The following is a 264,709-nucleotide window of genomic DNA, read 5'->3' as shown; positions in this document are numbered from 1 at the left end:
ACAGGAAATACTCTACTTCAGCCAACACCACAGAAAACCCTGTGGCCCTGCCCCTCCTACGCCAGCAAAAGCCAAATAGGGAGCCCAGATTCCCACCCGCTACAGGCTGTAATTAAGTGTTCCAATTTCTCTCCCCTGTTGGGATTGTGTTTGAAAAGATCTAGTAGGAAATGGAAACTTCCTTCTTCCTGGGTGGTACTGAGGTTGCCTTCCCTCTCCCCTGGGGTGGTGTCAGAAGAGGCCTACTCTGGACTTTTATCACTGCCCAATTATAAAGAGTTCCCCTCACCTCATTGGAAGCCACAGTGCCTCTTGGTCAGTGGGTACCAGTGGAGCTTAGTGGGGAGCAGAAATTCCTAACCCTGTCAGGCAGTAACTAAGAACAACCTCAGTTTGGCCAAAGGAGGCCAAAGGGGGAACCTGGACTTCTACCCCCACCTAGAAGTAACAGGGTGGTGTCCCCTTCTTCCTGGGTGGAGCTGGGTCAGAAGAGGCCAGCTGAGACAGTCAGACAGAAGGCTTCAGTGAGATCAGAGTCTCGTAACACAATACTCCAAATGTCCAATATTCAATCAAAAATCACTTTTCACTCCAAGAACTAAGAAGTTCTCAACTGAAAAAAGAGAGGGAAAAAAAAATCAATAGATACCAGCAGTGAGATGACAGAGATGTTGAATTATCTGACAAAGATTTTAAAGCAGCCATTGTAAAAGTGCTTCAGTGGGCAGTTATGAACACACTTGAAACCAAAAAGGAAAGACAAGGGTTAGCTGAAAGATTTGGGGAGAACTCTTTATTAAGCATTTAAGAGCTGGGTGTATAACTCTGTGATAGAACACTTGCCCAGCAAGCTCAAGGCCCTGGGTTCCAGAACAGTACCACAAAAGAAAAAAAAAAATTAAAAATGGTTGTCAATTTCTACAGAGATGAAAATAAACTTGAGGTTTTATTTTAACTGATATAGAAATTTCACCATCACTAATGGACAAATTGAGAGGAAAGGTGAGTCATGGCATCCAGCCTTGACTCCTAAAAGTCTAGAATGCTTTGCATTAGGCCTAGCCAGTGGCAGATCAAGAGCAGGTAGTAAGTAGTGTGTTAGTACCAAAGTCCAGAAGGGAGGCCAAGAACAGAGAAGGAAAGTTATGTTCACCTGAGGGAGATGGAACTGGACACCATCTCCAACTAAACGGCCTGTGCCTAGTGTCCAGGGTAGCTAACCAAGTGGGAGAGATTCTAGGTGGAAGGGTGCTGCAGAACCTTAAATTAGGTTGTTCTAAAGGAGACTTGGGCAGAGCCAGAGAAGGTGGGGAAGATCATCTAAATTAAATCATTAAACTATAGAATTATCATGCAATTAGTAGTAGAAATGGGGGAGCTGTATAATATTAAATCCATTAACAATTCCCCGCATATATGGAGCCATAGCTTTTTACTCTATCATCCAGAGATGGCAAAGACAAGAGTGTCTGATACCTTCCTTGGTGTCTCAGCTAGCCAGGCCCATGGCTATCAAATCCTGGTCTCTGGGTCTCCCATTTTTGCAGACATATTTACTTCATTATGCCTTCATGTCATCTGATCTTAATGAGTAGGTCTGTATTTTTACCTCCCAGGAGGTGGCAGCAGGGGGTGGAAGGTGGTGGTGGAGGAAATGGCAGAGGGCTAAAAGTGGAGTATGAACAGCCAGCTGACCTCTTGGCGTCTATGCTGCCCAGCATTTCACCACATGCTGTTGGACCCCCTTCAACCTGATTATTAGATGTGACCACTCATGCTGATCAGTCTTTATTGTGATTGGCACAGTTCCTTGCTTTGTAGGACTATTTGGTCTACTCACAGTTCCTTCTATTCACCCTTCCACGTTCACGTAGAAAGACTTGTTTTTTTTTTGATAAAACTATACTGGGCAGAAAAAAGAGAGAATTTTAAAAGATTATCAAGTTACACCCTTAACTCATACTGTATATCCAAACTATTCCAGATGAATGAAAGACTTATGTGTGAATAGAAAAAGGAATCCAAAAAATGCAGGAGATTATAAAGTAAGAAAGATATTTCTAAGAATAATAAGAAATATTTAAAAAAGAAAATATATACTGAAATGATTTGAATTGAATTAATGATAAAAATTTCTGTTATGTCTGTTATCTCTGGGTAGTGGTATGTGAGTGTAGTTCATTTATCTTATTGTTTCTCTGTACTTAAAAAAATTGTTTTTGAAAATCTATAAAAAAGAAAACTTATTTTACATGCCCCATGCATAAACACCATTGAGAGTCAAATAGCAAGCTGAGGGAAAAGAATTGGAAAATATAGAGAATTGCCTTCCAACTAACATATAAAGAGTTCTGACACAACCTTATGAAAAGTACACAGTTCCCAATAGTTAATTCTTCATGAGCAGTTTGAGGACTCTAGATAAAGGTATTAACAAAATAGTTTCCACAAATGAGATAATAAAGAGAATAATGGTAAAGAAGGAAAATGCTCAAAGTATTATCTATTTTAAATACATAAAAACTAAATAATAGAACATATTTTGTTGGGTACCTATCAACAAGTGCCAGAAATTAAAAATAACTAAACATAGATGATGGTCTTGTAAATTGGTGTAGTCTTTTTGGAAAGGAAACTAGAGATGAATCAAAGGACTTAAAATTTTGTTTACTTTGGATAATAATTCTACTGCTAGTAATCAATCTTGTCAATTGTCATAAATGTGCTCAAAATACAGATTTTACCCCAAAGTGTTTTTCTAATAAAAAAATTTTTCATATGTTCTCAGAATAGAGGATTGATTAAGTGAATTATGATATACTTATCAGGTAAAAAATTAACACTTTATAAATAAATTTTCAGAAAAAAATATCTGCAGTGAGAAATACACAGAAGTCTTGCTTAGTAAAAGAAAAAAATAATAAAAGTATTTTTTTTTAGTAAAAGAAAAAAAATTTATGTATAGAAAAAAAGAGAAGCAAGATATGCCCATCAAACATGAATAGTGATTTCTTTTAAGTAGCGGAATTATGGGAGATCCCCTCTGCTCTTTTATTTGGCTTGTCTGTGTTATGCACATTTTATTCAATTAGCATATATTCTGTGGGAAAATATTTAAATGGTTTTTTTAAAAAGTTGGCAGCCAGCATGAGCAGATAAAATAGGCCGCACTCTTTGTATGGCCTGTCACGCCTTCACAAAGGAGGGATATTATTTTGCTGACAGCCCTGAAGACCACTCAATCTCATGTTGCAAATCTGCCCATGATCAGAAGCAAGCCCAACTCAAGGAGAGAATTTCAGAATGTAAGTAGGGCGAGCATTTTCTTCTGTCTGGGGTCAGGAGGACAAATACAATATCTTCATGAGAGAGAGAGAGAGAGAAAGTCCAGGAACGCAACTGCTAAAGTAATATTTTTGTCCAAAGATTCAGAGAGAAAAACCCAGTCCAGAAAAGACACTCCCTCAGTTTTTGTATCATGAGTTTCTTAGACAACTTCAGGGAGGGGGATTTGGGGGTTCCATTTGGTTGGTTTTCATTTGAATAGCATGGAGGCAGAAGAAAGTCCATAACTAATTGGCCCTGTTGGAGAGGAAAATGCATCAAGACTTTCTTCTTTTTCTTTTTTTCTTTCTTTCTTTCTTTCTTTCTTTCTTTCTCTCTCTCTCTCTCTCTCTCTCTCTCTCTCTCTCTCTCTCTCTCTGTGCAGTGGCAGGGGAGACGTGACAGTGCGAGTTGGTGTTCTGGCCAATTCTCTCCTGGATAGAGGAGCAACTAGAATAGCAACTGAGATTAGCATCGAGTGACCAACGTTACATTTGCATGTGAAAGTGCCCGCCACAAACAGCTGAGGCAGCATTTGTGCAGGGGAGAGGGGACCTGAATGAATTGTTGAGTGCTGTCTGTCTGAGGACTCTGGCCTCAAGAAAGAGACTTCTAGATTCAGTCCTAACATCTCTTCTCAAAAGAAATAGTCCCTATCACATATAGGGTAAGGAATTAAAATACATTTTTAGTTCCTCAATTTCTCTGCGTTTACTTTGTCTTTCTCTTCCTGGACAAAGATTTGGTCTTCTATCCCTTAACTTCATCATTTGAAAATGCATATGTGGGGTGTCCTTGAAGTTTTATAGATTACATCTCTCTGGCTCTGGGAATCCTATTAATTTTTTTTCCCTCTCCAAAGATGTAAATGTAGTGCCTGATAATTCTATGAATTCTCTGAATTGTTCTCTTGTAGGAGAGTATTTCTCATGTGGGGGTAAACAGCAGGGCAAAGGAATGTAATTCCACTTCCTTCTCAGGGAAGGAGAAAAGGTTGAGATTGTTACATTTTCCCAGGCTTCTTGTGGGACTGTAAGGAAGACGGAATTGCATAATGTCACAAAAATGTGAGATGCGACCTCCGCCTCCATAAGCTCTGATAATATATAGTCCAGGGATTAGAGAAACCAAGAAACATATGCACTATTTCCTGACCTGAGCACAATTCAGGATCTTAATTGCAAAACACAAGTGAGTCAAGACTAAAGAGCTACAGACAGGAGAAATGTAATTCTCCACGGTGGGATCCTTCCACCGCATGCTCATCACTTAATGAGAACCTGGAGGAACACATTGGTTTTTCTTCCATTACACAGTAAAATCAAAAAGTTTACATCGGAAACCTTGCCCATTTCTCCAACAGAGATTGTATCTAAAGGCACGACAGATTTTGTGACATTGCTATTTAACAGATTTCCTTTTCTGAGACCTAAGGTTAATTTCTTGATATTCAAATTTATGTATTTGTTTGTGCTTAACTCAGAGGCTGAGTGAAGAGCAAAAACTGCTGAGTTTGGGACCTGCGGCAACTGCTCAGAATGGCTTCAACTACACTGTCCAGTGGTGGCCCAGGCCTGACCAATGTGAAGAAAAGTGGATACCTGAGCTGGCAACTCTGGAAGGAAGGTTGTGGAGGAAGCAGGGTTCTATTGAATTAAACAACTGTTTATTGGACACTGACTTTTACCACTTTCTGTACTGGAGAAAACACATAGGAGTGACTATGACACAGCTCTTGCCTTTAAAAGTGTCAGAATCCAATTGGAGAATATACATAAAAATTAGTTAATGCTTTATAGTACGTTCTAAATTACTAATACGAACAGATTTTTACATGTAAACCTCAAGGATGAAGGTGGACCTTAAAAAGTCCTTCAGCAAAAATCATGGTCCAAAAAACATCTATCTGATGTTATTATAAGGATCACCTTCTCTTGACCTTTAACTCAGTGATGTCTAAAATGGGTGTGGATATCCTAGGTGTACACAAAGTAATAGTGCAGATGTAGAAATAAAATATTGTAACTTTCACTGATAGTTTTTAAAGAATTTTTTGTTTTGCTTTTGTATGTATTTTATAACATATGAAGATGATTCAGTAGTAAATGCTTATCATTTATAAAAATGATATACATTATAGGGGTTTCACGCTCAAAATTTTGACACTACAGAGTGAACAAAAGTTTGAAAACTATTGGGCTCATTTATCTTTGGGCCCAGCCTTCCAATGGTCCTCCCTCAGGCCTTTGAGCAGTGTGGTTGTGTTTCAGTGACTTTAAGCCTCTCCAACTGTCTCATCAGTCATCCATAATCGGCAAAGAAAGTTCCCTCCAGTTTCCTACATCCTTCCTCCTTGGAAGGCAGTCTGTAGTCATGTGACTTTTCCCCACTTTTATGTCACAGATGAGTGAAGAGACAGACACCAAGACCAGTGAAGTAACTTGTCCAACATTACAGGAGTAGAACTATCAGTGTGCTTTCTGGCAGAAATTAAGAAACAAAATAAAACAAGCACTGATATTGGTTGATGTGTTATACTAGGAAGACATTGGCCAAAGCCGTTGGCAGAAAAGTCATGAGGTGAATGCAACAGGTTTAATGAGCCAGCATAATTCATGGTTATGGTGGAATTTTGCAATCATGTAGATCTGAGTTAAAAAATCACAACTTTGCCTCTTACTAGCTCTGAGATCTAAGCAATTACTGAACCTGTTTCAGTACATCAGGTGCCATTTGAAGGTTGCAAGGATTAGAAGATAGCTCAGGCTAACATAAACCCTCCTAAAAGGAATTTGTTGGATGGAAACAGGATCATTCACAGAATGAAAGGAAGAGTTGAAATGCTGGCCATGTGACAGGGTCAAGGGCAGTTCTGGAAACTTGGCAATGATATTTAACCTCTTCTATCTTTCAAGTACTTAGTTCAGACGACTCCATTCCGGCTGCTTTTGAGTCCTGGGATGCATCTCCACTCTAAATGCAAGTTCTTGCAGTAGAGATTCTGATTGGCCTAACTTGGACATGTGCTTATTCCTGTGGTCCTGTGATTAGAAACCCGAATAGCTTACAGAGGAAGCTTAGGAAGGTTAGTCCTTCAAGGAAGACAAAAACAAGTCATGTGTGCTATCTAATACTTAGTTATCTCATCAGGAAAACGGAATGAAAAATACAGATATCAGGGTTGTTCATAAGATTAATTGAACAAGATAATGTTTGTAAAAGGGCATAATACAAGGTCTGGCACTTGTTAAGTGTTTGGTAAAGGTAGCCATTGTTATTATGAATTATATGAGATCATATAACATTATTATGAGATCAGGCTCCTGTTCTTATGCAGAAGTGGCTTGAAGTATGGAAATTTCATACGGGAATCTATTGAACTGAAAATCACTGATGGAATGAATATTTGGCAAGGAATGGGATAATACAATTACTTTAGTGAGAAATTTAGATTATATTTATTCCTGCTTTATAGATGGAGTCCCACTTTTCTTCGTATTCCTAGACTTTATGATCCCAAAATTTTGCAAAAAAAAAATGAGAAAAATTAAAAGTTGATCATCCTTGTAAGTCACCCCCCGACCCACACTATTGCCCTTTCCATAAACTCAGGGTTCTTTTCTGGGTTCCCTGAACTCTCCAAGGACATGTTGGGTTTGAGAAGGACTCAGTTCTGCCTTTGAGGAAAAATTGGAAGTGTCAACATGGCACTAAACAGTCAGTTGGTGACATGCAGAAATAGTCAAGCCCACAGACAGAATTTTAAATAGTCAATTGAACTGTTTAGTCATTAGACTGAATTAAGTGTATATTTAAACATAATATATGAATGTGACCTCAGATTTGGCATTAATATGTTCCAGGGGTCTCTAGTCATACAATTATTACCAGCTTAAACATCCCGTGGCCTTGCAGTGGTTTGTGGTCTGCAATGGATAACGAATATGCACACAGAAGGAGACCATGTGGATGAGCCTGGAGCCTGTGAACATGCAGAATCAGTGCAGGTGGGATGTGCTGTGGTCCCACCTCTGCTCTGGCAGCAATTTTATCTCCCTGGCACTGTGCTAATCTATGCCCTGGGACAAATGATTACAGAATAGAAAGTTTTGTGAGAAAGGGCCTTGAGATGGGAGCAGTTAAAAGACTAGTTCAAGTTCAAGTTCAAGATGACCAGAGAAATATTCAAGAGAAGGTCCCAGCCAGCCTGTGTCAGATGCAAAATAAGCGAATGGTTCTTGCATACAAATCTGGGTGGTGCTTATGTGTATGTGGTTAAGGTTCCTGCTGACAAAGCAAAAATGAGAAACTGAAGCAGTGAGCTGGGTAATTAAAGCACCAGGTCCATTTGGGTCTGGTTTAGCTGAGAAATTCAAAAAGGTCTAGGAGCAGAGCTTCAGCAAAGCAGTTCTTTGATCTGTTGAGTTTCTCCCAGCTAGATTTAGCAATCTCTTCCTCCTCCCACCAGCCTTGAACAGCTTCTCCCTCCCTTTTCTGTTTCACCCACTCACAGAGTCCTTCAAAACGGACAAACAATATCCCACACAGACGTCTGGGGGAAGTCCAGGCAGTTCTTTCTTTCCTCCCTCTTATACTCTTAAAAATAATACACATTTTCACCATTTTACATGTCAGAAATCTTATTGACAATAAATTATTGTGGGCATGAAGTAGATGACAATGAACTGCTGTCTTCCTGTCTGAAAATTGGTCAGATATTTAGGGCAGTGGTTATTAGCCATTCAATCTTTGGAAAAGACAGCAATTTAAAAATTTAGTAAATGGTAAGTGTAATGGGTGATTAAACCATAACTGCATCTAATTTTCAGCCAAGATAACTTTACTATATACCCACACACTATGTATATATATATGTACACACACACATACACATACATAGATGTATAAATAATAAGGGGTTCTTTAAACAGCTAGATTCCTGAGTACTTTTTAAATATGATTTGATTTGCTACATGTGACTTGAATAAAAACTTTAGGGAATGCATTCTTTGCATAAATTGTGAAAAATGTACAAGAACAGTGTTTAAGTGACACCAAAATCTTTGGTTGAAGAGTGTCCAGCTACACATTTCTTTGGTTTACAAGAGACTAAGCATTCAGATGGTTTCCAAAATGTATTATGTAAAAAGAAAAAAGAAAAAATGTTTCCCAAAACCTTCTCTTGGTTTGTCATTATGGGTGTCCATATTTTGGCCTAAGCCTTATTTTTTAAATCTTCTTTCTTATTATCCACCTTCACCAGTCTTCTATTTTGATTTCTCACAAGCTAAGTGACTGAACATCTCAATGTGCATGAGACATTTTTGAAGACCATGAGGTCCAAGGCAGGACCTATAGATTCGCTGATTTTCTCAGGCCTTATGATGGGAAGAACTACAGATTGGCAACCATCTTGCTTCTTTCTCTGTCTCTGACACACACCCATACAACTCCCCCCAACACACACACACACACACACACACACACACACACACACATACACCCTACCACAGGTCCTCATAAATTTATCCTGCATGCCAATAGCTATTACCCCATTATCACTGGGTTCTAATAACAAGGGGAAGAAACCAGCCTGATACTGAGGAGTCAGAATGGATGTCATGGGCAGGTCCCACTTGAAAAGATGTTTTAATGAAGCAAATCTCAGGGCTATTGGCTTGAGTCTTGCAGTAGGGTTGGAGCAACTTGATTTCAGTCTTCCTCAGTGGCTAAAAGTCTGTTCAATCATCAGCCTAAGACTGCCTTCTCTTGCTGACCTGCACAGGTTCCCTGTATTTCAAGCTATGTTGAATACCACAGTTCAAATTTTACATTTAACCATGACACAAACTCCCTACCTGTCCAACCACATCTTTCTTCCAGGATAGAAAAATCCCAGATAAAATAAATGTTGACCTATTGACCTAACTCCCATGTTCCTGTTCAAAAACCCAACACTCAGCCATCCTGTGAAACATCACCTCTACCTTATCTCACAATATCTAGCACCATGCTCAGCACTGAAGGGAGTTGGGGAGTATTTGGGTAAACAAAGGTGGCCAATAATGATTAGAGGAAAAAAGTTAAAAAAAATTGATGTGATAAACAAATTTTTATGTTTTAATTCAATTGTGTTAAAACCACATAGACTGGTGGGTTAAGCTCCAATTGCATTGAGATCTCCCTTCTATGTGATTCCCGGCTGCCCCCCTCCACTTGGTAATATAGAAGCATCAGAGCTTAGTATATGAAGATCTGAGTGTTAACTGGTATAGCTGCTTATGTCAGGCAAGATGAAAATCTAAAATGTACAAGGTGATGGTCTGTATTCTCAAGTTTTCCAAAAATGGAAAATTTTCAAATGCTCTTGGAAATATGTCCAAAGGTTTAGTTATTTGAATTCTGGAAAGGCTTTGCATGTTACACAGTTTGTGTGGCCTCTAGGACCTATAGCATTTATCAAAACAACTACCAATTAATTCCTGATAGATATGAGCTTCTCCCTTTTTTGTCCACAATGGTGTCTCTTCCTGTCTCTTTCAGGTCTCAGGGCAGTTCTGTTGAGGTGAGGTGGGACAGTGTGGGATGAGAGGCTACCAATGGTCTCTTCTTGCTGTCCTGTGGTCCACATGGGGGTTGCACCCATGAAACAGGGATCAGAAACAATGCATGTACTTTCTCTTGAGTTGCCTCCTATTCGACCTCAATAAAGACAGGAGACTTTTTTTTTTAAAAAAATATTTTTATTAGTTGTTGATGGACCTTTATTTTATTTACTTATTTATATGTGGTGCTGAGAATCGAACCCAGTGCCTCACACATGATAGGAATGCATGTGGCTCTACCATTGAGCCACAACCCCTGCCCAAGACATGAGACATTTTTAATGAATGATTTCCAGTAACCATTCCAGAATTGCATAGAATAAAGAAAAGGATGGAAGAAGAACTGGCATTTTCTATCTTTTTTTTTTTAACCAGAGATTGAACTCAGGGGCACTTGGCCACTGAGCCACATCCCCAGCCCTATTTTGTATTTTATTTAAAGACAGGGTCTCACTGAGTTACTTAGCACCTTGTTTTTGCTGAGGCTGTCTTTGAACTCACAATCCTCCTGCCTCAGCCTCCCAAGCTGCTGGGATTACAGGTGTGCGCAACAAAGCCAGGCTAGAATTGATATTTTCCTCAAGTTAGTTCTTTGGTGTTTCTGGATCACACAAAGATCAAGGTCTCACTGCCTAGGTTGACCAGGAGAAGCTTACCTTGATACTTTCCAGGCAACAGTAGGGTGGTATCTTGCATACTTGTTCCTAAACTCTGTCCTCACCTCTTTCTTCTAAAAGCTTTTGCACTTTCACTCTTACCCATTTCCAGTGTCCCCATCTACCATCCCTAGAGAAGTTATCCAGTTCCAAATCTTCTCTCAAGTCTTGTCAATTCCACAGCCTCCATTACCCAGTGTTAATGGCAGAAGGGTGGAGAGCCATCTCTGTATCTGTGTGTCCCATTGGATCTGGCTCTTGTATGAGGAAGTGGAAACTCTGTAGGTCTTCCTCTCCAGACTGTGCTAGTTGCCTTGAATGTATTAGAAATAAAACATCCCCACGAAGATCAATTTCTTCCCAAACTGCCCTCTGTTTAGACTGCTGGAGAAACTGTTACTTCTATCCACATAACCTTGACTCTCTTTCTTGTGAAATACTTCCATTAATTTGATTATGCTGAGGGAGAACTGATGTCTCCCTTTCTGCCCGGAGTTGTTTTTGCAAAAACTGTCTCCTAAAAGCTGACCCTGAAATGAAGAACACCACCTCAAATTGTTGGACCTTCAATCCTTGGAGGAGGTGGTGATGGTGGTGGAGGTTGTGGGTTGTAAGAATAATCTCAGTTGATTTCACCATAGTCATCATGATCATGTATTTTGAGTATTGGCTGCATATCAAATAAAGTAAGAATAATAATTCCAATAGCTGACACTTTCGATTGTTCGCTATGTGCCAGGCATAGGTTTAGAGAGTCCTGTATTTTGCTATTATAATTCACTGTAACTCTATATGGTAGGTACTACTGTTACCTCTACTTCAAGAGAAGAATACTGGAAGCTAACGAGCACAGAGACCAGTATGTCCAGGGGCACAATCAGTAAGAGAAACTGTTCTTAAACCCAGGTCCAACTAACTCCAAGGATTTATGTATCATTATGACCACAGCTGGAAACTGTGATTGATTGACTGATTTTAAAAGAAACTTTGATCTTTGATGTTGAAAACACAGGGTGTAGTTATGTGCTATTGTTAGTATTTGAATAATCACAGCTGTTTACAATAAGGAGCTATGGGCATCGTCAGTTGAAATTTACCCTAACGAAAATGGTGTGTGTGTTTTTTTTTAAACAAAAAACAAACCTCCCATTCTGACTTGCTAAGTGAATTTAATGCTCCAAATAGGTGCCAAATTGGCAGCCCGCAGGATAAATTCCACTATTTATGCAAGAAATGGACACAGTGGCCATGTGCTTCAGCCCTAACCTTGAAGGACCTCCTTTATAGAACATAATGTTACTGCACTCTCATGACTTACTCCATCTTTGGCCCTTCCAGCTGATGTAGGTGCTGGGCCGAGCTACAATCGTGCTAGGCACACTTAGAGGTGGGATTCCCCAAACAGGCTTGTATATCAAAATCACCTGGGGACTTTAATAATATAAGATTCCTTTAATAATCTAAGATCCTAAAACTTTCAGGATCAGAACCTGGGCAGGAATCTGAATTCCTAAAATCCTTCCTGGGTTTGAGAAACACTGCATTAAGAGAAAGTTCTCCCCTCTGCAAGCCATTGCTTGATTTTTCTCCTGCCCAAGGAGACATCTGCTTGCTTCTGTACCCTTCCACCTTCACTCACACGTTGGGAGGCAAGCATCTTTCTAGTGTCAGAAAAGCTGGAGAAGTCAGGCTTTGTCTACTGAAGTCAATATTTACTTGAGATGTCTTTTGGCACATCTGTGTTACTAGCGAATGTCTGTCCAGAAAAAAGAAAAGAAACCTTAATCAGTAGTCTATATTTAAATATAAGGCTTCACTTCTAAGATGCATTCTCATTTTTTGTTCACATATTTTCCTCATTACTTTTCCATGTGTTCTCTTGTTGATTATTTATTTCTCAAGAATTATTTCCAGAGACTACAAAGCAAACAAAATGAAGCATGGTTAGAAACAGATAGGGGGGAAAAATCTCAATGCCTTTGATAGAGACGAAAATACAAAGCTTATTGGCAGGGGTTGAAAAGAAATATTATTATAGTACGATAACCTCCTAGTGATTAGTGTAGAATTGGCAATGTTGGCCAATATGTGAAGATTACAGGCAAGAAGGAAGATGTAAAATAGGTGGCTCAAATTCTTTGGCAGGTGTTGGGGGAGAAGGAAAGAGGACGCATAGAAAATGTGCACATGATCTTGATTTTGGATGCTCTTAACCTTATTTGTTGACTTATTGCTGCACATTTTTATCAATTATGAATAATCTAGATGTTGAAGAGTCCCCTCATTACATTATGTAGATTTTCACACTGGCTGAAATCAGAAAGCTGGAGAAATATAGTCTGTAGAACATTTGAGTGTTTCTCCATAGTAAGGACTCTTAATGTAACCTTAGAAAAAGAGATTTAATGAAAAGAAATCTACGTCAATAGACTTAAGCTCTACAGTATGCCTCTGTGTTTGAAAGACTCTCAGAGAAGTACCCTGACATTGTTGATTTGGGGACTTTAAAAAAAATCCAACTTTTTTTCCCCATAGACAATTTTATTCAGAGGTCCAATACAGTAGGACTTGTAAGAATGGGGTTTTTTAGATAGAATTTAAGGAGGCAGAGGACATTTAAGCCTCTCCCATCTTTGGTATCATGTAGGAATTTGGGGACCACACCCAACATGATGACTTTGAGTGAAAGGATGAGTGTGAGGACATCCCCCATCCCTGCTGGATCCAAGGCTCTCTTCTGGTTGCTGCAGGTCCTGATCTTCTACTAAACTTGCTTTTTTTCTGCCTCAGGTTAGCTTGAGACTGTCTTGCATAAAAGGCCTTAATCAAGTGCTCTGTTAGAAGGATGTCATCTATTGTAGCTGTCATCTATACAGAGCACAGTCACTTCCAGGGATGTGGCCTGACCTCCCACGTCAAGCTGGTGTGTTCTTAGGATAGCTCCCCTGCCCTACCCACCACCTTACTTGTTCTGAGCTTTGATCACACGTTCTGAGTTCAATTCTGATTATGGAAGGTAAGTCTCCCTCTCCCAGGGGAGTTCTTTCTTATTTTTAGTGCACAGCACAATCCATGAGAGTGGATAGACTTGTGGAGGGGCCAAAACTTAAAACCTTGGTGTGAGGAAGGATCTTCTTTAAGAAATATGATACAGATGGATGAAGACAAAATGGGTCCCTCAGCAAAATGTGGAAGCAGCCAATGCAAGTGAGCGGCCCTGAAAGCTGAAGCATGATCAGCTTCATAATAAATCTGCTTCTGACAGTACTCAGTGTCTCCTTCCAGGGCAACCAACCCTGCCTACTCTCCATTGCCACACATTTCTACTTTCCAGGAATCACGATCGAAAGATTCATCTCATTCCCCTTCCTTAAAAAGTCTTACATAATGACCCTGTGAGCAAAAAATGAAAGAAGACTCAAAATGTACCAAAGTTTACCTAAACATAAATCTGATTGAATCAATCCACTGAGAAGAAAGAAGAATGTTTTGATGCTGAGAAAACCACAAAAGGAAGGATTCTTTTCACGGATTGAAAACAATGAGTCTTGGTCTGCAAAGCTCAAGGGAAATAGGGAAGCTTACTTATATGAAACTTACCAAGACCTCCTTTTAGCTGTGGTTCCCATTAACCTAAAGCTCACCAGATCCTTTCCAAGGTCATACCATACCAAGAAAATGAGAATTTTGGAGGACTGGGTTATTTCCAGAATAACAATAGCAGTCAATAATGTTGTAGGGAAGAATAGCAATTAAGGTCACAAGTTCACTGCTGCAGAGAGTGAGGATCCTCTTCCAGTGGGATGTCCTTGTCAACCAGGAAGTCAAAAATGTCACTGGATTTTAACTGACCCCGAAGGGAAAGAGAAATATCAATTCAGATTTTCCAGATATCAGTGGCCACCTGCCAGATATCTGAAAAAAAAATCAATTTCTTTATCATATGCTGGTGGTTTATTTTATTTTTAATATTAATGCTCAATGAAGTTTCATGTTAAGGAAATGTTTCGGAGATGCATCATAAATGCTAAGTTTAATAAATTAACCAAGACTATCTTTCAAAGGAAGAAAACAGTGTGAGGTTCAAAGGCTAAAATGAAGATTTTGGCTAGGTGTGGTGGCACATGTCTGTAATCACAGCAGCTCCGGATACTGAAGCAGGAGGAATGCAAGTTCAAGGTCAGCCCCAGCAATTTAGTGAGGCCCTAAGCAACTTAGTGAGATCCTGTCTCATAATAAAATACAAAAGGGTTATGGATGTGGCTCAGTGGTTAAGCACCCCTGGGTTTCATCCCTGGTACCCCAAAATAAAAATAAATAAATAAATAAAATTAAGATTTTGGTGGGAGAGTTTACAAAATAACAGCAACTTCCTATAGGACTTAGAGGACATAAGTTATATTCAGGATTGAAAACGAGTAATCATAATAACCAAAAGTTTAGAAAAGACACTGCAGGGATGTGTGTGTTTGTGTATATTTGTGTGTGTGAAGGAGAGAGACCGATTTGGTAAATATCTGAAGAAGATGAGAACCTCTTATACAGAGGACACTGGCCCAGGTTGTTGTCCATCTTCATTGCAAAGAACAAAAGAGGAAATGAGTTCAATAGGGTGAGAAGGATTCATGTCAGACAAAGGATTTCCTGACAATTTTTATGCCACTTAATGTGGGTTAATGATGGGTCATGGCCTCTCATCATTCTCTCAGGGAAAAAGTGAGGCAGAGAGGACTGGTTGAGTGTGTTTACTGGGAAGGTCTGGCCCAGGTTGATTTTGGATTCTATAATAGGCAGGTTCTCCTCTTGGTCTGAGGGATAGGGGATTTCACACACTTACCTCAGGCATTCCACTACCAGGCAGTGATGTACAGTGGTCAGAGCATGGCTCTAAGGGACACAGTAGCCAAGCTTGAACCAAGCATGCCTTATCACTAGCGAGGTGATTTGAGGCAGAGTTCAGATTTTTTTTTTCAATAGTAGAGATTGAACTCAGGGGTGCTCTATTACTGAGCTACATCCCCAGTTCTTAATATTTTTTATTTTGAGACAGAGTATGTTGCTAGGTTGCTGAGGATGGCCTCAAACTTGTGATCCTCTTGCTTCAGACTCCTGAGCCGCTGGGATTATAGGCATGTGCCACCGTGTCTGGTGTTTCCTTCTTCTTAAAGGCTGAATAATACTCCACTGTGTGTATAAACAACCTTTTCTTTCTTCTGTTGATGAACATTTAGATTGATTGTCTCCATATTTTGCCTATCTGAATGTGCTACAATGAGCATTGTAGTGCATATATCTTCTCAAGATACTGCTTTCAATTCTTTGGATGTCAATCCCCAGCTCTGAAAAAAAAAATCAATTCTTTGGATAAATGCCCAGAAGTGGGATTGCTGGATCGTATGGTAGTTCTATTTTTAATTTTTTGAGGAAACTCCATATTGTTTTCCCTCTTGAGCATTAACATCAAATTTGGCCCATTACTTGGCTTGTATGAACCTTGTGGACCTCAAAACCAGAGTGTATATGGAACTAGATTTCACAAGTCTCTGCCAGTTCTGAGCTTCTAGGATTTTCATGTCCTATTTTTCAAATGGTAGAAATTAAGGGGAAAAAAATACAGTACCTGGAAACTAGTTTGGCCAAAGGAAATATTTCTATGGACTCTGTTGGAATAAGCCAGGAGTCCCATAACTCAACACGCCAAGTTCTGGCCCTAATTCCCCTAATCCCATGGCCAAGCAGTTCAGGAACTGAGATCCCTTAGAAAAGGTGTATTCCTAGCCTCCCAATTTGGAATCTTCGATGCATTTCCCCACAGATATGGCTATAGGTGTTGGTTAGAGTCCAGTCATAGTAACTATTTATAGATATAAGAATGTCCATCATCAACTCATTTTTAAAAGGACCTTGTAGGGGCTGGGGCTGTGGCTCAAGCGGTAGCGCGCTCTCCTGGCATGTGTGTGGCCCAGGTTCGATCCTCAGCACCACATACAAACAAAGATGTTGTGTCCGCCGATAACTAAAAAATAAATATTAAAAAATTCTCTCTCTCTCTCTCTTTAAAAAAATAAAATAAAAGGACCTTGTAAGTAGGTATCTGCATCAGATGGGGTTAAATCAGAGTCAGAACCACTAGGAGCGATACATATTAAGCAATTTTTATAGGGACTTGACCTTATGAAATTATAGGAGCTGGTTAAGTAATTAATGGTGATTGAATTTTTTGTTTCTCATGCTCAGTTGCGAAGTCAGCAGGGAAAACCGTAGGGAAATGTAGCATCTAGCCTGTAAGATAGTTCCAATGATCCTGCCCTCCTGGCATTGCATTCCTGTGTAGTTCTCATCTATCCACTTAGAGTAACCCTTTGGGGAGCCCCTTGTATGACAATGAACTGAAATCTATGGCCATCAACAGTGAGAAACCATGCCGAGATAAGTCTGCAATTCTGCCCAACAACTGGAGCCCTCATGAGATACCTTGAGCCAAAATCACCCTGGCCAAGTCTCTTTCAAGTTGTTGACCCTCAGAACAATATGAGATAATAAATTTTATTATCGTAGGATGTTAATTGGGGGTCTTTGTCACCCAGCAAAAGATAACTAACACAAGAAGAAAAGATAAATAAGAAGTGGGGAAGAACCAAGACAACATGGAACCCACGAGGAGAAGCTGGGTCCCCAAGGACGGGGTGGAATCCGCACGGGTATTGTACTTCTTTTAAGCCTTCATCTTTGAAAATGCATGACTTGCACGAGAAACTGGAACCTTTCAGCACCAAGTTAAGCATTCACCTGGCTCATTGGGTGAATAGAGAAGCTGAAGGAGGATTCAAAAGGAGCTGGAACAGTTGTAGCCTACCTTCTGTAGCTCCAAAGAAAGTAGTTGGAATATGTCAGTATTAATAAGAGAGTGGCCATTATTGTTTCTCTTTGACAAATATGGCCCAAACCACCACTAATAACAAGATAAACTCAGGGATGAACTAGCCAGGTAGCAAGCAATCACAGATAATTAGAGGAGTCCAGGAATTGGGGGCATCAGAGCAGGAAAAATTAACTTCTTCTTGGCCCCCAAGAGTAAGATTTTAAGCAGGTCTTGAGTGACAAAGATCTAGTAACATTCCCCAACTGAATAGTAACTTAGCTCTTTGGCAAAAGTCAGAGTAAATGAATACCTGCTATACACTTGAACAGGTCCCCTAAAAGTCATGTGTTGGGAACTTATCTCTAATGCAATTAGGGTAAGGGCATAATAAGAGGTGATTAGGTCATGAGGGTTCTGTCATCATGAATGGATTTATGATGCTATCATGAGAGTGGACTCATTATTATTAAGAGTGGGTTATTAGAAAAGCAAGTTCTAACCCCCTTGTTCTCTCACTTTCATGTTCTCTTGCCCTTTTTCCTTCTGCACTGGAATGATATAGTGCAAAGAGACCTTTGCCATTTGTGAACCCTTTGATGTTGAACTTCTCAGCTTCCAGAATTGTAAGAAATAAATTTCTTTACTTTATAAGTTTCCTAGTCTGTAGTATTTGTTATAGCAACACAAAATGAGCTGAAACACTAGTCTTTTTTCATGATGTTTCAGATGACTTTCAGGTAGCCACTATTGAGAGGATGGGATTGGAGAGTGAGAGAGGGAGAGAGAAAGAGAGAATATGAATCATTGAGATAAAGAGGAAATAAATCCATCCATCCATCCATCAATCAATCAATCCAGGTTTGAGGATCATGTCTAGGAAAGAACATTGGCAGGCACACCAGAAACCTATGAAGTGTGAACGAATTGTTTTGTCAAAGAAAGCATGAGTCTGAATTCTCCAAGATGGAAAACAGCAATTGGCTTCCAAACTTGTTTCATTCCTATACCACCTCCGAGGAAGACATGTACCCCACTGCTCCCTTCAGACAGAGAGATAGTTGACTTCAAAAACAAAAACACCACAAAGGGCAGAATTAGGGCTACAGACAATGAAAAACAATGAGCATGATTAGGGTCTAAAAGATTAGGGTCTACTCTTATTTTAGGGGAGTAGCCTTCTTAACGACTGTCTAGCAATGGCTGATATTATATGTCTCTCTCTTATAATCCTTTCAAAACGAAAGTATCTTTTAATGATACTTATACTTAATCCATCATTTTATATTGGGTATATATGGGGCAGTGACATGGAGTAGCAGTCACAGATCTCTAACACTAGAAGGGGCCATATCTGAGCTTGATGGAGAAGAACCTGCATTCCTTGGAGAACCTAGACTTAAACTGGGTGCATGTACTGGATAGGCAAGGGCTTTGAGGGCTTTGGTTGTCTCCTGTGGTTTGCTGAGGTTAAGTGTTAAACAAAGCTTTGATGACCAGAAGGAATGATTGAATTGAATAATTTTTGAACTGAAAAATTGAATAATTTTTCATCCAACCATTCATTTTCCTCCTAGCACACAGCTAAAAGACGTTTTCTATCTTTCCTTGTGGCTATCCATGGTCAGCCATATCAATGAGATTTGTCCAGTGAACTATGCCTGAATATTATGTATGCCATTCCAGGACTGACCCATAAAACTTTCTGGAAAATCCTCCATACCATCTCTTTCCCTTCATTTTCCATCTTGGTTTAGAGGAGCTAGCAGAGAATTCTGAGGGAACAATGAAACCTAATGGAACAAGTCTGGACCTGAATCTCCAAAGATAGAACACTCTCCCATTCTGTACTTATCTGAGACATGGATGAGAAGCAAACCTACAACTGTTTTACCCCACTACTATTCTCAGGGTGCTTTTTAGAACAGCTTGCCTACCCCCACAGATGAACACAGATTCAGAGTGATTAAGCTGTGTGCTCATTGAAGAGTAGGCTCCAAACTTGTGTCTTTGGAAAAATATGATGAGAATCATTTGGGAACTTTCTCAGAATACAGATTCTTCAGCTCTACTCCAAAACTGCTGTTGCTATAGTTTTTTGGGGGGAGAGGGGGAGTCAGAGGGGGCTTAAATCTATTTTTAACAAGATCCCTGGGTAATTCTGCTGCCTAACCAATGTTGACAAGCATCAAATGCCATCGGTTATTCTAAAACACATAAGCTGGGTTCCTGGGGAGATATGTCAAATGAGTAGGATGGTCACCTAATTTATTGTCCAATCCAGGACCCTTCTGAGAGTGAAAGGGGGAGCTATTAATAATTATACTGGGAAACCAGGCTTAAAGCAGGACTTTCCCAGGCAAATTGGCACATGAAAGCAAAAGATGGGACAGCTGTGTTCTCTGCTAATAAAAAATGCTATTTCCTGTTAAGAGACTTTTCAGTTTTTGTTTTGTTTTGTTTTTTGTTTTTTTGAGAGTACTGTCTGCCATCTGGGCAGGACAAAGATGACCTTCAAATCAAGGGCACAGATGAATTCTGGAGGAAGATCTAAGGGAAAGCTCCAGATGCCTGAAGTAATGAAACTAAAGTGTCTTAGAGAGTTGAAGAAGTGAGACCAGGGTACTCTCAATGCCTCACACAAACCAGGAACCACCAAAGAGCCTAAAGGAGCAGTAGAAAATGATGAGACCGTTATGACTGAAACCAATAGGAGCTTAGAAACAGGCAAAGTTCCAAGATCCTGCCTCATGAAAGGTGCCTGAAGGATCAGAAAAGGTAATGGGTAAATAATGGTGCTTCAGAAACAGTGAAGCCTATTCAAATGAAAGATATTATCATCAATGGCCATTAACAATAAGTACCAAGTAACGCCAAATTCCCCAGGATATGGGAACATTTTCCTTGCGAATTAAGTTGATCCCTTAAAGTTATCGAGTGTTCTCCTTTGTGTAAATCAGGGCCATGAGTGTGTGGGTATCCCCTTCACTTTGTATAGGAGCAATATGAGCATCTCCTGATAAATGAGAAATTTTCCTGCTAGGTAAAATGCAGATTCATTCCAGGTTTACTGACTCTCTGCTGGTGAGATTCAGGCCAGGTGATTATTACCATTATTTTAAATTAACTGCTTTAAGCAATGAATCAGCTTCCTGCGGTTGGGAGGTTAATTGTTTGTCATATCCTGTGGCGATGGGATTCAGGAAGGGGAACTAGTCAATCGATAAACCTCTCTATATCTCTCTGAAGCTAACAGATTAGGTCACCACTGTGCATGGTAAAATATGTTTGAGAATCTTCTCCACATTACTGAATAAAACTCAACTATGGATAGTGGCACCTGATTTGATGAGTTATAAAGGTATAAAAGGGTAGTAGAAAAGTTTCTTGCCTTAATTTTGCATGGTGCAGCCTACAACGAATCTCTTTGGATTTCTCCATTCATTTCTTTGGGTCTCACTAGCACTTAGGGAGATGCAAGTTGGATCTCAGGGCCAGAGACTGTTCCTTTCATGGAGTCATGAAAGGGGAAACATTAAAAGTATTTCTTACATGTCTCTCTGGTAGATGTCAGGAGGCTTTCCTTCACTTTTGACTAATATGTATTTCATTCATTCAACAAATATTTATTTCTCACTTGTCATGTGCTATGGACCCTACTAGGCAATGAGAAAAAAAAAGTGAACAAGATGGGCCCAGCCTTTCTGAACAAGAACAGCTATTAATTCTACTTGCCAGACTTTTCTGTTCCAGCTTGGATACTCCTGTGACACTTAATTTTGTCAACTTAGCATGGGGTGCCCAGATAAACCTAGTCAAACATTATTCTGGGTGTTTCTGTGAGAGTTTTCTAGAAGATGTTAATGTTTAAATTGGTGAATAAAGTAGATTGTCCTCCATAATATAATAGGCTTCATCCAGTAAGTTGAAATCCTGAATAGAACAAAAAGATCAGCTTTCCCCAAGCAAGAAAGAATTTTCCAGCAGCCTGCGTTTGTACATAATCTGTAATATCAGTTCTTACAAAATAGTTTGCCTTTGGACTAAAACCAAAATAGGAGCTCTCCTGGGTCTCTAACCTGCAGGCCTACTCTGCAGATTTTGAACTTGCCAGCCCAATAACTATGTGAGCCAATTCTTATAATAAATCTCTTTCTCTACATGCACACACTGACTCACACACACATGCACACACAGCACACAAACATATATACATCCTGTTGGTTGTTTCTCTGGTGAACTCTGTCTAATATAGTTCCCTAACTCAGTCACTGAATCTAGTATGCATCCAAAAATTGTCTTCCATATTCTCTACACAGTTACATGCTTAACTGGAAGGATGGATGTAAAGAAAAAATATGAACTTATGAGAGGATCAAGAAATTAGGGTACAAGAGTGAGATGTGGTCAGGAGAAATAAATACATCTCTGTCCTGCGCTTGGGGACCCATAATGCAAGCACACAGAGAACATTGAAGGATTCAGCACTGGGGAGTTAGTGAACTCCATTCTGTAATAGGGTGAGATGTCTGCAGAAGGCCAAGTGCCTTACCACAGTCTTGCCACTCTTACCTCTGGAAGCACAAAAGACCCCTGATGAAACTTCTCTAATCCCATGGAAGAGGGAAAGGGTGGGGAAACAAGTCCTGTCTCCTCCATTTGTTCATTTCTCAAACACTTACTGGAAAACTCAGGTACTGAGGGGATGAAAAGAACCCAAACTCTAGAGGGATGCCTGATTTGCTCTTGATCTGCCAAACGGTTATTTGAAGAGAGGCCAATACTCTCTATACATTAGAAGAAGTGAACAGTTACTTCCAAAGCCACATGCGACTAAGTGGATGATAATGAACTCTCAGTTTAGCAGTGGAGATCATCAGCTTTGGAATCAAGCTGGTCCTCAATCTGCCACCTTCCAGCAATGTGATCTTGGGGAAAACTAAGCCATTCCAAGTCTTTCTTCCTATGAATGAAGAAGGTTCCCAGGACCTACCTCATAGGGGTGTTATGAGGATTACGTGAGCACCCATGTAAAGCCCTTGGGGTGGTGCTCGGTGTGGACCAAGCTGTCTCTAATTGCTGTTATCCTCTTTCTTCATGAAGAATGAAACAATGAGAAGCTTCTGAGAGGAAGTAGGATTTTGTCTGCGTCTAATGTTTATTGTCTTTAAAGAACCAACAGGAGGTTTTTGTCCTCAAACACTAGAGATATGGGAAGGGCATTCCCTGTAGAAAGCAGCAAGAGAAAGAGCAATGGGTATCTTTAGGTCTTGGGAAGTGGTCACTTTTGAGAGGAAAGAGGAGCTTGTGATAGATATAAAATACAGATCTGTAAGCTGTGAGAAGTTAAATAATTCATTGCTTATTTTATTTTTTTGATATTTATTTTTTTTAGTTTTTTTAGGTGGACACAATATCTTTGTCTTATATTCATGTGGTGCTGAGAATTGAACCCAGTGCCTCACGCATGCGAGGAGAGTGCGCCACCACTTGAGCCACAACCCCAACCCCTTCATTGCTTATTTTAGCTCACAGAAATCATTGTGACTCTTTTTATTTCAAACCAGTATTTGCAAATAAGAGGTTTATGCTGGGGGCTGGGGTTGTGCACAGGGGTAGAGTGCTTGCTTGCCATATGTGAGGCCCTGGGTTCGATCCTCAGCACTACATAAAAATAAAATAAAGATATTGTGTCCATCTACAACTAAAATATAAAAATATTTTTAAAAATCTATTGATGACTAAAACAATTTTTTAAAAAAAATGGGTTTATGCTGGCATTGACAAACTTATGCCAAGGTTTTTAAGCACAAGTGTTTTTAGAATCTTCTGGAAGCCTTCTTTAAACACAGGCTGTTGGACCTTACTAAGCCCAGAAATTCAGCAGTTCTGAGGTGGGACCAAAGTATTTGCATTTCTAACAAATTCTAACAAGGAGATGCTGAGGTTGCTGGTCTGGGAACCACACTTTGAGAACCACTTCAGTGATTAAAGAGACAACTGACAAGTGAGACAGTTGCTGGTGTGAAAAAGAGATGGCTCATTAGCATGCTCTCAGAGAGTCTCCTCTGACCTCCTATGGCAATTATTGTCTGCACAGTACATCTGGCAATTAATCATGCCTTGTCTTTTGACATCTCTTCTCTTTGCCTAAATGCTATTTACATCTTTTGTGGGGATGACGCTTAAGAACTCAGCAGTAAGAGTGGCCCAGCAATGGGATGACCAGAAGGAGAAAGAGGAGGGTGTTCAGGTCCAGGGGGAAGCAGGAAAATGATCATTACTAAGACAGAAGACCTGCCTGTGGGAAAATAGAGTGAAAGCTGGACTCATGCTACATTTTAAGATAGAAGAGGAAGCAAGCAAGATGGAAGAGAATTCACCAGCTTCTGGAAGATACACTATGGGGAAGGCAGGCACTAGAATAGCCATTGGGTCACTTCATAGATAAATGACTCATCTGCCAAGAGAGATGAAGGGGGATGAGGCTCCTGAGGACCATGCTATACCCTGAACAAGGTACCCAAACATTGTTCAGCATCTTCTTTTATCCTTTGCAGAAGAAAGGAAACTGTGGTGCTGATGGATGTACTGAGACGTGGGTGTAAGATGAGAAGGTTTGAGTAGGATTGTTCATTCCTAGGAGACCAAGTTCATGGACCCAAGCAATTTGGGTGGACAAGTTCCAGAAAAATGGATCAGGGCCAAATGCTTGGGAAATTAACCATTTTAAAGACAACTAAACTAAGAGGAAAAGAGCTAGAGTCTCAATTAAAAGAAGAGTCAAGGCATATATTGGTTTGAAGGAAACAAAATTGGCTCCTAGAGATGGAGTGCTCAGTGTTTTGTCTTAGATTGCCACACTCTTCTCTCATTTGCAAAGGGTGCCTTTCTTGACTGCTTCTGACAACTGAATTAATTTGGGGTGCTAAAGGTCTCAGGGAACTCCTGTGAAGCATCAACAGTCATTGACATCCTAAATAAGGGCCATGGCTCTCAGAGGAGCCATCACTCTGGGACCAGGACTCTCTTTTACATGTGGAAAAAGATGATAAGCACTTCTAGTGTAAGGCAATACTATAGTCCTTCCCTCCCTGGCCACAACCCCACTTCCGAGAAGGAAGCTCTTTTAATTGTTTCTACTTTTAGTTCTCTGGGTGCATCCAGATATCTAAAGCGTTTATATAATCACCCATTGTATAACAACATTTTGGTCAGCAATGGACTGCATATTTGATGGAGGTCCCATAAGATTATAACAGAGCTGAAAACTTCCTAGTGACCTCTCAGCCATCTTCATGTCACAGTGCAACACATCAGTCACGCATCTATGGTGAGGCTGGTATAAATCTATGTGCTGCTCACACAATTATATACAGGACATAATACTTGCTAATGATAACTAATGACTATTACTGATTTATGTACTTACTGTAGTATACTTTTTGTTATTTTAGAGCATACTCCTTCTACTTATTAAAAAACGAGCTTGCTATAGGATAGTATGCCCTCTTACACCAGCAGCAGCCTCACATCTTATATTTACTACAACTTCCTGTTGCATCATTTTCTCTTGTGCTTAATTTTGTCCATCATGGCCCTAGGAGCAATCGGCTATGATATATAATACCATATAGCCTAGGTGTGTGTAGGCTTTGCCATCTAAGTTTATGTGGGTTCACACTATGCTGTTCAAATAACGACAAAATCTTTAATGATTCATTTTTCAGAACATACCTGTCATTTTAGGCAATGCATGACTGTATTTTTTCTTTATTTTTATAATTTTTTTAGTTGTAAGTGGACACAATACCTTTATTTTATTCATTCATTTTTATGTTGTGCTGAGGATTGAACCCAGCGCTTCATATGTGCTAGGTGAGCACTATACCAGTGAGCCACAACCCAAGCTCTCTTATTTTTTAAATTTATCTACATATTATATCTGTTGACTCCTCCACAAGTATGTTGATATTTAGCTTATGTTACATTGTTTTCTCCCATCTTCCTCCTAATTTTATTATTTTATTTTAGTTCCATTAGTTACCTTGAAACTTTAATATTCTAAAATTTCTATTTCTTGTTATGTCAACTTTGTACAGGATCCCCTAATTGTCCATTTCATAAAATAAAGATACTTTATCTTTTCTATGTTATTTTCTCTCTTCCTCGCTTCATCCACATTCTGGAAAAATCTTTTTACTTTTACATTGTTGTTGAAATTGACATTTATATTTGCTTCTATGGCAACAAGTCTTCTCTGTTGAGTGCATAGTTGACTCTAAAAGCTAAAAATCAATTATGCTTTACATTGTTTTTACTGTTTTATGCTATGCTGAGGGCTAGGATTACTTTCTTTTCTTGGAGTCCAGTGGAAACATCCATGGGCTAATTAAAATAAAATGTTCCTAACTACAAGGTCAAATGGATAGTCTTTTTTATTTTTTATTTATTTTTTTAATGTTGCATCAGTTACTTACAATCTCAAGATGTTTTTGTTTGCTTAATATTTGATCTCTGTCTTTCTTGGACAGCTTTCTGTTATTTCTGCAGTTGCTAATTTTCTGTTCTTTGTTCTCATAATGTATCATATCTTCAAGTTTTTCCAATCTTTATCTCATTTTACCCCCTCTACAGTAGCTTTTCCAGAGACCAGCCTTACAGCCTCATAACCTTCACTGCTGACATCTGAGAATTCTCTTTGCTTTTCTGCTAAGTCAGGTCCTCTGGATTTCATGCCAGGTCTTTCTTCATTTACCTCTATTTGCTGTGTCTACCACCAAGTAGTTTCTGTTAAATAAAATTATAAGGAGCCATTGATTTGGACTAGCGTCCTGCACTAGGCCCAATGGACCCAATAAATATGGAGTTTAATCAGAGAAACTGAGCTTTGGTAAGTCACAGGAAACCCCACAGCCAATCAGTTAAAGCTGGCTGATGGATTAAGTCGTAGCCAATTAGGTTCTTTTCTAAGCCTCACTTCTACTCTTCTGTATATGCAATTTGATCACATTGTTGCCTAGAGTTCTCAGAACCTGCTCTGGTAGTGGGAGCTGTCTGATAAGCAGATTATTTCATTCTGTTTTGTACAGAAAATTCATAGCACAGAAAGGAACTAATTACAAAAATTTTCTGCTTAATATCATTAGATTTGAAATTATACTATATGGTATTTATGAAATAACAACATTAAAAAGGGAGACTATATTTTTAAATAAAATAACTTAAAATAAAAATCTGGAAAATCTCTCAAAACAAGTAGTGCAATACAAATGATCTAGTTAAATCAATACGAATCTTATGAAAAAAAAAGAAAATGAAAGGACATAAATTTTTTAAAAGGAGCAGTAAACTTAACATTTTATAATGAAGATATAAAACTTAGACCCTGGAGAAGGGATAGGGAGGGGACTCTGGTTAAACACTCAGAGTGGTATCCATCTACTTAGGCTCTGTTGAACACCTCTCTCATGAGATGGTCTTTAGCAAAATATGCATTAGAGGGGAAAAAATGGTTCTAAGGTCACATATTATTCCTCTTGGAAATTTATAAAGTTTAGTGGTACCTTTTGTGCTTCTGAGTCTGTGGGATAAACCCAACCTTTCTTGTTTTGTATAACCCAGGCTTTCTCCAAATTTATTAGCCTCCCTTTATCCCTGGACCATGGTATCTGCTTTGGGAAATGGACAACCCTACGAAGGCCAGAGCTCCACAGCATCCAGACCTTTTCCCTCACTCTCTTAAGTGATTTTAGCTCTGTGTAGACATAAGCTGTACTAGATACAGCGTAGACCCAGTAGAGAACCCAAACACTTCATGACAGAGACCAAGGCCCTCTGTCATCTGTTCTCATTTTCTGTGAGCTATTCTGCAGAGGGACGCATTTCTCAGCTGCCCTGAAAGGTGGGCAAGGCATGTGACTAGATTCCAGTAAAATGTCAGCAGAAGTGATATATACAACCTCTAGGTTTTGTCTTCAAAATGAAAGAAATGTACACATCCCTGTTCTTCTTCTTCTTTTTTTTTTTTCAGGTAGAATATGAATTCAATGCAGGGAAATAGAGCCACTAATGTGAGACAGAGACAAAGGTGGTGTGTTGAAGAACAATAGGGGTAGAAATAACCTGGGTCCCCACTCCCAGGAAACCTCCATATCTATCACAGGCTGTTCACTCATATTGTTCCAGAGAAATATAAACCTTTCTTATTTTAACAGTGATTATTTTGTCCTTGGTTCTAGCTGCTGAACTGATTCCTAAGTAATACAGTGGCATTCTAGGACTTGGTTCCTTAAATCATTAAAAGCAGCATCAGGAGGAAAGTAGCCCACACTGGCTTCCAACCAACGATTCAGACAGCTAAGCAATAATTATTGATGCACTGCCTGGTGCATCCTGTAGATTCTGTGAAGGGGAAGAACAGCCCAAAGATAATTTCAGGTGCACTGGGATGATGGTGCAGCCCTGCAGAGCTCCTTTCTGTTGCCACAGCCTTCCCACTTACCACACATTAAACACCTCAAAGGAGGGGCATTCAGAACACAGTCGGGGCCATGACATTAATTTCTGAACCAACTCCCTCAACCATCTCCTCTCATTTCACTGGATCCTGCTTCTTCTCAACTTCATCTGCTGTCAACCCCTACTGTTTGTTTTTCGCTTTCTTTTCTTGTATTTGCAGCTCACACTGAGACCCGTTTCTAGATCTGTGACCTTAGTTCACCTTTAAAGTGATTTAGCCAATTCATCTTTGTTCCTTCTCCCATCCCAGCTCTGCCTTTTGAAAGGTAACTTGCCTTGTTAGCAGAAGTTGGTACTTTTTTTTTTTTAATGGCAGCGGTTGAAAGAGGGGAGTGATTGTATACTTTGATTCCCATTAGAAAAAATATATAAAATAATTGGAGGAGCATCAGACTTTTGATGAATAAAGAGAAGAAATCTGCTCAAAACACTGTGAGAAAACAGATTTTGAGAGAATTATTATTTTTAGTTAAAAAGGGAAGTTTTATTTTGTGGATTAGATATAATATTGAATATAAACTGGGAAATGAAATAATCTAATTATAATTCTTTTTAAAACTAATGGATAATTTGTTCCTCAAATGTTTACCATCTGGAAAGCCAAGAATCTGTCACCTGTTGAGCATGTTGCTGATGCAGGAATAGTTACAAAGACGAGAAATGGTTCCTGTATTTCAGAAGCGTGAAACTGATTCAGGGATGCAAGATGCTAAATACTGTGACCGAATGCTTTATATGTGGTAAGTTCACGAACCTGATCTTCCTAAAGAGAGTTCATTTAAATATCTGTATCCCATACCTGTCAAAATATATGTATCAATTTCTAGCTTGGAAAAGATGGTCTCTTGGGCTCTAAGACAATACATGAGGTGCTTTGCAAACTTAGGGGAGAAAAGCCACTTTCTGCCAGGGAAAGTCAGGTAGAGCTTCAAGGAGAACATTCCATTAAAGTGTGGCTAGGAAAGGTACAAAGAAATCTACAAGCAGGTGAAGGGAGAAGGTGTGCATGGTAAGGAAAGGGAGATGCACGAAGAAAAACTCTAGGAAGGACAACACTTTCCACGAACAGTTCCCTCCCACCCACAAATGATGTCACAGACATTAATTCAGTGGAGACTCACAACATCTCAAAGAGCTGTTTTGATATACCCATATAAAGAAGTCCCTGGGACAATGCTCCAGAACCTTGGAATTTCTCCAGGATCTGCCTCCTACACATCATATTAAATAAGCCTGTCTGCCTGGGTAACTCTGGTTTCCATATTTGGCTTTACTTTCTGTAGCCCTGTGGATGGACACGTTGGTTGGATGTGATTCTGACTTTACTTCTCGCACGGTCTTTGGCATGCCCTTGGCCCCTTGTTCTGTAGCTACTGTTATGGTTTGGATGTGAGGTGTCCCCCCAAATCTCACATGTGAGGCAACATAAGAAGGCTCAGAGAAGAAAAGATTGGGTTATGAGAGTCTTAACCCAATCAGTGACTGATCCCCCTGATGGGATTAACTGAGTGGTAACTGAAGGAGTGTAGGGTGTGGCTGGAGGAGGTGGGCAATGGTGGGTGGCTTCGGGATATATATTTTGTATCTGCTCTCTGATCATCATGTGAGCTACCTCCCTCCACCACACTCTTTCACCATTATGTCCTGCCTCATCTTGAGCCTCGAGGAATGGAGCCTGCTGTCCATGGACTGAGACCTTTGAAACCATGAGCCCACAAATAAACTTTTCCTCCTCTACAATTGTGCTGGTTGGGTCTTTTAGTCACAGTGACAAAAAAAAAAAAAAACTGACAAAAACAGCTCCCAAGTCAACCTCATCTCAGCTGAAATATGTCACTCCAACACCCGTGCCCAGGTCAATTATAAGATTCCACCCCCTTCATCTCCGCAGTGGTTGACTATGGGGAGAAACTCAAGAGAGGTAGAAATGGACAGGCTGAATTTGGATCTGTATATAAGGCCTCATATGTCTTGCTATAGAATTTAGGTCATTTTATAGGTGACGATCATTATAAAAGTGACTTGGTAGGATTGGTAACCATAGAGTTTGAACAAGGGACAAGGGACATTGGTTTTATGACCAGAGGGCATTAGTAGTCAGGTGCTATTTCTCCACAATAGAGGCTTGTGTTTCAGGTCAACAGATCCCCACACAGGCATGAAGAGCTATCTCTCCTCTGCTCATTACTTGGGTGGGAGCTGCTGATTTCTGATTAGATGGCCAATCAGCTTTCTCTTATCCAGCATGGTATGAAGCAACTGATGAGTTGTCTCATGTCAGTTTTCCCTTCCTGAGATCTCTTCAGCCGAGAGTTCTCAGTCTATTTAGTACCCCACTTACAGGTAATCTGCAACCTCAACCTGTTTTTTCTGCCTTTCCTAACATTGCTCAAATCCCCACAAATATTCTGTATTCTGGCCAGACTGAGCTATTAGCCGTTCCTGTACACACCCTGGTTTCTGCCTGTTCTTTTTTTTTGCTAATGATTTTCTGCAGTCAAAATGCCTTTCTCTCTCTCTGCTTATTGAAATCCTCTCCATCCTTGAGAAGACTTAGCTCCAAGATCACTTTCTGTCTTCAGCCTTCTCTGATTCCTGCAATGGCTGTGGTCTCTTCTTCTAACAAGACCATGCCCCTTACCCTCTACCTTGTGCTGTTGCTGTGACTATGTGCATTTGCATGGAGCAAGAACAAGAAATTGCACCTTTAACCTCTGCAACAGTGCCTAGACCTAGAAGGCCTTCTTCTTAAGAAAGATGTGAATGTGTTTAACTTGAGTCTGACTGACTGCTTTCATTAAGCTGATGGAAAATATTTAAGACAATATTGATAAAAATAATTAACAATGGATACAGTGAGCAATCAGAATAAAACCAAATATAAGGAATTAAGATGAATTGGTCAAATCACGTTAGATGTGAACTAAGGTCAAAGATCTTAAAAATATACAATTTTTTTCTTCCTTTTTTTTTTTTTTTTTTTTGTGGTGCTAGAGATTGAAACCAGGGTCTCATGAATGCTAGGCAAGCACTATATCACTGATCTATATCCCCAGGCTGCTCCTCTTTTTTAAAGATTTTATTTGAGATAGGGTCTCAGTAAGTTGCCCAGGCTGACCTCAAATTTATGATACTCCTACCTCAGCCTCCCGAGTAGCTGGGATTACAGGTGTGTGCCAACACACAACAGTCTGCAAATATTTTTATGAGAGTAATATTCCTCAGTCAGATATGATAGAGAATCTCTCTGATTTGAAAAAGGCAACTGATGACTTTTCTTTTTATGAAAAAGAGAATTAAGTAAAGTTGCCACTGAACAAATAGCCAGATGATTCTTGAGCAAGTCATGAGTTGATGCTGGAATTTGAATCAGAGACTGAGTCAAAATGTTACAGAAAAGATATTTAAAAAAAAAAAAACTTGGCAGAAGTAACTGAATAAAATAAAAGTTTGGTAGATTTATATCATTATTTTGTCAATTTTCTCCATTTGGTCATTCTTAGTAACTTACACATTATTTTAAGTTTAATTTGAACATTCTAGTTTGTTTGGCTCTTAAACATTTGCTCCTGTCTAGAACTTTCTGTAAGCAATGGCTAAGGTCTGTAGTGAAATTATCAGCTGAGTTTTACAGAATACTCCGAATTCTGTTTTATCTTCAAAATATTGTGTCTTTCCAATTTGACCCAATCCTGAATTTCTCTCGTTTTAGTTTAGTTTGTTCTTATCCCTACATAGAATCCAAAAAAGGATTTTATTTTTGGTGGTGGTGCTGGGGAGCTGGGGATCAAACCTGAGACCTGGTACATGTTGGGCAAATGCTTTACCACTGAAGTATATCCTTCAATCCCAAAGAAAGGAAATTTGACCTCTTAAAATCCAAATCTCTTGCCTTTCAAGACATCTGTCTTTATAAAACCTATTGTATTTGAAAACTCTTCACTAATAGTTATAGTCTCTTTTGCTGTAAAGACACAAGATATCCTAGAATAGTGTGCCTATCACACTGGGAATGCCAAAGAAAGGCAAAATTGCATGATCATTCTTTCTCCTGGTCCAGCCAAAAGAAAGCAGCAACCATTCAGGGAAACTAGAATCATTCAAGGTCGGTAGGTTCAGAATGTTCTTGAGGGAGAACAGGTTTTGCTTTGGAAGCAACAGAGGGAAAGAAGAAGTGTCATTTGGATGATTCTTGTAAATCACCAGGTAAGAGAAGGTGGTATTTTAATGAACTGTCCTCTGCTTAGCAAGCAGAGCCCTCACTAGAGGACCAGGCTTGGTTCTGTACCCTCTCCCTGCAGGTCTTCCTGTAGCATCCCAGCACTGGAACTCAGGTGATTTTTTTCTAATATTTAGGCCCAGAAATTGAATCCTCTCCCGTTGCACAAAAGATGCTATTTGTATTCCATCTTCCCATCAGTCTCTTTAATTGTAAAACTTACCCCATTGGACATAAACCACGAAGGCCAACACTGGGAAACAGTTTTTAGAGAGTAGCTGCACTGAATTTGGTCATCATCCTCTGCAATTCAAAGAGGGGACTGGTCTTTCAAACAGGTTCAAGCTATCATCATCTGTCTTTTGTGAATAAGGGGTATTTGACATACTTATCTGTACAGGGAAAAATACGGAAGATGGTGATCCTGTGTGATGAATGAACATCATCTTTTGTTTTTCTGTATTGATTTTTGCTTTTTTTTTTTTTCTTTTCCTTTGTTATCCTTCTGCTCTTCACACATTTCACAAGTTGCCATTGTTCCTTCCTTCTCTGGGAACCAAGAAGAATGATAGTCCATGAGACACAAAAGATCAGGTTACATCATCTTCAACCTTCACGACCCCAAAATATGGCGCCCCTAGGGTCTTTGGATACTTCAGTGAGAATTAAATGTAAAAATTCATATCCTCTTCTTTTTGTTGTTCTTGTTGAAATTATTTTTTTTATAAAATTGTGGTAGAATACACATAACATACAATTTACCATTATATGTGTTGTGTTTTTAATTTTGTTTTGTTGTTTGCTTGTTTGTGCTAGGGATTGAGCCCAAGGCCTTGCATGGTCTAGGTAACATTCTGCCAATGAACTATATCACCAACCCCTATGTTACCCATTTTAAAGTGTATAGTTCAGTGATATTAAATACATTCACATTGTTGTACAACCATTACTAACATGCGTCTCTGGAACTCTTTTTTAAAAATCTCCCAAATTGAGCTGAGCATGGTGGTGAGCCAGGTGCAGTGGCACACACCTGTAATCCCAGCAGCTTGGGAAGCTGAGGCAGGAGGATCATGAGTTCAAAGCCAGCCTCAGCAAAAGTGAGGCACTAAGCAACACAGTGAGACCCTGTCTCTAAATAAAATACAAAAGAGGACTGGGGACATGCCTCAGTGGTTGAGTGCCCCTGAATTCAATCCCAGTACCAAAAAAAAAAAAAAATCCAAACTGAAATTATGTACCTTTTAAGCAATAACCTTTCCCTTCATCCAATGGCAACCACTATAATGCTACCTGTCTTTATGATTTTAACTCCATTTTTTACTTCATATAAGTGATTTTATAGTATTTGTCTGTTTGTGACTGGCTTATTTCTCTTAATATAAAATTCTCAAGGTTTCTATATCTTGTAGTACATGTCAGAATTTTCTTCCTCTTTAGAGCTGAATAATATTCCATTGTGTGTATGTTCCTCATTTTTCTCCATTATTCTGTTGATTGACACTTGAGTTACTTTCTCATTTGGGCTGTTGTGAATGATGCCATTATAAACATGGGTTTGAAAGGATGTAGAAAAGGGAAGATGGAAAAATGTCAGGAAGTAGAAGAATTGTTTGGAGGAAAAGTTCAAAATAAAATAAACTTGCTCTTTTTGAATCTACCTTAAAAATTTAAGCAATTCTGAAAAATGTGTCACTCTAAATTCCACTACTAGAAGAAAATTATTGGTAACTTGATAACCTTCTTTCTAGCTACCTTTGATATGTTTATGCCAAATTATTTCATATAAATGGATCATAGTTTTTATATTATTTAATAATAAAATTTAGCTTTCTTATGTACCTTTTTCCATATTAAGAAGTATACCTTTATAACATCATTTTTATGGCTGAATACTTTTATAAATGTACCATAATTTATTTATCCAATCTTTTATTGATGGGCAGTTTCTATAAATTATTTTCTGTTTTTTAAAAATGTTATTAACATAAAGCAATGTGGTGACAATTATGATGTATATTATCTTTATTCTTGTTTCATAAGCCCTGAAAATTGAAACTGAGTCAAAGGACTTAATTGACCTTTTATGTACCAAGCACAATTTATGAAAGGGAAGATCTTGATACCTTAGATTTCTTATTACTATATATTTATTTAGGCCAAACTACATACTTCACATCCTAAATGGCAGAGTAACTTTTGGGAGAAATGTTCCATGAGAAGGAGATTAGAGACACTGGGTTACATTAAAATATTGCATATGAATGCTTGTCAGTGTGGTGCAGTAAAGAAGATTGGATTGTTCCTCTTGTGGGCTCAACAAGAAAAGTAACCATTAGGGAAGGAGGAAATACATCTCAGAATAAGCCAGGTGCTTACTATAGATCCAGTTATAATTTCTATTAATACAGAATCTATGCATATGCAGAGAGAGGCTTGCTATATTTGCATGTCCAATACCACACAGAAATAACAAACCTCTTCTAAAGAATGCCTAATAAGTAAATGAAAATATTTCTATTTGTCCACTTGCTAGAATTGTGTTAGTTTATCCTGCTAGTTAGTGCCAGAGTCAGGTTATTCTGCAAGTATATTTCTCTATTAAGGACCATCTCAAAAATTTGACTTCCAAACATAGCATTATGAAGTCTTCCTCTGTAATTCAATGTTTTTCCCTCCTAACATTCAGTGTGTCTGAATGAAAGTGATGGTAGAATGACTTTTACTTCCTGAAGTTCAAAAAATATATGACCATCCTATGAAAGAAAGGCACTTTTGTAAAAATAGAATCCACTTGAGAACCATCCTTTTGTAGTTGAGGAGTAGGGTGTTCCAATGCAGAGATATAGCTTGCTTCAAAGCTAAAATCCATCAGATTGGGCCCATAAAAAAGGTAAAACTTTGTGCAAAAATAATTATGTTAGTTAACTTTCCATCACTATAACAAAGTACATGAGATAATCAACTTATAAAGAGAAAAGGCTCATTTTAGCTCATGGTTTTGAAGGATCCAGTCTATAATCAATTGGCACCTTTGCTTTGGGCCTGTGGTGAGGGAGCTCATCAAGGTAAAAGTGTGCAGTGGAGCAAAACCACTTACTTCATGGCTGGAAAGCAAAGTGAGGAAGAAAGGGCCAGGGCCCCACCATCTCCTTCAAGGGCACTCCCCAGTGTCCCAAGGAATTCCCACAAAGCCCTGTCCATCAAAGATTCCACCACCCTCCTATAGGTGTTGCTACCTATCCCAAAGGCACCAAACTTTTAACACTAGGGCCTTTAAGGGACATTCAAGATCCAAACTATAGCACTAAAGAATTATGAACTTGGAGTCAAGCTAGGATGCTGTCATCTGAAAATATTGACTGTTGTGCAGAAAGAGAGATATATGAGGGTTTAATTAGAGTGGAAACAATTTTAAGATTACACATCTGAAAAATGGGAAATGAGTGGGCTTGAACAAATAGTGGGTAGTGCCACCGTATGTGCAACACGGTATCAGGGTCCATTCCAAATGCCCCTGGTTCCTGCAGGCAGAGGCTTTGTGGGTAGGGCAGCAGCTGTTAGTACATTGCATGGTATGAGGATGATGCTGAGCTCACTAACACAAGAATTCTTGAGTCTATATTCCATTTTGCTTATACATTTATTGTTCTCCAAGCTTCCAGAAGACCTGCAGAAACATCAGTTAGAGGTAAGTAATGGTAACATGAACAGATTTTAGACGTGAAGCAGATAACTTATTCAACCTTTCCCCAGTTACAAGGAGGTTACCTAAAGCATTCTTCATGGTCATTTTCCTACCTTCGTACATATCCCAACCCCACTTAGGTGGCCCAGCATTTTTTTCACCACCCTGTAAGAATCAGTTCCCTTCCTTTGACTTTGAGCCAGCTGGGTGAACCATCGTGATCATCTTGTTCTCAGACTGGTATTCAGTGGTTGAAGGTAATCTTACAGACGGTCCCCAGGGTAGCCTGAGAATATGCTTGGTGAACCAATAAAAGTGAAGCAAAATATTTATCAAAAATTTTTAAAGACTTTGCAAATTCCTATATTTCACTTAGTTGATGCATTAGTATCATTTTTATTTGGACTTCCATATGGGGGAGAGTACCAGAGTACCTCATAATCTTTTTCAGTGCTTAAAACCTGCAAAAGTCTGGTTCTGACCCCAGCCTCCCAGAGTGCTTTACTGTCTTTACTCTGGATCTCATACCCAGACTTCCTTCAACTAGCCCTTTTTTTGGCTAGAGGCAATGGCTTGGTCTCTGGGGCTGCTCTCCCACATTCTGCTTTCTTGCATCAGTTGATCTTTGCTCTGTTTTTAGTGTCACCTCTGTTGCCCTCTCTACAGAAGCTCCAAGCATCCTATGAATCTTTTGGTCCCATGTTTTATTTCCTTCTTGTGAGAATTCATTGCCTCTAACACAAATGAATTCATACACATGTATCTAGGCTAGTTCTTTTCTTCAGCTAAAATGGGATGGCTATACTACACACACATTTGTATAGGTAGCTCCTCAACGCTCCCTCAACCCAACACTTGCTTTTTTCAGCTCCCTCTAAGCAGTTGAAGACTGAGGCAGGTGGGGACAGCTTATCTTAAATTTCCTGAAATCATTCATCATCAAAAACTGCAGCAGACAGACCATCACTGTCCTAACAGCTAGCATCATGTCCCAGAAAATTTAAGAAAATGCATATTTTACCTTCTTAGGGTAATGATAAAGTGACACCACTTTATGCTTACAACAGCATTATAATTAGGTTCATAGTCAACAAACACCTGGGGAATAAACAAACATGTGTTTTGGGGCATATGTATGTGAGATACATACAGAGAGAGAGTATATATATATATATATATATATATATATATATATATATATATACACACACACACACACACACACACACATACACATATATATATATTTGAAGGACCTGTTCTCAACTATTTATTTCACCAAATGTGGAAGCATCTCCAGATTGAGCGAAAAGTGGTGGTATGTAATCAGTCCTCACCATACTTGATATATACACATACACATACGTGTGTATGTTGTATATACATATACATATTTCTTGTGTAGTTCTTTTTTTTAAGAGAGAGAGAGAGAGAGAGAGAGAGAGAGAGAGAATTTTTTTAATATTTATTTTTTAGTTTTCGGTGGACACAACATATTTTATTTGTATGTGGTGCTGAGGATCGAACCCAGCGCCCTGCGCATGCCAGGCGAACGTGCTACCGCTTGAGCCACATCCCCAGCCCTGTGCAGTTGTCTTTTGTCAACTACTTTGGGAAGGAGCTAGGGCCAGAGGCCCAACAATCCAATTGGCAGGTCCATACCATCAGCTGTATTTTTTGTTTACATATATTGCCTTAAAATGTGATACTAGTAATACTTAAATATATTCTTATCATAAATGATTTAAATAATATCAACTATAAGAAATACATGGACAGAAAATGTAAATAACTTCCTTCTTTCCACTCTGACTTATTTAACTAGAGGGGAGAATGTTAACATTTTGGTGAATGTCTGCCATAGTCTGAATGTTTGTGTCTTCCCAAAATTCATGTGTTGAAACCTAATGACCAAGATGGGGCCTTTGAGAGGAGATCAGATCATGAATAGGATTAGTACCTCTATCCAACAGGCTTGAGGGACACTGTTTGCCCCTTCTGCTCTGCAAGGACACAGCAGGAAGATTACATCTATGACAAAGGTCCGCAGCAGCTACTGAATCTGTTTGCATCTTGATCTTGGACTCTCCAGCCTCACTATTTGTTTTATATACATGTGGCCATAATATATGGTCCATACCTCAACCTGCTTTTCCATTTAGTATTAAATCTTGCAGAGCTTTGCACATCAGTGCAAGCAGCGCTACATCCTTCTTACAATGGCTACCATTGTTATGAATGTAATATATATAGCTTGGCCATTTCCCTATAGCTAATAATGAACATTCTTGTATTTTTGTGGAAATAAAGAAGTATTTCTTGAGAATGGGGAAGTTGCTGAATCAAAGATCACACATATATTTTTGTTGGATTAACTTTCAGATTTACTCCCTTCTGCATTTTACATTACCCATTAGTTCCTACTCAAACAATTAACGTTTTAATTGTTAACATTCTAACAGGCAAAAATTTTTACACTTATTTTAATATTCACTTTTCAGACAATAGTGAACCTGAACATTATTTTATCATTCATTTATAACTTTCTATTAATTTTTCTTTCCATCTTCTGCCTTTTTTAATAGGCTATTTGGCATTTTCTTATTGATATGAAAAGATTCATTATATGTTAGATATTAATTATTATTTATTTAAGTATGTTGCAATGTTTTATTTTCTGTCATGCAACTTAATGTATGAAATCTTTTGCTGTATTAAAATTTTTAATTGGTCCAGTCTACCAATATTTTCCTTTATGGTTTTTTTGCCTTATTTAGAAATTATTTCCTTATTCCAAATTTAGAGACACATTTTACTATATTTTCTTCTGACAAACATTTTAAGAATAACTCTTAAGTTCACTTGGCATTTATTTCAGGGAGTAGTGTTAGGTTGGTATAGTTTTATACATGATAGGGACTAGGTTTTTTTTTAACATTACATTCTGTGTTGATTTTTAAAAACTAACATCAGATAAACTAAAATTATAGTGAAAAACTAAAGTGTTTGGAGAATATACATATTTATTACACAAAGAATGTTATACATAGTGATAGAACTTTAAGGTTATTTTCTGAATACAAAAATATGTTATATACATTTATAAAGATCTCAGAGAAAATTTAGGTTGGTATGAATATTGTATGAAATGATTATATGGGATTGGAGAGTTCTGCACATGCTCTTAAGAGACATTTTAATGTTGAGATTGCTTTTGAGGATTATTAACTAGTAAATAATTAAAATGTTGTCAGAATGGATTCGAGGCCAATTAGTTTGGTTGCAGATAAAGAAGTAAGCAAAAGAAATCCATGACTGCCAACAAGAGCAAGTAATGTGGTTTTATCTGCTTGATAAAAAAAATAATAATAATTAAAAAATCACTGTGGGACCCAAAATGTACATTTTTTAGAATAGAATAATATAGCTTTCATGCCTCAAATGGAAATGTGATTCTAACAATAAATGAATCCACTCACGGAGGTATAGGAAAATAATGGCATACATAGCAATAATATAGGACACTTGCATAAGCTTTATTACTTTTCAAATAAATTTTACAGCTCTTTTATCCTGATTGTTAGACCTAATATCTATTTGTAGCCATTTATGTAGGCTAGAGTTCCCTTCAATTTGAATGAATAATTTATGAATTTCAAGTAACCCATTCGACATTTTTCTATCAAATTAGCTGGTTATTTGGTCAAAGCAAATCCTTGATCTGCTTGCTATCTTGGTGACAGTCCATGCCTTACCAGCCATCCCAGCCCCAGGATCAGCAAAAGCCAGGTCTGAAAGACATGCCTGTACTGGCACATATCCCACCACATAAGTTCTTTGAAGCAGTTGAGGCAGGGCTGACACTGTAACGGGGAACTCTCCAAATCTTGTCAATAGACTTTCATCTTTATTCCTGTTCTTAGTATCCTTTGGCTCTAAACTCTCTTTTTATACTATTACTTTTCTAGCTGGTTCTCCTCCCAGTTCTACCCATTGATGATAATGAATGCTACAGTTTAGATCTTGAATGTCTCCCGAAGGCCAATGTGTTCAAGACTTGGTCCCCTGGTCGGTGCTAGCAGGAGATGATAGAGTCTTGAAGAAGTGGGGCCTAACAGGAGGTATTGTGTTGTCGGAAGTGTGCTCTCATAAGGGATTATGGCACCTTGGTCTCTTCCTTTCTTTCTCTTTTGCTTCCTGGCCACGAGGTGATAGGTTTTGCTCCACCACATGGTTCTGCCATAATGTGCTTTCTCACCACAAACCCAAAAGCAATAAGGCCAACTGATTGTGGACTGAAACTTTTAAAACTATGAGTCAAACCTTTTCTCTCTATAAGTTGATTATTGCAGGTATTTCTTATAGTAACAGTGAATAACTCCACTGAACAATAGGATCACACCATTCAGGACAATATACAGTTATTTTTTAGGGTGAAAATTCTACTCATTGAAAATATATTTGGTTAAATAAATCTACTTTTCCTGCTAGTAATATTATTATTAAAATAGTATAGTAATAATTTTAATTATTAAAATCAGACCCCTTGTAATGAAAAGCTATAGCCAAATGGTATCCAGTCAGATATTTAATAAAATCTGTAGATGCCTTTGTTTATTAAATTAATACAAAGCTCCCAAGGGATATTTAAGTTTTTTTTAGCATCCAAGCAAGTTGTGGGCAAATATATAGGGGGGAAAACAATTGAAATAAATCTAGGATGTTTCCTATACATTTTAAAACTCTTAGCAAATTGGAGATGTTAATTTAGAATATTTTGTGGATAACATAGATCCCAAAATATTTTGAACTGAAATATTCTGATGCTGAAATTAACAGATTAATTGTTTAAATTTTTACAATAGCATGTCTGTGACCTTTTGTTAATTATTCAATTTTATTGCTGGACATTTAGTTCACTTCACCAATCTTCCAATAAGATACTATCTATCAAAAGAGACTCCTGGAGGGACTCATTCATTGGTGACCTAAGGGATTAAAAACTTGGTTTCCCTCCACTTAAAATAAGAGGGGTATCTAACTCTTCTTCCTAGTACATATTAAATTTTTTTAAGGCTATAAGAAAGTACATTGGTTTATTAGCTATCCACATGAATTTCTAGCTGGAAACAGTCTTTCTGGGAGTTATGTGAAGGTTTCATTCCAGAAATAAAGTTCAAGGTGAGGGAACTCAAGAAATCTTTTTTCCTTTGTGTGACAAGTGTACATCAAGGTCATTATTTCAAACCCAGGCTCTGACATTTAAAGAAATATATACTCCTTCAACAACATCAACATATTTTCTTCTTTTCCTCGAGGACCCCATGTTATAGCCCCAGTGCATGTGAAATAACCAGTCAGCTTGACGATTTATTACCTGACTCATTTGTAACAACTGTAAAGTTTCATTGGATTCATCATTGGTTTGTACTCCATTTTGGCAAATCACGCAGAAGGCTGCCAGAGATGATGATCTCCCTGGAGATAGGAAATAAATATTTTATATCATTGTTTTCTCCCTAGACTGAAATTTGATGTAATCAAAATTACAATTGGATCATTACTATTTGGTGTAATCTCCTTCCCTGATTCAATCTCTGAAAGTTACCCCACATTTTAATAGAAATGAATTTTTTTAATATTTATTTTTTAGTTTTAGGTGGACACAATATCTTTATTTTATTTTTATGTGGTGCCGAGAATCCAACCCAGTGCCTCACGCGTGCTAGGCAAGCATGCTACCATTTGAGCCACATCCCCAGCTCCTAGAAATGAATTTTTAACCAGTTGATTTTGTATTCATATAGAGTTTTTCTTACTGCTTATTTCTTTTGTTCCTATTGAAGTGTCATGACTTCCTGGTCTGCTCTGCAGTGGGATGTCAGCCACTTTTAGGTATAGACTGGACAGTCAAAGCAGCCAAGGTAAATGCAGTATTTAATCAACTAAGTAGATGATTTTTGTACTTGGTAACCTGATGGACAATGTGATGGTTTGTTTCAGGTTTTGTTGTTGAGATAGACAAAAAAAAATTGTTATGGCAGGAAGTTATTTCTGTGTGACTTTAACCATCATTTAAAAAAATCTCAAGTGCTATTATAGCAAAATGGACTGTGTCAGAACATTATCCCATTTCTTCATGTAGACACACAGCTCTAAATAATCATATCACTCATTATAGAGTATTACTCTGGTGCCAGACGTGAGTCAACTCACAACTCTCACACATATTAACTCAGTGAACTCTTATGATGATCCCATGAGATAAGTACTATTTTTATTCCCACTTTACAAATGGGGAAATTCAGACACACAGAATTAAGTAATTTATCCCAAATGACACAGTTTATAAGTGGCAGAGTCAGGATTTAAACCATTATTAGTACCACTTGTCCTTAACACTCACTAACCCAAAGTGAAATAATCATCAAAACAATCACCTACAACTTTGGGGGTTCCTACATGCTCTTATAAAATAAAGGTACATGGTCCAGGTAATGGGGCCAGTACTTCACCTGACATGTGGAACCATATCTTTATATACCTAGTGCTGAGTCATTTGTCTTTTCTATGCTGAGCAGCAGAGAAATACTAGGTAGCTTATCTTCTAGGAATCCTATTATTAGTACTGTCCTTTCTAGTGGGCAAGCCATAGGCTTAAGAGGGAAAGTCTGACTTCTAAAAGATCTTCATATAAATGCTTTCTATGCTAATTCCTATTGCTTGAAGCATAGGAAGTTAAGACCTTGTCTTGTAGTGTTCTCTAAATTTCTCTCACATCTCTGCTAGTAAATCATTTAATTTTCCACTCAGGGCTTCACTTTGACATTATAAGAATGATCTTGGAGGGATTGTGATCATTTCATTCCCTAGAGAATTGGTTTCCATATCTATGCAATGGTATGGAAATACAGACCTTTGCATGTTATGGAAAAAAAATGTCATCTACTGACAGACATCTAATTCTTTTAATAAGTGTTCAGGAATACACAGCATTCCCCTTTTGACTGCTGATACAGAATTTTAGCAATTGTCAGTCATCCACTGTAGAAATGATAATCCATTTCTTTGCTAATGTGATTTCTTAATGGTTGAATTTTCTGGCTTTGATCATTATAATAAATTCAGCTTCATTTAAGAATATTGCATTCTTCTTGCAGCATTTTTATCATGTCTATTTGTGTTTTCAACAGCAATAAAAACTGAAATATCATCCTTCTGCCCTCCTGCCCCCCATCACTAGCATTTAATCTCCATGAGGCCCAGAAATTTTAATTGTTTTATTGAAGTATCACAAATACCTCGCACATAGTAGGTACTTGAAAATTTTTTATTGAGTAAGTGAATTTTTTAAAGTACATATTCAGATTTTAGGGGAAATACAACAATTTTAGTTATTAGCCTTTGGAGCCACAAAATTCAGAGCTAGAATTTTAGTCTGGTTTACCAGACCTGGGGCCAATTCTTGGCCTCTTTGAAATATAATTTTCTTATTTAAAAATTGGAGATGACATCTAAGTCACAAGGCAGGTTTGGGGATTAATAGGTGCTGCAGGCCAAGCTCCGGTGTCCAAGTGTTGGCTCCCGCCCATCTGTGGATCTCCAAGTACTTCTCAAATCCTTGCGCTATGTAGTACCCAAGTAAAGTATTCTCCTCACTTTGCCAGTGTGGTTGGGGGAGAGATGATTGGTTAAAGGCTACTTAGAGTAATAACAGTTTAGCTAGGGTCATCGATTGCTGTCCTCCCTCTGCAGCTAGAATGCCTAGGGATGCCTGGGAATCTGGAACAGATTTGGGGGTTGGAGGAAGGTGATCACGTGGAGACTGTTTATCAGGTTTTGTATCTTTGCTGCAACCTTCAACAGTAAGGAAGGAAACACCAGTTATCAGTTCAGGACTTGAGATTCTGGCAGGGAGTGGGAAAGTGGGAATCCAAAGAAATGATATGAGAGCAGGTGACGACATGCTCGATGACTTTAAAATGTTATTTATAGCTCACTGAGTTGGTCACAGCAATTTCCATTGCAGCTCTCCTTTGGAATTCTTTGGGTTGGGAAACAGCAGCTTCAAAGTCCTCTCCCTTAAAGAAAACGAATCCTGACCTTTTGCTGACAGTGTGGTCAGGGTGGAGGCTGAGCCTCTGACTCTGGATAAACATCTCCATATTGTTGCGTGGGCTTGTGTTGCCTTCCCTCTCCATGCTGTAGGGGATTCTGGGTTAAGAGGAGGCTGGAAAGGGAGGATTTGCCCATATGATTGCAAGGCAGCCTTACAGGTTCCAGCAAAGCTGCAACCCCAGCCAAAGAGAAGAGCATATGTGTTGCACATTAAACTCCTACTGGGTGGTGATGGGGTGGGGGTGGGGAATGTAGAGGGATGGATAACAGAACCTTTGGAGTGATGCTCCCAAGGAATGCTGGCTTTGTCTGTCACCAGCAATCATCCTTGCTCTGGCAGCATGTCTACAGAGAAAGAGCAAACATGAGTCTTGGCAGAACACTTTCCATTACTCAATTTTTGCAAATATGGCTCAAGATGCTTGTGTTTGGTGGGCAACTGTCCTAGCTATCACTTCAGTGCCATTAATGCTCCATGACTGTATTAACCATACAGCCATCTGTTTTAAGGACTCCTGTTTTTAATTGTGACACATCTCAAGCACGATGCTTTAAGAACATATTGAATAAAAATGTTTCTGATTATGAATGACTTGGGGAGGGTGACTTGATTCTTCCATTCTGTCATTACTTGGTAGGAATTGGCCACAAGTGGCATTTCAAGAACAGGGTGATGAGTTAGTGGAGGAAGCCAAGACCAGACAGGACCTAGAGTGGGAAGAGGTCAGTTGGCTGCATGGAGATGGGGAGGCCCATGTAGAAGATTGAGAAAAGAAGAAAGGAGAGGAGAGGAGGAGAGAGGAAAGGAGAAAGAGGAGACTGCAGTGGCTTGAGATATGGACAGGTATCCTATCGACAGAGGGATTCAGTTCACAGATAAGACAGTCAGAACCCTGGGTATGAGTTTTAGGCATTTATTCCTGCACAGCAAAATCTCATCCAACAAAGATGGATTTGAGGAAGGGCTCACAGGCTAGAAACAGGCAAAGCTAGACTGTGGACTCTCTATGGCCAGGCCTGCTCATATGTCTTTATCTGTATCTGGTTGACAAGGACAATACCCGATGTGAACATGCATCTAAAATTTGTCAAGTAAACAAATGCAAGAAAACCAAACAAAAACCAATCCAAGTCATGGCAGATTGAGCTAATCCTGGGCCAGAGTTACATAGGTATGCATGCACTTAGGATGATAGTCCATGGGTCCAAGGCAGCAGAACCAATTAAGTCCAAACTGTAACAGAGGCGACTATATGCCGTCTGTGTCATGACTGACTCACAAACTACAAGGGGCAAAGCCTCCATCTGAAGAAGATCACCCATGACGGCACCATTGCAAAGGGCTGACAGAGGTTGACATATACAGGTGAGCTTTGGCTGTATCTTCTGGACGGGGATGTTTAACATCCCCTTTGGCACTAAGGCTCTGTCAAGGAGAACACAGACGCTCAGGGCACACACTTACAGCATGACAGATTTAGAGTGTTTCAAAGCTGGAAGGGGTTTTGAAGACCATTTAATCCAACCTCCTTCTCATACAGAAAAGAAAATTGAAACACAAAGAAGATAAATGACCTGTTGGATAGGTTCCAAAGTATTTTTTTCTTTATTCTGTTTATTTTTTTTTCATCTTTACATGGTTTTTGTTTTATTTTGTGTCCCTAGTAGACTGTAAGTTCCCTCCAAGGAAGCTATTTTTGTAATATCACCATCTCAAATATACATGGCATAATTTTATGGACAGTCTCCAATACAGCTGTTGCCTGACTGGTGAAAGGAGTAAACAAATAAATAAAAGAATGCATTTTTAAAGGGCAATGAGTTGTTTTAAAACTCTCAATCCTTACATAAGGAAAAGGCTCCTGAGAGTGCTTTGTAGCTTCTGTTCCACTCACATGTGCTAATCTCCCAGATTGAGAAACTGTTCTGAGTAGAAATTGTACTTCAGGTAATGTTGCTTGTGTTCCAGAGCCTGGTAATGGAAATTTAGTGGAGTTGGCCCCGGAGGTTATTATGTCTCAAGACAAGGGATTCGAGCAGAGCAGCAAGTTACATTCCATCTTAATTTACAGGGAGCATACACTAGGAAAATCATGGTTAATCCTTTGAAAATTGGAAATCCATGTTTGGGAAGGAAAATGTAGCATGTTAGGGATACTGGAGAATTGCCTGTGGCAGATTAGATGGAAACTGGGTGTGCACGTCATAGTCACCTGAGAAGTTCTTTAAAAGCACACGCCCACACCCAACTCTAAATGTATTTCAGGGACGATACCTAAGCATATTTATTTTGAAAGAACTCCCCCAGGGGATTTTGATGTACATGCTGATAAATTAACCAACTGCATTAGAGGAGCAAATATAGCACCAGCACCTCTTCCAGTGAAGGTGAAATTTCCTTTGTGGTTTCAGTTTTGAATTATGTCTACCTACTCTCATACCTAGTCCCAGAACCATACCTGAATATTCTACTTTCACCCATTAAAACTGTTCCTACAAAGAATCTGTTAGAGCATTCACACTAAGTATAGTGTAGATAACTGATAAAGCTTAAAACTTACTCCCATTTTAGATCTGGTTGAATTTTTCTTCGTTATATTATTAATATAGCTGAAAATGCAAGGATGGCATCCATTAACTAGAGCAGGGTTTCTCAGTCTTGCTACTGTTGACATGTTGGGTTGGATGATTCTTCATTACTGGGACTATCATGAGCTCTTAGACCTACTAGATACCCAGTAGCACCATCCCAAGTTGAGACAACCAAAAAATGTCTCCAGACATTGACAAATATCCTTTAGGAGATGCAATTTTTCCCCAAGTAGACAATCACTAGACTTCAGAAACATACAACATGGTGTATCGGTAGACATGAGGTGCTTAGTACCCAAAGACAGACACTATAGGAATTCAGGAATGAGGAAGACCATGATGGGCTAAAGAATCCATGGCAACTCCATGCAAGAGGCAGAATCCACAGGACCTAGATTAATAGGAAAAGGACATTGTTGCCTTCACTCGCCTTTTTGTACTTGAAAATGAACTTGTAGTTACTGAATTTTAACTATGGTCAAAGGACAAGAATGACTCAGATAATAAAAATCTGAAGTCTGAATTAGTTCACCTTAGGAGTAGAGATGTCTCCAAATCCAGGTACATAAATTGCTCACCTAAAGTAAAAGTGAACCTTGGGAGCAACTCCTGATCTTCAGAAGAGGCTCAAAGAATCTGGAGGGAAGGCCAGACAAATTCTAGAAGTCACCACAGGGCTGCTTGCTCCCTGGGGCTATCACAGCACCCCAAAGTTCCAGGACATTGGGCAGAAAAATAGTTTGACCCTTCTTGTAGGCCTTTCTGTAGAAAGAATCACAGTTCAGAAATAGTGCTTCTGCAATAGCTAAACTGTGGAGCCAACCTAGATGCCCTTCAGTGGATGAATGGATAAAAAAAAATGTGGCATATATACACAATGGAATTTTACTCAGCAATAAAAGAAAATAAAATCATGGCATTTGCAGGTAAATGGATGGCATTGGAGAAGATAATGCTAAGTGAAGTTAGCCAATTCTGCAAAAACAAACGTCGAATGCTTTCTCTGATATAAGGAGGTTGACTCATAGTGGGGTAGGGAGGGGGAACATGGGACTAATAGACGAATTATAGATAGGGAAGAGGAGAGGGAGGGAAAGGGAGGGAACAGGGGATTAGCAAGGATGGTGGAATGTGATGGACATCATTATCCAAAGTACATGTATGAAGACACGAATTGGGTGTCAATTTACTTTATATACAAACAAAGATATGAAAAAATTGTGGTATATATGTGTAATAAGAATTGTAGGGGCTGGGGATGTGGCTCAAGAGGTAGCGCGCTCACCTGGCATGCATGTGGCCCGGGTTCGATCCTCGGCACCACATACAAATAAAGATGTTGTGTCCGCCAATACTTAAAAAATAAATATTAAAAAAAGAATTGTAATGCAAAAAAACCCAAGTACATGTATAAATATGTGAATTGATGTGAACATACTTTATACAAAGATATGAAAAACTGTGCTCTATATGTGTAATAAGAATTGTAACACATTCCGCTGTTGTGGTATTAAAAAAATAAAATTAATTAAAAAAAAAGAAATAGTGCTTCTGTTTTCTGCAAAAGAATAAAAAACAACTATAAGGGGTGCAGTGCCAGCAGGTCATAGAGGCCTCTGGAAAAGGAAGCCTGAGAAGACGATGCTAGGAGACATTTCTAAGTCTGAAGGGGTGTGAAGGGGTAGTGTAAATGCCATGGTTAACTTTTTTAAATTAATTAATTTATTAATTTATTCATTTGTTCTAATTAGTTATACATGACAGCAGAATGCATTTCGATTCATAGCACACAAATGGAGCACAACTTCTCATTTCTCTGGTTGTACACAAAGTAGAGTCACACCATTTGTGTCTTCATTCCTGTACCTAGGGTAACGATAGTTAATTTTTAACTCCCTCCTTGGTGAGCTCTGAATCAGGGGACAGTGTTTCTATGGTGTTAGGTGATGTTCCTGTTCAGGCTGGGGCATCACCTGATGGCACTAAGTGAATAAGGCGATGGGTGGTGGCACCATTGTAACCCTCTGCTGTTTCCCCTGGGACCCTGCTTTATTCACACCAGAAACCAGTGTCTTACCCTTGTCCTGAATGGCACTGTCCCTTCCAGTTACCTTTCCATTGTTCCACCCTCGTCTTAGTTGCAGCATTCAGGCGACTACAGTTTCACATTATTAACTCATTGCCATGGTTTCCATTCGATGTGTGATGATGTCAGAGCCGATGAGGAATAGAGCCTCTTTTTTTTTTTTTTTTTTTGCTCTGATTACAGCCTGCTGCACATCTCTTTTCACACTCCCTATAATACGGCTAACGCTCACAGTAATCAGATCTCTTTCACATGGGTTCTGCCTTTCACTGGACATGTGATTTCCAGTTGATCACAGAGCAGGGGCTGAGCGGAAATGTAAAAGTGGGTGTGCGGGATCAGCAGTTGGCATTCAGGGGCAGGTCCGGTCCATTGTCCCAGAGATGACCTCAGGCACAGTCATTGAGGACTACTGAGAGGAGATTATTACCCAGATAGAAAATTTTAAACATAAAGGTAAAAAAAAGACATTAAAAACCACTGTCAGCATTTCCACTCACCCTAGACTTTATTCCACACAGAGATGCAACAGGGTGAGGAATCACTAAATGGGGATAGGGTGTGCGGACATCTTCTTCCAACCAGTTATTTAGATTTTGTTGTCCATATGCATAGGGACTTCAGCATTCTAGATGAAGGTGGGGAAAGAGATTCAATAGGAATACTGGAGAAAGAAACAAGGATAATAGGGAGTATGGTTTGGGGTATGTATGCTTGGCTTGGTTCCCCTAAATGGTTCTGAACCACTGTGGAAGAAAGAGGGTTAGAAAGAATTAGATGTGAAAAGAATTAATTCTTCTAAGATTCTGAAACTTGAAGCAAAAGCAGCTTTGCTTTAGTGGCCTTGGGGGCAAAGGAGGACACAGTATGGGAGGAGGTCCTTTCTTCCTGTTCTATCTTACACTGCCATAAAACCAAGCAGCCTGAGTTCTCAGGCCTTTGGATGGCTCCAGTGGGGTGTCTTAAGTCACTTTGCATTCAACTAGTCCACAACAGAATGCAGATTCTCTTCTTACCAAGTCCACTCCTCTTGCTGTGTTCCCAACTGGTGACTGTCACCATCACCTACTAGTTATACAAGCCACACACCCCAGTCATCCTGGCCTCTCCCTTCCCCCTCTTCCACCAGACCCTATCAAGCATCAAGTCTATTGAGTTTACAACCCAATTATCTCTTGAATCCATTCCCCATTGCCACTCTCCTAGTGCAGGACAAGGTCACCTGGATTATTGCATTGTGTCCTAGAGGGTATGCCAGCCTGTAGTCTGAGATCTCCTCAGTCCTTCCTCTCCAGAGCTGCTGGAGCAAACCTTTAACACTGAAATGGAACCACATCACTGTGCTGCTCACCTGATGTCAGCCTCTTCATCGTCATCTTCACAGTCATTTGAGCAGACTTGTCATTTTGCCCCAACACACCTCTGTAGCCTACTCACTCTTCATACTTTTATAATGTCAAACCATGTGACATTCCCTGAGCTTGCTGTATGTTCTCTTTTTCTTCATTCCCTTTCTTCATCTCTGTACTTTCCCCTGCTTATCTTCCTAAATCTACTCTTTAAAAATTAATTTTAAGGGTTTCTCATCTTTTAAATCATCTCTGACTCCTCCAGGGAGATTTAAGTATTTCTTTTCCTATGTTTTTATTGTCGTGTGTTCACAAATTCACTTTGGTTCTTTCACACTCTACTGTCATTGTGGGTTAGAGGGTTTATGTCCCCATTAACTTGTAAACCTCCTTGAGAAGAGGGGCATGTCTTTTAATCTTGAGATCCCCAGTATTTAACACCATGATTAGCACATAGTAGGTGCTCAGTAAATATTGGATATACATATGAATGGATAAAAGTGTGGATGGATGTATGGATGGATGGATGGATGGTTGGTTGACTGGATGGATGAGCAAATGACAAACAACAAACAACAACCCCAAACTTAGAAAAATAACCATTAAACCTTTCTTCTGTTTTTGTACTTTCCTCTTAGTGGATGTTGCTTATTAACATAAGACAAACTCCTCTTCAGCCTATTCATACAATAGGAGGCTAGAACTCACTGGAATCAGGAGCTCTGGCTTTGGCATGAAATCACTAACTTCAGATTTGGATTCTATCATTTATTAGTCATGGACAATGATTCTACATGACCTTCTGTTTCCTGGACTTAAACTCAGCCATATAGTCTTACTTCTATCCATTTGGACAGTCCAACTCTTTATTTATGTAGGACACTCCTAAAACATGCCACTCTCCCTCTTTCTTTATAGTAAGTAGGGGTATTACTTCATACCTCATAGTGTTATTGTGAGGACAAAATGATACATTTTACATTAAGTACTTAGCATAATACCTGGTACATAAAAATTGTCCCATAAGGATGATTATTGTTATTTCTATTGTTTTTAAGGTTTTAATTCACTGTCATGTCATTAATTCACTGGAATAGTTGTTCTTAACCTTTTTAATGTCAAAGATCCTTTTAATAGTCTGTGCACATAGAGATCAGCCTCACAATTTTAAGAGTATTACAAAACTCCCAAAGCAGTTGCATGGAATCCATTTTGAAATTCCTTGTGCTAGAAGATATATCATTTTAAGTGTATTTTGCTTTAAAAAAATAAGAAGGAAAATGTCCAAAATGCAGTTATAAATTGTTGATAGCTAGGTGACAGAACAGAGACACATCTGAATTTCTTATACTTCTTGTAAAATGCCATCAGACTAAGATGAATATTTTAAATATATTTTTATTTGCACATCACAATCATACATAGTAATTGGGTTAATTCTGACAAAATCATAAATGCAAGGAATTCGATTTCAAGCCCCATTCCCTCTACTTTTCCTCCCCTCCTCCCTTCCCCTATTCTCCCTCCTTTACTCTACTAAACTTCCTTTCTTCTACATATGCATAAAGGTGGAATTCACTTTGGTACCTTTATATGTGAATATAATATGATTTTGTTAAATTCATTCCACTTGTCTTTTCCTTCTCCTTCCTTCCTCCCTTTCATTCCCTTCTTGTATTCCACTGATCTTCCTTATATCTTTTTTTTAAAGATTTATTTTTTAGTTATAGTTGGACACAATACCTTTATTTTTTTATTTATTTTTATGTGGTGCTAAGGATCGAACCCAGGACCTTGCACATGCTAGGCAAGCACTCTACCGCTGAGCCACAACCCCAGCCCCCCTCCCTATATCTTTATGGTACTAGAATATTAAAAGAAAAAGTTTTGATGGATTTGGAAATGTCAGCTCAAAGGGTCAGTCTAATTTTCTTGTGGGTTCTACATGTTCATCATATTGTTGTATTCTGGCCAGTGGTTCTGATGACAGGTTTCAAGATAGATAAAGTTAGTGGAAATTTCTTAGCTGTAAAATTAGCCTAAATTGGCACAAATAATACAGTTTAGACAGATTTTTAATTTAAGTAAAAACCTTTTTTTTAAAAAAAAAAAGAGCCTAGAGTCTTTCTTACTTAAAACAGAAGAAACTGTACACTGTGAAGTAAGTGTGTTACTGAAAGATAAAACATATGTTAAAGATACCAAAAACACTGGGCATCTTCCCAGTCTCCTTCTGTTGATGGGATTAGTCTAACCACCAATGACTGGAAATGAGTCTCTGATAGGACAACATAGCAATCAAAACCTAATACAGAGCGCTTTTTTTTCCTTTTAAAATAAATTAATCTCTTTAAATAAATGCATAGGGGCTCTCTTGACTTGATAGACTACAGTGCTGAAATGCATAAAAAGTGTTCTCTCGTCTTAGCAAGGATCCAATAATTTAATTATCTTATAAGCTTGGGTTTTAACATTTAAGATTTTAATAACAAAGTACAGCTACATGATGTTAAGGTAATCTGTAATGGACTTAAATTTTCTTTCCAATTTGGGAAAACATTACACTTGAACTCTCATTAAGACTGGAATTAGTATTTTAATCAAGCAGAAAATTGGGTCATCTAGGATTGCCTGCCAGGTCTGCCAGCATATAGTAATTTCCAGGTAGCCGTCAGAGTGATAAAGACAATGTCAGGGTTGGGACAAATAAACATTTGTTGCATGCTCTGAAAATAACAAACGTTCAACTCTCCATGCATTCTTGGTAACCATGGTGGAGTCTGCTTATTGTTCCCCATTATCCATTCTCTCATCTTTGTTTAATCACACACTCGCCTTGAGTTTTGACAGGCACATGGTTGACCAGTAAGAGACTACAGTTTTCAGCCTCCTTGTAGCTCTGTGTGGTCCTGTGCCCAAGTACCTACTAATAATATGTGAGTGGGCGTGATCTGTGTAATCACCCTGTTACATCACATCCTCAAAACAAATTTAATTCCCAGGTATTAGAAGAATGAAGACGAAGTAGTAATCTATTTTTAACCATAGGGAATCGAACTATTTTACATATGTGTGTATATGCATATTCATATATGTGTATATAATTTATGTATATATCTACAATATATATATATAATTTCTTCTACTATTGCTGTATAATATATTACCCCCAAATTTAAAACTACTCACATTTACTGCATCCCAGTTTCTGTGGGCCAGGACCCTGGCAGAGCTCAGCAAATTCCTGTACTTCAGGGTCTCTAATAGGCTTCATGGTCTCTAACAGGGTCTCTAACAGGTCTGGTATCATCTGGAACACAGACATCTTAAGGTTCAACTGGGAAAAGGTTTTTTTTCAAGTTTGCATGGTGGTTGGCAGCACTGAGGTCTGTGTGGACTGTCTGACAGTGTCACAGTCCTCCACATCTTGGAGGAGAACTGAGCAACAGGATAAAAGGAATCTGTTTTTGCTGGTATCTGGAGAGGCATTGCCACCTCTTTGCCTGAAACTGTTTGCTAGCCACTTATCTTTTGAGAGAGAGAATTAAACCTATTTCCTTAAGTTACTACATTTGGATTTCCTTGTTCAAACAACTTAGCTTGTACCCCAATGAGCCACAGTCCCCATGAGAACAATATATGATGGTCTAAGATAACACATGGTAGCCTAGGTAGCCTCTACGATGCTCTCCAAAGACCTCTGCCTCCCAGGGATGCACACCTTTGTGTAATCCCTCCTCTTGAATATGGGCTCGTCCAGTAATTTCTTCTATTCAAAGGAATATGGCAAGATTACATGATGTCACTTCTGTGATAAAGGTCCAAAAATTGCAATGTTCCTCTTGCTACAGTTAGACATTCTCCTTCCAGGTTTTGATGATGCAAGTTGCCATGTTGGAGGGTTCCATGTGGCATAGAATTGAAGGAGGCCTGTGGCCAATAGCCATTAAGAAACAGAGATCCTCATTCAGACAGTCAACAAGAACCTCAATGCTGCCAACCAGCATGTGAACTTGGAAGAAGATCCTTGTTAAACTTTAAGATGACTATGACCCTGCTGACATGCTCTGAGTGCAGCCTGTTAGAGACCGTGAAGTACAGAAACTAGCTAAGGCATGCCCAACTCCTGATCCACAGAAACTGTGAAACAATAAATGTAGGTTGTTTTAAATTTGGGGATAATTTGTTATACGGCAATAGATTAATAAATGCCACGTAGACATAATTTTATTTCTGTATGATAGGTCACAGAAGTAGGATGTTAAAGTCAGAACGCAAGTTTTAAAATATCAGAGAAAGAATTGAAGTGGACTCTAATGTAGGACCTCCTGGCATTAGTTCTCTGTTGTGGTCACTGAGTTCCAGAACAATACATGATACTCTTCGTTGGAGGTCCACAGACTTGATCTATTAGCAAGCTCGATTGCTGAGGCTTGGGGGAGCTTCATTGGCTAAACAGATTCCCAAAAGAGTTCTGTCTAAATCAGAATGCTAACTTGTTAATTTACCTTCGTAAATAAAACTGCTGAGTGGATCAGATAAATTATATCTTTGTAAGTTAGAGTTTTTCCAAGACTCAGTTAAATGCTACCTTCTTTTTCTGCTTCTAGCCTCTCCCTAAAAAATCTTCAGTAAACACATACACATCACAAATTTCATCGTCCCAATTAGACTTCTGTGAGCTTAGACATTGTTTCTCTTAATATGTTGATACCACTGATTAGGCCACAGCTTGCTTTCACAGTCAGCCATGGCTTGATTAGGTCTCTGGATCTGGTTAAACCTGCTTGGTCCTGCTAGACATCTGGATGCCCAGGGGAGCACGGATCTTCCCATCTGGCCTCCTTCTTTGGAATTTAGTCTTGCTCAGGTGCAAGGTGACTTTTTATCCACATTCTTTTAGAGTCCTAGATTAAAGCTCTAACTGGAACTTTGGTCACTAGTGCCCACAGGGACTTCTTATTTGCTTAATAACAATGACTCCTTTGCCCATGTCACACACTTCTTGTGCCCTACCTGGCATTCTCTGCCCACTTCTTATTCCAGCCATGGCTGTGACAACCAGCTTCTGGCAGGTGTGAATCTGACAGTATGTTGCCTCAGCTGTATTTTGTTATTATTTGATTTCCACCTGGGGCTTCACAGAGGCCTTAGAGTAGGACACCGGCAGAAACCTGCCTTCTGTTCAACCATACGGCTGCAGCCGTAACAAAAGGGAGTTCAAGCCCCACAAGACAACCCCTGACTTCTGGGGGAAGGAGAAAGTACAAATAAATTCTGAGGTTCATTCTGTACAGCTTCTCAGAGGTTTCCGAACAGGATAGAGTCCTATTCACCTAGAAAGATGATTCCTCACATAAGGATGCTCTTATGTTGGCTTTTCCTGCCCTCCACAACCTCCCATCACTCTTCTGCTTCCCCCTGTTATATTCCCTAGAATTGTGTCCAAAAACTAATTGTAAGCCCTTGACTCAGACTCTGCTTTCTGGGAGAATCCTGGCTAAGATTCACCTTGGAAGCTCATTGTCACTTACCGATGTCCCTGTCACTGTCCCATTGAGGTCTTTGGCTTCTGGCTCTTCCTCCAGTCCTACTCCTGCCATTGTCCTACCCAGATAAGGTGATCCTCCCACCACCTAAGAAGTGCAGATAGTTTTGATCTTCTCTCTCAATGGCCTCTGGAAATTGACATGACCCTGCACAGCTCCATTTCTGAAATCTTAAACATCAGGATCCTGACCTTCAGACATCGGGACTCCTCTGTTTGTCCCATCTTCTCACCCGTGATCCCTTCTCTGGTCTTTAAATCTCACTGAGACCTCTTAGGTTTTGGCCACTTGATTTTTATTTCTGTTGAGCTTCTTCATTCCCTTCCCTACTCATCATCTTTCAATCATTTTCCCGCAGGCCTCTTTGTCTTTCTATTCCTAAATATTTTACCTTCTGAAACTTATTCTTTCATCCTTCAAATCACCCAGTGATTCCATACATAATAGAGCTACTGAGTGCTGCTGCATAAAATCATGCCATCAGGCAGAATGGGGACACTCTAAGTATGGTCAACAAACTCAATGGGACATTTTTCTCTCCCAGATCCTGTCTGATAATGTGTTCTGCTTCCATGATATCATAGCCTGCTGTGCATTTGACATATATACACATCATTTAGCATGTACTTAAATGAGCATCTACCATGTCAGGTGTTGCATTGAGTGTTGGGGATAGAATACTGAACAGCAAATGTAGTCCCTACCCTTTGTGATGTTTACATTTTTCTCTAATACATTGTACTCTAATCACTATATTGTACTCAGCCATCTCTTTTTTTTTTCCCCAACCATCTCCTTATTAGAAAGGTTTTACTTATATCCTGGATCCAGATTATATGGCATGTAGTAGTGCTTCTATATATCTTTGTTGTATAAATGAGCAAACGAATGAAAAAATAACTACTGCTGATAATTGAGTCTACTTACAATATCCAAAGTTTCCTGTTCTATACTAAGAGGGTACTCATTCTCAGTGTGGGTCTTTGGTTCTTGACTCAAGGCGTATGAGAAGAAGGAATATATCACTTGATTCTACTTCACAGCCTCAATTGTTTATTGTCATTTTTCCATTAGGATGCTGAGTTTTAAAAAAAGTGGATAAGTTTATGATAAATGATGTTGAAATTGTGTCTTTCCCCTCCTCTAATTTGTTTGGAATTCCATTTCCGTGTCTGCTAGTTTCTGCTTCTCTTGGTCTCTGTCTCCATGTCTTTCTGTAGGTCTTTTCTAGTTAGGTGTTCTATCTGCTAATTTTTCATTCCTGAGTTGGGGTGGGGAGTGCTGGGGTATCTGGGAACAATCAAGGTCACCGTTCAGTTGCCTGCTGATTAGAGAAGATCTCTGGGACAAATGGAGCAACAAGTGAGTGGGAAGGCAAGATGGAGAGGAGGGCCCTAAGAAAGACAAGACTACTGTACTCAAGAACAGGTTGCCTTCCATCAGATTTGAGTTACCTATGTTCAGCACATTTTCACTGAGGAAGTCTTGTTACCTGATTACTACATTGGAATGCTAATAGGACACATGGGCCCCAAAGCTGGATGAATATTGATAATCAGGCAATAGGGGAAAAGAGGAAAAGGGCAGAGGGAAACAATTCCACAGGACATGAACTATCACCTGCTCAGTGAGCTCTATCTAGTCATTCATTGCTTTAAACTCAAGTCTTCAGGTCTAGGTTGTAATAATGTATATATGTAATTATATATACATATATATATATATATATATATATATATATATATATATATATATATATATATATCTCCTAGACTGTGGGCACTCTGAAGATCTATATTTTTTTATTTATGTAGCTCCAGGATATGGCTATTACTAGTTATTCAATCAACTTATTCATAATTATTTATTTATTCTTGTCTCCAAAATGAATCATATTCAGGAAAAGGATTTCAAACCCAATTTGTAATGAACCCGAATGTTACTATTATTTTAATGGTTGGTTAAGAAATTCTCAGGAAAGTTCTTAGAGTAGGATAAAATTATTTATATCAATTAAAACTTTGTTTTCTGATAGGCATTCTAATTAAGCTGAGGGCCATGAAGATAACGATAGTGCAAATGCACATCCCAGCTTTAGAGAGGTGGAGTCAGGTTCTGAGGGGCCTCTTTGAGATGCTGCAGAGATATCTTGGACTTAGAAACTCTGGGTTCCTTCAGGCAAAAGGGGATGCAGTTAAAGCACCAGCTCAGATTGAGCTTAGGTTTCACATGAGCATAATGGATTCACCACTGAACATTAGAAACCCGAGGAAGTGGGAGGCAAACATGGAACTTTCCTCTCCAGGTTTTTCTTGGGGTTTACCTGCCCTATCACTCCCATACCCATGTGCCTGTCAAAATTAACTCCTTTCTTTTTTTTTAATTAATTAATTTATTTTACAGTAGAATGCATTTTGACATATTGTTCACAAATGGAGTACATCTTCTGATTCCTCTGGCTGTACATGGTGCAGAGTCACTCCAGTAGTGTATTCATACATGCATATAGGGTAATAATGCCTGTGTGCTCCTTTCTTGACACCCTCAAGCTGCCCATATTCTCTACTTCCTCACCTCTCTCCTCTCTGTGATCTGTGTTCAAAGACTCTTTCTTTCCCTTTCCCCACACTTCTCTATTTTTCCTAGACAAACTGGGTAGGGGATTTTGGAATACTGCCTCCTTCCATTCTACACTTCCCCTGCCACTTAAGTACATGATAATATTCGAGTTGATTGTTTGATTGCTTGTCTCTCCCACGAGACCACAGACTTCTTGAGGGCAGGGGCCATGTCTATCTTGTTTCCTATTGTAGCTCTGTGATAGTAGAAGCAAATGTGACTCCATTTTGTTTTATGACTTCATCCTGTAAAACAACCATGCCAAGTAGAAGAGTCATGACTGGGGCAAGATGCTCTTTTCCTTTTGCTATAGAAACCTTTAAGAACCCGGAACTACCTAATGGGGTATTGTTTCTGTCACTAGGGTAACGGGGCTCTGTTTCTGTAACTGGGGTGACTGGGCTAACTGTGATTGGTTAGGCTTCTCACCGCTTGACTGCACTGTCCCGCTTCTGTAACCTGGCTTGCTTGCATTGACTAGACCCCCTGAACATCCCTTTTGCGGTTTTCAGGCTTATAAGGAGTGCCCTTGCAATTGTTCGGGACTGATCAGGGGAACAGCTTTATGTTCTGGTCAGCCGCCACTGGGGTGCTTCAATAAAGGCTTAATTCGATTATGTCTGGAAGTCAGTTTATGAAACCCCAGGACAAAGCTTTAACTATAACAGCTCCAGCACCCAGCTCAGTGTCTGGCTCATGACACTTAGTGAACAAATAAACATTTAACCTCTCCCTCTACCTATGCACTATGACTTATCCTTCTGAACTAACCACTCTATCCAAGTTTTGCCTGGACCCTCCTGTCTAATTAGGATTTAGGGATGCCATGCCCAGCCCTACATACAGCTTACTACAACATTTCCCAAGCCACTTTGACATCAAAACTCCTTTGAATTTAGAATGTACTGATAGATCATTGACAGGTGTTACAGAGATGTAATAGGGATTGGTTTATATTTGTGCCAGATAAAACAATTACTGTCATATATGATTAAAAATCTGACCTATTTTCTTTTTTATTATATTTTAAACTTTATGGTGACAGTGAAAAAATTTTATACATGGTCCTACATGGATTTCTCGGGATAGTTCTGATTTGCCATGTGGGATGATGGACTTGTGTGTAATTAGGCAGATCTGGAAGTGCAGGAAGGCTAGAGGGATAGGTCAATGGGGAAAAAAGGGAAAGGGCGATGGACAAACAGAGACAATCAGACGGAGCAGCTGGCAGTCTTGGAGAGCAGGACCCAAGGGAATTTTGTCATGAAGGCATTCACAAAGTGAAGGAAACATCTCCTGGGGCTCTACTGTATCTAAGAGCAGGTTCCCTTCCATCAGATTCGAGCTACCTATGTTCAGCACATTTTCACTGAGGAAGTCTTGTTACCTGATTACTACATTGGAATGCTAATAGGACCTATGCCCACCCCCCCCCCGCCCCAATCTGGATGAATACTGATAATAAGGCAATAGGGGGAAAGAGGAAAGGGGCAGAGAGAAACAGTTCCCCAGGACATGAACCATCACCTTATTTATCACCTTATTTATTCTTGTCTCCAAAATGCATAATATTCAGGAAAAGGATTTCAAACCCAATTTGTAATGAACTATTATTTTAATGGTTGGTTAAGAAATTCTCAGGAAATTCAGTAAAATATTCCTGGTACATTAATGCCTGCGGAGTGGATATTCTGTTATGGAAACTGGGAGAAGAACTGTCAGAATTAGCATAGGACAAACAAAGGAAGCTGTGGAGACAGACAACTTCCTAAGCACCTACAGGAAGACCCACCTCAACACAGAGACTATCTGAAAGAAACAAAGTGGCTTCGGAGAAAGACTCACAGGATGGGAACGATGACTAAGTGACGTTATCTTAAGGAGGTAGCAAAGTTGAGGATTATACTATAAAGTACAGAGAAAAGCAAGTATAACTTTCCCATCTTTCTCAACACTCAACTACATTATTGACAGATGCCATTTCCAGTCCCCTTTTCTCTCCCCAAACTCTGATGATCTTCACCTGCCTCCAAATTTCTTTTTTTCTTTGTGATCTTTGACCTCGTAATTTCTCCCAGTCTTCAATTCACCTTTTCTCCTACCATCACTACAAAGGTCCAAGGAATTAACTGTAAAATAGAATATTCAGTGTAATATATGCCAGGGAAAAGCATATGTGTTTAAGGTTTAATATTTATTGTCCGTGTGATAAGGTTGTCAGAATGAAAATAATAAAAGTGTGATACTTTAAAAGAAAACATAAAATCTTATTTTACATGTTACTATAAATATGTCCATCAGACAAAACATTTGCAATGAAAATAGTGTTTTTATCTTTCCTTCCCATAGATATTAATTTGGGGAGTTTGGGGAATGATATTAATGAGTCAAAAGCCAAATGAGAAGTATAGTACTAGGTCAATTCTGTTTTCCCTTCATTGCAAAGTAATATGAAATAATCCAATGTTGTAGAGATGTGTTAGAGGGACAGAAGAGCCCAAATATTTGTGCTTTGCAGAATCTTGTTAGTTTGGATTTAGATTATTTCAGCATAATTCATTGTTTCATTGCAGACAGCTAACTCCTCAGTATCTTAAGACAGCAAAACTATAAACTTAATTTTAATGAAGGTTATTTGGCCAACTTTTGCTTATTTGTTTATGACACATTTTGAGAACCTCAAGACTTTTTTTTTTTTAATTTGAAAACATTCTTCTTTGAGTCAGGTCTAGGGAGAGTGAGTTTGTATAGAATAAATATTTAATATAAAAGAAACATTAAATATTAATTTATGTTGAAATTGTAAGATAAGATACATAACATACAGCAGCGGTCATTGAATAAATGACATGGATCAACCTGAAATCAATGCTGCTTATGCATCACTGTAGAGGTTGAATGTTTTGCATTCTTATGTCAAGTAATAATCTTTCAAGGAAAGTCTCGAGTTTGGCTGATTGTCACATAATATTTGGGGTTGTTATATAAAAGTATATTTTGCTTTTATCTTTCTAAGAAAATTTAGATGAAAAAACCTTACTGGTTTCGGTTGAATGCTGTGTTTTCTAGAGTATCAGTTCATGTCTTAAGACTCAGTTGTGTTTCCAGGAACCCTGTTTGGCAAATGCTGCCCATGGTAGACCAACTCTAAGATGAACTTCAATGACTCCTGATTCCTGCCCTTGTATAATCTCTTCCCCTTGAGTATGAGGATGATTGTGAGTTACTTCTAACCTGCTAGCTGACTCTCTCCCTTCTGTCTTTAATAATGGCAAGGCCAGACACTGTTGCACATGCCTCTAATCTCAGCTCAGGAGCCTGAGGCAGGAAGATTGCAAGTTCAAAGCCAGCTCCCCAACTTAGCGAGACCCTAAGCAATTTAGAGAGACCCTGTCTTAAAATAAAAAAATTTAAAAATGGCTGGGGATGTGGCTTAGTGGTTAAGTGTCCCTGGGTTCAATCCCTGGTACAAAAAAAAAAAAAAAAACTAGTGGCCAAGGGAGAATCAACAAGTTACTGAAGCCTACCAACAATTGCATGATTTGGAAGCTAATCCTTCCCCTTTAGAGGCTTTATATAAGATCCCAGTTCTAGCAGATACTTTGATTGTAATCATGTGAGATATCTTGAAGCAGAGGACCAGGATAGGCTGTGGCTGTATTACCAGTCCCAAGAAACATGTCAGATATGTGTTGTTTAAAGCTACTAGGTTTGTGATTATTTGTTACATAGTAATAGATAACAAATATCCCGCCTGTATTAGTCTGTTTTCCATTGCTATAACAAAATACCTAAGATTGGGTATTTTATAAAGAAAAGAGGTTTATTTAGATTTCAGTTTTAGAGGTCTAAGATCAAGTTTCTAGTATCTTCTTGGATATTGTAAGGGTTCCATTGGCTACATAGTATCATGATGGGAGCATGTGAGAGAGGGAGAGATCACAGAGCATGATGTGAAAAGTCAGAGAGATTCCGGGGTCAGCCTTACGTTTTAATTTTGTTTCTTTACTTTAAAAAAAATTGCATCCTGGGGAATCAAAATGTACAATGCCACTGAGCCATACCTCCAAGCCTAGCAGCCTCACTGTTTTATAATAACTCACTCTCTCAGGAACTAACTGGGAAGCCATGAGAAGTACCCTAGTCCCTTCCAAGGACGGAGACCTAAGCATCTCACCCAACATCCTAAAATCCCACCACCTTAACACCACCACACTGAGGATAGGCTTTCACACATGAACTCCCAGGGAGAAAAAACCATGTTCTACCATAGCACTGCCCTAACCTGAGTTTTAAGTTAGAGAATATTTGCAGTTTCTATTAAGAATATTTGTGAAGCTAAGAGCTTCTTAGTAAAAATCCGAATTACTGGTAAGATATTTTCCTTTTCCCCTTTGGCTAAATGGTGGTTCCTTAGGATGACATAAATTGTTAAGTTATAAATATTAAATGATCCTACCTTAAATTCATTCTTTTAAAGTAAAATAACAAAATACTAACCTTTAAAGACGGACCACAGGAGAGTGTCCCTGCCTCTCTCTGGACTTCAGAGGAAGCTCAAACAGTTTCCTTTGTGCTTTCCCCAGGCCCTTTCAGACTTGTCCTATTCAATAGTCTTGCTGAATTCTCCAATTTCTCTTAGGCAGCTTTAGAATCAAATAAAGATGAGAGCAGTTGACATTTATCAAGAATATTCAAGGAGCCGCCCAAGGTGCTTATTCCTGTGTCCCCTTTTCCTTGCATTTTGGGGACCAGATGCATCTCACAAGTGGGTTGGGAGGAGGCCTCATGCGGAGAAATATGGCTACACTCACACCTTTCTGCAGGAGAACTTCTCCATGATGAAAGGAAGACCCCAGATTCACAGTATGGTGAACTCATTGGAAAGTACATTAAAGATGGAAAGATGGTGCTAACCATCAGTTTATTAAAGAGGGAAATGAATTAAACAATGGCTGCCAACGCTGAGAAGAATAAGTTCTTGATTGATGGATCTCCAAAAAAATCAAGACAATTCTTCAAGGTTAGAACAAGACCATGGATGGGAAAGTAGATGTATCTTCTGTTCTGGTTTTTTTTTTTTTATTGGTTGTTCAAAACATTACAAAACTCTTGACATATCATATTTCATACATTAGATTCAAGTCTGTAATAATGAGATCTGTATCAAACGATGTCTTGTGTGGGAAGAGTAGGGGTAGGAGTGATGACAACAAAGCCAATTATTGACTTTTATGAGAAAATGGGGAAAGTCAAGAAAATAGATGCTTCTAAATCTGTTGCTGAAGTTTTTGATGAAGTGGTTTTTGACAAAGAAGGCTCACTCTAAACCTGAAAGCATCCTTGAAATCAAGCTTTAATATTGCTTTGATAGCGACTATTACAACCCCTTTTTAAAGACAATTTTAATCTTCAAATTTACGTCTCAATTAATGACTAGACTAGAAAATACACAGTAAGGCAAAGTAAAAAAAAAAAAAAAAATTCAAGTACTGTCCTATGTGCTTCACATGGATTGATCCATTTAATGCCCATGGCAATTCCATGAGGTAGGTACTAAGACTATGACCATCTTATGGATGTGAAGACTAAGGTACATGAGGTTAAGTAACTATAGTCTTCTTATCATTATCCTGTCCACTGCTATAGCCACCCCATCAGCTCCAGACGATGCTAACTCACTCACGGTTCTGGTTGGCTTTGTCCTGGGTCACTTCTTACCGAAGACAGATGATATCTTCCTGGCACTTCATTGTCTCTAACGTGGGATGAATATCATAGTCCCCCTGGGGCCTTTCAAAGTACACTGAATCAAACCCGCACAGTGAAAAACCCTGGGAAACTACTTTAGAGATTCACCTTGGTTAAGTTAAATAATCATCCCAACAACCTTTTGACCAACAGATGTGAGAAAAGGACTGGAAATCCAAAGTCCAAGTTGGCCTCTGTGGGCAGCAACCACTGCTGCGTGGATTGAGACCTTTCATCAGCTGAAGCTCACAGGATGAGAACAGGTTACCTCAGAACCTTCCCAAATTATGCTACCGTTTAAAAAGAATGTTCTGATCTACTGAGTGGTTTTACAACCATTTGAGCTACTTCCAACCAACTAATGCCAGCAAAGAGATTTTTGATGATGATGGAGAGTAATGCTTCTGGGCAGGTACAGCTTGATCTTTCCCTTACTTTTATTTTATTTATTCATTTTTTTAGAATTTTTAGTTGTCCATGGACCTTTATTTTATTTATTTATATGTGGTGCTGAGAATTGAACCCAGTGCCTCACACTTGCTAGGCGTTAGATGCCACCTTCCTTTCTCCCTCCACACAGAGCTCAGCTCCCTGCTCGACAAACACTGGAGAAAATGGGGTTGCCGTGAACGGAGCAGCCATCTGACGGCCTTTATAGACATTCTGCCTCTGAGCGCTCTGCCCCTGAGCCACAACCCCAGCCCTCTTTCCCTTACTTTTATATCCAACATGGTGGCAGGTGGTGGAGGAGATCGATCAAGGTGCTGTAGTCTGGAGAAGTATACCCCAAAGGCCCCTGTGTTGAAGGATCTGTCCCCAGGGTTTTGCTATTTGGAGGTGGTAAAACCTTTAAGATGAGGTACCTTGTGGAAGGTCTTTGGACACTGGGGACATGCCCTTGAAGGGGATGGAAGGACCCCAGCTTCTTCCATTTCCTCTTTTTTCCTTCTTGGCTCCTGATATAAGCAGTTCTGCTCTATATACTATATATATATATATATATATATATATATATATATATATATATATATATATATATACTCTTACCACAAACCTAAATCAACAGGGCTAACCAATCAGGAACTGATAGTTCCAAAGTAAACCTTTTCTCTGTATAAGTTGATTATCCCAGTGAATTTGTTCTAGTGGTAGAAAGCTAAATAATACAGAGGGTGAGGTGGGGAAGAAGTATTTCTATTCTTTTCATTCATCAACTAAGGCCTAATATACACACGGCCTAAGACCCACTCATTCATGTCGCTGCTTCACAAGTAATGCTAGACAAATTGTTCATTTATCAGTTTACCAGTGTTTCACTGTTATCATTAAAAATACCTTTCTTGAAACTACAGAAAGTACCAAGGAGTACAAATCCACAACCCATATGTTTGTAGTTCTTCCTATCAGCCTATACGTAGGGGGAGGGGCTGTTTGAAAATATAAAAGGGAAAGCTACTGACAGGTTTGATTTTCTTGCTCTGACCCTTGCCACCTTCCCTGATTGCATCTGAGGGTTCAGAATTATTGACCAAGATGAGAAAACCATTCTCATTAAAGCAACAAGCATATTTAAAAACATTTGTGTTCTTTGCATATAGTGCAACTTTATTTCATGTGGCACAACAGGGAACATTTGCCCCAATGCTAATCCATTAAAGAAGTGCATCATATAGCAGCAGGCACACTCTATATACTGAGGAATTATTACCAAGGCAACTGATACATATAAAGTTGTATTCTTGTCTGCCTATGCCTGCCATAAGTTCTTCATTTTGAACTCTTTATGAACTTCTATGGTTTCTACCTAAAGATTTAATTTCTGTTTCTTCCTCTAAAATGCATAAGAATTCTCTGACTAAATAACAGTAGTGTAAATTTTTCATTTTGAGAAAAAAAAATACCACTCTCTCCTTGGAGCATGGAAATGGAGAAAGGTCAGCTTCTCTATGTAGTTCTTCACGTGAAGTACCGTCACTGTAGAGAGCTTTGACTATGTACATAAAAACTCAGGTAATGATGCTGCTGATAACTTGGTAGGTCATGTGCTAGGAGAAGATGCTCATAGCCTTCTAGTGGTAAATGTTGTTCTGCGTTGCTACAGCCCATTTTCTTGACCCCTCTAGGGGTCAATAAAGATTTCTAGCTCATTTTCTCTACTTTCTAAGGTGACAAATAGCTCATTAGAAGAACTCACCTGCATTTGTGGTGGAGTCTACAAAAAGAGCTTCCCTTCTCCATCAAGTCACACAATTGCCTTTTTGAGCAACTTGTTTACCTTTATGATTTGGTTCCTAGTTCATCCCTTTATGGGGGAAGAGGAGATAGATAGGCTGGTGAAGCCATATTGGGGGGACTTGTGAGGTCTTTGGCTTCCCCGAAAGTGAATCCCTTCTTACAATACTGCCTCTGTTATTGGCTAATAACTATAATATGCAGTACTTTTATCTTGCTGCACTTTGATGTAAAATGCAGTTCTATATGATCACAAAATTGGTTTCAGTGCAATTATTTTAAGACTAGTTAATGGACATTTATTATTTAACAGTATTTTCTAAGGTCATTTGCAGCCAGCAAAGAAAGGCTAACTTCTCTCTCTTCCACTGAGATACGTACATTCATTATGAAAATATCCCCTAAAGATGTGAGTTTATTTGTTAATTTGGAAGGTTTTCTTCCCGATAAAACAGGGATGCAGTTATTTGGCTACCTAAATTGGTAACAGAGAATCTTTTAAAGAGAAATCCTACACTCTCATTATAGCATTTGTTTCTGGAAGATTATCAGCTGCTATTTAGACTTATTCCTAGACTTTCTCCCCACACAATTTATCTCTCATGGTACCATCCTCAAGGTTATTACTGTGTTCAGGGAGAGAATGCTATTATAGAAAGCCAGAGAGCTTTCTCCTATTCACTGCTGACCTCTGAGACGTCTGCACCAATCATCATTTCGATTCCAGTCTGTCGAAAGCCACTGCCGGGAAAATCTATAACAGTTGTTTCAGCATCTTCCCCCTGTGATCCTTCAGCCCAGGATAGCAGCTGGACTCGGCTTTGAATCAGCAGTACTATGGCCCTCCCAACTGTTATGAAGTCCCGGGGAGTGTCTATAAAGGCCGTCAGATGGCTGCTCAGTTCACCGCAACCCCATTTTCTCCAATGTTTATTGAGCAGGGAGTTGGGCTCTGTGTGGAGGGAGAAAGGAAGGTGGCATCTAATGAAATTATTGTTTAGATTTTTAGAGCTGGAAAAGTGCTTGGAACTTATTTGGGCTACCTTTCGTTGTCAGTCTTGGTCTTAATGCAGTAAGGCTGCTCTAAAATTCTCCCTGCTGTCTGGAGCTGTGGGTATGCAAACATGGCATCATCCAAAGAAAAGACCATTAGAACAGAGAAGGATATATATCCCCACCCTCACTCCGAGGCCAGGAAGAAACAGGGAGGGAAGCAATTCAAGAGTCTGTTTGTGCAGCACAGTGCTGAACACTGAAATTTGGGACTGACCATCTGTGGCTCCCAGTCTGGTGGAAAACAGGAGCTCACCAGCCCTTTTCCAATTAAGTGGTAAGTGCCACAACAAAACGTGTACCCTGTGGCAAAAGAACATGGAGGAGGGCATTTAAATGAGCCTGGGGTAGCAGGTCACTGAAGGCTTCTTGGAAGAGGTATGGCTTGAACTCCTTTTGAATGCAGAATTTAAATCCGCCATCAGGAAGATAGCTGTCGAAGGAGGGCAGAAAACATGATTCCAGGTGTACAAAGTTATACCTGTGACCTTGGACTAAAATCTCTCTCTCTCTCTCAAAATATATATGGCAAGAAAACTTCACGCCAGAGCACAGTAAAAAGCAAGGCCATGCTCCTTCCTCAAACCTTTCTGAACTTGGACCCCATCTGCAAGCAAGAAGACTCAGAAAGGCCCTGCTCACCATGGTGCCTGTCAACAGCAGCAGCTCCTGGGAATCTGGTGACATTTTTTTATATTTGAAGTGACAAGTGAGAACACTAGTTCTTTGAGGTCCTCTATTCTGAAAACCGTAAGGGTTTGCAACTTAGGTTTTTTTTTTTTTTTTTTTTCTGATCACAGTGGACTCTTGGCCTAGCTTTCCCTGCTCACACTTTTGAAGTGGAACAGTTGGCCAGTGATTTCCTGAAATAAGGATGAGGGTCCTTCTCTCAGACTTAGAGATTGTTTTAGTCTGCTCTTTCATCACTGTGACCAAAAGATCTGACAAGAACAATTTTCGAGAAAGGGAAGTATATTTGGCTCTCACGGTTTCAGAAGTCTCAGTCCACATATGGCCAACTCCATTGCTTTGTGCCTTAGGTGAGGCAAGACATCACTGTGGAAGGGTATGGTGGAGGAACATGGTTTAGGACAGGGAGAAAGACTGTCCTCACCACGGACTAAGTATAAACCTCAAAGGTGTGCCCCCAAAGACTCATTTCCTCCAGCCACACTCTGTCTGCCTACTGGTTCCACTCAGTTAATCCCTATCAAGGAATTAATGTACTGATAGGTTAAAACTCTCATAACTCAATTATTTCACTTCGAAACTTTCTTGCATTGTCTCACACATGAGCTTTTGGGGACACCTCATATTTAAACCATAACAAAGGCTCTCTGCTGCCTTTAATTAATTTAATTAATTAATTAATTATTAGCAGATATTAAGTATTTTCAGTGCCATGAACTAGAAAGTAGCTATCATACAAAGATGGCTTCCTCATAAGTCCAAAGACACTGACAAGAAAATAAAGGTTTACAGGATAGTATAATAAATTCTATGACAAAGACATGCACCAAATGGACATAAGAGTCTGCTGGGAGGGAGAGGTTAGAAAGGAACTTTTAGAGAAGGCAATCTTTGAAAAGAGATATTGGAGAAAGTGAAATTAGCTGAATATGTTTGCATGAGTATTAGAGATGAATGGAAGAGATATGGCTAAAATGATCTTCTAAAGACACAAATCTGGCTATGCTCTTTCTGCTAATGCTTTGAGTACAATTCCAACTACTTAGTCTTAAAGGTAGAGGAGAGATGAGATATCATTTATCTACAATCCTCTTCAGTGCCCAAAACTTTTCAGGTATTCTCAAGTATTGTACTGTCAATAAAGTATAAGTACAATGTCTAAGTCAGTTTTCCATTGCTGTAATAAAATACTTGAGATAAATAAACTTAAAAAGAGAAAGGGCTAATTTTGGCTCACAGGTTTGGAGGTTTCAGTTCATAGTTGGTTGGCCCTGTTGCTTTTGGACCTGTGGTGAGGCAGCACAGTTTTCATGGTAGCAGTGCATGGCAACACTTCACTGTATTGCTGAGATATAAATGGAAGAGGAAGAAGAAGTCCCACAATATCCTCCAAGGGCAGGACCCAAATGACCTAAGACCTCCTTCTAAAGTTTCCTCCACCTCCCAATAGCATCAATTTGGAGACCAAACCTTTAACACCTGATCTTTTAGGGAACATTTCATGTATAAGCTTAGTATACAGAAAAAGTTTGATAGACTTAAGCTTCCTCTTCATATGCAACAGATCAATGAATAATAATGAAGAATGTGGGCTCTGAGCTAATAGTAGTGACACATGCCTGTAATCTCAGCTACTCAGGAGGCTGAAGCAGGAAGATCAAAAGTTGGAGGTCAGTGTGGGCAACTTTTTGAGATCCTGTTTCAAAATAAAAATTTTAAAAAGGTCTGGAGGTGTAGATTGTGGTAGAATGCTTGCCTAGCATGTGTGAGGCCTAGATTAAATCCCTAGTTCCACATACGTAGAAGGAGAAGACGGATAGAAAGAGAAAGATGAAGATAAAAAGGAAGAAGAGGAAGAGAAGAAAGAACGTGGGCTCTACACGCAGACTGACATCAAATCCTGACACTACAACTTTCTAGGCGTTGACCTTGGGAAAATTAGTGACCCTCTATTATCCTCAATTTTATCATATCCAGAATAGAGAGTAATAATGTATCTAACTCATGGGATGATCTTTGTTGTGGTATTAACACAGAATTTAGTACAGAGTAATTACTCAATAAACTATATACCCTATCTGTCTGTCTATCTATCTACCTACCTACCAATGGCTACCTGTCCTGCTTACATAAATTCTTCCCTTTACCCCATCCTAGTTTGAGGACCTATAAGGTCCAGGCAACTGGAACATCCACAGTGTCTTCTGCTTTGACTTGAATTCACATTCACTCTCACTGAAGTCGTCATGAAGCTTCAGGGAAAGGATAAAAATTAATTTCATTAGGAAAAAAGGTCTGATAGTTTTAGCAACGAGAAATGGGAACTTCTTGGGAGATGTATTATAAAATTGGGAACATTAAATCTTTGAGGCAACTATGAAGTAAATGTACAGGGGCATTATCCTGCTCTTACTATGTTCCAGTTCATGCTCTTCGAAGGACTAGTTGACCCCATGATACATATGCCATTGACACTCTTAGTTATGTGGTAGCAATGAGAGGCATGGACAGGATGGTGGGGACTGAGCAATTGTCTGGTCATGCCCTAGTGTTCACTTAAAAGCATGCGGCACTTTAGCTGACCTTTATCATTTCGGTCTTTTCTTCTCTCTAGTCAAAACAAATCTGAGCATGTATTCATATTTATTTCAATCAACCTACAATTTGGTTCACCTGGAAGGGATGCAAAAGTCTTGGTGAAATAACTCAATCACAATACAAATATGGGCAGGATTACGTTAATTTCTATTGTGTTGGTTTAATAGTAATACTGTGGTCACTGGGAAAAGAGATATAATAAAGTAAGAATACCCAGAAAAAATTCCCAGATGGAGTCGGATAGTTAAGGTTACTTGGAATGGAGAACCAGAAAATATTTTAAAATGTAGAGGGATTTAAATGCAGAGCTCCAAATTCAGTATTCATTTTGTTAAGTCACCTTGTACCTGGCTATGGGGATTGAAATATTTATACAGGTTTTTTGATGTTGAAAGATTCAACATGGTTAATAATGTTTAGTGGTTTATGACCACAATGAATGACGTCTATGCAGGCTTGAAACTGAGGAAGAAAATGGGAGGTGAGCAGAATTGGAAGAGTAAGCCCAATATAGAAAACACAGCAAGAGAGATACAGAATGGCACTTGGTTGGTCTGGAGAGGGCTGTTTTCTATTGGGACTATTGTTGTTTCAGTGTTCAACGCTTATCTGTGGAGAATCCATACCAAGACCCCTAGCAGATACCTGAAGCCATAGATAGTACCATCCTTATACAGACTGTGTTTTATTCCTATGCATACACACCTATGATAAAGTTTAGTTTATAAATCAAGGACAGTAAGAGGCTAATAACAATAACCAATAATAAAATAGAATAGTTATAACAATATACTGTAATAACATGTTCTCTCACACAAAATTTCTTCTTCACCCTTCTTGTGATGATATTTACTTATTCATTTGGTACCAGGGATCAAACCCAGGTCCTTGTGCATGCTGAGCATATGCTTTACCACTGTGCTACACACCCCAGCCCCACTGTGAGGTTATATAATCCTTATATAATGCCACAGTTGGCCACTGGTAACTGAAATTGTGGGAAGCAAAACCTCAAATAAGAAGGAACTACCGAGTTTATAAATCATTTTCGGAGGGTAGGTCCTGTCTAGAATAAGAAGGAGGGAGTGTTTGGGCATATGAGTTTTATAGAGGTCAGTTACCATTTTTTTCTCAGGAACCATGAATGAATTAATGGAAAGCCGGGATGACACAGATGAACTTAAGCTTCGGGCGGGGAAGAGTAACATCTTAAAGGTGATGGAAACATGATGGTGGAAGACATGGTCAAGAGACAGGGGAAGTTAAGATAGAATAGATAACAAAATGGGAAGGAGACAGAGGAGAGGGAGGAGGATCAGAGAATGGGGCAAGAGGCGGGAGAGAAGAAGATGAGTGGATTTTATTGTCTGCCGGTCTTTGTGGTTTCTGGGTAAATTGATTTAAAGGCTCAGGATTGCTGTTGATTGACAAATGTGCTTGTTTAATGATTCCTTTAACATTTCTTTGTGTTTGGAATATTCTATATAACAAAAAGTTACTCTGCACACAAAAAAATATTAGCTCAAGAATATTGTTGTGGAAGGGATTGAGTCTCCTATATCTCTGTTAGAAAGAGTTTAGAGATGTTAACCTTTTCTGATATTTGCTTCATATCTTCTTTTCAAAGGAAGTGTTTATTATATAGGGTGTTGTGACTGCTCCCCGGAGCTCCAAATTCACCTGTGAATTGGATATCTTCATCTGCACGTCCATCTCATAGATATCTCAGACTCATTATGTTGACAACTGAACTGTTATGTACACCCCAAGTCTGCTCCTTTTCCGGTACTGCCTTTCTTAAAGAAGGAGACCAATGTAAGTGCCAATGGTTCATAAACTTGTTTCATGTGCTTTCCCTGCCTCTTGTCACGAAGCTCATGAGTACTGAGTGCATCCCTGTTCACCTTTGCTGCTTCAAGTAGGTCTTTGTAAATGGAGGCACAACTTTATTAACTTAAGCAGAGTGAGGTATGATGGCAGATATGCAAAACAGGCATAAATAGTTGTCTCCTGTGCCTGAAGTATTTGTTTTATGCTCTCCCTTCAACTAGCAGCTTCTTAGAGCAAAGATTTTGTCACTTTCCTTCTATATTTGAAGACTCTATTTCCAACGGGGAAAGCAGGACTACAAATCTGATTAGTTTCCTTTATCTTCAAGACCCAAGGAAGACTTACATCCAAGGCTCTGCCTTGTTAAGGACAAATGATTTGAAGATTGGGAGCCACTTCTAAGATGCATTTGCTTTCTGTGTGAATTGTGTATGTGGCATCCTTCTTCCCATCTGTTGCATTGCAGAATACTTTTCTTTGATCCTGTTTTATTATGTCCGATGTCATCATATTTAGGTATCTTCCTGACTCCTCATTCCTGTACTTTGTCCCACTTGGGCTAGGGATCTCGCATATGTGTATCTGGAGAATACCCCACTTTTTCCTTTAGAATACCTATGGCACCGTACTGACTGCTTCTTTTATTGTCTGCCCCCTTTCACTAGAAGGCAAATTTAAGACATAAGGGCCATAGTCATCTGGTCTACCACTGTACCCCCCTGGGCATTTGCAGAAGCTCTGGCTTTTAGCAGGAACCCATTGAACGAACACACACGTGTTCAATTAAGTCTTCTCTGGAATTCCCAGATACCTTGCTCTTCTTTCCCCTCTACTTTTACACCTCTCCATCTGCCCAGCTTCTAACAATCTCCCATATGAATTACAGTAGAACCTCCATCACCTCGCCACCCTATCATCCTCATCCTCCCAGATCATCATATATGCCGGTAACAAATTCATATGCCCAAAACTCTTCCTTTCACTAATTTGAAAAGAGAATGTAATTGTTTTCTGTTGCCTATAAGATTAAATTCAAAGTCCTTTCATCATTCTAAGGCTAATGCTCCAGGCTTACCTAAATATACCAACTTGGGTACCTGCTATTCCTAAATATAAACTGCTACCCATAGCCAGGCTAATTTCCTTACTAATCTCTCATATGTGCTAAAATTAGCCTTCCCTCTTTTACTACTTGATGGCATCTCTTGCCTTCCTTCTATTCATTCAAATCCTACTCATCTTTCAAAGTTCAAACCAAGGCCAAACTCCACAAAAGCTTCTTTCCATTCAATCATACACATATTACTCTGATAACTTTATAACCATTTCTCAAATTTATAGCCAGTTATACAACATTAATGCTTTTTGATTTGTTTCTAATTTCATAGACAGCATCTTCCACTCAATTGTCAGATGTGTCAAGTCAAAATTTACACCTTGTAATGGTGTATTAGGACCTAATCTAGCATGTGAACTTGATTGATATGATATTCCTAAGGCTGTTGATAGATTGATATATCTGAGAAGTAGTCCTAGGTATTAAAGCATCAAAAAATCATATAAGAATGATTTAAGGTACTTAAATTTAAGTAGTTTTAAATTAAGTGTTACCTTGTTACCCAGTAGAGTGAGAAGTCCTTTATACCTAAACTCTATCTCAGGCAAATATTTTATAAACATCACAGAATTGCAAATTGTGATGTTTGTTATAAAGTGTTTGTTATAAGTGTTGGGGGACACTTGCCATTGCAACCTCCAGATGATTGGAGCTGTACTCAGCAAGCCAAGCAAGCCACAAGCAAGAAGAGGTGGAAATTCAAAATGATGGTGAAATCTACTGCAGGTCTGCTGCAAGCCTCCCTCGTTCTCTATCGCTAACATATGAAGAATGGGACAGTTTTGGCAGCTGACAGAGCATGCACAAAGAATGAATCACAGTTCCTGCCTCTGGCCACTTGAATCCAGTAGGAGCATTAGAGCAGCACACAAATAACTACAATACAAAGCAGTGTATGTTAGGTGTGATAGGAGCGTAGGGTAAAATACAGAAAATTTCAAGGTCTTGGTCTGGGATACTGTAACAAAGCAAAATATCAAGAAAAAAAAAGCCATTGCAAGGAATCTAGACACAACGTTTGGTTTTAAGCTAATTTGTAATTAAAGAAGAAATGTGTTTAATTTTAGAGAGTGTAGATCAACAACAGAAGGCCTTGTAGAAATATACTTTGGAGAGTTGGGGACATGTAACAAATGTAGCATGTAGAGAAGTTGCCCAGAGACTGAAAGTGAGTTTTCCTATAAGTCTTTTTTTTTTTTTTCATCTCTGCACTGATGTTAATAATACTTGATTTCCACTTTGCATGAAGTTCTGAGACTTATTCTTAGATCTGGAAAGTGCTTTTTTTAACTTGTACTGATTGAGTGGGCTTTCATCAGGCTGCTGAGCAGTTCCTGGGAGACTTTAGTGGAGGGGAGGGGGCCAGAGGTTGCTTTTGCCATACAATCCAGTCACTGCTGCTGAAAAGGGGTGTTCATTTGTCCAACTGTGACCCTGCAGAAGGGCACGGGTGGAAGTGGTGAGTCTTGAACATGCCGGAAATAATTCAGTCCTTGTACTTGTGGTTCTTCTTTCAAGCAACCAAACAGTAGAACACAGCATTGCTGATCCTAATTAAGAAAGTTCAGTCAGCTTACATCAGCATCATAGAAGTTAGCTCACATCCTGCTAATAATACCTTGGTCTATTTATAGGTGAGTGCTTTTGTTTAAACTACTTTAACATAGACTGCCTCATATTTATACTTATATGTGATCTAGCTAGATAAAACTGCACTTTTGTGAATATTTGCTAAGCACCAAATCAGATGTTTTTCATTCCCAGGGCTGGCATAGGTATGCACCTGTGCAACTGCCAAATCAGGGTTCAGAAGGGCTCTGCACTCGATTTAATGTTCTGCTGTTGCCATCTTGAAATTTTGAGTAATTTCTCTAAAAGGGGCCTCCCATTTTTATTTTGCACTATGTTCTGCAATTTTTTTAGCTGACCCTGCATGCAGGCTATTTCCTATATTGCTTGCAACTACTCTACATGATAGGACATTCGATACCATTTTGTAGATAAGGACCCATGCTCACAGAGTCATCTGCCAAGATCCTAAACACAACTCAGTTGGTCTTTCTGCTCTGATCTGCGCACCTCCCAGATGTACTCAGTCACAGCTTCCAGGTGGTGTTTCTCCGAGTGTGCTCACAGCCTACCTGCATCAGATTCAGTGGAAAAGCTGGTATATACAAGCTCCTGACAGGATTTCTAATAGGCAGGTTCTGTAGGAATCCACATTTTAATTTCACTGCTCAGATGATCCTTGCACACACTCAAGTTTGTGAACTAAAGCTCTACATCAATAGCTTTCAACCTATTTTGGCCATAACCCAGGAAAGAAATCCATTTTACATCAAGACCCAATACATACACATGATAACAGGGTTATGAAATAGTACTTACTTTTACCATGCCTGAGACACTAGGGAATATTTCATTGTATTCTTATTCATTTTGTGAATGCCTATAATGATTCATGGTATGGATCACAAATAAAATTTGAAAATCACAGTGTTTAGATGAAGAGGAAACATTAAGCAAGGTCTGAGGGTAACACCGGAGAATTGAGATCAAGAAAAAAGAAAAGAAGCTGGGCACAGTGGCACACACCTGTAATCCTAGCAACTGGGGACGCCGAGGCAGAAGGATTGAAAATTCAAAGCTAGCCTCACCAACTTAGTGAGGCCCTAAGCAGCTAAGTGAGACTCTGTCTCAAAATAAAAAATAAAGAGGGCTGGGGTGTGGCTCAGTGGTTAAGTACTCCTGGGTTCAATTCCTGGTACCAAAACAAAACAAAACAAAAATGAATACAGAAAGAGAGTTACTCTTCCATTTCAGATTGCTTAAAATAGAGGTTTTAAATCTTTTTTTTTTTTCAAAATAGAGGTCTTTTGAAAATCTGACTAAAACTAAGTTCTCATTTTACAGAAAAATTAACATCTATACTTGATTTCTTATTCTATTTCTGAAGGCTTCTGGATCTCCCTCTTTTTTAGACTCCAGATAAATTATTCTTAATTTAATGATAGTTCTAGGTAGAAGCAGAAGTCAAGAGAGGGCAACCTCATTACATCATTATGTCATAGGCAAGAGGTGGGAGAGAAGAGAATACTGGATTTTATCAAAGTTTTAGGAGACTCTTTTTAGTTTTAAAGTTATGAAGATAGATTATTCTTCTCTGTTTTTTATTTATCTTTTATTACAGGAATACATTCATTAGAGAAAAATTCTTGCCAAAGGATGAGTAAGGATGGCTGCTTAGAAGCAGTTTTGAGGAGGCAGATGTCATTAATGGAGGTGGAAGAGGTCACTGAAAACTAAGGCTGAGAAGGAGGACAAACGCACTTATGAAGTTCCCAAATCTCTTGGTCTCCTGGTCTCAGGAATTGAGACATGAAGGGTCTGGCATTTTACTTGGATGTGTTCAAGTCTGACTTAGCCTCAGGAATCTCCCCAGTGGTGTATGACTGTGGAGTTATTGGGGCAAGTGGAGCACACAGATATATCTCGACTTACATGCAATGGGACCACATCTGAATAAAGCCATCATACTTGAAGATGTCATAGGTCAAAAGTGCATTTAATACACCTAACCTATTAAACATTTTAGCTTAGCCTAACCTACCTCAAACATGCTCAGAAGACATTAGCTTACATTAGCTTACAGTTGGGTAAAATCATCAACACAAGGCTTATTTTACAATAAAGAGTGTTAAATATCTCATGCAATTTATCAAATACTGAAATAAAAGTGAAAACAGAATGGTCGTGTGGGTACCCATGGTTAATGTATGTTCGTGTTTGTGTTAGTCATCTTTCTGACATGGTAACAAAATACCTAAGAAAATTAAACTCAGAGAAGAAGTTATTTGTTTTGGCTCACAGTTTCAGTCCAAGATCACCTGACTGCATTGCTTTGAACCTCAGGTGAGACAGAAATCATGGTGTATGACAAAAGAGGCTTCTCATCTCATAGCAGCCGGGAAGCGAGGGGGTAAAGGGAGCAAGGACAAGATATTCCCTCTGAAGGCATGCCCCCAGTGACTACTTCCTCCTCTAAGCCCACCTCCTAAAGCATCCACCATCTCCAATAGCACCACAAACTGGACAATAAGCCTTCAATACACAGGCCCTTGGCAGACATTCCAGATCCAAACTATAACAGTGCCCATTAAAGTATGATTCTCCTAAATGCACATTTCTTTTCTGCCATCATAAAAGGGATTCACAAAATACATATACAATGGTGTGAGGGCAAAGGTAAGGGAAAGAGAGAGAGAGAGAGAGAGAGAGAGAGAGAGAGAGAGAAAGAGAGAGATAAGTATCACAGTAGTATGGATAGACAATAGGGATGGGATGGGAGGGGAGGGGAGGGGGGATAGGGAGGGCAGCAAAATACAACTGACACTAGGATTGCTGTATGTACACATGGATGTATAACCAATGTGAACCTGCAATCTGTACATGTGGAAAAATGAGAATTTATACCTTATTTGAATCAAATGTATGATATGTCAAGATCATTGTATTGTTTTGAACAACTAATAAAAAAAGGATTCATAATTATTTGGGGCTGGGGCTACAGATCATCAGTAAAGTGCATGCCTCACACATGTGAAGAACTGAGTTCGATCCTCAGCACCACAAAAAATAAATCAAATAAATAAAGAAAAAAATAAAATAAAATTGAAAACTCTTAAGTCAAACCATCATAACTGAGGGACAGTCTGTATTAGCTTTCTTTATTGGAAGGCGGAGCCTATTCCCAATGATAAAGAAATAGCTCGGATTCATTTTTTGGCCTTGAAATAGAGAAACAAAGCTGGGAAGATGCTTCAAGTGCCCAGTAATGAGAAGGCAGTTCTAAACTCCTGATCCTCCACTACAGAGTCCTGCCATTGGATTAGAGTTAAGGTTTAGAGGGACAACACTAGAATAAATGATGGACAAAGAGTTCAGGGAGGGTGCTTCAGAGCAGTGCTACTCAAAGTATGGTTAGTTCATGCACCCATGCCAAATCTGAATTTTTCAGTCCTGTTTGGTGATAGGTTAACAGATTAGCAGTATTTAGAAATGTATAGAATTTGACAGAGTAATTTTTCATCTGTCGAATCTGATAATACATTTAACTTTGTATGTTTACATTAAAAATTTTTCTGTGAAGTAATTCCTGTTGTATTTTACAAAAGTATTAGCCTCTGACAGATTTGAAATTGAGGAGACAAAATCTAGCCCTTCCGAACCATTTGAAAATCAGTGCTCTAGAGTAATATATGTATGTTCAGAAACCTAAAAACGTCAAAGAGCTATGAACTTCCTCAGAACTAGGACACATAAACTCAACAATGTTTCAGTGGCATTTTTGTCACCATCCAAGAGATCTGAGGTGAATGATTGATTCTTTATTCTAGTGATTTGTGTTTTATAGATTTTCTTTCTTTCTTTTCTTTTTTTTTTTTTTTTGGTTTGTTTTTGAGCTAGACACCCTGCCCTCTAAACTTTGTATTTTTATCCTAAATAGGAAAAAGCAAGTGCTTTTAAGCTTATGTACTTTGCTGGAGCTTTGACATATTTTTAAAACAATTTACAGTGAAAAATCATTCTTTCATAAAGAAACTGAGGCACAGGAAATGAAAATATCCAAGATACATGGAAACCCTGAGTCAGACGGAGAGTTCCCATCATTCCATCATCTGGTACAGTTTAACATCCAGACCCCGCCTCCTTCCCAGAGGAGATGATGGGGGCTGGGATTGTGTTCGCTTATTTAAAGTTCTTAGTCTCACAAATAAATGGTCTTTAAAAATAACAGACAGCAAAGCAAAGCAAACATATTTCTTTAGCAATGTATTAAAGTATCTTACAAAAACAAGTTTCAACATGTTGAACTGCAAAACCTTCTTTCACTACAAATAGTTGTGGTCTTTTGTTGGGAAAGAATGTTCGAAAATGCACAATAATACATTTCAACTATAAATAAAGATTGCATTCTACAGTTAAGAAAATAGAAAGGTTTTTTTTTTTTTTTTTAAACTGGCATCTATAGACAGATCCAAGAGGAGTAAGTGCTACTAGATTCAGAGAAGCCCGAACAAAAGGAGGAGTGAAAAGTTCCATTGGGGGGAAATTATTAAGGAAGTGAAAAGGGCAAGTGATGGTTCCCAATCTCATTTTTAAGCCATCTCAGTAGATGCTAATGGTTCTACAGCCAGGGGCAATGTTCCATTTGAAAAAGAAAATGCTCACATGAACACACACATGTTGAGTCCTTAAAAAAAAAAATATATATATATATATATTTTTTTTTCCTTTTGCACAAATAATTCTGTATTGCTTAAAACTTTGTTCTAGTGAAACACAGCTATGCGTCATGTCCCGTCAACAGCATGCTCATTCTTGCCTCCAGGTTTTTCCCCTTTACATTCTCTTCAGAGAATGCCTGATTCACTCCACTTATATTTGTCCTTTTAAACTTTTAAAACAGAGCTTAAAGCTCTGCTCCCCAGAAGGACTTTCCTGAGGAACCCCATGTAACTCTGACTCCATTATCTCCTTGTGGCCTTAATCTGTGCATTTTATTTCTGTATTTCTATGTAGTTACTTTATCTTGTAGGTGCTTTTGGCTGTGGTGTGTGTGTGTGTGTGTGTGAGACAGAGAGAGAGAGAGAGAGAGAGAGAGAGAGAGAGAGAGAGATCCTGAGAAACACGATTTGTAGCAGTCTGGTCTAACTCAGCTGTGAGCTCCTCCAGAGCAGAGACTATTCCCTTTGGTGGCATCAGGTTGTGACAGAGTTGGGCACATTCCCTAAGTGTGTATGACTTTGGGCCAACTCCAATGGGATTGGCATAGGGACTAAATGAGATGATAAATGTGAACTGCAGGGCACTCAGGAGGTGGTTAAATAGTAGGATTTTTCTATTTTCCTGTGTGAGTCTAATACAAATCTTAGTATGTGAGGTCTTACTTTCCAATGGCTGGTTGTTTTTATTGCCACTGCCATTGTGCTGACTTAATGGAAGTAGCCCGCCTTTGTTCATCTGAGATAGGAAGATGGTCATTAAAACTGATGCTGGCCTTTAGGACACACCTGTCTTTTACTGATTACTTATGCTCCTTGGGCTGGTAGTTATGAAGATAGGGAAGCATGCATGGACTGAGGTCATCACTGACTTTCCCATGTTTCTGGAGCATGACTAATAATAATAATGATAGAGTGACAAAAATAATTAACAATGCTGAGAGCTAATTATGGTACCTGGAAACATTTTATGCATTCTATGTGTATTAATTCACTTAAGCCTCGGAACAACCCTGCCAGCAGAACTGGCTACTTCAACTTGGGGGCCCAAGCAAGGACATTTTCTTCAAAAATTATACAGAATTTTGAAACAGCTAAAATAGAGCATTAAACCAAGCTTGGGGATTTTGAGTGTTAAGCACTGTGTGACTGCACAGATGTGCCACCCCATAAAGCTGGCCCTGCCTGCAGGGAAGTTCTGATCATTATTTCTTTGAGAAATTTATTTCTTTTTGACCAATTGCAATGAAGAGAACAGGATGGTTCCTAAATCTTCTGAGATTCAGACCACCCTACCCACTTTTTTTTTTTCAGTGTGCTGACTCACATATTTCTCAAACTACCACATGTTTGAACTACACAGCAAATCTGGGTGGATTTCAGACTCACTGCCTTTGCTTCGGGATAGCCTGCCACTCTTCCATGTACACTGATTGAATACACTTAGAGTCATTTATAGCATGATCATTGCTTAAGCAGTTTGACCTTCCTCCAACAAAAGAAAAGATCTAATGCCTTCAGCAATAACCTTAGGCCACATGCTCTCTCCCAGCCATCAAACCAGGCTGTTTTTCTCCATTTCTGCATATAGGTGCTTTCTCCTCCTCCCCCTCCTTTCAACACATACTTTCCAAGCTGTAAGTTACATATTTTCACTATTGCTTTCCTAATTCTAGTTTGCTCTTGGTTTTAATTCTAATCTGATTTTATCCATATGAAAACATCAGGCAAGCTACATAGTACAGTTTGGCTTAGCTCAGGCCTCATAGGGCCAGGCCTGATTGAATTTCACATTTATAACAGAATAAGTTCACAACAGTTATTCATATATTTTTATGTCCTTAACTCTCAGTTGCATTTATGATTTTTATATTAAGAAGGCTCGCAGAGCAAAAAGGAAGAGAGAGATGTGGATTTGGGAGTTAACAATCATTATGTGGATCCCCATAAGTACATGTGAGAGACTCAGAAATGAAGGGAAAAGAGGCCTGGGATCAAAGTTGGGTGACTTGAATTTCCAGATCTATTTGTCATAAAAGGCATGCTACTAGTCAAACCATTTCACCTGTTAAGACATTATCTCTTCTTGGAGGAATGCACTAAGATTTTTACTAGATTACTGTAGACAATGCAACAGAAGACTTTACAAAAACCCACATAAATATTAGCTCTTAATGAAGAAGATGGTGATGTACAGTAAAGATCCTGTATAAAATCTTTCCCTCCCCCTCCTTTGCCTCTAGAACCCTTTGGACACATCACAATTGACATTGTATTTTGTTCTTTAATTTCTCATGTCACTTCTTTAAGGCTAAACATTCCTTAACTGATGAACCATATGACCACAGGCAGAAGTGATTATAAACCAGTGCATACATATCTTAAGATAGTCAGTTTTCAAGTTGTTTCTGAATGAGTCTTCACTGAAAATAAACTGTCAAACCCCAAAGATTTTCTATACTTAGAATACACAGAAGAGCATACCACAGGTGAAAAGGCGCTTGGAAAAGAGAAATTCTTAAGAATATCCCATCACTGTTTTAAATATATACTTCCCCAGAATGTCCACTTTAAAGGTTCAGCTCAACTTTTGCTCTATGTCATAGGATATATATGTAAAAATTGCAACAAGTTAGTATTGTATGTTGTATCTAGCTCCTCTTAGAATAGACAGAAACCCATAGTAGGTTCTCAGTGGTCCAGTTGATTGTAGCCTGGTGTTAAGAATTTGACATGAGATGAATAGATAGAAAGAGGGATATACATTTTTTTTAACCTGTAAGAAAACCTGAATTCTAGCTATGGTAATCTTCCGAGATGTATGTTTCATTAATTTAATGCTTTCAAAAAGAGACATTTAGGATTGGGGCTGTGGCTCATTGGTAGAGCTCTGGTCTAGCACGTGTGAAGTCCTGGGTTCAATCCTCAGCAGCACATAAAAAGGTATTGAAAAAAAGACAGAGATTTAGGAATTTAGACACTTGTTTTAGAACTAGAAGAGGAATATATTAGCAGACAGAGGGAAATTTAATCTGGGAGGCTTGGCAATTGATCTCCTAAAGCAATGGATGGCAAGGACCCAATGGGTGACTCCAGAGAGCCAGTTAAAGTCTCTTCACATTTAGGTGGCAATATAGGAAGGTTATCTGAAAGAAATTAAGATATAAAACATATGTTCAAATTCAGAGAAATGGGTAAATCTACTGTTCTTTCTTTTAACGGTGAATTGAGTAACTCGCATATGCTAAGCACTGTGCTAGTCCCTGGAGATTCAGTACTGGCCTCATAGCACCTCCTTGTTAGTTAATAGCATAAGACCTGTGAAGGAAGAATAGAACATATAGTTCATACTAAAGTGAAAATAAGTGACTTAACTTTTAAAGGATGGACTGGGAAGAACATTCTGAAACTATTCCTTTACCTGATTAAAAAAAGTACTACTAAAATGGTCATAAACATAATTTTTTATTTACTCTGATTCTTGCTGAACTACTGAAATATTAAGTTTATCTGGAGTTAATGGACATAGAAGGAAGAAAACTCCCAGTGATTGAAGATAAAGCAGTTCATAATGATGAACTGTTGTAAGTATGCTGGTGTCAGTATAATAAAGCTGGGGTAATATTACAAAATGTGGATCAAATATAAGTCACCGGCTCAGGAAGGCATCTTTATTATGGTTTTAAAGCACCCAAACTACTGGTGGAACCAGTTAAAGCTGTTTACACAAAAGCTTGTTGGACAAGGGCCAAGATATTAAGAGAAAACAATTACAGGTACTTTTGGATTGGAGAAAATATCAAGTTACTGCAAATTATTAATTTAAAAATTTTAATCTGAGTGCTCGTATTTGCTAAAAGAGAAAAATGATCAATGCATAACATAAAGTGTTATTTGCACTATGGAAGCCTCAGCTTTTGAACTGTCTAGACTCTGAAAGTGCCTATCCAAATGTAAACTTCATGTGCCGGGGATTTTTGTTTCTTCTGTCTATTGCTCTTTCTGAAAAGATTAGAATAGTGCTGGGAATTAGCAGGGCTAATTTTACTTTATTTATTTATTTAGGTAACTGGGGATTGGACCCAGGAGCACTTTACGACTGAGCCACATCCCTAACCCTTTTTATTTATCTATTTATTTATTTATTTATTTATTTTGAGACAGTGTCTCCTTCAGTGTCTTAGGGCCTCACTAAATTGCTGAGGCTGTCTTTGAACTTGTCTCCTTCCTGCCTCAGTCGCTGGGATTATAGGCATGCGTCACCACGACTGGCTGTTAACGGCTAATTTTTAAATGAATTCATTTTTAAATGAACAAATGAATGAAAAGCAAAGTAAAAAAGAAAGGGAAGAAGACCATCAAAATTTAAGTGTTGTAGCAATTGACAGAGAAAAATAAGTGAAGGGATTGAATAAATGTATGGAAGGAAATGATAAAACTAATGTTTTATACTAAGAAAATAAGTGTAAGAATGTAAGAGAGCAGTTCACTCAGTGTATTGTTCATGAAATCAAATATTAAAATTGCAAGACTTTTTAAAAGGTATTGAATTACATTATGTTCCTTTTGTAGTCACAAATGCCAAATGAAAGATAACTGAACTCCTACTTTAGGGGAGCTACCACAAGACTTTCAAAAGACTGTTTTGCTTTCTATGGGACATCACAAAACTACATTTTGGAAGTTACAATAATGTATGTGCATCCACACCTATAAATTTATGAATCTATATGCACCATGGTCCTTTTACGAAGATAATACTATCAATATTGATTTTTGTCTGCATTTTCTCAACATTGCCAAAGACCAATGCATAACTCACCACCAAATGTCACTTTCATGTATCTTGTCCCTTTTTTTTTTTTGTCCCACTGTTGCACTGACAAGTGATGATGATACTGAGTCTGTTGAAAGGCTTTTGGTTAGGAAGAGTCACCTAATTCCTGATACTTGCTACCCAGTGTTGGTCTGCGGTTCTATTGCTTGCAACACTAGATTGTCATGTTATTTCATTTTAACATTTTCAACCTACTTGTGAAGGACTTTCTCTTGACGAAATAACTTGCTGTCAGTACACCTTGGTTTATGCAGATTCTCATTTGTTTGTTTTGTGTGTATGTGTGTGCTGGGGATTCAACCCAGGGCCTTGTGCATGCTAAGCATGTGAGCAACATCCCCAACACCTCAGGTACTCTTTTAAAAGACTGTTATATTAAAATATCAGTGATCAATTATTCCTATGTATGGTTAAAAAAGGATGATCACAGCAAAATTACAGAGCAGTAAAGTTAGCAACACTATGTTAAGCTACAGGACAAAGAACAGAGTCACTTTGCCTCCCAGTCAATAACTTTATTGAGGAGATAATCTGTTTATCAATGTGAACTCTTATCTACTCTTGGCTGTAAACTTTGGTTATTCTCTTATAATGTATTTTCAACTCCTATGTGATGTTTCTTAGGAATTCAAAAGTGTATGGAAGTTCCAGAGAATCTGCAACACAGGGCAAATCAATAAAGTCCCCTTAAGAAACTGGCATCTATGAATTTCTAGGCACCAAGCTAGGGCCTAGGCAAAAAAAAAAAAAATATTTCCTTTCTTTATTTAAGGCATAGTTGCATAGGGGACCACTCAGATAGTGCAAGGAGAGCAACAATAGAAGTGTACAAGGTAGTCCAGGGTACAGAGGTAGAGCAAATAGGAGTGGTAACTCTGTAGTGTGAAGAAAATAGGGGTGTCGGGAATGGCTTCCAAAGGAAGGATTTTTTAAATCCTTTTTAAAACTCTAAGGTCATCAGGCAACAAAAGTAGGGAGGACATTTCAGGAAGAGAGAACAGATGACACAAGGGTGGAGGAGGCAAGTAGTATGGTGTGCTTGGGGAATTCCAAACAGTCTAGTGCTGCTGAATCTGCTGGTAGGAGAGTAAATATCACTTAGACTTAGATTGTGTTTGTGAGTGTGGAGTGGCATAGCCTAGAAAGTGCATTGGGCTGATTCTTGGGCTGGTGTGTCTCTGTTCAACTGATGGCAGTAGAGACAAGTGTCATTTAAATAATCACCGGGACTTTCAGGTCCTTCCATGACCCATACATATTGCAAAATGTAAAAGACAAAAGCCTTAAAGTTTTTTAAATACGATAGATACGTCTTTTCTCTTGAGGCCTTGTCCATTTCAGTGGTTCTACATTTTGAGCAGGGAGTATTGATACACACAAAAAATGTACCTTGTAAACCATGGAAACACAATCAGGATCCAGTTTATTTATGAAAAGACTTAATGGTTCTTTACTGATGGCCATTAACCATGTTTCTCTTAGCTGGGATATCTCTTTGTTACCTTATAGAAATGTTCATCCTGTAGTTTTCTATTGTGATCAAATCAAAGATTGGAAGTAGCCTGTAGTACCTGAAACAAAGTGTGCCCTCAATAAAGAGTTGTTGACCAGCCAAGTCTATTAAGCATGAGACATATTTAAACCACATGATAGAATAAGGGTGTAGTTTTATGACTTAACTATTAACTGTTTAATCTGTCACATTTGATAAATTCTTTGTTTACAAATGACGACAATCTGTTAACAATCATTTGTATGATTTCAACATGTTTTAGCTCTGAAAAGATTACAATGTTAACCACTAATAACTATTAGGTAGGGAATATTCCCTTTGAATAGCACAGTATAGCATGTGGTAGAGTAGCACCCCCAAAATGTCTGTTAGACGCCACTCTACCATAGAATAAGCTAATACCTTCTAATCAAGACCTTTGATTCTTCAGCAACTAACTCTGTTTATTCTCACTTTTGACCTCATAGAGAAGTGCTGTCCAACAGATATAATGTGAACCACATATGTAAGTTTATCTTTCATTACCTGCACTTGAAAAAATTAAAAAGTGGAAATTAACTTAATAACATTTTATGTAGTCCTATGTGTTAAAATATTAGAATTTTAATATGTAATTAGTATAATATTTATCAAGATATCTTACATTCATTTTGCCAACCACATGTTTAAGAATTTGTATGTACTTTATAGCACAACCTTATTCTGGTAATAAATTTTTAACAGAAATACTTGATCTGTATTTGGATTTCAAAAATTTATAGTGGACAAGGTAGATTTATTTACTTAGTTTTTCCAAACATAATCTAAAATTTTCCAAATGTAGAATCAAATTACTTTTTAAATTTCTAGGATCTATGGTATTGGACAGTGTAGTTCTTAAACATTCTACTCCGCAGTGCTGATAGTAGACAATGTGCTTTCACCACATTTTAGTGTACGTTTAGGATTTTGTATATGTTTATTTCTGTTTTGTTTTCTCAGAACTACAATTTTCTTCTGAAACTTTTAATACCCTAACACTGTAAGTTAGAAATCTAAATTGAACCTGCTACATATGGCTAATAATCTTAAAGAAAATTACTCAAAAGCCTTAAAACATTCCTCTTGTTATTTCTCCATAGTCACAGGCATAAGAAGCTATACAAGAAAATTTTGCTTGTAAGCATTTTCATTATTAAGGACTAGGGTTAAAGTTCTGATTAAATCACAATACTGTCTTATGCCATTTTAAAGGAAAAGAGATCACAAATCAGAATTTTCTTTAGACCTACGCAAAGTGCATTTTCATTATGTACTAAGACTGTAGGTATTAAGGAGGATTATTTCAATATCTTTTTTTGATGTACACAGTTGTTTCTAGTCTATTCTGTTAGACATGATTATGGATTTGAGTTATCCAATTATGATTCCCTTTGAAGGTAGTTCAATGGGCATAAAATTTGCTTTAGGTCTTGACTTAAAAGTGGGTATTCCTTATTATTATTATGTAATGTTTAGTAATGTGAGCACAGTATAACAAATCCAGCTAAAAGAGTTGCCCATGACTTTTAATGTACACTTTAAAGTCTGTGGAAGCTACTGTGCCAAAATCCTGGGCTCTCCTTTGAGCTCTGTCTTTAATTAGCCATTATATTGTACAGAGTTGACCCTGTGGGTCCTGTGACTGGTGCAAGATTGAACTGTACCACATATTCCAGTTATCTTCTTCTGTATCTCATTAACCTGATGCTTCCATGTTCTCAAAGAAGTCAATTTAGTGGAATTTTGAAAAATGGAAATAAATATGCCTGTCAAGGTCAACACAAGGATAAGATAAAGGATAATATGTGAGTGCACTATGAAGAGCAAGATCCAAGCTACCCACTGAAAGAATGATTCATATTCCAATGGGGCTGAGCATCTTTACAGAGATATATGTTTATTTCTGGGTCAACATCAGTACCATTGTAATGCAAGCCACCCTTGAATTGCTGCAATCGTCAATGATACTGATGACATCTTATGGGCAGCCCTATAGGCAGCAGTGACTCTAGCTGATCAGAAAAGTACAAGCTTATGTACTGGCAACTTTAATATGTTTTGGTGATTCAGAAGAACTATAAAAGCATGGTATTTCCAGATACACACCATAATTTAGGTTGCAGTCTTGCAGTTCCAGAGCCTGAATGCTATTTAAGGAGTGGTGATGACCACCAAAGGGGTCTTGTGATTTTTATTTGCTTTGTGAAATTGGGACATGTTTACAATATAAAATATTAGGAAACAAATACACAGATGGTGTTCTAGAAACGACTATACACTGGGTGAGAATTTTTTTTCCCCTCAGAGAATTGATGAGTGCTATTTTTAGGTCTTTTGGTCCCATGTTTTAAGGGTCAAGTGTTAACTTTTTAGAAACAACCTTTAATGAGTCAGGATAAAAACCATCTGGTGGAGGAATTCTTTCTTCAAATGGATGAATTCCAGAGAGAGAGGAGGAATTTCCCACCAACATAAGATTCCCATTGGAGGCTTATGAAAGTAGCTCTAAAAATGTATTTATCTTCTCATATCTATTACTCCTTTTATTTTCCTGCCTATCTGTGAAAGCATGTGAAAAAGAAATATTGGAAAGAAGAGGGTTAGAGAGATGGTAAGGTTTTTGTCCTAGAGGCTGAGTGTGCTAAAACATAGTCTCTCTAGTAAGGGAGAGAAAAGCAGCGTTGCTTATTAAAGGGCCAATAGGTTCTGGACACTGTTCTGTATTGGACACTGTACTGTACACGTTGATGTCTGCACGATGTAATGAGTGGCAGGAGGGTGGAAGGGTGAGAAAGCCACCTGGAAGGTGTAGGACAGGGCCAGAATCCGAGATGGCTCTCCATCCTCCCTAATAAATAAGCTCGCCAAAGTGACACTTCCTTGTGTCCCAGGAAGTGACGACCAGCCAGTGTAAATGTCGTGACTCTTGGGTCTCTCCCACTCCGGGGGTGCTGTAGGAATGAGGGAGTCCTCTTCCACGCGCCCCATTCGCAAGGAGATCGCGCCGTCCGGGCCGAGTTCCTTGTATAAAAGGAACCACTCCGACGCTGCTGGTGCAAGGGGGGGGGGGGGGCTTTTGTGCCCTTTGTCCCAACTGTGAGGGTGACCCTGAACCAACGGCTCCCAGGAGAAGGGAACTGAAAGAGGGTTCTGGCTGGGGCAAGAATTGAGAAAGCCTGAGCACTCGGGCAGAGGAGGATTTAAGAATGGGAGAAGTCCCCGAGATAGGAGAGAGGAGGTGTAGAATCCAGGGCAGGATCCTACACAATCCTTCCCCAATGAAATGGACCAAAAAAAAATAAAGGGGGGGGGTGGATATTACTCCCTGTCACCCCAACCCAGCAAAAACTAAACACGAATAAAAATAAAAACCAACAGAGGCTCTTAGAGCACCGTAAACTCCGCGGGTGGGGCGAGAAACAAAAATAAACAGGGGCAGGCGGGCTAGGGAGCGCGGAAGGAGGAGGAGGAGGCGGCTCCGCATCCCTAATGAGGGAATGAATGGAGAGGCCCCTCGGCTGGCGCCCGCCCACCCGGCGGCGGCCGCCAAGTGCCTCTGGGCGCTGCGTGCCGCGCCCGCCGCTCCGCGCGCAGCCGGCTCGGGCCGCTCCTCCAGGCTGGGGCGCGGCGGCGGTGACTGCGCGGACCGAGTAGGGACGCGCGCGCCGTGGGTCTGGGCATCGAGAGCCGGGGCGCCGCCGCCGCGGAGCCCTGGGCGCGTGGATGCGGCTGGGCCGGGCGGAGCCGCACACCTGAGGCGGGGCGCGGAGCGCGGGGAGCGGCGCGGGCGGCGCTGTTAGGGCCGCGGCTCCCGCTGCCGAGCCGCGCTCTCCGGGACGAGCTAGGCAGTGATTCGCGGCGTCGGGTTCACCTTCAGCCATGGCCCGGATAGCCTAGCGGGGCCTCGCCCCCCCCCCCCCACCTCCCCTTCCCCGCCGCGCACCGGCCGCCGCCGCATCCTGCCGGCCTCGCTGCCTGGCCCGCGCCGGGCAGCCGCCCTCGCCGGGAGCCCTCCCTCGTCCCTGCTCGCGTCCCCCCGCGGCGGCGCCGCGGGAAGCAGCACCCCCTCCTCTTCCTCCGCGTCCCCTCCCCTCCGGCCCCCGCCGGGGCCGCTTGTTGCACCGCCCGCGGCCTGCGGGAGCCGCTCGCCGCGGCCGGGCCTGGCGCTCGCGTCTGCACTCCCTTCCTCTCGCCCCCCGGGGCCCGCACCCCAACCCGACCGGAGAGACCCCGGCCCAGCCTCGTCGCCCGCACAAAATGTCGGCCCGGACGCCATTGCCAACGGTGAACGAGCGGGACACCGAGAATGTGAGTAACTGGAGCCTCCCCCAGAAGCGGCGGGGGCCAGACCCTCCCCCGGTCCCCCTTCAGCCTCTCTGGGGCCGCCCCCGAGCCCAGCGCCGGCCACCCGCAGGGTCTCCACCTAGAGCCTGGCGTGACCCTCACCCGCTGCCCAGCCCCTATTCATTCCAGCCCCATTTCGCTTCTTTCTCCTCTAGGGTGAGGGTGGGGGCACCGTGAGAGGCGCCCCCTCGCCCTGAGGTGGTCCTCCAGGACAGGATGGGGTGATGGAGGGCAGAGAGGAGGAAGGCGGTGACAGAGTGGGCATCCTAGACAGCTTTATTTCTGCCTCTGCATTCTGTATCCCCACCCGAATTAAGGTTTGCTTTATGATAACTGAAGAGCCAGCTACCTTTTACACCCTTGCTTTTCTGGATCTTTCAATCCTTTATACCCCCCACCCCACCCCCGGTCCCGCACGCATTGCCCCATGACTTTGCTTTTTGTAACATTGTGTCCACATTTTGGGTCACCGACACCAAAGGGAGAAGCACAGGAATGGAAGTAGAGACGTGTGTGTGTGTTTGTGTGTGTATGAGTTTACCATTGCTGTGATACTGTAGTAGAGATGAGTAGAATTTTCACGAAAAGGTTCTGTGGTCCTGGGGTTAGAGCAAAATATTTGAAAGCCCCGTGAAGCCAACTGGCTTTTGTATTCTCTTCTCCAAGTCAGTGGTAATGATTCAGGGCAGGTTTTACTTTAAATAAATCTCTCCTCCTTGGAGTGGCACAAGGTGCATTTCTTTGGAGGAAGGATTTTTCTGTCTGATCAAATTGCCCTCAGGAGTTTTTATCAAGATTTAGATGTCCCCAGTGTTTAAACTCTCCCAAACTAAAAGAACAAGACCAGTCATACTTCCACCTTCTGAAAAGTACAATGTGTGTTTGTGCAGGTTTCTTTGTGGGAAAGGATTTTTATGTTTATGATTTGTTAGTTTGTTTTAAAATCCTGTGACCTGTGAATAGGGCCTTGACTGATTTTCCAACTAGTTTTCAGAAGCTAGAGGTGTACTAAGTTTTGGTTTGGTGTCCAGAGCTCTTTGGTTGTCTGGTTGACTCATCAGCCCCCAGTGCCTGATGTACCAATGACTTCAAGGGTTTTGTAAAATAAATTAATGAAGTGCTTTGGCGTTCTGAGAAAAAAGATGTGAAAGAGGAGAGGTACAAGCTCACTTTTGAAGTGTTGGAGGGGGTATAAGATATAAACATTATTTAATCTTGAAGAGTAGATGAGCTCAAAAAACAATATAATTATATGAAGGGAAAAGAAATTCTAGTAAGAGGCCATTGTTAGAGGACCCACAAAGATGTTTCACAGTGTGCTTTTGTCCCCTCCTGTGTCATATATTTAAAATGGGAAAGGTACAGTAAGGTTGCCACTATCATACTTTGTCACTTAATTTGCATCATAACTGGTTTTCAAAAAATATAATTGGTGCATGATTTTGACTGAGAGACTGAAGAAGATCAGAGAAAAAGATGAATTTTGTTAAAGTTAATTTTAAAGCCAACTTGGTACAGGATTTTTCTAACAGGATTTCTAAAAAAATTGCTGTCATTCATGAGTGTTAATGAAAAGTAAAACAGATGATGACCTTTGTTTTTGTTAGCAAAGTACTGTGTGTATTAACCGAGAAGGAGCGGAAAATTACATTTTTATTTTCCTTTGGATTTTGAATAGTACGGCTCTTCTCATGCTTGTATGAATAAGGCACTTTATACAGACATGAGATAGCATTATAGAAATATGTACAAAATGCAGCATCACATGGAAGACAAAAATGATTTTAGAGTTAAGCAATAGTAGTGTGATAAATTTTGTTGTGAGGACCTTCTGAAAATGATTTTGCTGCATAAACTCATTTGCTCTGTTTCTGAACGGTATTTCAAAGTCACAGTTATGGTCTTGTTCTTTATTGTGTCGTGCATAACTATCTGTCCATTTAGCTTACTTTACCCACATCCTAATTATCTTCTAATTGCTATGGAAAATATCTGTTATACTGTGGCTGTTAATTAATCAATAAGTATGAAATCAACTCTGTTTTTGAACTAGAAGGGTAGTGTAGAAGTATTTAATGCAAGGCCTCTCCCTTTAAGGAATGTGATCTCAAGTGATATGCAATAGAAGACAATGTATAAATAGGGCTAAATTGGTTTATGAGTGTTTATCAAAGGGGCTACCACTGCTGGCTATTAAATCATCATTGGAGTCTCTATTCTTGTTTAATAGTAATGGTATTATCCATTTTTAATTATCTCATGGTGACATAAAGTAGTAAATCTGCCTGTTAGATTAAAAAATCTTATTATATTAATGCTAATCAAAATGTACATTTGTTTATAGTCATTTTTAATTGACATTTAAAAATATTTATGAAAAATTTTCTATTTATATGACTACTAAAGGCTTTTATGTCTTTTGGAATACCAAAGATAGTAACCCAAAACATTTTATTACCCTAAGAAATTAAAATCAATAAATTACGATAATTTAAACCATCTTAGTATTTTCAGTTAGTGTAAAAATTTCTTTATACATGTAGCATACATATAACATATTTGGATTTTGTGTCCTTGGTAATATGTGATATCTACCATTCCTGATGTCACTAATCTATATATTCAGGATAAACTTAAAAATTCAAAGGGAGAATGCTGTAGCATTGATCTCGTACATACCATGGCTGTGTATAGTACAGTGAGAAAGAATTGCTTTTCTTTGAGAACATTCAGTGTGTACTTTTTCAGGAGTATTTTCTTAGATGAGGGATTTGTGTGTGCCTTGTTAATAGGCCTCAGTTGGCTAAATACAACAGAATAACCAATGATTAACTTTTAAGGCAATAAACACTTCCTAGTGAAGCAGGAAAGACATGTTGCAGATCATAGAATCTATGCAGAATGTGTTTGATTTTTTTCAGTTCAGAAAAAAGAATGCATGTTTGAAAGGTTTTTCTTCTTCTCTTTTCCTTCTGTTAGATTATACTTGTATAATTCTGGTATATATATATAGGTAATTCATGACTATTTCTCTGTGTGCTTTTCATTGAAACAATAACAGTTTTTCTAGTGTTTTGGAAAAACGGATTATGGTAATTTTTATGGGTCAAAAATACCCTGTCTAGTTTTATGTGTTGAAATTTTGATTGGTACGAAGAAAATTGATTTGACTATTTCTTGTGATGTTTTAAAATTGACTTGGTTAGATTAAAAATCTTTACAACAATAAATTCTTGATGATGAATCTTTTGATAAATCTGAAATACTCAGTGATGACTCTACCAAGTACTTAATGTAACCAAGGTGGCCATCAGTATTTGTCCTAGGGGAATCATTGCTAATAGTGTGAAAAGGCAAGAGGACAGCATATGTCTGCGACCACCCTTGGCTTTGCTCAGTACCCAGTGCATCCTTGCCATGTCTCACTACCACGTTGCAATTTAATTGCTGTTCCACATTGCCAATGCCTAGTGTGATAGCATTCCCCTGTGACATTAGTGATATATGCAAGAGTAGCATTACATATTACAACATAAGAGGATGAAGCCTTCAGAAACCCCAAGGTCATACTAAATCTTGGACACTTTCCACAGTTGCTCTACTCATGCTGCTGCTTCCAGGAGGTATTTGTTTTGTTTTGTCTTAGAGATTTTAAAAGAACATGTGCAATGATATAATAAAGAAGAACAGGGTATGCCTCCTTCCTTGTCTACTCTTGAACCTTTTGTGTTTTCTCTGTCTGGAGTGCTCTGCACTTTTCCCTATACTTACAAATCCTTTGTGGCTTGGCTCTTGGTTTTAACAAGACTTCTGAGGAGATCACAGCCAACATTGCTGTCTGTTGTAGCTCAGCGCTGGTGTGTGCATATAGTCTGCACTGGATTTCTCAAAGCAGGAGTATGGGACACAGCATTGGAAGAAGAAATATCTTTAATATCTATCACTTCCCTCTGACCTATATGCTGTTAAGTCTTTTTAAAAAAAAAAAAAAAAAACCCATGTTGTGTAGAATTAGCTATGTAATTTTCAAATAATTATTGTCATTACTATCATTTCTTTTTCCACCTCAGACTTTGCTTTGGGGGTCATTTTCACTTTAGAAGTTCTTTTAATGAAGGATAAAAATGTATTTTGTCTGTATTTTTAAATATTTTTAAATTTAGATGGACATAATATCTTCATTTTATGTATTTTTATGTTGTACTGAGGATTGAACCCAGTGTCTCATACATACCAGACGAGTATGCTACCACTGAGCCACGACCCCTCAGCCCTTTGTCTGTATTCTTGAAGGTGGCTTGGCTCTGTCCATAACTCTGGGTTGATAGTGTAATTTCTTGTACTGCTCAGAAGATGGCATTCCATTGTCTACTGAGCCCATTACTTCTATTCAGAAGTCATCTGTTACATAACAGGTGATTGTGTTTGTCTCTTTAAAATTCTTTTAGTATTTTTTGTAGTAGTTTCACTGCAGTGCATGTAGATTTGGAGTTTTTTTTATCTTGATTACTTTTTCTATCTATGAATTAATCATTTTCATAACTTTAGGACAGTTACCAGCTATTATCTTTTTGATTATTGCCTTGCTCCTGGTGTCTCTATTGTTTTCCTGTTTTTGATGTTCTGATTATGTTAGACCTTAATCTTGTATGCCTTAACAACTTTTTATTTTCCAAGTTCACTGTCTCTCTAAATGACAAACTATATAATTTCTTTAGAATTTTATCTTCTGTGGATTCATATTTTTCATCAGTTTTAGAAATGCATCAACCATTATCTCTTTCTGTATTGTCTTATCTCTGTTCTCTGGAGTGTTTTCTGATACTCTGATTAGATATGCTAAAATGTTTTATTCTTGTTCTTTGTATGTCTTAACCCCTTAGTCATGTTTTTCTACTGTTCATTATTTCTCTTTACTATAATTTGCAGTACAATCTGCACTATGGTTACTCTATGTAATGCGTTTAGGTCAGTCTTTTTTCAGTTGTGTTTAAATCTCCTATAATTCATCTATTTTTGTGTGTGTGTGTGTATGTGTGTGAAAAAAACATACCCCAGGGGCTGGGGTTGTAGCTCAGTGGTAGAGCGATTGCCTCACACTTGTGAGGTACTGGGTTTGATCCTCTGTACCATATAAAAAATATATAAGTAAAATAAATAAAGATATTGTGTTCATCTTTAAAAAATCTTAAAAAAAAAAACATACTCCATGAGATCTGCCCCCATGAGATTTTTAGGTGTATAGTGCTACATTGTTAACTATAGACCATGTTTGTACAGCAGATCTCTAGAAAATTTTCATGTTGTGTGACTGAAGCTTTATACCTCTTGAACAATAACTCTCTCTCCCCTTCCTTCCAGCCTCTGGCAACCTCCATTGTTACTTTGCGCTATGATGAGGTTGCCTATCTTAGATACCTCATATAATTGGAATCATGTAGTATTTATCCTTCTGTGACTGACTTATTTCATTTTGTCATAATGTCCTTAAGGTTCATTGATGTTTTAATGTATGATAGGACGTCTTTCCTTTTTGTTGCTGAATAATATTCCATTATACTTATGTGCCACATTTTGTTTAAGTGTCTGTTGATGGACATTTGGGTTGTTTCTACTTCTTGGCCATTGCAAATAATGCCGCAGTATACATGGGAGTATAAATATCTCTTTAAGATACTGATTTCAATTCTTTTATATTAATCCCCAAAGTTGAACTACTGGTTCATATGTTATTTCTATTTTTTAAAGTTTTTGTATTTGTTTTAATTAGTTATACATGACAGTAGAATACATTTTGATACATCATGTATAATGGAGTATAATTTCTCATTCTTCGGTTACACATGATGTAGAATCATAGTGGTCATATAGTAATATATGTACATATACTGGTTGTATAGTTATAAATGTACACAGGATGTCTGATTCATTCTACTATCCTACGTATCTCCATACCCCCTCCCTTTTCTTCACTCCCCTCTACCTAAAGTAACTCTATTCTTCTCCAGCCCCCCACCCCCATTGTGAATTAGCAGCTGTATATCAGAAAAAACATTCAGCTTTTGGTTTATTGGGTTGGCTTATTTCATCTAGCATGATGAAATAAGCCAATCCCATAGAAAAGAGAGTTCTTCCTCATTTTATCTTTTTATTCTATTTGGTCACTCAGTGGATCAGTATTCTCCAGCTCCATCCATCTATCAGCAAATACCCTAATTTCACTCTTTTTTTAAGGCTGAGTAATATTCCATTGTGTGTGTGTGTGTGTGTGTGTGTATCACATTTTTTTTAACCCATTCATCTGTTGAAGGGCACCTGGGTTGGTTTCAATTTTAATATTTTTTTCCATAGTAGATGTACCATTTACTGTGTACAGGGTTCCAGTCTCTCTCTATTCTTGCCAACTCTTATTTTATTTTATTTTTTTAATTTGTTTTAATTAGTTACACATAACAGTTATTTTTGTTTTTGATAATAGTCATCCTAACATTAGATGTTAAGTGATATCTCATGATGGTTTTGATTCACATTTCCTTTATAATTAGTGGTTTTGATCATCTTTTCATATAACTGTTGGCCATTTTGTGTGTTGTTTTGGAGAAATGTTTATTAAAGTATTTTGCATGTTTTTTTTTTTCTTTTTGAGACAGGAGTCTCACTATATTGTCCAGACTGAACTCGAACACATGATCCTCTTGATTCAGCCTCTGGAGTAGTTGGCATTACAAGTGTATGCCACTGTTCTCAGCTCCTTTGCCCATTTTAAAATCAAACTATTTATTTGCTATTGAAATATAGGCACTCCTTTTATAATTTGGATGTTGTCTTTTTATCACTTATGTAGCTGGCAGATGTTTTCTCCCATTCTTTAGGTGGCCTTTATACGCTATTGTTTTCTTTGCTATATAGAGACTTTTTTAGTTTGATGTAGTCCTACTTGCTTATTTTCACTTTTTTTTTTTACCTGAGCTTTTGATGTTATATCTAAGAAATCTAAGATATTAGTATGATGTTATATCTAAGAAATATCCAAGACCAGTGTCATGAAGCTGTTCCTCTTATGTTTTTTTCTAGGACATTTAATCCATTTTGAGTTGATATTTGCATAGGTTGTAAGATGAGGGTCCAGTTGCACACTTTTGTATGTATAAATTCCATTTCCCAATAGTAACGTTGAGAAGAAGACTTGTGTTACAAATTATGATAATTCACCTGTATTTGTATGGGTTTATTTCTAGGCGCTCTATTCTGTTCCATTGGTCCATATGTTTCTTCTTTATTAGTACCATATCATTTTGATTACTGTAACTTTATATTGTTTTGAAGTCAAGAAGCATTAGGCAGCATTCAGCTTTATTCTTTCTTTAAAATTTTTAGGCTACTCAGGGTTCTTCATAATTCTGTATGAATTCTAGGATTGTTTTTTTCTATTTCTGTAAAAGAAAAAATGCCATTGGATATTTATAGCAGTGCAGTTCACAATAGCCATTACAGAACTAGCCTAGGTATCTATCAACAATTGAATAGATAAAGAAAATGTGGTATAATACACAACATAGTTTTACTCAAACATAAATAAGGGTGAAATTATGTTATTTGCTGGCAAACGGATGGAACTGAAGAACATGTGCTAAGTGAAATAAGCTGGTCTCAGAAAGTCAAGGGTTGAAAGTTTTCTTCCATATGTGAAAGAAAGGGAGATGGAGAGGGATGAGGGATGAGGAATAAGAGAGAGGAAGAGATAGAAATGCAGAAAGAGGAATAAAATAGAGGATCTAATCAAAATAAAAGGGAGACCAATAGAGTAGAAGAAAGAGATTGAGAGCGAGAGAGGAGGGAAGGTCATGGAGAAATACATTCATGAATGAATCTACAACAATGAATCCTGCTTTTATATTTATATGTATATTTATGTGCTAATTAAAATAATAATGGAAGGGAGATCAGTAGAATAGAGGAAGCAGATGGGAGGAGGGGAGGGTAAAGGAAGATTCTAAGGAATGGAATTGATCAAATTATGTGGGTATGAATATGGTGTAATGAAACCCACTGTTATATATATAATTATAATGTACCAATAAATGTAATAATGCTATTGGGTTTTGACGGGGATTTAGGTAGTATGGACATTTTAATATTCTTTCAATTCATGAACATGGGCTGTTTTCTGTTTGTCTTTAATTTCTTTCAGCAGTATTTTGTAATTTTCAATGTATAAGTCTTTCACCTACTTGGTTAAGCATATTTCTAATTAGGTTTTTTTTTGATGTTTTTGTAATTTTCAGATGTTCTTGATAGTGTATAGACACAATAATTTTTTTTTGTATGTTGATTTTGTATCCTGGAAGTTTCCTGAATTTGTTTATTCTGACAGGTGTGTTAGTGTTTTCTACCCATGAGATCATCTACAAACAGACAATTTTACTTCTTACTTTCTAGTTTGGGTGCCTTTTATGTCTTGTTTAATTGCTTTGGCTTGGACTTCTGGTACTATGTTTGAATAGAAATGGCAAGAATGTCCTCTTGCTACTTGTTCATATTCTTGTTCTTAGAGGAAAGCTTTGTTTTCCACCACCAAGTGTGATACTAGCCTTGATGTAATTTCCTTCCATTTGTGTCTGTTGAGTGTTGTTATTATGAAAGGGTACTGGATTTTGTCTAATGCTTTTTCTTTATCTATTGAGATGATCATAGATTTAAAATTATTTTTTCTGTTTATGTGATGTATCACACTGATTTTTATATGAACTAGCCTTGAATTCCAGGTGTAAATCCCAATTGGTCATGGTATATGATTCTTTTAACATGGCATTGATTTTGGTTTGCTGTTTTTAAATTTGTTTGTTTAGAGACTTTACCATCTGTATTCATTAGGCATGTTGGCTTGTAGTTATTTATTATTATTTTTTGTAATATCCTTTTAAGGCTTTGGTATTAGGGTATTGCTTAAAAATGAGTTTGTTGGAAAAGTTTGAAAAAGATTGATGTTAATCCTTCTTTAAATGTTTGATAGGATTTATGAGTGAAGCCATCTGGTCTTGGGCTTCTCTTTGTTGGAAGGTTTTTGATTACTAATTCAGTCTCCTTACTAGTTATAGGTCTTTTTAAAAAATTTTTATTATTAGTTGTTCAAAACATTACATAGTTCTTGACATATCATATTTCATACATTTGATTCGAGTGGGTTATGAACTCCCATTTTTACCCCGTATACAGATTGCAGAATCACATCGGTTACACATCCACTTTTTTACATACTGCCATTCTATTTCTGCACAATTTGGTCTTGGTAGGTTTATTTGGAAGGTATTTATAAGAGGATATTAATTATGGGGATGGGTTCTTGCTATTATGGAGGCTGAAAAGTACCTGCTGGAGAGCATCTCTATAAGGTGGAGAACCAGTGGCATAATCTAGTCCAAGTCCAAAGAACTAGGAGCTTCATTGACCAAATGAAGTTGGGTGTTCCAGCTCAAGAAAAGAGAGTTCTTCCTCATTTTATCTTTCTGTTCTATTTAGTCCCTCAGTGGATCAAATGATGTGGTATATCTGAAGTACCTGAGATTCAGATTTATTGTTTGTGCCAACTAATTCTTTTAATGAGGAGGCATATTTTTTGCTATATCTACTTATTAAAATGTTGATCTCTTCCAAAACATGCTCACAGACAAACCCAGAAGTTGTGTTTTACCAGCTATCTGAATTAACTATCATAATAGGTTATGTTTCTAGGAATTGATTAATTTCATGTGTTATACAGTTTGTTGGCATACAATTATTTATTGTAGCATCCCTTACCTTCCCTTTTATTTCTGTTATTAGATATATGTGTGTGTGTGTGTGTGTGTGTGTATGTATGTATGTATGTATGTGTATATATATATATATATATATATATATATATATATATATATATATATATAAAACAATTCTTCTTTCATTTTTGATTAGGTGTATTTGAGCCCTCTTTTTTTTTTTCTTGATGTAGCCTAAGGTTTGTCAATCTTATTGATCATTTAAAATTAAAAAAAAAAAAACTCTTGTTCTTATTTTTCTGTTTTTTTTTTCATTTGTTTTTGCTGTCCTCTTTATTATTTCCTTCCTTCCTTTGGATTTAGATTGTTCTTTTTTCTAGTTCTTGAGGTTTAAGTTGTTTATTTGGGCCTTTTCTTTGTAATGTAGGTGTTTTTTAATGAAGTTATTATGAACTTTCCTCTTCATGCTACTTTGCTGTAACTCAAAAATTTTGGTATGTTGTGCTTTTATTATCATTTGTCTTAGGATATTTTCTAATTTCCCCTTTGAATCATTAGTTGTTTAGGAATGTGTGGTTTATTTGTGAATTTTCTAGCTTTCCTTCTGGGATTTATTTCTAGTTTTATGCCATTGTAGTTAGAAAAGATACTTGGTATTCTTTTTTAAAATACTTTTTTAGTTATAATGGACACAATATCTTTATTTTGCTTGTTTATTTTTATATGGTGCAGAGGATTGAATCCAGTGCCTCACATGTGGGAGGTAAGTGCTCTGCCACTTAGGTCCAGTTGGCCTGTAATGTTCTTCAGGTCCTCTTATTTCCATAATGATCTTATATGAATGATCTATCCACCATTGAATATAGTTTTTGAAATTTTCTATTATTATTATAAATGCTATCTATTCCTGACTTCAGTTCTGTCAATGTTTGTTTCATAGATTTTGGTCCTCTGATGTTGGGGTGTGTGTGTGTGTGTGTGTGTGTGTGTGTGTGTGTGTGTTTTATATCTTCCTTATGAATTGGTCTTTCTCTCATTATGTGATGACATTTGTCTCTTGTGACAGTTTTTGACTTAAAGCCTATATAAATATGGTCACCCCTGCTTTTGTTTGCTTACTGTTTGCCTGGAATATCTTTTCTCATCTTTTGACTTTGAGCCTGCATGTATACTTAATTCTAAAGTGAGTATCTAGTATGGACAGCATTTATTGTATGGACAGAATATTATTTTATTAACCCATTCAACCACTTGATGTCTTGATTGGGGTGTTTAATCCTTTCATTTAATGTAGTTAGTGATAGAGAAGGAATTAATATTACCATTTTGTTAATTTTTTGTCTGTTTTATAGTTCTTTTGCCCATCCTATCCTCTATTGCTCTCTTTATGTTTCTTTTTATTTTTGTGTTGGCATTAAGAATATGATGGGTTCTATCAGCATCCCCAAACAATCCCTCCAGCAGTCTCCCAAAGCCATTCTTCTCTTTCCTTATTGGTTGATTTACCTTTACCTTTATTTATTTTGCTTTTCTGGGGCTTTTTGAATTTTTAATTTCATCAGGTTTCTTTTTTTTTTGTATTGGAGAGCTTAACTACTAAGCCACATCTGCAGCCTTTTTTGTTTTTCATTTTGAGACAGGGTCTTGCTGAGTTGCTCAGGATCTTTCTAATTTGCTGAGGCTGGTCTCAGACTCGCAATTCTTCTGCCTCTACCTCCCAAGCAGCTGGGATTACAGGCATGTGTCACCACACAGGCCATTAATTCTATTTTTAATTTCTACAAGTTCTAAGATGTTCCCTCAAACAACTCTGGTCTCTTGGTCCTTGCTTACTTTTTTTGATTTCAACTTCATTTCCATAACCATTTAATATATAGTTATTTACATTCTTTTTGTGCTTAATTCCATTATCTGAAGCCCTAGAGGTTTAGATTTATTGTTTGTGACCTCTAATTCTCTTTCACATTGGTTGTTTCTTTTTGTTCTAGTTTTTGATGGTGAACTCCCATTTGCCTCATTTTGTCTATGTGAAACATGGGAGTCTAAATTGAGGATGCCTTCCTACAAAGAGGGCTTGTGTTAGTGCCTACTGAAAACCTGTTGGCCTGGGACACTTTAGTTTTCCTATATCTGTCCTGGTTCATTGAGAGAGCTGGGATTCAGCTCCTCTCATAGTGGGTCAAAGACTTAGAATTTGACCCAGGGTAATTCGGGCTTTTGTGGTTACTTTCAGCTGGTGTTTCTTTTGTTTTTTATATTTGTTTGTTTTTGTTTTGCCCTTGAATGTTTCCCTTACTTTCTTCTACTTTCACAGCACATGTAAAAATAATGCTTTCCCTCCCCCTTCCCATAGGACCCCTCACAATACTGTGGGTACTTCTTTGCAGAAAGACTAGAATAAGCTTATGAAAACAGGTGTTCAAGGGCTGAGGGGTGTAGCTCAGGGACAGAGTACTTGTCTAGCATGCATGAAAACCTAAGTTCAATCCCTAGCACTGCAAAAACAGGTGTTCAAAAATTTCCATACTTAATGTGATCTTACGCTCAAGTCTGTGTCATTTCTGAAAATATCATACAGGCATGCTTAAAATGTCCACAGCTTTCTAGCTGTTTATAAGTCTTCCATTTCAAAAATCTTAATGGTCTATTTCTCCCATGCTTCTGCTCTCTATCCCACTATGAATCAGCCTCCTTATATCAAAGAAAACATTCGGTATTTGTTTTTTTTTGTGATTGGAAAACTTCACTTAGCACTGTCTTTTCTAATTCCTTCCATTTACTTGCAAATGCCATGATTTTATTCTCTTTTATTGCTGAGTAATAGTCCATTGTGTATATATGCCACATTTTTTTTTTATCCATTCATCTATTGAAGGGCATCTAGTTTGGTTCCACAGGTTAGCTATTGTGAATTGTGCTATGAGGGAAATGAAGGGTCATGGGGTTATTAATGAGGGTGGAATGTGATGATCATTATTATCCAAAGTACATATATGAAGACACGAATTGGTGTGAATATACTGTGTATACAACCAGAGATATGAAAAATTGTGCTCTATATGTGTAATAAGAATTGTAATGCGTTATGCTGTCATATATAAATAAAAAAACAATGGTTTTGGGAAACTATTTGTTATAACTATTAGAAGATTAATTTTCAAGAAAATATAATTATTATCAGGGAAGGTAGAATTTTACTAGCAGAACTTCTATAAAAATTTTCATATAATCAGTGGATTAAAATGTAAGCATAATAATTTAATAATTCTACAATTAAGATGACCCCCTACTTGTGTATTTTCAAAAAAATTTCATCTTTCATATATTTTATTGTTGTATAATCGATTTGTAAATTAATCCATATATAATTTGTAAGTCAATATTCCTATGGGGTCCATAGTTTAAAAATTTAAATATAGAGATACTTGGTCTAAAGTTTTAAGAGTCCATTCTATTCCACAGAGTTAGCAGCGGTCTCTAATTGTTCATGTATAAACTTTAATAACTCAATTGAACATACATTGAGGTTACAGACTACTTCTAACATTACTTCTATAGATCCTGTGTTATCTAACTTTTTTTTTTTTTGGTACTCAGTGACTTAATAAATCAAGATCTGTATTATTTATTTATTCTCAATATAGTGAAAAAGGAAGAATTGTTTCAAATTCATATTCCCTGTCGCCTCTTTTGTCTCTCACATGTTCTCAATTTCTTTAAAGTCCAGGAATCTCTTTCCCCAATTCCTTAGGTAATTATGATGCATGAATCCATTGACTTTAAAACACTGATGTATGTGATGATGATTGCACTTTAATCTCATCTTTCAACTCAAAGGAAAAGATAATTATAGTTGATGTTTATATTATAGAAAGTAGATTTAGGAGAAATGAAGAACCAGTCCAGTATGTGATAACAGTAGAACATACTGGAGAATTGTGTGGTTTGGGAGGTAATAAGTTACATGAATGAGGCACTTGTAGGTGTGAGATAGAAGCTGGTAACAAGAAATTCCATGTTCTTCCCTTCTTTCTCCTATCTTTATGTGATTAAGCCTACTGGTGAAGGGGAAATGGCGGCAAAAAGAGTATATTGTATCTTGTGTTTGTTTGTAGGCTGACTCTTTCTTCCAAGAAAGTATTATTTAAAACCGTTTTGATCACCTTATCACTATAGTTCAAGGAGTAAACAGACTCTGAGAAACAGTCCAAAATTCTAGTGCTCTGCCAGTAAAGGCTGTGGTAACAGGTTTAGCATGTCTGCCTTTCGTTCTGGGATCAGCAGTACAGCTTTCACAACTTGAAAAGAGGGTTTATTTTATTTCCTTTTCTTTTTGCTTCATCACAATTGAAGACAATAGGGATACAATGGCAAATGAAACCTATTCCCTGCTCTGGAATGACTCAGAGCCTGAAGAGGGAGATAGACATAGAGACAAACAAGTGCAGTAGAAAGTTACAGTTCCTTGTCATCTGACTGATCAGAACACTAAACAAAGAAGAAGGGGGAGGCAGGACAGGGTGCTCCTGACAGCATGTAGCTCAAAAGGGAAGTATTCCTTTGCCAAGAGGCCCTGTAGAAAGTTGAGTTGGGGGAAAGAAAATGGTACTGGGCTCAAGGAACTCATGCCCAAAAGTCCTGAGGCTGACAGTGAGAGGAAGTGAGTGTGAGAGGAGGGGAGCCGTAGCACAGAGGAGGCAATATTTAGCACAAGAGAGTACTCAGCAGGGGAATATACAGGGCCCTGTGTGTCTTAGCATGAACTGGATCCTGAGGCTGCTGTAGTTCTTGGAAGATTAAAGTAGAGGGTCAACATGATCATAGTTATATTCACTGAGAACCTGCATGTTTTAGAACCATTCCAGTTTTTAAATTTAGTGAGCTGCTTTGTCATGATCCATGAAAGAGCTTTTAATATAGCATTTACAAATACTTTATTTGGCATACTGGGAGAAGAGTTTTGTAAAGGGAAGATGTCAGTGCTAGTGACAAAGACTCTTGACCACGCTTTAGTTAGGCTCCTCTGAGCCTTCTCAACTAAGCCTTTGACCTTGGCTATCTGTCCATCCTGTCCTTGCTGGGGTTGCATAGCCCAGTCTTAACAAAGAATCTTGCTCAGTTAGTTTGGTGAGATAACCACCCTTCATATCAGATCACCCTTGATATCTGGTTGAGTTCTACATCCCCCATCATTGATGTCTCCTCTTTTTTCCATGTGTGCTGAGCACCACCCCTCACTTCTGCTCCTTGGCTATAAATCCCCAGCTGTCTTGGCTATATTCAGACTTGAATTTGCTTTGTCTTCCTTTTTACAATCGTTTTGTATAAATTGTCTTCTTTTTTTTAAATTTTAAACAGTCTTTCTTACTGTTTTAAGAAGCTTAGTATAGAATTGATTTTTCTTTAAAACTAGTTAAGAAAAGATTTATGTTTCCTAATGAAATCCCATATACATGGCACTGTTGGTATGTGTTGGGAATAAAGGTTAGAGAATCCCACAGTATCCATAAAACAACCAGTGATTAGAAAGTAGTGTTGCTCTAGATGTAGAGAAGAAGAATAGGGTGATATGAATAGGCTACATGGATATGGTAAATGCTAGAATTGGTAACTCATTGGCCTTCATTTGCATTGTCTATGCTTTTAATCAGTAGTGAATACAGTTGACCTGAGATGAACATTATTTAGCCTCTGCTTTGTCTGATTTAGGTTTCTTTTTCTGTCACTGTCTCTTAACTTCAGTTATTTCAAGAGGGGTATACCCCCTTTTAAAGATAGTCTTCAACCTGTTTGTAATAATGAAAAGAACAAGAACCTAAGGATGGAAGTCAGAAAACTGTGGTGCTAATGAGTTTCTAGCTAGTTTATCTTGGACAAGTCACCTACCCTTTCTTTGTGGATTTTACTGGCACATCTCACTTGGATACTTATTTGTAAACTGTCTTACATACTTTCTCTGCAAAAAATTATTTATTAACTGAATAGTGTTACTAAATCATGCCATTGATCCTTCTGGCCACTCTAAATGCTTTTTATTGCATAAATGCCACACAATAGAAGGAAATAAAGTTAGTTACCAGTGTCTACTTGTTTAAGTCTGAGGAATTGGTTCTAGTGACTTTCCCCCCCCCCTCACTACTGGGGATTGAACCCAGGACCTTAAGCATGTGAGGCAGGTACTTTACCATTGAACTACATCCCCAGTCCTTTAGTGAATTCTTAACTACCAGTGCTCAAAGGGCATCTTAAAGAGGATAAAGTCTCAGAGAATGACTTAGTCCCAGCTTCTTTGATCACTTAAACCTTTTCCTCCTACCTTCCTCTCCAAGAAGAGAGAAAAAAACAAAGCAAGTATGTCAAGGAGGAGACTCTGCTGATCTTTCTGCCAGAATCCAGTATTCATGTTGCTAATTGTATTTTGTATGCATTTTATGACATACAAAATAAACTGTACAGTGATTTTCTTAAGCCTGCCCCACATATAATTCTGCAAACCCCTTGAGACCAAAAATTCTCCCTGATTGCCATATCAAACAAGCAGTGGTGACTGCAGTTTGCAGAATCTCCTGCTGTGCCAGATTAAAATCAGCAAGAACATGTCAGTAAATTAACATTCCCGTTCCTACAGTATCTTGGCACAGTGCTGTGCACATAGCAGCAACTTAGAGGATACTTAGTAATACAATTAAGATTCATTTGTTCTCTGGAAATAATGAAGTAATTAAAAGATCTAAGGTGGTTGGTACAAGATAGACACAATATTTGATTTTTAATTCCAGTCATTTTTTCTTATAAATTTCAGAGGTATATTGGATAGATATTCCTCTCATGTTCGTGTTCATAAGTTAAAGTCGTCAGCTAAAATCTCAGTCTACTTCAAAAAAACTTATTTAGAAAATATACTGACATTTAAGTTGATGAGATTATTAGTTTGTATTAGGGACTAATTACAGGATTGTTAGATTGACTTAATATAACTGAACTGAGGGTCTTGGGATAAAAGCTTTAACTACTAAAGTGTTAAATGTAATGATTTAAAGAACAAACATCTATTGTAATTTGGGGCAGAAGATTGCTATGATGCTTTTGTACATGTGAGAAGGAAAGAACTAGGAAGTTTTAAAAAGAATTTAGCACCATATTTTTAGATATAATTTAGGCAGATGTTTTCTCTTAATTCTCTGGAGGTTCCATTGTGTTAGCTCGTAATGTCTTCTGGAAAACTGTAGTGCACGCCTTCCCAGAGGAGCTTTTTGGAGTGTAGGGGAGTGTCTTATGGAGGAAGGCTTCTAAAATAAAAATACAGTCTCAGCTACTCCCTGTCTGTATCTTAGCCCTCTGGCTGTGTTGGTGTGGGGAGCAAGAAGAACAAGAATAAATGCCTGATGCCTTTCCCACACTACAGCTCAAATATAGAGGCAGTGTGACTTCTTGGTTAAGAGCACATGCTCTGAAGCTAGACTGAGTTCAAATCCGTGCTCTGCCTTTTATAAGTCAGGACCTTGGGAAACCATTTTATGAAAATGAGTTAGGACCTTGGGAAACCATTCTTTATGCCTCAGGTTCCTTATCTTTACAACAGAATAGCAAAACTGCCTACCTTATAGGTTGTTGTGAGGTTTAACTAATGGAGCACATATAATGCTCCAAGAACAGTACCTGGCTCCTAGTAAAAGTTCTAGCTGCTGCTGCTCTTGTTATTATTGTCAGTGCTACACTCAGATTAAGGTTGTAAGGTGTAAATATGGCAGAGTTGTAAGTGTTTCAAGGTTACAGGATTATACATAATTTTCATTTTAAAAAATTTCTGTATTTTAAAAGTCATGGGTTTATATTCCTTTTTATACCAAGAAAAAATATTACATTTACCATGGGAAGTGTAACTTTTTGGTTTGCTAGAATGCTTGTATTAAGTGTAAGAGAACCAGAATCATCTACAGATGGCCTGGTGAAGAGGAAATTAGAGTAGGTTACCTAGGAGAGCAGTTGTTTAGTGACATGGATATCCTTTGTGGGAATGGACACACCTGGGTGTTGTGTAATCTTTAAGAGTACAAACTTTTTCTAACTCAGGACAAGATAGCTCTGGGGTTTACTCCCAGCTCATCCGTTTATAAGGTATATAACTTTGGACATGTTTCCTTATCTATAAATGATGATAATACACATGTAGTTGGAGAGTTGTCTGTTTAAATTATTAGGTTTATCTAATGTACTTTGTGATAGTAGGTGTTCAGTAATGGTACCAAAGAGACAAGGAGTCAAAACTAAGGTGACAAGAAAATTGATAATTGCTAATTAGAACTTCTTACTCCTAGTCCACAGTGATGAAAATATACAACTAAATTCATGTTCTTTTCCCCCGTGCTTACCATGTCTTCATGTGAATACATTCAGACTGAGTACAAATATACTTGGATTAATCGCTGCTTTAAACATGTTAATGGAATCTCTCTCTCGAGACTGCATTGATTTCACTGAATTCAAATAATAAAGACAAGCCCTAAATCAGGGATTTATAGATTAAAGATAATTTTGATAATGTCATTGTGTATGCCGGAATCCAAATGTTCTTCTACTGTTTTTTTTAAAACTATAAAGCTTATATTTTTGTCCCTTAGAAATTATAAGTACTAACTTGATAAGTAAGGTTTAGGTGGAATGATGAGAAGTTTCTCTAACTCTATATTTGTCCTCTTTTAAGGGAAGATGTTTCTCTTTAACTTTCTAAAAATAATACTTTATAGGTGTTTTTTTAATTCAGAGGAATTAACTTCACCTTAGTCATGTTTACATAATAGTGACTTAAATTGGAAATAGAATTCCATGTTCAGCTACCTTTTAAAAGTAAGAACATTACAATTTAACTTATTATTGCATCAGAGTACAGCCAGGGAATAGGAATCCTATGAGCAAATTAGAATGAGGCTTTTACTATGCTATTACCCTTATACAATTGTAGGAACTGTTAAGCATTCTGTGTACAATTGCTGCTTCAGAGTCTAGTGTTAAGAAGATGAAGTCTACAAGGCCAGGAGTCAGGAAGGAAGAAAAGATGGATGTGATTAAGGGAGAGTTAAGTATAAATTGGAATTTGCAGGGACAAATTCAAATTCATTTCTATCTCACTGCTTTCTATATTCTGAGATAGGTGACCTGCAGGGTAGGCTGGTGCATTATCAGAGAGTTGCCCATCACCTGGACCAGAATTCCTAGCAACTAAAGCGGTAATCCAGCAGGAGCTGAAGGAACTGTGAGGCCTGATCACACTCCATCCCCCTGAGTGTGCCAGCACAGCAGCTAGGTCAGATGTAAGCTCCAGCTGTATTTGGTTCTTCACTGACCTTCAGAGCATATAAATGGCTGCTGTTTTCATATATCTGCCTTCCAAATCTTGTGCAAATTTCTCTTGTGGCTAGTTCTAACTCAGGACCTCAGGGAGAAGGGAATTCTGGGAAGCAGTTCCCGCTTGGCTGAGTCATCACACTAGAAATTATCACAGCCCATCCCGTTTCCAGTTTGGCCATGTCTTTTAAGTTTGTGATGTGGCTACACCTCTCTTAACTTTAACAAATAAAGATATTAACAAAATTATCTTGCCTAATATGATGCAGTTATCCTAGATACATAAAAAATGTTCTAATTCCTCAAAAGAAGATATGAAGTCCTTTTATCAGTCTTTAGGTGATGCTCATTTATCTTCTCAGTCATATTTCACTTTTTTATGCCCTGTAACTTCAACATTAACTTAAAAAATTAATTTTAACAATTTAATATTGAATGATGGCAATGGAAAGGGGAATAAAAATAAAAGAATTGGCTAATATGTATCCAAATGTATTCATACCAAAATAAGGATAAATACTCTTAAGAGTAATAGTCCTTATTCCTTCAGTTGGACAGGTGGTTGTAGATAGTATTTATAATTACTTTCTTCTAATAATTTCGTGTTCTCTCTGCCCTCAGCAAACACTTCAGCTGATTATAGTTCCTTGCCTGGTGAAGTAACCTAAACCTTCATGCTTGAAGAGTCTGGGCCATCAGAAGTCTTGCCTCTATTGAGTTAGTATAATTTTTCCATTGACTTTTCTCAGGACATGAGAGTAAGAAGAGGTGCCCCAGAGGAGAGTGCCTGCATTTTAGATATACTTTTCACAGTCATATGTAATAGCAACCCAGTTTTCCTTTGATAGTCAGGATCAGTCACCCCCACCAGAATGATAATGTCCTTCTTTGCCTATTGATTCACTGCCATAAAGAAATCTCAACTTGCAGTTTAATGGATGATATGATACCTGGTAGAAGCATCTTCTCCCTAGTTTCTAAGATTTCTAGAAGCTGCAAAACCCAGAGTTGCAGGGTCTAGGAAAAAAATTTCACTGGTGGGTGTCTGTGGATAATGGTGAAGGGTGATGCTCCCATTTCTCTTTTTTTTTTTTTCCTCCCTGGACTTGTGAATCCTGGCTATGAAAGAAATGGAACCATATATTAGTTATTGATTTCGAGGACATATTGCATCCTGGAAGATGTTACACTGCAAAGTTTTCACTCAGTTGGCATTGTAACAGTCTTCAAAAGGCTATTCCAGTATTTTATCAAGGCAGCTGCTTCAAAATGCTGGAAAATCTCATAAAACTGGTGAATTCTTCAAGCATGAGCCCATTATCATGCCGTTTGATATGAAATGAGTTCCTTGCTTGGAAGCAATGTTGTGTGGAATTCTGTCATGGTGAAAAATACCTTAATGGTAAACATTCATTCTGTAAGTCTACCAGTGGAGGTTTTGAAATAGGGACTGTGGACAGAGAAGACAAATTCATATCTTTAGTAAGCATCTATTCCAGTGAGGAAAAAAACAATGAGACTAGATAAAGCACTGTCCTTTCTAATATGGAAGCAGTCTAGTCATCCTGACACCAAGTAACTAGCTGACAGCCTACCCCCTAACTCCATAGGAGTGGTACCATTTTGGGAAATAAATATCCTGTGAAGTTGGCAGATTAACCTTGGTGAATGTTAGTCCATGTTGCTAGGCCCACATATAACCTTCATTCCTGCTAATGTCGCTACTTTGTTCACGAGGCCATTGGCAAGGATGTGTGGCTAAAGGGAGGCTGACTGATAACATAAATATGAATCATCTTTTTTGAGTACCAAGTCAGAGGTACACAGCTATCTCCATGTGCTGTGTTTGTTTGGAGAGATTTATTCACATTCTTCTCCTTTTTTTTGTCATTAATTTTCAAATCATTTTAACCTTCTGAGTCCTTGATCATTTAGCCAAGTCATTAGTACCAGTTTCTGAATGTCTATAGATCCATACTAGACATTCTTTTTGTTTCTAAGCAAACAACCAAGTGCACACTGCTCTTAAATTCTCCTCTCTGGGGAATTGTGTCTTCACCACTCTTCCTCCAGTGCCACCCCAGTATGTGGCTGTAATGTCCCAACTGTTCATTTTTGTGTGGTAGCAGCATATTGTGCAAAACCAACTGTAAACAAGGCTTGGATTTTTTTCTTCCTTCATCATCTGGTCATAGGGAAATTCCCATGAGGTTTTTGGTATGGATTTTGACAGAATAAGGAATGTAACAGTATAGCAAGAGCATGAGTTAGGGGCATCTCAAGGCATAACATGTGCCTTTAGGATCTGCTTAAGCCTTATCTAAAATATATACCACTTCCATTCGGTAGTGGAATGTTAGCTGTGCGTGCCTAGCTTTTTGACTTAATGAGTCTGACAACACCTAGGTCATATGCTGAAGGGTAACTTGGTGGCCTATAGCCAACTGTTCAGTGTCTATCCCGACCAGTGGCAATCCAGCAACATAACCAATTGTAATCCTGAAAGACACAATTCCGAATGCCATAATCCTGATTGTGGAAACCCCTAAAGTCTAAAGTCTCCCAAATCACAATCCTGAAAATGAAAATTCTGACTGTAAGATTCTGAAAGTTGAAATCCCTAAAACTGCAATTTCTGTTGAAAAAAAAAGATATATAATAGGGGTAGAAAGCCAAATTCTGGGGAAAGTTGTTCATTTTTGGTTGTATACAGGATAGTTGCATCATGTTAGGTGGAATGAATACCTAGAAAACCAGTTCCATATTTATCTGCATTAGCATTCCTTGCAACTAACGTAATCTCAGGAGCTTTTATGACCTTAGTTAAAGCCGCATGTGCCTTGAAGAAGCCTTGTTTACAGTGTTACTGACTAGTGAGAAAATGATGTGTAGTGTGGGATAATAAGACACACAATAAGTGTTGTTTCATTGCTAGTATAGTTTCTGCCAAATTTGTGGTCTGTATATGAATGCATGTGGAATGGATATCCTCATACCTAAAACATCACAGAAGGATGGCACTTAAGATGGGAAATGTTAATGGGGAGTGCTCACATCCTTATATGTGAATTCACAGAAGAATTTCAAAAGAACAGTGCCATGTAGAAAGTGATTGTGAATGTAGTTTTAGAGGAGAGGCCATGCCCTAAATTGGAAACAAAACAAAACAAAACAAAACCCACTATTCATTGAATGCAAGAGTTTAAAATATAGTTTGTGAAAACCAGACAACCTATAGAATTCCTCCATGTAATTGCCCATAATCCATTCCTGTAATATGCTTTTCTATATGTGTCAATTTTTCTTTTTAGGTTTTTTTTGTTTTCTTTTTCATTTTTATTTTTGTAGTTTTTTCTATTACCCTAAATTATTATTGTTGTTGTTGTTGTTATATAGCAGTTTGCGCGTCTGTATATTTTATCTTAGTATTATTTCCAATAATGGTCATTCAAATTATGTCAAGACTTTGTAGTTTATAGAGTTCTGATTTGTTTTGTATATTTTTTACAAATTTGACTTTATGAAAGTACATTATCACAATGTTGTTTTTTTGTATGTATGTAGCAAACATTGTGCATGTATTAAAAATGCTGAAACTTCCTCAGTAAATCAAGAGGTGTCCTTTTTTGTACATTTGCATTTCTTGATAACTGAACTCTTTGGGCAACTGTATGTGCAGTGATAAACTATCACAGTTTTGCATCAATCTTACTAAAAGACATAGGCTGTCTGTCACAGTATTTCAAAAGATTATAATTATAAAGTTGGATGCACCTAATTACCAATCATAGTGATATGTGTTTTATATGTTTTGCTTTTTGGCCTATTTCTTTATGAATATGGTTCATCTACTTATAACTTAGATTTGTGTAATTGTCATTAGTGTACTAGAGTGTTTATGCTTGCAAAAATATGTATGTTATTATCTATTATATAAAGTGGTCTATGGGTTTTAAATGTTTCTTAAATATTTTAAAATGTAAGTAAATGTCTTAAAATTTTTAAAAATTATTTTTTTCAGAATTTTATTGCTGGGTTTTTGATCTGATATGTTGGGAATACAGGGATTGTATTATTTTGGAATGTCAACATTTGGATTATGGCACTCAGAATTATTATTTTTGGGAGGTGGGGGTGGGGATTATGGCCAACACCTTGTCCCAAAGAGGACAAAGTAAGGCATACCTTTGTTCCAAAACTCATAAGGTCTGTGCTGTAATTTACTCTAGGGGATTGTCAAAGGCTCAAAGCTGGATTTCTGTCTGCCACAGGTATTTACTTGAAGCACTTACAAAGATTTCTGGGTTCAAGTGGCAGAGCTCTTTCCATGACAGCCTAGGTCTGTTGCTGAACCCTCTTGTTCTGGTCCCCATTCAAAAGTGGCAAGCTTTTGGCTGACCTGTAATGGTAATAAAGTCTATATTACCTTCGAAATCAGTATACAAGGTGCTTCTTATGGTTAAAAGAGCCCAAATGCAGCAACTTGTTTTTTATCTTGTGAAGAGATGTTTTGACAGGGGTTACACCATTAAACTCTTATGAATTTCACTGAGGAGACAAGCCCCTGAGTTTTTGTGGGATGAATTTCCCACTCTCTAGATGCTTGTGTCTATCAAGGTATCTATTGTAATTGTTACTTCCTGTTAACTGGGTCCAGTCAGCATATCATCAACATAATGGACCACTTTGATGTCTTGTGAAAAGAAAAGTGATGAAAATCCCTGTGAACTAGATCACTGGTTCTCAATCAGGGGAAGTTTTGCCTCCCAGGGAACATTTGCCAATGTTTAGAGACATTTTTGTTTATTTACAAATGGGGATTGGGGAGTTATTGGCACCTAGTAAGTAGAAGCCATAGATGCTGTTAAACATTGTATAATGTACAGGACAGTTTCCTACCAAAAAGAATAACCTGGCTCAAAATGTCTACAGTGCCAAGGTTGGGTAACCCTGGACAACATAAGGCTTGAGATATGAAACAGCCCTGAGGTAGGATAGTGAAGCAGCAAACTGCTTCAGTATTCTTTACTAACAAATATACCAGGAAAGGAGTGTTTAATAGGTCAATAGCTACATATTAGGTGCCAGGGGGTATGTCTGTTTGATCCAGTAAAAAATCTAGAATAGCAGCTATAATTGCAATTACCAACTAATTAAGTTTAGATAACATATTGTCATTATTTAAGATTTATCTGTCTTCTGCATCAACTAAATGGTGACTTGAATGGAGGTGTGGTGAGGATTATCATTTCTGCATCTTTTACATTATTTGTGGCAATAATCTTTACAGTCTATCCAGGAAGTAGTTTTTCTTTTGGCTTACTATTTTGGTAAGCCCAAGGAGTTCTAATGGTTTCCACCTGCCCATTCTTAGTATAACAGTGCTTAATTCACAAGTCAGAGAATGATTGTGTGGGTTCTGGCGGGTGCTCAGTATGTGTATTTTAATTGTGAATTCCAGAACTGGGGAAGTAACCACAAAGATGGGTTTGAGAACCCACTGGTTCCTCTGTGAACTTCACCTGATCTAAAAGTTTATTGATCATCTGATTTCCATAAGCTTCTGCTCTAACTGGTAAAACACAATGGAGTTTTGGGTTTCAAGGAATTGCAGTTAGATTAGAGACAGTTTGGATTCTCCCTACATCCCTACCGACTAATCACGCTAGTAAATTGTTGAAGTTCCCTTAGGGAAAGCTAAGAGGAAGATTTACAGTTTGCATTTTGGTGTATATAGTAGTGGTCTCTCCTTCATTCAAGGGGTTCTGGGTCTTGAAGTTCTTCAACTATGGGAGTTGTTTGAGGGGCTGTGAGTCTATAGTTTTATTTAGATCACAGTGTGAACTGCAAAAGTACCTGACCTAGACCTAGAAAATAACATTTATCTTCTAAGTGTTACACACATTTCACTGTGGCAAAGGACAAATCATATCAGAACCATGGAGGAAAGGAAATTTGGGGAAACATAGTTTCAGCTTAGCTAAATTGACAGTACAAGACTACCACAGTTCAAAGAAGTACTTGCCACTCATATTAGTTACAGTGTTTTATGGGTAATTTTAACTTTTCAAGCTGATCTGTGTTGCTTATATAGTCGCATTAGTTATTGCCTCAGTTTAATTATCCATGTGAAATAATGGAGGTCAGGGCCACTGAGGGCTGCATAGGCTGTGTGAAAGTCTGGGGGCACCATCCACATAAATTAGAATGTGACAGGTGTGTGGGCTGGGGTTGTAACTCAGTGGTAGAGCACTTGCCTAGCATGTGTGAGATATTGGGTTTAATTCTCAGCACTACGTATAAACAAATAAATGTCTATCAACAACTAAAAAATATTTTAAAAAAAGAATGTGACAGATGTGTCCTGACACTGCACAACACAGCATCCTGAAATATTAATAAGATATTATCAAAATATTAATGTGCATTTAGAAGGAGATGGATTTTGATAACTGTTCATGTAAGGAAGTTACAGAATTTTTGTTTAGATAACATAGGATTTTTTTCTCTCTAAATTTTGGACCATGTTCAAAGTAGTTTTGATAAATGAAGTGAATCAGAACATAGTATACCCATCCTCCTAAAAAATAGCTCAAATTCTCTACATAGATAGATCTATGTATATTTGAATTATACATATATTTAGAATAATTGAGTTTATATATTCAGTAATGCTTTGTTACCACTTCCCATGCTACAGATCCTACTCAGTCTTAACTTCAAGGGCTTTTGTTCTTATATTTGATCTTGTTTACCTGAATCAATTACTCCCTCACAAACAGACTTCAACCATTAGCACATAAACATATTCTATATCTTATATTAAAAGAGAAAATTTTCCTGTGACCACATGTCCCTTTCCAGCTTGGAGTCTTTTTCTCTGTTTACCTATGTCAAAAACATTCTTAAAAGACATTTTCATAGTTGTCATTGCTTCTCAGCTTCAATCCACTTCAGCCAGGTTGGTCTCCAAGATTCCAGTGGGACTAGTCTTGTCAAGGTCACCAGCTACCTCTTTATTGATAAATGCAACAGAGAAGACACAGATGACCTCTGTTTCCTTATTCTCTTGGCATCTGCAATTACCACACTCCAAGTTTTGATAACAGCAGGAGCATTTTATGGAGGCAGAGAATTTGGAGATGTGTGTATGCTGTATTGAGGTTGATGACCTGTGGTTGGTGTTTTAGTCAGCTTTTTCGTTGCTGTGACTAAAGGATCTGACCAGAACAACTGTAAGGAGGAAAAATATATTTGAGGGCTTAAGGTTTCAGAGGTCTTAGTCCATAGAAGGCCGGCTCCAATCCTCAGGTCTCGAGGTGAAGCAGAACATCATGGCAGGAGAGTGTGGCAGAGGGTGCAGCTCACATTAGGAAGCAGAGAGAGAAACTCCACTCTCCAGATGCAAATATATACCCAAAGCCACGCCCCCAATTCCCACCCCCTCCAGCCACACCCTGTCACTCCAGTTAATCCCATCAGGGATTAACTCACTGATTAGGCTAAGACTATAATCCAATTATTTCTCCTCCAAACTTTCTTGCAATTGTCTCACATGAGCTTTCAGGGGACACCTCATATTCAAACTGTAACAGTTGGCAAATTGGGATGTAAGGGGGGATAGGAGTCAGTAGGTAATGGGAATTTTAGAGAAGGGTAAGTGAATATATTTCAAGTACAGAGGATTATCAGGTGGTGTTGGGTTCTCATTTGGGATAAATTCCCACAAATTTAAGTGAAGTCAGGTAATCTTGTTGAATATATCTCTCATAGTGTTGAGCTTTCAGGTGTAAAGTGCTGAGAGCCATAGCCAAGTAGGAATGACGCATGGCAATTTCCTTGTCAGCCTACCCAATGTTGCTTAGAGGGAGGACTCTCCATTGTGGAAATGGGCTTGCCTTGGACCCAGGTCATTTGCAGTGACATTGCATGAATGTTTGAGAAAGGTGACCCTGCTCAAGGACCAGGGTGGATCCTGGTTTAGGGTGGATCCTGCTGGGAATAGGGCGGTTCCAGGTTTAAGGTGGATCCTGCTGGGAATAGGGCGTATCCTGCTGCCTCAGGCTCCCTCTCCTTGAGTTCCCGTGGAGTTCTCTGGGTTCTGAGAGTATTTGGGATGCAGAGCAGAGCCCGGTGGAGGAAAAATTTTTCCCAGAACGTGCGTGTAGAGTGCCGATGACAGTTCAAGAATAATGAGTCACTGTTTGAATCTACAAGGTGTGTGGTGGCTCAGTTATTTTGTGCCCAGCCAGACTGCGGCAGTAAAGTATAGGGGTTGTTCGGGAAGAGAAGTGGTTGGGTTTCAGTGGGGAGTTGCCAAGCAAACTTGGAAGAGGGAGTGGAAAGCAGGAGAGGAATAAGGGGGACTTGTGAGGGAGTGGTTATAGTAAAGAACTGGAGCATACATATAACCTTGGTAAGGAAATAGGTGAGGATATGACAGGGACAAGTGGGAATGGACAATGAATTGAAGATTTTGAAGTTGAAAAAAGCTTTGCATATCCCAGTGTAAGATATTGCAGATAATGAGTTAAGCACAACCAAGTTAAATGTTCTCAGCTTCTCTATGACACAATTTATTTAGAGGGTCATATGTTAAGTTAAAAGTTAAAAAGGACATAGCCAAGTATACATAAAATTGTGTTTCCAGCATGGCATGACAAGATTTAAGCACTTCCCAGAAAGTCCTTACCATTTTCAAACACATGGTCAGAAAAGTTTTGTTAACATTATCTGGGTTGTAATTAAGATCTGCTGGACTTGTGGGTTAATGAAAACTGGGCTTGAATAAATGAAGGAATAATGTGTTAATGAATAAAAGATCAAGTATTCTGTATTTGGAGTTTGGCTAGGCAGCTGTTAATTGTATTCTTTTTTTTACTTCTAGATGTTCTTGATTTCAGAATTTCATGAATTGATAAGATTTGTAAAAAATAATAACAAAAACAAAAATCTTTGGGTTGATATTGCCAACTTTCTGTTTGTCAAATAAGTAGGGGAAAGACTTATAAACTATTAACATAATTTCGTAGAAAGGATAGCTTAATAGCAAAACTGGTGCATGGTCTTAAAATGAAGGATGGTCCTTTTAAAAGAGAAGTTTTGACAATCTTACACTAGCTTACATTTGCAGATACACACAAATATTTTCTTTATTTTGCTGAGAACCTGTGTAAACTTCTATCTGTTGGGACTATTTTGGAAACACTTGACTTGCTTGTGTGAGAACCTAGATCATAATCTAGTTTGCCTTTTGAATGTACTATTAGTATTAACAAAAATAGTAGCTAAAGTAAAATTCTAGCCATAATGAGCTAAGGAATTTAAAGTTTCCCAAAGAACTGGGTAGTTGACAAAGGTTTCCATCAAGAGCTCAGGACCCTTTACAAAGTCCCACATCCCTCAACTGTTCATAACCATTTTCCTTCTAATACTACAGTGAAGTAGGAGGCTTGGCCAGAGGCACTACACTGAGACACAGTCTTTAGTCTGGCTGGGATTGTCTTTCATTTCTGTATCAACAGAATGTGATTGCTAGTGTGGCATTCAGTATATGTGTGAAATGAATTTAAATAATCTATCCCAATGGCAGCTCTTAACCCTGGAAGGAAAATCCTTTCAAGTAGTAAATTAGTATGATTCTTGATGCTTGTGAATGGTAAATAAAACCTGCAAAGACAATGAAAGAAATTATTTAGAGATAAAAGAAAATCCAAAGATACTAATTACCTGAATAATGGCCAAGATCTATTGAATGGGTACAAAGTACCCCTTACTATATTACAAATTACTTAACAAATATAAGAGTTCCTACTTGTATGTATTGGACACTGTTCCTAGGCATCAGTAATACAGAGTTAATAAGACAGACATTTTTATAGGGGAAGTCAGATGAAAACAAGTGCCCCCCCTCGTATAATTTTAGATAATAGTTAGCTATGTGAGGAAAATAAAGAAAAGTTAAAGAATAAAGAGAAATTGGTGTGAGTCTCCTTTAGAAGTGATTGTCACAGAAGGTCCGTATGTGCAGTTGGGTGAGAACCTAGCATAAGCTCTTTGAAATAGGTATTATTGTCTATTTTTTTCTGCCTGTGGTAACCTGGAATTGCCCAGGTTAAATAACTTACCCAGGGTCATATTGCTGATAAGTTGCAGTGCCAAAATTCAAACTGCGTGGCCTATTCAGACTCATTTTTCTTAATCATTGTGCTGTTTGTGGAAATGAAAACCAAAACATATTTTAATGGAAATATTTTATTTGAACTCAGCCATTTTTTTTTTTTTTTGCTTTAAAAAGTGGATAATCCTGTTTATACTCAGAGAGCTTCCTTCTTCTTCATGCAATTTTCCTTTTGAGCATTTCATTGTAAATCAGCACTTCTATTAGAGGACAGCAGTGGAAAACAGAAGGGTTGCCAAGTTAAAATGGATTATGTGCTTATTCATTAAAAACATTAGTTTAGTGAGTGAGTGTCTGTGTAGAAACCATTGCATTAAATGGCTTTTAAACAGCCTGTAGATTGCATTTCTCTCTGTTCTCTGTGCTCTTCATTTAATACAAATAGTTGAGTTTTTTATATGTGTTTGGCCTATGATTTTTTTTTTTGTGGCTTGGATTGAAGTTTATTAACTAAATAAAGGCTGTGTGTAATCTGTAATTATAAGATGCTGCACTGAAGCCCAGTCATAGGTCCAAATGCGTTTGGATGGCAAATTGTTCATTCCACACATGAAAACCTTTTGGAGGCCATGCAACTTGTACAAAGGTATTTTGGTTGGTCTGAGATAACTAAGCCAGTACTTTTTGTGCTCTCTGGAGGTACACAATTAATTATTTGATTATAGTGATAACTGATAAAAAGGCAAAAACCCAGACATGTATTTAAACTGTTTCCTATTTATGTTATTTAAATAGAACCCTTATGGTACAGATTTATAAAAGAAGATCAACTGAGTAGCTCAGGTAGCTTTTGAGAATAACTGATGTTGGAAAACAACTCTAGCAGAAAAAAATGGTACCCTGTGTTATTTATCTTATTAATTACCATATCAGATGGAAACGCTTAGTTTTCCTTTCACTAACCTTTAATGTTTTGGGACCATTTCTTAAAACCATGTTTACTCTTTCAGCAAAGTTCTCAGAATTTGTTAAACTAGTAATGTTGAAGTTTAGGAGCTCTATCTTATTCCTGAAACAATACTATGTTTTTTGTCTTTAAAGCAGTTTAGTCAAATACTAACGATGATATTCTTCAATATGATTTCCACTTTATTCTTTTTATTCTCATTCTCTTCATTAGAAGATTACATTTTCTCTCTTTTTTTTTTCCATTCTGTTTTGGTAAGGCAGGAAAAATCTGCTTATACTGTAATTTAAGACAATTCAAAGCTATTTATTTTATGCAGAATGATATAAACTTCCCAAAATGTGCCATTCTGCTCTTTTATTTCAGTAGGACATTATTTGCAATAGCTCTTTCATTAAGAATAGAATAGTAGATATGAAAAATGAGTAAAACTTAAGAGGAAATTATCTGCATTTTAAAATATCTGCATTTATAGTCATCAGATTTTTTTCCCCATTCCTTTCTCATTGAATATTTAAGCTATAATGGTTCTGTTTTCTTAGCAACAACCATCACTTGAGCCTGTAAATTTCTTTGATCAGCTAACAGTCTATTTCAGATCATGCTTATAATGTTGAGGTCTTTTGGAAAGCTACCAGTATCCCTGTGGTAAAATCCACTTTAACATTTGCTTTGGTAAAGTGGTCCATAATCTCTATTTGTTGACATTGTCCTCATTGTTCTGGAGGAACAGAAGGAAACGCTGATGTGTGAGTGTGTGCTTGCACTTGGCACTATTTTGTGAGGGTTCACACTATTCTGCACCCCCTAATGAGCTCCTAGTGCTGTATCTACTAAAAAGGGTAAATTTGGGGCAACAAAGTGTATCTGGGAGTGGGAAGGAAGCAAAGCTTCCCTAGACCAAATGTTCTGGCTGTAAACTCAGGTAGAGGAAACTAACTGCCAGTGGCATCATGGCCAGTGGGAGATACCAATGAGGTTTTTCTTTGTCCTTAAGAACTCTCATCAGATCTTTGATCTCTTCCTTTAACCATGTTGTTTTTAGTTATTGGCAAGGCTGAACAACTGTACACCTCTGGTAGTGAGGGCAGAGCCTGCGCTGCAAAGCTTACCTGTGAATGAGAGCTGACAAGGACATGAGTTCTCTGTAGACACACAGCTCTCAAAGCTTTGAGTCCTAAACAACAACTTTTGGTTTAGAGATTATTAATATTGTGTTAGGAAAAAGGTTTGAGGAGGTAGCTTAGCATTCTATTGAAGAGCAGAGGCTTTAAAATAAGACAGATCTAAGTTTGACTCCTGGGACTATCATTTAGTAAGTGTATTTTTGACTGCTTGCTTGTTGAGACTGCTCATAGCTCATGTTTAAATGGGATAATATTTTCAGTTTGTCAGGTTTACAAAGAGGATTAAATAAAATCATGTCTAAAAAGGTACTGAATACAAAAGACATTGTCAATATTAAGTAAATAATAGCTATTATTATTATTATTATTGGGCTGGTAGTAACATTATTCCTATTTTTAGAGATTAATGTAATTTCCAATGTATTTTGCTCATGTGGGAATTAGGACCAAATGGGAAAGGAACAGCTAGATGAGACATAAATCTATGCTATCTAATCTTGAGGGATTTCTTAATACTAGAATGAGTCATACCATTTCACCATAACTTTAACCACTAAAATTTTCTAGTTTGGGTTTCCATGTATGACCAAAAGATATTTGTGCTTGAAACTGTTATAGGTCAAGCAGTTTACTGAAAGCAAACAAACCATTGCTATCGCTGTTTGTTTATTTATTTTTATTTTAAGAAGGAGGTAATGTGAGTTGATGTAAAGAAAATACACTGTACTTGCCAGGCTCAATAAATGGTATTTGAACAGGCATGTAGATCCCTAATAACAGCCACATTAATCAAGTAGGGAAATGAAATTGAAGATAAAATGACAGTACATAGTAAATGTTCAGTTAGCATTTGATGAATGAATTGAGTCATAATAATTAATTTGCCTAGAAAGTAACTACTTAGTAGATAGAAACCAGCTACTTAATAATCTTATATTTTGTTTAAATAAACGTGATGATAGATAATACATGCAAATAAGTGAAAATTTTAAAAATTCAAAAGGATATTCAGTAAATTTTCTTCCCAGCCTAGAGTTGTTAGGAAAAATATTTTATTCATATATAATTGGTCCTCTGTATCTGTGTGGGTTCTGCATTCTCAGATTTAACAAACTATGCATTGAAAACTCTAGGAAAAAAAATGCATCTGTACTGAACACCTACAGACTTTTTCCTCCTTATTATTCCTTAAACAATGGTACAGCTATTTACATAGTATTTTACATTATATGGGTATTATAAATAATTTATAAATGATTTAAAGTATACGGAAGTGCATATAGGTTATATGCAAATACTGTACCATTTCATAGAATGGGATTGAACATCCACAGATTTTGATCTTCATGGGGGTTCCTCGAATATTTCTCCCATAGATACTAAGGAACAACTTTACAAGCAAATGTTGATCCTCTTTACACAAATGGCAATATTTGATACTTTTTATTCCCTTGATATTTTTTATTTTAAAAGTAGATTTTAGAGATTATTCCATATCTCTATGTAAAGATCTTATTTTTAAAAATAGGCTTAGTATTCTACTGTGTGGGTATATTTAATTACATTTCTTACTGATGGCTATTTAGAATGTTTTTGGCCTTTTGTTGTAAATATTTTGTTGCAGTGAATCGTCTGACTTTTACATATGTCATTTTATATTTATGTGTGCAGGGGTTTATTTGTGTGCTAAATTCTTACAAGTAGAGTTACTGGTCATAGAGTGAACACTTAAGAAACTTCTGATAGTGTATAGTAAGTATGTGTATTTTGCCTCAGAGAGGAGAAACATAGTTAGGATTAGCTACCAGTTATGTGGTAAACATTTATTATATTAAAGTCTTCTTTAGGTTTCTTTAGAAACCTGCACAAATATGTAAAAAAAATAGAATTGCTGCTTTGTTTTTTTTCTCCCTAATATGAAACAACTCTGATTAGGACTGTGTTTCTGATATGAGAAATATTGAAAGTCATTTATTTGCTTAATTGTAGAATATGATAAGGACAAAAATTGCATTGGGTTCTGGGATTGAGCATGTGCCAGGCATTGTGTTAAATGTTTTCTTTCATATAGTTGTCATTAAAAACCCTTTCACATGTAGGTCATTGTCACCATTTTATAGATGAGTAAATGAAGGCTCAGAGAAGTACCTTTCCAAAGGTCACATAGCCAAGTGGCATAGGTACTATTGATCCTAGATCTGTCCTTAAAATTTATCTTCTTAATTACTACATGATCCCTGCTTTTTATCCATTTTTAGTTATGTGGCATGTTTTCATATATTCTGTTACTTTTAACCTTTTTTAAAATTCCATTTGTTTTAGATGAGTCTCTTAACAGGTAGCATGTGGTTGAATTTAGGTACACCTCATTTTTTGTTTTAAAATTAGGTTAGTGCTCAATTATACGATAGATAAGCTTAGCTTTGTTAAATTATTTTCTTAGTGCTTTTGATATTTGCACTTTCTCAGGCATTTTGAATACAATATTAAATGAAAAGAGAAATATCTACATCTTTAGGAGGGTGTGGGAAGGAGAAAACTAAAGGTAGGTAGATAGATAGAGTGGGCCTGAAGAGAAAGTGGCATTAGGTCAGAATAAGACTCACTGTGAAAATGAGATTTAGGAAAAGAATTGAAAGAGCTGAGGGAGCTGGACTGACAGATTATATGAGAGTAGAACGTTCCAGGCAGAGGAAACAGCTAGAGCTGTTATGAACCAGACCTGCCTGAAGGATGCCTGTGAGATTAGTTTGACTGGAGCAAAGTGAGAAGAGATATAGTAGTAAATGAGGTCAGAGAAGTAGTTGTGTCAGATATTTTTGTTATTGTTGTTTTGTTTTGAGATGAGGTCTCACTATGTTTGCCCAGGCTGGCCTCAAACTCCTGGGCTCAAGGAATCCTCTCGCCTCAGCCTCCTGAGAAGCTGAGACTACAGGTATGTGCCAGGATACCCAGCTTAAGGGGCCACATTTTGATGAGCAGCCTTAGTGGCCATTATAAGGACTATGGTTTTATCATGATTAAAACAGGGATCTGATGCAGGAATCTTTTTAACAAAAGAATGTCTTGATATCACATATATTTTAAAAGAAATAGTCTGTCTTCTATGTTTATAATACACTGAGGAGAAGAAAATGGTGAGAGGCAAGGTTAGAAACAGGATGACCTGTGGAGGCAAATGCAGTAATTCAGGTATTTGGGATTAGGATAGTAGCAGTAGGGATGATGAGAGTGGCTGGATTCTAGATATATTTATTTTAAGGTAAATCAATAGGATTTCCTGAAAGAGTGAATGTGGGAATAGAGAAAGGGCTTAGGGGTTGGAGATCAAGTTAGCACTTTTGGAGTTTGAGATATTGACATATCCAAATGGAGATGTCAGGGGAGCTGGCTGCTGGATATAACAGTCTGGAGTTCAAGAGAGATGGCTAGAGATAGAACTTCGTGAATTTTTTTTTTTTTAATATGAGTTATTCAAGTTTTGAGACTAGGTGGAATAATCAAGGCAGTTGGTGTAGTATGGACAAAGAAAGGAAGAATACCAAGATCTGAATTCCTGGGGTCCTTCAGTATTAGGAAGTGTGGGAGAAGGAAAGCAAATAAGAAAGTCTGAGAAGGTGAGAACAGGCAGGAGGAAAATGTGAAAACCAAACAGTGTATAAAGGAGAAAAGAATCAACTGTCAAAAGATGCTTTTAAGTACAGAAGATATTTTTCTTCTATTCTGGTCTCTGGTTTTCATCTTCTTTCCTCCTTTTAATTTAACTTCTCTTGTTTAAAAGAGGCAGTTTAGACTAGTGGTTAAGAGCACGAATTCTGGAGCCATACTCCATGCGTTTTAATCCTAGATATGCTATTTTAGCAGAGTGACATTGGGAACCCTTTTAGGCTTGCTTCTGGTACAAGTTTTTCCAAACTGATCCCCCCCAGTCATGTAATCAGCCATTTCTCTAAAGAGAGTTACCAGGTCATCTGTGGTACAAGGCCTTTTTCATGGACAGAATCAGGAAAATAGCCTTTACATTTTAAAAGTATATTTAAATTAAAAAAATACACACAGTAATTTTCATACTTCCCAGGTATAGTTTGATATTTTAGTACACATGTATAATGATCATATCTATATCCATCACCTCAAACATTTGTCATTATTTGGGGAATATTTGAAATATTCAAAACTGTATGAATTCAAGCTGATATTTTTACTTTGAATTTAATATCATAGGATTTTAATTTTATTTATAGTGAACAATTTTTATAATATAGTTATTTTATCTTATATATGTGTTTATATAAAAGTGTAATCTCAAGATAATAATGTTAATAAAGCTACTGATTGATAAATTAAGAGTGCTTTGCCTAAAAGTATATTCCACTAAGGATATACATTCACAGTAAAGTCCTAAAGGCACTTAAAATATTTTTTCCTTCTGTTTATTTCATCAATTTGATATCTAGTTAATTTGTTATGTTTTATATTAGATATTTCAAGATTACTTTTTTTTAGTTTTGATTTTATTCTTTGAATGTTTAAAACATTTGCATAATTTAGTTGAAGCTGTGTAACAAGGTATATTCAGGAAAGTCTGAGTTCCCTCTATTTCATTCATCCTGTTTCCTCCTTCCCAACAATTACTTTTCAGTTTATCCTTCTAGTATTTCTTTTTGCAAGTACATTCAAATGTGTATATGGAAGGTTTATCTAAAGTGTTTTTTATTTTTGTTTCCTGTTTCCTGGAGTAATTATTCTTCTATAATGATAGTCTTCTTTTCCTCTTCCACCCACTGTCTATGCATAGGTTGGAATCTTTTCCATATAGTTTACCCTTTAGGTAATTTTATGTAGATTTGGTATGTGCTCAAGAATAGCGTAGGTGAATTCTCCTTGATTTACCTCTCTAATAAGTGGAAATTAGAACTTGAGCTGACAGTTGGGTGTAAGTGTTAAAGAGTCATGTCTCTTCATTCCTTGAGCAACTTCAGGGAAGTAATGAGGGTAAGGGGATAGAAACTGTGGTGGTAATCAAGTAGAAGGCCTCAGGTAACATGTATTTTCTTAGAACAATTTCGCTGGATGTTAAGGGTCTTGGAGTCACATCCAATTCATAGGGGAATGCTCCTTAGATTCTGGCCTCTCTCTCTCTCTTTTTTTTTTTTCCAGAATGAGCAGATTTGCATTTCTTTGTACTAGTTGACAGAAGACAAGATGATCTTACCAAGTGGTTCTTCTTTCAGGTGCCCAGTAGACACTTATCATTTTTCATGTGGTCTGTACACTTGGCCTTCCTACTTAGGGAGGGCCTTCTGAAACTATTCATTTACTACTTTTTATTTAATTTGGAGTTGGAAGAATGAAGTTGTCAAATTGTTGCATTTGTTGTTACATTTACTTGTTTTCTCCCAACTTTATTAATTAATGAATTCTAAACAACTGTGCTATCATTCATTTGCCCCCAAAGTTCTACTTCAAATTTTAATTTTTAAGAACATATTTCCAACCATGTCTATAGCCATAAACACTGGCATTTGAGTCCAGTAATATAACTATTTATTGGATGATATTCAGCTTGTCTAACACAATGTATGGTACATAGTGGACATTAATAAACGTTGATTCTCTTTTCTCTTTGTGTGTTCTCTTAGACACATTTAAAAAATAATTTTTATATCAAATAGTTAATATATGTGCATTTAGAACAGTATCCACATATTTTGAAAGATAAATCAGAAAGAGAAAGTGTTCCTTCTACTTCTTGTTTGTTTCCCTGTCTCCTAGCTACTCTCCCTAGAGATGACTATTCACATTTATGTCCCTCATGTAACCTTTTAAAAGTGTTCTATGTTTAATGAAGCATGTGTAAAGATGTGTACATATACGCATGTACACAATTGCAAAGAACATACTATACATGCATAACCACTTCTCTATCGATAGACATTTATGCTTGTTTCTATTTTTTGCTCTTAAAAACCCTAATATCTAATCTTCTCTTCATATATATATATATATATATATATATAGAGAGAGAGAGAGAGAGAGAGAGAGAGTCTGTGACTATAGTATGAACTACTAAAAGTAAAATGTATTTTTCTATTATAATTTTTAAAAAATTTGTTCTTTTCAGATACACATGACAGTAGAGTGTATTTTGGCATATTATACATACATGGGGTATAGTTTATTCTAATTAGGATCCCATTCTTGTGGTTGTACATGATGTGGAGTTTCACTGGTGGTGTATTCATATATGAACATAGGAAAGTTATGTCTGATTCGTTCTACTGTCTTTCCTTTTCCCTCTCCCCGTCACATCTCTTCATTCCCCTTTGTCCAATACACTGAATTTCTGTTCTTCCCCATACCCTTGTTGTGTGTTAGCATCCACATATCAGAGAGAAAATTCAGCCTTTGGTTTTTTTGTGATTGATTTATTTCACTCAGCAGGGTAGTCTCCATATCCACCCATTTACCAGCAAAAGTCCTAAAGTCATTCTTTTTTATAGCTAAGTAATATTTCATTGTGTGTATATACCACATTTTCTTTATCTGTTCATCTGTTGAAGGGTGCCTAAGTTGGTTCCATAGCTTAGCTATTGTGAATTGAGCTGCTATAAACATTGATTTGGTTGCGTCACTGCAGTGTGCTGGTTTAAAATCCTTTGGATATAAACCAAGGGTCAAACAGTGGTTCCATTCCCAGGTTTTTGAGGAATCTCTGTACTGCTTTTCAGAGTGGTTGCACCAGCAATATATAAGTATACCTTTCCCCTCCGACATCCTCACCAACATTTATTGTTACTTTTATTCTTGATAATTGCCATTCTGACTGGAATGAGATGAAATCTCAGAGTAGTTTTTTTAAAAAGTTATTTTTAGGTGTTGATGGACCTCTATTTTTATTCATTTATTTATATGCAGTGCTCAGAATTGAACCCAGTGTCTCCCACATGCTAGGCAAGTGCTTTACCACTGAGCCACAACCCCAGCTCTCAGTGTAGTTTTAATTTTCATTTCTTTAATTGCTAGAGATGTTGAACGTTTTTTTGTATATTTGTTGACCATTCTTATTTCTTCTGTGAAACATCTGTTCAGTTTCTTTGCCCATTTATTAATTGGGCATTATTAATTTGTCCATTTATTAAGTATTAATAATTAATAATTATAAATAAATCATTAATTACCATATCGATCATAATTAATATAATTATATCAATTAAATATCATTAATTTGTTATTAATAAATGATCTATTATTAATTAATAAATAATTAATTGTCAGTCATTTGCCCATTTATTAAATTTTTTTTGAATTAAGTTTTTTGAATTCTTTGTATGTCCTTGCAATTAATGCTATATCTGAGATGCAGGTAGCAAAGATTTTCTCCCATTCTGTAGGCTCTCTCTTCATGTTCTTGAGTTTCCTTTGCTATGAAAGAAGTCTAAAAGTAAACTTTCTAATCCAAGAATTGAAAGAATTTTTTGAGGGGGACGGGATTGCTGAGGATTTAGGAAAAGCTTTTTGTTGTTGTTGTTAAATTCTTTGATGTTAAATTTGTCAAAATTTTTGTGGCTTCTGCTCTATGTCATATTTTGAAAGATATTTCCCATGCTAAGACTAAAAAAACAGTTACTAGCTTGTCATTTATTTCATTTAGTACTTACTTTTATGGCTAATGCTTCTATGTGTGTATGTGTTTGCTTTTACATTTATATTCTAATCCACTGCAAATTTTTTTGTTGTAAAAAATGATATTTCACTCCTTGACATCCTTGAGATGAACTTTATTTTTTTCTAGTTCCAGTATCATTTATTAAATAACCTATTATCCCTGTTGATATAAAATAATAAGATATCACATTAAGATATCATAAAATTTCCTTTGCTTTTGTGTTTATTCCTTAGATAAAATTCCGTAAAATTTTTGTCACATAGTAATTATTTATTTTCTCTTACTGTTTTGTCACTCAGGGGTCACAATTTAATTATAGTGATTTTCTGGTTATATATAAGTTATGTTTCTAAAAAGTTCCACATTCCAGAATAAACTCAGAAATAAGTAGGAAAATGTTTCTTTGTATCTATTCTATATCCAGCTGAATTTTTATGTTAAGTTAAAATGAGGAAATATTAGTAGCTGCAAAGGTTCAGAAAATATATCACCTACTCATCGTCTATCTGAAAAAAAATTCTACAAATTAGAAAAAGGGATGTAAGAAAGGATGGTGAATAATGTAACCAGTGAAAGTTGAATATAATTAAACAATGTCTAATAATGTGACTGTGAAGTTTTTTTCAGTTCTTTAAAATGTTTGTAAAATAGAACAGGCGTGTATTTTAAAACTCTGCAAAACTCCAGAACAATTCTTGGTGGTTTTAACATTTTATACTGGTAGCATACAAAGTTGCTGTACTTTCATTATCACTAAATCCAGTCATGTACTAACTTGCTGTACTTCCATAAATCCAGTCACCCATATCTCTACCTCATGTACCTAGCTTTCTAGAGGTTTCTTTCTTCAACTTGTCTTGCTATAATTATTCTTTTACCTCATTGGATCTTCTGGTATACTGGTCTCTACTTCTCTTTTGGCTTTTAAAAAATCTTAAAATTTTCTATTTATTTTTAATATTTCATTAGTGCATTGTAGTTATACATTATATTGGTGTTCATTTTGACATAATAATGTAAGCATTTGTTCTATTTCAGTCCCTTGTACTTCCTCTCCCAACCTTCCATCTGTTCCCCTTCCTCTACTATACTGGTTTTCCTTCTATTTATTTATAGTTTTTTTAAATTAGTGATTTATCAATATACATTAAGCTGAAGTTCACTGTAGTCTATTAATTATTAATATATGTAAGTAGTGTAATTTGGTCAATTTCATTCCACCTTTGCTCTCTTTTCCAGTCCCCTTCCTCTGCTCCACTCCTTTCCATTCTATTTTCATGGGATCCCCCCACACCTTTTTTCCCCTTTATTTTGGTCAAGCTTCTGCAAATGAGAGAAAACATTTAACCCTTGACTTTCCTTTCTGAGTCTAGTTTGTTTTATATGCCATCCATTTACCAGCAAATGCCATAATTTTCTTCTTTATGACTGAATAAATACCACATTATTTCTTAATCCATTCATCTATTGATAGGCATCTGGGCTGATTCCATAACTTGGTTATTGTGAATTACACTACTATTTATCAATGTGACTGTATCCCTATGGAATGCCAATTTTAGTTCTTTTGGATAAATACTAAGGAATGGGATGGTTGGGTCACATATGGTGGTTCCATTCCCATTTTTTTTTGAGGAATCTCCATATTGCTTTTCAAAGTGGTTGTACCAATTTGCAATCCTACCAACAGTGTATGAATGCACCTTTTCTCCCACATTCTTACCAGCATTTATTATTACTATTTGTATTCTTGATGATTGCTATTCTGAATGGAGTGAGAAGAAAGCTCAGTGTAGTTTTGATTTTCATTTCCCTGATTGCTAGGGACATTAAACATTTTTTTCATACATTTGTTAGCCTTTTGTGTTTCTTCTTTTGAGAAATGTCCATGTAGTTTTTGTTTTTGTTTGGGTTTTTGGCCCACTTACTGTTACTAGTAACAGTAAGTTACTAGTTATATATATCCTACTAGGTTATTTGTCGTTTGTTAAGTTTTTTGATTCCTTTATATATTCTGGATATTAATCCTATCAGAGAAGCAGCTGGTAAAGATTTTCTCCCATTCTATATACTTTTTCTTCATGCTCTTAGCTTCTGTGCAGAAACTTTTTAATTTGATGCCATCCCACTTATTCATTCTTGATTTTATTTCTTCAGCTTTAGGGGTCTTGTTAAGGAAGTTGGTACCTGTGTCAATAGGTTGGAGTGTTGGCCCTGTGTTTTCTTCTAGCAGTTACAAAGTTTTGATCTGATGCCTAGATCTTTAATCCACTTTGAGTTGACTTTTGTGCAAGGTGAAAGATATATATCTAGTTTCATTCTAATACATATGGATATCTAGTTTGCCTAGCATCATTTGTTAAAAAGGTTGTCTTTTCTCCAGTGTATGTTTTTTACTTCTTTCTCAAGTACCAAATGACTATCTATGAGGAATTGTCTCTGTGTCTTATAGTCTATTATTCTATTAGTTGTCATGTCTATTTTATGCTGGTATAATGCTGTTTTGTTACTATAGCTCTGGAGTATAATTTGAGATCTTGTATTGTAATGCCTTAAGCATTTTTTTTTTTTGGTTATTGTAAATGAGATAGTTTTCCTGATTTCTTTCTTAGCAGATTCATTATTGGAGAATAGGAAGACAATTGATTTATGTATGTTGATCTTGTATCCTGCTGCATTGCTGAATTTGTTTATCAGCTATAGAAGTCTTCTGGTGGAGTTTTTGGGGTCTTCTAAATATGGGATCATGTCATCAGCAGAGGTGGTTTGACTTCTTCTTTTCCTATTTGTATTCCTTAACTTTCCTTTATCCTCTTTCCTCTGGCTAGAATTTCAAGAACTATATCTTGAATAGGAGTGGTAAGAGTGGAAATCCTTTTATTGTTCCTGATTTTAGAGGAAATGCTTTCGGTTGTTATTCATTTAGTGTGATATTGGCTTGGGTTTGTATCATCCTGATACCAAAGTCAGACAAAGACACATCAAGGAAAGAAAACTTCATGCCAATATCTCTGATGAATAAAGATGCAAAAATCCTTAATAAAATATAAGCTAACCACATTAAAAAACACATTAGGAAGATAGTACACCATGATCAAATGGGTTTCATCACATGGATACAAATTTGATTCAATATATGAAAATCAGTAAGTGTAATACACCACATGAAGTTAACAGGAATCATCATGATCATCTCAATAGATACAGAAAAAGCCTTTAACGAAATCCAGCCACTCATTCATGTTAAAAAGGGTAGAGAAACTAGCGGTACAAGGAAATTATTACCTCAACATTTTTGTTTGTTTCACTTCTTTCCCTAACACAGATTTTGTTATCCATCATTTCCATGACTTGCTAGTAACTTATCTTGCTACTTTCTCTTGTTGGGATCTTCCAGTCCAAGATGAAATCAGGACTGGAAGATACCAATTCTTTTTTGTTTAATTTTTAAAATTCTTTTTAGATATACATGACAGTAGACTATATTTTGACATATTATACATACATGCAGTATAACTTATTCTAATTAGGATCCCATTCTTGTGGTTGTACATGATGTGGCATTTCACTGGTGGTGTATTCATATATGAACATAGGAAAATTATGTTCAATTCCTCTCAATAACCTCTTTCTGGGCAGGTGAGTATTGTTACTGAGGACATAAAACATTTGGATAGAGTAGAACCACAATAAATCCATGGTTACTGATCTCAACTAGACTGTCAGTACTGCTCAACAGCCCTCCTAGGCTTCTTTAGTTAACTCATTGTTCCTCTCTTTACAGAGATTATTTCAAGTATTTCTACTCTCTGCACACCTCTGTGGCCTGTCCTTACTCTTAGCAGTGTGACCTTCATTAGAGAGGGAAAGTGAGAACCATCATATTGGAACTCCCTCAACTTCCCACTATAAAATGTATGCACTTTTTTTTTTTTTTTAACATCTAGACCTGAGTTCTCCTCCTACTGTTTGTTACAGGAGAAGAGATGTCTCTTCCAGCAAGGGTGATCTCTCCATCAGTGCTTTTAGTCATCTCACTTTACACATTTCCAGGAACTAATTTACCTTTTCTCTTTCTCTTAATGTGTTTGTCTCTACAGGGTTCTTCCCTTGGCATTAAACATGTTTGAGTCTCTCTCATCTTAAAACAAACACAGTAACCTCATTCATCTATGTCCCTTTATTTTCCAGCTGCAGTGCTGTTGCCTCTTTTCATATCACATCAGTCAGGAGTAATATCTGCCCTTGCTCCACCTTCTCTGCATCTTGACTTATATTTTTAAAAATATATATTTTTAAAAATAATCACAGAAGCAAGAGTTAGTGCTTCTAAATCACTAGAAAAGGACAAAAGATAGAAGAAAATAAAATATAAGAAAAAGAAACAAAAGAAGAAAACACATAAAGAGTACTTAAACCCAAAACAAAATGCAAAAGTAAATCCAAATATTTCAGTAATTACAATGAATGTAATAGGTTAAACTCAGTTTTAAAAAGACTCAGATTACCAGCTTTGTTTCTTGTGTCCCCCAGTGAAATCGAGGTATGTTAGTCTTCATCATGACACAGATCTAAAACAAAATGTAAAATAAAGATGAGAAGTATTAGGGAAAGTTATGTCAGGCAAATAAAAATTAAGAATAGCAGTATTAATATTAAAATAACATCTAGGACAATAAGCATTACACTGGACAAAATGTTATGGCTTTGTTTATTGATCAACAAGCATTTTGTTTTGATTTATCAATAGAATTAGGGCATAATTGTGGCCTTTACTTCATTACCCAGGATACAAGTCTGAATGTATAACTGAAATAAAAGAAGAATTAAATGAATTCTTATTATTGATAGTTTATGATACTCTGTCCCATTTTCTGTTGGGGGCCCCCAAGACCATCTGCAGGTTGGGTGAGTCACTGGAAGGCCTGGAAGGGCTCAGCCTGCAGTCACACTCACAGCTAAGATTCATTACAGTGAAAAGGAAAATCAGCAAAGGGAAACAACACAGAGGAAAGCAGGAGCAAAATTCCAAGAATCCTCTTTGAATGGAATCTCACAGGATGCCTTCAATTCTCCCCAGCAACTGATAGCACTGAGGCCTCCTCTGCCAGGAGTCTCATTAAAGTGCCTGTACCCATGTTCTTACTAAAGGCTGGGTCACATAGGCATACTATGGGCCTGGAGCATACCAAAATTCCAGATTCCCCAAAGAAAGGCAGGTGGTGAGCATAAACCACATCATTTACAGAATCAATTTAGGCAAAGTGAACTATTTTTACCATCAGAGTAAAGTTTTATATTAGGAAAAGGATTATTTACCATTTAAGTTCCCATGTGTCAACCCAGGTCCAAAGTTGCAAGTAGGATTTAAGGACAGAACTATTGTTATTTATCCAATCTCTTACTGTTGGGCTTTGAGGTTGGTGGTTTACAAATGTTAACTCTTACAAATAGCATTTCTATATTTGTTAACTTTTTTGCGTGAGTGAGTATTTCCAGTAGTGAGATACTGAGTCTTGGGAGATGTACGTTTTTACTTTTACTGGATAATTGTTTCACAAAATGGTTATGATTTAACATTCCCATTAGCAATGTAATAAACGTATTCCTAAAATTTACACTAAAATGTTTAATATTGTCTTACTTTTAAATTTTTTGATCACCTGAAAGAAAAGTAATACTGATGTAAATTTGCACTGTTTGATTGCTAGTGATTAAAATGTTTTAAAATTATGCCTATTATATTCATCAGAGAAATGCCTATTAATTTCTACTGTTTATTTTAGTATAGGTTGCTTGTGTTTTTTGCACTTTACATTTTACTGAAGAACTTTTACCACCATAAAGTATTTTCAACTTATTTTAGTCTTATCGATCTTTTAGGTCAAAATGGTTTTTCATTGTGTTTATTTCAGTTTGTTCAACTTTCTTCCATGTTCATTATTCAGTTATATTTGCTTTCTTTTTGTGAACCATCTGTTATATCTTTTATCTATTTTGCTGTAGAATTTCCCCCAACATTTACTGTCAATCTTCTTGTTTAGATAGCATCTGTGTGTGTGTGTGTGTTTTAAAATTTGTTTTGGATATATCTGTCTCTTAAATTATATGCATAATCTTTTATATTTATTGTAATTACATATTTAGACTTATTTCTACCATGTTATTTTGTGATTTCTATTTACTTAACAGTCCTTTTTAATTTTTTTGTTGTGCTAGAGATTGAACCCAAGGCCTTGTGCATGCAAGACAAGCACTCTACCAGCTGAGCTATACCTCCAGCCCCCCCTTTTTTATTCTTGATCTGCTCAGAAATTTTTTCTGCCTTTTGTTGTTTTGGTTAATTTTTTTGGCGTTTTTTGCTTTCTATTAATTTTAATTTATATATTCAATTTTTGTACTTATATTGGTCATCCTTAAATTTTGGTATACATTTAAAATTTTCAGTCTATAGGAAGTCTCTTTTCTTTTTCCCAACAAATTCAAATTCTTATTTAGCACATCTTCTGTCAGTTTCTATTCTAAGCTTTGGGAATAATTTTCAGAAAGGCAATCTCCCAGAAATAAGTAACAAAAAATCAAAGAGATGAACAATAGGGGAGGTGTATCACCTGACTTTTAAGTGTGGCTCTGTAGAGTTCATATTCCATTGGTCAGAACTTAGGCAGATAGTACATTTAACTCAAAAAACATTGGATTCAACACAGGAATAAGTGGAAGGGAATGTGTCAGGATGAAATTTTTGTTACGTATACAGAGAACACTCAGCAAATAGTAAAAAGTTGATGCAAATACTAGCTTCAGAAATTAAAAATTTAATGTGTGTATTTATATAATCTGCAATTCCACACCTCAATATTTAGCTAAGAGAAATAAAAATGTGTATATTCACACAAAAACTAAAATGAAAATGTATGTCCACAGAAATATTCATGGAAACCGTTTTCGTGATATATCCAACTGGTGGAATGGATTAAACAAATCATGATACTTTTACACAATGGAATAGTACTTAGTAGTAAAAAGAAAAGGACTAATAATACATATGACAACATGGATAAATCTCAAAACCATTTTGCTAAAGGAAAGAAGCAAGATATAAAAGATTATAAATGATATGGTCTATATATAACAGTCCAGAAAAGTAAAAAATACCACAATAAAAAGCATATTCAAGAAAGGAGGACATTAACAGCAAAGAGGCACAGGGAACTTTTGGGGGATGATGAAAATGTTTTATATACTGTTGTGGTGTTTCATGACCAAATGTATTTGTCACCATTCATCTAGTTGTATACTTAAATTTGGTGGTTTTCATTGTGTGCTAATTATACCACAGTGAAGCTAGCATGAAGTTTTAAAAGAAGCATTATAATATACTATTTGGTTACCAGTGAATTAGTATTTATAAGTCACATTCCAGTCAATGATTTTGACTAGAAATTTGATTGTATTACATTATGAGAATTAGAGGAAGGAAAGTTTGATTGTAGAAGGAGTGGAGACTAGAAGATCTTAGTCCTAATTGACCATAGTAGAAAATTCAGAAAAGGTCTAAGATGATATGAAATTATTTTGTATAAAAATATGTAGGCAAATATTAGAAGAAAATTCTAGTGAAAAAGTTTCTGGGGAGGGAGTGGGCTTGAAGTTTGAAAGGGTGGTGCAGGGGACAGATTTCTTTGTTGTTACAGCAGTTAGTAGCCTATTAGAGTTACTGGACATTTTGACCATTGTGTCTATGCCAAAAGTTAATTTAAAAATTTGTGGTCTGGGGATGTAGTTCAGTGGTAGAGTACTTGCCTGGCATGTGTGAGGCCCTGGGTTTCATCCCTAGTACTAGGAGAAAATATTGGAGCAATGTGTTGCTAAAAACAATAGAAAGACCAAAAGTGTTTGTTGAGCCTGACAGTTATAGAGTAAAAGCTCTGACATGATGTGTGGTTTTTCCTGGGGGGTGATGTCTAAATTGAAAGGAGATGACTTGAAAGGGAACCCAGTGATCCTCTCAGAATGTAATTGTTATTGAGGATGTTTCCCCTGTCTTCCAACTTTGTTGAACTCAAGTAGTACTTCCAAAGATATTTTATTGATTTACTTATATTTTCTAGGTTTATAGTCATACCAACTGAAAAATATGGTACAAATAATCTTTAGCCCCATACATTCTTTTTCTTCTTAAAAAGTGCTGCTAATATACTTAGTACTGTCACTTGAGGGAGTTTGATGAAATAGTCTTGTTTCTGTTTTGGTTTATCACTTGGTTCTACTAAACGTTTTCAAATTGAAGTGATTCAATTTTTTTTTTCTTGTATAGTATTAACTTTGCCTTCTGGGCCTTTGCCTAACTACTTCTAACAATAATTCCTTAAGATGTTGTTAAGTGGTGTTGTCTAAGATTTTCTTCAGGTTGTTTGGATCTCTGTTAAACTATATTGGCTATTTTTCTTATTTTTATCATATTATTTAGGTTTTTAAATCAAAGTTATTTATGGTTCCTAAAAACAGATGAGGTATAGATCACTTGTAATATGAAAGTTTGGAATATTATGCTCTTACTCATTGAGGACAGGCAGGATCACCATATTGTACATCTCCCCTTGGATTTATGTAGTGTATAACATGGTAGCATGGTTAAAGGTGTTAGCATCAGTTTATTTGAATAGTCTTTTCCCCCATTGCTAAACTTTAGTTTTTGTATTTTATGCTTTTTGTAAATAGCTATATGACTATCTTACCAAAGCTACGAAATAGTTAAAATAAAATCAATTTTTATCTATTTGAAATTAAATTACATTTTGTTGATAATTTTTAGTTTAGTTTTGTTTTTGTTGTATGGTAGTCCTGGGGATGAAACCCACAGCCTCATGCATGCTAGACAAACACTGAAGTACATTCCCAGCCCATTTTTTGTTTTCAAGGTATCAAAGGTGTCATTGGTCAATTTCTGGAAGTATTCAGGTGTGGTACTTAGAATAAAAGCATACTTAGTGGGCCATTCATATAATAGTCACTATATTGAATGATAGAGAAATGTAAAAGATATAGTGCTTGACAACTTAAAAACCTCATGGTTTAGTAGGAGTTAGTATTATTAAAAAAGAAGTCAGTTGCATTAAAAGGTTTTAAATATTATATAAAAGAATGTCCCAAGTGCTGTAGGAACACAGGGGAGGAGAATCGTAGGGGTTTTGTTCTCAGTGAACATTCTTACTTTTAAGTTTTTACACTAATAAAACTACTATTTTCAGTAACACCACCCACCATTGTACTATTTAAAGTGAAAATTCACCTTGAAACACCATAATGGGAGAAAGAGAGAGGCATTTATGTATGATATCATAACATAATAAAAAATGCATACTAGATGAGAGAAATATTTCAGAAATAAAGTCAAGCACATTCATTGTTTGGATACTTATGAAATAGTTATTGATCACTTTTAATGATGTCTTCAGTCATGCTTTTGTAGTTATAGCTATTTTGTCTTGCCCTCCGATAAAAAGCCAAGGTTGTCGTTCTAAAGAAAACTAAAATATTATCTGTGTGTAAGGCTTAAGGGATTAAGAAAAAGGTCCTTGACTTGAAGGCTAAGAACTATGTGCTTCTAGAAGTTCGTAACCATCTTTAATTTGATAATGATGTTCAGATTTTCATTACTCTTCATTGTGTGTGTGTGTGTGTGTGTGTGTGTGTGTGTGTGTGTTATATGTAGTTGTTCTTTCAGCCATTGAGAGAATGATTAAAACCTCTAATTGTATCTATGGGTTTGTTTTTATTTTTCTCTTTTGTTTTGTCAGGTTGTGATTACAAAACTCAGTTATGAGGCACAGACATATTTAGGATTGTTATGTCTTCCTGATGGCCTTTGTGTCGTTATGAACTGTCACTTTGTAGTTTGGGGATTGAATCTGTTTTGTCTAATATTATTGTAGCTTTTCCATCTCTCGTGATCACAGTTTGTATATGTTTTTCCCATCATTTTACTTTATATCAGTGTCTTTGCATTAAAAATGCATCTCTTGGAAACAGTATATAATCGGGTCTTTATTTTTTAAATTCACTTGATATTCTCTTTTATATTGAATTTTTAGTGTATTTACATTAAGAATAATTATTAACATGTTTGTTTTTAAGTCTAAAATTTTGTTCTCTTTGTGCTTTTTACTGCATCTGGTTTTAAGTGTTATTATTATTGGTGTTCTTTTTTTCTTCTTTGCCTGCTTTTGAATTTATCAAACATTTTCTTAGTGTTCATTTTAATTCCTTTTACTTATACTTTTGCATTTTTGATGCATTTTTAGTGGTTGCTCTAGAGATTACAGAATATATTCATAACTTATTACAATCTACACAGAGTTAATCTTGTACCAGTTTAGATCAAATGTAAGAATCTTATAATTTTGCAGACCTTTGTACTTTTGTCTTCACATATACTTAACTTACATATTGTGAGTTCAGTGTAGAGTGTTATTATGTTTTACTTTACTCACATAACTTTTAAAGAAATCAGGAAATTGAAAAATGTGTACTGTCATATTTACTACTTAACAGAACTCTTTATTATTTTATATAGATCCAGTTTTCCTCTTGTGATCATTTTCTTTAATATTTCTTACAGTCTGTCTTCTGGCAACAAATACAGATTTTATTAATCTAAAAATGTGGTTTTTGCCTTCATTTTTGAAGAATATTTCCTCTGCAAAAAGAATTTTAGAGTGCATTTGTTTTTTTTCAAACTTTTTCTCTAACTTCAAATCCAGTCTCCCCTATAGAGTATCAAAGCCTGGATCTCCATCTATTTTCTTCAACTTCTGCTTCCTTTTGATGTGTTCCAAGGAGGTTGTGTTGCTCAAACTTAATTCATAACTGAGCAAAGCACTTGTAGCAGATATTAAAATTTCAGTTCTCTGTAACTTTATTTTTCTTTACATTTTCTCTCACTTTCCATTCTGTTAGCTCTCAGCTAAATCCTGAGTGCTTTAACCAGTAAAGCTGTTGGTTTCTGCTCAGCTAAGTCACGTAGAGCCAGATGGACAAGGGTTTGTTCCCAGGTGAAAACTGTAAAAAAACAAAACAAAACAACACACATTTCATATCTGACATTCTTAGCTGCTCTCAGGTTTTGCCTGCTCTTTGTGACTTTTCAGAGCCTTTAAAGAATTGTCTTTAAATTATTGCCTAGAGATTATATTTTTATCTGCTGGTGAATTTACATATATACAAGCTATTTATCTGTTAGCAGCCCTATTCTTTTATTTGAGAAATGAAAGTTCAGTTATTGTTTCTAAGTTACCAGGGCCTGTATTGATGCTGATATCATTTGACAAAGAGTGAATCCAGGTGTGCAGCAGTGTCATATGGCTGAATCTTGGGGACAGAACTACGGCATCTCTACCTTCAGGGCTCTTGCTGTATGATAGTACTTCTCGGGAACATTTGAATATTCAGTCACTAAACAGGTTCACTGGCTGTCATAAAACATCACAATATACTTTTCTGGAGGGTACTGGGGATTGAACTCAGGGGCACTTGACAGTACACTGAGCCACATCCCCAGCCCTATTGGGTATTTTATTTAGAGACAGGGTCTTTCTGAGTTGCTTAGCACCTCACTTTTGCTGAGGCTGGCTTTGAACTCAGGAAAATTCTGCCTTAGCCTCCCGAGCCACTGAGATTACAGGCATGTGCCACCACACCTGGCACAATATACTTTTGATATTAGAGTAATTTTTAATGAATTCATATGGCTTTGTGTAATTGGTATGATGGCACTGTGAAACAGGATGATGAGCTATATCTGTTCACTGATAACTTGGGGAGTGTTTTCTTTCCCATGTTAGTATCTCTTCTGGGCAGTATCCTCTTTTTAGGGGTGCTAAAAGATTTTCACAAGGAGAAAATCTAAATCCATTTTGAGAATCAATAGTCTTCCTTATCCTCTGGCGCCTTATTTGGTCTTCCTTGGTGAGATACTGGGTACTTCCAAGTTGAAGTAACATCAAAGGAACAAGATGAGTAGGTTTTTGGTATGTGCATGTACATGTACACCTGGGAAGAGAATATAAATAAATGCAATTTTATTTTTGCAACTTGGATGTTTCAAAGGGAAAAGTGAGTTTGAAGTGCTTCCTTTAGCAAAAAAAAAAAAAAAAAATTATAAATTAGTGTCTCTACCTCTCCACTTTCCCCTGCTTTTTCAACTCATAATCCTAGCTACGTTATTTTACTCAGGTATCTTGTCAGATGTCATCTCATCCATGACAGCTCTCACCTTCCAATCCCTTACTCTGGCTGATTTCTTTTTTCTTGCCGCAGCCTCTAGTTGTGAATATATTTATCATCCTTTTCTCCTTTTACCCTCCTCTGCTAAAATAGAAATTCCACGAGTACACAAGGACCTTTTGTTTTCTCTCATTTTTCTAGTATATGAATCAGTGTATTGCACACAGTAAGTCAAAGTAAATTTTTATTCATTAAATGAGTAAATGAATTACTGAACAGTGAGATAGAAGGTGGAGTTCAAATAATAAGATGAAGTAAGAAGTTTGGTGTTAAATTGAATTAACCTACTTTTAACTCAGAACTTTTAATTCACTCCATTGTGAGTGCCGAATAGGAGAGCTCTTCTTACTCAACTGTTTCTAACGCTGCACATGGAAAGATAAAGTGCTTATTCCTTTTAATATCTGTCTTGACAACAGTTGATGTGTAGTGAAAATAATAAAATGAAATATACCTTAGCCACGTTAGTGAGGCAACATATGGAAGAACTGTTCTTTACCTAGATAAAAACCAAGCATGCTATGTCTTTGTGGGAGGATTCATGTTTAGCAATTAAAATTGGGGCTCAATTTTGAGGTATATTTACATGTGCTGTGAATACAGTGAGCAAAATTGTGGATGCTTAGATCCTGATTGACTTGGAAGGTACCTGGTTTTCTTTCATTATATAAATTATTCTTAGTTGCTTTGAACCTTGTAGTCCCCTACTTTCTGACTTTAAATAACAAGATCAGAAATAATTGAGCTAGATTAAAACACCCAATGAAATTTTCTTTTTTTTATTTTTATTTTTATTTTTTATTGTTGGCTGTTCAAAACATTACATAGTACTTGATATATCATATTTCACAATTTGATTCAAGTGGGTTATGAGCTCCCATTTTTACCCCATATACAGATTGCAGAATCACATCAGTTACACATCCATTGATTTACATATTGCCATACTAGTGTCTGTTGTATTCTGCTGCCTTTCCTATCCTCTACTATCCCCCCTCCCCTCCCCTCCCCTCCCCTCTTCTCTCTCTGCCCCCTCTACTGACATTCGTTTGTCCCCCTTGTATTATTTTTCCCCTTCCCCTCACTTCCTCTTGTATGTACTTTTGTATAACTCTGAGGGTCTCCTTCCATTTCCATGCATTTTCCCTTCTCTCTCCCTTTCCCTCCCACCTCTCATCCCTGTTTAATGTTAATCTTCTTCTCATGCTCTTCGACCCTACTCTGTTCTTAGTTACTCTCCTTATATCAAAGAAGACATTTGGCATTTGTTTTTTAGGGATTGGCTAGCTTCACTTAGCATAATCTGCTCTAATGCCATCCATTTCCCTGTAAATTCTATGATTTTGTCATTTTTTAATGCAGAGTAATACTCCATTGTGTATAAATGCCACATTTTTTTTAATCCATTCATCCATTGAAGGGCATCTAGGTTGGTTCCACAGTCTAGCTATTGTGAATTGTGCTGCTATGAACATCGATGTAGCAGTGTCCCTGTAGCATGCTCTATTTAGGTCTTTAGGGAATAGACCGAGAAGGGGAATAGCTGGGTCAAATGGTGGCTCCATTCCCAGCTTTCCAAGAAATCTCCATACTGCTTTCCAAATTGGCTGCACCAATTTGCAGTCCCACCAGCAATGTACAAGTGTACCCTTTTCCCCACATCCTCGCCAGCACTTGTTGTTGTTTGACTTCATAATGGCTGCCAATCTAACTGGAGTGAGATGGTATCTTAGGGTGGTTTTGATTTGCATTTCTCTGACAGCTAGAGATGGTGAGCATTTTTTCATGTACTTGTTGATTGATTGTATGTCCTCCTCTGAGAAGTGTCTGTTCAGGTCCTTGGCCCATTTGTTGATTGGGTTGTTTGTTCTCTTATTGTCTAATTTTTTGAGTTCTTTGTATACTCTGGATATTAGGGCTCTATCTGAAGTGTGAGGAGTAAAGATTTGTTCCCAGGATGTAGGCTCTCTATTTACCTCTCTTATTGTATCTTTTGCTGAGAAAAAACTTTTTAGTTTGAGTAAGTCCCATTTGTTGATTCTAGTTATTAACTTTTGTGCTATGGGTGTCCTATTGAGGAATTTGGAGCCCGACCCCACAGTATGTAGATCGTAGCCAACTTTTTCTTCTATCAGACGGCGTGTCTCTGATTTGATATCAAGCTCCTTGATCCATTTTGAATTAACTTTTGTGCATGGCGAGAGAAAGGGATTCAGTTTCATTTTGTTGCATATGGATTTCCAGTTTTCCCAGCACCATTTGTTGAAGATGCTATCCTTCCTCCATTGCATGCTTTTAGACCCTTTATCAAATATAAGATAGTTGTAGTTTTGTGGATTGGTTTCTGTGTCCTCTATTCTGTACCATTGGTCCACCCGCCTGTTTTGGTACCAGTACCATGCTGTTTTTGTTACTATTGCTCTGTAATATAGTTTGAAGTCTGGTATCGCTATACCGCCTGATTCACACTTCCTGCTTAGCATTGTTTTTGCTATTCTGGGTCTTTTATTTTTCCATATGAATTTCATGATTGCTTTCTCTATTTCTACAAGAAATGCCGTTGGGATTTTGATTGGCATTGCATTAAACCTATAGAGAACTTTTGGTAATATCGCCATTTTGATGATGTTAGTTCTGCCTATCCATGAACAGGGTATATTTTTCCATCTTCTAAGATCTTCTTCTATTTCTCTCTTTAGGGTTCTGTAGTTTTCATTGTATAAGTCTTTCACCTCTTTTGTTAGGTTGATTCCCAAGTATTTTATTTTTTTTGAAGATATTGTGAATGGAGTGGTTGTCCTCATTTCCATTTCAGAGGATTTGTCGCTGATATACAGGAATGCCTTTGATTTATGCGTGTTGATTTTATATCCTGCCACTTTGCTGAATTCATTTATTAGCTCTAATAGTTTCTTTGTAGACCCTTTTGGGTCTGCTAGGTATATAATCATGTCATCTGCAAATAGTGATAATTTAAGTTCTTCTTTTCCTATTTTGATGCCTTTAATTTCTTTCGTCTGTCTAATTGCTCTGGCCAGTGTTTCGAGGACTATGTTGAACAGAAGTGGTGAGAGAGGGCATCCCTGTCTTGCTAAGCCTCCCTCAGGCTAGCATCATTCTGAAATTTTCTTTTTTTTGCATTGACAGGTTAATCCATCTTATTTTTAAAAAGAAAAAAAAATAGGACCACCATCTGTATCCCAACAAAATTCTAGTTTTTTTGGCTGGCTCTACTTCCAATGTGATTTAAATAAAACAAATGCCTATTCTTGTTTTTGCTTTTAATATGTTACTAGTGTGTCTTTCCCAGACATATTATACTTGGAAGTTGTTGTCTTTCTGTATGATCATGATACTATTATTAACAGTAGGAATAGCATAAAGTTATAAATCCAGTAGTTTTTCCATTTCATTTTTTATTTTGACATTTTTAACCCAGGACAATATATGAATTCCTTAAGGGTGCAGGACAATGTATGAATTCCTTAAGGAATACAACCCACTCCTACATACCAAATATGCATTTTAGATGATATTCACACAGAACTGGGCATAACTACCAGAAGAGTCAGAACCCAATAGTATATAACCTCTCTGAGCCCACATTTTCCTCCTCTGTGAATGGTGCCATCACGGCATGCTTCTTGACAGAGTTATTTTGAAAATTAAAAGCATTTAATATAGTTCCTAGCACTTCATAGGAAAACTGATAATTTTTAGTATAGTTTGATAACTAAGATATTGCTGTTCTTATAGAGGAAAAAAATTCTGAAAGCAGCAGAAATTCTAGTCCAAGCCAGACTCTCTTGATATAAAAAGTTTGCTTGTTTCAAGTGAGAGAAACACTCAGGATGAGATATGGCTTACATTTAACATATTTTTTGCTTCTTTACTCTTTGTTTAATGGTTAATTAGTTTGTTATTTATTCTTTATCTGTTTGCTAGAGAAACAGCACCTTTCATTGCCTTTTAAATATGACTTAGTGTGATCACTGCAGAGATTCATATTTGTAACTGAAAACCGTTTGAATGATATAATATAAATGTGTAGATTTTCCTTTCAGACAACTGAATTTCCAAGAGGTAGAGCTTAGCTGTTTAATTCACTATTTACTTATGTATTTATATTCTTTGAACTTACCAAGCATATCTTTTTTTATGAAAAGTATTGTATATTTTTAATCCTCTTCACCATTATAATAAAAACAAAATAATAATAAAAATAAAATTGATAAAGACAAATAAGTTGGATTGGGTGGCTCTTTGGGTCTCAGGGATTATCTTCATTATGTAACTAAGGAAATTTGCCTGGAAGGTATTATTTCCTCTTTAAAACCTTGGGATTATTACTTTTACTGCCTGGGTATTTTTTTGTTATTTAATATTTTTGTAGTTGTAGATGGACAAAATGCCTTTATTTTATTTATTTATTTTTATATGGTGCTAAGGACCAAACCCAGTGCCTCACACGTGCTAGGCATACACTCTGCCACTAAGCTACAGCCCCTTCTTTAGGTATGTAGGTCCTGTCATCTTTTAGGTCCAGCTCAGTTTGCATCTGTTAAATCCATTCTGTCTAAAGTAGCACTCACTTCAGCTTTTCTTACTTCTAGTCACTCTGTCAGGTCACCTTATCACCTTAGTTTATTTCACTTTAGCCTTTATTACCAAGTATAATTATTTTATTTTGGTTACTTGCACATTCTTGTCTTCATCCTTCAGATTTTTTTTCAACTACCTTAGACTTAAAAATTTTTCATTTCTATTTGGGTTAGCCTAAATTAGTTTCCATTATTTATAGACTAGAAACCTATTCAAGGACTGAGCATATAGCTTAGCCATAGACCCTTGTCTAGCCTGCTTAAGGCTCTGAGTTCAATTCCCAGTACTATCAAAAAAAGAAAAGAAACAAAATGAGGGGGAAAAGTGCTGACCAGAAACCTGTCGGATACAGAAGTTGTTGCAGGCAACAGACATTCAAGGAAATGGGTTTGGTTACGTACGCTAGGAGGTGGGTTATTTTTGTCTCATTATTTATTTGTCTAGTTTTAATTAAAAGATTTTTTAAAATTAACACCTATGTTGGTTTGCTTACCATGTACTATTCTAAGCACCTTTACATATCTTATTTTATATAATCCTCAGAACAACCTGAGATAGTTCTGAGGTAAAGAGATAGGCTTTATTTATTAGCTCCATTATATAGATAAGGAAGTAGTCACATAAAAGTTAAGTGTGTCCAAGGATGCACAGCAAGTGAGTAGAAGATCATTTCAGTTAGTGTTATAGACAGGAAAACATTTGTTCTTATTTAGGAATTGGAGTCTGGTAATACATGGGATGCAGTGTAAAAGAGTGCTTGAAACTATCATCTCTGATTACTTTGACTACACGGCATATGCAAGGCAACCTTTAGGGCCATGTTGCCACAGCTACAGAAAAAATGAAATCAAGGTCTGTTGGATTGAGTAGATGACTTGAAGAAAGAATGACAGGATTTGAATTTATTTTCAGTTAAAGGTAGAAATTAAAACTCAAGAGAACTGCTATAATTAAGCTAACACAATTTCTTCTATCTAACAACCTTAGGGTTTGGATAGTTCTAATTAAATTCACTGTTTAATCTAGCCTGAGCTGAATTTGTCGTCTTGCCAGATTTTCTACTTGAGAATTAAGCTATTGATTAGGAAGGAGTAAGATCAACTATCTTAAACTGTTCTTTGGAGTCCTTTCAAGGAAAGATGTTCTCCTAAGTGGAGAAAAGATATATTTTTTTGAAATGTTCATTTTAATAGGTGTCTTATAATCAGAAATATATAATATAAAATGTGTGGTTATGCCAGGCACAGTGATGCATTCCTGTAATTCCAGTGGCTTGGGAGGCTGAGGCAGTAGGATCAAGAATTCAAAGCCAGCCTCAGCAAAAGCAAGGTGCTTAATTCAGTGAGACCCTGTCTCCAAATAAAATACAAAATAGGGTTTCTGGGGATGTGACTCAGTGGTTGAGTGCCCGAGTTCAATACCCGGTACTCCCACTAAATGGTTATATATTCTGATTTCTTTTTTTTTTAAATTTTAAAAATTCTTCTTAGTTATAAATGACAATAGAATGTATTTTGACATATACATGGAGTATAACTTCCCATTCTTATGGTCATACATGATGTGGAGTTATGCTGCTCTTGTATTCATATATGAACATTGGAAAGTTATGTCCAATTCATTCTACTGTCTTTCCCATTCCCACCCCCTCTCCATTCCCCACTCCCCCTGTCTAATCCAATGAACCTCCAATCCCCGCCCCCCGCCCCACATACCAGAAAGAACATTTGGCCTTTGGTTTTGGGGGATTGGTTTATTTTATTTTGCATGATAGCCTTCATTTCCATCCATTTACCAGCAAATGCCATAATTTCATTCCTCCTTATGGCTGAGTAACATTCCATTGTGTATATATACCAAATTTTCTTGATCCACTCATCTATTGAAGGGCACTCGGGTTAGTTCCTTAGCTTAGCTATTGTGAATTGAGCTGCTGTGAATATTGATGTGGCTGTGTTACTATAATATGTCAATTTTAAGTCCTTTGGATATATGCCAAGGAGTGGGATAACTGGGTCAAATGGTGTTTCCATTCTAAGTTTTCTGAGGAATCTCCATACTGCTTTCCACAGTGGTTGCACCAATTTGCAGTTCCGCCAGTAATGTATGAGTGTACCTTTTCCCCCACATCCTCATTTATTGTTACTTGTATTCTTGATAATTGCCATTCTAAATGGAGTGAGATGAAATCTTAGTGTAGCTTTAATTTGCATTTCTCTACTTGCTAGTGATATTGAACATTTTTTGTATACTTGAAATACTTCATATTTCTTCTTCTGTGAAGTATCTGTTGAGTTCCTTTGCCCATTTGATTGGGTTTGTTTGTTTATTTGTTTGTTTTTGGCTTGTTTTTTGGTTTTGGTGTTAAACTTTTTGAGTTCTTTATATATCCTTGTGATTAATGCTCTGAGGTGCAGGTGGCAAAGATTTTCTCTCATTCTGTTAAGTTCTCTCTTCATATTCTTGATTGTTTCCTTTGCTGTGAAGAAGCTTTTTAGTTTAATACAATCACATTTATTGATTCTTGGCTTAACTTCTTTCAGAGTCTTGTTGCAGAAACTGGTACCTAAGCTAAGATAATGGAGATGGGTCTAATTTTTCTTCTAGCAGACGCAGGATCTCTGGTCTAATGCCTAGGTCCTTGATCCACTTAAAGTTGAGTTTTGTGCAGGGTGAGAGATAACGGTCTAATTTCATTTTGTTGCATATGAATTTCCAGTTTTCCCAGTACCATTTGTTGAAGAGGCTATCTTTTCTCTAATGTGTATTTATGGCACCTTTGTCTAGGATGAGATAACTATATTTTTGTGGGTTTGTCTGTGTGTCTTCTATTCTGTACCATTGGTCTTCATGTCTGTTTTGGTGCCAATACCATGTTTTTGTTACTATAGCTATTATGTAGTATTATTTAAGGTCTGGTATTGCAATGTCTCCTGCTTTACTTTTCTTGCTGAGGATTGCTTTGGCTATACTGGGTCTCTTATTTTTCCAGATGAATTTCATGACTGCTTTTTTTTATATGAAGAAGGTCATTAGAACATTAATAGGAATTCCATTAAATCTGTATGATGCTTTTGGTAGTATGACTAGTTTGACAATATTAATTCTGCCTATCCAAGAACGTGGGAGATCTTTCCATATTCTAAATTTCTTTTTTTAGTGTTCTGTACTTTTCATTGTGGAGGTCTTTCACCTTTTTTGTAAGATTGATTCCCAAATATTTTATCCTTATCTTCTTTGAGGCTATTGTTAATGGAATAGTTTATCTAATTTCTCTTTCAGTTGATTCATTACTGATGGATAGGAACACAATTGATTTATATATGTTAATTTTATATCATGCTACTTTGCTAAATTCATTTATGAGTTGTAGAAGTTTTCTGGCAGAATTTTGGGTCTTCTAAAGTATAGAATCATGTCATCAGCAAGTAGGGTTAGCTTGAGTTCTTCTTTTCCTATTTGTATCCCTTTAATTTGTTTTATCTGTTTAAATGCTCTGGCTAGAGTTTCCAGGACTATATTGAATAAAAGTGTTGAAAGAGGGCATCCCTGTCTTGTTTCAGTTTTTAGAGGGAACGCTTTCAATTTTTCTCGATTTAGGATGATATTGGACTTGGGTTTAGCATATGTAGCTTTTATAAGAGGTATATTCCTACTATCCCTAATTTTTTCTAGTATTTTGAACATGGATGGATGGTATATTTTGTCAAATGCTTTTCCTGCATCTAATCATGTTAATCTTGTCTTTTAAGTCTGTTGATGTGATAAATTATGTTTATTAATTTCTGTATGTTGAATCAACCTTGTATCCATGGGATGAACCCACTTGATCATTGTGCACTATCTTTTTAATATGTTTTTGTACACAATTTGCTAGGATTTTATTAAGAATTTTTGTATCTATGTTTATAAGGGATATTAGTCTGAAATTTTCTTTCCTTGATGTGTCTTTGTCTGGTATTAGGGTGATACTAGCTTCATAGAATGAGTTTGGAAGGGTTTCCTCCTTTTCTGTTTCATGGAATAATTTGAGGAGGGTTGGTGTTAGTTCTTCTTTGAAGGTCTGGTAGAACTCAGCTGAGAATCCACCTGGTCCTGGGCTTTTCTTTCTTGGTAGGCTTCTGATTGGTGTCTTCAATTTCATTGCTTAAAATTAATCTCTTAAATTTTTCTATGTCTTCATGATTCAGTTGTGTAGGTCCTATGTCTCCAGAAATTTGTCGATGTCTTCAAAATTTTCTATTTTATTACAGTATAAATTTTTAAAATAGGTTCTGATTATCGTCTGTGTTTCAGTAGTGTCCATTGTGATATTTCCTTATTCATTACAAATTTTAGTAATTTGAGTTTCTCTGTTTGTCTCTTCATTAGCTTGGCTAAGGGTTTATCAATTTTATTGATTTTTTTTTCAAATAACCAACTTTTGTTAGTATTTTTTTTGGATTGTTTCTTTTGTTTCAGTTTCATTGATTTTATATCTAATTTTTTTCTTTTTCTTTGTTTTACTTAGTTACACATGACAGTACAATGATCTTGACATATCATACATTTGAATCAGATGGGATATAATTTCTCATTTTTCTGAGTATGTAGGTTGCAGAATCACATTGGTCATACAGGCACATATATACACACAGTAATAATAATGTCTGTTTCATTCTACTATCCTTCCTATCTCCCCAACCCCAACCCTCCCCTCCCATATTTTCTCTCTACCTAATCTAGGGTAACACTATTCTTTTTTTTCTCACATCTTCATACATGTATTTTGTACAACAATGAGGGTCTCTTTCCACCATCCATGCAATTCCCTTTCTCCCTCCCTTTCCCTCCCACCCCTCTTCCCTATGTAGAGGTAACCTACATATTTCTTCCCATGCTCTTCCTCTCTTCCCCATTTTGAGTCAACCCCCTTATATCAGAGAAGACATTCAGCATTTGTTTTGGGGGGATTGGCTAACTTCACTTAGCATAATCTGCTCTAATGCCATCCATTTCCCTGCAAATGCCATGATCTTATTATTTTTTAGTGCTGAGTAATATTGCATTGCGTATATATGCCACATTTTTTTTATCCATTCATCCATTGAAGGGCATCTAGGTTGGCTCCACAGTCTAGCTATTGTGAATTGTGCTGCTATAAACATTGATGTGGCTGTGTCTCTGTAGTATGCTGTTTTTAGGTCTTTTGTGTATAGTCTGAGAAGAGGAATAGCTGGGTCAAATGGTGGTTCCATTCCCAGCTTTCCAAGGAATCTCCATATTGCTTTCCAAATTGGCTGCACCAATTTGCAGTCCCACCAGCAGTATATGACTGTAACCCCCCCCCCCCCCCACTTTCCTCGCCAGCACTTGTTCTTGTTTGTCTTCATCCTGGCTGCCATTCTTACTGGAGTGAGATGGTATCTTAGTTTTAATTTTCATTTCTCTGATTGCTAGAGATGATGAACATTTTTTCGTATATTTGTTGATTGATTGTATATCCTCTTCTGAGAAGTGTCTGTTCAGGTCCTTGGCCCATTTGTTGATTGGGTTATTTGGGTTTTTTAGCTCTGATTTTAATTATTTCCTGTCTTCTACTGCTTTTGGTGTTGGTTTGCTCTTTTTCTAGGGCTTTGAGATGTAATATTCAGTTATTATTTGTTGACTTTCTTCTTTTAATGAATAGCTCAATGCAACAAACTTTCCTCTTAATGTTGCCTTCATAGTGTCCCAGAGATTTTGAAATTTTGTATTGCTAGTCTTATTTACCTCTCAGTATTTTTTTTTTTCATTTCATTCCTGAGTTCTTCTGCTATCCATTCGTCATTCAATAACGTATCCTTTAGTTTCCAGGTGTAGAATAGCTTTTATTTTTTTATTTTATTGTTGATTTCTAATTTCATTCCATTATGATCTGATAGGATTCAAGGTATTCTCTCTCTCTCTCTCTCTCTCTCTCTCTCTCTCTTTTTTGTATTTGCTAAGAGTTGCTTTGTGGCATAAGATATGGTCTATTTTAGAGAAGGATATATGTGCTGCTCAGATGAAAATGTGTTCAGTCATTGATGGATGAGATATTCTGTATATGTCTATTAAGTCTAAATTATTATTTGTATTTTTTAGTTACATAGCTTCTTTATTTAGTTTTTCTTTGGAGGATCCATCCAAGGGTGAAAGAGGTGTGTTAAAGTCACCCAGTATTATTGTGTTGTGGTCTGATTGCTTCTCGAAATTGAGAAGGATTTGTTTGATGTACATAGATGCTGCATTGTTTGAGGCATAAATGTTTACAATTGTTATATCTTGTGTATATATGATTCCCCTAAGCTGTATGAAATGTCCTTCTTTGTTCCTTCTGATTAACTTTGGTCAAAAGTCCACTTTATCTGACATGAGGATAGAAACCCTTGTTTATTTACGAGATCCAGGTGAATTATGTCTTTTTCCCCATCCTTTTGCCCTTAGTCTGTGGATGTCTTTGCCTATGGGGTGAGTCTCTTGGAGACAGCATATTGTTAAGTCTTGTTTTTTAATCCAACTGCCAGGCTATGTCTTTTGATTGATGAGTTTAAGCCATTTAGATTCCATGTTATTATTGAGATATGATTCGTATTTTCTGTTATTTTGATGTATTTCTGGTTTTTAATTTGAATTTGTTTCTTCATTGATTCACTTGTTATTTTAATGTAATTCCTCCCATTGCTGGTTTTTACTTTTATTTTTCACTTCTTCTTCATGAAATATCATATTGAATGTGTTTTGTAGTGCTGGGTTTATAGTTGTGAATTCTTTTAACCTTTGCTTATCATGGAAGGTTTATATTTTATCAGTTCTGAAGCTTAATTTTGTTGGGTGTAGAATTCTTGACTGATATGCATTTCTTTCAGAGCTTGAGAGAAAAAAAGAGAGAGATCTCGAGAGAATAGCGTCACCATAGATTGAGTAGAGAGAAGTGATGGGAGGGGAGGGGAGGGGATGGGGGGAAAGGAAGGATATTAGAGTGAAATAGGCATTTTTATTGCTGTGTATATATATGTGACTGCTTTACCAATGTGATTCTGCAACTTGTACACTCAGAAAAATGAGAAATTATACTCCATCTGATTCAAATATTAAAAAAGACTTTTATTTAAGATAATATATTCTTTAATATGTTATTTAAGGCAATTTTTAATTTAAGTCAGTATATTCTATGTTTTATGTATTTATGATCTATATAAGATCATAAAATCATCACATTTAATGTCGAGAGCTAGATCTTTTAAAAAAGAAAAATCAACTGGACAATTTAAAGCCTGCATTCCAAAATGTGATGTGTTGCACCAAAAGTTGTTCAACTGTAGTCTGTAGACCCATGGGTAATATATTCTCCAAAATCTTTTACCGATTCCTCTGTTATACTGTGTTTGGTGCTAGGGATACAAAACAGTCCCCTCTACAGCTTACATACCTATGACCGAGGGTTTCTTCTTAGGGAATTGATTACACTGCCCCTCTCCTCAGATTCTGCTAGAATTTGAATATGTTTGATAAGAATATTTTATAAGTATTTTCCCTTATGTTCACCTCCTAAATTAAAAATGGTGATAGGGGCTAGGGATGTAGTTTGGTAAAGAATACTTAATATGCTGAAGGACCTGGGTTCATTTCTCAGCTCTGTAGTCAGTCAACGAATGAATCAATCAATAGCCAGTCAAACAGTCAAATAATGGGGTTGTGTATCATCCAAAATTGCTGTGTAACAAATCTTCCTAACACTCAATAGCTTAAACCAACAGTCATTTATGATTTCTTATGAGTCTGAGGGTCATCTGATGTCAGTTGATTTGATCTGGGCTTAGCTGGGAGTGGTTCTAGTCCATGTATGTCTCATCTTACTTTGGTGTCATCCTGGGTAAGTTCTTCTTACGGTGATGCAGAATTTTATGAGAGTAAGTTGACACATATCACTTGAAGACTTGCTTGGGTCTTTTATAAACTGCTACATCCAGTTTATTCTGTTGGCCAAAGAAAATTACATGAATCCAAAGACTGGGAATTATTCCCCAACGTCAGTGGGAGGGCACAGGAAAATTAACATAGGAAAGGGTGCAGAAACTTGGAATTAATCAAATCTGTTAGTTTGGTTTAGCATCAGGATCTAGCCTACAACTGCCTTTAGGAGCCAGGTACATCTCAAATATTTTAACTATTACTCTTCTTATACACATCATAGATCTGAGCAACAAGGAATCATTTCTTAAAAGTCAAGGTTATGAGGTCTCATATTAAACCCCTGCAATACAGTTAATGTGTATTGGTGCCTTTTTTGTCCCTAACACTATGTTAAATTATGCAGATTTGGGAGCTTTGGATCTATAGCAAAAAGAAATCTGGGACAGCCAGGCATGGTGCACATGACCGTAATCCCAGAAATTTGGGAGATTGAGGCAGGAGGATTACAAGTTTGAGGCAACTTCGGCAACTTATTGAGTCCCTGTCTCAAAATAAAAAATAAGGGCAAAGAATCTGACTCAGTAGTAAAGTACTTGTCTAGCACGCATGATACCCTGAATTCAAGCCCCAGCACCTCAAAAGAAAAATTCTCAGAAACTGTAAAGAGCTGGGGACAAACCTCAGTAGTGAAAAATGCTGCTGCCTCTGCTGCTGCTGCTGCTGATGATGATAGTAATAATTATTTAAAATTTAAAAAAATAGACTATGGATAGATATTTACAAGATGGTGTGATAATTCCAATTGTGGAAATATTTACTGGATATAAAAGTAGCAACAGAAGAGAGGAATAAACTCTTTCGTGAAAGGACAAAAAGCTTCATGAAAGAGGAATATTCATATTGAATTGAAGGATGGACAAGTCAGCATTCTCTGTAGAACAAGTTCAGACAGAGACCATTTGTGGGAAATATTATAGCAGTCTGCTAACTCTTAGAATTGAATGGAGTTAAAATCTTGTTTGTGCCCAGTTAATAGAAGAGTCTCTAAGAGACACTAAATAACATTTTCATATGATTTATTGCAATAGTTCTCAAACTTTGGTATGTATCAGAAGACACTTGTTGAAACACAAATTGTTGCAACCTACCCATAGAGTTTATTATTCAATAGACCTGGAACAGGACTGGAGCATTTGCATTTCTGATAAGTGCCCAGATGATGCTGGTCCAGGATAATACTTTGAGAACTATTGATTTATTGAATCCTTCCTGTGTATCTGGCACTTTCAATGTGGTGAGCACACAGAGATGAAAAGAAAATATCCTTGCTCTAGAATTGTTCATGGTAGAGTGCCAGTGACAGACCAGTAAATATATAATGATGGTACAGTGTGATGGATGTTATTTACATAGAAACAGGTCACTGTAAGAGTGCACCAAAAGGGCCTCTAATTCAGAAGGAGGCCAGAGACTAGAGTTATATATAAGACTCAGAAGAATATCTGTAATCTTGAACTGAATTAAAAGCAATTATTTATAAAAAAATCAGGAAGTAATAATAGAAAAATGAGTATGAATCATGCTTTGCACAAGGCTGGTAAATAGATTCATTCTTAGTTTTGCTTTTAAGAGATTTCTATTCAGCAGAATCTACCAAATTATGCTATGTCTATGTACAAATATATCACAATGAATCGTGTGTGTGTGTGTGTGTGTGTGTGTGTGTATAATGGTATGTATACTATATAGGTATATATATATATATATATACACACACACACATATATGAAATGCACTGATTAAAATAATAATTATTATAGAAGGGAGATCAGCAGAGTAAGTGGATCAGGGAAAGGGAGGAAGGGAAGGTACTGGGAAAGAGATTGAGCCAATAATGTTGCATACATATACAAATGTGGCAAAATGAATCCAACTATTATTGTGTACCTATAATGCACCAATGAAAAAAGCAAGGAAAAAGAGAAACTTCTGCTCAAAATATTTATTTTTTATTTTTATTTTTTGACTCTGAATCACCTTTTTTCCTTTTTTTATTGATTTTTTAAAAAAATTAATGACAGTACAATGCATTACAATTCTTATTATACTTATACTGCACATTTTTTCATATCTCTGATTGTATATAAAGTATGTTGACACCAATTCATGTCATCATACATGTACTTTGGATAATGATATCTATCACATTCCACCATCATTGCTAACCCCCTGCCCCCTCCATTTCCATCTTACCCCTCTGCCCTATCTAGAATTCATCTATTCCTCCCATGCTCCCCCTCCATACCCCACTATGAGTCAGCCTCCTTATATTAGAGAAAACATTCAGCATTTGTTTTTTGGGGGGAGGATTGGCTAACTTCACTTAGCATTATCTTCTCCAACTTCATCCATTTACCTGTAAATGTCATGATTTTATTCTCTTTTATTGCTGAGTAAAATTCCATTATGTATATATGCCACATTTTTTAATCCATTCATCCACTGAAGGGAATCTAGGTTGGCTCCACAGTTTAGCGATTGTGAATTGTGCTGCTATAAACATTGATGTGGCTGTGTCCCTGTAGTATGCTGGTTTTAAGTCTTTTGGGTATAAACCAAGGAGAGGGATAGCTGGGTCAAATGGTGTTTTCATTCCCAAATTTCCAAGGAATCTCCATACTGCTTTCCTTATTGGCTGCACCAATTTGCAGTCCCACCAGCAGTGTATGAGTATACCTTTTTTCCACACATTTTCGCCAACACTTATTGTTGTTTGTCTTCATAATAGCTGTCATTCTGACTGGAGTGAGATGAAATCTTAGAGTAGTTTTGACTTGCATTTTTCTAATTTCTAGAAAAGATGAACATTTTTTCATATATTTGTAGATTGGTTGTATATTCTCTTCTGTGAAGCATCTGTTCAGGTCCTAGGCCCATCTGTTGATTGGGTTATTTGGGGGGTTTTTGGTGCTTAGCTTTTTGAGTTCTTTATGTACTCTAGAGATTAGTGCTCTATCTAATGTGTGAGGGGTAAAAATTTGCTCCCAGGATGTAGGCTTTCTGTTCACCTTACAGATTGTTTCTTTTGCTGAGAAGAAACTTTTTAGTTTGATTCCATCCCATTTATTGATTCTTGGTTTTAATTCTTGTGCTATAGGAGTCTTATTAAAGAAGTTGGGACCTAACCCACATGATGAAGATTAGGGCCTACTTTTTTTCTAGTAGACGCAGAGTCTCTGATTTAATTCCCAGGCCCTTGATCCACTTTGAGTTGAGTTTTGTGCATGGTGAGAGATATGGGTTTAATTTCATTTTGTTGCATATGGATTTCCATTTTTCCCAGCCCATTTGTTGAAGATACTATCTTTTTTCCAATGCAGGTTTTTGTCACCTTTGTCTAATATAAGATAATTGTAATTTTGTGGGTTAGTCTCTGTGTCCTTTATCTTGTACCATTGGTCTACCAGTCTGTGTTGGTGCCAGTACCATGCTGTTTTTGTTACTGTTGCTCTGTAGTATAGTTTAAGGTCTGGTAGAGTGATGCCACCTGCTTCACTCTTCCTGCTAAGGATTGCTTTAACTATTCTGGGTCTTTTATTTTTCCAGATGAATTTCATGATTGCTTTTTCTGTTTCTATGAGGAATGTCATTGGGATTTTGGTCAGAATTGCATTAAATCTGTATAGTGCTTTTGGTAGTATGGTCATTTTGATAATATTAATTCTGCCTATCCAAGAGCAAGGTAGATCTTTGATTTATTTCTTTAGGATTCTGTAATTTTCATTGTATAGATCTTTCACCTCTTTCATTAAGCTGATTCCCAAGTATCTTAATTTTTTTTTTTTTGAGGTTATTGGAACAAGACAGGGATGCCTCTTTCACCACTTCTATTCAACATAGTTTTTTAAACACTGGCTAGAGCAATTAGATGAAAGAAATTAAAGGGATACATATAGGAAAAGAAGAACTTAAATTAGTACTATTTGCTGATGATATGATTCTATACCTAGAAGACCCAAAAAGCTCTACCAGAAAACTTCTAGAACTAGTAAATGAATTTAGCGTAGTTGCAGGATATAAAATCAACACCCATAAATCAAAAGCATTTCTGTATACCAGTAACAAATCCTCTGAGAAGGAAATGAGGAAAACTACCTCATTTACAGTAAACTCAGAATATTTTAGAGAAACGTTTTCTTGTATAGGTTAGGACAACATGAATCTGAATTACTTTGCAAATAAAAGATGACCCTTCTTTTGTTAATTTGTCATACTGCAATTATTTTTATTTTATTTATTTATTTACTTTTGGTGCTGGAGATTGAATCCAGGGCCTCATGTATGCCAGGCAAAATGCTCTATCACTGAATCACATTCCTGGTGCATCTGCAGCTATTTTTTAAAAAGTCAGAGAAAAACATTATGTTTATCATGTGTGATTATATTTGCAATAGCTTTTATGTATGTCATAAAGCAGACAAAATTAGCAGCATAAATAATCAGAGCTAGGAAAAGATATGGTTAGGCAGCTTGAACTGAGAGTCCAGGTACTGAGCCCCCAACTGAGCAGGATCAGCTATCCACTGAAGTCATATGAGACTGTGAGACAAAGTGACATCTTTGTGTCAAGAACAACATTAAGGAGGAATGCAAAGAATCTTGAACCATGAACCTGGGTAAGAATATAGATACCTCTTACATGAGCATGGTGAGCTGGGCGAGGGGGCTAGGCAGTAATTGATCAGAGGTATACTTGTAGCAGGCACCCATTTGATCAATTGGTCAAGTTATATTCGCAAGAAATGTAAGAGAGAACATAAAGTGGCTAGTCTGAGAGGCTGGGCTAGTTTAGCCAAATATTCTATATCATGAGCTTGTTTTGTTTTGGTAGTAAAGACATTCTGTCCTTCTAATGGAGCAGTCCTGGTCTATGCTGTCATTCAGTGTAAAAGGGCAATATCCTGTATAGCAGTAATGGTCTGTTGAGTGTCTGGCTATGTACCCATTTACATTTTTCATTCAAAGCATGTAAAGGCCAGAGATATGGCTCAGTGATAGAGCAGTTTTCTAGCATGCACAAGCCCCTGGATTTGACCCCCCAGCACAGTAAAAATAATAAAGTGAATAAATAAAAGTATATACTCATTTTATTTTAAATGGTTGAACTTATCAGTAAAAGGAGTTGAAGTCAAGAAGGAATTATGAATAGAATGCTCAACTTTAAATTGTATGCACAGTATATTTTCATTGAGGAATAATCGTTAATGAAAATTATTTGTAGTCTTTTTAATTGCCCTTTTATAATGTAATTTAATTAATGATGCAATCTTATAACCTTTTTCTTAGCATACATCTGTGGATGGATATACGGAACCACACATCCAGCCTACCAAATCAAGTAGCAGACAGAACATCCCCCGGTGTAGAAACTCCATTACGTCAGCAACAGATGAACAGCCTCACATTGGAAATTACCGTTTACAAAAAACAATAGGGAAGGGGAATTTTGCCAAAGTGAAATTGGCAAGACATGTTCTAACTGGTAGAGAGGTAAGTTTTTATGATGCCTTTTAATATTTGCCTGGACTTCTCCAGAGTGTTGTGAAAGAGCTTTCTTAATAGTTGAAGTTGAGGAATAAATGACAGTTGCAACATGTGATTTATTATGTGTGCATGGAACATTAGTAAACTGATCTGTATCATGGCATAAAATTTGATCTTTTAGCATTTAGGAAAGATTGATACATATTAACATATTAACATCTCTTGTAAATCAGATGTGCTGCAAATGAGCAACTTTCGGCCTTCCATCTTTTATTATATGGTTTCTTTAAACATTTCTGATTACCATTGCTACTAATCTCAGGAACAAGGCTAGGATAAGCTCTTAGCTTAAGGTAAGCTAAGTGCAAATATGTAGAAAATTCCCCACTAGTTTTTGTTTAGAGACCCCAGTAAATGAATGTTGTTATACAGGTGGTTTTCTCGGTGATAAGATAATTGGATTTCTAAAATCCCTTGTGTTTTAAATAATCTGTACTTGTGTGGTAAAAATTTATATATTTGCACATTGTACATTTTATATTTATGTCTGTATGTTTGGGTTAAAGACTTCATTTAAATAAATAGCTCACGATCGTATTATGTAATGTTTACTAGATCTGATTAGGACATTATTTTTAAAAGTCTCAACTACAGAATTACTTTAATATTTTCACTTTATGTATACTTTTATTGTCATTTTCCATTTAATTCAGTTCATTCCAACCCTAAGAGCTGTTTACATACAGGTTATACCAGATAGAGCCTTCAGTGATGTTTAAATCCATTTTGCCTTTTTGCTATAAGAAGGCTTGCATAGCTAATCTCTGTATCCATGTAATCATTTTATTCACATAATATTTTAATTACTACATGTTTATAAGTTATCCCCCTATGTTTGTTGCTTATTGAGATCATGAGTAAACAATTAAGATACAGGGGTGATTTTTACAGTAAAAGAGAAAACTTGGAATAAATAGCAAAGGCTTAATTGCATTGACACAGGATCAGATATGTTAAAGACAGGTCAATGGAATATATTCTAAGACTGACAAGTTTACAAAACTACCAATATCATGAATACTCAAATAGAACTAAATAATGCATAATTAGGAATGAAACAAAAGACATTTTCTTTGTAAGTTTTTATTCATTAAAATATATATTCTCAGATACAGCTTAATGATTCTCTTTTCTAGGTTGCTGTGAAAATAATAGACAAAACTCAGCTAAATCCTACCAGTCTACAAAAGGTAATTAATTTTAGCATGTAATTAGAATGTGAGTTTATTATTAATACATAAAGTTCTGTTAAGTCAGTTATCTGAATTCTTCTATTAAGTTAAGTATAATACTACATTTCATACATGTATGAAGAAAAAACATGATATAAAACATAACATTTACAAATAAATAGTTGTTTGAAAAATATCTACTACAGGTTGAATCCCCTTTACCCAAAAAGTTTGGGAATAGAAGTGTTTAAGATTTCAGAGATTTTTGGATTTTGGAATACTTACATAGACTTTATTGTAATGCATATTCCATATGAAAGGAATTTATCTCTTTTAATTGAGAAGAATAAAACTTTGTATCATATTTTGAAGTATTCAGGCTTCTTAGTTTAAAATCTAGTTTTGAGTTAATATGAGAACAGGTGAGTTTTCTTTTATTGCTTCACTTAGCTCTTCTTTTTTCTCATAGCACTTGCCTTTCAGATTACTCACAGTAAAAGACAGGAATATTTCTTTAAAGAGTGAAAATACAAAACCACATGGGGAGAAAAAAGAGCAGTTAGAATGGGAATTATCCTGGTAAACCAAAGTTGTTTCTTGTTACTTCATTCATTACTTCAATGGGAAAACTTTCTCAGATGTACATTTTCATATTTTAAAAATGAAGCAAGTAATTTATTGTTAGGCCATGTATACTGTTTGTATATAGTGAAATTTTATATATATGTATATATAATTCACATACACATATATATTATTATATAGATAGATAGATTGATTGATTTGTATTAAAACAGAGTAGGATCATAGTCACATAAGCAAATGTGATAAGACTTTTGGAGTCCCAGAACAGAGAGAAGAAATTTTTATGCCAGGTACAGCAGCTTGGGAGACTGAGGCAGGAGGATTGAAAATTCAGAGCCAGCCTCAGCAACTTAGTGAGGCTCTAAGCTCCTAGTGAGATCCTCTCTCAAAATGAAAAAATAAAAAGGGTGGGGGATGGAACTCAGTTAAGTGCCCCTGGGTTTGATCTCTGATACCAAAAATAAATAAATAAATAGATAGACAGATAGACAGATAAATAGATAAATAAAAGAAAGTTTTAGTATGGCATGTTTAACTACATCTGCTATGATGCTAACACTACATTTTAAAATATGGATTTGTGATATCAAAACTTCCTTCCCATTTGTCTTAGTGCCAGATAACTCAAGTATATTTTTATGTCCCTTTAGAGAACTGTCTCTGTACTTTCCTGAGATTCCTTTTAAATTTGACAACCAATATAACTTTTCATAGCACTGATATTTCTGCTCAGTGAGAACATGAAAAGTTTCCTGGATTCTTCTTTTGCAGTGAAAGTGAGATAATTATTATGGATTTCTTCTGGGAGAAAATCTCTTCTACATTACCAGTCTTTCAGCTAATGAGGCATTTGTGTGAGTGACAACAAGGCATCCTCCTAGGCTGATGCATTACCCAAAGGTGTTATCTTTTACTGGGCTGAAGCCACAGTGGGACAGAATTTTGTTCACCCATTTGAAACACACAGACTACTAACAGTACCCAGGTGTTCTCTCCATAGCCTACCTAGATTTTGATTTTTTTTCCTGGATTAAGCCATGGATTACTTTGGCAAACTGAGTGATTTTTAGTGACATTTAGAACTTCTAGATGGGATACATAATAATGTGATCTCCCACTCTGTCTTTAACAAGAGGTTGCAGAGAATGCTTTAAAGCACAGTTTTAGTTGTTGAAACATTTGAACATGAAGCTGAAGGTTGCTTTATTTATCTGCTTTTATTTAACTAAAAGATTTCCTTGTTGTTAAATAATTTCTGAAATTAAATAATTTCTGCTAATCTTTGCTGATATGTGTTGCTTTTTTAAAACAAGCATGTAAAGAATGATGTGATTTTTTTATTATAATTGCTAGCACATATTAATTGCACATATTAATGGAATTCACTGCGATATTTCCATACATGCATAATCATGCATTCGTCATGTCCATTCAGGCATGATACAATTTTGTTTTCCTTAACCTGTGAAAATAATAGCAAAAGAACAATTGAGATTCACTAATTATAACCAGTATACATTGTTGTTTTTAAACAGTTGCATTTATGTTCATAGAGTTGCTTTCTATTAAGTTTTGAGGAGAAAAACAGATCAAGGTTTGATTAGTTCTCATCATTAAAGAACATTCATTTGGCCTTACCTGTCTGCTCAGTAACATCTCCCAGTTGGTCATATCTAAAAATTAAATAATGGAATGAAGGGCAATTCATTTGTTTTCCCTAGCATTGTAAGGTAAGTTCTCTTGGTAAAGAAAAAAATAGTAAAATATGCCTCCATGTCAGGTGTGCGTACTAAAAGGCAGATAAGAAGATACTTAAGAATTCATTTTAATCACACCTTCAGAAGTATTTTGTTAACTCTTGTTCTGGTTTTATCTGAACTTAGCTATCCCCTCTTTCATCCTCTTCATGCATAATATATTTATAAGGACTATTGCCTGCCTTTGCCAACATCAATAATAGATAAATGAATCTAGATTTGGACTGGAGATGTAGCTCAGTGATAGAGCACCTCATACATGAGGTCCTGGGTACAATCTCCAGTACTGGGGGGTGGGGAGGAAGAGAATCTAAATTTGAGGTGTCATCAGTTTAAAACTTCTAAAATCTAAAGTTCTTAAAAACAGTTTGGTCTTTGGAATTGTTAATTGTCTTCAACATTATTCACTAATATGGTCATATTATTTGTGTCATGTATATTAAATTAATGGGATCCAATTTGATGAGTTTTCAAAGTTTAAAAAGTGTTTGAGATAGATATTATATTTATAACTTCCTCTTCAAAGTATGAGTCCCACCTCATGTATTTGTGTTTTTTTGAGAATGACCCAGGACCCGTACTAGTGATCCCTGGGGTTCTTTTAAGCAATGTAGTAACATTGAAGGAAAACTAACACAGTAAAATGGTTTTGTTCATAGTTAATAAATTTCAAGTGTATAATCTTAATTTTCTCATAAATTCCACTACTTTTGAAATGTGGACACATTAGTTTATGCACAGATGGCAAAGTGTGTGTTAATCTGGCTTAGTTCACAGTCACTAGCATGCAGTTCATCTCTGCTAACATTTTTTTCTCTTGTGTATTGTTTATTTTAATTAATTAATTAATTAATTTTGGTACAAGAGATTGAACCCAGGGGTGCTTAACCACTGAGTCACATCCCCAGCCTTTTTTTATTTTTAATTTTGAAACAGGGCCTCACTAAGTTGCTGAGGCTGACTTTGAACTTACCATTCTTCTGCCTCAGCTCTCTAGCCACTAGGATTATAGGTGTGCACCACCATGCCTGGCATTGTGTATTGTTTATTAATTTACATTTTCTGTGGTTTTACTTTTGTGTGTGTGTGTGTGTTGTGTGGTACTAGGGATTACACTCAAGTGCACTCAACCACTGAGCCACATCCCCAGCCCTATTTTGTATTTTTTATTTAGAGACAGGGTCTCATTGAGTTCTTAGCATCTCACTTTTGCCAAGACTGGCTTTGAACTCAAGATCCTCCTGTCTCAGCCTCCCAAATGACTGGGATTACAGGTGTGGGCTACTGAGCCCGGCTGTGGTTTTACTTTGTTACATAATATTCCATCCTCACAAAAATGGCCCAGTGGTTCAGAAGTGATTTCCTGGGTGGTAAAACCTGTAATGAAAATAAAGACAAGACTGTTACAACTTAGAATTACATTGTTAAGTAACAGAGGACAGCTGCATTAAAGTTATAAATGATGTAATTCACAGTGGTAGGATAGTGATTTTGTGTAAGTACTCCTACTTATGAAATTGTAAAAAAATTCAGTAATTGACATCTTAAATAAAAAATCCATTTATTGCTAGTGTCTGGTGGCCTAAGCCAGTTGAACTTCTATGCATTTTTAGATAATGCCAAGAAACCTTTCTGATAATCTAGTTATTTTTTCCAGAACTGCAAAACAATCTCTTTTATGTTGAAGAATTTGGTCAGTAAAGATAGAGAAAAGAACAGAATTACAGAAGCAATATTGAGAATTTTAACATTTCTTAGCAGATTACCAAGAAACTAGGTTTATAAAACCAGATCACAAAATTATTGGAAAATATTTTGATCAAGGCAAAAGCAGCAGAAGCTCTTTGGTGCTGTTCCTTAACAGATGTCTCTGTTAGACATATGTTGAACTATCAGTTCTCCTCATGTATTCATGCTTTAAGTTCTCTTAAAAAGAGTGTATTTCACTTTATAGCTGAGCAACACCACCTACGAGTTCTTTTTTCCATAGTTCTTGTCACATGTGTGGAATGAAAAATCTTGACCAATGCTTATGTAGGTCAGTGGAAACCTGAGTGATACTTAGATTTTAGCGGGGTTGTAGACTGCAAAGTTGTTTTGAATCAGAAATGATGAGGTACCTATGGAGTTTTTCTTTTCATTTTCTTCTTTCATTCTGCAAAAATGATACTGTCATGTGAGTAAATAAGATTATACCTAATGTCCAGCCACTCATTGCTTCATTTTCTATGAAGAGTGGATAGTAACATGCCTCTGATCTTGATTTGGTTTTGAACAAAATACTGAAAAATAAGGATTATCATAAAATCATAGCTAAGAGTTATTCTTTAGCATACAGTGTGAAGAATTGATGGGAAGCGTGTCTTTTACTTTGAAATAAGATAGGTTTTGAGAGAAATAGCATTCTAACAAGTTTTTAAAAAGAAAGTAATAATAATATAATATTAATATAAATCTAATATATAAATAGTTTCAATGTTGAGGAAAAGATAACCAGATTTGCTATAAAGAATCAAGCTGTTTCAAGCAGTTCGCTGACTAAATATCTGATGTCTAAAACTCATTTGCCCTCTTTAGTTATTGGAGAAAGTTTTCAATAACATATTATTGGGCATGTATAATATACAGTTCTGCATCCACATGTGAAAAATACCCTCCGCAATAAGCATATCCAAAGAGTATACTATTTGCTAGTCTCTCTCAAATTAACACTTCCAATCTTTCTATTTTTGAGTGGGATGAGGTTAGCAACCTAGGATTTGACAACTATACATAATCTTTTTTTTTTTTTTTTGATTTTCACTAAGCTTTATTTATGTAATATTTTCAATAGTACAAACACTTTATTTACTATACATAATCTTAAGGGAGGAATATCTCTGTAAGGTTGGATACAATTTGAATGTCTCTGAGGTTTTCTGGCCTATAATCTAATCCTTTCCCCAATCATCTGTGATTGTGATTTGGGATTTTTTTTTTAAGTTTCATAGAAATAAAAGGTAAAATAAAAGAAGATGAAAAAAGGTAATAATTATAAGTACAAACTTTCTTGTAGTTTAAGCTAAATATCTTTTCCATTAAAGAAAATGGCTTTTTTGTGATATTTATTTATCATACTAAAATCTTTTTTCTCAACTTTTTAAAAAATATCAATAATACATCACAGTTATATTTGAGACCCTGTATTCAGTGCGTTGGTCTCATTTTTGTATCTTCCTACCTAGAAGCAACTACTATTCTGAACTGAGTCTTTCTTATTCCCATTCAGAGTTTTCAAAAATATTTTACATGTGTTTGTACATAAATTTCTATTTATTATTTATTTTTAAACTTCCTATTCTTCTGTAACGTGTTTTCCTTCATTGAACATTGTCTTATAGTATATTCATGTTAGTTATATAGTCTCTTTTCCTGTTGGTGTATCTTAGATTTTTGTGTTTGTGTTTCCATTTTATGCTTCTAGTTAGTTAACTTTCTGTTTTTGCTGCTACAGGCAATACTGAAATTATCATTATGGTTTATATCTTTTTTTGTGCAGAAGTGTAGAGGACTATATCTCTCCAAGTGCTAGTTTGAAGGGCATACATATCCTCATCTTTACTAGGTAATGTCAAATTGCTGCAGGTGGTTGCACTGCTACTACTTCTCCCAGCATTGTATGAGATTTACTATTACTTGACATTCTTGCCAATACTATATTTTCATATTTTATAATTTTTTGCTAGCCTTATGGATGTGAATTATATCTAGTTTTAATTTCCATAATTTCTTATGAGATGACCATACTTTCAAATTTAATGTATTTGTAAACTTAATGTCTTCTTTCTTTTTTTATTAATTTTTTTTAAAATAAATGACAACGCAATGCATTACAATTCTTATTACACATATACCACATATACAGCACGATTTTTCATATCTCTGGTTGTATCTAAAGTATGTTGATACCAATTCGTGACTTCATTCATGTACTTTGAATAATGATGAAGTTAACATGGTCTTGTACCCCAAGTGGTACAAGGCCATTTGAGAGACTCAAATAATGTAAAATTGCTACCAGTTTATAAGAATAAGATTCTCATAATCTATCTGTGAAGATAAAAACTTTGAGAAACTGACATAGTCTATCATTTAAAGAGTATTTCCTTCTATTGCTTTGCAGTGAAAAATTGATAAGTTTTAAAGTTTAGGATTGGAAGTAATGCTGACTAATCATTTTATATTTTAACTAGAAATAATCAAATATATATTTAATTATATTCAGGTCTCTTTCTCTGTGCTACTATTTCATGGGAATAACCTAAGAAATTAGATTAATTTTTTCTTTCTTTCTTTTCTTTTTATTTTTGGATATGAGGTCTCCCTGTGTCCCTGGTCTGGTCTGAAACTCATGGACTCAGGCAATCCTTCCATCTGAACTTCCCAAGTAACTAAGACTCTTAAGTGTATACACTATATTTGGCTTAAGTTAGCTTAAATTTTTAGAGTACTACTAGCAATAGTTTTGATGTTTGATATCCTAGTAAAATAAAATGTCTGAAAGCTAAAAAAGGAGTGACGTGATGATTCTAAAAATTAAAGAGCTGAAAGTTTGATTTAGAGTGTTCTGTTAATGTGGGCAAATCACAAACATATTCCTTCAGTGAATGGTACTTCTGAGAGTATAGCCAAGGATCTGGCAGTCTCTTGGAACTGTCTCCTGCAGGGTGATAAAGCAGTACCTGCACTTCACGTTAATGGGCTGGTAAACTGCTGTTAGAGATACAGATGGGATGTTTACAAATATTGTAGTGAAGGCAAAGAATACTGTAGTGATTTGAGTTCCTAACACTCAAATCAGAGCAAAATAGACAAAAGGCCAAGAAGGCTGTGCTGAAAGGCACAAGAAGATCTGCATGTCACCCTCCTCAGTTTACTGTTTAAACCAACCTGGAAGAGATCTCCCAGGCAGAATAACCTTTGTCAAGTTTCCCACAGCTGCAGCTTCACCCTCCACCTGCCTCAAGATCAAGCAAGCTGTGAAGGAGTCCTATGACATGGATGAGGAAAAAGACCACACAGCCAGCAGGTCTGCTGCAGAGAAGTTGATGTGTATTTGACTAGCTCCTCTTGTGATGCTTTGCATGCAACTGGAATGACATGTCCCGTTGACTAGTTCTAAATGTAATAGATTTTCCCACCATTAAAAAAGAGTAATGGGCAGAAGGAATGTAAGAGATTGGAAGGAGAAAAGGGAAATACTCATAATCAAGGCATAATTACACTCATGGTGTTTAGCCAATCCTATCCTCAGCCCTAACCAGGAAGGACTGAATTGAAAAGTAAATATCTTCCATAAAGTTGAAGATTGTTTATTAATTTCAGTTATGTGGAACAAAGCCGAGAACCAAGACGGAAGCAATAATGAACAACTAAAATAACTATTGTCATATCTAAATAGTAAAGTCCTCACCTTTTAGTCACAGAAGACCCATCTCAAGCCCTCACTTAACATTTATTTCTCTGATTTTACATGTAATTTCAACAAGTTTTGTCCTCAATTTCTGGCTCACAGCAAACCTAAAACAATAAGTTTGAAGGGAACTAGTGTACTTGGAGGTCTCTTGCTAAATTTATGTATTCTAGAAACATCACATCACAGTTTGAAAATGAGAAAAAATAGAACTAAAAATTAGACTCAGAAGCTCAAATACTAGTGTGTGATTAATTTACACTTGTAGGCACTTCTGCTTTCCTTACTTGTACCCAGAACATATGACACATAGAATAATTGTCTTATTTAAAACAAGCCTACATTTCAGGGTAAACTTCTAACAAGGGTCTAAAGATTCTGCTCTTCCTCTCCCCTCAACACTCTCTACTTTCTAAGAAAAGACAAATGTTGATGAGATGGGTACCCTTGCTGGGGAGGACCCACTGTGGATTACAAGATCACTGGTACATATGTGGCTCACTTTCCTCATTCTCCCTGCTCCTTCTAACACTCACAGTTCATGCAGAAGGCTCTGATATTAGCTTCAATTTCTTTCTTCTTTGGAGACAACTGGAAAATAAAGAGATTTAGGCAAGGTTTAAAGGGTGTCATGGAGATTGAGACATTTGAGACCTTTGCTAAAATGATGGGCCACAGTTCAGTTGGTCGGAATCCTCTAGATTTGAGGGGGTTAATGTATTTGTTTGCTGGGGCTTCCGTAACTCAATACCACAAACTGGATGGCTTATAAGACAAAATTTTTTTCACTGTCCTGGAGGCTGGAAGCCCAAGATGAAAGCATTGGGAGTGTTGATTTCTATGGAGGACTTTCTCCTTGGGGTACAAATTGCCATCTTCTCTTTGTGGCCTCATATGGCCTTTTTTCTGTGCCAGCTTCTCCCTGGTGTCCTCTTTAAGTACAGCAGTCATATTGGATTAAGGCACAACCTGTATGACCTCACTTAACCTTAATTATCTTCTGAGAGACCCTATCTGTAAGAACAGTCATGTGACACTGGGGGTTAGCGTTATAACAGAAATTTTGGAGGTACACAGTACAAAGCAGTGATCCAAATCTAACTGATAATTCATTTTCTTGGATAGAAGTGGTTGAGGGATGATTGATGGGGCAGGATTCTGGCATTTCATTATCCTTAATCAGTATGCCATATAAAATATCCACATCCTTTCAAAAGCAACCACTCTTCCTCTTTGCACAACTGCCTGTCATTTTTAGCCAACACACTCCCAACACATACACACCTTCATGTTCTTGTTACTTTTTTTTCTCACTCTTTTTCAAAAACTGATAAAGAAAGGAAACTAAGTGTAGAATAATATATTTAAGACATATTTGAGATGTAGGGATCCCAGTGAATGTGTATTATTGTTTTAACTAGAATAAAAAATATCTGATGAGAACATTGGCCCTGCCTATAATTATTCCCCATGCCTCATCTCCCAGTGGAAGTAGAGTGGATTTATGAGCAGGTGCTAATTATGTTATATGCCTTAATTTTCACAAGATAATCTTAATCCTGTCCCCAGGATAAAATGGAATGAATACATTCTGGGTACCAGTCAGGGACTAAATTCATGAACTCAGTGTTGCTTAAAAGCCCATCTTATAAAGCAATGAAATAAAATAACATTACTTAGGGAATAATGCCTAAAGGATATGTGGTTAATCTATTCTTTTAGGTAAATTATGCTCAAACATGAAGCTACCAGGAGACATTAGTATGTTTCAGTTAGTTTTGAGATATGTCATAGCCACTTTACTGCTAGAAAACTGCTAAGTTTGCCAGTAATTTAATAAATTAACTAGTGTCATCCATATAGCAATACTGTCCTCACGGTTCCGTAATTTGATGTGCTTTTGCAAGACAGAAAAGAAAGAAAAGAAGTTAGAGTCAAGGAACTGGTATGGCTTACTCATGCTGCAGCTCCTTGGGTCACCCTTCCCAGTATATAGGAAATGCCTATGCCAGTTGAAGAGTAGGGTAAGAGCCCTGTTTCCTGGGCTAAAAGTGAGGAGTTATTTAAAAGGATACAATCTTTTAACGTAGTAATTGAACACCTAAGTGTACATTTATTGACCAACAGAAGTCAAGGCATTTTTTCTTTTCTTTTCAATTTGAGTCTGCAAACTGGAATTCTACTTTGTTTATCTAGTGCAAATCACACTCAGAAATTCACAATACATTTGGTATTATTTCCAGTTTTGCTCTATTTGTTCTATTTGAATTCATGAAAGGAGAGTTATTTAATGACATTCAGGAAGCAGTCTGAGAGCACAATCTCAGATTTTATTTTAATCTTTTACATTTAATTCACCCTCACCTAGTTGAACAGCAATTTTGTTAGCAGCTTTTATTCAGTATTTGTAAAGTATCTCATTTGGTTTGTTGCATTAAACAACAAACCTGTAATTCACTGGTTTATGTAAAGTTTAATCGTGTTGGGCAAACTCTAAGGCAATCCCCAGTGATCCTCACCTTTTGATGGGATGATTCCTTCCCTTGATTAGGGTATGGCCTGTGACTTGGTTCTAACTGGTAAATAGGGAAAAGGTAATAGGTTTCACTCCCAAGATTACATTATGTTAATAAGTCTGTCTTGCTAGCAGACTCACTTTAGCACTTACCCTTGCTGGCTTGAAAAAGTAAATGGCCATGTTGGAGAAACCCACTTGACAAGGAGAGGTAAGGGTGGTCTTTAGCTGAGAGCCAGAGAGAAGCCAGGGTCTGCAGTCCTGCAGCTAAAAGGAGATGGATTTTGCCAACTACAGTAGCTGGAACATAGATTCTTTTCTAGTCAAACTTCTAGACAGTGCTTTAATTGCAGCCCCGTAATAAGCAGAGACTCAGTGAGACCATGTCTGGAGTACTAAGCCATAGAAACTGAGATGATGTGTGTAGTTATAAGTTGCTAGGGTGTGATAATAGAAAGCTAATACATTAGCCAGATCACTTATTTGTAGTGGCAAACATGTTTGGGACATAAACAACCTTTGGTAAGCATACTGCTCATTCACAGAAAGTGTACTGGTGCAGGGAGTACAACTGGCTGTGCACATTTTGGATTCAGTGCTGTCACTTGTGTTTTGCATGGGACTATAGAGCAAGAGTTCTGACAGACTGGTTCAGTGGAGACCAATTATAAAAACTTCCTCTCCACTCAAGCACTTGTTAGTTATATTTTGTAGTTATTTTCTACAACTTAGCAGATACATTTTAATAAGAAAGCAAGAATAAATTAAGAAAGCAGAGGTAGTAATTCATTTGCATAAAAGTCTAGAAGAGCAAGACTGACACCAGGGATTGTTCTGTTAGAAATACATAAGAGTGAAAATAAGGATGAATATAAATGAAATTTAAAATACGATTCACATTAGTAACACATTTACCACCTTTAAAATGACTATATGTATGACTATAGAGAAAGCCAAAATATTGGTCTGTTTAAATTGTGTATATCTTCTTGATTCAATCTGGACAAATTGTATGACTAAGTTGTCAGTGCCTTCAATGTCTTCTATTTTATTGGAGTATAAGATTTCAAAATAATTTCTAGTTATCCTCTGTATTTCTGTAGTATTACAGTGTCTGTTATGATATTACCCTTTTCATCATGTATGCTGGTAATTTGAGTTTTCTCTCTCCTTCTCTTTGTTAGCGTGGCTAAGGGTCTGTCAATTTTATTTATTTTTTCAAAGAAACAACTTTTTGTTTTGTCCATTTTTTTCAATTATTTCTTTTGTTTCAATTTCATTAATTTTAATTATTTCTTGCCTTCTACTGCTTTTGCTGCTGATTTGAATTAAGGCTGTTTGTATTTGTAATGTATGTGGGATGCAGGTTAGGTGGGGTTAATCAATATTTTTAAAAGATAACGTCCTGTGTTTTTTTAAAAAATTAACTTGGTTACGATTAAGTATTTTCCTTAAAAATGATTTTTAAATGTTTAAATGGCAGACTCTATTACTCAGTGCTTATAAAATATTTCATGAAAATTATCACAAAATAAGAGGGTCTCATAATATTTTGTTTTTTAAAAAATATTTTGTGGTTACATTAAAACATAGGATCATTAGATTTATGAGTTTTGATTTTATAGTTACATGTTAAGAAGGGGAGAAAAAAGGTTGAAACCAAAAGCCTAGAGCCCCTGAAAATGTAACCCATGGAGTTCTCCCTTTGCTGTCAGTCCTTGATGAGGTGCCCATCGAAGAGATGAGCTTTAGTTTGGGGTTGGGGGATCAGGTTGGCAGAGAAAATAGGCCCAGGTGAGGTCAGAAGCCCAGGTAAGAACCCTGAGTACATTATGAGGAGCTCCCCACAAAGAACAGAGGAGACCCTACAGAGCTTTACCCCTGTGGTCAGTCCTGGGAACAGACAGGAGTAGCATCTCCTTTGTTTTAGTATGGAATGTTCCTTCAGTGCTTCATTCTAAATATTCACCCAAATTCCAGGCATATTCTTTCCTTCTGACCTGAGGGCACACCACTCAGACCAAGGTCCTAACCTCCCTGAGACCCCCAGGGAAGAAGTGAGAGTATGTAATTTCTGGCTCCTTCTGCCCAGGGCCTCCAGGACTGCCCAGAGTAAAGACCCATTTTCTTGTGTTACAAATGAATCAACCTGATGTATATTCCATGTTCCTCATTGTCCACAGGCCTGCATCTGGTGTTATTGAGCATTGGAACAGCTTCCTCAAAAACTGGTTTGAAAAAACTTATGAAAACAAACAGCATAATTTGTTTATTGAAACATGGAGAAATGATCTGAACAAATACTTTATTGAAGAAACTATACAAATGGCAAATAAATTGGAAAGATGCTTTACCTCAATGTCATCAGGGAAATGAAAATTAAAACAATGATGAAATACCAATACATACCCTGTTAGAATGGTGAAAATTCAAAACACTGACAACACCAAATACTGATAAAGATGTGGAGCAACTGGAACTCTCACATTGCTGGTGGGAATGCAAAATGGTACAGCCATGGTGGATAAGAAACTTGTCAGTTTCTTATCAGACTAAATGTACTTTTACTCTGTGATCTGCAGTTGCCCTCTTCAGTATTTACCAAAGAAGGTGAAAACATAGGTCTACACAGACAGCTGCACACAGATGTTGATATCAGCTTTCTTCATAATTGACAAAACTTGGAAGCAACCAAGCTGTCTTTCAATGGGTGAATGGATAAATAATATGTGGTACAGTTAAATAGTGAAGTATTGTTTGGCACTGAAAGGAAATGAACTATCAATCCTTGAGAAGACATAGAGGAACCTGAAATGACTATTATTGAGTGAATCTGAAAAGGCTACATAACATATTATTCTAAGTATATGACATTCTGGAAAGGCAAAACTATGGGAACAGTAAAAAGATTAGTGGGTACTAAGGTCTGAGGGTAAATAGGTAGAGTGCAGAGTATTTCGGCATAGAGGAATATTACATGTTATACTTTTGTCCAGACTCACAGAATGTACAACACAAGAATGAATCCTAATATAAAGTATGGTCTTTTAGTGATAATGGTTTGTTAAGTACAGGTTCATTGATTAAAATAAATACACCACCCTGGTTTGGGATTTTGATGGGGTTGGGGATGAGGCTGTATGTGTTTAGGAAGGGCAAGGGAGTATAAAAACTTTGTACTTTCTGCTCAATTTGCTGTCAACTTAAAATTTAAAAAAATTAATGTGTGTGTGTGTGTGTGTGTGTGTAAAACAACTTCTGGTGCTACCTTTCTTGCCTTTTCCTGATTCACATGTCCGAATAAGGCAATTTGGTCAGTGAATGTGGCTGTCCCTCTGTGGTCAGGTATTTAGTTTCAACAAGAGCCCAGGAAAAGGTAATATTCACTTTTCAAAACCTGTTATACCTGTTTGGGAGATGAAGAGTCCAAAACATCAAGGGACTCTTCTTGGGTGTGAAGCTGCCTCCCTTTGTTACAGGTTCCAGTCAGCAAAATCATGAGTGACTTGGAGCTCCAAGAAGTCATTAGGACTATGGGGCCCCAAAGGTAGAGTGGTCTAGGCACTGATTGGTACTGATATTTCTTCAATACTAGGCCTTCAGATGAAGAATGGGGCAGAGGCTGGAGCTAGTAATTTGGCAAGACCTAACAAAATTTAAGATGTGTATACCCCGCTATCAAACAATTATTTCTAGGTATACCTTAGGGAAGCATTCAGAAATGTTCATTATAGCAGTGTTTGCAGTAGTGAAAAGTGGAAGTAAATTAAGCATCCTCGGTAGGAAGCACAGTGTATAAATGATAGAGTCTTGAAATAATGCAATAGAATACAGCAAGTAAGATAGATGAGCCAGATCTATATCTAAATATAGGGATAATTCTCAAAGCAGGATGTCAAAAGAAGGATAAGTTTAGAAAGATATATTCAATATGATTCCATTTATCTAAAGTCTAAAGCACAGAAATTGAACATTGCTACGTATAGAAAAAGTATGAAATATGTACAATGGTATGTACCTTAGGGTAATGCTTAGGATGAAAAGGGAGAGAAAGAGGTGGGGGTGTCTCTAGTTCTGACTGTAATGGTTAATGTATTAATAATACCTTATTAAAATAGTAACCAAAATTCATAATTCTTAAATAAAAAATATAAAGCTATAACATAATGCACATACACCATTTGTTTAATCTTAGTGATAAATTTTGAGGTTCTTCATTTATTTTTGTACTTTTCAAAAGATTTGAAATATTTTATGTCCCAAAAAACAAATAGGGAGAAGAACGTTCATTCCAGTCAGAGGCTGATTTTGTAAGGCCCTGAGTATCAGGGAAGGACCGAATGAGTACAGAGAACTGAGGGGAAAATGCTGGATGGCTGGAGTGCAATTCTTCTGGGAGCAAGAGTTTCATGAGATGAGGCTGGAGAGGGAAATGGGATCTTGATTTTCAGGGCTTGGTTGTTCACAATTATGGATTTTGATCTAATGGCATTGGTAAACCACCAATTTGAGAGAAATCAAATATTAGGCTTGAATTCCTGTGAGAGAATCAAGTGAAAATATAGAGTACATAATGTGGGGATTAACTTTTGAGATTAAAAAAATGTTCTGGATGAGGAATATAAATATAGGAGTTGGCATCAAATTGCTGATATTTGAAGCTATGAAAGCACCCAGGAAGAGCACGTAGAGTGGGAAGATAAGGGGGCTAAGAACTGAACACTTAGGAGTCCTTGTGTTAAAGGCTGAAGAGCAGGGAGAGGATCTAGTGGAAGACTGAGCAGTCAATAAGAGGAAGGCAAATGGTTAGGAAAATAGTTTTAGAGCTGGGGAGGATATCTCAAGTGTACTGAAAACCATCAAGAGGTTAAGTTGAGTGCTTTGTCCCAAACACAAACCAAGAACATATTTCACAGTTATAGAGAGGGGTTGTCTTGAATGTGAATTAACTTGTCTTTGTATTCTATTTACTTACATGAATATATACACTTACAGACTTAGAAACTTCCTAGATCTCATGTAGGAATTATTGAGGATAGCTAGGGCAAGCTGTTTGTAGCAGGTAAGTCTTAAGTATTAATTAGGCTTTTCCATTGGAATGAAATTTTATTGGTGTGTTTTGTACCTTATATTTAATTCTTTTCAGATCATGATAAAATGTGAATACAATTTACTATTTTATCCATTTTTAAGTGTACAGTTCAGTGGCGTTAAGTATATTCACATTGTGCAGCCAATACGATCCATCTCCAGAACTGTTTTCATATTCCCAAACTCTGTACTTATTAAACAGCAACCATCACTCTCACATCCTCCCAGCCCTTTGCAACCTTATTCTACCTTCCATTTTTATGAATTCATCTACTCTGCTTTAGATCCTTTTATGAATATAGTTGTACAGTACTTGTCCTTTTGTGATTGGAGTATTTCACTTAGCAGCTTCCTCAAGGTTCAATCCATGTTGTGGTATGTGTCAGAGTTTCCTTTTTTTTTAAAGCTGAATAATATTCCATTATGTGTATATACTGCATTTTGTTTATCTATTTATCTGTTGACAAATTCTGAGTTGCTTCCACATTTTGGCTAATGTGAATAATGCTGCTGTGGACATTGGTGTACAAATATTTGTAGAGTCCTCAATTTCAATTATTTTGAGTATACTGTATATACCTAGAAGTGCTAAATCATATGGTAATTCTGTTAATTATTTTAAGAATATTGTTTTTTATAATACTGTATTGATCTAATTGATTCACAGAAGCTTCATCATTTAACATTCCCATCCGCAGTATACAAGGGTCCCATTTTAACCACATTCTACACTTATTATTTTCTTGGAGTGTGTTTTGTTTGCATTTTTGTTTTGTTTTTTTTGTATTAGTCATCCTAATAGGTGTGAGGTTGTATTGCCTTGCAGATTTGATTTGTGATTTCCTAATGATTAACAATGCAGAGCATCTTTTCATTTTCTTTTTTAGCCATTATATATCTTCTTTGGATGAATGTCACCTCTGGAAGTACCGAATTTAGATTTTATTCTGACACAACTCATATGTCTTAATATAGACTTTTTGGAATATCACCAATTCTTGGTTATTCTCTTTTCTTGAACAAATTGCTTGACTTAGAATCTAACACATATGCAAAAACAGAAGAGAGGGGAAAAATGCCAAGTCATACCTTTGAAAAATGGGCCATATAGAGAAGCAATTTCTTGCCATTTTGTTTTAGTTTCATATAAAGTACTGAATATATTTTGTTATCCTTTCTTATTATTCTACAAGTATACCTAAAAATGCTCCTGAATCTTTCATTAAAATGTCTGGTCAGCCAGAAGAGAGATATTTAAACAGTTGTACCCCCAATGAAGTTGTTTCTGGATAAAGAACATGTGAAGGATCGTTTTATTTCATTTCCACAGTATTTTTTTCTTTTGTTCCTAGTCAGAGAGTCGTTGAATAAAAATGTTAGTTTTATTGCTTATAGTGCATTCACTTACCACACAGGCACAGAACCATTTATGTTCACTTAGTTAAAATTCTTTTCGAAACCAAGTCTCTGAGACTGATCTGTTAAATCTAAGTTACATAGCTCATTTGTGCATAGATAGCACTGAGAGACATCTCTTGTTTCTACTCATTACCAGAATGTTGTAGTGTCTTGTAAGCAGGTGAATTTTTTCAAATAAATATTTCAATTGGCTCTCTGCTTGAGTCTTGTCTTTTTTTTTTTAACAGAACTATATCTACCTGTTTTCTTTAACAGTTGTTTCGAGAAGTAAGAATAATGAAGATACTGAATCATCCTAATATAGGTATGCAATTTATATATACAATTAATGACAAAGTATTATCCTTAATTTGAGGGTATTTGAAAAGGTCCAATGTTAAGGATGCTTTATATAAACTGAAAAAAAGTGATAACCTGGGAAAGTGATACATTGTATAAAAAAAGATGATAAGGAAGTTAACTGAAGATTACAAATTATGTTTTTTACTATCTTGATGTCTTCTGCTTATCACCAGAATAATTGGTATAACTTGGAGCTAATACATACAAATATTTTTTACCTCCTTACTAAATCTGGGTACAGAGAGATTGCATACCATTTACATGTTTATAAGATATGAATTCCAGATATTTTGATAATATGCACTTGAGTGCATATTATCAAAATATGATAAGCAAAAGAACTTTGCATTTTAAAGAAAATGCTTACATTCAGTTTTAATGGATTTGGTTTTTGTGAGTTCTGATTTTCTCCATCTTTACAAAAAAAATTTATAGATCAGATATATTATTATACGTAATTGTAAAAAGTAAAAAACCATGTAGTGCATGCTTATAATCCCAGCAGCTTGAGGGCCTGAGACAGGAGGATGGTGAGTTCAAAACCAGCCTCAGCACAAGCGAGGCATTAGCAACTCAGGAAGATACTGTCTCTAAATAAAAAACATGAAATAGGGCTGGGGATGTGACTCGGCGGTCAAGTGCCCCTGAGTTCAATCCTTGGTATCCTCCCAGTTATTTAAAAATCTGCTCATTTTTATACACTTGTTTCTTGAGCATTTAGAAATCTTATTTGTATATAGCTATTGTGATTATTTGTGGTGAAGACTTTCAACTGTGTAAGTCTAATTTAGTTTCTTTTGCCAGACACTTTTATAGTATCACATAAATTTAGATTTTTTTTTTTTGTATCAAAGTTCGCTTAGTTTTTTATGAGACCTCATTACAACATAGTCTGTTTTTAAGCTTTGGTTAAACTTTTATATTTCTGATTTTTAAGATTTCACTTTTATTAACTTACTCTTAATTAGAAAAGGTAATTTTTCTTAATCTTAGAAACTTTTTTCACTTAAGAAGTTTGGGCATATACTTTTCTTCTGTAGGAGTAATACTCTTGAGAGACTTTTTGAGTTTCAAGTTGTAGTTAAACATTTTTAGCAAATACTCCAATTTTCCACTTGTTTAGTGTTACATTAGATTTGCTTAGCATATCCATTCTGTGCTAACAATCATAAAGTTATATCTTTAATTTTTTTTACAGTGAAATTGTTTGAAGTTATAGAAACTGAGAAGACCCTCTATTTAGTCATGGAGTATGCAAGTGGGGGTAAGAAATGAGGGGGATTGAAAAGTTCCCTTTAATGACACAGAATTAATAACACCTAACAGTTCAGCATGACATTTGCTTTCAGTGTTATAAACCAATCTATAATTTATTAAAATGCCTTTAAAAATTATAATCTTAAGGAAAATTCAGTGTTTGTTTTCAAGACCTTTTAGTCCTACATTATAAATAGAAGTTTTGGCTTATTTAAAAAATACTTAGGGACTTTTTTTGTTTTGGAATCTTTTGACTGTTTTGATTTGCATATTTAAATACAATATATTATGATTAGGAACTCTTGGCTCTAAATAGAATCTCAGTACAGAAAATACTGAGATTTAATCAAGTCTATAGTAAAAGTATGTTTGAGGTCATATGTTTATTTCACTGACTGTTCACATGTGACAGATTTTTCAATTTATGTACTTTTCCAAAATAATCCATAAAATGTTTCAATTTAAATAAGTATCTATATATTTTATATTAGAGCACTGCCTTGACAAGGAGATAGAAAGATACATATGTAGATTTTTAAGTGCTGAGATATAATAGAAAATCACATTTATTTTCTTCGTATAACAATACATTGACTCAAAATTATTATTATTAGGACTTCTCTGGAATTTATTTAAAATTTATGGAATTAAATCATTTAACAAGTAAAAAAAAGAGTACCTAAAGAAACATTTTGAAGACCTAGAGAACTTAAGCAACTGGAAAAGAAAGGATAGCTGAAATTACTTGGTTGTTTAACTTTTTGTGTTCAACAGAAAAACTTAGTGTTTAACTTAATATTTAGTCCTTTTAACTTGTAAAGTTAATAGATTTTATGGTGATGCATATTTTACGCACACTGGAATACAGAGGGATTTACTCTAGTCTGTAGCATGTACACTATGTATTTTTATATGGTCTCAGATTTCTAGGAATTTTACTATAAATATTAAACATACTTGATTACATTTTCAGTGATTTATACAGATTAGATGTTTTAGTGGATTTGCTTTTTATGAAACTTTTTCACTCTGAAAATATTTTGATATAGGTTTTTTTAATTTAACATGAAAATCTGGGTCAGTGATGCTTATTATTACTGGATTTTTATAATTTATTATTTATATAGTCATGCAAATTTGCATAAAACAGATCTATAATAAAAGTAATAAACCTGCAAATATCACATAGTGAATTCTTATTTTTCTATCCTTTAGTTAGATATGAGAACCTGGAATGTTATTTTTAGTTCATTTAGACTATTTTTTTTTTAAGGAAAAATAGTTTGGGGCTAGACATGCTTTGAAATGAGAAATTATAGGGCATTAAAATCTATGCATACCTTTCTGTGGTTGTGAAGGTCCACCACAAGGCTGGGTTAATATTAATATAAGAGCTGATTTAACTGTTACCGACATGTACAGTCAAGTCTCTATTGGTGCTAATGAAAGGGAGTGATGGAGGAACAGAACTCACAGGGTCATCACTGCTTTCCTTTAGTGGCATAGCTGGGAGGGGCAGCAGGGAGTGGGATAGAGAAATGGGTTCTGGCATTCTACCCAATCCAGCCAGTCTCTCATTCAATTCTGATACCTGGTGATAACTTTTCGTTGGTTCTTGCTGATCAGTGATTCTGTAACACAACTATCATGGTTCTTTGGTAGTAAATATAGAATCATTTTCTTGCCCTTTAAATCCATAAATGGCATGGTGACTATGGAAAATAAAACACTTAATATTTTTCATCTGAAATATCTAGATACTTTAAGATTGAATGTGACATGCACACTAGAAATTCAGCGTGAACAAGAGCTGAGTCAGACAGCTACCTCTTTGCCAGGAGTTGATTACTTGATTCTTATTCACTAATGGATTTTCAGTGATTAGGAAATTAGGGAAATCCTTCATGATTTTTGAAGCATATTTAATCCAAAGGAACCTATAAAAAATAGGTGTCAGTGCTACTCTGAAATAGTGTATTTATTCCTTCTTTTGTTCATGCCAACAGTATTTATTAAACATTTACCAGGTAATATTCTAGGTCCTGGGAATAAACAAATGAGCAAAGTTAAAGTCTCTGCCCTCAGGAAGATTACAGTAGAGTTGAAGAAGCAAATCATACACCAACAGTATATGATAAGTGAAGAGCTAAGTTACATAAATATCTGAAGTACGAGCAATCTAGGAATAACTTATGAATAAATCCAAATTTTTGAAATCTTGCAGACATCTTTTCTAGCCTCAATCTATATATCTAGAATTAACTACTTTGATGGGTTAACTGAAATTAACAACATTAACACATATCTAGAATTAACTGCTTTGATGAGTCAACTAGAGCATCCATTCATTTCTCTGTTCTCATCCCATTTAATCACTTATGTATTCTTGATATAATATGCTGTTCAGCATTGTAGATATATAAGTTCATCTGACATATCCATTACATATTTGATTTTTAATATTTTGCTTATATCCTAGGATTGATATTGCATATATGTATATGTAATATATTTGTATACCTAGGCACAAAGATATCATTTATTGAGTGCTTACTATATGCCAGTCATTGTGCCAAGCACATGCATTATTTCATTTATTCCTCACACCAGCCATGTGAATAGGCAGTTAATGAAGTTTAGAAATCTAAATGTTTTCTAGTAGCTACTTAGAATTCATGCCAAAATTGGTCATATTCTAAAGCTTGAGTTTTAACTACTCTGCTGTACTTTACAAGAACTCTTTAAATCATTTTGCAGAATTTTAATATTCATGTATGTCTATATAGTGTAAATTACAAGGACATAAAATAAAATTTTCTCTGACACTGAGATAACTTTTTTAATATTGTAATTAAACATTATTTGTTTTCTAAACTATTACTGATGAGGGAAAAATGAAAAAAAAAAAAAAAACTAGGAACATGTGAATAATGGATCCAGCAAAAATTTTCTTCAGCTTCTAGTTATTTTCAAATTATTTCAAGACATATTTGTTGCCTATGCACTTTGTATTCTGTCATGGAGATGAAGATACAAATAAAGTACAGATATTATGAAGTTGTTCAAGTAGTTTGCAGTTCTTTGGGTATAATAGAGATATATTCAAGGATTATTTAATTCTGCATAATTTGTAGTTAGCTACCAAAATAAATGAGTAGAGTAAGAAAAGCATAATCAGAATATCGAAAGGAAAAGAAAGAAGTCAATGTGGTAATTAAGTAGTGAGATGGAATTTGACCAAGACTATATTATGCATAGAAACAGAAAGCCAACATAATATGACTTTATTTTGTTTGAAATGGAGGCCCCAATACAAAGCCAAATATAATTTTTGATTGCCCATGCTGTGGCTTCCCTTTATTAGCATGGATAATAAAGAATTGACTATATTTTTACATAATACCTGAAAGCAGAAAATGAATTTTCTTGGTTATGTTTTTATAATTTTTAAAAGAATTTTGTTAAATCATACATTGCTGCTCAATTCTATATGGGGTTTTTCCTTTTCTTTTTAAATTTTTTTTCCTACTTGTATATTAGGTTGTGACTTACACAGACATAAGCAGAAAATTGTGGGCCAAAAGTTTCTTTATAAATAAGGCAAAGTCTTGATATTGTATATATTGTTAACCAAAAATCTACATATATTTTACTGTCTGCTTTACCTTTCTGATTCAGGTGAAGTGTTTGATTACTTAGTTGCCCATGGAAGAATGAAAGAGAAAGAGGCCCGTGCAAAATTTAGGCAGGTATGGAAAGTAGTTTTCAACTTTGTTTTGCTGATATTTTCAGTGATGTACAGTGGAGAGTATCACAAACTGGACTTTAAAAGTACCTGGCATTTTTGTTAAAGTATGATTTTAAAAGAAGTATGATTGTCATACTTAAGAATGGAAAAAAAGCCTATTTTCCTGAATTTAAATTTTAAATAGTTGCAGATAGTTACTTTTATATGGTCATAAATAGTGAATTTTTGTAAGTGAAACTCATCTTGTTAACTCTTTGAGTATTGGAAATATAGACCAGACTAAGATAGAAAAGAAACACTTAATCCTTTCATGCTTATGTCCAGTAATTCTTACCAAGTATTATTAACTTTACGTATACAGCATATAAGTGTACTATTTAAAGAGGTTGTTATATTATTTTTTATAATAAAAGGTGTCAAAATCTAATACTCATAGATTTAAAGAATATAGTTAATTTTATTTAGTCTTATAGGGAAGGAATCATGATGCCTATGTGGTTGAAGGCTGTGGTAAGACATTCATATTTCCAATTCAACTTCAATATGACTTGTTACATAAATGATAAAATAAGAAAAATAATTTGAATCCATCTAGAATTTTTATTTTTTAATTTTTATGACTCAAGTAGTTAAAATAAACCTGCTTAATAAACTATAATAGAATGACTAATTAATGAGTTGTAAACCATTCATAAAATGTACTAAAGTAAAGTTTCAGCAGAAAACATTATATCTCAAACTTTCCCTCAGTCAATTTAAAATTTCCTTTAAAACGGCTCAATACCTCTTTTCTAAGCATTAACACTGATTGTACAATTAAAGAGGTTCTATGATCAGTATGTTTGGACAACACTGAATGCCCACATATGATCTGTCTCTTGAGTAGTTATGTGTATGTTAACATATTAAACACTCAGATGTCCTCAAGGGCAAGGGAAGTCAATACCTATTTGTTCTGGACATGGCATTCTCCAGATTGATTGTGGAGTGACTTTGTTTTGTGAAACTTTTATTATTGATATTTTACAGAATTATTACCTTTTTAAGCACAGTTGGTGAAATGCTTTATACCAAAGCCATGCATAATCCTTTTTTCAGGATAGATTCCTAGATGTATTAATATAAAAAAGTGAAAGGAAAAGGGAAAAGCAACTAATAATGAGAAAAGCAACATTAAGAAGATGAAATTATGTTCAGCCCCTCGCTGTTAAATTCTTTCCTGTCCTGGGACAAAATTCTAAGCTTACTCTTAAGTAAAGCACTACAAACTTCACTTTTGTTCTTCTTTCATTATAAGTCACAGTAGTTTTAGTTAGTAGCAGACCTGCAAGTCAATTCCAATTGGTGTTAAATATTTCCACTGATATATTAATGTATATTTTAAAGATGATTGCTACTTATACTTTTTAAATTAGTCAGCTAATTTCACTTTTTTACTGAAAAATACACTCATGTAGAAAATTATTCTTGGTACTATATGAAACTAGAGAAGTTGAAAATGCCTGCTATTCTAAAAAACTCACTATCATGGCTGGTGGACAAAAGTAGGATAAGAAGTTAGGACAAAAATATTTTCATATACCTTGCACACACATAGGACCTTGGGTCCTATCCCCGGGACTGCAAAAAAGAAAAAAGATTTTTTTTTAAAATACAGATCAAATAAATACTAAAATTGGTTTGGTCTTTTGAATAAAGTCTGAATTATTTAGAAATCAGATTTATATTCCTCATGTTGCTGAAGCTGTGTCAAATTAATGCTGTTTAAAATATAAAACAGTGAAAAATATTTTCTTTAAAATTATTCGTGTGCAGTAAATATTAAATGTATTTAATATCTGTATGTGTTCCCCCAAAATTGGAAAGTTTATTTCTGAGGAGCTTATTTTTCTTTCTGGATTTAACATGAACTTCTAAAGAATCAATAAAAGTAGATTTTCTTTTCTTTTATTTTTTTTTCTGTATTTTATGGACTTTTTTTGGCAGTAAAAAGGATGTACTACATTAGCAAGGATATACAAATACATGTCTTTGATCCCACTGTGAGACACACCAAAGATGTATATGACAGTTTAAGACCATTTGTCAGCTGTCACTCATAGAATACCTCTGCATTCCTGAAATTTGAGGGGCTACAAAAAAATCATAGTATTGCTTTCAATATAGGAACTTCTGACCCACTTGTAATTAATGGCAGAGCAACCTCAACCACTGCACCTTCCCCAAAACACACTGACATTTGTAGCCTTAAGGCTGATTATAAATCCATTTTCAAGGTCCATAGTAAAAGGATCATCAAGAAGCTCCCACATACTATTTATGGGATACAGAATGTTTTGAGATGGGAGAGTCTAACCACAGAATAATGCAGTGAAACTGGTTTGTGGATGGAGAAGTTTGCTGTGAGTCAGAAGCCAGAACTTCTCTTGTGGCAGAGACTGTTCCCTATAATGCAAGCATAGAAACACTGTGAACCACCACATTGAATAAATGCTAGCTCAGAGGTCATTCTTTGTGATAATACATGCTTAATACAGAGAATTCTCTTTAATTAGCTTTCCATTATTAAAGCTTAAAGGCGTGGAGAATTTTTGATTCCAGATATCCCTGTGGAACTGCTTTCATGAAGACCATTCTGTCTGACGTGAAATGCATGGCTTCTGATTATATTTGATAACCAAATCATTATTTGCAGCACACCTTCACTGTATCTTACAGATGTGTGACTTGTAAAAGATAATAGCATTATCAGCAAAATTCTGTCATCTGTGATACAAAGTTGCCTGGTACTATAACCTATGTGGTATATTCAATAAAATATGCATATAAATGTAGAGCGTCCTATGTCCAGCAAACATAATTTAGTGAAAATTGGGTGTTGGAATCTTGAAGCATTACTGCTTAAAAAGACTAATAGAACAAATATTTGCTGTTAGGTTCTACAGTATTTTAAAAGCCTCTAACTTCTAAATGATCATAAGCATTCATAGTCACCCTGCCCCAAACTTAGTGGTTCTATAGTACTTGCTTATTTGGGAATTCAAGGACTTTTCCCAGCCTCTGTATCAAAGTTGGACTCCCACCCTCATCATTTTTCTGTCAATTTTTCAAATACATTGTGTCCCCTTGTCGTTAATACATTTCACCACCTTACCCCCCTACTTCCCCATACCAAAATCTTAACATTTTCAAATATTCCCGTCCTTCAAGAATGGCTTAGATCAAATAGTACCTATTCCAGGAAGCATTTCCAACTGAAATTATTCTGTATCTTTTATTATTCTCTCACTATTTTGTACTGCTTTTATGATGTTATCTTGTATTACAGTTACTCATGCACATGTTTTTCCTTTTCAGTCAGATTGTAAGCTTCTTAAGAGCAGAGTTCATGTAGTGTTCATTTTTGTGTTCCCCTAGCAGCCAGCACATTTTCTTGCACATAGCAGGTACTCAATAAACTGTTGAATCAAATGAATTCAAGTGAATTATATATTATTCATTTTATGTTGATTATTTTGTTTTGAATTCATGTCTTCTCTGTCTTTGAACCATTTCAATACACATTAGAATTATTTTCTAATACCAAAATATCAGTTTCACTCTACTTTGAAGTTCTTTTTTTCACCCATATTCCTATTAGTCTGATCATATTTCACATCACCTTTAGACTTTAAAAAATCTCATTTCTTTCTCCATTTGTAATAACTAACCAATGTTCAGCATTCAAACTGTGTTTACATTTAAATGAATCCACAGAATTGAATGTTCTGCTGTGCATTAAAATGGTCGTTGCCTTATACATCAGATACAATACAAAATAGCCTTTTCATTGATTGTTATCAGTCTTCCCATTTCCTTATTTTGCGTAGTAAAGAACTGTCATAAAATTGTTTATAATCTACTTCTCACTTTATATTTTAGCCTTTAAACTTGTTTAAACTGTCTTCCCTGTTTAGTCCTTGTCACCAAAGAGATATTGTAATGGTTAAAAATTATGGCGACATACCAAACGTAATTATAAGTGTAAAATTCTTTGCTTTTCTGAATTAGTGAGAGGTGTAAGATTAAATTTCATTTTCATTTTGATAACTGGGTGTTTTTAGGGCTCAAAATTTTTTTCTATTTATGTTTAAACAGATAAATATAAGATATTACTAAATACTTCATTAAAAAGGTCTTAACAAATTAAGGAAACATGCCTAGAACACATTGATGTTATTCCTAATATCAGAGATTTGTTTTTTAACTCTAGCCAGATAATACTAATTCATGTATGTTAAAGTACTTATTTCAACACTGTAATAAACCCTTTGGCCAAAAATACAAATTATACACATTCAGTCATGTAATCAGACAAAACCTTCATGGGCTCTGACAAAAAATATTTTAGTATGTATTAGTAAGACAATATTATATTCCCCCATTTTCGACATTGAAGAGCAAAAGTTTTATCACTTAAATCTGCATAGTTTTCTTAACTAAAGGAATAGTGAAATGACTAACTATCACTTTGAAATCTGAGGTAGTAATTTATTTAAATTGGAGGTGGTGATTGTAGAAAAATCAGAGTGTCTTTACCATAAAATAATTTTGACTCTTATTCAAATGTTTATTTCAGATTGTGTCTGCCGTACAGTATTGCCATCAAAAGTGCATTGTTCACCGTGATCTTAAGGTAAGCATCTGATTTTATAACAAAAAAATCTTGATTAGCAGATATTTAATAATAAATTTGGAGCTGACTCTTTGATTACCTAACCAGTTCTAAGTGCTATGCAGGTAGTTTTTATATAATTCTCATGATAATTTTATGAAAGGATCCATAAGCAAATGAAGAAAAATATGGATATGAAGTTACTTAGCTCAAAGACTAGAGGATATTATTCACCTTTGATTAGCTTGTTTTAAATAGATAAACGCAAAACTCTGTCCCCAACAAAAAAGCCTGAGGTCTCATTCAGACAGAGGCAGGGTCAAAGTACAAATCCATGTTCACCTATATAGTCAGTGTCCATTCTCTGCATTAAAGCTCAAAATAAGGAAAGCTTCTAAATGTTTTTTTTTTTTTTTTTTGATGAGGGAATATATTTATTATGTGCCTTGTATAATACCATTTATATTAGTATTTAAGATATCTTTAGGTACATGTATGTATGCACATAAATATATAAAAAAAGTCACCAAATGGGTAATTACATGGGAAGTGACCAGGAAAAAAGGTGGGTGATTCAGAGGATTTAGGCATTATTGATCATATTTTTTTTTTTTTGTTTTTATGAACATTAAAATATATGAAAAAATCAAGAAATGATGGTGGCCAACTAGGTTTCAAAAGAAAATGAAAGTAGAATCTCTGAGCTAAAATATTTTAGTTTTTTTCTTCATTCTTCCAAATCTATTTTGCATTGTTCTTTATCTCTTTATCTAGGAGTTTATTTTTATTTTTCACTTCTTTTTCCATTGCCTTTATCAATTACTAGTACCAGTTTGGGATATATTTGAATACACTTTTTTAAACGGTTGTTAAAATTGTTAACTTGTTTTTTGGCTCCATTTCTCTGAGCTTACAGACTTTCTACTGCTCCAAATGTTTCTGTTTCTCACTTTCCTCCTTCAGATAGTTCAAGGGGAAATCACTTTCACAAAGAAAGAAAAGATTGTTCCCTCGCTTTTATGTTTGACTCTCAGCTTATCATCTCATTTCTTACATGGAAAAAAAAAATTCTGCCAAAAAATCTTGTTTAACACCATTGATGTTTTCCCTCCAGTCCAGTGGAGAGAATTTTCCCAGTTGTTTCTAATAGGAGAGCTTGGAACCCCTTGCAGCTCTCATCTGAGGCAGAATGGGTACTTTAATATCCATCCAGACAGTTCAAGGGAGACTAAAGAAGATTCGGCTTGCTCACAGACAGCCTCAGAAACATACACTGACCAGACCCTTACATCAGAACTTCATTTTTTTTTTCTATACAGTCCATAATTGTTAGGATCTCATATAAATCTCTCAAATGTATTTGTTTTGTAATATTTATATCAAAAGTGATACCACATTTTTAATTCCCTATTTTGAGTGTGAAGCATATTTCCATTTTCCAAAACAATGTCCCAAGCCAGTATACCATAAAATAAGGAAAAGACGAAGGGATGTGAAAGGAAAAGAAAAAGGAATGTGAGGCAGGGAACAGATATATGATAGGTAGAGTGCCTGGTGCCGATGCCTGTTGGAGCCTCCAGAGGTAGAGCAGAAGTGTCTCTGATTTTCATTTTGGCCAAATTTTACTGTTTTGGAATCTGATAAAACATACCTACAAGATAACCTCTAACTTTGTTAGCCTGTTCATCAATTGAAACTCAGAGTTTGAAATGAAATATGTATAAAAGCAAGTCCTTTAATGAATTGCTTGCATTTACAAATGGCACATTTAAAATTTTATCTTGGAATGATTCTGTGATCAGATTTTAGGAAACCAGCCTAGGGAGGCTGTATGATTGTGTTTTGTTTCTCTTAACTACTACTTTATTGAGGAAGCATTCTAGAAGAAAGGACAAAGGGACGAATAAACTAGTCACAGAACCCTTGGCTAGCAGATTTGTAATATGACCTTGAACCTTGCATCAACCAAGGGCACCCTGTTCAAGTAGAGCTCTTCTGGGTAAACTTGGTTGAAGTCCCAGGTAGAATAGGATTTTACTTTAGAATACATCCTACTGAGGTGTAGTTCTGTGATGTTTCTTAACCATAAAGGAGAAAATGGGTCTTAAATAACCTTTCTTAAATTGTTACATATGTGCGTGTAAATGAAAGCTTTCCTTTTCTGGTGTTGAAATTCAGTCTTACATAGATGTTGTATTGGTATGTCATACTGGGCTTCTAAATTTGGTATTATATTTAAAAATGAGAGGCAAGAAATAAGTCTGGGATCTGAAACAAGTATGTAGATTTTTATTTCATATATGCTTTTTACATTGTGCTTTTTATTATTTTCCTCTTAGGCTGAAAATCTTCTCCTTGATGCTGATATGAATATTAAAATTGCTGACTTTGGTTTTAGTAATGAATTCACAGTCGGGAACAAATTGGACACATTTTGTGGAAGCCCACCCTATGCCGCTCCTGAGCTTTTCCAAGGAAAGAAGTATGACGGGCCCGAGGTGGACGTTTGGAGTCTTGGCGTCATTCTCTATACATTAGTCAGTGGTTCCTTGCCTTTCGATGGCCAGAATTTAAAGGTATCAGCTGAATTTGATGTTTATGTTTTTATCCCCTGACCAATGATTTTAAAAGCTAGTTGTAAGTGCTTTTTTTCATGTTTTTAAGGAACTGCGGGAGCGAGTCTTGCGAGGGAAGTACCGAATCCCCTTCTACATGTCCACAGACTGTGAAAATCTTCTGAAGAAATTATTAGTGCTGAATCCAATAAAGAGAGGCAGCTTGGAAGTGAGTGAAGTTTTGTGCTCCAGATATAAAGTTTAAAAGTTAAGATGTTTCAGGAACCAAAGAACACCGGCATTTTCATTTTTTGACACACTGCTGTTATGTACATACATTTCATATGTTTTATTATACGTGTTACTAAGTATGTTACAGCCAAATAACATCAGAGATTTGCATAACCAAAATGTCTAATCATTTTTCCTTCTGATCCTGCAATTAGAATAACTTATTTCTTAAGTATTTTGCCCATATGTTTTTAAGAGTGATATTTTGGCCTGTACTTAATATAATTGCAGAGATTCAGCATGCATTATTATTCACTTGTGCTTTTTGTCTTCTTTTATTTGCCTTAATTGGAAGGGTAGAAAATTCAGAGAATTAACCTCATTTAAACTGTACTTTTTTAGTGTAGCAATGGGGCTTTCTGGCACGGACTCCATGCTGGTTAGGAGGCAGCCTTATAGTGAGCCATCCCTGTGTACAGAGCTCTCAGGTTAGTTTGGGCTTTGTAATTCTATTTCCACAAATATTTTTCACAAAAAGATACAATATGTTTTGATGGAAGTTAAGGGATGGTCACTTCCATTGGGAAATTATTCTAAATGCTTTGTGTCAGTGGATCAGTTATCAGTTATTTTTTACTGAATTATTTGTTTAAATTTGATTAGTTCTAAGCTTAAGATTTTAGTGTTTTTTTTTCCTTTATGGGTAAAAGGATATATTAGTGATATTTTAATGGAGAACATATACAGTAAAAAGGCCCATTTTTATATCACTGCTTTTTCTAAACCTACCTATAACCATTATTCATAGACAATAACATGAAGTAAGTAAAAATTAGAATTGTTAACACTCTATTGGTTCTAAAATTCAAGAAATTTAGAGGACATTGATCTTCCTATTCTTACATCATGATCCTCTTTTATCACAGGAACCCACTTTACCTGGAGTGTCACTTATCAAAAATATCCAAAGTTCAAGCAGTAGCTCAGTCAATAAGCAGAATGAAAAGAACATGGAAAAATTATTTGGGGAGAGTAGATCTTACAAATCTCTGTGGACAATTATAAGATGTACTTATGTCTTAAAGATGATTAATTTTAGGGCTGGGGATGTGGCTCAAGTGGTAACGTGCTCACCTGGCATGCACAGGGCGCTGGGTTCGATCCTCAGCACCACATACAAATAAAGATGTTGTGTCCACCAAAAACTAAAAAATAAATATTAAAAAAAATTCTCTCTCTCTCTCTAAAAAAAAAAGATGATTAATTTTACAGTAGCCAAATATTTTAGACTTTTATCCATAACATTAAATTGCTGAGGATTTAAAGTATTAGATTTATTCCAATTCAATTTAAATGACAAATTATAATTATTATTGTTAAAACATTCAATCTTCTAAAGTTCAAGTTTGACACATTTGAGTAGAGCCTGGAACCTTCCATTCCAACTTACCAAAACTAAGTTTTTCAACTACAGAACCATGTGTTCACATTGAAAATATTATCATAATAGTGCAGGTTTCACTATACAGAGGCTGGTCTGCTTCACAGTTCCCCAAAGAGATTTCCCAGAGAAACTGTCACCAAACTTTGGGAATATCAATGACTTAAAACATTATATTAGTCTGTTTTTATTTTAATACAAACTTTATTATCAGCTTTATAGTGAAAATCTATAACCTGTTTTTAAAAATCTATTTTCAAAACACTTATCTTTGATGTGTATACATAACTTTTTATCCAGAAGTAGTGTTTCCATGTCATTCTTTTTTTTTCTTTTTTTAGCTTTAAAATTTTGAGAATGTTCTTTTTGCTTTATTGCAGGAATGAGCTCCTTCCTTTTAATTAGCTGTGTCCTTCGGTTCTCCTTGGGTTACCTATCATAATTTATTTAACCATTCCCTGCTTGTTGCATATTTGAGTTGTTTCCATTACTTTTGCTAAAAATAATATGGTGTACTTATTTTTCCTGTTGAGATATATACTTAGATATAAGTTTCCAGAGTGGAATTACTGGGTCAAGGGTCTAAGTGATCTGATAGCTCTCATATATCTTTGCTGAAAAGAAGTGTGTGACTCAAGGCTTTTGAATATGCCTGTTCTCCACTGCTTGATCCAGTGTTGAATATAATGAGTTCTAGAGTATGATGCCTTTGTGTAATTTGTTATAATTGCTTTATAAATTGCTTTAATTTGTGTTTCTTTTGTTAGTGATAAAGCTCTATATTTTTAATTAATAGGTTGACTGTGCTTTTTCACATATAACCTCTTTAATGTCTCTTAACTATTCATCTAAGAATCTGTTAATTGCCTTATAGATTTGTACCAGCCTTGTAGCTTTTAAGATGAAATATTGCCCTTGCTAATTCTCATATTTTAAAAAATGGAATTTCATTTGTTTCTTTTCAGTGTCACGCAACTATCATGAATCATTGATTTTAGAGTAACTTCTAGTCTTTCTTATGTGCTTTGCTAACACTGAAATTTAATTTAGGGAATCTTGTTTATTAGTTTTACTAAACTTCTTATTTAGCTTGCATTTCTTTCTTTTCTTTACCAGATATAACCACATATTATTAAAATGTTTCTTAAGGATTTGTAAGTTAAATACTATATTTATACTCTATGAAAATTATGAAATTAGTTTCACATTCTACTTGTTTGACCAATAGTTGTTTCTAGACCTAAACAGTTGTAGAGCTTTTTAGGTGGCATGTGTAAATGCTGTTAACTCTTCCTATTTGCCCTAATATTGGTAGGAAACTGTATCACACATGATTTTAAAAGGATTTGTGTTTTATATTGTGTAGTGGGATCTCCCCATCTTTGGTTTACTGGATATTAATGTGTCTAGATTTATCTATTAGAAGGAAACAAAAAAGCTTTTCTCCTTTCCCTTCTCTATGTTTGTGTTTATTCATTTTTCTAGTTTTTGTTGTAGTAGCAGTGCTGTGGATTTTGTTGTAGCAGCAGTGCTAGGATGCTTTGGCATCCTAGGAAGGAACTCCAGCACTCCCCAGCTCTCATTTTTACAATTCTTAACCACAATAGACTTTACTACTTTTCAAATAATACAAAATGTGATCCTCAAGTAACATTCCTCTTAATGCTTTCTTTGTGTCATCTTTGGCCTTCCCTCGGGAAGTATATATTTTGACTTTCAACACTTTCTTCAGGAGCTGCTAAAATAATCTTGTTTATGTCCATGCAGTACAAGTGACAGTAAAGCAAAAAGAATAATTATTCTTTTTTTAGAAAAAAGAAAGCTATCTAAGTACAAATACAAAGATTTTAATAATTTAAGTAAAATTATTATACTGACCACCCTAAATTGTACTATTTTTAAATGTTCACCAAGAATAGAGAGTATATTTCCCATAGTTAATTATTCTAATTCTTTATAATTCATCTGAAGCAATTATTTTCTTAGTATTTACTCTTACACAGTCAGCAAGTAGCCATATCTGTTCATTGGCAGTGATGGGAGAGTAAGCTTTCTTTTGTTAAGTTTGCAATTGTGTTTGTCCTCTTTATTTCTCATGAGGTATCTGAAATGAAATCTGAAGTGGATTAATTTATCCAACTGGTTCCTATGTCTAGTGCACTTTGTTGGCCTAGTTCTTTTTTACCTTGCCTAAATCCACCCAGATTAGGGTTTCATGGCTTCTCTGTCACACAGTACCTCCAGATCCTGGAGACATTTCTTCCTCAGCTTTTAACATTAATTCTTGTGTTTGCCATAAAAGGATTTTGTATAGGACTGAGTTTCATGCAACTAAGGACAGGTACTTCTTTGTCTCTCTTTTCTTTCATATATCCCTATTTTATTTCTTTTTGTGCCTTATTCTTAGAAAAGATCCTCCGCTTAAAAATTAATAGAGTCCCTTCTTTAGGCATATCTTCTTCTTGTCTTTACCTTCCATCCTCAGTTTATTTTTATTCTGCTTTGAAGTACGACTGTGGTGAGACACACTGCTAAGTAGACTCTAGAGTAACAGGAAGGAGACCTAAACTTTGCTGATTCTGTCATGGCTGCCCAGTTGTCTTTCCTAATCACTGAGTTTCTCCTTTTCCTGGTTCAGTGTTGCCTCATATCTCTTTCATGTGAGGGTGGTCCGGTCACTGCTTCTTCTGTGTCACTGCCTATTACTCTTTTTCTTGTATGTTTTCTAAAATGTGGTTTATCTTCTTTGTTAATAAAATGTAACATTTCTTCATTGGCCTTTCAAATCAACTTTCAGCTGATCATCAGAAGATACTAACTGTACCTTCTACTCTTTCATTGCATATTATCTTTGTTCCAAGTCAGAGGGAAGTTTCCTCACTACTGTTCACATCTTTCTGCCTTAACTTTCTACCAGTTCAAATACTACTTATATCTTGAGTGAGTTCACTTCCTACATCTTTATGATTCCTTCTCAGAAAACTCCAGCACATTTTGGTCTTTTGTAAGAACTTGCTGTTAATAGCACAACTTTAAATAGATGAATATTGTGTATTAAAATATTTTTAGATTTCATGAATAAATCTTATTTCCTGAGTAAGAGAAATAGCACTTACCAGTATACACACACACATACACACTTTCAACATTGGTCCAGGTATGTGTATTTTTTTCCTAACATGGACATATGAGTATGATGAGTATCAAGTAAACAGATAAAGACATCAGAACATTTGAATTATCTTCATTTTGCTTTAAGTTGCCTGTATTCCAACTGTCAGATCTGCTGTCTCCTATATAGATCTTATTTAATTCATAGAAACCCTAATTTGCAGGCCCTTGAGTTAAACTCTTCAGAGCTCTCTTGGATTGGCCCTTTTCATTAATACCCAAACAAATTTTGTCATTAAGGTCTCGAGATGAATCTGTTTTCTTTCTTCCATCTCCATACATCCAGATGAGCCCTCTGTTGTCTCCCTCCCGAACATTTTCACAGCTTCCTAAAGTGTCATCTAGCTGCTAGAATCTCTGCATTCTATCTTACCCATGGCTCTTTAGCATCCTCATTTTATTTGAACTACCTTCTTCAAAAACAACAAACATTTGTGCCAAAAAAGATAGTATAAGGCCATGGAAAGCAAAACCATAGATAAAGGAAAGACATGTCTTCACCTTCTAATTTAGGAAATTCTGCAGACTATAATATTTTATTTCTATAAATGCTACTAATGACTCTAGCCTAGGCTTCTGTCACATATACTGTTAGAGAGGGAAGGAATGAGGAACAGAAAGGAAGGAATTATGTGGAAGAAATTTGCAGCTCTGCTTTGTCCTTATTTTTTCTTTTGGAATGCAACCTCCCTAACAATTTTACTGATGAATAATCACTAAAAGCTTACATGGGCCAGGTGTGCTAGTGCACTCCTGCCATCCCAGCAACTCAGGAGGCTGAGGCAGGAGGATCACAAGTTCAAAGCTAGCCTCAGGAGCTTAGTGAAGCCCTGTTTTAAAACAAAAAATAATAAAAAGGGCTGGGGATATGGCTCAGTGGTTAAGCGCCCCTGGGTTTACTCCTTAGAACTAAAATAAAATTTTAAAAAAAAACCTTACATAATATCACTATTATTTTAAAATTTGTAGTAGGTTTGCTTTTATTTAATTTATTGGATGATATACTTAAATTATTTTTATAACCAATTTTTTTATAACCATTGGTCAGAGTGGTTGTAAAAAAATCTGCTTGTTTTTGTCTTCTGGTACTTGACTTTGGGTAAATATTAATATAAACAAGGGGAAATATCTAGGCACTCAAGGAGTCAGCCATAAAAAGAGAAAGTTATTTTTCTAATTAGTAGACTCTTGGCAAATAAAGTATAGAGTTGGAGAATATATTTTACAGGGCTTGAAAAAAAAAAACTAATATACAACACCTACAATGAAAGCATAGAATTCTGTAATAATAAAAAGTTAACCATTTTAAAAATTAATACAGAATTATTCAGATTTATTTGTCTTTAAATGCTGAAGGTGAGGTTTTCCATCCTCTGCATAATGATTTTATCATGGATCTCTAGCTCCCAGTTTCCTATTGCTTGGCTGTGAATGTGGTAATTTATCTACTAGGTTTTTCTTTTGGGGGGTAGTCCTAGGGATGTAGGTTAGTGGTACAGCACTTGCTTAGTGGGTGGAAGGCCCTGGATTCAGTCCCATCACCACGAAATAAATTTTAAAAATGAATAAAAGGACAACATTTTTTAAAAAATAGCATAAACATGCCTTTTTTCCTTTTTTGGTACCAGGGATTGAACTCAGGGGCATTCGGCCTCTGAGCCACATCCCCAGCCCTATTTAGTATTTTATTTAGAGACGGAGTCTGACTGATTTGCTTAGTGCCTCACTTTTTTGCTGAGGCTGTCTTTGAACTCACAATCCTCCTGCCTCAGCCTCCCAAGCAGCTGGGATTACAGGCGTGCACCACTATGCCTGGCTTAACATGCCTTCTTAACCATTTCTTTTTATAATTATAATTTGGTTAACTATCACTCTTGTACAAGATCTCCAGAACTTTTCCATCCTGTGGCTAAAACTCTAAACCCATTGAACAGCTAGCTCTAGCATGTTCTTCTCCTTCAGTCTCTAGTAACCACCATTCTGCTTTCTGCTTCTGGGAGTTTGACTCTTCTAGATGTCTCATCTAAGTGGAATCATGCAGTATTTATCTTTCTGTGGTTGTCAAGCATTTTACTTAATGTTTCCAAGGTTCATCCAAGTTGTAGGATGTGACAGAATTTCTTTTATAAGGCTGAATAATATTCCATTGCATATATACAGCACATTTTCTGTATCCATTCATCTGTCAGTGGTCATTTAGGTTGCTACCACATCTTGGTTTTGTGAATAATGCTACAGTGAACACAGATGTGAAAATATTTCTTGGATACTCTGTTTTAGTTCTTTTGGATAAATATCCAAGAAATGGGATTACTGGATCATGTGGTAGTTCTATTCATGTCCTGAGGAAACTTAATACTATTTTACATAGATGTAGTCCCATTTTATAATCCCATCAGCATTGTTCAAGGGTTCCAGTTTCCTCAGATATTTGCCAACAATTAATATACTGAGGTTTTTTTTATAGTGGGCAGCCTAAAGGATTTCAGATATTTCATTGTGGTTTTGATTTTCCCTGATTATTAGTATTTCATGTAAGCATTTTCTTATTGTTGGCCATTTGTATGTCTTCTTTGGAGAAATGTCTATGCAATTTCTTTGATCTTTCTTAAATTATTTATTTTTACCTTATTGAGTTGTAGGAGTTCTTTTGGATATTAACCACTTAACCAACAAATGGTTTGCAAATGTTTGTTCCCATTCCACAGGTTGCCCCCATTAGGTTGTCTTAACAGCCAGGACTGATGGTTGTTCTACAGCCTCAGCTTAAATCTACCTGTGGTAGTTTGCATCAATACCTGTCTTCACCCTGATTTTCACCTAATTTATAACTCTAGATTCAAATTTTTTCCATATTCTCTTGGAGTTATCTTTACTAACTAACCCTCTCCTTTCTTAATATCTTAATAAGTGCTGATTTTTAAACACAGGTATATATTTGGTAGAAGACCAGACAAAAATTAAAATCTTTTCAGTAATCTTTAAATTATAAATATGAAGAAAAGATTAAAGTTGGGAGGTTCTCCTTCAAATTTGAAAATATTCTTTTTAAATGAATATGGAAGAAAAGTTATTTTGAATCATTACATTTGGTAAGTATGTGGGATGACAGTCACAGTTGTCTTAAGATACTGTATGTGGGTTCCAAAGTTCCATACCTCTTATTGAACTGGTAATCAAACTATACGCAATAACTTTATTTGAAAATGTTACATGATTCTTGTTGAGTAAACCAGTAAATTTCACATTTGCTAAAATAACTCATTGAATGTTTCAAGTGACCAAACTTAACATAGAGTTTATTTCCTAGCAAATAATGAAAGATCGATGGATGAATGTTGGTCATGAAGAAGAAGAATTAAAGCCATACACTGAGCCTGAACCAGACTTCAATGATACGAAAAGAATAGGTAAGTATTTAAATATTGTAAGATGTGATATAGTAAGCCATAATAAGAGTCTTTAGTCTATAAAATAGAGTTTAAAACTAGGAAGCAACTTTTATTAGAAAAATATTTATCATCTTAATGATAAACACTATACATAAAAAATTGCAAGCTCCTTAGTTTGTTCTCATATATATTATGGTCTGAGTTAATTGTTGTCAACTTTAACATAAAAGTTAAAATCATGTAGATAAACCTACTTTTTTCCTTTGTCAGTCTCTCACAGGAGGGCTGACTGATGCAACTATCAGCACTGTTCAGACTGATAAGTATCAGCAAACACAGCATGTACTTTTACCAAAACTCTAAAAGCACTCAAATAAAGGGAATGAACTCTTCAGCTCACCTTTTGTTTTCCACTTTCTTAGCAGAGTCCACTGGCCCTCTGCCCTGGTCCTGCTGTCTGCCCACACTCAACCATCACTCTGCTTCCAAAATTGCTTCCTTTGTTTCTCTATCCCTATCCAAAGCCATCAGAAACTCACAGGAGTCGTCTCAACTAGGCTTTTATCTGACTGAAAGGCAAAGTGGCAGGGGAGAGCACTAAGATCCTAATCAGAACCATCATGGAATTCAAGCCCTCCACAGAAGAATTTGTTCTCCAAAGCAGAAATTGTTAAGAGATGAGAGAGATCATTCCATGAGTAGCTGGGGATGCATTGAGAGAGACAGATAGAAAGAGCCAAAGAAGAGGGATTTTGTATGGAGTGACACAGACTAATAGTCTGACTAGACAAAGGAAGTCAGCTCAGGAATGTAGTAGGCAATGAGAAACTGAGTTGGCTCATGAGTATATAATGTACAATGTAGGTAATTCTGCAGGAAAAATTATGAATGTGTGCCTATGAACACAGTATCTGTAGGTTAATAATCCAAAAATTTGTAAAATTAAAACTATACTTTAAATTTTTTAAGACTTAATTTTCATATCTAGTCTCTTGGAAAACTTGCCAATTTTTGCTGTTTTTTAATAAAATGAACCCATATTCAGAAAATTTACACTTTCTTTTCCTAGACATTATGGTCACCATGGGTTTTGCACGAGATGAAATAAATGATGCCTTAATAAGTCAGAAATACGATGAAGTTATGGCTACTTATATTCTTCTAGGTAGAAAACCACCTGAAGTAAGTCTTCCTTCTTTTTAAATTAATGTGAATTATTTGTTTAATTAAATAACAGCTAAGTGTAAGATATAATGTTTGTAAATGATTTTTATGATATAAAAATAATGCAAAATTCTAATATTCTTATTAGAATTCAAAAATCAAAGTGCTAAATTATGAACTAATTTCATTTCTGGGTAACAAGAGGGATTTTATGCAAGAGTAGGCCCACTGCCCTGTGTGGCTTCAAGAAGCACCACTCACTGTCTGGTCTTAGAATGATGTCCCCCAGAGTTGTACAGTGCACAGCTTCTGCATCCAAGTGTAACAGCCCCATCAAAGCCACTATGATAATTCTGGGTGTACAGATGAGACAGTGACTGAAACAAAAGAAAGTGGCAGTATTTCAAACTAAATGTATGAATGAAATGATTTGTGTAAGTGGAAACCCAGGGAAGGGTTGTTTCATGATATTTTGTCTCATAGCATATCAAGTGGCTTTAATGCATCCCCAAGGCCAGAAGAGATCCATAATAAGGAGACAGATTCAGGAAATAACTGTAAATAAATGGTGAATCATAAAAGGAAATTATCCTTTTGGAAAACAGTTATAAAGGGCGTAAATTAAGAGTAGGAACAGAGGCCAAGAGAATTAATAGTTTGTTAAAAATTAGACATCTATGGGGAAGGTATTTTATAGAAAAGGCAGAAATTGGGCTGGGGATGTGGCTCAAGCGGTAGCGCGCTCGCCTGGCATGCAGGGGGGGGGGGGCGCTGGGTTCCATCCTCAGCACCACATAAAAATAAAATAAACATGTTGTGTCCACCAAAAACTTAAAAAATAAATAAATAAATATTTTTTAAAAATTCTCTCAAAAAAAAAAAAGAAAGAAAAGGCAGAAATTAGTTGTACTTAAATAGTAACTATGAGTGAAGCACATTCCAGCTAATATTTATTGAATCTTTCCTGTACCAGGAACTATGCTCAATAGTATAAATATGAAAACAAGAAAGTTTCTCCTCTCAAAGAGCCCACAGTGCAGAGATAAGTACTCAACAATATGATACAGTGTGGTAGGTGTTGGGGATGCTCTGGGAGCTATAGGAGGATAGGCACCTACAACAGGATAGGTGAGGTCTGTCAAGGTATTCTACTGAGATGGAGGATGTAAGAATAATAGTACTTGGCAACCAGTTGGAATAAAGAATAAGAGTCCCTCATATTTCTTATTTCCTCAGTATGGATGACTGGTTGTATAAGGTGCATTTGCCAAGATAGGAAAGCTCTGGATTCTAGGGGAAAGATGGGAAGTCTGGGATGGTTGAATTGGAGATTTCTCTTGGAGCAGTATAATAGATATTCATATGTAAAGATCTGGATCTGCAGGAAAAGATTCAAGTAGAATTAACAGATTTTGGAGTCATCATCTGAGGAACACATGTTGCATGCACTAGTGTGTCAGGAACTGTTCTAAAGGATTTAACAAGTATTAATTCATCTAATTCTCTCAATGAACGCCCCAAGAAGGTGCTATACTGGAGGAGAAGAATCTTCAGTGGGGATACTGATAGCTAGGAAGTGGTGTCTAAGAAGCCAGGTCAAGAGAATTTTAAGTGGGAATAGCACAAAAGATTTTTTTTTCTGAAGTCTTTTAACTGTTTCTACTTAGATTTTTAAATTTCAGTCCTGAGATCTTTTTATTTTCTTATTAATTTAAATACAGAGGAAGCATAAATTTTATAAGTATACAGTCCACCCCGCCTGTGAGTTAAAATGAAGTATGAATTGTATTGAATATAAACTAATGAAGCTACTGTGAGAGTAAGCCTGAACTTAAGAGCCAGGTTTACCTTCCCTACCCACACAGCAACTCTGTCATGTAGACAATTTAATTTTCTATGCCTCAGTTTCCTTATCTACAAAGTGAAAATAAGAATAGTACTTACCTCTTGGGGTCATTGTGAGAATATAAAAAATTAACACTTAGAATAGTTGCTGGCAGATTACTGTGTGCTCCATTTTAGCTAATATTTGTCATGATTACCACCAACATTAATCTGCCATTTGTTATTAGTTTCATCTACAAATGAATTTAAATTTCACATTGGAATCTCAGTGATGCAGTGTTTTAGCCAGCTCTTTTACTGCTGTGACCAAAAGACCTGACAAGAACAATTTTGGAGGAGAAAATGTTTATTTGGTGCTCACACAGTTTCAGAGGTGTTAGTTCGTATAAAGCTAGCTTCATTGCTCTGGGATGGAGGTGAGGCAGAACATCATGGCAGAAGGGCATGTCAGAGGAAGACATCTCAGGACATTGCACCAGGAAGCAGAAAGAGACTTCTCTCACCAAGGACAAAATATAAATCCCAAAGACATGCCCCATCTCCTCTAGCCACACCCTACCTGCCTATAGTTACCACCCAGTTAACGCCTATCAGGGGATTAATGCTCTGGTTAGGTTACAACTCTTATAACCCAATCATTTCACCTCTAAACTTTCTTGCATTGACTTATGCATGAGCTTTGGGGGAAAACTCATGTCTTAAACATTCAGCCAAAAATTTGTTGGCATCAGATCTCTGTGTTATAGAGAGAGAAGTAGTGTATCAACCCCCAAGCTTAGTTCTAAGTAGAAGTAATTTCCTGTTCAGAGCCAATAAATCAAATTTTGTTTTGTAAGTGAGGAGAAAACAAAAAAAAAAAGTAATTTAATCTTTGTTCAAAATGTAAAACAAATGTAGATATTTTAATACAGTCTTTGTATATGTGTATGCATATATATATGTATATATGTACATGTATTTACTTATATAGGTGCATATGTGTTTAAAGTTTTAGATTTTATCCCTTGACTCTTAACTTCACTTTTTCCATCTAGAAAGTTTAGGGTAATACATTATAGGTTTGTTGTAATGATTAAGTGACAGGTATAAGTAAAAAGCTAGGACAGTGTCTAGTATATAATTACCATATTATTTGATATTTTGACTAAACTAAGGATACAGGTACTCATGGGAGCAAATTATATCCACTTCCCTCCAACTCAAGATTCTATATCTTGAGCTACCTTCCTTTTCTGATTACCCCTTATATAGCTTTGAATCATTTAGAAAATCAAGAGTGCATTTTGTTTGTCTAAACATTTTCCTGTTTTAAAAGTCTGGTGGTCTTTCTTCTTGTAGTTCGAAGGCAGTGAATCGCTATCCAGTGGAAACTTGTGTCAGAGGTCCCGGCCCAGTAGTGACCTAAACAACAGCACTCTTCAGTCCCCTGCTCACCTGAAGGTCCAGCGAAGCATCTCAGCAAATCAGAAGCAGCGGCGTTTTAGTGATCATGGTGGGGGAACAAGTAAAATAAGTGAAAACATGAGCTGGTCTTACCCACACTCATGTATTTTAAGTATTATATAGTCACATCTCCATGGATTGTATCATGTAGTTCTCACAGATTTACATTATCGAATGATAATCAGGAACCCTTTTGCAGGAACTGATCAAATTCTTTAATTGAATAGTCTAATCTCTGTACAGAGTATAAACCACAGATATTTTTATTGTAGAGTTCTTGTTTGTGAGAAAATATGCCAGTTGTCTTTTTATCTAATTATGCTGTTTTGTTTTGTTTTGTGTTTATTACAGCTGGTCCATCCATTCCCCCTGCCGTATCATACACTAAAAGGCCTCAGGCTAACAGTGTAGAAAGTGAACAGAAAGAGGAGTGGGACAAAGATGTGGCTCGTAAACTTGGCAGCACCACAGTTGGATCAAAAAGCGAGATGACTGCAAGCCCACTTGTGGGTCCAGAGAGGAAAAAATCTTCAACTATTCCAAGCGTGAGTAAATATCCTGTTATATTGCAATTTGTTGAATGTATTTATTATCAGTTTTTTGTAAAATGTTTATCTTTTGTGTTTTGAAATGTTTCAAAATGAATCATAATTTGAAAACTGTGGAAAGGGAGCCATGCTTCTCATAAATACAAATTAAGAAAACAACTAGCTGGACGCAGTGGCAAGCAACAGTAATCCAAGCAACTTGGGAGGCTGAGATAGGAGGATGGTAAGTTCAAGGCCAAATCTCAGCAATTTGGCGAGGTCTTAAGCAACGTAATAAGACCCTGCCTCAAAATAAAAAGGACTGAAAATGTGGCTCAATGGTAAAGCACCTCTGGGTTCAATTTCCAGTACCAATAGATAGATAGATGGATGGATGGATGGATATAGATAGAATAATCAAAAGAATTCTTCATGTAACAGCCTTAGCACAAAATGGTACATAAACCTTCCTGCTTTGTTTTTCCTGTTTGTAATATTGTCTTAATGTTACATTGGTGCATTTAATCTTATATTTACAAATAAACTGTTCAATTGAAGCAGATTCAGTTAATGATTTATAAAGTTGCCTCATGTTACTCACTAGTGAAACTGCATAATATAGAAATTATACAATGATAACTAGAAGACAGACTGATATGCCCCCTTGTAAGGCAACAGGGAAGAATAAAGAGAAAGTATAAAAGAACACTTAAGACTGGAGGGAGCATTTAGATAATAAGGGGGATTTTTGGGAGTGGGTACAGGGGATTGAACTCAGGGACACTCAACTTCTGAGCCACATTCCCTGCCCTATTTTGTATTTTATTTAGAGACAGGGTCTCACTGAGTTGCTTAGCACCTCACTTCTGCTGAGGCTGGCTTTGAACTCAAGTTCCTTCTCTCTCATTCTCCTGAGCAGCACCGTTGGGATTACAGGTGTTTAAAAACTGCCAGTCTTTAGCTGCCCCAAAAGACTAAGATATGAACTCTCAGTAAAAAATAATTTTGAAAAATGAAGAAAGAAATTACTTCTTTCTGGGAGACTCAGAAAAATTGAGACTGCAATAGTGATTATAATATATTGTATATAAAAGTTATGACAATTATGTAAAATATAATCTCTTTACTTACTACAAAATAAACCCAAAGAAGTCTTTTACATGATTGGTTTCTGCCTTGGAGAAGTTACCAAATTGGAGTTCAAGGAAGGATAGTTTCCATGTGCCCCAAATTATCAACAGAAAAGTCTTTCCTGCTTAGCAGTCACTAGATAGAGCTTTGTTATTTGAAATAGGAAGGTCAACCTGTAAAAAAGTCAATTTTATATGGAACCTATGTCAGATGGAATCAGTGAGACTTTTTCTTCCCTTTGTTTTTAAATATTTTTTTTAGTTGTTGATGGGTTTTTATTTTATTTATAGATATGTGGTGCTGAGAATCGAACCCAGTGCCTCACACATGCTAGGCAAGCGCTCTACCACTGAGCCACAACCCCAGCCCACAGTGAGACTTTTTCTATAACTTTTGCTAATTATACCCTAAGTTCCCCTGTGAAATGCAGCTTGGGCAGATTGGCTGCCACACTTGGGCATCACTGGCACCAGAGGCTCAAGGCAAGGGAGATAACAGAAGAGCAGGACTCATTAGCACTACTTGGAAGGAAATGCCATTCACTATCACACAATGAGAAGGAAAGACACATCATTGAGAACAGTCAGAAACATCTCAGAGACTTCCAAAGGATGGATGGCCACACAATTTGATGTTTATTCAAACTCAGATAACTCATAATGAGTTGCCAAAATAATAAAAATGTTAAAAGCTAATATTCTTACTTTGGTACTTTTGGTGCCCATGGTGTGACTGATGTAGCCTGTTAGTAACCTATGTGCAGTTTTAATAATTTTTCATAATTGTCCTCTGTTTTCATTATTATTTCTAGGGTTTTTCCTCTAGATTTTAAGTTTTCAGGGAACTCTACAATTTAACCTCCTCAATGGCTTGTAGAAGCAAAGTAGAAAATAATTTAAAAGGGCTGGGGATTTGGCTCAAGCGGTAGTGCACTCGCCTGGCATGCTTGCGGCCCAGGTTCGATCTTCAGCACCACATACAAACAAAGACGTTGTGTCCACTGAAAAACTAAAAAATAAATATTAAAAAATTCTCTCTCTCTCTCTCTTTAAAAAAGTAAGTAAATAAATAATTTAAAAGCTCAAAACCTAGAAATCTATTGGTCAAAATAAAATATGGTTCATCTACAAAGCTGCATACTCTGAAGCCGTAAAACTTTTTATTACTTAACATAGGTAGAAATTAATGACCTGTTAAATGAGAATGCAGTAATGAAATGACATGTTTCAAAATATGAAATGCAGATTGTATTTCTAGTTTTTTTAAGAGCTGTAATGCAAATTAATTTCATAATGGATCTCTCTGTTTCTTTTCTTTTCTTTTGGTTAACATAGACCAAGTCTAAAAAAATTTTTAAGTAATCTTAGCCTCCTTTGCTAACATACTTTTATAGTTTTTAATTTATACTTTTTATATAGCATGACAAAACTTATTCTGCCTAGGAACCTGCACTATTGAAAAGGTTTAAATCTGCACTTACACAAATTCTTGTCCTTCTCCCAACTGAATTCAAGCAGTTGTCTATGGACTTTCTAGCCCCCATTATTAAACAAATTTTATGTTAATTGTGTATTTTAAAGAATAGTGAAAGGTAGATTATCTAAAAATAGGGAAGACTTTTTCTGTTGGAGTGAGAGTAAAACAAGACTTTTATCCCTTTTGAAAATCATTTTTGTATATTTTACTACTGGTAACTAATAGTCAAGGTTTTGGCAGGCATGGCAATGGGGTTATAGGGCAAGGGCTTTATGTGTGGAGAATTATCCATCTGTCTATCTCTTTTTGCTTTTTTTTTTCTTTTTTCTTCCTTTGGCTTGGCCTGCCTCCTGGCTAAAACCTGAGACCAAAGGAAATATCCTCAAAGTATGGCACTGACCCTCTCTGATGGCAGCCTCTGTGAAGAATGCCTTTAATCTGGAGCTTTATTCTCCTTGCTGGTACCATTGGCTGGGGGTAGATGAGGCTGCAAGTGAAGGCATGGAAGGCATGCCATCTTTACTACACAGGTTCCTTGAGATTTAGTGGGGAGATAGCACTCCTAGTTACTTGGAGCTTCCTGTACCAATACTCTGCCCTCTCCTCAATACCAGCTCACAAAAGAGGGAGTGAATGAAAACCCAGCCTTTTGTTGCTTCCAAATGACTGCTCACTGCTGATGTAGGATTGCAATTGTGATAAATTTGCTTTTCGTGCTTTGCCTTCTCTCCAAAAATCCAAATATGAGAGAGAAGAAGAGAGGGAGAGGAGATAGAGCATGTTAATATAAAATTCTAAGGAGTTACGACTCTAATATGAATTTTTTCGAATCCTTAGAAGATTAAATACATTTCTTTGACTTTCCACAAATACAGTTATAATTTTAAAATCACTTTTATTCCTTCTTAAAGAACAATGTGTATTCTGGAGGTAGCATGGCAAGAAGGAATACATATGTCTGTGAGAGGACCACAGATCGATACACAGCATTGCAGAATGGAAAGGACAGCAGGTAAGTGTCATAATGCCAAGTAGTAATATTTTTGTCACTGTTTTCATAGTGTTTTTGCTGAAGTACCCATAAATAAACACAACAGGAAAGGAATACAAAATAGTAAGATTGTAACCAAGCATTCTTACTAAGACATCTCCCTTTTATAACAGGAAAATATTTAGGGAAAGCAGGAGATAAATCTCAAAACATATGAATTTCCAGATAATATATGATAGTAGATATTTCCCTGTAACAAAGCAGATCATCTGGGCCTAATCTGTTCCTCATAATTTGAATCTTATTCTCTTGGGCTGCTTCCTTCTTCCTTCCTTCCCTTTCTCCTTCCCACCAAGCCATCATTATTATCCAAAAAATAAGGGTTTACTTTACTTTACTTCCTCTAAAGAAAATGTGGCCATCCCAACTGATTAGCCAAAACCATGAAATTCTTAGTGTTTTATGTAAAATATGATGAATTGTATTTTTATTATTTTAAGAAATTAACTTCATTTATCATGAGTAGGAAGATTACTTATTAAAATAGCTCAAAAAGGTATGGAATCTTTTGCTACTTAAACTAAATTCTGTTTTTAGTTCTACCTCTAGTCATTTCAGTGGAGTGGACAGAAAAAATTCTCACATTTGTTTCTTCTCAATGAATAGGCATGTGAAGTAAGTGTTAATGTAAGACATGAAAAGAAATGTATCTTCCTTGGACATAAGATGCTTTAGGATAGACAGTTGGAAATAGATTAATGATTTATTTTTTTTCCTATACTAAATACTAATGTACAGGCCCTAAGTCTACACAGTTAACCTGTTGATTCATGATATGAGCTAAAAGTATTTTGATGATATTTCCAGTGATAGTGGTTTTGGTATAATTAAGCCTTCTTTTATGAATAATTTAGTATAGTGCACCCCACAGCAACACATCACACAAAATTGTAATTTGGAAGAAGTGAAAAACACCTTTAATCATAATCATTTTATCTAAAAGTGTCACAAATATACAAAAATCATTTCATACCTTCTCAGGTTCACATATAGAGTAAGAGTGTGTGAAATCTTTTCAGTGAAAGATAAATTCCCCCTATATACTTTTAACAAGAATATTGTTCCATTAGTTACTAGTAACACCACTAATGTTAGTTTCTTTCAAGTGTTTCAGTCATGAAAAATGTTAGTCAATTTAGACTTTTCAAAACCTATTTTTAAATTTTAATAAAGTGCACTTTTTCTTTTTCTCCATTTCCATGGTCTTCTCAACCATTTCATGTTGAAAGCCTTACAGAGATGTCTGCAAGTAGCATATCTTCCACTGGCTCTGCTGTGGCCTCTGCTGTTGCCTCAGCCCGACCCCGCCACCAGAAGTCTATGTCCACTTCTGGTCATCCTATTAAAGTCACACTGCCAACCATTAAAGATGGCTCTGAAGCTTACCGGCCTGGGTAATATCTTGATCACATTTTATCTTCTTTGTTGTTTTACAAAATATAGAGCCATTTGAAAATATTTAATAGTCACCATCACAGGACAGTTTTCTGGAAAGACTCACTATGGTGGAGGAAAAGTCTAATTGTAACATGCTTATGTACTTTAGCTATTATCAGAAATGTTGCTATATAATTTAAATCGTTTTCTAGAGGAATTTTCTTAAAAGTACTTTATTTTAAACCCATCCATGAAGTAAAATAATGCCGCCTAATTTATCATTTAAGTAAATTGAGTTTTTTGCTATTTTAACACTGCCCCCCATTTCCCCGCTGCCCCCCCCCAAAAAAACAATTAGATAAAGAGTAACTGGCTCCTACCAGTTACTTGCTCTTTTTTTTTTTTTAAGTTGTAGTTGGACACAATATCTTTATTTTTTTTTTTTATTTACTTAATGTGGTGCTGAGAATTGAACCCAGTGCCTCATACATGCTAGCAAGCACTCTACCACTGAGCCACAACCCCAGCCCTTACTTACTCTTGTATTAATGAAACAAATGAACTCAGAGAACTGTCAGGTATAAACTAAAATTAAAATTAGATGTCTGTTTTTCTAGTTTTTATCTGTTTTAGAATTTCTCAAATTCAGAACACCTGAATATTTTAACCCTTTGGTAATTAGGTTTTGTTAGTCATGCTGATAGTGCCATATAGCATTATGCTATCACTTACACCTACATTAGAAATAGGAAATGATTTTGTTCAAAGGCTTTTTAATAAACAATAAAATTCATGGTCTACATTTCCAAGTAGATTAAGAGTACAAACTGAGTATTCCTTATCTGAAATTCTTGGGACCAGAAGAGTTTTGGATATTGGATTTCAGATTTTTAGATCACAAAGTTTAAAATATATATATATATATATATATATATATATATATATATATATATATACACACACACACACACACACACACACACACACACACACACATATACATACATACATACGTACATATGTAAATGCAGAACCCTGGTTGGGCATTCCTGTTACAAAAAGGCATTTGTCTTTGTGTTTCAGTAATTTTAATTTTATAAATGTGTTGATTTCACTCTGCAAAGCCATAGTAAATACAGTTAACTCATTTATCACATCTCAACAGTGAATACATAAAATTGAGCAAAAAGAAGTAGCCATAGCCATTTTTATTTTTTCAGTTTTTAGCTGAGTAAAAGCATTCCCTGTCATTATTCTGAATAATACATCTTAATTTGTTCCAACAGTACAACCCAAAGAGTGCCTGCTGCTTCCCCATCTGCTCACAGTATTAGTGCCACCACTCCAGACCGGACCCGCTTTCCCCGAGGGAGTTCAAGCCGAAGCACTTTCCATGGGGAGCAGCTCCGGGAGCGTCGCAGTGCTGCTTATAATGGGCCACCTGCTTCGCCATCCCATGAAACGGGTGCATTTGCACATGCCAGAAGGGGAACGTCCACTGGTATAATAAGCAAAATCACATCCAAATTCGTTCGCAGGTCAGTACCAATGTACTGTCATGTTTTGTTTCCCCTAGGAATCATGAATAAACTTGGTTTTTTCATTGATCTTTTCAGTGATTTTTTTTTCCAGAATGGTTTTATGACATTTCATTAGAGCTGCTCTTTTATAGAAGTTGGAAGAAAAACTTCAGGAAGACATAAAGGCTTTTTCCTTAAGAAAGAAAAAGAAAAGATGGACAAAATGAGGATTTAAAACTTCTATCAAATAGGGTAGAAAAATCAAAAACTTGAGATTGAAAATGTACATTTTAACATAAGAGTCTTTCTTATTTAAAAGGCTTCAATTTAGAAAAAGGAATCAATTGTGAGCTGATGTGTATCCTTCAAATAATATTTCTTATCTTAAAAATACTTTTTTTTTAACTCTTTTTTTTTTTTTGGTGATTCTGAGGATTGAACTCAGGGCCTCACACAGGTTAGGCAAGTGCTTTACCACTGAGCCACATCCCCAACCCTTAAAAATACTTTTCAGTTGCTCACTAATATATAATATGTAGTTTATCTATTTTTTTATAAAAATACTAAATACTGGAATCACAAATTTCTTATGTAATTTAACCTCATAAAATCTTAACATCACATCAAAGTATATTAAACACAAAATAAATGCATGCATAATAAAATAGTACAGTTAAACTTTTTTTTCAAAAAGAAAGCATATGTGTACAATGCACACCAATTATACAGGTTGCTGAACATATATGGGCTGATATAAATTTGACCATTACCATTACCACTAAATGCCTACTTAGGCCCATTATGTATAAAGCACTGTGCTAAGTACAGAGCAGGATTTAAAGATAATTGTGATGACATCTTTTTTTCTCCATACACTTAAGTCTTGGAAGAAGCAGACATGAAAACAACTAGTCATGATATGAAGCAGAATGTGGGATAGAAAAAGTGTGTGCAGGGTGCTAAAAGAGTACAGAGGAAGGCACCATTGTTTCTGTCTAGGGGCTCCTTCAATATAGCTAATTCAACTGTTCGTTAAATAATAGGTATGAAATTATTATACTTCCTTTAAAGGATATTAATTTTCAATGTTATTAGTGTTCCTAGGATTTCAGAGTGGGTGTGGGAAAGAGAAGAATCATCTTGAGTCTCCTACCTTGTTGTGGACTATTTTATTTGACTCAGCTCATAGATCCACTTGCCCAGGATCACACAGTTGAATTTAAAACTTTAAGTCCTCAAATGCATCACAATTTCTGACTATATCAGTCAATTATTTTATGCTATTTGGGCAATTACTATGCAGCATAACACTTTGCTAGAGAAAGACCGAGGCTCAGGACAGAGTCAGCAGGAAAGTTAGAGGACAATGTTAACTGCTTTTGGAATATAACTGACTACTTAAGCTATTTTTAGAAGCCAGAACCTTCTCATGGTTAAACCTGGATTGATTTTAAAGTATAGAAAAAAAATAGGTTTTTTGAGTTTAATGCTTAATTGCTATTAAGCATTGTTCAAAACATTTCTCTTTACCTTGCAAGAAAAATTTTAGATTCTGGATAAAATGTAATGGAAAGTACTATGGACAAGAAGTCAGGTGACAGAATGTCAAGAAAGTGCCTTAGGAGAAGGTCTGTTGGGGGTTTCAGAAAAAGGATTGCCATATCATTATTTAACACATATTTGAAAATCTACCATGTGCTAGGCACTTTATTAGGTGCAGTTGGTACAGCACTTAGGAGACAAGTATGGTCCCTGCCTTCCTGTAAGCAGCTTACTTTCTGCAACATTCTACACAGTTGAAACATTTTCCTCACTTGGCTCTAATTTTCTTCTACCTCAGAAACTAACTCTCCCTCCCAGGCTCCTTTGCTGGCTCTTTTCATATTTCAGACCTCCTCTTTCATTCTTCCCCTTGCTAGTTGCACACCTGCCATGTAGGACCCTGTCTATCCTTGGGCACCATAGGCATACCTGATCCAGGAGTTGGTACTTGCTATTCATTCTGCCTGGAAACCTCTGCCCCCAGTATCCACATGGCTTGCTTTTTCTGCACCAAACTTTATGATTTTCTAACCATAGCTCATTCTTATACAGGGTTCTGTTCAGTTGTGTATATGTTGCCATGTATAAGGTAATTGTTTTTTAAGTTTTAGGTGTTGGAGAGTCATACTATGCTGCATGTGATCTTACAGCCAGCCACACCTTCTGTATCACTATCTGCCTCCCACCAGGGCTACTTAGAGCAGACTCCCTGGGCTGTGTGAAACAGTTGCCAAGTAGCAAAAGTTCTTCCAGTGTTCCTACTGGCAAGTGGGCAGGACAGGATAGGAGCCAATTGCTACTTCGACTCATGATAACAGAGGAAGTAGGGTCTAAAGGAAATTCCATTCCTAATGCTTAAAGTTTAGCCACAGTAGGGTAGGTGTCTTAAGAGTGAATTAAAATGCAAAACATTCAGAAAAGTCCAGTGATACCTGTGTCCCTTTTAGTAAAGTCATTTTATCTTCACCTCAGAGACCAACAGCATTACATATTTGCCAAATTAGAGCACTACCCTTCTGTGTAGTATATCAGTACATCTATATGTAACTGAAAATGTACTTTTCATTTTCAGCATGCCCAGAATTCTTTTATTTCAGTTATAATGAAAATAGATTTGTAGAAATGGTATTGGATTTTTTTCTATTATTATTATTATTTGTTCTACTTAGTTGCACATGACAACAGAATTGCATTTGAATTCATCGTGCACAAATGGAGTGCTACATTTCGGTTCTCTAGTCATACTTATGTAGAGATGCACCATTTGTGCAATCATAAATGTACCTAGGGTAATGAGTCCATCTCATTCCACCATCTTTCCTACTCCCATGACCTCTCCCCTCCCTCCCCTTTGCCCAATCCAAAATTCCTCCATTCTTCCCATGGGTATTGGATTTTTATTAAACTTTCCAATGAAAATACTAGTTATTTAAAATAGAAATAGAAGAAATTTTTTAATGTGAGAATACAGTTTATTATTCTTTTCAGTTCTGATAGAAAAATGTTTTTTATGCAATGTGTTTGTCGAGAAAAGCCTTAAGGTCCTTCAAAGTATGAGATACTCATATTTCTAATAACCATTTCAAGCAGAGCTGGTTTTAATTTAGGGAAAGGGAGAGTGGCACTGATTTCCTGTTGCTTCACTTTTCATAAATAATGTCAATGTGTCTGGAATGGTTAAAACATTAAGACAACCTTAACTTACAGGTTCAAGTTGATGAGCTTTCCCAGCTACTTCAGAGTACTTTGCTCTCTATCACAGGCCATCTCGTAATATTTTTGAACTGGTTTGTAACTTGATACTCCTGTGTAGATATTGAATTACTTTTGAAAATGACAAAATGGTCTAAATTTTGGGAGACTTCAAAAATATTAATAACCTTCTACATAAGGACAATTGGTAGTGTTTTCCTGGTTTTATTTCACAAATGGATATTCAGGTAAGATCAGTGTTTTTGTTTAAGGTTGAATCCCTGTTTTTAGACTCACTTGTTTCAATAGGCTATTGACTTGCTGTGCATGAATTGTTAATATAACTTGTGAAGTTGATTGCTTATTTAAAATTGGTATTTATTTTTAGAAATATATGTTTACTAACTGCAAAGTTAATTCTTTTTCTCAATTGAGCGACTACTAGAATTGTATGTAATAAAAAATATGAAGTTAAATCTTTCTACTAGTAATTATTAAATAGTCTTACCTTTAGATTTTGCTAAACTAAAAGATAAATTACGATTAAAATTATGTCTCGGAATTGGAAGATCATGTTAAAACAAAACAAAACAAAAAAAACCTCCTAAGCTCCTAAGCTTTCACCTAGTATCTCCTCTTGAACAATACCCAGTAGACGCTCAATAAATGATGGCAACATGCAATTATAATGAAAAACGTGAGCAACAGCATTAGACTGCCTCATAATAGAAAACTGTTATGATAGAAGTTTGCTCAACAAGTTAATTTTAAAATAATTTTAGATGTAGGATTTCTGATATATTTCTCAATTTTATCATTAAATCTCAACCTTCACTTTGTTTTGAGGGATCCAAGTGAAGGCGAAGCCAGTGGCAGAACCGACACCTCAAGGTGAGGAGCCACTATTAATACTTCGCTGCTAGGTCCCTGTGAATGGAAGCGGATATTCGAAATACTTTCAGCATTTAATAATCATGAATAGAACTAATAAATAGATAGTATGTATATTGTAAATTTTTATATTGGGGTGGGTTTTCCTAATGTTGCCTAGCATTTAATTAAGTTAAATCAATTTTGTGTTTTCCAGAAATTATTTTGAATTGTATACTTGGTGAAGAAATAGCCTTTTATCCTATCAGATATTTCATGGCAGAAAAATTAATAGGTTAAAAGGAACTGCTTTTTTTCTCTATTATGGTGTAACTAAATTATCCTAAGTCAAATCACACAAATACCAGTATATTGGTAATATGTAGGAAGATTTGACATTAATGTGTATTTTAGGTGAGTGCTCAGTTTTAGGCCACATTTTAAAACTCTCTCCTGCCATACTTTATGGGGGTTTTGACCTTTAATACTACTTGGATGTCCATTTTGGCAATGGTTCTCAAATTTGAGCACAGTCAGAATTATAGGGAGGATTTGATGTTTTTTTGTTTGTTTTTTTTAATGTGTTGGCCCTATGCCCAGGGTTTCTGATTCAGTGAAAGGTAAGGGATATCTTGAGCATTTGCCTTTCAAACAAATTTCCAGGCCTTGTGGATGGTGGTCTGAGAATCACATTACAGATAAGTTAGTCTGTATATTCATATTTAATAAGTGAAAATTTTGAAAAATTAAGGCATTAAGTTATTTTGAGAATACACAAACATTATGGGATACAGAATAACTCTCAGAGCTGGCTTTATTTAGAAATAATTTTGAGCAGCTCAATATGGGCCTCTGATTTAATTTTGACTTTTGTTCAAAGCATTTGAAATATGAAACATAATGAGCTTTAGAAAAACTTAATGTTTACCATGCAGTATTCTTTACAAACTGTGCTGTATTTATGTTTAGTAATAATCATTGACCTGCTTCTTTGTAGAGGTAGGTACCTGAGTCCCCATGGTAGGGAGCAAAATCAATATTTTTAACTTTTTTCTACGTATTAAATAAACATGGAGTACTTTTGTTTTCAGCCCCTTGCTCGCATCTCATACCACATTTCTGTAAAGTTTTTAATCAAGACATTGAGTAGTGTGTGGTGTCACAAGTGGCTACTAATAATATTGTAATTAATCTACATGCACTTTTATCATTTTAGTATGACTGCTAATTTAACATAAGAATTTAACAACTAATCTTTTATAAATGTTTGTTTACAAAGCCCTTTTCACATTTCCTTTTCTTTATTATTATTGGGTTTTGTTTTATTATTTTTGAAGAAATATTCAATTGAATACCTACTACCTGTAAGGTGCTTGCTGGTCATTTAATCCTCACAACAACCAGGTTAAAAATACCCTTTTTACACATGAGGAAATAGCAAGGTCATAGGCGGGACTCCCTCAGTCCTAATGAGGCTCCTTCATTTCAGAGAGATGGTGTGGTACCGTAACTAGAAGCACAGGCTCTTGAGCTAGGCCGTGAAGGTTTGAGCTGTGTTCTACAACTGACCTATTTGTATGACTTTGGAGAAGTTACTTTAGTGCTTCATGCCTCCATCTCCTCATCCTGACTGCCTCATAGGATTGTTTTGAGGCATAAATTAGTGAATAATACATGGCAGACACATAGAACAGCTCCTACATCTAGGAAGTCCTCAATAAATGTTAGCTGTTGTTCTGGGCACTATCAGGAGCTTTCAACAACTAATATTATCAGTGATAATGCCTGTAAGACACAAGCAGAAAAATATCTTGTATCTGTCTATTGTTCCTAAGGTCACCATATCATCATCTGGGGGAATAAGACACCTAATTTTTACTCTTCAGCTTCCAACTCAGTAGTTCTATGACCTTAGAAAATTATGTTTTCTAGGCATCAGTTGTGTTTTTAAAATGAGTGCCCAATGAAGCGATCTGGCAGGCCCCTTCCATTTCTAGTACAGTGAGTCCACCACTGGAATTAGGCATGTGATGCTAATAGAGGACTCTGGTTGGCTCTGCCAATCCAAAGAGGCTATGATGCAATGGCTTAGATTCATTAAGCAAAGAAAGGGAGGTAGAGATGTGAAATAAATACTTTCCATGCCTATTTAACAGTACTTGGAAATTTATTTATTTTCTCTACCTTTTTCCTTATTTTCTCAAGTTTGCATAGTTAGCAAAATTTGGGGACTCAAATATATAGAAATGAGAAGCACAATGTATATGTGTATATAAATAATTGTATAAAGGGGATATATACATATATATCAGTATTGATATAAATATATAAATAGAAAATATTTATATAGTAGATTATGAACTTATTTCAGAGTATGCAGTTTTTTCCTTAAATCACAGATTAGTGAGATAGGTTAACAAGTTAAAGTTGTAACATTTGTCTGTATTTGGATAATTGATAAATTAATTACCTAGTATTAATGAACATCTGTATTTGGATAACTGATAAATTACCTGGTATTAATGAAAAATCTACTAGTTTTACTTCCCTATGGTTATTTGAAATAGATTTTTCTGGTTCTATGTTATTTGTGAGGTACCTCCATAAGCAAAATTCAGTGAGGTAGATTAATGTAACAAATATGTCTTAATTGCATACCAGCATAGTTCTAGGTGCCTGAGGTATGTCAGGGAATGAAATAGACAAAATTCCTGGCCCTCTTGGAGTTTACAATCTAGTGGTAGATTTAAATGTATGTTAACCTAATTAATGGGTTAAATAGTGTATTTGAATGTGACAAGCATTGTAGAGAAAATAGAGTAGGATAGGGGGGTTTGTCGTGCCAGAGTCAGGGTATAGTAAGATTTGGAAAACGTAAGGGAATTAGCCATGCAGCCATCTGGGGAACTGTGTAAAAACCTGGAGACAAGAAGATACCCAGTGTGTTCAAAGAATAGCATGGAGACAAAATGGCCTGATGAAAGTGAGCAAGGTGGAGATAATAAGAGGTAAGGGGGTGGGCCCTGTGTAGTGGCTCACACTTATAATCTCAGTGACTCAGGAGGCTTGGGACGGAGGATTACAAGTTTGAGGCTAGTCTCGGGCACTTGGTGGGACCCTGTCTCAAAATAAAAAATAAAAAGGCTGCAGCTCAGTGGCAGTATGCCCCTGGGTTCAATCCTCAGGAAATAGAAGAAAATAAAAGCAGCCTTGTAGATGATTTGAAGGTTGTCTTTAGTGAAATGGGAAAACATTGGAAAATTTCAAGAAGTATACTATGTGACATCTTTACATAATTACAATACACAATACAACATTCTTAGCATTACCAGGTGTAAATAATTCTCTTTTCCTCTATAGTCATTACATTCCTCCTACTCAAAAAGGACAGAAAAAGAGGACATTTTTCTTTATATTTCAAAAATATGTTTACAAGCAGAATGGTGCCTGCTAGCGGTTCCTGGTGTGTGTGTGTGTGTGTGTGTGTGTGTGTGTGTGTGTGTGTAGAAGATAGAGAATCTATTTTTGCAAACTTGAACAGAGAAATATGGAAGGAAACTGAAAAAAAACAGTTCTTCATTTTAAGCTGCAAATTTGTCTCCCAAAAACAAATGTATTTAAGAAAATATGCTATGTTAGATGAGTGATGCTGAAAGTCAAAACAGATTACGTCCTCAGGTCTGCTGTAGTAGTAGCGAGATAACATGAATCTTTCTATCTACCTACAAGTTGAATAGCTTTATTAGGCACTAAGTTGTGATCACTCATATTTTTATCTGTGTATTGATTTCTTTGCTGAATGGAATTCTGTTTTCATTCTTTCCCTTTGCCCTCTGCTTCTAGAAGTACATCAGGGGAAGCAAAAGAAAGAGACAAGGAAGAGGGTAAAGATTCCAAGCCGCGTTCTTTGCGGTTCACATGGAGTATGAAGACCACTAGTTCAATGGACCCTAATGACATGATGAGAGAAATCCGAAAAGTGTTAGATGCAAATAACTGTGATTATGAACAAAAAGAGAGGTTTTTGCTTTTCTGTGTCCATGGAGATGCTAGACAGGATAGCCTCGTGCAGTGGGAGATGGAAGTCTGCAAACTGCCACGTCTGTCACTTAATGGGGTTCGTTTCAAGCGAATATCTGGGACTTCTATTGCCTTCAAGAACATTGCATCCAAAATAGCAAATGAGCTTAAGCTGTAAAGAAATCCAAATTTACAGGATCAGGGAAGATACATTCATAAATGAGGTACAGTTTTTGAATGTACTGGTAATGCCTAATGTGGTCCACCTGTGAATCTCCCCATGTAGAATTTGCCCTTAATGCAATAAGGTTATACATAGTTATGAACTGTAAAATTAAAGTCAGTATGAACTATAATAAATCTGTAGCTTAAAAAGTAGGTTCACATGTACAGGTAAGTATATTGTGTATTTCTGTTCGTTTTTTGTTCATAGAGTTGTATAATAAAATATGATTGCTTAAAAACTTGTATAGTTGTCTAGATTTCTGCACATAAATGTACATTTGATGCTTTGAGTTGAAAATGTTTTTTCCCTGTTATTTACATTTTGGTGGGTTTTTTAAATTCTTACCTCCGTCATGCAATTTTGAAAATTGTGTCCAGGATTAAAAGTGCACAAAAGTAGTCTTTACAATTGTAGCATGGACTTTTAAAAATTATTTTAAAATCATATTGAAAATTAAATCAGAAGCTGATCAGCTTTATTATACACAGAATTATTCCTGCTTATCTTTGCTCTTAGCCTTGTTATCAAACAAGGTTTAGTTAAGAAGATACAAAATGTTTACAGTGTCAGCACTTAGAGTTTTTAAAATAAAGTACGTGAAAATAAATAATAGCTTTGGCTTGAGCTAGGAAGTACTGGGGAAAATTAAATCTATTCCAAGTTTCTTTTGAACTTTGAAGTGTTTTCTGTCCCACTGCTAATTATAGCAGCAAAATTGAAATGAATCAATACTTCAACTGACTATTATAATGTAAACTGTCACTTAGGTCAGCTGCCTTCAGAATACTGCAATATAATTGCAGAAATGTAATAATATTGGGACTGTTTCATAGCACAAACTCGTCTTTACAGTGTTGATCAATGCATCAGTTAAGAAATAATGCCACCTCAGGAATTAACTGGCATTGGGAACATTCGCTTCATTCTCCTCCCATCCTCTTCAACCACCATGCACCCCTGCCTCTATAACCTCTGTAAGTACTTAAGAGACCTGTGAGCAAAACATACTATTTATGACAGTTTATCAATGATTTACGCTTATGTGGCTGTTCAGTTTGTTCCCACGTAACCCATTTGATTTCAGTATTTTGCCAGATTTCTTGTATTTATTCTTCTTCATTATGCCTATAATGTGCAGCTTTGTAATTGGCATTTGCCTACTTTTCTTTCATAATTAGTGATGTATACAATGTAAAACCACTAGTAAAGGTACCTTTTAATACTTGTTATTTTATACTGAATTAGCCTTGGAGGTTGACTGTGCAATGTTATTTAATGTTGTAATTACTGTAATATCAACATATGGGCCCCATCTGCACACTCTTGAGAAATAGAAAGTGTATTCAGATTTTATCAAAGAGAAATGAAGCTGTGATAAATGCTGTAGTTCCAACCTACACTGGAAAGCTCTAAGTGTAGGTGATGTGCCATTCTGTAATGGCTTCCAGACGAAGATGAATTTTACATTCTGTACTGTACTGTGATGTAGCTTTCTTCTGTAATAGTTCTGTTCAAAAATGAAGTGTATTTTTGCCTTAGCAAAGGGTGATGTTTGAAAAAGCAAAACAAAACTGTGTAGCCCCTTTATACTCCAGTGTCCTTCAGAACGAGCGATGCAGTTCTTTCTTCACTTTCACTGGTGCACACTGAAATTTTACTTGAACAGTTCTCATAATAAAGCACTTGTCTTTGGCTCTTTATCAGAATGTGAATTCCCTGTTTACTAGGACAAAAATATTCTGTAGGGGAAGTTTATTTGATGTGTTCTAAATTTACTTGGCAAGGAGTAAAATTAAGTAGGTTTTCAAGATGTCATTATGAGAAGGATTTAATTTTTTTAATAAGCATTCCTTTCATTTAAATACTTTTCAAAAAATAGATAGACTTCAGGCATTTTCCATCAGGTAGAAACTGACATTTTTTACATTTTCTCACTCAGGCCAACTCTTATGTTTTGTGAAAGGAAATTTTACTTCACTATTTTTTGAACTAAAAATGAAATCTTGATATTTACTTTAGATTTCCATTTTATGTGTTCATAACAACATAAATAATTTTTGAAGACTTAGAGGAATTTTGAATGTTTTCATTATAAATACCAGTGTGTATTAACTGGCTATGTGATACCAGGATTTTCTTGGCTTCTATGGAAATACTATTTGATATGACATCCCTTATGTTAAATTAATTATTTTGTAGAAACTGAGGGCACAGTATTTTATTTGTTAAATAAAAATAATAAGATGAAATATACTCCAGAACATTGACCCAGTAATATTCTGTAAGATAGAATTTGATTTTAAATTCAAAAGGCTTTATTATGAGGTGCTTTTCATCGGAACTACCATTGCACATGTGAACAACAAATGCAACATGATAAGTTAGCTGCCAATTTATTGTAAGAAATTCTGTCACCCTGTGTGAAACTAATCTAGATCTCTGCCTTCATTTTTAAAATCTCTATTTAAGATGTATAAAGGAATTGTAAGAAAAGGTTCCTACCTCTCCAAGATTTTCATCCATTTGAGAAGACAAAATGTAAATGTGCACAACCGAAAAAAACCCACTCAAATAGAGAACTATGAAAGTGCTGAGACAAACACAGACAACAGGTGCTGTGGAAATTCAGAAAAGAGTAGGTTCTGTATGGATACCAGAAAGAAAAGCCTTTTCAGAGTTAGAATGGAAAAGACCCACCAGATGGAAGACACATGCAAGAAAAGGCTTGAAGGTAGTGAGAGTTTTCAGACACATGTTAGAAATGAACCACATATTCTGGGTGGCAGCAAGCTTCTCATGGATCGATTAACAGATCATACAAAGCACTGATTTGCAGCCTCATTCAACTTCACTGACTTGATATATGGTTAGCGGGGAGCAATGAGATTTGCTAGATTTTCTAATACATCATTGTTAAAGAAGAGTAATTCGTTAATTCAGCAAGGTGTTGTTTGTTTTTTTAAGTATGAACATATATATCAGATTCTAAGTTCTGAGGAAATAGTGGGTTTTTAAAAAAATCTATAACAAATTTATGTGCTGGGTTGAAGACAAGGCAAGAAGATCTTTTCAGAGGTTATTAGCAGTAAAATATCTATAAAATAGCATAGATGAATGGCCAACCCAAGGTTGAAAAATGTAGAGAAGGGTATATTTGAGAGGTATTTCAACAAATGTGCCAACAAGATATTAGAAGTAGGATTTGTGGACTATAAAAAAAAATGAGTGGATAGCAGAAGCAGCTTTCTGATGTGATTCAGGTTTTCAACTTGTATATCAACACTTCTAACCCTAACCCTAGTTTGCATGAGGCCCCAGGTTCAATTCCAAGTAGTACCACCATAAAAGCTATTTTTATCTAACAAGGAGTAGTACACTTACCCTCCTACAATGAATAGACAAAATACATGAAATAACAATTTCATACAGTGTTGTCATCAAAACAAAAAAGTGTTTTCCAGACGTTGGATATCAGCCCACAAAGGACAATAATCCCTAAAAGGAAGGAAGTGAAAGAAGGCTTACTATTGACCCAACTCTCTACCCTGAGAGGATTTTCAATCTATGGCAAAGAAATTGAGGGACCTGTGTGGAATCTGTATCCTCCCTATTTAAGAAATCAGAACTGAGATCGGAGAGGCTAAGACAATCCGCAGGGTAGAGAACTGGAGCTGTACAAAAAGCTCCAGAAATCTGCAGAGATGGGAACATGCATGTGAAGAAACTATCTGAAGCCAGAGAAGGAGCCACCTGAAAGTATTAGAAGGAAAAATCATGTCTCATGCAAGAGTGCATATACTCTAGCCGGCCATGGTAGAAAGCCTCGTAATTCATGGAGCAGTGGGTATAGTGTTGATAAATTTTCCTCAGTAGTAGTAGTATTCCTTCGGTCCTGCTTAACAATGCTATATCCACAAGGATAAATGTCTCTAATAGTTTCAGAACAAATTTCAAGAATATGTACAGGAACACAAAATGCATATCATCCAATGAGTAACTAACCTTCACCATATCTAGCATCTGTTCAAGATTATCCTGCATGCAGATGTGCAAAAAAGTACAATCTGGAATGAGGAGTGGGGCAAAAACATCCATGAACACTGACCCAGAAATGGAAGAGGTGGTAGAATTAGTAGACAAAGACATTAAAACAATTGGAACTATGTTTAAGAGGTTAGAGGAAAATTGAAGGGAAATAGAGAAGTGAGTGGTATAAAAAACAATTCAGATATCTAGAAATGAAAATTACCATTTCCGAGAACACATTGGATGGAATTAGCAAATTAAACATTGTAGAAGAAAAGATAGTGGACTTAAAGACAGAATGGAAACTATCCAAAATGAAACCAGAAAAATAGTGTATCAGGGAGGAATAGGGAGGCAAAACAACCAACCATTTGAAGATGTAATAGCCATAATTGTTCAAAATGTGCTAGAACATAAGCCTGCAGACCCAAAATGTTTAATAAACACCAATGAAGAACACAAGTTTTCATATCACAAGTTACCTTAAAACTAGTGATTGAAATAAAACCAGGCCCACACCACAGGATGAGGGGATTCATTGCAGAACAAAGAACAAAGATAAGAATAACAAATTCTTGTCAGATACAGTGCAAACCAGAAAACAATGGAAGAAAATAAAAGTAGGATTATATACCAAATAAAATTTCTTTCCAATATAAAGGTGTTTTGTATGTGCAAAACACAGAAGTTAAGTATGAGAGATAAAGTATACGCTAAATAGTTTGTTTGATTTGGCCCATTCCATAATGCATACATACATTATATACTGTATCAAAATGTTGATAAAATGTAAAAATTTTATATAAAAGTATACAGTGTTGTAAGTTATACATTTATAAAAGAATTTATCAATAGTAGACATGTACTACAAGAAATGTTAAAGGAAATCCTTCAAGCAAAAGGAAAAATACACTGGATGGAAATCTGTATCTACTCAAAAGAAAAAAGAATACCCTAAATACCAACCATGTTAAGAGTAAAAACAATAACAATGTATTGAGATACACAACATGTAAAATTAAAACTTAGGATAATATAGCACAAAAGCCTGAATGTTTTTTACAAAGCTTTTATATATATATATATATATATATATATATATATATATATATATATATATATATATATATATATATATTAGTTTAATACCACTTTAAAATGGGTTATAAATTAAAGTTGTATGCTGTATACCACCAAAAATACATAAATTACAGCTAATAAGTCAACAAAGGAGATAGATTTTAGCATTCTTGGGATTACATTGATCTAAAAAGTTCCTTTAAGCTAAGGAAACAATCAGCCAAGTGAGATAGACCAAGGAATGGATCTCTTTGTAAACTATATAGCTGATAAGGAGTTAATATATAAAATATGTAAGGAACACATCTCTAAGAAAACAACCCAATTTAAAAATGGGCAAGGGACCTGAATAGATAATGTATATGCTCACAAATGAAGACATCTAGATGTCAACGGGCATCTGAAAAAAATGCTCAAAATCACTAATCATCATGGAAATGCAATTCAAACCACAATCACATCTCATAATCTTCCTTTTTAATATTTTCTTAGTTGTTGATGGACCCTTTTTAAAAATTCATATGTGGTGCTGAGAATTGAACCCAGTGCCTCACACATGCGAGGCAAGCATTCTTCCCAGCCCTCATAACCTTTTTAATCAAAAAACAAAAGGTAAGTGTTGGTGAGTACGTAGAGATGAGGGAATCCTTGTATATATTTGGTGGGAAAGTGGAACTATATGATCCAGCAGTCCCACTTCTGAGTGTATATCCAAAGGTTATGATGTCAGAATATCAAAGAAATATCTGCACTCCCAGAAAGATCAGTAAAGGGGAAGATGCACAGGGAAGGGGAGAGAAGGTACTGGGGACTGAATTAGAACAAGATACATTCCATGCTTTTATAATTATGTCAAAATGGATTCTACTGTCTTGTATAACTAAAAAAAAAAAAAGCAATAAAAAAATACCTGCATTTCTGCATTCATTGCAGCATTATTTACAATAACTAAAGTATGGAGTCAACTTAAGTGTACATCATAGATGAACAAATACCAAATGTGTTGTCTATTCATACAATGGAGTACTATTCTGCCTTTAAAAAAGAAGGAAATTCTGTGATTTGTGATGACATGGATGAACCTGTATATTAAGTGAAATGTACTAGACACAGACAAACACAGCTTGATCTCACTAATTTGTGGAATCTAAAAGTAAAACTCAGAGTAAAATAATGGTAATTAGAACCTTGGAGTTGAATTGAGAAAATATTGGTAAAAGAACAGAAAATTACAGTTAAGATGAATAAATTCAAGAGATCTATTGTACATCGTGGTTATCATGTTGCCTGTATGTTATAACCATATGTTGTACAATTAAACAGTGCTAAGAGTAGATTTTAAGTGTTCTCATTACGCATACACCAACAAAAGAAAAGTTAAGTATGAGAGATAATGTATATACTAAATAGTTTGATTTGGCTCATTCCATATGCATACATACATTATATAACATGTATCAAAATGTTGATAAAATGTAAAAATTTTATTTAAAAAATATACAGTGTTGTAAATTATACATTGATAAATTTTACTTGCCAATGTGTGAATGTATAAAATTTTACTTGTCAATTAAAAATTTTTAAAAATTGGAACAATTATCCTCAAGACATAAGAAAAAAGGCAAAAAAAAAAAAGCAGGGGGTGGGGGGCGGACAGAAGAACAGATCAGAAAACATAGCAAGTGGCGGTTTTAAACACAACCATTTACAATAGATTTAAATTATAATAGATTTAAATGGTCTAAAAACTTCAATGCAAAGGTTGAAATTTTTAGATTTGATTTAAAAGAAGTCAAGACTCAACCATATGCTGTCTACGAGAAACCCATTTGTGTCGCAATGAATTCCACTATTATGTATAATTATAATACACCAATTTTTAAAATTCTTTAAAAATATAAGTAGCCAAGTGTTAATGGTGCATGCCTGTAATCCCAGTAGTTGGGAAGCTGAGACAGGAGGATCATAAGTTCAAGGCCAGCCTCAACAACTTAGCAAGACCCTAAGCAACTTAAGCAATTTAGATGTCAAAAAAAAAAAGGGCTGGGGATGTAGCTCAGTGGTTAAATCCCCAGTATCCACCCCCAAAACAAAATATGTAAGTAGGAAAGTATACTCTTATCATGGTGGTTAAGGGGGAGGGATTTGATATTTGCCAAACAATAATATACCTAAAATAAAAGGAATGATTGATGTTGCTTAAAAAAAGATATATGAGAGGACAGTAAGCACATGAAGTAAGTGATGAGCATCATCAGACATCAGGGCAATGTGAATTAAACCTTATGTCTGCAGTTAACTTTGAAATGCATAAAAAATAATATGGATAGGATGATGGAGATATGAAAATATATGTGAGAAAATAAGCCTAGTAAAAATGTAAGTGGTCAAATGTAGGTGATAAGTCTTCAGATGTTTATTACAAAATTTCCTCCACTTTGTTGTAAATTAAATATTATAATAAAATCTAAGGGAAAAATGGTAAGTTGCCTGATTTAGATGTGAAAAGAAGGGCTTGGGGATGTACTTCGATAGAGCACTTGCTTAGCATGTGCAGGGCTCTGATTTGAATTCCCACTACCACCAAATAAATATATAAAGGAAAAAATAAGAAGTATGCTTTCATGCTTAAAATCCTGAAATCACAGGATAAGATCAAATGTATCTTCTCTGTTTAACAGACTCCTTCTTCGTGCAGTAACCAATAGCAGGTAGAAGTGACGGACATTGAATGAGATGTCCTGCAGACATGAGATTATAAACTGAACCTCGGGTGAGAAGCTGGATCTGGATATGAAGGCAGATACGGATGTTGTTGGCATGTGTGAGTGTTGTTGATTCAGGACGTGATCAGTAACTAAAGTAAAGAACATATAGTCATAATCCAATGATTAGTATTTGTGAGAATACCAAGTAAATTTTTTATTTATTTTTATTGATTTAAAAAAAATAAATGACAGTGGAATATATTACAATTCTTATTACATGTATACAGCACAATTTTTCATATCTCTGGTTGTATATAAATTATGTTGACACCAATTCATGTCTTCATACATGTACTTTGGATGATGATGTCTATCACATTCCACCATCCTTGCCAATCCCCTGCTCCCTCCCTTTCCCTCCCACCCCTCTGCCCTATCTAGAATTCATCTATTCCTCCCATGTTCCCCCTCTCTACCCCACTGTGAGTCAGCCTCCTTATATCAGAGAAAACATTCAGCATTTGTTTTTTGGGGATTCGTTAACTTCACTTAGCATTATCTTCTCCAACACCATCCATTTACCTGCAAATGCCATGATTTTATTCTCTTTTATTGCTGAGTAAAATTCCATTATATATGTATGCCACTTTTTTTTTATCCATTCATCCACTGAAGGGCATCTAGGTTGGCTCCATGGTTTAGCTATTGTGAATCATGCTGCTATAAACATTGATGTGGCTGTGTCCCTGTTGTATGCTATTTTTAAGCCCTTTAGGTATAAACCCAGGAGAGGGATAGTTGGGTCAATTGGTGGTTCCATTCCCAGTTTTCCAAGGAATCTCCATACTGCTTTCCATATTGGCTGCACCAATTTGCAGTCCCACCAGCAATGTATGAGTGTACCTTTTTCCCCACATCCTCTCCAACACTTACTGTTGTTTATCTTCATAATAGCTGTCAGCCTTACTGGAGTGAGATGATGTCTTAGAGTAGTTTGATTTGTATTTCTCTATAGATGTCTTTAAATGTTATGATCACATGGCCTGAGTCTATAGATTTGGAAACATTAAAGATGAATTCTCATGATTTATTTGGGGAGTATATAATTTTTTTATCTAAGTTAATATTCCAACTAAAATTTATTACAAAAATCAGATTATACACTTATGTTGAAACTTAGCTACATTAGCATTTAAAATTTTTTTAAAGCCAGAATGGTAAAAAGATGTTTTTTTTTTTTTAATTCATCTCATGGGTCTGTAATAATTTGCACTTTTCACTTATGTAACAGAACATCACAATATATTTTCATGAGTGTGAAATGAGGTATGTGAAAGAGGAGAATATATGATAAAGATGAATCATCTGGGGAAATAAAACCATTAAAAATCACTAGTTTGGGGGCTGGGTACGTAGCTCAGTAGCAGAGCACTTGCCTAGCATGTGTGAGGTACTGGGTTCAATCCTTAGCACCACATTAAAAAAATAAATAAAGGCATGCTGGCTATGTACAACTATATAAAAAGTTTAAAAATCATTAGTTTTTCAAGGCTCTGAGAACATACTACAGTAGGATACGAATAAATCTAAAAATTTGTAGATATAGAATATTATATGTGTGTCATCTGTCTTTTTAAAAAATGTTTATCCAATTACAAAAGCCCTGGTGTATGGTGGTTGTGTAAATTAGTAATTAGTATTCATTAGGACAAACTATACCAGATAACCTTTCTTTTCTTCCTCCTTAACAATGAATATTGTAAAAAGTATTTCTGGATCTGTTTCAGTGAAATATTTGGCAAAATCAAAATATGAAGCTGTGAGTTAAATGATAAAAGATTTAGTAAGACTCCCAACTAGCTGAGTGAAATACATGCAGTGTGTCTAAGTGTGTGTCATCTGTCTTTTTAAAAAATGTTTATCCAATTACAAAAGCCTTGGTGTATGGTGGTTCTGTAGATTCTTAGTAACTGTTGCTGGCTCAGCTTACACTAAGCAGTTAATGCTAATACATACACAGGAAATAGCATTTCAATCTTGATGATTGCCTTTCTAAGAAGGAACAATGTTTAAAATTTTAGTGGTATTACACTAAAAATTAAAATATGAAATTAAACAAGGCTGACTTTTTCTTTTTCTTTTTTTTTTTTGGTGGGGGGTACTAGGTATTGAACTCAGGGGTGCTTAACCACTGAGCCACATCCCTAGCCCGTTTTATTTTTTTATTTTAAGACATGATCTTGCTAAGTTGCTTAGGGCCTCGCTAAGTTGCAAAGGCTGGCTTTGAACTTGTGATCCTCCTGCCTCAGCCTCCCAGGTGGCTGGATTACATGTGTGTGCCCAGCAACAAAGTTGACTTTTGATGAACATGAGCCTTGGCACCTCTCTTGTGTATGTCGTGTTTTCACTTAGATGGTGCCATGAAAATAGTAAAACAAGTAAAAGAGAAAACCCCACCCCCTTAGTGTTTCTGACAAAGATTTTCTTAAACATGTTTATAACATCCAACTCACGTCTTTTTACATACAAACCAAACCAATTGGCACTCCATACAGATTCTTGAAATACTATTAAAGTGAAATCTGAGTTATATTCAGTTGATTTTTTTTCTTAATACCATCAGTAATTAAATTCTCTATGAAGCATTCTGAAGTTTAATATCACTGTGCCAAACTGTGGACAAATTTTTCAATTGCACCAGTAATTTGTATAGATTATCACTATCCATCTCCGGATTAACTAATAATGAACAATCCAAGAATCAAAATATCATAGATTGAATGGGCTTTATGATGCTGCATTTAATATAAGCTCTCTCCCAAAACTGGCCATGCTGTTAGTGCTACCGTAGTGACAGAGAAGAGCACAAAGATGACCACTGTCCCAAAGCACACCCCTCCTCTGCCTTCCTTCCTCCCTTCCCACTCCATCCTGCACTCGGTGGGGTCTTACACACACTGCATGTATTTCATTCAGCTAGTTGGGAGTCTTACTAAATCTTTTATCATTTAACTCACAGCTTCATATTTTGATTTTGCCAAATATTTCACTGAAACAGATCCAGAAATACTTTTTACAATATTCATTGTTAAGGAGGAGGAAAAGAAAGGTTATCTGGTATAGTTTGTCCTAATGAACACTAATTGCTAATAATTACCTTTCATTTTCCTAAGTGTTTCATTCCTAAGCCACTCAAAGATTTTTCTAGAATCAGTATTGATTAGTTTTTATAGTCTCATGGCGCCTTTTCTGTTTCGCTCAGTTTCTCAAAGGCCATTTAAAGCAATTTAGAAATTTCACTTTGGGCTTAAAAATGTTACTTTTCTAGCTAAAAGTCATAAAATAATTTAGAACAGCAATAAAAATAATATTTACATATGCCCCTTTTATAAAAAATAAAACCAGCTGGGGTTGTGGCTCAGTGGTAATTGCCCCTTGGTTCAATCCCCAGTACCCGCCCCCCCCAAAAAAAAGAAAAAGAAAACCTTTAAAAAATTTTTTCTTATAAAAATTACACCTGTTTAATGAAAATATAGGCAAACCAAAAGAAGAAAAAATAAAACTGAAATATCTCATAAGCCATTTTGACATATGTCCTTCATCCTTTTGCTGTGGGGAAATCTGTGTATAGTATAGCCATAGGGAATTTGGAGATCGGACTGATTTGGAGCCAGGAGATGCAGTAGCATGCAATGAGCTTGGTCAAGTTTCATGGAGGGGAGTCCTTCAGAGCCGGAGACCTTTCAGATCCAGCTTGAGACCCTGCTCAAAGGGAGAAAGGGCAAGAAAATATGCTGGGGAGAGGGGCTTACGTGTCTCAGGGGTGCCACTCACCAGCATGGTGAAGAGTGTCTCTGTGTTACAGAATTCTGAAAGGCAGCAGCCCTTGGGGGTCTCTTAAAGCCCAGGGCTTATCTTATCTATGGCAAGAGGATATTGGTGTGGGTTTGTATAAACAAAGCTGAATTCTGACTGGAGTGAGATGAAATCTTAGAGTGGTTTTGGTTTGCATTTCTCTAATTGCTAGTGATGATGAACATTTTTTCATATATCATCTTCTGAGAAATGTCTGTTCAGGTCCTTGGCCCATTTATTGATTGAGTTATTTGTTTTTTCTGGTGCTTAACATTTTGAATTCTCTAAATATCCTAGAGATTAGTGCTCTGTCTGCTGTGTGAAGGGTAAAAATTTGTTCCTAAGATGTAGGTTCTCTATTCACCTCACATATTGTTTACTTTGCTGAGAAGAAACTTTTTAGTTTGAGTTCATCTGTAAATATACTTTGTATACAACCAGAGATATGAAAAATTGTGCTTTATATGTATAATAAGAATTATAATGCATTCCGTTGTCATATATAAATAAAAATAATAATAAAAAGAGAAAGCATTCATGTTTTGGGAGCAAATTTTTACCACACACACACATGCCAGATAGAACACTAATCTCTAGGAAATATAAAGAACTCAAAAATCTTAACACCAAAAAAAAAATTTAAAAAAACCCAATCAATAAATGGGCCAAGGACTTGAACAGACACTTCTCAGAGATGATATACAATCAATCAACAGATAGATATATGAAAAAATGTTCATCATCACTAGCAATTAGAGAAATGCAAATCAAAACTACTCTAAGATTTCATCTCACTTCAGTCAGAATAGCAGCTATTATAAAGACAAACCACAATAAGTGTTGGCGAGGATGTGGGGAAAAAGGTACACATTAAAAGAGAATAAAATTTTAGCATTTGCAGATAAATGGATGGAGTTGGAGAAGATAATGCTAAGTGAAGTTAGCCAATCCCCAAAAATACAAAATGTTTTCTGTGATATAAGGATGTTGATTCACTAAAAGGACAAAGGGGTGGGAAGGGAAGGGAGGGGGCATGGAGATAGGAAAGATGGTGGAATGAGATGATCATCATTATCTTAAGTACATGTATGAAGACATGAACGGTCTAACTCTGTGTACAACCAGAGATGTGAAAAATTGTGCTCTATATGTGTAGTATGAATTATAATGCATTCTGCTGTCCTATATAATAAATTAAAATAAATTTTAAAAAAGAAAGCACATATGGAATGAATATAACAGAATCATGTTTTATACATATATAAATATACCAAAGTAACTATCTCCTTTATGTATATGTAGAAGTACCAATTAAATAAATAAATAAATAAAGGAGTGAAAGGAAAATCTACTAGTAGAGTGGAGAAAAAAGGGGGAGGGAGGAGGGAGGAAAGGAGAGGGGTATGGGGATTGAAATCAAATTCCTTATATGTATATTTATGTCAAAAGGAATCCAAGTAATTAGTACAAATATGATGCTCCAATAAAAAGAAAAGAAACTATATGGAGGCCAGCACAAAAGGCCTAGTTTATAGAATTATCCCCTTAGCCTCATGTTTCCACTGCTCATGTCTGTCTGTTACGTATATTAGGATGACTGCTATCAATCAACAGAAAAGAATAAGTCTTGAGGAAGATGTGCAAAAATTGGAAACCTTGTGAATTGCTGATGGAAATGGTGCAGCCATTGTGGAAAACAGCATGATGATTTCTCAGAAAATAAGAAATAGAATTATCTTATGATCCAGAATGCCTCTTCTTATTATATCCCCAAAAGAAGTGAAAGCAGGGTCTCATCCAGATGTTTGTACACCCATGTTCATAGCAGCACTTTTTACATTTGCCAAAAGGTGGAAACAATCCAAGTGTTCATTGACAGATGAATGGATAAGCAAAAGGGAATGGAATAAGTAATGAAATACTATTCAGCCTTGAAAGGGCAGGGGATTGATATGTGTTACAACATGGATGAACCTTGAGGACAATATGCAAAATGAAATAAACCTGTCAAATATCATATGTTTCTTCTACCTAGAGTAGTCAAATTAATAGAGACAAAGTAGATTGGTGGTTCCAAGTGACCAGTGAAAAGGAAAAATGGGGAAGTCATGCTTAATGAATATAAAGTTTCAGTTCTGCAAAGGAAGAATTCTGAAGATTGCCTAAACAACAGTGTGGATACACTCAATACACTGATATGTATGTGTGTGTGTGTGTGTGTGTGTGTGTGTGTGTGTATATATATATATATATATATATATATATATATATATATATATATGTTAATTTAAAAGACAAGAATAACCCAAGCTCATTGGAGCCAGACACTCACCCTAGGTAGACATATATTCTTTTATATATAATTGCTGTTTTCTAAAATTAGCAGATATCACTTAGTGCCAATAACTTCATTTTAGTGGACCTCTTTGATGGTCTCCTTTCAAAACAAATAGTTCCAAATTTGCAAACATTAGGATGACTTTCGTAAAATACATTATTATTATTATTTGACTATTAAGTACCTCAGAATGGGAATAAAGTAGACAGTTTTTTTTTTCTCAGCTGTTTGTAAAGGGTCTGGAAAGGGTGAACTAATCCAGTTAGTTTAGCTTCAAATGTTGAGTTCTAAAATGTGAGCTGTAATATTTTCTTTAACCTACTTCTTTTGAAAGGATGATCCTGTTCATTAAAGGGATTTAACTTAACTATGAAAACAGATATCCAGACTGAGAAATCAGTTCTGATTTTTAAACTCTTCAACATTTTGTTCTCCGAATATTACAGACAGATGAGGCCTGAGAAACCATTCATTCATGGCCTCCTTTCTCACAAGGAAGAAAGGAAAACAGTTCAAAGATGTTTAAGTGAGTTGGTCCAAATCAGCAAGGTCTTAACCCTGGCTGTTGAATACTAGCCTACTGTGCTGCTAGCTATTTCAGCATCATCCCAGACAACCAACAACCACATTGTTCTTTGTACACCCAACTTCAGAAAGTCTTGTTCCATCGAGCTGAATTTAAGTAATAACTCACTTGTCCAAGATTCTGCTTGGTATGAGATAATTCCTGCTACCAAATTGAATGGAGATAATAATTCCAGCCCAAGGCACACAAATGTTATACCATTTCTTTCTATTTTTTGACACGTTGATGTTATTGTTATACCCTGTTATTACCAGAGAGAACCACTAGAGGTCAGAAAACACCCTGCCCAGGACACAGAGTGTATGCTGCAGCCCACAAGAGTTGGAAACCTATGGACCTGGCTGAAGGGCAGGAGCTCCAATGTCTCCCCAAAAGCACTTGATCTTATAGTCATCATTCCTTAGGTTCAACAAATACCATATCTTATTTCAGGCAAACATCCTTCCCTGCTTCAGTGGGATTTTGCATTTTTTTCATTCACTCTTGTTATTTAATTGTTTTTCCATCAGGCTACAAAGACACCTTAATTCCATTCCATTGGATCCCTCACGTCCTTATGTGATGCTTTCATAAATTTTGGGGGATTTGGAATTCTCCATTTTTTCTCATTTTGTATGAGTCTAGCAGGGCCAAAGCACTTAGGGATATTAAAATGGCATCACAAAATGACAGTCTTTTAGAGCTGTATCGTCTTTGTGCTATATCTTTTCCCCCAAAACACTGTGGTGAACTCATAGCTTCCACCAATATAATCTGTTTGAACTATTTGTAGTCATTAGTTCTTTCTTTGGTGCTCAGAAAGTCACAATTTAGCCAAAAGAGCCCTTGAATCAGCTCATGTAGCCTTAACAAAATTTGACAGTTTTGACCAAAATGCACACAAATTTTAAAGTGTTTTTGGTTTGGGACAACAAACTATTCCAGGACCATTTTGTACATTCTTGGCCCCAGAAGTACAATCAGCTGATTTTCTAAGTCCCAGTTTCTTTCAGGGGACACTGATATTGGAGACCCACTGGATACCACACAGTGTGGCTTTGTGCTGTTAGTATATGCATGTGTGTGTGTTAGATATACATGTGTGTGTTCTAATAATATACATATTACAATGGCATTCTGTGGGTAAGGGAGAAAACATGAATGCAGGGATTTTGGATCTTGTCCAAAATATTATTTTAACTTATAAGGTCATAAATCTGACCTATTTCGCTATACATATATTTTTCTTTCTTTTTTAATATTTATTTTTTAGTTGTAGTTGGACACAATGCCTTTATTTTATTTATTTTTATGTGGTGCTGAGGATCGAACCCAGGGCCTCGAACATGTTAGGCAAGTGCTCTACCACTGAGCCACAATCCTAGCCCCATACACATATTTTTCTATTATACATATTATTAAGCACAGATGGCTCAGTAGTCTTCCAAATACTCTGGTCTTTTAGATAAATACACCCAAATAAGATACAATTTCATTATATCATTAAAGAATTATTTTAAATGTCAGGTAGTATCCTTTAAAACATGATCCTCCAGAGACTTCAGATTCTGCTTCTGATGTAGAATGTTTCAAAGGGCTTTTCAATCTAATAATAGCACAGGTCTAAATCTATGCACACACAAATTAAAAGCCAGATTTCAAAAATGGACAGGACTTTCATGGGTGAGCCCCCACCCTGGCAGTTTCCAAACCTGCACGAGTTGCTGCTCTGGGTGCAGGTGTGCAGAAAGTGAGCTTGCTTGGCACTTAAAAGGTAAGGAGAAGCCAGGTAAGCTTTTAGCTACAGTGTGGGCTGGCAAGACAGAGAGGAATCTGAAAAAAGCACTCAATAAAAAATTTTCCAACCCTGAAAGTCATCCTTCTCATTCCCAGAGTTATGCTGAGAAAGCTGCTCCACCCAGGATAGGCTCCAGCAAAGCCAGGAGCCTGTGTGCTTCCTCCCGTATTTGTACAGAGGTGACCCAAAACTCAGACTCTGCCCTCCAGTCCCTACCCTGGACAGTGATGGCAGAGGTTAGAAGGTTTGAGCTAACAGACTTGAATGCAGTCTAATTAGACCCCGGGACCCCCCCAGCCCAGGCTCAGCCAATTCTTGGTGGGTCTCAGTGATCAGCCCTTCACTGTGTCCACGGACACAGGAAGAAGTTGCTGTCTCTGGGAACAAGACATAATTTTTTTTTTAATTCTTCAGATTCCAAGAAGAAACTATATATGCAAGGGTCCTGATTTCTGATTTTAGCAAATTTCAGTTTTAACACCTTTACCCGCAACCCTATGTTTATATTTGCCTCAAATCCCTTTCTTTTTGGTGCAGAAATCTCACCCCTTAGGTGATATACAAATGTGCCCTGCCTGAAATTCCAGATTTTGCATTTTATAGGACCTGCATGATTATCATATATACTTTGGCAAAAAACTTAAATGCAAAGTTCATTTTTTTCTTATTATGCCATTGATTTTGATCACCTTTTGAACTAAAAGGCATTTATGAGAGGAGGTCTCAAATTAGAAAATAATCTTTTAGAAAATAAAGTGTTTAACCTAAAAAAGGTGGTGGTTTATCATCCTCCCTTTTTAGATTGCTAAAAAAAAAAAAAATCAAGGCTTAGCTGGGATTAAAAACTGCCACACACACACATACACACACATTTTTAAGTTGCAGTCTTTGGAAAATTAAACCTATTATCCTGTTTCATGGGTTGTTGTTGTTGTTCTTCTTCTTAGTTATACATAACAGTAGAATGTATTTTGACATATCATACATACATGGAGTATAAGTTCCCATCCTTGTGATTGTACTTGATGTGGAGTTATACTGGTCATGTATTCATATATGAACATAGGAAAGTTATGTCCAATTCATTCTACTGTCTTTCCCATTCCCATACCCTCCTTCCTTCCTCCCATTGCCCATTGCCTCCATTCAATCTGGTGAACCTCCACTCACCCACCTCACCTATTGTGAATAAGCATCCACAACCAGAGAGAACGTTTGGCCTTTGGTTTTTTGGGATTGGCTTATATCACTTGGCTTACATCGCTTGATAAGTGATATTGGCTTATATCTGAAATGTCTTTCATTTATTCTAAAGAAGTGGACCATTTCTCCTGCCTGTAGTTGCACAGTGATGTGTGATGGAAGATTTTTTGCATGTATTGGAGAGACAGCATGAATGAGAGTTTAACAGGAAGCTTCATCTCCTTGAGGGTATCTGTCTTCCTAGGTGCCTTCCACAAAACAGAAGCATCAACGTTATGATAAAAAAAATTGTTTTAATAACTTCTTTTGTACCCTGCTACTTTGCTTCTGTATCTGCAAAAATTGGGGATACCATAACTTTTCATTTTTGTGCTGAATCATTGTTTGATTGATTGAGTCTCCAGTTTCATCCATTTACTGGCAAATGCCATAATTTTATTCTTCATTATGGCTGAGCAATATTCCATTGTGTATATGTACCACATTTTCTTTATCCATTCATCTACTGAAGGGCACCTAAGTTGGTTCCATAACTAAGCTATTGTGAATTGAGCTGCTATGAACATTGATGTGGCCACCTCACTACAGTATGGTGATTTTAAGTCTTTTAGGTATATTCCAGGAGTGGGATAACTGGGATAAATGGTGGTTCCTGTTTCATGGTTTATAACCCGTTCTTATCAGCTCCAAAGTTATATTTCTTTTTCCAACTAAATCTATCCTGTAAAAAAAAAACCTAATAATTTTAAATAACTTTAATTTATACAACTTCAGGTTCATATTATCTCTCTCTCAATTTACACATTTATTACAAAAGATTTTTATATGTCTACAAATGGAAAAATATCCATAACTGTTTCTGCGCAAGTTATTTCATGTAAGTAATTGTTCTTAAGCCTCTGAGATATCGAAACATTTTTTTAACTCAATCACAGGTAATACATTTTCATGAATCTCAGCTCTCCAGTGTCTTATCTCCTTTGAACGGTAGCTTACTAATTCTTACTAATAAAGAAAGATTCCAGTGGCGGGTGATGTGGATTGTCCTTCAACTTCCTTCCTCCCTCCCTTCCTTCCTTCCTTCTTTCCTTCCTTCCTTCCTTCTAGAGTTTAGAGGCTAGGAAGTTAAAAAAAGAAGGAGGAGGAGGAGGAGGAGAAATAAAAATAAAAAAGCATGCTTCAGGCTCCCTTGGGAACTCAAGAAAATTAAGCAAGTTAGCTTAGGCTAATCAGGTGACTCCCAAGAGTTCTGGAAGGAGTAGAACGGAAACTTTGCTTCCACTATTGGAATTGCTTCTGCTAGCAAGCAGTCCTGCAGGACTGGTTTTTTAAGTGCCAGAATGCCAGTGTTTGGTCCAGTCTTAGGGATGTGAAGAGACAGGGCAGGGGTGTCTGGGTTTTGCCAGTGCAGCCCCAAGGATTGTTATGAAATAAGTTGTGTTTCCCCAAAATTTATGTTAAAGCCCTCACTCCCAGTACCTTAGGAGGTGACTGTATTTGGAGGAAGGGCCTTTGAAGAGGTAATTAAGGTTAAATGAGGTCATAAGGGTGGGGTGGTAATCCACTAAGACTGATGTTCTTATAGAAAAAGGCACCAGGAATGCGTTCAGAGAGGAAAGGGCATGTGAAGACACAGAAAGAAGGTGGCCATATGCAAGTCAAGGAAAGAGGCCTCAGGAGAACCAAACATCTGACACTTTGAGCTCTCTGACTTCTAGCTTCCAGGACTGTGAGAAAATAAATTTCTGTAGCTTAAGCCTCCCAGACTACAATAACATTGTTATAGAAGCCCTAGCAGACTAATACACAGGTATGGTGGGGCTGTAGCTAACTGGGGGGTGGGGAGGATTCCTAAATGGCATCGGAGGTGGTGTGTCCTTACAGCCAACAGCTCCAGGGGAGCCTCCTGGTGTCCCAACCTCCTGACTGTGGCACAGGCAACAGCTTTTGTGGAGTTACACTGGAGGTGGCCTGGACTACAGTCTGCTTTTCCTGTCCTTTGGGTGATTTGGAAGCACTGAATTTCTTGTATCAAATCTTGTCTTCACAAGGAGAAACAGTTTGTTCTTAGTCTATTCGGGTAACTCTATTGAAATAGCACCAACTGGATAGTTTATAAACAATAGAAGTTTATTTCTCACAATTCTGGAGGCCAGGAAGTCCAAGATCAAGATGCTGGCAGATTCAGTTTCTTGCTGTATCCTCACATGGTAGTGAGAAACTGATGTGACTCCATTTTTGAAAACAGCTTCTATCTCAAAGCCTGTCCAAGGAAGTGGTGGGGGGGCGTGACCCTTGTCCTTGGAAAGACCCACAGAGCACTCCTAGGCACATATCCACCCTGCTGAGTTGTTTATCTACAAATAACAGGAGAGATCTGTGGTGCCAGGTGTCCCTGACTCAGGCTAGGTGAGGACCCATAGCAACCCCCTACCAAACACCAACCAGCATGAGACAGGGAAAATACTTGAGATGCCAGATGACCCTCCCAGTAGTTTATGGAGGTTGGTAACATGTTGGGAAACCATGTAGTTTAGCATGTACACCCATCATGGCTTAAACCAATCAGTTCAAAGGAATCCCTCTCTTGTACTAACCAATCACCCCTACCCGACTTGTTCCCGCCAGTGAATGTGTTAATCAATGTTAAGAGTTGTTGTTTGATTTTCCCTCCATGTGAAATGATTTGCTGTGTGATGTTGTGATGCATAGAGTATCCCCCCAAACCTATAAATTCTCACTGAACAAAGGGCCAGGATTCACTCCCTGGGACCACTGCATTGGGAACAGTTGTGAGTCTAGGCTGGAGCTTGCAATAAAGACTCTTGTGTGATTGCATTGGATTTGGCTCCTGGAGGTCTATTGGGGTCCCACGAATCTGGCATTACAATAGAAAGGGTGAAGGCTCTCTTAGACTTCATTATAAAGGACACTAATCCCATTGATGAGGCCTCCAGCCCCATGACCTAGTCACTCCCAAAGACCCCACTTTCTAACATCATCACTTTGGGTGTTAGAATTTATCACATAGATTGTTGTGGAAAACAATGAGATCATAACACTAGTGAAACATGGGACTCCTGGGGATTGAAGAAGGCACAGGCAGTTGGGGATTAGAGGACATTTACAGGGTCATGACCAATAGAGTAGAGCATTCCCAACAAGGGCCCTTAAAGAACAAAGGAAAGTGTCAGCTTCAAATACATGCCCTAAGGGTGGGAAGGCATCTTGGGCAACACCAGTGAAGAATGTTTTCTGCTCTCTTCTCTATTTTGGCTTTGGAGGGTTCAGAAACCCTTTTGCAAGTTTGGGAAACCAAGAAGCATAAGTGAGAGAGAACAGAAAATAAATTGTCCTGTCCCATAACTTCCACCACATACAAAATGGACAGCTTACTAAAGGTGCTGCCTGAGGAAGGAGAGAGGGTTTACTTTAAATCAAGTCCAAGTTCCTGAGTATTACATGGAATCAAACATTATAAGATTTGACCCAGCTATGCCTCTCCTCGGACTATACCCAAAGGACTTAAAAACAGCATACCACAGGGACACAGCCACATTTATATCAGCACAATTCACAATAGCTAAACTGTGGAGCCAACCTAGACGTTCTTCAGTGGATGAATGGATAAAAAATGTGGCATATATACACAATGGAATTTTATTCAGCATTAAAAAAGAACAAAATCATGGCATTTGCAGGTAAATGGATGGCACTGGAGAAGATAATGCTAAGTGAAGTTAGCCAATCCCCAAAAAACAAATGCTGAATGTTTTCTCAGATATAAGGAGGTTGACTCATAGTGGGGTAGGGAGGGAGAGCATGGGAGGATTAGATGAATTCTAAATAGGGAAGAGGGGTGAAAGGGAAAGGGAGGAGGCAGGGGATTAGCAAGGATGGTGGAATGTGATCATCATTATACAAAGTACCTGTATGAAGACTTGAATTGGGTATCAACATACTTTATATACAAACAGAGATAAGAAAAATTGTGGTATATATGTGTATTAAGAATTGTAATGCAAAAAAAGTACATGTAAAAAGGCATAAATTGGCGTGAACATACTTTATATACAGAGATACAAAAAATTGTGCCCTATATGTGTAATAAGAATTGTAACACATTCCACTGCTGTCATGTATTTAAAAAAGAAAAAAGAAAAGAAGAATGCACTCACCCCCCAAAAAGATTTAAGATTATATAAAGTGAGGCTATGTTTACAACATTGGGAATTTTTATTACTTCAATGGGAGCAGAAACACTATATGACTGTCTAAATTTCCACTCAGGAGCAAGGGAAACACTGGGCAGGAATAACTTCTAAAAAGACAACAGAAAACAACATAAGGATGGATTCTGATTACATCTTGAATCCTGCTCAATCACTGATGATTCCAGTGGGAGAGTTTTAATCTGGAGATTGGTTTTCACTTGTTCTAGGGTTTTGCCTTGTGATAGTTGAACAGGATTTTGTATAGACAAAACACATGTTAGACCCTGCTGTTTCTCTACCTCTGTCTTCATTTGATAAGCAGTCTGGCATCTCTGAGATTCATTTTATACAAAGAAAAGGGACTATGAGGGTACCTATTTGTTTAAAAATTAATAGTTGCTTTAGGTAAACTTAAAGATCCACAAATCTACTTTCCCTTGATTTTTAAAATTCAATACCATATTGTTTTAAACTATTTACAAATTAATAATTTCACAATCCCTGTGTGTGTGTGTTTGAAGGTACCATTTACTTAATTTAATTCTGTTAAACATTTTAAGCAACTTTTACAAACTTAATATTTGATTTTGTCTTCAAGTACTTCAATTATGTAACAAGAGTCTATGTAATTTTTTCTAAATACATAAAATTATATATATTTTTATCTTTTACCTTAAATTGAACTATATATGGAATAGTATTTTACAGAGCTAATGTATATTTAAAATATTAAATATAATTTAAATCATTTATTACTTGTCAATTAAGAAATCTAAATTAAGTACTTGATTACACATTTTAAATAGGAATCCCCAAACTAATTTTATATTCTAATATGCTAAATTATCATAAATATTTCACATACTTATACCAGGATATCCAAATTATTTTTAAATTTATTCCAACTTTAATGTTAAAATATTTATTAAGTTAATGTTATGTTTATTTCCGTATTCCCCACAATTCAGAGATGTTTGACCACATAATAAGAAAGGTAAAAGCTGGTAACAAGAGTCTAGTGGAGACTGGTTTTCAATTGTTCTACAGGTGGCCAGCACCTGTAGTGCCAGCTATTCCAGAGGCTGAGGTAGGAGGGCAGCTTGAGCCTGGGCAACAGGAGAGAAACTGGTCTCATAAACAAAACAGAGAGGGATGTGGTGGATGTTACTGGTAATCTTAAAAGACTGGAGAGGCTGAGGGAGGGCAATCACAAGTTCGAGGCCAGCCTCAGTAATTCAGGAAAATCCTGTCTTAAAATAAAAAATAAAAAGGGCTGGGGATGTGGCTTAGTGGTAAAGCGAAGCACCCCTGGGCTCAATCCTCAATACCAAAACAAAACAAACAAACATAAAAAAAAAAAAAAAAAAAAACACAACCCACCACCATCACCACCAGGTTTTCCAAGGGGGCTGAGATTCATAGTACACTGACAGTGCATATCTCCTAGAGTGATATCCTGAAAATCATGATTTTAAGTTCATTACATATCCTGTCATACGCACTAGAATTGAGCTTGCCCATCCCTGTTGGCTTGCTTCAATTTTTCATTGTGTGTCACTGTGATGAACACTGTGGACCCACTGTTTGGTGTTTCTGAATACGTCTTAGAAAAATATGGACTTTTCTGGTACTTGATAAACATTTTCTTATCCCAAAGATTTGCCATCAATATGCATTCCCATTAATATCCTATTATTATCATGACCCTCTCATCACACCCTTGATAGAGCTGTGGTCTTCATGCATCAGCTCTATCACAATCTTGAATGTAGGCAAATAGAGTCTCGTTGTTTGGGGTTCATTCATTTCGTTGTAAGTACGGTTGAGCGTGTTCTCTACGTGCATTGTCACTGAGCTTTTGTTTATTCTGCACCTCTTTGCGCAGCAGGTGGGATGCAGGCGGTCGGGCTCGCGTGCTCGCCACCTGGACAGGTCAGTCCCGGGCGAAGTCGCCGTAATCCCGAACCCCATCGCCAGGGGGCGCTGTGACCCAAGTCCCCCGCGGGGACCCGGTTGGGGCGGGAGGCGGGTGTGAAGGAGCGGACTGGGAGCAAAGGTTGGCGTCTTCGCTCTTAGACTTTCGTCGGAGGGGCAAGCGACATCATGACGGTGGGAGCCAGGCTCCGAAATAAGGCGGCGAACAGCTTCCCTCTCCGCGGGCCCCTGGGACGAGCGCGGACCCAGAGGGACGAGGACACGGACGCCATCCTGGAGCACCTGGAGTGCGGGGACGAAGCCGCAGAGAGCGAGGCGGGCGGGCGGCGCGCGGGGAACCGCAGCGCCAGGAGGGTGCACCTCGCCGTCCTGCCCGAGCGCTACGAGCCGCTGGAGGAGCCGGCACCGGGCGAGAAGCCCAAGAAAAAGTACCGGCAGAAGCTGAAGAAGTACGGCAAGGTAGGGACCTGAGACTGCCACTGTCCGCGGGATCGGGGCTGCGGCGCCCCTGCCTGGCCCCCCACCCCCGCACAAGCACAGCCCGGATGGGCTCTGGCGCTTCTCTCAGCCTGGGGGTCTGGAGGGACCAGCTGAGAGCGGGAGTCGGTCGCGATGGTCTGTCGCGGCTCAGTTTATCTGGGGTGTCCTGCAACTCGGTTCAGCCCCACTCCCTCACCAGAGGCGAGTGGTGTTACATACACAATCCCGGCTGGCGTGGGGTTGCGTGGTGCCCACTACCTTCTACGGGTGGGGGGTGAATAACCTTCTCAAAGGGTTTTGCCCAAGAGGGTTCTTATTTTACTTGCGCAGGACAAGAATCAGTTCTGTGTTACAGATGCACATACTGAAGCTTTGGCGCAGTTAGATGACTTGGAGGAGGTGACCCAGTTGTGAAGTAGAGAGCTCCAGCCAAGTTTATGTTTTCTGGAAACCTCCTCACCATGATATCCCACTAGCTGAGAAATGTTTGGATTATTCTCCTGAAACTCCAGGGTTATTTCCGGGTCCTGGATGCTCAACGAGTTCATATGCACCTGTTAAGTCTACTTTTGAGATCAACTATGTCTGTACTCCCAGGCCTTCTGCCATTTGCCTTGGAGGAGAGGGAGAGGTTCAGGAGGAGGAAGGGAAACATGGAGATGGCCCTGAATGACAGTATCCTTCCCAAAGATCAAAGCCCAAAGTGAGTTACCAGGTCCCCTTACCGGGAAGCCGCGGAAGCTTGATTTTGATCAAGCTCCCTTGATCTAGACAAGGTCTCCCTTGATCTAGAAAAGAATCACGAACTAACTCATTGTGTCCTGGCCAAAGGCCATGTGCTCCACCTGATTTATTGTCCAGATATTTGTGTCCTTTAGTGATCTCTTATCAAACCTGAAGTATTTCAGGCTCCACACAGGGAGCTTAGGTTTATCATTTTCTGAAAGGTATGTCATCAGCTTTGGAAGCAGTACACAAGCAGACAGTGGCTAAATATATATTAATTAAAACTACAAAGTTGGGACTTTGAGTCTGGAGGTTATGCCAGGGTTAATCTTGAGCCCAAAGAATCCAGCATTTGCCTCTTAGCTGGTAGGCTGAGGATATGGAATCCTAAGCTCAGGGGCTGGCACTTGATGTTTTGGGGATACTTACTCTGTTCCAGGCTTTGTGCCTGCACTAGAAATGCAAAATTGAAAACAATGTAGCCCTGCCCTAGAGGACCCACAGCCTCCAAGGTAGACTTGATATAACTGGAGCACTACTGTAGAGCTTCATGGAACTCAGCGGTTCCTAATGAGAATGACTAAAATCCAGGCACGTCTTCCAATCATGGTGAAGTAAACACTGGACATAGAAGGATTAGTTAAGTTTTCACCAAATAGCAACAAAGTACCAGTCACACCCACTAGCATGGCTATTTTTTTTTTAATGTAAAATGACAAATGTTTGTGAGAATGCAGAGAAATTGGGACCCTTGTACTCAGCTGGTGGCAATGTAAAATGGTGCAGCCACTGTGGAAAACAATTTGGAGGCTCCTCAGAAAGCTAAACATGGAATTATTCTGTGATCCAGCAGTTCCACTTCTAGATATATAACACAACAACAACAACAAAAATTGAAAACAGCTACTCAAATATTTATGCACAAATGTTCATAGAAGCATTATTTCCAAATAGCCAAAAGGTAAAGACAACCAAATGTCCATCATGGATGAATGAATGAAGTGTGGTATGTTCGTTCAATGAAATATCATTCAACCATTAAAAGAAATGAAGTGCTAATGTATGCTGCCACATGGATGATGCTCAAACAACATGGTACTAAATGAAATAAGCCAGACCTCAAGGTTACACAACGTTTCTTTGATTTCATTTATAAAAAAATATCCAGAATAGGTAAATCCAGAGAAAGAGAACCCAGATTGATGGTTGCCAGGAACTGGGGGAAGGAGTAGAGATAACTGCTTAATGGATGCCGCAGTCCAGCTGCAGCAAAATAACCCGGGGGGGGGGGGGGGGGGGGGGTGACGAGCAATTTGTGAAGACTGATACAGCAGGAGTGGGAGCCGTTTATTGTAGGACCGGAGGGGTATATATACATTACACACAACTTATCTTAATTAACATAAACTAGATACAGCAGTCAACCAATAAGGAATCTCCACACTTAATGACTCGCTGGCGTTACTTCACAAACCACTCCCTCTGCAAAATGCCAGGCGCCATCTTGACTTGTTTACAGACTCTAACAAATGGAGTGTGTGCTTTCCTTTGGGGATGATGACAATGTTTTGAAATTAAACAGAAGTAAATGTATTAAGTGCCATTAAATCGTACTACAAGTGGTTAGTTTTATGTTATGTGAATTTTCCCTGAATTAAAAAAAAAAAAAGATTTTGACAGAAAAGGAACGTTACCCATGGTGGAAGGAACAGAGAAGTATATATGCGAAAGCTCTAGAAGGTTACATGCTAGTTCAGTAGATCCATGAGGCCAAAGGAGATAACATTCCCATGTCGGGATTCAAAAGAGAGACTTTGTCTTCCACTTTCTCAGAGCCCACTGAAAAGGTTCCAGTCTCCAACAATGAGAAAGAGAACAGCAATCTCTTTTTGCTGAAAAGCCATGAGAACAACTAAGGCTCAGCTAGAAATATAGGAGGTAATTTTTAGCTGCTTTGGTCACCAGGTGACATTTTCTTACTTCGGTCCAGTAGAATAAGAAATGATGTACAAATAGCTCCATATTATTAACAAACACATTTTCTTTCAATTCCTATTCCTGTTAACTTCTCAGATCCCTCACCCTAGCCCCTTCCTGCTTCTATTTAAAGAAAAGTGTTTGCCTTTGTGGAACATGAAAGGGTGGCTCACACTCCCAGGCTGCCCCCCTAGTCCCTCCTAGGGCTAGACCCTAATGCTGAGTTGGTCCAGCCTTCTGGAAGCCTGTGTTCCTGGAACTCTTCTGGAGATTAATGTTCCCAGTAGATTTTTAAGTAACGATAATAACATGCATATGGTGCATTTATTGTTGTTCAAATGCTATTTGCTGAGCATTAGAGAGGTAGGAACATACATTTGTTGTGTTCCTCCAGGGTGCCTGTGCCCTGCTTTTGTACTTTATATGCAGGACCTCTGAATCCTCTCAGCAACCTTGGAAAGCGTGATTATCCCTGTTTTGTAGCGAAGGAGGCTGGAGTTTAAGGAAGTTAATAAGCTATTTGTTCAAGTCCACCATAGCCAGAGAGCAGCAGAGAGAGCTAGGACTTGAGTCTGGCCTGGCCCCTTCTGTGCAGGATCAGTGGGCATAAAGAAAGAAGGAGAACTCCTCAGAACTTAGCTTAAGGTAACACTTTGTGCCTGGGGGTATAGCTCAGGGGTAGAGAACTTGCCTAATATGTGTGGGGGCCAAGGTTTGATCCCTAGTACCCTAAACTTAAAAAGCAAACAAAAATAATACAGGTTGCCTTTCTCAGATACCCTTGGGAACAACAAGGGGGAGGTGTAGGTAAGAAAAGTAATTCTATTTTATTAATCATGTAGGTAGGAGGGTGTTGGCGAAGGGAAATAGAAGCCATTAGAAATAGCCCCTTGTTTTAGGCTGGTGACTTAACTCAGTGGTAGAGTACTTGCCTAGTGTGTTGTATGTTAAATCCTGGGTTCAATCCCCATTACCACAAAAAGAAAAAGGAAAAAAAAAAGAAGAAAAGAAAGCAAGCAGAAAAGGTGTACCTGGTTACCTACTGGCATCAGGCTATGTATGCTTCCCTCTCTGCCTTGGTATCCATATTTGTAGTATGAGATAATAATAGGGTAGTAGTAAGAATAAATTCATTAATCCATGAAGAAGTCAGAGACTCTACCAGGCTCCTAGCAAGGGTTCTGTAATTCTTGACTGTTATCATCTAGGAGGGTAGAGGAGAGGTGGCTGTTTCTCCTGATTGTTTTTTCTTTGTTTTGGTTTCTTCTTCTTCTTCTTTATTTATTTATTTATTTTTGTTGTTGTTGTTGTTACCAGGGCTTGAACCCAGGGACACTTTATCACTGAGCCACATCCCCAGGCTTTTTTATTTTTTATTTTGAGACAGGGTTTCACTAAGTTGCTTAGTTCCTAAATTGCTGATCTTGGCCTTGAGCTTGTGATCCTCCTGCCTCAGCCTCCTGAGTTGCTGGGATGTGTACCCAGCTCCTTATGGGTTTTTAAGTGAATTCTAACTCAGAATAAAATCACTGACTACCCACTAGAGGCTGGTGCTCAGGTCCTGATTGCATTTGTTTGTGTTCAGAGAAAGTGATCTTTGAGGATAGATGGTTTCCTTTTTGAAACTGAACGGGCCTCACTAGGGATTGAATGCGAATGAGCCTGCAGAAAGCCCTCCTACCTGTATTAGTTTCCTATGGCTGCTGTAACAAATTGCCACATACTTCATGACTTAATACCAAACAAATTTATTCTCTACAATTCTGGAGGCTAGAATCTCAACTTAGTCTTGCAGAACTAAAATCATCAGGGCTGCTTCCTTCTGGAGGCTCCAGGAGAGAATTCATTTCTTTGCCCTTTGCAGCTTCCAGAAGCCCCCTTCTTCCATCTGCCGAGTGGGTAGTGTAAACTCTTCAAATCTCTCTCTGTCTCTCTGCTTCCATCATTACGTTTCCTTCTGTCCGAGTCCTCCTACGTCTCTCTTTATAAGGACACTCACCTGGGCTGGGAATGTGGCTCAGTGGTGGCAGACTTGCCTAGCATGTATGAGGCTCTGGTTTCCATATCCAGCACAAAAATGAGATTCGCCTGGATAATCCAGGATAACCTCCCCATCTCAAGATCATTTCTGGGGAAAAAAAAAAAAATCTCTTTTGCCATGTAAGTTAATAGAGTCATATATACTTGTTCTGAGAATTAAGACATGGGCATCTTGGGGGCCATCATTCAGCCTGGCACACAAATGCTCCCTCAGTGCCCCTCTGAGAGATTAATTTCACTCAAATCAAAGACTCCCAGCTGGGCACAGTTGGGCATGCTCCTAATCCTAGCTGTTTAGGAGGCTGAGGCAGGAGGATCCTCAGCAAATTAACAAGGCCCTAAGCACTCAGTGAGACCTTGTCTCTAAATAAAATACAGAAAAGGGCTGGGGATGTGGCTCAGTGGTTAAGTGCCTCTGAGTTCAATCCCCAGTACAAAAAAAAAAAAAAAAAAAATCCAAAATCTGTTCCCTGAATGACATTAAAATGGAAGTTGATACTTTATATTTTTTTGCATTATATTTCTCAATTCTTTGTTTTGACAATGTTCCAGTTAATGAACTAATTTAGTAGATTCCCCCCCCATATTGCAAAGATGAAGCTATAAAGCAATTTAAAAATATATCAGGTTAAGGAAAATGAATGTACAAATACCAAAAATGTCAAGTTTAAGGCAGGCAATTGTGATACCCTGGCATTGTATATAAAGGATCACTCGATTATTACTCTTTCTCCCAGAAAACATGGTTTTGGTTGTTGTTTCAAACATAAGTAAAATTCTCCAATTCTCATCATCACACAATGATGAGAATTATAGAAATATATTATAGAAATGTATCTTTTAGCAACATGATACACACACACACACACACACACACACACACACACACACAAGGACATACACGTGCTCATGAGCACACCAGTGTCTCACTGGGAAATTAATGAGTCAGTGTCCCGGCAAGCAGTGTCTAGAGAGGAACGAGATGCACCCAGTTTTCCCAAAGCTCCTCTTGTAACTGGAGAGGTACCAAAGGAAACACCTGGGATCTTTCTGCATGCTGGGGGTGCCTTGATGGGTGTAAGAGAATTCTTGCCCTGACTCTGTTATTGTGGGGGAATTTGACATTTAATTAGCAGAAAGCTCAAGTAAGCCAGAAATCCTAGGAAATTATACTCTTAAGAAACTTTCCCAAAAAGAACAAAATATCTTAGATGGACATATCATGTCATTGACACACATCTAAATTCCTATGTAATAATAAGAAGGAAATGTTATTTTACAGTAATATTAGCTGACATTGTGGGCACCCAGGCTGCTGGAGCTTATGTCAGGCACAATTCTAAGTGCTCTCCTTTACGGGCCCAGCTCAGGGGTAGAGCATTTGCCCAGCGTGCTCTAGACGCTGGGTCCCATCCCCAGCACCACCAAAACATAACAAACAAGCAAACAAACAAAAACCCAGAAACTAAATACTTTCCTTGAATAAGCTCATTTAATCTTCTTAAGAAACTAATGATCATGGCATTTGCAGGGAAATGGATGGCATTAGAGCAGATTATGCTAAGTGAAGTTAGCCAATCCCCAAAAAAAACAAATGCCGAATGTCTTCTCTGATATAAGGTGGGGGGTGACTCAAAATGGGGTAGGGAGGAAGAGCATGGGAAGAAGATTACCTCTAGATAGGGAATAGGGGTGGGAGGGAAAGGGAGGGAGAAGAGGAAATGCATGGATGGTGGAAGGAGACCCTCATCGTTATACAAAATACATGTATGAAGATGTTGGGGGGGCGGGGGAAGAATAGCGTTACCTCAGATTAGGTAGAGAAATGTGATGGGAGGGGAGGGGAGGGGTTGGGGAGATAGGAAGGATAGTAGAATGAAACAGCCATTATTATTACTGTGTGTATATATGTGACTGCATGATCAATATGATTCTGCAACCTGTATACTCAGAAAAATGAGATATTATATCCCATCTGATTCAAATGTATGATATGTCAAGATCATTGTACTGTCATGTGTAACTAAGTAAAACAAATAAAAAAATAAATAAAATAAAAGAAGCTAATGAGGTAGTTGCTATATATTTCCATTGTAAAAACGAGGAAGCTGAGAGCAAGTAAACAATGGGGCTGCCATTCACTGTCAGGCAGTGAACAGTTAACTAAACATACTGTCTCCATTACAGAAGGGAAGTATGTTAGGGGGGCTAAGGGAATAGGTTCTGAGGTATTATTTCTTTGGCACCAAACTTCTAGTCTGCCTCTTACCATCTGGATAAATTTAACTCTGCTGTACTTTCTTCTTGTTGAAGCCCAATAGCCAAAGGCCATCAGGGACATGCCAGTAGCCCAAGTTAGGTTTATTTGTTTAGTGCAAGGAAGGAAAGTATATGCCAAAGGGATTGTAGGATCTCAACAAGTGGGGATCTCCAGTAGAGTTGAATATATGAGCTAAAAAGTTATCCGCATCCTGGAGATACTTAAAGTCCTAGAAATGGATGACACAACCTAAGTAATGATTGTAGGCATGGGGGGCAGAGAGAGGGAAAGGAGTCCTTCAACATTTTAATCTTTGGTAAGAGGGATTTGTAGCTCCCTGAGAAGCAGAGGACAACTGAGAGAACATGGAGTCAATGGGGCCAAATGATTATTTTACAAAGCGTGTCAGAAGCTGCTGAGAGGTCAGGGAAGGGAAAGGCAGAAGGTTATCTATTGGATCAGGTAACAGGGAGGTTGGAGATGGCCAAGCAGCCCCCGAATAGGTGGGGGCAGGAACCAGAGTAAGAGGGAATAGAGAGTGCAGAGCGGCGACCTTATGTGGATGTTTCTTTCAGTTGGTTTGGCATGAGGGACAGCAAAGACCTGGGGCAGGCTGGGTAGCACCTGAGCATCAGTGTAAGCTACTGGGAATGACCCATCGCAGAAAGGAAGGGTGATGCTGGACAAGGAAAAGCCAAAGGCATGATGGGAGAGAGGACGACAGCAAGGGTCAAGGGAATGACCCTGCCAAAAGAGGGCAAGTTCTCTGTGTCACATAGGCTAGAGAGGTAGGGGTGGGAAACCACGGGCAGGTACAAGTAGGTTTATAGAGAGTGGTGGGAAGGTGAACAAGTTCCCTGCAATGTCTCATCTTTGCAGTGAAAGAAATGGGATCATCTAATGTATGGAGGTTGCTGAGGGTAAGGAGACTTGACAGGAAGATGTAGGAGTTTGTGTGTGGAAGAAGGGGAAAGACAGTCTACCAGATTGGTATGGTGGGGTTGACCAGTCAGCTTTGGAAGTCAGAGCAAACTTTGTGATCAGGATCAGGAATTTTAAGTGAAACCAGTCAGTGGGGTTATTGTAGTTGGGAAAGTCAAAGGGCTGAGAGACAAGGTGTGTGAGATAAAGTCCAGGTCAGCTTCATGGACCCTGACGTCACCAAGAATGATGACACAATTTGGTGGTGAAGAGAGAATGACTAAGGACAACAGTGCAATAAATGTTAGCCCTTGAGTTGTTAATTTTTCTGTTGCAATTCCATTTGAATCCCTTGGGTGTCCCCTGGCCAACCCCAGCCCCAGCAGAGAGGGAGAGAGAAGATTCCAAGAAAGCATTTTTTCCAGTTTTTACTCTCAAGAAGCATAGGATGGTTTTGGAAACACAAGACTTATATGTGTGTAGTATTTGGATAATGTCACAAAAGGGACAAATATGTGGGGCAGAGAGGCTGGGCTTTCAGACAAGGCACATGAAGGAGAACTTGACCCAGTCTACAGATGCTCCAATAAATTTTAGCTGGAACAGAGAAGAGGAGTGGGGTTTTAGTTTGTTGTGCTTGCAAAGATGGTGCTTGTTCTGAGGCCCCACATGTTCCAATGTTGGGTTGGGCACTGGACACCAGCAATATGGAAGCATGGCAACTTGCTAATTTGCCCTGGGAGACTGAAGATAAATGATTCTTTGTGTATGTCACCATGGCTCGTGATGGAATTAAAAAGTAGCCTAACCTAACTCTTTGCTTTTCTCTTTTGTTCCTTAAAACAGAATGTCGGGAAGGTCATCACCAAAGGATGTCGCTACATAGTCATCGGCCTGCAAGGATTTGCAGCGGCCTACTCTGCCCCTTTTGGAGTAGCCACCAGTGTGGTATCCTTTGTGCGTTAACAAGAGCCACCGGTGCAGGCACCACAAGAAGGAATAGAAGCCTCTGCTCCGGGAACAGTGGAAACCCAGGAGCATTTCAGACTTGAACTCACACAAAAACTTAGAAGAGAAAAAAAATGTCTTTCTTTGTTGAATTGGAAGAATGTTCTGATGGTGCCATCCCCGGCCAACTGCTGAGCTTTTCACATCTCTTGGACACGGGTGGATCCGGTAGTCAATCCTGCAGAGAATTAGGCCAGGTTGAGTTTGGGGATTAGAGTCAGTTTGCATCGTATAAAGGTGAGAGCTTCATGTGAAGGTGACAGGGACAAGGATGGAGACAGACACTTGACAGATATGAGCAGATGATAATTTTGAGCAGGAAAAACATATGTTGACCTGGGATCAGAGGGTTTTCTAGATTCTCCTGCAGAGGTTCTGGCTGACAGGGCTGCTTTTAAAGCCTTAGGCTGCCTCATTTCTGCTGGCAGCAAAGGAGCTGTTTATTTCCAAAGTCATTCTCCCCCATCTCTTTCCTCTACCACTCTGTCACCAGGAGTTTAATTACAGTCTTGAAGAAGGAAGAAAGGGGGGGAAAAAAGTCTCTTTAAATTCTATGATGCTTTGAAAACCGTGTTCACAGTTGTGTCACGACTGTTTAAAGTAGATAAAAGCAGGTCACTTTTACCTGTCTCTGCACAGATGAGCAACTGGCATTGAGGAAAGGAGGAAGGGCAGTTTGGACACAGGCTGCGTGGCCGGGACAGCTGATTTGAGGGACTGCACCTGGTTCATCCCAGACTAGCTTAGCCACATGTTTGGAGCTGGCCAGATCCCCCCTGCAAATGTGTGGCTGGCTCATCATAAGCCTCCTAGCTGCGTCAGGTCCCTCCTGACAGCTACCCAGCTGTTCCTCTATGCCAGGCCAATGTTCAATGTTCAGTCTTTGTCCTGAACACAGGGGAGGAGGAAAAGAGAGAGGGAGACACAAAACCTGGGAATGAAAGTATAGATTTAGCGAAGAAACCACTAAGTAGGAGACAGGGGTGAAGGAAGTAGAAAAAGGGTAAGAAGGATATTGGAAGAAACCGCTGGAAGTCAGGAGTCAGGTCTGGGTGCTCAGTGGTGGGGAATCTCAAAAGGGCAAAGCCTTTGGCCCTACGTAGGAACAAAGGAAAGCTGGGTAGCGAAGGGTGCCATGGTGGTGTTTAAAGCCCCTCTGGGGCCAGTGGTGTGGGTTTGCTTGTAGAAATGTCCAGAACTGTTCTGCTATGTCTGCAAGATCAGTGGCAACCCATTACCCCAAGAGGTTTCCCAGGGCGTAACAGGGAGGCCTTCACACTCTTGCCTCACGCATGCATCCAGCCCAACCAGGAGGCACTGAGAGGTGGAGAACACAGGAAGACAGACAGGTGGACAGAAAAAGGCATGGGTGGAAGAGAAAGTGGTCGCTATAAGGCTGGACTCAGCTTCTCTTTCTGGAGGCTTAGGTTGAAGATTCAGAAGGGCCCAATGAACATTTGTGAGGAAAAGAGTAAACAGTCTTGTTTTAGCCCAAATGGTGAAAGTTGATAATGGTATGTTTTCACATGTGAGATTATGATAGCTTGTCTGGCTAACACTGGCAGGGAGAAAAGGAGAGACAGACCCAGGTAGAGGAAAACGCTGTGGCTGAAGGAAAGACAGTCAGGACCTGTGGGGGTTTCTGGTCACAGGAAGTGAAGGCAGGGGAATGGGAAGTGTGCTTCAAAGAAGGGAGCAGGGCTGCTGGGGCCTTTTCTTGCCTGACAAGTCTGTCCAGGGAAGAGCTCCTCCTCAACCCCAAATTGGAAAAACTGGCCCTAGTTAAGAATTAACTCAGGAATGTCGAAAGCTTACGGGGATTGTCCTGGGAGTCAGGTTCAAGTATGCAGAGATGGACTTCAAACCCTCTCCCAGCCTGTGTGGTCATTTCCCCTATGGTGGGCAGGGCTCCGGGATGTTCTCATAATCAGTTCTTTGAATTTAAGAATTTGCATCATGTTGCAAATTACTCTTTTGTCTTTTCTTTCTCTCTCTCTCTCTTTTTAAGTATCTGGGGCCACACCCTACTGAGAATTAAATTTTAGAGCTTTCCCTTTACTGGCTCAACCAAGAGGCTTCTTTTGTATCCCTTTCTTGCCCTGTGATGAAAATAAAAATCGCAGCTTGTTTATTGTTTGTGTGTGTGAAGGTTGGTTTCTCCCTCGATTTTTGCCTTGCCGGAGGGAGATTCTTGGAGCTCCTGCCAAGCCTGAGAATTGGTACAGCAGGTGATGGTCAGTGGCAGAGATATCCTTGGGGAACTCAGTAGGAATCTACAGCTGTTCTCCAAGAGGCCAGTGGAAGGAGAGGTTCTGAATCACCAGGGTATCAAAAGGATCAATTCCCTTGAAGTCTAGCAGAACAGACCCTAGGCTAACAGAAGCCTCAGTCCATGTGTCTGTTAAGACTGAAAATTTTCAGAATCTCTGATTTGGATTTGGAGAATCCAATGTAGGACCTGGGAGGCTGCGTTTTCTATAAGCAGCTGAGATCATTGAGAATGCTCTGGCACAGCTGTCCTCTGCCTCACCTGAGAAATGGTGGCCCCCAGTTGCATATGCCAGAGGATCTTCAAGGCCTGAGGCTGGGCCAGCAAGGGACCTATTATTCTGGGTGCCAGCACCTTGCTGGGCATATGTGACATGCCTGCTCACTGAATCTTCACAAAACCATGAGAAAGGACTTGGTGGTGGGGAAGGTAAATAGGAGAAGAGTGGCCCTGGGTGGCCATTAGATTTTATACCTGAACAGGTTTGGGGTAATGGGGTCCCCACCTGCTATAGGCTTAAAGCAAAAACAGAGGCAAGGTACCAATATCTTCAGCTACCATGGAGTCACCCTGATGCCCCTGACCAGCCCTGTGTCTGGTCAGAGAGCCGCAACTGGCATTTGTGACCAAGAAGCTCTCAGAATCAGGACTTGAACTCGGACCTCCTCTATGCCATCCAGAAGTCTCTTCAGGAATGGTTGTAGCATTGAGACAGGTGATCACAGTGTTTGACTTAGTAACTGATGTTAGGGGGCTTGTACCCGTCATGTCTTTTTTGGACTCCTGATTCTGCAGAAGCACAGAGAAATAAAATTAACTCAGAGTGTCAGGAACATATAAGTTAACCCTGAGTTCAATCCCCACTACCCCCCACTGGCAAATAAGGGGGGCGAGTGGAGGATCATACTCAGCATCCCTGTAAGACTGCATTTGAGGGACTCCATAGTTTTGCCAAAAGGCCAGATGGTTCCTGAGTAAAAAAAAAAAAAATCTAACTCTCTTGACCATTCATAGGGAAATGTAGGAAAATAAGACTTTTTTTTTTTCTTCCAGAAGCAAGGTTGTTTTTGAGCCAAAGCACTCCGCTGAACATCATAGCCAAGGGGAAAAGGAGATCTCTTCAGATCTTCTAAGTGGCTCAGTGCCAGAGCCTGGTGGGAGCCCAGCCCTGCAGGGGCACCGGGGGTGGGGCTGGGAGGAGCAGGGCACAGAAGAACAAAGGCTTGATGGCTGGATGCCTGGGCCACATCTGCACCCCTGGGGTGCTTCATGCTTTCCAAACTTCAGCTGTGTCTGAATGAGATCAGAATTCAGCACCTTAAGGACTGGCTTTGCTTTTTTAAAAAGGTGTTTCTCAGGTGATTCCTCTTGTGTAATCTGGTGAGAAGGCTCTAAACAAATGCATCTGGTTCAAACCAGACATAAAAATCAGAGCCAAAGAACTGGAAAGAAATAGGACTGAAGGGTTCATGTTTCCTTCCCTGTCCCTGCAAATCCAGGGTAAATCACCTCTAACCGGCGCTTGCTTTCTTCACTCATAATCAAGAGTGGTTTTGTTTTTATCTTGCTATGAGAAATATTTGGAATTGCTTACAAAAGATAGAGTGGTGAAATGACCTTTTTTTTTTTTTTTTTTTTGGTGAAGGCATATCTAAGGGAGAAACATGTTTACAAGTTTATCTTTTTGAATTGTTTCAAGAGTGAAGAGAACATTTGAAGCCAACCTGGGCAACTTAGTGAGACATTGTCTCAAGAATAAAAAAATAAAGAAGGGACAGGGATGTCACTTAGTGACAGAGTGCCATGGGGTTCAATCTCCAGTACTGTGAAATAATAAAAACTACAGCAATAAAGCAGAAACAAACAAAAAAAAAAAAAAAAAGAGAGAGAGAGAAATAAAAAAGTAAACATATGTCAATTGTGAACTTTCTTCATAGCTCTCATTCTTCCATCCAAAACTAGACTTGAATTTGTCTCTCCATCTTTCTGTATTCATAAATCAGTGAGTCATTTATAGAATCCCAAGAGCTCTTTATCCCATCTACCTCCCCTGGTCTCAGAACTGGGGCTTGTGGGATTGGAGATGAGAAACTAACTTGCATTCAATATCTAGTAGGTATGGGAGGCAGTGTGTTAGAATATTTTATTTAATTCTCCTCTCATTCTCATTGACATCATTGATTACCCAGGTTTTAAAGACGTGAAAACTGAGCTTAAGGAAATTGCAGGGTAGTCAACTGCAAGGCCATGGTCAGGGGATGCTGAAACCAGACCCAAGGCTGTGATCTTTCTGTCAGCTTCAGCTGCCTCTTATTTCTACTCCTTCTCAGGCTCTTGATACCTCCAGTGACCACAAGGAAAAGAGAAGCTTTACATGTAATCCCATCCAACCCATATTCTTTTTCTTTTGGTACTGGGGATTGAGCTCAGGGGCACTTGACTACTGAGCCACATCCCCAGCCCTATTTTGTATTTTATTTAGAAACAGGGTCTCATTGAGTTGCTTAACACCTTGTTTTTGCTGATGCTGTGTTTGAACTTGTGAGCCTCCTGCCTCAGCCTCCCCAGCCACTGGGATTACAGCCAACCCACATTCTTAGAGGACTCCAAGAAAGAGTGGAGGTGCTGTCCAGCCCACCACCTTCTGGATTTCGGAGATGCTGGGATGGCTTAACTGCTGATTTGCCACAGTCAAGGCACATAAGGGAGGACACAGGGCTGAGCCAGGGAGGGGATGTGTGACCCTGAATCCGCCGTGTTGCATTTATTTTGCAATGTCTCCATGCCTGGCCTATTTCTAGAGCTGCAGTTACTGTTCCCACTGACTAGTCATTTTGTTTCCATTGAGCAGGCTTCCATTGTCCACCCCAGGATCCTGGGGCCACATGCCAAAGCCCCAGGGGCTGCAAAAGCCACCCCTGCATAATAGGAACAGTATTGGCATCAGAAAAAAAAACCTGGCTTCTGATCTTCTAGTTAATGTGACCTTGGACAAATTCCTCAGCTTCTTCAAATTTCAGGGTTTGTTTTTGATTCCTTTGTGAAGTAGAGCAAATGGTATCTACTCCAGAGCCTTATCTGTTAAGGTTAAATATGAAGTTTACTAAGACCCTGGTAGGTAGGATACTAAGTGTCCTCCTTCTGCAGCTGCTCTTCTCCCACAGTCCCCTCTTCATTTGTCCCTGACTGGTGGGAAAAGGAAGAAGGCCTGAGAGCTCAGGGGTGAGCCAGACTGGAGAGACCCCACCAGGGTGGGAAGGAAAGGAGAGGAGGAAAGAGACAACCTGCCTGTCCATCCACCAGCGGTTTTTCTCTTTCCAGGTTCACGATCCGGATTAGAGGCTGCTTTCCCATTGCTGGTTGGAGCTGCAGGGGTGTGGGGCTGAGGACTCAGGAGCATTAGGAGCAGGGTCAAGGGCTGGGGTGAAGGTTGGAGATGAACGACTTACTTGAGGAGCAGGAAAGAGTTTGTGGGTTTTGGTTTCTGCTAGCCGCCCCAAGAAGGACTTCACCCTGAACTCATTCCAGTTTGCCCTTAGCCTTGTTTCTGTACACCCAAACTCTCTTATCTATAACACGATGTTATGGTTTAGGTTATAAACTGTCCCCCAGCCAGGTATGGTGGGACTAGCCTGTAATCCCAGCGACTCAGGAGGCTGAGGCAGGAGGATCTCAAGTTCAAGGCAAGCCTGGGCAACTCAGGGAGAACCTAAGCAACTTAGACCCTGTTTCAAAATAAAAAATAAAAAGAGTGGGGATGTAGCACGGTGGAAAAGTACCCTTGGGTCCAATCCCCAGTACCAAAACAACAACAACAACAAAACCCTGTTCCCCAAAAGCTCATGTGTGAGATAATGCAAGAAAGTTTAGGGGTGAAAGGATTGGGTTATGAGAGCCTTAACCTAATCAGTGCATTAATCCAATTGAATGGATTAACTGGATGGTAACTACAGGCAGGTAGGTTGTGGCCAGAGGAGGTAGGTCACTGGCAGTGTGTCTTTGGGCTTTTTATTTGCCCCTGGTGAATGGAATGCTCATGCTCTCTCTCCCCCACCTTCCTGATTGTCGTGTCTTGAGCTGCTTCTGTCCTCCACACCCTTCGCCATGATGTTCTGCCTCACTTTAGGCCCAGAGCCATGGAGTCGGCCAACCATGAACTGAGATCCCTGAAACTGTTAGGGAGCAGACAGGTGCCAATGGTGGGAAACCCAGGTAAAGGGAATAATTCTATAAAATGAGCCCACGGTACTGACCTGCACATGTTTTCTTCTCTAAGAAGCAATTTTCCTGCAACTAGTCCTGGCTTAAGTGGACAGGTTAAGTCACATTCCACAGCAAACTATCTGTTATCTGCAGGAGAAATGCAGGCCTGAAACAATGTAGATAAGAGAAACCCAAGTCACCCTGAAGGAGGAAACTTTTGTGACTCTTCATAGACCAGATCCCAAAACTCAGGGAGATAAGGATGCTTCCTCCTAACCATAAAATCCTGTGAGGTATCCTATTAGAACTGGTCAACATTGGCCAAGGTAGCCGCCCAAAGTTGTCATGGCCGGGGGGACTTGAAAGTCTGATGTTATCCTGCCGTCAGTCAAAAGTCGTAAGTGGGCTTGGGCAGGACTCTCTGGGAACTTCTCTGGGATCCCCAATAAAATTGGAGTACAGGAGAGACTTGCTGTCCCTCTCCTCTTTGAGAGGACCCACCCTCTCCCTTGAAAGTGTCCCCTTCCCCTTTTCCTATCCCTTCAATAAACTCACTCCTATTCCTCTGAGCAACATGTCTGAAATCGTTGACTTGATCATAAGAATTGGGGTTTGAAGGGGGGAGGTCTTCACACTGCCTCAGTCTTCCAGAAGGCCCCAGCTCTGTAGCAAAACCATGAGCACCAAATAAACTTTTCCTCCTCTAAAATTGTTCTTGTCAGGTCTTTTGTCACAGCAACAAAAAAGCTGACTAAAACACATGGGCAGGCAGAAAGGCCACCTCCCCAGTGTACCAAGTGTTCAGAGGACAAAGGGGCAGCCCAAGGCTGTCAGCGGGGCAGGAGGCCCTTGGCAAACATGATGGCCACCTACTTACTTAGTAACAGCTGCTGAGAACCTGGAAGGTGAATATGCACGTTCCTTTACCACACAGTCTCTTTATTTGTGCATTTGCTCCTTTATCCAACAGATCAGTGTTGAGCACTGCTGTGTGTGGCCCCATGCTAGAGGCCAGGCCTGTACCACCAGGCAGTGCAGGAACCAAGCAGCTGTGGCTGTGGGTGGCAGCTGACTCATAGGGTGACTGTTGGGGAGCCTTGGAATCAACCCTACAAGAAGGAAGCAGGACTGAGCCAGGGAGAAGGTGAGCTATAAGGCGGGTCCAGAAAAGGCCTCTGCCCTCCCCATGGGGAGTTCTGCAGCTAAAATGACCCCATGAGATGAGATGACCAAGCTTTTGTACCCCCCATCGATTGGTGCATGGAGAGATACCCTGGGAAGGGCATGCCTCTAAGTTGCTAAAGCTGTACGTGACAGGGCTCAGAGTGAAGATGAGTCTCCTGATGGCTCTGCCAGCTGGCCAGCATAGTCTTTCCTTGAAGGAGAATCTGGATGGCACATTGTCCTGTCCTCCCAACTGGCTTCATGTAATCTGACTCTATGACTCACTGTGTGATCTTGGGCAAGAGGCTCAACCCCTCTGAATCAGTTTGTTCGCCTGAAAATGGGCGAAGTAACACTCTGCATCTGCCACAAGGATAGAGTGAGCTAATTCTCACAACAGTGCAAACCATGGAAGAACTGTGTGTGTTGTTGCACATAGTTGCAGACAGTTACAATCCAGTGTGATGACTGTGTACAGCCAGGAGAGAGGGTTCCTTAGGAGAGGCACCTCACCCCATCTCAGGAAGGCCTACCAGAAGTAAGGGATGTCCCAGCTGCGGCCTCTGGGATAAGCAGGACCTGCGCAGGCAGAGGAGGAGCTGCGGACAGGAAGATTTCAGGGGATGGGAATAGCATATGTAAAAAGGCCTCAAAGCATGAGAAAGCCAGAGACTTGGGGCAGCCAGGGCCGGCAGAGAGAGGCCAGTGGTCCAGCCTGAGTCATGGTTGATCTGGGTAAATGGAGGAGTAAAGGGAGGAGACACCTTCTGCTGTGAGCACTGCCTCACCTGTGTGCTCTCCTGATTAGCTGGGGCTGGAAACAGGTCTCCCAGATATCTGGGACTTAAAGCCATGCAGGTGGGCAGTTAAGTGTCTCACCCTGACCTTCATCTCCAAGGTCACGAGTGGTGCAGCAGCAGTCACCCGGAGGCCCTGCTGAACCCCTGGGCTATGAGCTCATCAAAAGCATAAGGGCAGGTTGTCCTGACTTGTTGGGAATTGCATTTGGAAGGAGAAGGCATGTAGAACTTTCTTTTCCGGTTGCTCTCAGCCCCAGGAAGTAATCTGAGCACTCTCATGTGAGTCAGGAGAACTATTGGCTGTGTGGACTTCAAACCAGTCACTTCACCTCTCTGGAGCTGGGCATCTTATTCTGCAAAAATGATGAGGTTCAAGTAGATGGTATGTTAGCCCCTTCTAGCCTTGTTATTCTGAATCTATTGTTCTCCCGAAATTATGGCTTGTTTCACTTGATCATTGCTTATCTTTTATATCTTTGAAGGTTGGCCGTTTCCTATTCGGCCTCCCTCTTGACTTCTTAAGGAGCTCTCAGGGCCACTCTGACAATTAGCAGGCCCATGGCCTCCTCTCAAACAGGCCCCCACAGAGGAAACAGAAACAATAGGAATCGCTTCCCGGGCAGCCTCTGTCCCGCCAAGGGTAGGCATCCAGAGTTGTTTTTCTGGCACTGCTGTTGTTTTCCCCAACCCACCACACCCTCCATCCTGTGCTTCCTCCAAGACCAAGGTTCCCAGGGCAGGAGGACTGTCCAGGAGAGCCTTCGCCCCAGCCCTGCTGTCTGCCTCATACCTGCTGTACTTGGAATTCCATTCCTCTCTCCAACCTCAGCTTCTCTGGCAAAGCTCAAGAACTCTGCAGGAATGAAATTTTTGCTGACCCCAGGGGCTGGGATAAAGCCTTATTCCAGCAGAGCAGCATCATGCATGATCCAATTCTCAGCCCCTCCTATTTTCCTCTGATGCATATTAAAATTTGCTGTTCACAGCTGTTGTTCCCAGTACTGTTCTGTTCCCAGCCTGAGGTTTGCATGCAGCAGGTGCTGGATGTTTGGTGAGCAAAGAGTAGAAGAGAAAAGAGGAAGAAATGAAATGGCATGAATCTCTAAAGGAAGCTTGGTGGTACATCTAGTGCTAAATTTGCCCACTTATTGTTTATGTCCAAGATAAAACCACAACATAAACACAAATCTGTAGACAGTGTGGGCACTGGGCACTTCCGTTGACAGCTCTGCTCAGGAACAAGGAAGTAGGCTCTCAGTAAGGTCCTTGGGCCCCTGTTGACACCACAGAAAAGTCATTCTTAGTGACCTTGCAGCTGCACTTAGAAACCCCTTTCTAGAATGTCTAGAAAGTGTGTGGGTGGCAGGGAGGGCAGAACCCCCAGGATTTGGGCTTGCCTAGGTATCACTCAGAGGTGGATGGTGTTTTTCCCGTGTGTTGTCTGGCCTGACCAAGGAGCGGTAGATCATGCTGCCCAGTGGGGGTTGGGAGGACAGAGGGAGGAAGCAAGCTCAGGGAGCAGGACTTGAGTGTCATGGATTAGCAAGGGGTTACTCTTCAGGCTTTGTTGGCTGCGGTGAAGACAGAGGAGAACAGGGCCTGGCCCTAAGACGAGGGACTCTCATTAGCCTATTTCACAGATGAAGACACCAAGGCAAAGTGAGGAACTTGCCTGGCCCCAGGCCACCATCCTCTGAGGGTGTGATGTCACCACAACCCTGCTCACTGCTGCCCAGTCGGTATGTGTTTTGCTCACTGGTTTGGAAGCCACTCCCTACCATGGCAATGTAGTCTCTGTGAGAACAGGAATAATTCCTGAATCTTCAGTGCCTTGGAGATTGCCTGGGCAAGGCTGGAGCTCCTCGAACATTTGCTGATGACTGACAGTGATATTGTGTCTTAGTTTATTACTGCTGCTGTAAGAGAATTCCCCAAACTAGGTAATTTTTATTGTTTTATTTTATGGAACTGGAGATGGAACTCAGGGCCTCATGTATGCTAGGCAGGTACTTTATCAATGAATCACCCACTCAGCCCTTAGGTAATCTTTCAACTCAAATTTATTTTTTTTTCACAGTTCTAGAGGCTGGGAATTCTCTAGATCAAGGTACTGGGACACTTGCTTGTCTGAGGAGTCAGGTCTCTGCTGACAAGATGGCACCTTGTGGTGTGTCCTCCGGAGGGAAAAATGCTGTGTCTTCCATAGCAGAAGGCAGAAGGCAAAGAGAGATGCACACTGTCTGTCAAGGCCCTTACTAAGGGCACCTAATCCCATTCACACAGAAGCAGCCCTCATGGCCTCATCTCCTCTTGGACATTCTACCTTTTCATATTATCACACTGGCAACATCTGAATTTGGAGATGACATATTCAAGCCATAGCACTGATATAATAGTGAATATATATTTGATCTCTGCTCTCAGTTCCCGGCACAGAGCTCTATGACCTTTTTGATTTCCAAGCGATAGGAGTATCTTTTTTGTTCAAATGACACAGGGTTCCAAAGTCTCTTAGAGTTTCCTAGGTGATAGGAACATATTCTTTGTTCAAATGAAGCTACTCTTGGTGGACTCTAGGTGGGGACTGGTCACCAGAAGGACTAAGCCACAATCAGAAGTTTGGACTTTTCAAATCCTCCCTGCCCCCATTCTCTGGGAAGGGGAGAAGGGCTGAAGATTGAGTTAATAATTGAACATATCTGTATCATGAAGCTTCCATTAAAAAATCCCAAACCCTGGGGTCTGGAAAACCTCAAGATTGACAGGCCCATCCACCTGCTGGGAGATGGTGAACCCCGACTCCATGAGGACACACTCCGGTGCTCGGGCCCTGTCCTCTGTATCTCTTTCTCCACTTGGCTATTTATTTGTATCCTTTCCATTTCTTTTATTAAGATAACAAACTGGCAAACATCAGTGAAGTGTTTCCCAGAATTCCATGAGCCATCCTGGCAAGTTACCCAAACCTGTGTGAGAGCAGCCACAGGAACCCGCATTTAGAGCGGGTCAGTCAGAAGTCAGGGTGACAACCTCTTACTTGGAATGGGTGTCTGAAGTAGGGGGCAGTCTTGTCAGATCCTGAGGGATCTGACTCTAACTCCAGGTCGAGAGCACTGTCCACTGAGAGCTGCTCTGTGGGGGACACGCGCGGTGTCAGAAAGGTTCTGTGGTGAGTGTGTGACCGTAGGGAAAGTACTTCTCTTTTTATTGTTTGGGTTTTCCTATCTCCTCCAGTGAAAAAGGACAGACAAATTGTAGATAGCCCAGGGAGGAGGTGCTGGCATCCGGATTCGATGCGGAGTTCTCTGCCAAGGTCAGCACTCAAGGTTATCACAGGTCAGCACTCAAGGTTTCCAGGAGCATTTCTGGGGCTCTAAGCCAGCCTGAAGTCTGATATGGGTGTCCTATCCCCTGCCTTTGTATCTTCAAAGAAGAGCGCCTGGCTCTATGGTATATCATTCCTTTTTCAATTCTTTCCATTTTTGACTTATTTCGTCCCTGGGTTATTCAGCAAGTGTTAATGAGCATCTACTCTGCACCCAACCCCAGCACTGCACAGTAACCAAGGTCGTGGTGCCTGCCCCTTGCCCTCATAGTGAGGGACACACCAAGGATAAAAGACAAACAGACAACCGCTGTGGAGGAAGCAAACGATGGGACTCCAGCCTCCAGTGGTGGGCAGGGAGGCCTGTCAGAGGACATGGTGGCCGGGGTGCAGGCGTCCAGGCGGGGCAGAGCTGCTCAGGGCCGTCAGGAGCGAGGAGGCCTCCAGGAGGGCAGAAGGGCTGCATCGTTGGAGAAAGGGAAGCCAGGCTGGCTGGGCCCCGCACTGTCGGGAGAGGGTGGGGACAAGTCCAGCAGGGAAGCTAGCCCTGCAGAAAATGGCCCCCTGAGGCTGGGCATTGAGGGGACGTGAAGGGCAGGCATTAGACAGGCGGGGGAAGGCAATGGGATCCACGCCACGGTTGGACAAGGCCCACCTAGCTGCTGTGGGACAGGACAGGCCTGGGGTGGGCACTGCTGAAGTGGGAAGAGTGGACAAGGCCATTAGGTTCTCCCAGAGGGACAGCTGATGGCCAGGGCTAATGGGAAACAGAGGGTCAGCTGGAGTCCTGCGGACAGAACAGAAATGCCAGGATTTGCTGATGTGGGCATGAGGCTGCGGGCGAGAAAGTCACCGAAGAACTTGCTCAGGGTGTACCTGGGCCACAGGGATGGCACCAGCTGGGGGAGAAACACAAGAGGGCCGAAAAACCTTTTGAGCTTAAGGCCAAAAGCCTGCTGTTTGTTTGTTTAGTGTGCACAATGCCTCCATGCCGGGCCAGGAAAACAACGGGCAGGGCCAACGCCAGGGGTTTTCTGCAGAAGCCCCAGGGTTTCCTGTGCTGTCATTTTTACCTTGGAGCCTGGGCAGCCACAAAGCTGGCCTGACCTTGGTTTCCATGAGGGAGGCAGAGACTTAGTGTACACAGCTTCCTGCACTGGGGTCTGCTTAATGCACATTCCAGGGCCCTGAGGGGACAGGGGTCTTGTCTTATGTGCACATGAGTCAGGGCAGTGTGCAGGAAAGCACCATGCATGCTCCATAAAGTCTAGCCCCTTCACCGCAAAGGAAGCAATCAAGAGC

At 37.3% G+C, this 264,709-nt stretch overlaps 2 protein-coding genes across 11 annotated transcripts; both read left to right on the top strand.

Annotated features, from left to right (window-relative positions):
* Positions 1-89,744: 89,744 nt before the first annotated feature.
* Mark1 (microtubule affinity regulating kinase 1) lies at positions 89,745-220,464 on the top strand. Of its 10 annotated transcripts, XM_027934736.3 has the most exons (18): positions 89,750-90,419; positions 159,589-159,792; positions 160,983-161,036; positions 178,093-178,141; positions 179,378-179,443; positions 183,115-183,185; positions 187,803-187,859; positions 190,178-190,414; positions 190,503-190,622; positions 198,547-198,646; positions 199,698-199,810; positions 202,976-203,129; positions 203,432-203,625; positions 207,126-207,226; positions 208,495-208,659; positions 209,929-210,180; positions 214,243-214,287; positions 218,110-220,462. In XM_027934736.3, the coding sequence occupies exons 1-18, from the start codon at positions 90,369-90,371 to the stop codon at positions 218,462-218,464; spliced, it is 2,388 nt and encodes a 795-aa protein (XP_027790537.1). In that variant the 5' UTR covers positions 89,750-90,368; the 3' UTR covers positions 218,465-220,462. The 10 variants fall into 10 exon arrangements, 8 of the variants coding, with proteins under 8 accessions (XP_071456160.1, XP_071456159.1, XP_071456161.1 ...); XM_071600055.1 differs by lacking the exon at positions 160,983-161,036 and having other exon boundaries at positions 218,110-220,463; XM_027934737.2 differs by lacking the exon at positions 214,243-214,287 and having other exon boundaries at positions 218,110-220,463.
* A 21,865-nt stretch (positions 220,465-242,329) lies between these two features.
* On the top strand, positions 242,330-253,777 carry C12H1orf115 (chromosome 12 C1orf115 homolog). Its single transcript, XM_027934797.3, has 2 exons — positions 242,330-242,693; positions 251,485-253,777. Exons 1-2 carry the CDS (start codon positions 242,403-242,405, stop codon positions 251,602-251,604), a joined length of 411 nt encoding a protein of 136 aa, XP_027790598.1. The 5' UTR covers positions 242,330-242,402; the 3' UTR covers positions 251,605-253,777.
* The last annotated feature ends 10,932 nt before the right edge of the window (positions 253,778-264,709 follow it).

This window comes from Marmota flaviventris, chromosome 12 (assembly GCF_047511675.1).
Source record: "Marmota flaviventris isolate mMarFla1 chromosome 12, mMarFla1.hap1, whole genome shotgun sequence".
In the NCBI taxonomy this organism is placed as follows: Eukaryota; Metazoa; Chordata; class Mammalia; order Rodentia; family Sciuridae; genus Marmota; species Marmota flaviventris.
Note: the sequence above shows the minus strand (reverse complement) of the source record. Positions and strands in the feature narration are given on the sequence as shown.

Excerpts from the sequence above, each read along its gene's own strand:
- Mark1 (XM_027934736.3), top strand. The coding sequence starts at position 90,369 with ATGTCGGCCCGGACGCCATTGCCAACGGTGAACGAGCGGGACACCGAG. Across the intron at positions 179,444-183,114 it reads CATGGAGTATGCAAGTGGGG|GTGAAGTGTTTGATTACTTA; the intron begins GTAAGAAATGAG and ends TTTCTGATTCAG. Across the intron at positions 190,623-198,546 it reads TAAAGAGAGGCAGCTTGGAA|CAAATAATGAAAGATCGATG; the intron begins GTGAGTGAAGTT and ends TTTATTTCCTAG.
- C12H1orf115 (XM_027934797.3), top strand. The coding sequence starts at position 242,403 with ATGACGGTGGGAGCCAGGCTCCGAAATAAGGCGGCGAACAGCTTCCCT. Across the intron at positions 242,694-251,484 it reads AGCTGAAGAAGTACGGCAAG|AATGTCGGGAAGGTCATCAC; the intron begins GTAGGGACCTGA and ends TCCTTAAAACAG.